Source organism: Ochotona princeps, chromosome 23 (assembly GCF_030435755.1).
Source record: "Ochotona princeps isolate mOchPri1 chromosome 23, mOchPri1.hap1, whole genome shotgun sequence".
In the NCBI taxonomy this organism is placed as follows: domain Eukaryota; kingdom Metazoa; phylum Chordata; class Mammalia; order Lagomorpha; family Ochotonidae; genus Ochotona; species Ochotona princeps.
Window position 1 is genome coordinate 17,286,555 of NC_080854.1, and position 288,358 is coordinate 17,574,912.

The 288,358-nt window shown below is 42.6% G+C and overlaps 7 protein-coding genes, 1 non-coding gene and 1 pseudogene across 17 annotated transcripts in view; 8 read left to right on the plus strand and 1 right to left on the minus strand.

Annotated features, from left to right (window-relative positions):
• Positions 1-38,294: 38,294 nt before the first annotated feature.
• On the minus strand, positions 38,295-117,434 carry NNT (nicotinamide nucleotide transhydrogenase). Its single transcript, XM_058679980.1, has 21 exons — positions 117,236-117,434; positions 112,896-113,125; positions 111,140-111,357; positions 106,725-106,812; positions 102,523-102,611; positions 100,519-100,706; positions 81,218-81,351; positions 80,723-80,914; positions 80,058-80,211; positions 77,245-77,406; positions 75,737-75,847; positions 74,684-74,829; positions 73,581-73,776; positions 72,446-72,679; positions 71,172-71,332; positions 68,678-68,857; positions 59,746-59,905; positions 58,867-58,948; positions 41,692-41,810; positions 40,353-40,468; positions 38,295-38,693 (listed from the first exon to the last, which is right to left on the minus strand). Exons 1-21 carry the CDS (start codon positions 117,384-117,386, stop codon positions 38,544-38,546), a joined length of 3,261 nt encoding a protein of 1,086 aa, XP_058535963.1. The 5' UTR covers positions 117,387-117,434; the 3' UTR covers positions 38,295-38,543.
• A 21,621-nt stretch (positions 117,435-139,055) lies between these two features.
• PAIP1 (poly(A) binding protein interacting protein 1) lies at positions 139,056-172,578 on the plus strand. Of its 4 annotated transcripts, none has more exons than XM_058680057.1 (11): positions 139,056-139,283; positions 140,735-140,901; positions 149,481-149,666; positions 153,985-154,097; positions 158,177-158,288; positions 160,885-161,010; positions 163,840-163,946; positions 164,458-164,575; positions 165,295-165,349; positions 170,130-170,223; positions 172,225-172,578. In XM_058680057.1, the coding sequence occupies exons 2-11, from the start codon at positions 140,806-140,808 to the stop codon at positions 172,316-172,318; spliced, it is 1,101 nt and encodes a 366-aa protein (XP_058536040.1). In that variant the 5' UTR covers positions 139,056-139,283; positions 140,735-140,805; the 3' UTR covers positions 172,319-172,578. The 4 variants fall into 4 exon arrangements, with proteins under 4 accessions (XP_058536040.1, XP_058536038.1, XP_058536039.1 ...); XM_058680055.1 differs by lacking the exon at positions 139,056-139,283 and adding an exon at positions 139,550-140,064; XM_058680056.1 differs by lacking the exon at positions 139,056-139,283 and adding an exon at positions 139,552-139,818.
• A 3,947-nt stretch (positions 172,579-176,525) lies between these two features.
• On the plus strand, positions 176,526-197,640 carry C23H5orf34 (chromosome 23 C5orf34 homolog). 3 transcript variants are annotated; one of them, XM_058680197.1, is made up of 13 exons: positions 176,526-176,873; positions 180,472-180,698; positions 180,859-180,948; positions 181,785-182,425; positions 183,990-184,088; positions 185,997-186,120; positions 187,952-188,043; positions 188,951-189,020; positions 189,984-190,157; positions 190,553-190,647; positions 193,672-193,770; positions 196,490-196,530; positions 197,351-197,640. In XM_058680197.1, the coding sequence occupies exons 2-13, from the start codon at positions 180,504-180,506 to the stop codon at positions 197,539-197,541; spliced, it is 1,911 nt and encodes a 636-aa protein (XP_058536180.1). In that variant the 5' UTR covers positions 176,526-176,873; positions 180,472-180,503; the 3' UTR covers positions 197,542-197,640. The 3 variants fall into 3 exon arrangements, with proteins under 3 accessions (XP_058536180.1, XP_058536183.1, XP_058536182.1); XM_058680200.1 differs by lacking the exon at positions 197,351-197,640 and adding an exon at positions 197,190-197,298 and having other exon boundaries at positions 196,490-196,546; XM_058680199.1 differs by lacking the exon at positions 189,984-190,157.
• A 5,878-nt stretch (positions 197,641-203,518) lies between these two features.
• TMEM267 (transmembrane protein 267) lies at positions 203,519-207,542 on the plus strand. The gene is made up of 3 exons (XM_004583685.2): positions 203,519-203,959; positions 204,334-204,711; positions 207,117-207,542. The coding sequence occupies exons 2-3, from the start codon at positions 204,400-204,402 to the stop codon at positions 207,450-207,452; spliced, it is 648 nt and encodes a 215-aa protein (XP_004583742.1). The 5' UTR covers positions 203,519-203,959; positions 204,334-204,399; the 3' UTR covers positions 207,453-207,542.
• A 16,126-nt stretch (positions 207,543-223,668) lies between these two features.
• Positions 223,669-230,313, plus strand: LOC105941738 (C-C motif chemokine 28-like). Its single transcript, XM_012926511.2, has 3 exons — positions 223,669-223,809; positions 229,009-229,138; positions 230,054-230,313. Exons 1-3 carry the CDS (start codon positions 223,746-223,748, stop codon positions 230,235-230,237), a joined length of 378 nt encoding a protein of 125 aa, XP_012781965.2. The 5' UTR covers positions 223,669-223,745; the 3' UTR covers positions 230,238-230,313.
• Positions 230,314-238,301: 7,988 nt separating this feature from the next.
• CCL28 (C-C motif chemokine ligand 28) lies at positions 238,302-252,861 on the plus strand. The gene is made up of 3 exons (XM_004583786.2): positions 238,302-238,448; positions 246,532-246,658; positions 251,991-252,861. Exons 1-3 carry the CDS (start codon positions 238,385-238,387, stop codon positions 252,193-252,195), a joined length of 396 nt encoding a protein of 131 aa, XP_004583843.2. The 5' UTR covers positions 238,302-238,384; the 3' UTR covers positions 252,196-252,861.
• A 342-nt stretch (positions 252,862-253,203) lies between these two features.
• Positions 253,204-253,310, plus strand: LOC118758234 (U6 spliceosomal RNA). The gene has a single exon (XR_004995606.2). It is a non-coding gene; the product is annotated as a U6 spliceosomal RNA (small nuclear RNA).
• A 23,719-nt stretch (positions 253,311-277,029) lies between these two features.
• HMGCS1 (3-hydroxy-3-methylglutaryl-CoA synthase 1) overlaps positions 277,030-288,358 on the plus strand; it is an 18,279-nt gene continuing 6,950 nt past the window's right edge. Inside the window, exons 1-4 of one of the 5 annotated variants that reach the window (XM_004583684.3) lie at positions 277,030-277,054; positions 280,669-280,727; positions 287,036-287,493; positions 287,832-287,957. In XM_004583684.3, the coding sequence (XP_004583741.2) occupies positions 287,046-287,493; positions 287,832-287,957 (574 nt within the window). In that variant the 5' untranslated portion in view covers positions 277,030-277,054; positions 280,669-280,727; positions 287,036-287,045. Of the gene's footprint in view, positions 277,055-277,229; positions 277,251-278,071; positions 278,168-279,976; positions 279,999-280,668; positions 280,728-282,073; positions 282,169-287,035; positions 287,494-287,831; positions 287,958-288,358 lie in introns of those variants that run through there. The other 4 variants (XM_058680219.1, XM_058680218.1, XM_058680216.1 and 1 more) reach the window with 4 other exon arrangements.
• Positions 280,742-281,360, plus strand: LOC101523755 (large ribosomal subunit protein eL31-like; annotated as a pseudogene).

Consider the following 288,358-nt stretch of genomic DNA (forward strand, 5'->3'; position numbering starts at 1 on the left):
CCAAATCTCATCCACAGCATTAGGTCAGAGCTGCAAATTTCCTAGGTCACTTTAAATGACCCGGGTGACCTCAGATGTCCATATGTGATCCTTATATGACAGTTATTCCACAGATTTCATTTTAAGAGTGGTAAGGGTGGGCGGGGGGAGGAAAGGACTTTCTGCTTGTGTTTAAAGAACTATATCTACATCTAAAGAATTAGGTTTTCCTCCTGGGTGAACTTTTCCCAGATCTGCTATGTGGGAGCTAAACTGTTGATGTGTTCTTATCCATCAACTGGTGCCCTCCCTTCCTTGATCTGAGGATTATGGTAATAAAATTTACAAGATAAAATTCCTAGATTTAATTCCACAAAACATTGAAGTCTCATAGGTGAATATGAAAATCCAGCAACCATATAGCTATAAACTCAAAACAATTTAAAATGCCATACAATTGGAATAAGACCCTGGTAGGTCAAGTGTGGTGTGGAATCCCACAGTCCAACTGACAGAACAAATGTCCAGGATTGTTGAGTCCCTCTCTAATTCACATCTGGGGTAGGCTCAGCCAACTGGACTTCCTGGATGACTCCAAGTATCCAGAAGAAGATATTCCACTATTTCCCCACATTATGTTTTCTTTCACACAGTGATAGCAAATAGAAAAGTACATGACACATACATCAGTTAACCATCTATGTAATACTGTATTGAACTTTCACCCATCAGCAATAAAAGCAAATGCCAAGCAGATGTCCAGATGCCAAGAATTTCCAAATCATGTACCATCTGATTTGCATATTTCTATCAAATTATATGCCCTCTTCCAGTTGGACTCTCTTTACTAGATCCAGAACGAGGAGAAGCATAATTAAAATTTTTTTCCAATTATTTCTTTACATTATCATTTTAATACAGGCAGTAATTTGAAATCCTACTAAGGCACAGGCAAACACCTTCCATGACCGCCAGGCTTAATAACGTCAAGTCAACGTTTTTGATCTACATTTTTTATGTCTCTGGTCAAATCTTTTAAAAAGGGAAATGCAACTCAAAAACATAATGAGATCCTACCTAATTCTAATTGATTCTTATGAAAAACACAAAAGGCAGAAAGTGCTGGCAAGGATGTAGAGAAAGTCTTTACATACTCCTCATGGGATTGTAAATTGATTCATCTTTTATGCAAAACAGCATGAATGTCCCAGAAAGCATTACACATGGAACAACTCTGGTGAGATGCAAGGTTATGGGCCTGTCACAGAAACCCAGTAGCTCAAGTCCTCACCTTGCATGTGCGGGGATCCTATATGGGTGCCAATTCATGTCCCAGCTCTTCACTTCCCTTCCAGCTCTTCACCTGTGGCCCGGGAAAGCAGTGGAGGACACCCCAAAGCCTTGGGACCCTGCGCCCATGTGGGAGACCTGGAAGAAACTCCTAGCTCCTAGCTTCAAATCAGCTCAGCTTTGGCCACTGCAGTCACTTGGGGAGCAAACCAGCAGACAGATCTTTCTCTGTGTGTCTCCTTCTCGCTGTAAATCTTTCTAAGAAAAAAAAATCTTTTTTTAAAAATAAGAGATGCAAGGTTAAGACACCAGTTGGAGGGCTGACACAATGGTTCAATTAGCCAACCCTATCCCTACAAACATGGGCATTCCATATGGAGGCTGGTTCACGTCGCAGCTGCTTTACTTCCCATCCAGCTCCATGCTTGTGGCCTGGGAAAGCAGTCAAGGACAGCCCAAAGCCTTGAAACCCTACACTTGCTTGGAAGACCTGAAAGAAGATCCTGGTTCCTGCTTCAAATCGGCTCAGTCATTGCAGCCACTTGGGGAGTGAATCAGTGGATGGAAGATCTTTCTCTCAGTCTCTCCTTCTCTCTGTAAAATCTGCCTTTCCAATAAAAAGCAAATTAAAAATCTTTTTTTTAAAAAGAAAAAATAAGAAAATAAGCCAACAGATGAAAGATCTCCATTTATTGCTCTCTCTTTCTCTCCCTCCCTTTCTTCCTTTCTCCCTATTCCTTTCCCTCCCTGTCAAATAAAATAAAAATAAATAACAATTCTTAAAATAGAATTACCATGGGCACAGTGCAGTAGCCTAACAGCTAAAGTCCTCACATGGCACGAGCCGGGATCCCAAGTGGGTGCCAGTTCTAATCCCGTCAACCATGCTTCCCATCCAGATCCATGCTTGTGGCCTGGGAAAGCAGTGGAGGACAGCCCAAGGCCTTGGGACCCTGCACCCACATAGGAGACCTGAAAGGAGCTCCTGGCTCCTGGTTTCGGACTGGCACAGCTCCGGTCATGGCAGCCACTTCAGGAGTGAATCAACAGAGGAAGATCTTCCTCTCTGTCTCTCCTCCTCTCTGTATATCTGACTTTGTAATAAAATAAATAAATCTTTTTAAAAAAAGACCCAATAGAGGATTAGTTGAGCTCACTCCAAAGCGAACCTATACTTAATAACAAAATAGGAGTTGTCTGCATCTTGAGATTAACGTGGACATTGTAGGAAAGCACTCAACTGTTCAGTTTGAGAAGATTCCTCTGCTCTCCTGGGTTTTTTTCCTTCTGGCTGACTGTAATCCTTAGTTACAAATCACTACCTGCCTTTGTCCAGCTGCCTCACCTAAACCTTCCTAAACCCAATCAGGAATCTCTGAGTACAAATCCACTTTCTCCCATCCACCAGGCTGCCTGAGAAACACGCTTGGAATCCCCCAGCCACGCGCATGCTTACAATCTCATCTCAGTGCTGAATCGCTGAATCTGCATCCTAAACTGCCTTGCCACTATCTGAAAAAACGCCCAGTTTGGGTTCACCTCAAAGACTCTAAGTGCCATTTAGCCCTGAAGTTCTTATTAGAGAAAGGTTTACTCCCAGGCATGTTTTCTCTTGGCTATGACCCTTGCTTTTAGACCATGAAGTTCAAATGCCAACCAGAAGGCATCACGAAACACTTCAGCCAATCCTTCAATTTAATGAAGAAATGATGAGAAGCTTCAAAATTGTTTCCACATCCAGTAGAAGAAAAAAGAACTTTGCTGGTCATTTCATGAAGAGTTATTGCTAAAGTGATTTGAGGAATTGACCAGGAACTGTATTTTTTGGTATAACTATATTTTTCCTACCAGTTTGTAAAGCTACATGTTTCAAAAAAAAATGAATTGACTGCCCAAACCACATATGTGGAAATACACTTGCTAGAATTACATTTTCATTGTTGCATTATGAAGTGTAGCTTTCACAAGAAAAATGTTAATCCTGTAGGGAATTAGCATTATGTAACTGTCAAATATTTCACTCTCTCTCACGGACAAGTTAAAGCACTTTAAAATATTTGCTACAACCTTCCACATTTTACTCCATTCCAATCATGATATCAAAAGTGAAATTCCTCAATGTGTAAGACATAGGTTTCTACATTAAGATTTTATTAAAATCTTTACATAACATCTCTGAATCATTTCTGTCTCAAAGTTCATCACTGGTCATTTACTGTGTGAACAGTGAAATATGCAGTGTTTTTGCCAATGGTACATTATTCTTGTGGAAGATATATTGTCCAAGCACCTCATTCTGTCTGCCTCTGGTTTGTGTCAAGCTGACACTGTGTAGGTCAGTTCACTCATCCTTAATACAATGTTTAAATATACAGTAAAAGCAATATTCATGGAATGATATAAATATCATAACCCCAAATTACAATAGTTTTAAACTTCCATCATCTACAGAACTCATGGAAATTTCAAACTTTGTGCACTTGAGATTTAAACTGTCCTAAAGAAACGCTCTGATACGGATGACACAAAATCAAAATACGAGAACAGATGTAAGTAGATGTTTTTAAGACTCCTTCCCAAGTACCACTGTTTTCCAATTTTGTAGGGAAGTGCTAGTGAGCATATAGATCATTCTGAGGAGCGAAGATTTACTCCATGAAACATTCCACATTCATCTCCATTGTGGAAGTCAGGGTGATGAAAAGAATGGCTGCTGGAGTCAGTCAGGATGCATCCATCATTAAGGCAACACGACAAAAGTTAAACATCCCCACAGACAATGTAACTGCTAAGATCCCTGGCAAGCAACACTAACTTCACACACAGGTGAGTTAGCACCACATGACTGCAGCATTCTCACTGATGAAATGTGCTAGCTCTTTAGATTGCCCTCAAGCTGACTTTGCTGATCCTTGGGAAACATGTCATCTACACTGAGTACAGGGGATGCTCTCACAGAGAAACAAAAACTTTCATTTTTATCCCCAAAGTAATTGCTAAATAAATGTACAATGCAGCTCAGAAGTTAGAGGCTAAGATTTTTTTGTTAAGTGTTTATCAAAAACAAACCTCAAATTTAAAAATATATATCCCTACACAATAGGAATTTCTACAGCCAATATCTGCAGTTCTGTTTCGAAAACAGTTCTAACATTTGCTAATATGCATTAAGGATAGACTTCATGTGGAGAATAAAATTTTAAAAATTCAAAATAAGTGTATACCTCAATATTTATTTCATTTCATCAATACTAAATGTGCTTCTCCCCTTAGGAAAATTAAAGGGAAAACTCATGAGTATAACAAATGAGCTTGGTTGGACAGATCACTTTAAAGCAATTTTTCTTTGGGAGGAATGCACAGCATATCATAACAAATAGTTTCAGTAAATGAAGAGCTTCCTGACATGAAAGATGGCCACAGATAGTCAATAACTTAAGGTAACACTGAGTCATAGGCCAAAACTTCAGCTGAAACCTTCAAAGACCCAAAGAATTACGAGTGAATAACATTTAAATCCATTGATATGAGAAGAATTTTAAGTATTTTTCAAATGCAGATGTCTGTAGAATAATGAAATCAGTGACTGCTTGACTTCAGTTTTATTGAGGACGTTTAGAGAGAAACCACCTCCTGATGTTCCTCCAACAGCAAAACACTGAAATTCAGTTGTTACATGTGGGAGACCCCTTCCCTCCACTTTCTGTAACTGCTGACACAACATCTTCCTGAAGTGTAAGCCAATGTCCCAGATGCCTGCCCGGATTCTTCCCCATCTACTTTGACATTCTCAGTTCCTTTCATAGGAAATGAACATTAGCCTCTTGTGCAGCTCCCCCACTCAGAGACGTCCTGTTGGAAAGACCATTGCCAGAAACCAGCCAGTTCTTACCTGACCCAGACACATAACTGAAATACAACTCTACAGGTGTTTGGCAGATGAAATAACAGAGAAGCCTCTGCAATTTCCATTTTCATTTATGGCATCATTGTCCAGTGCTTAAATCCGTTTTTCCTTTTCTTTTCTTGAATGTAAGTCAATGTTAAAATAGTAAAGGCAGACCACATTCTATTATCTGCTATTTACTGAGATCTGTCAAACTGCCGTAGTATTTTTACCACTTCGTGAACCATCCCACATTCTGGCAAATGCCTGTTTTCAGTTTGACATGATTAAGCACGGTGCCATTCACGGGATAAAGAACTTGAAGAACAGCCAACTTAACTAATGCAGTACCATGTAAGAAATGACATAGGTCTCGATTCATAGGCATCAAGAAAACCAGAGGAGAAAGTTACACTTTTGCTGCTTATATACAAGCTAGTTGCTCGCAACTCTAGATTCAAATGGATTATTTGTTCCTCTATGGGAGTTTTCAAAGCCACAGAATAATGGTTTCAAAGAAAGGAAGAAGGAATGATGAAATAACAATTCTATTGTCCTTTCAAGGGAAAAAAAACTACCAGCATGTTTCCAACTGGGTGGTCTAATTATTACAAATGAATAATTTTTTTTATTTGTTTGTTGGTACTTGACTTATTCCAGACAGCATTTTATGGCAGCTTCAAAAGAAACTTTAATACAGCAAGATACAATAACTTTAAAACACAGAAGGAAAAGAATCACATAAACTGAGGGAAAGAAACTGAAAGGGAAATAAAATTCGGTCAGCAACATGCATGCCATATCTTTTCTCTTGCCAAAGATATACCACAGATTATTAATATAATTTTGAGCTATAAATCAATACATTCACAAGGCACAAAACACTACCTGTAGAATCAGGATGTTGGACTGAAAAGGTCTGAAAGTTGTTTTTGAAATGAAGATTACAGAAATCTTGATCAACCAATCATTGGTGCCACTGATTACGTTTGAGATCCTCAGTTTTAGACCCCACGTTTCTAAACACAAAAATTAACTTGAAAGAGCAGCTTTATTATAAATTTATATCTACCTGATTTACACAATGCCATAAAATCTCCTCACAGAAGTATTCATGATTTGCATCCTGAAAACTGACTGTCCTAGTATTTTACTCCAGAGGTAGATGATCATGGGTGCCATCAAATAACACTTGTCATCTACACCCAGCTCTACTGACTGCGCAACCTTGTCTTGCATGCCTACGGAACAAAATCCACACTGCCCTGAGCAGTAGGGGAAATTACTCATTTTGCTACAAGAATAGCCAATATATCCCACTATGGCTTTGAATGATTTATTACAATGTCTTATGACACTGGCATCCAGAAAACCAAATCTCTATTCACAAAAATATCCTATTCAAAAATCCTGTACATGACACAGTAGAGTTTTCCAAGAGCACTAGTAGCCATCTTAACTATCACTCCAAAGACAATGTTGAGAATTACTTGGCTCTTTCCCCACTGCCACTTTCTCTATTGCCAAACTGACACAAAGGGAAGTTGAACTGACTTAAAATGCCTTGAGACTTTTTTATGCTACTCCATCCTTCAATAGCAACAATACAGGGTAAGAATCACAGGCCTTTCCACACTGGCCAAAACTGGCAACATGTCAGGCTAAGGTTAAAAATTTCATCTTAAGACAGAGATGGTTTGTGTTGGCCTTTTTCTTGGCACCAATGTGGTCAGATGTGGTCGTGCTCCAGTGAACTTCAACATGCTAAACAGTGTGCTTGAAAGTAGGATGCTTTCCTTCACAGTGTAGAATTGAGAGTTTCAAAACTTCGTCAAAGTTGATTCTGGTCCAAGGTTAGAACACATCACAAGAGACAGCCAAATTCTTCTCGCTATGAATGGAACACCTTCATAAGAAGTGGTTGATACATAATTCCAGAGCATCTCAATTTTGTGCCCAGATACCTCTTTGGTATATTGAGGAGGGAGTAACCACCTACCTACATATTATTTCACTCTTACCCAGATTCACTCACCTGCCCCTTGCATTCACAGAAATAACTAATACTATCTTAGCCACAGCTAATCAAAATGTGGTAATAAGAGCAGCACTCCTTTTTACAGAAAGTGTGCTATGTCCTAGTATTAGCCTAGATGCCTCATTTTATTTCATTCGTTCCAAACAACAGGATTGTGAAATTGATATTACACACGTTTTGGAGAAGAGGAAACCAAAAGCCAAAGAAATGAAGTCATTTATCAAAAATCATTCAACTCCAGACTGGTTAGATGAAAAATGTAAAGAGCAAAGCTACTGAAAAAATTCTCTCAACTCCTTGGAGAAATACATCATATAACTGAAAGTTATTTAAACCTTTTGAAAATGTTTGTCTCCTACTTATTGGCCAATCATAAAATTTAGGATAATCAAGAAAGTGTAGGCAACTCCACAGAGGCAACTCCAATCTGCTGCCAGCTTGGAGACAGTGAATAGCAACACGTTTCTGAATCTGTCCCAAGTTGTTTATCTGTTAATCTACACAAATAAAATATTGGCCAACTAAGTGACAGTAGCCTTCAAGTCTTCTGAGCAAGGCACAGCCCATAGGGCATAGGCTTGTCATTTGTTCACTCATAATTCACCCATTTACTAAAATTAGCTCAAACTCCCTGAATACACCCTATTTATTTCAGGGAATCCAACAAAAACTCTATCCAACTGAAGACTTAGCAGAATGCCTCCAACTAATCCATGGCCTGTGGGTTCTTTGGGAGCTAGTTGGGAAGGTCAAAGCTTACACACAAGGGAAAACAAAATATGTGCAAATGTAGCTGAATCTTTCCTCCCAAAGTAGTGCTGGAAAACTCATGTAAATATACAAATACACTGAGCTGCATTGTGAAAAGAGCCATTTGTTTTACTAACACAAGTTGGTATGGTGCAAGATTTTTCTTGGCAAACAAACAACACAACAGAAAAACTTGTAAACAATGGGATTGTCCGGCAACTTTAAAACAAAAAAACTAAACAAACAGATTTTCCAAAACGTAAAAAAAAAAATCTCTTCCTTTTCCTCAATCTCCCATGAGATACTACTCACATGTAATCACTTTAGAAGTCAAAGCAGATGAAGAATTACAACACATTGATCAGCGGAGCTTGTTAAGTGGACCATTTGGTCACTAGTGAGCTAGGCTGCCAAGTGTTTAGCTGTACTAGCTAGGATGCGCAGTCTCTCAATGAAGGGCACATGCCAGAGTTCGGGAGATGAAGAAATCATTCCTCTTTCCAGAATTCCTTTGAATGCAGTCATGGTCACAGTGACGGAGGTTCCATTACAGGCATTGACTTCATTACCAAATGTTACTATAGGGACTAAGTGTTCCTGCTTAAACACAGGTTTCATGGGGAAAACACTGGCTGTAGATCATAGAGGGAAGCAAAGTTCCCCCAAAATACATGATACAAAAAGTTCAATATTCCTGAGCCTGGTGTGGCCACATCTCTCCTAAGCAGGTCCCAGACCAAGTGCATTAAATCTATCTGTAACAAGCTATCTCCTTTCCTACTTGATAATCCTAAAAATTCTGTATCAGTGCCTATTCACTTCACTCTTCAACATGCTCAGCAGAATATTTATATCATTTATATTATGTATTTGTTATAGATGCAGATGATGCATTAAATCTTTCCTTGAATTAGTTATGCCCAAGACATTGTTAACTGAAGATTTTACACACTTTACCACACATAAGTATTGGCAAGGATTTTAAATTGTATCATTTATCTTTCATTGACAATAAAAACTCTGCATCCTTACAGAGTACAGTATGAGAGTTCAACACATGTTTGTAGTGTATAATGATCAAATAAGGCTGCCCAGTATCTCCATTTCCTTAGGCATTTACCATTTGTTTGTGTGGAGAACCTCTGGACTCTTTCAGTTCCTCACAAAATAAATCATAAACTCTTACAGACTACAATCACTCTGCTGTCCCAAAGAACATTACTATGGTAAGAATTTGCTGCCATTTAATCCACCATTTCTTTGGATATTTTAGGTATCACTTAGATGCTTGTCTTTTGCTACTCGAAATAATAACAACCATGTAGAAATAAAGCACCAAAGGAGACATACAAGACCTTCTTCTCTATGGCCAAGGGATTGAATACTGAGGCCACCTTCAAGCAGAACCCCAAAAAAGAATTATGAAGAAACACTTTCTACTCCTTTATGCCTCTTCTAATGCAGCATCAGTGCACAAACCATGAAGCATTCACCAACCAATCTCTGACTTCATTCTTGTCCTCTGATGTCCTTTTCTTTTTTCACATAATAACCAATGAGATGTTAAAAGAAATGAACATTTTATTTCAGTCCCTGGCCAAGAACTTCCAACAGCTTCCTTCCATTCATACAGATAAGTCACAATCAATCAAGCCCTGTGTGATCTAGTCACTGACTCATTCTCCAACTTCATCCTCTGACACTCCCCTCACCCTACTCCCATCAACCAGGTTTGCTTTCGTGCTATTCTCAACTGTACTAAGGATCCTCCAGCTACTGGCCTGTGTAGCTTCTCTTCCCTGGAGGCTGAAAGCTCTGTCCGAGAAGTCTTCAAGTTTCTCCTTTGCTTAAGCAAGCCTCCTTGTAAATGTCCTCTTCTCAGAGAAGCCTTTCCTAGTTGGAATATATTTTAAAATCTCTCAAACTTGTTATATTTTTTCAATCTCAGATAACTACCTGGAACTCTATTTTAAATTATGTAATTATTTGTTTTCCATCATTAAAATGTAAGCCCCATACCATGTCTTCCACAGATCTCTGTTCCCAGAACAGTGTATAGCATGAATAGCTAAATATGTTTTCAATGAATAAATAAATTACTGCACAAAAATGGCTAGAAAATGAACCCTAGGAGATAAATAAAGTGCAAGAAATTTTGAACCTTTGAGGAGAGTTGTAATTGGAGGCATTTTTGCTTGAATTGGCACCAGCGCACACTTCATTTCATATTAGTATTTTATGTTACTAACTTTTCTCCACAAGCACAGACAGTAAAAATTTTCTTTGAAAGCAAACAATTGTGTAATGGCCCTAAGGATTCATTATGCCATTTGTACTCTTGCACACAGTTGCCTGATTTTCCATTTAATTTCACCCTTTGTGGTATCCCTGAGCTTGAACTGCAGAATTGTTAGCGGAGACTAATGACAACACTGTGGACAAAATATACCCACATCTGAAGGCTATTCTGTTCCACATTGTGGTGTGGTATCAAAAGCAACCCTGAAAATGGTTGCTGAGTTGTGTTGAATTGTTTCTCATTTTCCTATGAATCTACAAAAACTGGAAAGAAATCCAGCCTCATTATCCCCTATTTACAAATATTCACAGTTTGCGTATGGAATTGAGCGTCAGTCAACAGGGTTCGTTTATTGGCTTGGAACAAGCATTCCATGTAATGGGAAGTGGTTGAAGAGTCCATCAAGCAGAATATGAGTTGACAGGGTTAACTCTGTTTTTACTACAGCAGCCTTTCTCTGACTTGTCACGGTTTTGCTCTTGTTTCTGATTCCAGGGATTTCCTTCTGGTACAGGAAACTGACCACCTCCACCTTCAGTTATGAGGGTCCTACTCCCTATACTGATCAGACCTCCCAGCTGTGGCCTTCTTCCTTCACCTAAACACTTACTCCTTTCTGACACTGACTTCGTCTTACCTTCATCTAAATCAAACTGATTAACAAGGGTAGTAGAGTACACATATTTTCTTTGTAATCTATCAAACAGTTCTTTGATTTGCTGTTTTGTCACAAACATTGCTCTAAGCCTTTCACAATATTATCTCGTTTAATCCACAGACCAAGGTGGTGAATTTAGAGATACCATCAGTTTCCTGATTGTTCAGGTCACATAACAGAGACCAGGAAAGCCAAGATTTGAACCCTAGCATTATGACTCCCATGCCAACACTTAACATCCACACCGCTGACCTATCATGTCACTTTATCTGACAGTTTGAAAGGACAAAACAAAGTCTTATCTATAAATTTTCCCTTTGAAATAAAAAACTATAAAAATATCGATTAAAATAGAATAACAACAAAAATAGTGCTATTCTTTGTTTTACAGCATATCTGCCACTTCAGTAAAACTCAACTTGAAGAGGAAACTTACAACAGACTACCAGAAATGAATAAATGGGTAACTATATTTTATGCAAGCATCAAGGTAATCACAAAGCAAAGAAAAACTATAGCAGATATACGAAAGACAAAAAGGAGTAAGATTAGCACCACAGAAAATTATCAAATCACAAAGGTAGACTCTAAAAGGAGACAAAAGGAACAACAGTTCTAAAAAACGTCCAGAAATTAAATAACGAAATGGTAATAGGACATCCTTACCTATCAATGATATCATGGAATAAAAGGCTTTAAATTCCCCAAATAAAAAAATCATAAAGTGACTGAGTGTATTTGAGAAAAAGAAATCCAGCCATGTGGTAGCTTCAAAAGGCCCACATTAGCATTAAGGACTTGCAAAGGCTAAAAGTGAAGAAATCAAGGATTTCTACACAAATGCTAAGAGAACAGACAGGGGAAACACTTATGCCAGAGAGAATGAATTTCAAATAAAAAACTTTCACAGTGAAAAAGGGAAATCATTGAAATGATAGAAAAGTCAATTGCTAAAGCAAATATAAAAACAAAAAGTATTTATGCAACTAACATGAGAATACCTAAATGCATAAAGCAAATATTACTGATATGAAAGGAGAAATAAATTGTAAAACAAAAATAGCATGGAATTTAATACCCCACTTTTACTGATGGTTAAATCACGCAGAAAATTAATAATACTGCAATTATTTATACTTTAGTTCATATTGACCTAACCATAGCTTTCCAATGAAAAATAACAGGATGAATATTTTCCGCCACTATACATTAATCCAACATAGATAACATGTTAGGCCACAAAGCAAATCTTAACAAGTTCCAAAAGATTTAAATAATCTCTAGTATTGTTTCCAATTACAACGGAATGAAATCGGAAAGCAACACAGCAAGAATCTTGGAAGGTTCACAAATATGTAGACATTGAACTACACATGAAGTAACAAAAAGCTTACGAAAGAAGAAAAAAAGGAAATTTAAAGTTATCTTGACATAGAAACAAATGTGAAATACCTTAAAATAAAAAATATACCTTTACACATACAAGAATAGAAGCACAGCTTAGCAAAATCTATCGGATGCAGCAAAAGCAAGTCTAGGGGGGAAAGTTTATAATAATGAATGCCTACATAAAAAGGAAGAAAGTCCCCAAATAAATTGCCTTATAGTACACCTCAAGAAATGATAAAAAGTACAAGCTAACTCCAAAGTGGGATGAAGTAAACAATAAGATCAGAACAGAGTAAATCAAGCAGAGAAATCATAGAAAATATCAACACAAACCAGAAGTCGGTTTTTTTGAACAAAATAAAATTACCAAATCTTTCCTTAGCTAGATAAAAAAGTGAAAATACAGAAACAAATAAAATTAAAAATCAAAGTGCAGATATTACAACAGATGCCTTAGAAATAGAAAGGTTAGTAAAATTCCTAAAGGAATATTATGCAGAATCATGTCAACAAACTGGATTACTCAGAGGAAATTAATAAATTCCTACAGAAATACAACCTACCAAGACTGAATCAGAAAAACAATACAGCCTTATCATACCAATAACAGATTGAAGAAGTAATCAGAGACTTCCCGTGACTGCCGAATTCTATCATTCAAAGTTATTTCAATACTTCCTACATTCTTTCAATTACTAGACCTACAGGGAACATTTCTAAACACATTTCATGAGGCCAGTATCAGCTTGATAATCCAGGAAAGGGAAAATGCATTATAAGAAAAGAAAAACTACACATCAGTAGCTATGATGAACACTGATTTTAAAATCCTCAATAAAATATTAGCAATCCAAATTCAACAACACATCAAAAAGATCATACATTGTGATCAAATGGGATTTGTCCCTGACAGTAATGCCAGCTGTTAATCAGCGCAATTTATTGCATTAACGGAATGAAAGCTGAACACTTCATGATCATCACTTAAATCTTGCTTCAAATAAAATAACTGAAAAAGACATTACTGAGGAAACTGGAAAAAACATACAGGTGGCCTTACATTTTAAATGATATGAAGGAACTGGTATTATTTTGTTAGGCTTAAGAACACTATTTCATTTTAAGCCCTTATCGGTAACAATACTTTCTTGAAGTATTCATAGATAAAATAATATTAAGTCTGGAATTCGCTTGCGATTGCTATGGAGGCAGAGAGGGAAGTCACAGAGAGGACAGGGCAAGAGGCTAAAATGAGAAAATTGCTAACAGTTTGTGAAACTGAGTGATTAATACATTGCACTTCAATACACCAATTCACTCTCACAGATGTTGAAAAGTTACGTAACAAGATTCTGTAAACTCTTGGTTGGGTTTAGCTGTGACATGATCAATCATCAACAACTTCTTCAGAGCCTGTGCTGAACCATCTTCCTCATTCCATCTAAGAAGCATAACTGTCATATACTTGACACACTCACATGATGTTCTGCTCATCCTCCATCCTCCTTATTCATCAAGTGTCCCAGCTCTACACTGCCCCAGGTCAAGGAAATAAGAGATTGAATAAATTTCGAAAAATGATATATACTATGTGTGTCAGCTGGCCCCCAGGCTAGTGACATCATGAAAGCTTTTGATAAGCATTAAGGTAATATTGAGCTTGCATATGTTGGATGTTTTTCACCAAGCATAGAACAATTATTCCAGGTATTCCAGAAAAATGACCGTAGTTAGATCTCAAAGCTGAATGAAAATGAGCCATGCCCAAAATTCACAAACCAGATTTATTACCCGCTTTCTGCTACTATTGCATTCTCTATAGACTGCATCACAGAAGGGTCATATTAGAAATAAAATATATAGGGCCCATCATGGTAGCCTAATGGCTAATGTCCACACCTTGCATTTGCCAGGATCCCATATGAGTGCCAGTTCTTATGCTGGCTGCTCCACTTCCCATCCAGTTCTCTGCCTGTGGCTTGAGGAAGCATAAGAGGACAACCCAAGGTCTTGGGAACCTGCATCCACATAGGAGACCTGGAAGAAGATCTTGGCTCCTGGTTTCAGACTGGCTCAGCTCGGGTCACTGCAGCCACTTGGAGGATGAACCACCGGATGGAAGATCTTTCTCTCTGTCTCTCCTTCTCTCTGTAAATCTGACTTTCCAATAAAAATAAGTAAATCTTTTTTAAAAAATAAAAATACATAGTCAAAGTTGTGTGGGAATTTTACAGACCTCTTATACATCAAGGCTGCTGAGCTAGATGTTCAAACATCACTGTTAAAAGATACCCAAAAAACATTCTCAGTCCATTTAAACACGTGGTACTATAGAGGGAGAAGGGATAAAAACTGTGACATAAAGACCAGCTGTAATAACACTACTATGCTATTTTTAAGAACAAAAATTACACTTCCAAGAAAATATATTTTTATAGTCAGAGAAAGCACACATATGTTGGAATCAAGTGAACCTGCTCTCAAATGCTATTTCTTTCACTTATCCAGATGTGTATCCCACTGCTAAGCTGTTTAACTTCTCTACATTTCAATTTTCTCTTTTGCCATAGAGATATTAAAGTGTCCATTTACCTAGTGTTTTGTGATAATTAGATAAAAGTACACACACACACTCATAAGTGCCTAACATTTAAAAAACAAATTCTAAGTCAACTGTAGCTATTACAGTTACACAAACTAATCTAATGAAATGTTCTATCCAATTAAAATCGGAGTCTTTTAAAATGACTTTCTATGACACTAAAAGAAAAGGAATTCCAGTCAACCATGTTTAACACTATTTCAGATGCATAACAAAACATAAGAACTCTTATTGATCACCTATCAGCACTAAAATACATGTTTCCTTGATGTGGTAGACACAGATCTCTAACTCCACAAACGCAGGCAAAATTACATTACTGAGAATGTATTAAGTAAAGAGAACAATTAGTTGGTGACAGGGAAGACCAGGATGCAGTTCACATTCCAGGCTCCCAGGTCCAGACTGGCTCATCACTGGCTTCTTGCAGCCATTTGGGAGTTGAACTAGCAGAAGGAAAAACTTCTCTCTTTCTCCTCTCTCTCTCTCTCTCTCTCTCTCTCTCTTTCTCTCTCTCTCTCTCTCTCTGGTCATGTGTGCATGAAGCAGAGAGAGAGAGAGAGAGAGACTCTGTCTTTCAAATAAATAAATACATCTTTTTCTACAGTACATCTACTTTGGTATAAATTTTTTTTCAAAGTTTACATCTAGTTTTTTTTTTTATATACTATGCATTTTCCACAAGCTTTTCAAATACTGGTTGTGCGGCAAACACTATGCTAATCATGGAGATAAGGATGTCTTATACAAAGTCCTATCTCTTTAAAAAAAAAAAAAAAGAAAGAAGTAGTTCCAGCAAGACAAATGAGTAAACTAAAGATTTACAAGAAACTGTGCAAATTGTTATGAAACAGCTTCACATCAACAGTTAAAGGTGGGGCCTGGTTCAGTGGCTAAATACTCCACCTTCAAGTGCCACTCATATGGGTGCTGGTTCATGTCCCAGCTGCTCCACTTCTCACCCAGCTCCCTACTTGTGCCTGGGAAAGCAGCAGAGGATATTCCAATGCCTTGGAACCCTGCACCCACATGGGAGACTCAGAAGAAGCTCCTGGCTCATGGCTGCAGATCAGCTATGCTCTGGTCATCATGACCATTCAGGGACTGAAGTAGCAGATGGAAGGTCTTTCGCTCCCTCTCCATAAATCTGCCATTTAGATAAAAATGCATTTTTAAAAGAGTTAAGCGAATATATACAAAGAACAAGTTCATCAAATTAAGAGAAGGCAAGGAAGGCTATCTATACCCAAAAGAATAAATAAGAGATATCAAAAGGAAAATAGTGGAAAAAACTTTCCAAGCAAGTGGAATAGCCTTGACTAACAGCATAACCCCTTCATCTCCTGAATTTCCTAGCATTTCCATTTTCAACCAGCATCTTGCGTGATTTTAACTCACACTACCAAATACCTCGTCAACAAATTTTTGACCAGCATAGGACTTTCAATCCATTAACGTCATTACTTATATATTCTCATTTTCCTTTTGTCATCTCTTATTATACAACTTCAATTCCAAGACCCATCATTGAGTTCACACCTTTTTGTACACTCTCAGTTCTCTTTTCCCCTCCCAGTTTTCTGTTCAGTCTGTTCACTGCACAACAGCCTCAGCTACTCTGTATGGCTAGTGGAACCACCTCATAATGAATCACACTTTACATTTAATTCTTGTAAGCTACAACAGGCTCTTGATACTGTCTGGCAATTCTCACTTCTCTAGTTCATTGCCTCAATCCCTTAGAAGTATTTATCACTTTAAAATACAAATACCTTCTGGGTCTCTTCCCTCCTGGCTCTGGCCTAAGTTCCAATTTCACTGAAAAAATAAAATCCAACAGGAGAGAAAGTTTAAGGGGTTGCCCCATCATACTTCCTTCTCTATAGACCCTATCTTCTTACTGCTACAAATAGTAAATATTTCTGGTTCTATCAAGTTCTAACTCCTCCCCTTGCACAAGGTCCCCATCCATTTTCATTTTATCGAGGGTATTATCATCTGTATACCATCCGCATCACCAGCTTTCCTCTATACCGAATGATCAGTATTATTTTCCTACAATACTTCATTCCCTTGACAACGTGGGACACCACTCTCTTTCATGGTTTTTATTCCCATCTGAAAGGCTGTGTTTACTCAGACTCATTTACTAGCTTTTCCTTATCTTCCAAGACTTCAACTGTGGGCATACAAAGACCTCTTCTGCTGTCTGCCTATTCTCACTCCCAGGTGAGCCTAGGCCTGTAAATGTCATCTGTGTTTTCACAATTCCCCATCTCCTTTTTTCGCTGAACTCTTCTTTTCTCTGATACATACCATGGAAGCCAGAGCTTATTGAAGAAAGAAGTGAGGAAGGTACCCGTACAGAGAGACTAGAGTAAGAATTGCAGCCCAAGAAGAGTAAAAGAATATAAACATGGGAGAGAAATTGAATATGCAGGAGCAGAGCCCAAATCTTGGGAGGAGGACACGTAAGCCACCAGATGACCTGATCTGGGGAATCTTACAAAGGGGTGGCCTGTGCAAGGCAAGTAGAGTGCACACGAGGGCCCAGCACAATGGCTCAACGGCTAAATCCACACCTTGCCAAGCATCAGGATCCCATATGGAAGTCGGCTCATATCCCAGCTGCTCAGTTCCCATCCAGCTTCTTGCTTATGGCCTTGGAAAGCAGCAGAAAATGGTTCAGAGCATTGGGACCTGCACCTGCATAGAAGATCTGGAAGAGGCTCCTGGCTTCTGGCTTTGGGTCAAGTCAGCTCCAGCAATTTAGAGAGTGAACCAGTAGATGGAAGACCTTTCTCTCTGTCTCTCCTTCTCTCCATAAATCTGATCTGCCTTTCCAATAAAAATAAATAGATATTTCATTTTTTAAAAGGTGCACCTGAGTAGAGGTGAGATATCACAAAGTACAAGGACCCAAAATGAAAAGAGGACCTTCACAGGTTGGGGGTGTGGCCAGGCATGCAGTATCCAGCCAGCCCACATGAAGCAAAGAGTCCTTCCCTATGACCCCTAGACACTACCGTGCATCCATACAGTGAGCAGGTGCAGAAGTCAAGACCTAAACAAGGTGAGGAGGACTCCATGCAGCTTTTAAACCAGGGAACCATTTGTTCTCTTAGCAAAGTAAAGTAACTTTATAAACCACTAAGCTGGTTTGTATGCTTTGGTTACATGTCATAACAGAGTACAATATGGCTTCTTTTTTTCTTTGTCACTTACTGTGACACCCATAATCTACCCATAAATACAAGCTACTAGGGCAACTTGTCAGAATGAAAGTGCTTAGGGTTGTGAGTAGTGGCTAATTCTAGTATCACAAAAGACACTGTAGCATTGCTTAGATTATAACAGTGAACTTGCTTTCTGTAAATGGATAAAGATGCAAAGCTACTCTAGACAAAGGGAACAACTTATGCAAAGGCACAGAATCAAGAAAAGTGCAACATGAGGATATTCAGACATGCAAAGTAGTTAAGGTTTGGGAGCAGATGATTTCAATTTAAGTCATAAATTATCAGAAGACATATTTTCTGGATAAATCATAGAGTCCAAAATTCATATAATAGTAGTGAGTATGACATATAGGTAAGACATCTGGGTCTATGGTTAGATTTGTGTTTTCTGCTCCAGAAATGTACTCTTCATGTGACCTTGGACAAATTATTTAATATTGTAAGCCCCTATATGGGCTGTAAAAACTGATTCTGTCTATTTCATAGAGCCATTGTATAACTAAATCAGGAAATACCCTTGGAACATTGGTTCTCAACTGGAGGCAACTTTTTCCCAACAGGGACATTTGGAATTGTCTGGAGTCATTTTTGACTGTTAGACTGGGGAGGTAGAGATGCTGTCACGTGGATCTAGTTGGTAAAACCAGGGATGCTGTTAGCATCCTATGACACACAGAATAGCCTTCCACAAAACTTATCTAGAACAAAATGTAAAAGGGCCTGAGGCTGCACAGTCCTGACTTAGACTAGAGCTTAACGTAAAGCATGTACTCAACAAATATCATCCCAAAAGAGGACGAGAGAAAAGGAGAGGTAGAAGAAGGCAGGAAAATGAAAAAGTGAAGAGACAGGAGGAGGGAGAAGGCACCTGTGCAAGGCAGATGAGCTTACTGCAGCTACTCTGCAGTGAGGACCAAGACACCTTGGCCTGATGTCACTGACCCCCCTCCCCACAACCCAGGCTGCCACTTTTCCACCTACAAATACAGTCAGACACAGGGTGGCTAGACAAGAATTGCAACCTGGTGGGTATGGATGAGGACTCAGGTACATGACCAAAATGAAATGTTACAAAAGAGGAAGAGTGAGAAAATACATTCCCTATTACTCTAACAGGTGGCCACCATCTCCTACCAGATGAACAGTTATGTTAACAATGTGAATAAATGCAAGATCCAATATCCAATCAACCCATTCACTCAGTCCATTAGCTTCAAAAGAATAAATCATACAACTCAGATTTAGGGTGCCAGGCATCTATTAGAAATAAACCACTGTACACCAAACAGGAATCAATATAGAAGCTGAAAGGCTGAAAGACATCTGAAGACCCTGCCATCCCCAGGAGGGTGAGATAAAGCTAGGAATGGCTGGGGACCAGGACAGAGGAGGCCGTGGTGAGGATGTAGGATCAGCTTAACCATGCTTTGGCAGAACAAAATACAGAAGCTTAGTTCTGCCAGCAGAGGCTTGAGCCACAAACCAAAGAGCAATCTGCATGTATACATGATGCGGAAAGAGCTGTTTGTCAGATGTTGGTTTTCCTCAGCCACAGGCTCACATGTGGTAGTATCATCCTCAAATTATGAAGGACAGTTTGATTCCTTAATTACCCAGGCATGCAGGGAACCAATGAAGGATAATACCCTTTGTTGACAAGTTAATGTCTCAATAAGTGAAGACCAATTAGAAAATGTGTCATTTAGGGTGCTGCCTATACTTTCAGAATCAACTGAAGCAATGCCTTTGTTTGAAATGACACCTCAGGAGAATGAGTAAACACTGAGGCTCTGGGCTCAGAGAGAATTGTGTTTCAATGCTAGTCCTGCCATCACAGGCCCTATAATCTAAGTTACTTAATTATTGGGCCTGGAGCAATGGTTCCATTCGCTAATCTTCGCCTTTCAAGCCCCAACATCCCGTATGGGAGCCGGTTCATGCCCTGGCTGCTCCCCTTCCCTTAGATCTCTCTGCGGCCTGGGAAAGTAGCAGAGGATGACCCAGAGCCTTGGGATCCTGCACCTGCATGGGAAACTCGGAAGAAGATCCTGGCTCTTGGCTTCAGATGGGCTCAACTCCGGCCGTTGTGGCCAATTATTAGGGAGTGAACCAGCAGATGGAAGATATTTCTATCTCTCCTTCTGTCTATAACTCTGCCTTTAATAAAAATAAATAAATCTCTTTTAAAAAGTGATTTAATTCTCCAAACCCCAATTTCCTCAATGCTGGAGTCAGGACAACGATCCTGGCTGTTCTGTGGAGTGGTGGTGAGCATTAGACAGGATGGCTCGCGTAGGTAGCTTACCACCACATGGCACAGTGCCACCCCAGAGTCACACTGGAGCCCTCCAGTCATTGATGTCCATGAAAAAAATAATTCATTGTATATTTACATAGTATCTCCTATCTCTGAGTGCAAGTCCCACAGGTCCTATTACCTGTCAACTAGAGTGCAAGTGTTCACCTACACTAAAAATAGAACTATCAACAAAAAACTGATTCATAAATTTGTCCTTCATTCTTTCCAGATGCAGACATATGATTTAGTTAGTCTCTGACTTTTAATTCTCTTATTTAAGAAGAAGATAGAGACCTACAGACCAAGAGCATTCCCTGGTTCACAGTAGCTGGGGTTGGGCTGGGGCTGAGGGTGAACTGAGGCTGGGGCCAGGTTGGGCTAGGGCTGAGCCCAAGTTAGGGCTTAGGCCAGCCAGGTTTCAGCCAGGAAGGGGCTGAGCTGGGGCCGGGCTGGAGCCGGGCTGGGTTGGGCTGGGCTGGCACTGAGGCCAGACAGGGGCCGGGCTGGGGCCAGGCTGGATTGGGCTGGGCTGGCGCTGAGGCCAGGCCAAGCTGAGGCCAGGCTGGGTTAGGCTGGGCTGTGGCTGAGGCCAGGCAGGGCTGGGGCCGGGCTGGGGCTGAGCTGAGGCTTAGGCCAGGCTGGGGCTGAGCTGGGGCTAAGCTGAGACCGAGCTGAGACCGGGTTGGGCCTGAGACTGGGCTGGGCCTGAGGGCCAGGCTTAGGCCAGGCTGGGGCTGCGGCCAGGCTGGGTCTGAGTTCCAGGCTGACGCTGGGCTGAGGCTGGTTTGGGGCTTGGCCAGGTTGGGGACGAGCTGGGCCTAAGGCCGGGCTGGGGCTAAGGCCGGGCTGGGGCTGGGGCCAGGTTGGGGGCGGGCTGGGGCTAGGGCCAGGTTGGGGACGGGCTGGGGACTAGCTAGGGCCAGGCTGAGCCTGAGGCTGGGGCTGGGGCCAAGCTGGGGCTGAGTTCTGGGCTGATGCTGGGATGAGGCTGGGTTGGGGCTGGGGCCAGGATGGGGCTGGGGCCAAGCTGGGGTTAAGGCCGGGTTGAGGCCGGGTTGGGGCTGGGCTGGGCTGAAGCCAGGCTGGGGCCAGGCTGGGGCCAGGCTGGGGTCAGGCTGGGGCTGAGGCCGGGCTGGGGCTGGGTTCCGGGCTGACACTGGGCTGAGGCCGGTTTGGGGCTGAGGCCAGGCTGGGGTTGGGGCCAGATTAGAGCTGGGGCCAGGCTGGACCTGAGGCTAGGCTGGGCCTGAGGCTGGGCTGGGACCAGACTGGGGCCAGACTGGGGCCAGGCTGGGGCGGAAGCCATGCTATGCCAGGCTAGGGCCGGGCTGGGGCTGAAGCCATGCTGTGCCAAGCTGTGGCTGGGCAGGGGTTGGGGCCAGGTTATGGCCAAGCTAGGGCCGAGCTGGGGCCGGGCTGGGCCTGAGGCTGGGCTTGGGCCGGGCTGGTGCTGAAGCCAGGCTGGGGCTGGGGCTGGGGCTGAGCTGGGGCCAGGCTGGGCTTGAGGCTGGGCTTGAGGCTGGGCTTGGGCCGAGCTGGCACTGAGGCCCGGCTGGCACTGAGGCCCGGCTGGGGCTGTGGTTGGAGCTAGGCTAGGGCTGGGCTGGGGCTGGGGCTGACGCTGAAGCCGGGCTGGGGCTGGGGCCAGGCTGGGGCCAGACTGGGCTTGAGGCTGGGCTGGGGCCGAGCTGGCACTGAGGCCAGGCTGGGGCTGAGGCCTGGCTGGGGCTGGACAGGGGCTGGGCTGGGGCTGGCGCTGAAGCCAGGTTGGGGCTGGGGCTGGCACTGGGCTGGGGCCAGGCTGGAGCTGGGGATGGAGCCGGGCTGGGGCTGACGCTGGGCTGGGGCCAGGCTGGGGCTGGGGCTGGAGCTGGTGCTGGGCTGGGGCTGGGGCTGGCGCTGGGCTGGGGTTGGGACCAGGCTGGGGCTGGGGCGGGACTGGGGTTTAGGCCAGGCTGGGACTTAGGCCGGCTAGAGTTGTGTCCTGGAGTCAGAGATGCTCTAGCCATGTCTCATGAAGTACAGGAACTCAATTACTTGAACCCTGACCAATGTCTCCCAGTGCCTGCTTCAGTGGGAAGCTAGACGCAGAAGCTGTAGTTGGGCATTTTTACTGCTTGCCTTGATTTATGTATCCAGATGCTAGTCTTCTGCATTCTTTTTCACGTAATTCAGTCCCAAAGACTACAACACAAAATAATAATAATAATAATAATTTGTTCCTTCCTTCCCCCTGTTAAAATATAACTATTTCTAATGAAAGATATATATATATATATATATATATATATATATATACCTTTTTCTCATATAAAGGCACAATGCTAATAGATTAGACTTCTAGAATGAGAAAGAAAATAAAACATAAGTTAATTAAAGTGGGATTTCCCTTGACTGTTTTTGACTTGGCCTATAGCATTTTTTCATTAAGAACAAAATGCAATTTAAAATGTAATGACTGTTAACTGTTTTACGTGCCTGCTGTGTGCCAGGCACCATTCTAATTCTTGTGCCTATACTATTAACTTCGGCAGTGGAACTATGATACCCTCATTTTGTAAAATGAGGGGAACAATGGGTTGAGAAGTACCATGATCATATAGCTGCTCAGTGGCAGACCTGAGATTCAAGCTGAATGGGCTGAGTTTTCATCTCTACATTTTAATGACCCTGAAGAAACACTGAGGGCCAACACTGTGGCACAACAAACTAAGCCTCCCCTTCCAGTGCCAGCATCTCACAAGACCACTTGTTCAAGAGCTAACTGCTCCACTTCTGACCCAGCTCCCTGCTAATGCCCCAGGAAAGCAAAGGAGTATGGATCAAGAACTTGGGGCCCCAGCACCCACGGGAAAACCCAGATGTAGCCCCGAGCTTCTAGCTTCAAACCAGCACAGCTCCAGCTCCAAACACTTTAGGGATGAACTAGGGGATGGAAGGTACCTCCTCTCTCTCTCTCTCTCTCTCTCTCCCTTTACACCTTTGCCTTTCAAATAAAAATTAATAAATCTTTTTTTAAAAAGAAAGTAAATATTGCATATTAAATAATATTAAAACTGAATACATATCACATAACATTAGGTGACAAGGCTATGCTATCCTCATAACAAGAATTTAAATGACTCTTCTTCCAAGCATTTCTGCTATATTTTAAGGAGAGTAAAAAGAATCTCTTAGTTTCCTTAGGCTTTCAGAGTTAACTCACCAAACATTCAGAATTAGGCAATTGTAACAGTGTTGATCAGTTGGGTTATTTTTTCCTTCCAGGAGTTTAACATTTTTACCACTATTTCCTTGAGGTAGTTTAATGTAACTATGAAGGACTGTCAAATTATTCTAATTTTTCACTGTGTTATTCCGCTTAATTCACAAATTTCCAGTATTCCCCTAAGTGAACAGAAAATAAATTCTTTCCTCTCATTGGCTCACAAGCACCATCTAGTGAAGAAACAGAGCAATTACACACATTCCTGACAGGGTTCCTTGATTCATCCACGGTACCAGAGCCTAATAGAGCACCGGTTTATCATCACTCTAAAATGAAACAAGATTTTCTAAATGCAGACATCACAGCTAAAAGTGAAAAACACTTATTTCAACTTTTTCTACTGCCTTAATTTATTTTAAAAAATTAAGAGTTCATCTATTTTCCATTTCAGCACCTTATTGCCCTTTCTGCTACCAACACCAGAGATCTCAGGTGGTATAGGAGTGTACATTTCATGATACCATCATTCTACAATAGTTTTGGAAATCTGCTTGTTATATGAGTTCACGTTCTGCCTCTTGTCTCCTTTCATTTAGCACCCTATAATTTTTTAATATATTCACCTGACCATTCGCTGAAGCCTCAAGAAGCTCACAGTCCAGTAGGCTTAGGCAATAGGAAAAAAGTATTTCAGCTATTACAACTGAATAGATTGTAGAGTAGAATTAATCCTAATAAGAATGGTCAAATAAAATTGGTTGCCATTTTGCCGAGTTTATTGGTGAAAGAGTGTTTCATATTCCACAGCAGATGTTCCCTTAGGCAACACCAGCCTTCAAGAGGAGTTTGAAGCACGTGTTCGCTTTGTCCTATACTTTACAAAATGAGGACATTCTTTCCTGCTCATTAAAGTCAATGCAAAAATAAGGCCATCTTTTCTGGTGACAGGAATTCAGAAGTGTTAGTCAACTCCCTGAACAGTAGGCTCAGGAACCTAAGCCCAAAAGATAGAAAATGGGCGTGAACGAGTCAAACAAAAAAGCTATGGATGTTTAAATGGGAGCAAAGTCAATAACGGTTGTGGAAAAAGAAATATCAAGAGTTAGTGAGCTCACAGATTACATTAATTAAAGTAACAGTATCCCAGAGAAGAAACATTTCTGTAATGGCTCATTGGTGGTGTAAACTGTTACAGAAACAATCAAGAAAATGCATTCTAAAATTTACATTTTGTGATGAGGAGATCATTGTCAACTTACAAGAGTAATTACAGTAAATAATCGGGCAAATTACCAATGACAAAGGTGTTTCCGAAAGGAATATGAGCAGCGCTTTAATTGATAAAGAAATAAAATATCCTTAAAGCAAAAAGATAAAGAACATTGGGCCGATGTTTTCTTCTCCTATTTTAAGAAAAGCTCGATATAATTTTATACAACTTAGAGCAAAATAAATAATGAAAACTGAACAGCTGTATGTTTAGTAATCCTGGATTATTACCCAGTTTCAGCTATGCTCTGTCTCTAATAATAACTATGTCTATTATTTTGATTTTACATTTACTTTTTCATTAAACATCTGAAAGACTATTATTTAGGGAAACATGGAGGAACTACATTTTAACAGAGAACTCCGGGACTAGTTACACAAAGAGGGAACAGCAGGCGTTGGGTGTCGTGGTTAAGACCCTGCTTGGGTCGAGAACATTCCGTGTCAGCTTCCTGCCAATGCACACCCTGGGAGAGAGAAGGTGACGGCTTAAGCCACTGCAGCTCTGACACGCAGGCAGGAAATCCGAATTTTGTTCTTGGCTTATTGTTCTAGCCTGCTTCAACCCTGGCTCTGGTAGGCAACTAAGACATCAAGAAGCAAGACCTCACCTATCTCTCCACCGATCAATTTAACAGCTTTTTAAAAAGATGAGTGGAGAAACACTGTGAACAACAGTAGATCATTTTCTGTACAAACTATCAGCTCTGCTGCAAAGAGGGAACATCTTTAGGAAGCAAGGACCAGCACGGGACAGAGAGGAAGGTGGGAAGAGTAGAAAGAATACAGAAGAGGACCAGAAACAGGAGGACAGGGCTGGACTGCACGCCTCATCATTTCCAACTGAGGAAAGAGTGACGGTCAACACAGAACTGAGAAACTGCAAGGGAAGGGAAAGGAAGCTTGGAGAAGAGGAGGGAAAGCTCGCAAGCAGCCTACACTTCAAAACAGAAGCCCAGTCCTAGCCACAAAGCACACGACCGTTCTCATGGCATCACACCAACACGACAGATTCTGTGTTTCCTAAAGGTGAAGAAATCTTTTGGAAAAACTGACCCTGCCAAACACATGCATAAAGTTAAGCAAATGTCAAATTGGTACACTAAGCTACTTCGCTTCTTTAGTTAACAGCCTGGAGAATTCTCAAATTGTTAAGTAGCTCCCTACTTCAGAAGCTGTTTTCTCAAAGTTAGCTGGCAAATCAGTTCTGTGACAGAACAGTGCTGTGGTTCAGAGCGAAGGCGACCTCTCAGGTTAAAATTTTGACTCCCCCACCTATTTAATTAAAGTCATATATGTAAAAATGGGACATCTACTTACAGGATCCCTTTGTTGTGACTAATGAGAAGTTTTCAGAGCTCTACGTGGTCCTTAGTGAGTGCTCAACAAATGTTAGCTGTTTTGATTATTAACACTATTACAAAAACAGAAGCACAGGAAGTAGTTCCTACAACTGGAGGACCACAGCTATGGGAAGGTACAGAGACCATGTCAACTGAGATTTGGCCACATACATACCTCGCTACACAAAGAACATTTCAGTTCCATAGAACTTGCCAAGCAAACAAAATATACCTAATGAAACTTAAAAATTCAGTGAGTCAGATGACAATGGGAAGTACTGCCCATTATATCCATCCTTCTTAGAGAACTCACAGTACACATTATTGTCAATCCCGTGATTAAAAATAAACCTCTTTTAATTCTACTTAATCTAGCATTTCCTGAAATTATGTGACCATAGAATGCATTTTTCTCTCACCTGGTACTAGCATTATTGTTTGAGAAACGCTTTCCCCTGTCAGTTTCGAACAAACAGTAATGATCCCCAAGGGAATATAAATGGAGGCTTTTGACTTGACCCCTCCGAGAGCCATAAAAATGCATTTCATAAGTTGGATAATGGTTAAGCCATGATCTGCTATTCTTGCTCAACCCATTCAAAGTCAGAATAGCAAGATTAAAATAAAATCTAAATTTCCATCACTTCCATTTTTCTGCTCATATTAGTAAACCCAAAATAAATAAATTTTGTGTTTAATTATTACAGACTTTAATGAAGATAAATCTAAGAACTGCAAAGTATATTAAAGCATTTCAGCTCTTCCTTAAGAAATCTGAATTTATTTAATTATGAAAGAGAGGGGAAGCTTTTAACTATTATTGCATGGAAAAAGAAGAAGAATATTTATGGCATCCTAGTGATGTTTTTACAATGCATGCTAGTACCATGCATGTTAGCTCTTATTAGCTTTCCTGCCTCTGGGAATGCCTTTATTCATGGGCTAGAATTTAAAAGGCGTGGACTGTAAGGGAGTCCACATTGGCCTCAAAAGCCTTTGTTTCAGCATAACATGCTGAGCCTTAATGTCCCCTCTTGAAACATCTCACAGGGCTTTCAGGATGCCAAGTGCCTGCCTTCTGGCCCCCTGTGGCAATAAAACATGAAGAATTTCTAAAGACAAGAATTTCTGAAGGAAGAAAGTAAGAAAGAGAAGCTAGTTGTTTAGAGTTGTTCATTCATTCACTCAACAAATATGGAGTTGACCCCAGGTATTAGAGTTTATGGGAAACATCAGGAATATAGCAGCTTTCCCTTATCTGCAGTTATTCTTTGCTTGGTCCAAGTACCAATGGACCAACCACAACCCCAAAATAACAGTGTTCCTCTTGATCCTGTCAACACAAAGATCAAAATAGTACAAAACAGTACATTGCTATAATTTTCCTATCTGCTTTTGTTAATAAATAACTGAGCCTAATTTAGTCATTAAAATGTATCATAGGTACGTATACATAGGAAAAACACTGTATATTTAGTGTTCGGTACCAAATGTAGTTTTCTGCATCCACAGGGGTCTTGGGATGTACATCTGGCAGAAAAGGGGCAACTATAGTGGGAAAACTATACAAGATGGTGCCCTCTTGAAGCTAACAGTTCCAAGGAGTACAAATACAATTATGGAATAGCAGCAAGTCCTCCAAAAAGCAGATACCAGCTCCTATTCAGCCCATAATGGACAAGTTGACTTAATTATTGGGGTAAGGAAACTCCCCAACATTAATAAAATCAGGAAATGAAGGAAGAGCAGTGCAAAGTCTGGCAGGCAAGTGTGCAAGGTGAGACCCTCTGCCAAGCAAGCTCCCGCCTCGCTCTCTGCCTTGGCTGTGCCCCAGAAAAGCAAATTTACCCACTGATCCTGGCTCAGTGGTGACAGAGGATGAAACTGACATATTTCTAAAATATGCATGCTCATTCTTTCAGATAGAAATTCTGAAGCCACAGGAAAAAGTCCATCATTTACATCAGGTTGAAGTTTCAGGTACCAGGACGAGCAGATGAGGAGGTCTCTCTGGAGCAAACAGGCTCATCGCTGTCTCTCAGCTGGCACCACTTACAGAACTGACACCCAGGTTTGCATGGCAAAAAGGAAAAGTGGAGACAAGGCGATGAAACTAAAAGGAAACTCAGAATTAAAGGGGGAAATAGAACTACATTAATTGATCATTTTGTTTTTATTTTTTAAGGGAGAAAGAATGAAATCTGTCACTAAGTCTCAGTCACGGCTTGTTGCAGTCTTCCACCGCTGCATACCAAACCACCCCCAAGTAACAATTTTTCATTTCTTGGAATTTCACTTTCCATGAATTCCAGCAAGGACTGGCTGATGATTCTCCTACCGCACGTAATGTTGGTTCATACTGCTATCTTCAGCTGGTATGTTCAAGACAACCTCAACCCTCCAACGCTCTGGCCACATTGCTTCTCAAAATTAAGCCCAAGTTTCTTTACAACATCATAATTGGATTCCAAAATGAAACTTTCCAACAAACCAAGACTCAATGCGCAAACACTTCCTCAGAGGACATTTGTCAATGTCCCTTTGGCTAAAACAAGTCACATGGTCAAACTCAGATCAAAAAAGGACTAAGACTTGCAGGATCAAGCACTCTTCGATTTCAAAAATGATGTCAAACTTTCTCTGTGTGTATACATATTATCACTAAACTATCACCAAAAATATTTAACCTTCCCCTTTTCTAACATCTGTAAACATCTCCCACACATTGCTACTCTCTTTCATAGATAAGAAAAATTTTACAAGTATCAGAATGAAATGGTCCCCTTTGAGAAATCAAAAACCAATCATAGACATGGGAGAATTATTAACCATATTCATGTTTCAACCTACTTGTAAAAAGCAATAAAATAAGAGGATAAGCCACTGCATTTCTTCATGTGTTAGAAGAAATGGTTGAAATTATTAGGTGAGATGTTTTGATTGCCTGTAGTGTTAATAATTCAGGCCATTCCAATTCCTGACCACCATCGGGAACCACAAGTTAGCTATGTTGGTATTCACGATAGACTGTAAGGTATCAGTAAGGGTTCATTATAGGACATGAAGCTACCACAAGTAAAAACATTTACTAGGAAATAGACTTTATGTATTTATTAGGCTGTTTTCAATCATGGGTGCAGAGGAAGAAGTCTATGAAAGGTTCTCTTGCTGCTGGTGGGCCTGAAATGATAACAGCTGAGCAGGACTGCCAACAGGACATGAACCAGGCACCTCCACACTGTCCTCACACCTTGCAGGTGCCCTGCACAAGCTGCTGCTCACAGACAGGGCTGTCCATGAGCCTTCCCTAGGGTCCAAAGAGGCTGAGCAAAAACAGAAGCTGTGGTTCCAGCAGTCACACCAGGCTAACAAGTGCCTGGGACTACAAACAAACCCTCAAGGCAAAATGGTGGTTGCTTCCCATTATCTTCAAACTCTCATACAATTGTTCTTGGGGCTTCTCTTAGCGCTGCTCCTGAAGCTAGCCCAAAATCAACCGAGGAAGGAAATTCTGAGAAACAAACTTCCAACAAGCCAAGAAAACCCAGAACTACAGAAACTATGCCCAGCTCTCATCAGACACGGAGTCACTTCTTGCCCAACAGACTGATCTGAGATCCAATTAGAAGACACAGAAAACCCCCAGAAGGTACAGAAACTGGTACTACTGAATTGCTGATGCCTGGTTTCAATTGAGTGGAGATGTTCTTGGTAACCTGAGCCTTCTGTAGGGCAAAGAACAGAGTGTTCCTCCTTCACTCACGCAGTGACAGAAGAGTGGCTCAAGAACAGATTTTAGAAGAAAACAAAAACCTGAGGATGCTTTTTATTTTTCCCTGAGATTGTACAAAACAAGGTACAAGAAATTGGCCAATACCAACATTGACAAATATTCACAACAATTTATTCTGGGTATTTTTGGAGTCTTAATCCAAATCTCCTTTCTCAAGGTATCATCAAAAGGACACAGTCCTCTCACAAAATTAGTGGAACACAAAATCTATGAATTGAAAAACCTAATTACATTACATGTTTAAAACAACATGATTTCCTTTAAAATTCTTGATTTGGTGAATGTTCACATACTTTCTCCTCCATTAAAAATGCTTAACTGGTTACCCCTTCTTTGGTTCCCAATATTGCTCTGCTAAAAATGCCCCAGAATCCCCTCTGCAGGGACCACCAGGCAATTACACTCATTCCCTTCTATGAGCTGCTTCCATAACTTGTCAATCGTTTATTTCAATAAATAGAATCTGATCATCCTTATATGCATCCCATTTTGCAAGTTTCTTTAGAGCAGAGTCATGTCGTACTCATTTGTTACCAGGTACAGCACAAGGTAAACACAAAAATAAATGGTAGGGCTTGCCATTGTCACTTCATCATACATTCTGTAGATGGGAAACCAAACCACGTCAACAGCAGAAAGAAACTTGCAACACTTCAAGCCTAGGAAATTTCTTCCGGCACCTCATCACTTCCTGTTATCATAGGGCTTCTTTTAGTTGAAATTGACAACTTATTCCACATCCTTTCCCAGAATCTGACGCCAATAATCTTTCTGGCTCTTCTCACTTTGGATGTTCGTTACGATAATTCTGAATCTAAAAAAACTGTCATGGCTTGGTTTTCACTCCTTCTCCCAATGCTCTTCTGGTCGCTCTTCTGCCATAGGGGCTTCCCTCCTCGTCACTTGGAAAATTAGAAGGTTCCTAGGTTCTCATCACTTTTCTGGACCCGTGTTCCACCTTGACAAGCTGCTCTCACACCACGTATTCTATGACACCCTCTAAGTACATGCTAGAGTGGCGACAGGAAAAGGATGAATCATGGCAACTTTAAACATCTTTATCTGTATTGTTCCATTTTTCTCAACTTCCTTTTGTTCTACAGGGAAGAAGACATGCCAAAGGAGAAAAGAATACGTGGATAAAATGGGAACCATGACATTTACTGAAATGACCACGTACTTGCAATTTAAGGGGAAAAAACATTGGCAGAAGATAGGAGTTTTGCTATTCCATCTGCCATACGGTAACTGTGGGAAGCTTGTGTTTTGTGCTCCAATTTCTCCAGTGAAAATTACAATTAATTACATACTCAGGAATCATTTAAAAAAGATTTCATGAATAATACATCAGTACAAAAAAATTGGATGAACTAGAAATGCTAACTTGTGTTCTGAAAAAGAGAGTACTTATCAAGAAAAGCTGTTCTGACCTTTCTTTGTTTCAGATATGCTCCAACTATGAATAAATGGTTCTTTTCAATTTTTGGCTACAGAGTTAATAGCAAAGCATTGCTGATAAATGAGTACAAATTCAATGACAGAGTAGTTTTTATTCCTCGTAGAATAGTGAGGGAGGCCTTCCCCAAAACAACTCAACATCTCTCTAAATATCTGAAAGTCAAGATTTCTGAAGCAATTCTGCTCATCTCTGGAGAAAAATTAAACGGCTCCTCCTTTTAATATGCTTGAAGTGTTTGGTTCAACTCCATTCCAAATAATTACAGAAAGGACCTACTTATTTTGCTTGTTGAAATAGCACTAATATTCCATTCCCATACAAACTTTCAAAAGTTTCAAGCCAAATATAAATGGAATAGAAATTATCCAGATATGATGCAATGATTATACCCATGTGTATTTCTTCCATTTCATATTGCTTTAAACCCACTGTCACTCCTCTTACATTATTTACATCAAACATGAAAACAGAAGAAAACCAAGTGCGAATATATCAGTCACCAAGTCTGACAGGGCAATATAGGGCTGTGGAATGCCTACTTGGACAGATGAAGCCCAAGGACCCAGCTCACTTCATCCACACTGTGACCAGATGACACTGGCCTTGCCCTCAGACTCATGTTTCCCAGGAGTCAAAGCATGGAAAAACACCAAGAATTAAAAATCACGTTTCCAACACTAGGGAAAAGAGGAGCTCATCTAGTTATACCAAATATATATATATCGTCATCTTAGCACATCTGAGTTCACAGCTCCTAAGAGATAAAAATCCACAGCACAAAGATTCTGACTGACAGAAGGTTTAGGATGGGGGTGGGGAAAGCTGCTTCTGCCAAGGGCTGCTGGATGTTCATAACACCTTGCAGGCCATGCAACACTATCAACTTAAACATTTGCATGCTGCTTATTTATTGGATGTAAACAAGACTAAAAGTCATTCATTATGCAGGAAATGGTGATATCTTTCACAGTGATACCACTGCCCAAATATTGATCCCAAATTTATCTCTAAAATGCACCTGTGATTCAACTTATTCACACAATAGCTTGGGTAAGAAACACTGCAATGAGAATCAAAACCAAAATAAATTCTCTAAGGTCCTTATACATAGATGGTGCCCCCATAAATTTTCTTTCATATTCTTTGGGTAGTCCGTTGGTCTCATTTACAAAAACGGTATTACAATCTTCCTAAGACCATAAGTCCAAATTACTACAACCACCCCTAATGCAATAACTATTCCCAATAACATATAAGGGTGTTGACCAAACTACATCCACACTCCCACATACACATACATCCCAATTGAGCAAAACCACACAGCTGGCCATATTTTTAAAGCACAAACTTTTCCATGAATCAGTAACCCTGAAAAAATTTTTTTCTGGAAAGGAGCAATTTCTGACACCATGGTTTCAATAAATTCAAAGACCCATAACAAAACATCCTGTAGATAAAGTACCGACACCATTTCAACCCTGTGGGGAAGAAAACATTTCTCTCCTAACTCTACATACAGGCATGACTTAGGACCAAACACCTTTCCATTCTCACATTGTAGTCTCAAAGAGTAAACTAAGAACCAACTGCATTCCCCAAATCCAAAAACCCAAATCTTCTCCTTGATTCGCAAAGTCTACAACAATCCACTTCTATTCTCTTGTTGACCTGTGCGTTTCTCCCAGAATTTATACTGACTGTAGGCAAACACAACCATTGTTATGTCTTTGTTTTTTCCACAATGATGCAACTAACACAGCCCAACTACCCACCTCTCTGGAAGTCTCGTTTAATCTACGGGCAAAATACAAATTGTTCAGGAGAAAACATTTTTCCACTAATATTCTTTACAAACGCACTTTTGGCAAGAACTGCAAAGCAGAGTTCAAATGAGGTAGTCAGATGCTTTGACAGGCAATAAACCAGAGATAACAATACCTCCCTGTTGCAGGGTGCGAGCGAGATCACACCAGACATATCTAAGGTTTATAAAGGAGTCTTTATTAATCAAGCTTGAAGTCAACAGAGCACACTAGCAACTTACAAGTCCATACAGCAATCCACCCAATTATAATCCAACCAAGCATAATCCTAAAAGAAACAAATGATCATCACCCTTAAGTCCATCTATTAAGCTGAAGACCTATGTCCCAGCTTCCCCAACAACATAAGTTATCTTAAGAGACATGCAACAAATAACCTGGACACAATTACAACGCTGCAGACCTTCACCTTTCCCTGGCTTCTCTGCCCACATTCTACTACTGCTTGGCTTCACCCCTCCTGGAACTCCAGATAATACACAAACCAGAAACAGCATCACTATAACCATTGTCCCTTCTAAGCAGCACACAGGGACCATGCTCAGGGGATTACCTGTCCTGGGTCAGCCAAGAGTCGAGGTGCTAGCGTAATGGAAGCACCTGGCCAGAAAGAAAAGAGCCCCTGCTTCACGGGCCTTTTAAAGGGGCTTGCGAAGGGAGTGGTTACACAACAATGTAATACCGTCCCCTCTCAGTTGATAGGTGAGTCACAGGTGGGCAGGAGCGAATACCTAAGTGTTGTGGGCTAAGGAGTTGATTAGTGCTCGTTAGGATGGCCAGGACAGGGCTGGTAGCTAAAAATACCTAAACTAATTGGACTTCCAGTATCCTGGCTCATTTAGGATGTGGGGGAAGTGGTTGAGGATGCAACTACTATTCCATTGCTGTTAGGATCCACCTTTAGGACAGAGGTTGGGGGACCCAGCCAAATTTCATTTGTCAGTGGGTGCTGGCTATCACAGGCTGCACCCCATAACATCCCCACTACCTAGCGCGTTGTAGTCTAGGTTTGGGCCAAATATTTCCTAGGTTCTTCCTTCTCACGGCAAAAACCAGTGGTAACATTTATCCAGAGAGTGAGGAACGCAGACATACGTAGGCCATGTTCAGAGACAGTGAGCCAGAAAGCAAAAGAGTAAGGGAAAGATGGCTACCTTTTGTCCTTACAGACTCTGTCCATGTGAAGCAAGAAAACAAGCAGGTACACGAGACGCCGAAGCCGGAGGCCGCCACAGCCACGAAGAGAGCCAACGCCGGAGCACCGAGGCCCGCCACCCTCACGGGCGCCTCGAGGGACCTGGGAGGGGCGTGGTTACGCACGAACGCAGCACCGCCCTCCTGGGCCCACGTAGCCACAGGGATGCGCCTCCGGCCGCACAGGTGGGCAAAAAATATTGCACAGGTAGGGGGCGTGGCTTCCGCTTGCCACCGTGAGCCAGCTGCCGAACACCAAACCACTAGGGTTCTTTACAAGTTCTCCATAACACAAAGTGAGCTATCTCTACCTATCCAATATGATCTCCCGCTATTCTCCCAATTAAATTATCTATTAAAATGAGTTTTTCAGGCTCGACGCAGTAGCCTAGTGGCTAAAAAGTCCTCACATTGAATGCGCTAGGATCCCATGTGGGTGCGGGTTCTAATCCCGGCAGCCCCGCTTCCCATCCAGCTCCCTGCTTGTGGCCTGGGAAAGCAGTCGAGGACAGCCCAGAGCCTTCAGATCTTGCACCCACATGGCAGACCTAGAGGAGCTTCCTGGCTCCTGGCTTTGGATCCGCTCAAGCTCCGGTCTTTGCAACCACTTGGGGAGTGAATCAACTCCACTTGGGGAATGAATCAGTGGACGGAAGATCTTCCTCTCTGTATATCTGACTTTCCAATAAAAATAAATAAATCTTTTTAAAAAATACATACATGACCACTTCTGGCACTTCACCAACCAACACTTTAGAAGCTTCCCTTAAAATTTTTTTTTCTCCTTATTAATTACTTTTTTCCTTTGAGAGTCTAAAGAGTAACTCTATTGTGCAAGTAACTGCCACTGGAGTAAAGGGTTTGGGCTTTGTTTTTTTAACTACTCTGACACAATAATATTTGTTGGCAAAGGCTCTCAAAAATTGGCAAGAGCTGTAAATCAAATACTTCAAGTGTTCTCCCCAGCTATACAAAAGAACTGTCCAGCTTTCCAACACTATAATGCTTTAATTCTCAGGATTCATGCTCTGGGGGACTCAAATATTTGCCTCTAAGCTAGGTGATCATAAGGGTTATAAGTTATTAATTATATCAAATAAAGCTTTGGGACTAGATAAATGAGCAAAATACAGCAACATGTCAAACTTCGGGTCATGACTTGGGTGGAATTACAAAGGGCAAGGCCCATTTTCCAGATTCATTATCAAATACTTCACTGTTTCTCTGACCTAGCACGAACGACAAAGTTTCTCTGTACCAAAAATGGTCCCCTTAAAGGAGATGAAGATATAGGTACATAACTGTCAAACTTACACATTTCCTATGTACACTTTTCAGTTAGATGAGCATTTCAAGCAATGTAAGACAAACAAAAGGATAGAAAATAAGAGCTAAAGGACAGATGAACACCTGCACTTTACTACTTAAAGATAATTTCTTTTATTGTAACCGTGTAGGGTACAACAGGCTTTTCAGATTGTAGTTGAATATCAACAAATATAGTAAACAATAAAAAAGTAATGTTAATCTATCACTTATTTGACTTATCAAAAGAGAAGGAATAATAAAATAAGATGTATAAAAATAATTTCGGTTCTTTTTAGTTCTTTCCATGATCGATAATTTCAGAGCATTAATGTAAGAAATAATATGCCTGGCTCCAGTGTTGTGGTAGATTAAGCCCATTGATGCCAGCATTTCATGTGGGCATGGGTCAAATCCTGGATGCTGCACTTTTGTTCTGAGCTCCCAGCTAATGTGCCTGAAAAGCAGCAGAAGGTGATGCAACCACTTGGGACCCCACACCCACACCAGAGCCCAGATGAATCTCTTGGCGGTCAGCTTCAGTCTCGCCATGCCCTGCCCCTGCAGCCATTTGGGAGCAAGCCAACAGATGAAAGCTCGCTCTCTCTCTCTCTCTCTCTCTCTCCCTGTCTTCCCCACTCTCTAACTCTACCTTTCAAATAAATAAATAAATCTTTTAAAAAAGAAATTATATATGTATATCCTTTAAGTATCCTAACCAATAAAGGAAATTAAACCCAAGTACACATGAATTTTCAAGTTAACTACCACTTGGATTGGCAGGTAACACTTTAATTGTAAATTTTAAAAATTCAAAGTATTCAAATGTGATCATTTGTACTTCAGATTGATGCAACAAACTCTTTTTTAAATCTCCAACTCCAGCACCCGGCATGATGGCCTAACAGCTAAATCCTTGCTTTGAACGTGCCAGGATCCCATATGGGCATCAGTTCTAATCCCAAAAGCCCCGCTTCCCATCCAGCTACCTGCTGGTGGCCAAGGAAAGCAGTCGAGAACAGTCCAAAACCTTGGGATCCTGTACCCGTGTGGGAGACTTGGAAGAACTCCTGGCTCCTGGCTTTGGATTGGCTCAGTTTCTGCTGTTGCAGTCACTTGGGGAGTGAATCATTGGATGGAAGATCTTCCTCTCTCTCTCTCCTCCTCTTTGTATATCTGACTTTGCAATAAAAATAAATAAATCTTAAAAAAAAAAAAATCCAACTCCAAAACCTAGAAATACTTTAAGGGAAGCAAAGAATATGAATAAAGACTCTGAGTAGTTCATTCTAACAGAATTTTCATGACAAAGATTCAGTCGTAAGATGCATATGTCACTTCAAATTTAAAAGTCTTTTTTGGTTTAAAATACACACACACATACACAAACATACAAAATCTTAATCGCAATCACAGCAAAATAAAAACTTACCACCAAAGCAATAGGCACTCAGAAAATGTGAACATCACTGTAAAAAAAAAATGTAATGGATACTTCTTTTTCTAGTTTGAGAATTTTAATGAATTAATAATTGTTTTTCAGAAGCCTAGTACCGAATTAATCATACATCCTATTTATTCATCACACATTCACCCATATTTGGAGCATCTGACACAACAGCAATCACCAAAAAAAGCTAGACTCGTACTACAAGAAGACATGATCTTTTCTAGGGCCTACATAAACAAAGAGGTGGCTAAAAAAAAAAGTGCTCCAATTCCCTTCAAATACCACAATTTACATAAGACCTCAAACACATTTTTATTTTTTAAAAAATAATTTGTTATAAACAGTTAAGCAAGTTAATTTCATAGTTTCGTAGTAGAAAGTCTTCCCTGGGGGTTAACAACAAGCAGAAGTATGTGATTGAGCACTTTTCACCAGAGACAGTTGCTACATCACTTGCAAATATGGTGAACTGATTTTATTTGTCAAACAGGTGAATTCCACTCAAGTGCACTTATTACAGTACTACATATTTTAAAATGATTGGCATGAGAAAAAGATCTGTAATTGGAAGTGGGTTTCTTTAAAACACAACAAGTATTATTAATCCCAACTCACACATTTCATTTTCCAATGGAACACAGAGCAAATGACTTTTCCCAAATTTCATAAAAGATGACCTAGTCTCTTAATGCATTAAAATGCAAGTGAGAAAATATACCCTTGAACTCTAGAATCTGAAGTACATTTTGAAAAATTAAAGCTGCTTTGATGTAGTCAGTTCAAACTACGGTTAAGTTTCACTTGGACTGTTGAAGAATTGATAAAAGTTTCAAATTTGTTACATTTGTCAAAAAACATAAATGGAAGTGTCTGCAGTATTTACACAGGCCAGCTTGTTCAGACCCAAGTGTAATACAATTCTGAAATCCTGAACCTCAATTTCTTAAAAATATTTCTGGTTATTGAACAGGAATTTTAAAAATCCAATGGGATTACATAAAAAATGGAATTGTTCTTTTCCCCTTTATAAAATGGTTTTGATTCAAACACAATATCTCAGCACAAATACATTTGGGATTGTCAAACTGTTTTTAAAAAAAGAAGGGATCATTGTTTTTGAAAAAGCTCCCTCTGGTAGCCTTGCTTTCTTCAGTTTTCTTATTCTTCAAGAGATTCGTCATGGATGTGCCTCAGTCACGCTGCACCTCCATTTTCCTGTTCCCACAACTGAAGAGGTTGCTTTTTCAGATGCTCACTTCACCTTTAGCATTTACTTTTGATAGGATTCTCTAACTTTTGCCTGCAATGCATCACATGTCTTCTTGGCATCACCGAGAAGCATGGCCGTGTTGGGTTTGTAGAAGATTGGATTGTCTACTGCAGCATAGCCAACTCCCAAAGACCTCTTCATAACAATGACCTAAGAATGAACCAAACACTAAGTGAGAGGATGTGTATAACAGAAGCTAGGACCTCTCAGGGACAGAAACACAGCTCTGCCTAATTGTCTTGTTTTTAAATAATACTGTTTTTATAACTGACACATCCATATTAATGGTGTACCATTGGGTAATGTCCAATCAGGTAAAAACATCTAGCTCCTCAAACTTCAGACAGTTACCAATGTTAAGACACTGGAAATCCTTTCCTATATAATCACGCATAATATTTTCTAGTAAGAGAAATAAGCATCTTTCTATGACTATACCGAAGAGAATAAACAGTATGTGAGTCCCCATTGCAAATTCTAAAATAAATCTGGTTGGCAAGGATATGGTATGATCTTTTTTAAAGCCATTTTAAAGTATATCAGAAAGACCCAAGAACAATCCAATTTCTCATAAGGATGAAACTAATGACCAACAGAAAGCACCAGCAAAGCAGCATGGAAGGGATAAGTCAATCTGTAACACTGGGCTTTTTCCATTATGTGTAACTTTTAAGACCCCAGTTGCTGTTCTGCTGAAGGCCAGGTCAGTTCCAAAGAGATGAAAAATTTTCTGTAGTCTTCTAAGATGTGGAATCCACCCAAAAAAGGAAACAGTGCAATGTATCCAGATTTCAGATAGCACTAATACAATTAACTACTGATGGTGAGTATTTATCTACCCATGAACAAGTGTATTTAGTATCTATTCTCTCAGCACAAACATTGTGACTATATATATATGTATAAAACACATATATAAAAAAAAAAGAGAGGGAAACAAAACTATAGGGAAAGTGCCCATTTTATCATTGTGAATCCTATAATGCAGACATGATACCAGAACTGTGAAAAGATACCACACTGCTGGGACACAGGAAAATTTATCAGTCTTTGATCCTCCAAACATAGCCATCAGCTTTCTCAGAAGTAATGCATGTGAGCAAAGCTTGCTTCCTTATGTCTGCTATTCTTTGGATTTCAAATCACCTTAGTACTAGGCACTCCATAACAACACACAAATTCCCTCTAAAAAATTTTAGATGAAAAAAATGTGCTCATCTTGGTATATGAAGGCGATGATACTGACTCACTGTCCCGGAGGGAAGCCATCTGCTTTGCTGGACTCCATGTGGAACCCAGCCAAACTCATTCCAAAAGCTCACAGCTCTTTTTTCCAGCTGCGGTTACAGATTCTGCTAATCCCCCCACAAAATCTCATCTGGCTCTGCCTATGATGAGGGCATTCGCACAGGTTCTCAGGTAGCCAGAGACTAGACAGAAGCCGGCTTTAGGGAAAGGGCATCTAAACAGGCTCTTCTCCTGGGCCTCCCACAGGACATCTTAGTTTTTGCATCAAATGACCAAAGAACAGTGTGTATATGCGTGTGTGTGTGTGTTTTGGTGTGTATGTATGTGCATGGGTACCTGTGTGAGAGCATGTGTACGCATCTGAGTATATATGTTTGAGTGTGTGTGTCTATATATGTGAGCATGTGTGTGAGTGCATGTGTGACAGTATGTGTATGTTTGAGTATGTGAGAGCATGTGTATGTTCAGTGTGCATGTGTACATGTGTTTGCATGAATGTGTGAGTACATGAGTGTGTATGTGTTTGTGTGTGTATTTGATCATCAGAAGTACATGCATTACCTGTTTTGATTTCCAGACCTCAAGAACTGGCATGCCTGCAATAATAGAGTTAGGATCTTCTTGTGCTGCTGAATTCACAGTGTCGTTAGCTCCAATTACGAGGACCAAATCAGTGTCTGCAAAAAGCAATTAAGAAAAAAACGTATAAACTTCTCAAGTTGTCATTTTCACTTTCATTCAAGTAAATTATGATATAACTACGTAATAACAATTACAAAAGCTAATGTTTATAGAATACTCACTTGTGAAGGCACTGTACGAAGAACTTAATCAGAGAGGTGAGGCAACCTAACCAATGTCACACAGCTAAGAAGCTGCTCTGAGCTTGAGCCTTCTGACAAGAGCCTGCATTATTAATGCTTTCAGTCTTCCAGTGGATCTACCCATTTTGACTTTATAATTCTTTTATTATCCCCAAAAGATACTGCTAGTCACATGATTTTCTAAGATTTGCATACTGTTTGCAACTTAAAAATCATCAATTAAGATGTAATCTGATGTCTAAAAAACAGAGAAGTAAAAGTCTGTATTATGTTAATCTGTGTCCATAATTCCTGGAACTGGCTGGTTTTACACGTAATTTAGCAACAGCAAGATTTGAAAAGGGGCATAAAATTAAAATGCCTGAATTCTCTCTTGAAGGACTATAAAATAAACTACTTTAGAATGGGGCCAAAAATGCCATGTGCATCTAGACATACACACGATTTCTCTGCTTTTTTTTCTTCTAATAAACAATTTTTTTTTTTTTTTAAGTTTACAGTGGATACTTGCCAGAGGGAACTGGCTTAATTTTAGCAAACATGATCTTGGGCCAAAATGTCGTTACCATTCAACATCTGCCCAGTGACAGCTACAAAGCACAGTTCCTTATCTAGTGAAGTCCTAGTACACGAGACAAAGACGAGTTCACTGATCACACACTGACACAAGGGAAAACCAGTAAAATCTCCAACATTGACAAGAATCAGACATTGAATTGTCAACAGAAGCATTTTCGAAAATGAACAGTTTAAGGTTCAGTATGCAAACCCCTGAGCATTAGAACCTGGATTCCAACACCAGGACTGTCGTATTCCTCCGTTGGCACCCTGTACCTTGCCCCGGAATGTTCCCTGTCCTCCAGCTCCTCACAGGGCAACAACATCTATCCCTGCTGATTAACTTTTGCATCTTATTCAAAACTGTCTTTCACCTACCTAATTCAGATTGCACATCTACTACGTATGCATTAATCATCATCACAGCCTTCACTGATTCCACAATTCATATTCTTAGTCCAGTGTGGCTTTGTTCGCCCTAAGAAAAATTAAATTTCACCACCATCCCTATCACTTACCTGGGAAATCATGGTTGATCTCATCCATTTCCAACACAATATCATATGGCACCCCAGCTTCAGCCAGCAGCACATTAAGCTGGCCAGGCATTCGGCCTGCAACTGGGTGAATTCCAAACCTAGACATGAAACAAACGAACAGCTGGCTTTACTTGATATGCCAAAATGTAAAGAGATCCCACTGTCACCCTCAAATCTGCACACTGTGTTCCTGGCACCTTTGCTTAATCTTGATAGTATTGATCTCCATGGGAAGAAGTAGAATTAGTTCAGATATGTGATCAATTTCCAAATATCAAAGTTGGACATTCAATGTCTTATCATAAACAAACTAAAATTTCCCTCAGAAAAAATAAAAATGTAACTTTGGAAACTGATTCTTCCATATGTTTTAAGCACAGTGAACTTTTGAAAATATTAAGTAATATCACCTTAAATTTAAAACATATTCTATGTGTTTACCATGCTTTCTGATAAATCTTGACTCTTTAAACACACATTAAGTTAGACTGGAATTAAATGTCTACCATGAACACAGTCAACATTATCCCACCAAAACAGACTCTACATTCAACATTAACCTTGATTCAAAGACAGGAAAATAAAATATTGTAATACATATTACAATTTGGAGTGGGCCTTTGGTACAGCACCTAAGACTGCTTGGATATATGCCCACATCCCGTATCAGAATGACTGGATTTGAGCCCAAGCTTCAACTCCTAAAGCTGGCGCCCTCCTAATGCACACCCAGCTGAGCCCCTGCCATCTGCCTGAGAGAACTGGATTGAGTTCCTGGCTCCTGGCTTCAGCCTGACCCAGTCCCAGCTGTCTGGGGGCATTTGAAGAGTGAACCAAAGGGTGTAAAGAATCAAACTATTTCTCTCTGTCTCTCTCTTTATCTTGCAAGTAGTATTTTTGAAGGGTCTATAGTATTTTTCAAAAGTGATTTAAAGTGTCAGTTGCACTTCACAGAAAAAGTATGGCAAGTCATTCTCCACAATGTGTTAAGGACACAGTAGGGAAAGCCTAGTCAGAGCTCTACACTAAGGCAAAGGAAACTGAAGCAGCAGCAATTTATTTCAACCCACAAACATGTATTTCAAAACCTCGTGGAAAATAGAATTAAAAATTAAGTTTATGTTAGTGCAGAGATAATTTAAAATCCATTTATTTTTTTAATAGTCTGCATTCTGTACACTTTCTGAGGGTCCTCGTACAATGGAGTATTGGCAGCTTTTCCCAGCTTCTTGCCCACTAATTTCATCTGCTTCCTCCACAGTTGTTTCCTAACAACTAAGTCAGTGAATAAATTCAATGAAGAAATGCACTTTATAGCATCTCTTCATAGAAAGCCATCCAACCTCAGCTTAAACACAGTGACCTGAACCTTACCTGCTCCTTTGCCACATAAATAAATGTCTAAAACTTTCTTTTGAAGAATATTCCCATCTCATTAGCTAGCCAAGATGCTGTAATGACCAACCCATTCTATGCAATGTGATTGGAAACGAAAACTTGGGGGTAGGGGGATGAAAGAAAAATATATCCTGGTTTGGTGATTGAGAGGAAAAGAGAAAATTAAATAAAAATTACAAAGGTTTGAAATTTTTAAGACATACTAAGATTTAAGTATGTTTCCAAAGTTATCTACACTTTACGTCTTAAGAAATTGAATACCACAAAACATACAAAAGTTTTTTGAAGTGTTTTTCAAAATAGATTCCAGGGCAAAAACACATACACAGTTGCAAGTTGATCTATGGTTGTGGAATGCCTATATGCTCTGTTTGGTACATCCCCCACGGAGATGTCAATGAATACAGCACTCCACTGTGAGCATTCTAAATAAATAATTTGAAATAATGATAATACATGTACAAAATAATAAACTTAACTCCATTCTAAGACTATTCCATAATTAGACCATAGAAATATGTATGCATATGAACATATTCACAAATATCTTCATTTATGTGTATACATATTCATATCAAGCCAATGAGAACTAAACTATGTGGTTCCAATGTACAGATACACAGACACAAATACAACATTAAGCCAAAGAGAAATCTCATCGCACTGGTTGCCAAGGTCTGTAGTTTTCTCATCTAGAACATTATGGCTCTTCTGCCTCTTTTTATGTAGATTCCTTTCAGCTATTCTAGTGTGCTTACTAAGCATTCTTTTTACAGTCCAGTGAAGGACAGGGCTCCCTGACTCACCCCTGAGTTGCCTGCTCCCATTTTGTCAACATCTGACTTAACCCTCAGTCCTCCAGAATGAATGCAATGTGCCAAAGGAGATCTACACGTGCATGGCACAGCAGGAAAATCATGCCCTCTGAACCTTCACAGGTAAAGCCAAGTCTGTGTGAGCATTCAGGATGCCACAGCACACTGCTACACTGCTGGCTCGTAGACAATGATGGTTATCTAAGATACCCTGCTGCCTTTCACAGGAACTGCTGCCAAGCCCAGCCTTCTAACTCTAAACATAGGCCCTGCTGAGGCAAGATTAAAGCACATGGGAGCTGACCCTCTCCCATTCCATTCAGGCACTAACTACTGGGGTAAATGTCACACCCCATGGGTTTGAGGGCTTGACCTCACAAGACTCCCCTCGCAGCACATGCCAGTCACAAGGCCCAGGTTGACATCTGTACTTCTGACCAATGAGACCCTTCTCTGCTTGATAGGACAGCGCACAAAACTCTGAGAAACACTTTCCTAAAATTTATTAACTTAGTGGAAAGGGTAAAATCAGGATTAGCCTAATAATGGAAGACTCACATACAGTGTCTAGGGAACAATACAATGAGTAGTTTTCCTAGGTCAGACTCCAAGACATCCAACATCTCCACCAGCCTGAACCTGGTCTTCTAATTCATTTTTCCCTTTGTAGGGAGATGGCGATCAGAAGACTTCAGTACATAGTGGTGATTGAGTGTTCGATTCAATCATTGGTCACCAGCAACTGAATTCTGTCTCCAGTTCCTTTCCCTTCCTTGGAGACCCAACCCTCTCACTACACAGCTGCTACAGTTTTTCATTGTTTACATAGGTAATATATATATATTTCTTCTCATCGCAGACAGTAAATGGCACTGAACAACACAGAATGAGCTATTAACAATCTAAGACCATTGAAAGGCATCTATCTGCTCTCTTCCCTCATTGGGCTCCTTCTGAATAATATTAAGGGCATTTATTAATTTGCTCCACAGTGTGGTCAACCAGTCTCATCATCTTTAAGCAGTTTTTAAGTCCTTCAACCACAAATTTTCATGTTGTTTTTCAGAATGTAACAGATAGTTCAGCACTTAACTAAAAGTTAAGAAATCATTCCAGACTATAGGCATCTGGTACAGCAGTTGAAGACACAGCTTGGGATGCCCATTTACCCGCGAGCCCACACTGGAGTCCTGCTCCTCTCCCAGTTCCAACATCCTGCTAACGCACATCCTGGGAGGCAGCGAGTGACAGCTCAGTAGCTGGAAGCCTGCCACCCACACAGCAGGCTTCATCATAGTCCCGGCTCCCAGTAGAGCCCAACTGGGGAGGAAAATGTGAAGACTCAAAACAGTAGACAGAAGATATTTCTTTCTGTCACTCTCTGTATCTATCTTCGTTCCTTCCTTCCTTCCTTCTTTTCCCTCTTTCTCTCCCTCCCTCCATCTTTTTTCGCTCCCTCTTTTTCTTTCTTTCTTTCTTTTCTTTCTTCCCTTCCTTCTTCCTTCCTTCCTACCTACCTTACCTGTCTATCTCTCCTTTTCCCTATAAACCTGCCTTTCAAATATAAATGAATAAATCTTTTTTAATTGCTCTTTCCTTTAGCAGACATCACTATCCTAATGTCATCACATACACTCAACTTGGGTTTATAACCACTCCTGACAACAAATGAAATAAGACAAACACCAACAATTTATGTTCATAACAATATTATCCAGCACTACTACAGCTGTTTTCAAACTCCTCCTAAGAAAAAATTTCCAACACAAACTTTTACCTTACAGTTCTGGTGATCAGAAGTTTAAAATCAGTTTCCCTGAGCTTAAAAACAAACAAACAAAAAAATGCTGGCCAGGCTGCATTCCTTTTGGAAACTCTCAGGGAATATGCATGCCCTGATTTTTCTGACTCCTGAAGTCAGCCGCCATGCCTTGCATTTGACAGCCACACCACTGCAGTCTCTGTTCCCACTGCCACAGTCCCTCCTCTGATTCGAACAGCTTCCCAATTTTTAAGGACCCTACCAATTCCACGGGATCACCTGAATAATCTGAGTTTATCTCTCTTTCTCAATCAGTCTTTGCCATGATTAAATCTATAAAGTGAGTTTTGATATAAGTTTCAGGGATCAAGATGTGGACACTTTTGAGAGGACCATTTTCAGTATACAACGAAGCCCTGTCCTCCACTCCTAAAATTCCACGGACAAGGGTCTCCATTCCAGATGAATAACCCAATATACACTTGGATTTGGATTCTGCATCCCTCCTTAATTCCAATTTGTTGTTGTCCAATTTTAGTTTGTTTTCAACAGTGCCTTTGTCATCCTCAATCCATCTGGCTACCATCTTTTTGCTTTAACTGAGTCTCTTGGACCAAATGAAAATTCAAAGACCTCTAAATATATTAGTTCTATTGAAACGCCTTGATTAGCTACAGACGGCATAAAGACAATGTTTCTGTTTGGCTAGTTGTGAAGGCTAAATAATCACCAAGCTAACCATCACATTATGCTGAATGTCCCAAAGGACAGATCATTTTATATCTGTTTGCATAATAATTTATTACACTAAACTTTAAGACTCTGAGGTAAAAAAAAATACATGCAAGATTATTAAAAGAGAATGCCAATGTTTTGAGAGAAATAACAGAACACACTCAATTTTGTAAAAATATATGTGCACACTGATGAATTAATGTAAGTTTGTAACAATTCTGGCCCATGTAACTGGCTAATCTCCAAAACATGTATTAAAATTAATTATATCAGACACTGGTTGGCCATAATCAGCAATTTCCAGGATCTGATGGCCAAAGCTCATCAATGTTCCATCATCACATGAAGAATATTCAGAATTCCATCTTGCAATGCCTACCAGCCTCTCAATTCTTTCCTTTGAACCATGAAAATTATCTTTTATTAGGCACATGCTTAGAAAATAAAATCGGCTGTCCCTAGGACAAGATTCTACTGAAGGAAAACAACTACTAAGACCAGATCACAGAAAATCCTTCCACGCTCCCAAAACTGATTTTTAACTTATCTCCTCCTTCGCATATTGCAGTGTTGTAACTATATTGATGAGGCCATGCATGCTCTCCAAGTTGGAAGTTTGTTGAGAACAGAAAACACATTTTACTTAACCCTATGGTAACTTATCATCTTGACTCTATTGTAAGGACTCAGAGAGTTACAGCGAGGGAAGGGATTGTTGAACAATATATTGCAGGAAACAAGGCATACAGATGCTTGAACTTTCAGTATCTCTACTTGGGGAAAGAATTCAGGGGAGCAGTTAAGAGGTCTAGGTTGTTACCGCCAGGGTTCAAAGCATCCAGACCAGTTATTTCTGTGTGACTGTTTCCTAGCATTGCAATCAAACAGACAAGAAAACCTATTCAGATGACTACTGTGATATTTAAATGAGATCATTCATGAAAAGAATTTTCCAGACAAAGGACTCTATCTAAACTAGTGCTTGGCAGACATAAGCCTTGAACAAATGTTTACAACAAGTATGATATTGTATCAAATACCTTTTTGTAATATAAATGTTCATCTGTATCTTTCAAACAAATGTGCATCTTTAAATGATTACCCCATACAAACAGATACATATTTTCTCATCAAAAACGAACTTTGCTTTAATAGAAACACTTTCTGGGGATGACATTGTCCTGCAGCAGGTTCAGCCACTGCCTACAATACTACCATTCCACACGGGCACCAGGTCAAGCCCCAACTGCTCGTCTTTCCATTCAGCTCCTTGTTAATGAGACTGGAAAAACAATGAAAGACAGCCCAAGTGCTCAGCCTCCTGCACCCATGTGGGAAACCGAAGAAAAATCTTGGCTCTTAACTTCTACCTGACACAGCCCTGACTGTTGTGACAATTTGAAGAATGAACCAGTAGATAGACGATTTTTCTCTCTCTCTCTTTGCCTTTTAAAAAAATAAAACTGACAAATATTTAAAATAATGAGACATAAATATTCCCTGGGTGGGGTGGCTTTTTGACTTTTTTATCTTGAAATCTCAGTGACCATCAGTTTAATTCAATGAAAGGTAGCTCTTTGTACTTGCAACTATATCAAAAGACCTCCTGAGAAAATGAGACATTATGCATGTGAGCAAAGGTCCTGCCGCCTCTAAAATCCAGCTCCCTGCTAACAGGTACCTTAGAAAACAGTGGATGATAGCTCAGGAAATTCTGGTCCCTGGCAAACACAATGAACATCATCATCGAGTTAGGGCAATCTCTTCAATATCTTGAAACAGAAAAAAAAATTCAACATTTTTTGCCATCTTTCTCTCTCCTATAGGATAATAATTTTTTTCATTTATAAAACATAATATAATTTAAAAGCTCAGGGCTCAGTCATCCATTAAGAATATACCAAGGACGCACACACCATGTGGGCACCAGTTTGTGTCCCAGCTGCTCCACTTCCCTTCCAACTCCCTGCTTGTGGCCTGGGAAAGCAGTTGTGGTTGGTCCAAAGGCTTGGGACCCTGCACCCATGTGGGAGACCCGGAAGAAGCTCCTGGCTCCTGGCTTCAGATCAGCATGTCTCCGGCCATAGTGGCCACTTGGGAAGTGAATAAGCAGATGAAAGATCTTTCCCTCTGTCTCGCCTTCTCTCTATAAATATGATTTACTAATAAATGAATAAATAAATAAATAAATAAATAAATAAATAAATAAAGATAAATCTTTTGGAAAAAAATATACCAAGGCCTAATCTGAAAAAAAAAAGGGGGGAATAATCTACTGTTATGAAACTACCTGACCTTTCTTTAAATTAAGAAAGAATAGAAACAAATGAGAGTATACACAAGAACTACTCACAAATAACAAGTAAATGGATCAAAGGTGAGGAAAAAGTAACTTAAGAGCAATATTTTTAAAAGCTTCTTCTGCAATACATAAACCCCATTCTTACAGTTTTTTTGCAAGCTCATATTAGATCACAGAAACCACATGTTTTAAAGGAACACTACAACTTGAATTTGCAAGATCACAGGCCATAGAAATAATATGTCCCAAATGGGGTACATTAAAAGTGGTGGTTCTTGAGTATGTGGGGCTATTAGAGAATACAAAACATTCACCACATAGGTCCTACCACAACTGCTCAAGCAAATGATATTTTCCTCCTTGCATTATGGGCATTATGGAAATATCCAGATATCTAGCTCCATTAGGAATGGTTTATTGAATTAGGCAACCCAATTCAACAATTACACAAAGTAACTGCAGAGACAATTAGGTTCCCTTCTGAAGCAGCAAGTGTTTCCCCATTTTACAGCCTCTTGTCATTACAAATAATAAAAATTATTTGCGCATTTTTAAGAGATTCTTCACAACCTTCAATTGTATGGTTATAAATTTTGGGAGTTACGATGCAAATTTATTTCTGCACTTAAGATAGCCAAAGGGTTAAAATTAACATCCCTTATTTTAATATGCTTTATATTTTAAAGATCAAACTGCATATAGAATTTTGACAGTATTTCATAATTTTGCTTTCACAATTTCATCCCACAATTTTCCTAAATATGTTATTCTGACTGCTTAGTAGAATGACAAAGTAATCATTTGTTGAAAACCTGCTTACTCTCCTGCACTTAAGCTGTAAATATCTGCACACCAAGAAAATCTTTGTAATGAGTGTTTGTAAGTCTGTGTTGTCTTGAAATCCACTGAGAGTAAAGAATTAACTGTATTATACAAGAAGCAAAACTTAGTGGCTTTTGCCTTCTCCCTGTAGCCAATCCAGATGTCTACCCTATTGAACCACCACCGCCGCTCCTGGTCATTGATCCAGGTATCTGCCCCACAAGGCCAGGTACCACCTCCATAAAAGATTGGGATGTACTTTACACAGTACACATTGGGGACTTTACACAGTTCACTAAGGGAAAAAAAGGAACAAATAGTTTACTTTGGCCCCCAGATTTTTTTTTAATCCATGCATGTGAAAAGTTCATTGAAACAGATATTTTGAAAAAAGTACAGACTTCATTTTTTTCTACAAAAATAAGCTGACTAAGCTTAATTTCATTTTTTCATAAACTTTTTGAAATCCCCTCGCATGGATACGATCTATAGGACTCTCCCACTGATCAGCAGCCCACGCATGGACTGATAATATGGACAGCTTACAGTGACCATACCTAGGGCCACCATGGACTCTGTTTTGCCTAAAGCTGCCAATCAGAACTTCCTGGAAGTAGATTGGTTGAGTATCACCCTGGGTTCCAATAAAGGTTTTGGAGTTGATGTTCTCTCTCTATGCTCCTCTACTCTCTCCATCTCAAGTGTATACCCCACTACCACCAACAACTGGTGGAGCACAGCACGCCTCCTCTCCAAATCTTCCCACTCGCTCTCATAAGCAGCCCACTTCACTCTGGGATTTGCAGGTGATACGGTCTGCTTTTGTTGTGCCCTATGTTCTATGTCTCCCCTATGAATCTAACTCTCCTCCAGGACCAGCCAAGGACCATAAAAGATGTCTGCCAAAGGAAGCCACTATTCTGCCAAAAGGACATGTGTGTGGCATTAGGGCACTTTCCAGGATAAAGATATGCCCCTTGAAAGATACACTGTGAACACCTTTATTTACCTCCCCTCATGCCCTGCCAGGGCAGGAATAGATTTTATTGCCAATCTCTTTAGACAAACCTTAAGGCCAGGTAGAGGAAAAATCACAACAATCAGGATGAGACCTCAAAGAGCCTCCAATCCAGCCACTTCCCAAGGCAGAAATGCTTTATAATGACACCAGAAATATGTACAATGTTTTGTCACATACATAGCTATGAAATTCTAACACAGGGACCCTTTGTATTCTGTTTCAAGTGCAATGCTCCACTCTGAGAAGGGACCCTGGAGGTAACAAAAGAATTTTAATCATATTCTATATTTTTATACATGATTATGCATTTCACCTGCAGAAAAAAAAAGTGATAGATAAAATGGTTAGATTTTTCGGTTTGTCACTTACTGATCAGTACTTCTGGTTAAGTTACAAACCACCAATTAAAAGCACAAGAGATTTTTTTTCTTTGATTTAGTAAATCAGTTTGGAATCAGAAATGGAAACATGAAATCAGAAGGCAAACATTATGTAAATTATAGTTGTTGACTAAAGGCCAGAGCAACTTTGTGGGGCAAGTCTTCCCATCTGAAAAGAAATCCTGCACGGGCCCAGGGCAGTGGCTCCATCAGTTAATCCTCACTCTTCAAGCACTGGGATCCCATCTGGGCATTAGTTGTGCCCTGGCTGCTCCACCTCCCATCTAGCTCCCTGTTTGTGTAGCAGAGAATGGTCCAAAGCCTTGGGACTCTGCATCCATGTGGGAGTCTCAAAGGAGGCTCCTGGTTCTTAGCTTCAGATTGGCTCAGCTCTGGTTGTTGCGACCACTTGAGGAGTGAACAAATGGATGGAAGACCTGTCTCTCTGCCTCTCCTTTTCTCTGTAGATCTGCCTTCCCAATAATTTTTTTAAATCTTAAAAGAAAATGGGGGTACAGCTCAATAGCCTAATGGCTAAATCCTCGCCTTGCATCCACCAGAATCCCATCTCAGCAGAAGCTTTTGTCCCGGCTGCTCCACGTCCCTTCCAGCTCCCAGCTTGTAGCCTGGGAAAGCAATAGAGGATGACTGAGACACCTGAGACTCTGCACCCATATGGGAGGCTGGGAAAAAGCCCCTGGCTCCTCATCAGCTCAGCTCCAGCCATTACAGCCCGTTGGGGAATGAACCAGAGGACGAAGATCTTTCTCTGTCTCTCCTTCTCTCTGTAAATCTGCCCTTCAATAAAAATATACAAGTCTTAAAAAAAAACAAGAAGAAGAAAAGAAAAGAAAAAAGAAATACTGCAGTGAAGTGAAAAAAAAATAAGGATGCTTCCAGATAGCACAATTGTTGTCCCGAAACTGCCAAAACTGGTATGTTTTAACAAGAAAGGCTATGGGATCAATTCAATCTTGGGGAAATGGAAAATGGTATTTCTTAGAGAAAGGACAGATATTCAGCCTTCTAAACATAAGGACAGTTCTTAGAAACAGCAACTCAGACAAACTCATACAATTCAAAAAAAATGCACTTAATTTCCTAGAACTTTCCAGAAGCCAAAATTACAGAATGGTTTATAATTTCCTTCATTTACTCGAACCAGGTAAATACTAAACTGTTACTCCAGATACGAAATTTGATGTTCTTCAGTGGCTTTCCATTCTTCAAAAAAATTATAAAGGCAAAGAACTTACAAAAATGTCTCATGGGTACTATTCTTTTAGTGCAGAATAGCAGATCCCGTCCTAGGAATGCAAATGAGGAAATATTTGACAGGCTATGGCTATAGTCACATTTTCCATCTGTATGAGTGGTCTGAAATGCGGAGGCCACCCAAAGAGATGAGTGACATCATCTAAAGGAGACCAGGTACAATGATCCAAGGCAAACATCCACTCAGTCCTCTGCAGAACACATCAAACGCTACTGCTCCATGCCAAGATTAATTAGACATCAGGCCCAAATCTGGCTTTTCCATCACTGAACCAAATCTAGCTAAAAGCCCAGAATAGAAACTGTATGACACCAACACTGTTTTTATTTCAAAATCACAAGGTTATGAAAAATTATGTTAGAGAAGAATCAAAAATTCAATTTGTGACTCATGTTCTAGAATATTATAGTCTGCAATATATTGGAGATTCAGTTAAAATTATACATGACTTCATTTTCCTGACTGAATAACTTGAAATGATGATGTAGAATGGCTGTTGGATGGCAATGGCTAATAAGCATCCTAAAATGAAAATTAAAAGACAGATACCAAAGAATTCGAACATGAAGTGAGAGGAACACTTTCATTTATTTGCGTTCTGCCATTTCAGCTGAAGAAACTGAGCTTAAAGAGCGTATCACAAGCAATACTGAAACTACAATTCAGTTGTAACCCTCATATTTAGAGAACTCGTTTCGACAATAGTGAGAATTTCGTTCTTCAGGCCAGTGGTATGCTTGTGACGACAATTTGTAAGAAGTGAGTCCTAGAGTGCTATGGCTGGGAGGGACCTTCCAGAACACAAAAACACAGACTTTTACAGTTCAATAGGCTGTAGATACACAAAGCCAAACAGTATGACATAAAGACTGTTATTTCCCAGGAAGAAATCAAACACCTTTAATCTGAGGGATTCCAGGAAGTGCTATGCAATAGATTGAACATGCATGTAGCTATAACCAAACACACATACTTTCCTTATTCTCCTCTCTTCCACCAAGTTTCACTACATCGCCCAATTACCCAAATCCCATGATACCCACCTTCCTGAGACCACACTGTTCAAGAAGGCAGGCTCAACGCAAAGTGCAAAAACACACTATACTCTGAAAACAGTGGAAGCCCCGGCCAATTCATCACCAAACATACCAGCTGTGATATGGAAATTCTGGTGCAATAATGTACTCTATAACTGCTCTTTTTTGATCATCTTCAAAGGGGACACAATGGGTTTCTGGTGTGCCCAAAGTATTGTACAACACTGTGCAATGAACCCTCATTGATACAGACATTCAAGTCTTCTCGAAACAGGCTATTACAAAGCTGGCATGAATCTGCTAAATACTGTCTGTTTTTTCTTGCTTAAAAACTACAGCAGCAGGCCCGGCGGCGTGGCCTAGTGGCTAAAGTCCTCACCTTGAACACACCGGGATCCCATATGGGCACCAGTTCGTTTCCCGGAGGCCCCACTTCCCATCCAGCTCCCTGCCTGTGGCCTGGGAAAGCAGTCGAGGACGGCTCAAAGCCTTGGGACCCTGCACCCGCGTGGGAGACCTGGAGGAAGTTCCTGCTCCTGGCTCCAGATCGGCACAGCAGTGGCCATTGTGGTCACTTGGGGAGTGAATCATTGGACGGAAGATCTTCCTCTCTGTCTCTCCTCCTCTCTGTATATCTGACTTTGTAAGAAAAATCAATAAATCTTTTAAAAAAAAACTACAGCAGCTTACTGATTAAGATTATTTTCTACTTTCTTCGAAGCCTGTGACTTCATTATTTCACAAGTGTGCGTGTCTTAGTTCTTTCTCCACCCAAAGCATAACAAATCCAAAAAATCTAAACTCTGTTTACTTGAATCACATGAAATCCATGAACCAAATAATTCATCTTTAAGTATCTTCAAAAAATTTATTTCTTCATTAAAATAACAAACATTCTACAGCCATGTCGTACAAGACTATAAAACACTATTAAGCTGCAAATATTATAAGCAATCAGATGGATAGAGGAAGAAAAATACAGAGAGGGAGAGAAAGATAGCATCTGGAACAGAAAGAGAGAGATTTAAAGCTGTAAAAAAAAGTCATATTATTAAAAGTTTAAAACATTTAAAATATCCTTGGCCACAGGAGGTGCCTTTCCACTCCTTCTGTTTCCCCAAAAAAGAAATCACATTAAAAATAAATAAATAAAAACAAATATCCCTGGGCAGCTGATTACACCTATCCTTCACAGTGTTAACCAATTTTTATACATTTCTATTTTTCACATATTGCTACCACAGGACATGGAATTCATTCATTGATGTGTACGCTAACAGACTTGTTTCGATCACTGCTAAAAACTTTCAAGAGCAAGACCTGGGCTTATACATCCTTGTACAAGGGAACTATAATGGGTTTATGCAAAATGGAATGAGGGTAAGTATGACAATGGGGGTTGGCATGACCGGTGAGGCACCACTGGGTACTAACGCACCACATACCCATCTGTTCCCCATCCCTCCTTCACTGAACGAGCTCTCCGCAAGACAGCAGGCGATGGCTCAAGCAGGTAAACAACTGCCACTTCCTGGAAGATCCAGACTGAACTCCAGGTTCCCTGCCATGGCGCAGCTTGCTCATAGGCTTTTGGGCTCTCTCTCTCTGTTGCCCCTATCTATCTACATTCCCATCTTTTTTTAAAAAAAAATTATTCTTATTGGAAAGGCAGATATACAGAGAGCAGGAAAGACAGAGAGGAAGATCTTGTGCTCAATGATTCACTCCTCAAGTGGACACAACAGCTGGAGCTGAGTCAATCCAAAGCCAGGAGCCAGGAACCTCCTCCAGGTCTCCCACATGGGTTCAAGGTCCCAAGCCTCTGGGCCATCCTTCACTGCTTTCCCAGGTCACAGGCAGGGAGCTGGATGGGAAGAGGGGCTGCCGGGATTAGAACCAGTGCCCATATGGGATCCCAACACATTCAAGGCAAGGACTTTAGCCACTAGGCCTCTTTCTCTGTATATGACTTTTAAGTAAAATAAATGTTTTATTAAAAAGGAGGGAAGGGAGGGATGGAGGGAGGGAAGGACAGAGAGAGAGAGAGAAAGAAAGAAAAGAGAAAAGAAAAAGAAAGAAAAGAAAAGAAAAGCAAGCTTATTTTGGTGCAGAAAATTTTGAAATCCAAGCGTATGAGCAATCTTCAAATGTCTTTGCACCAAAATAAACTTCTCTTTTATTTCTATTTCCATGGAATTTTAAGTACTTTTATTCTATAAGCCCCACATAATAGTCCTATTAACAAATTATTAATATAAAAAGCGATCATGATGTTAGTCAAAGAACGCTAAAGTTCTTTTCAGAATTCAGATTTCTGTAACAGCACAAGTGATAACTATTTATATAAGAAATATCAAGTAGTGATTAATTACAAAAGCAAAGAAAAATTCATCCCTTTCTAACACTAGCTTCACATTATTATGAAGAGCCTATCATATTCATATAATCAATCAAAGATTAGGAACTTAAGAAAAAATATGCCTGCGCTCTTGTTTCCCAAAATTGTGTCATAAAATGCTTTCAGAGACCAAACATAAGTGAGGCAAGCTGTACAGGCGTTCCGGACAACTAAGAAATGATGATATTTTGGCCACTACACAAAAGCTAAGTTTATGAACTTTGATGACGTTCTAAAACGAGGTCTTGTCATGAAATGTCATACGCTCCATTATATAATCTGAGCTCTTTGTGCGCATGTTATGACTATGGCCAAAGTAAAGGAAAACAGGAGTGTCTCTAAATCAATCATGGGCCATGAAGCCAGACAGACTGTATGACATATGCAATTTTTCTTGGCACCACTTGGGCATAACTAATTGATGACAATCATATGTCCGCACTGGCACATTTCCACGGGGGATGTGTGCGAATATGTCACCACATCTGGATGCGAGGCATGCTGGGGTCCTGAGGCACAAAGACCTACTCAAACCAGAGGCCCAGCAGCTGCACTCAATGAACACCGTGGGAGCTCCAGAGAGCGATGAAAGGACTCAATTACTGCAAACTGTAAATACAGATTTATTTCATTAAAATACGAGGTAACTGCTGCAACCATCTCTTGTTCAAACAGCCTGTTTTTTTTCCTCAAAGAAAAAAATGCTCATAATTGTGTATATGTATATATATGCACATAAACATAAATATATACATATTCCTAATTTCACAAGGAATTGCACTATCTCCATAAAAAAAATGATGGTTATACATAAAGCGAAGCCAACAAAATTTTTAAGATTTTCAAAACAAAACAAAACATAAAAACAAAATTTTCATGCAGGAACTACAAAGGAGAAAAGCAAAAACGTAATGAGCTAGTATTATCATCACATTAGCAAACATAGTCAGCCCCCCCATTTAGTTGAAACTCAAGATTTACATATAACATGCCACAAAGTTCATGCTGAAAAATCACATACTACAGGAAAAAGAACTACAGTATACTAAATAGATCATTTCACCTTTAATATGAAAGATAGATGAATTTAAGTAGTTAACATTTCCTAACTCACAAGTTCAGAAATCAGACTATCAATATTATTCTGATCCTAATCAACGATTAATTTATTAATAAGTTATCTGAACAAATTATAATAACAACATGAAACAAAAGTTCTCTCATGAAGAGCCTGCTATTATGTTTACAAAATTGCTTCAATGAAAAATAATGCATAACTGAGAAAGTATTCACATACATATTTTCAGTTAAATATTTCTCATACGCTTTAGGTCAAATAATTACTATTGTCATGCAGAGTGACAGCAATCATTCTAAAATGATTGCTGATATATTATATCAGAAATAAAAACACTACTTGCCTTACCCCTTTTCTGTTCCACTTTTCCCTGTCTTGCATGCTCCTCCTTCCTTTTGCAGCCTGGCTTGCCTCAAACTACTCTCAGCCTTACGTCACTCCTCTACCCTCCAACCACTGATCACACCGTGGACAGATTCTGCAGGACATCTCATTGACTTCAGCTGACCCCTGGGTACTGAGAGATGTGTCGACCTCATCATCCCCACCCCGAAGGATAACTAAGACAAGGACTCAATCTTCTTTCATTGTATTAAGATTGTCACTTGTCTCTTAAACATTTATATGGTGATAAAATGTTTTACTAACATGTTACGGCTTTTTCACATGCAGACTGAATAATGAAAACAACTTCTTTTTTATGATTTTAGGAAATCATACACATCTTTCTCACGTTCAGGTCTACAAACGTTCGAAGTGGCAAGAGTGTGACCATGTAGCAAAGCTTAATACTCTGTTTGAAAATGGGAATGAGTAACTACAAAGAAGGCTTTTAGGTGACACTGAAAAATACAATAACTTTTCTCACCTTCTATCTTCAATTTATCTAAGAGTATCACTATTCATGGAAATCATCCATGTCACAGCACAGTGGTCTCTCTCCCCCAAAACTGTATGTTGACTCCATGCACACTAAATGTTGTAAGAAGTAGTGAGGCAAGAGGAAAGGAGGAAAGGAAATTTGGGAAGGAAAGAAAGGAAAATGGCTGACACCACCTAGACAGCTTGTTTAATTTTTGGGTTACCATCAGCTAAGCCCTTTTACCACCATCAACAACTGGAAAAAAAATCAAACCATAGATTAGGATCCTGTATCCATTCTGGTACAGATACTCTGACTGATTCTAGGTACTAGCTGGCTTATCTTCTCATTAATTGCCCGCAGATACATGGATCTGGTGACATCTCAAAGGATTTTTGCAAACAGACATTAATCCTTCTGTCATCAAATGATCCCATGCTGGTGAATAAGCTGGTTCTAGATGATGAGCTGCCCTGCATGTTTGACTCATTGTGCCATGCCCATGTAACTGCTTCTGAAGCAGCTTCCCCACAAAACAGGGAACAGGTGGCCTCTAAGCAGGGAGTCCAGACATCAGAGTCCTGAATGGGGAACCAGAGATGAACAGGACAGACAACAAGGGTCACCAGGTTCACTCATCAATATCCCCATTTGCACATGCCTCAAATCCTTCATCCAGGTCCCTTAACTTGGATGTTTTACTAAGAATCCTCCCAAGAAGAGAATCCAGTGCCCAAATGGCATATGGCAGAATGCAGCCTTTCTAATGCATATTTCCAACAGAGGATGGCCTTAGAACAGGAACACTTTTCATGTTTTTTAACTTGCAAATTGGCAGAACAGTTGCCATTCCACAAATTTATTTCTGGGTTTCACTAGAGACCTTTTGTCTTCAACGTGAACAGAAACCAAGAAACAAAACTTAATTTCCTGAAACTCCTTCTCCAGCTCAAATCAGAGAAGAACAAGACATCTCTTCTTTCCCATTATTAAATATCTTGGAATTTAGAACAAAATTTTTCTTCCTAAAATCAGTCCCTATTTAGAGTCCATGCTATTAGACAAAAACTACTTAGCAAATAAAGCTAAGACCACAATAGGGTTTTTCTGGGGGGAGGAGCAGGGATGAACAGCAACCTAGCTTCTTTGACTAGGATTATATATATAAAATGTCACTTGAAGAAAGAGTGGTCATAAAAACAAGCCATCCACTTCCTTTTCTTGACACATCTTTGGAGAAGCTGCAGCTCCTCACTGGAAACACTTACCTGACCTTTTTGCCTTGCTCTGTGAGCATCTTTACCAAATCAGCAATGGGGTACTGGGCTTTGGCCGCGCAGAGACCATAGCCTATAAGGAACATAGAGAACAAAGCAGAACATGTTTTCTATTTTGAAATCGTGTGAACTACAAATTCTCACAGCATTCAAACATGGTTTTTGCCAACACAGGCAATCCATCAACAGAAGCAGAAATTAAAGTAAATCCAACCCGGAGTATTTGAAAGTTAAAATCTAGTCTTTAGTCTTTCAATCTCTCATGGTGTCTGGCACAGCTGAACACTCCCTCCCCACCCACCATGCACACATTTGTCATGTCTCTCTCTCTCTCTCTCTCTCTCTCTCTCTCTCTCTCTCTCTCTCTCTCCTATATTCTTCCAATTTTCTTTATACCTGGGTTTTGATGACACTGCAGCCTTCGGATCTCCTCCTAACCTTGTTATTATAATTCCTCCAACTTCTCCAACTTTTCTCCTCTTATTGTCCCTCTTCAGTGACAAAGTTGTGCCCAGGGGTCTAGCACTAGCCTTCTACTCTACCTGAACAGCTCAGCTTTGCTCATGGCTTCAACATTATTGAAATCCAAATGATTCTTGGTTTTTTTATATACTTTTTTTTATAAAGGTTAACAATTTCTTAGTGGGTCTAATGAATGAACTAGACACTTTCATATACTATATCTAACTTAATTTTCACAATAGGTCCAAAAACTATTATTAAGAAAAAGTAACAAAGGTTCAACAATGTCTTGTTTTCATTATATTTTCACAATGAGGAAATTCCACCTCTGGGATTCCTATTATAAGAAATCAATTTAATGTAACCAACTACAATATCTATTATTCTTCCTTGCTTTCCCCTTTTTACCTGGAGTAATAATAATGCTATTAGCTTCTCGAATCATGTCAATTGCATTGTCAAGGTTGATTTCTGTGTGAGTGCCGGAAATTTCCATGGGTTTTCCACCAGCTGTTGAACTGGTACCATAGCCTCCAAGAATCACATTAGCCAGGGAGCGATTCATTGCCTACAGAACAAAATGATTAGCTGAGAGATTATGATCTAAATAACTTTTTGAAAATGGTTTCCAATTTGTGTATGTGATATTCAGAATCAGTTAAACAGGCTTATTTGATCATTTAAAACATTTTAACTGGATAAATTTGAGTTATGAAAGTTATCTTGATATTTTAAATGACTGAAGACATCTGAGAACCACCTAACTTTCCCCTACCAAATCAACTACCCAAAGATACACGAATAAAAAGATAAATGAAAACAAAAGTTTTCATGGAAAATTACCAGTAAAATCAAAAAATGAATAAAAATTAGCATCTAGTTATTACTGCCTGAATGCACTGATTAACTGCTGTCTCCACATATGCATGTATTTCACTAAAGTCAAAGAGGAACAAAGAGAATGACAAGAATAAAATTTTTTACAAGGTGTCCCCATGGGTTGACTTCTGCTACCAGATACAAGTCATCAAGAGGCAACTGGAAAGAATGACTATCACCTCATCTAGGTCTCTGCTGCCCTCTGTCGTCAACAAACCGGAAACACAAGTTGATAATCAGCTTTCAATCCATTACAGCTCCATAAAACTTCATGCCTACACATGAATGTAACAACATTCATCATTACAATTCTAAAATACTTTCCTTCCAAAAAGGTAGATGAATAATGTCACAAACTCTGTATAATTAATAACCACACCAAAATCTTTTTTAAAATGTTATGAGAAAAATAATAGACACTTCTCATTGCATATTCGTTTACAGACAATCAAGGATGGACCAAAAAAAATGCCACAACCAAAATGTGTGACAGCAGTTGAGCTGGTTTGAAAATGGCTCACTCATGGACCTCTGGAAGCTCAGTCATAACACAAAGGAAGCTAGATGTTACTCAAGCCTACTTCACCAACTCAAACCTACAGTACACGAGCTAAACGAGCCTAACTGAATCATTTTAGACAAAGTTACAAAACAAATGGAGAAACCCTCTCTTCAGAGTTGTGATGCATACATCATTGATCCAATACATCATTTAAAAGCTAAGAGTCAACCTATATTTTAAAAGACAACGTATTTTTTTTAAGTACCTAGAGATGCTCCATCATAAACTCAATGTCGAGGGGAAACAAACAAACAACATGACCACTCATCCATGGATGGCACAGCCTGCTGCCATCCTGGTGGGGACAGGATGGCTGAAGTACAAGCCAGGCAAAGACAGCAAGGAAAAGAAACATAAAGATGAACAAAGAGCTGGCACGTCAATAAAATCACCCTTAAGAAACACAGATTTTTATTGACCACAGTGGATTTTAAATTGTTCATCAGATGCAAACCCATTTCTCAGCACTAAAAGCCCAATTTTTAAAAAAATGTGTATTGCTACAAATAAAACAAAGCCTGCACTAGCCTTATGTATAATATTAATGGGAAAGCTGGGGAAAAATTAATACTTTTAATGAAGTTCATCATCCAACTGGACACGAAGTTTTGCACTCTTAACACACCTTCCCATATTTAAATCCGAGGTTTAATGAAAGCTCAGAAGATCGTACCCTATACTTCTCATACACTCAACTTCTGCTCATTGTGATGAATCCTTCCTGATTTCGAATTGCAGGATTATGAAATTAATTTATCAAAAAATGTGTTCTACCAAATTTTTCCCTTAAAAATATTTTGTTCAGGGGCACACACTGTGGCAGTGCAGGATAACCCAAGGCTTGGGACACCTACATGCTATATCCAAGTGTCAGTCTGAGTTCCAGTCACTCTGCTTCTGATCCAGCTTCCTGCGAGGCAGCAGTCCACGGGGAATGAGCACAGTACTCGCATTTCCACCACCCACATGACACAGAAGGATGTAGTTCTGGGATCCTTGCTTCGCTCTAGCCCAGCCCTGGGTTGTGAGAGCTTGAGGAGCAAAGAACCAAATGCAAGTAATCATTTACCCGTCTCTTTCACACTCTCTCCATCTGCCCTTCAACTATGAAATAAATATAATTTGAAACAATGTATAGGTCCCAGCATGATGGCTCAGCATATATATCCTCGCCTTGCATGTACCAGGATCCCATGTCATGTCTCAGCTCCTTCACTTCCCACCCAGTTTGTGACCTGGGAAAGCAGTTGAGGATGACCCAAAGTCTTGGGACCCTGCACCCATGTGGGAGACCCGGAAGAGGCTCTAGGCTCCTGGCTTCTGATCAGCTCAGCTCCAGTCATTGTGGCCATTTGGGGAGTAAACCAGCAGACAGAGGATCTTGCTCTCCATATTTCCATTTCTCTGTAAATCTGACTTTCCAGTAAGAATAAGTAGTTTAAAAAATTGATTGCTCCAAAATGGTGAGTGTTTTTGCCATTAAGTTACTCTGTGACAAATAACTTTTCTAAGAAAGGAAACGTTGACGAACAGGCTCTGTCACCTGCATCCTGCAGCCCTCTCCAGGACAGGAGGGGCAGATACAGTGAGAAATAAGCACATTACTCCAACAAGGCTTAAAAGGACCTGTTATTTCCACCGCAAAACTCATGAAGGAGAAGAGAGGAACTTCTGAGGATATTTAATGTGTACCTAGTTCTGATGGCATCTTAGGGAGAATAGGAACAACACAGTAGCTTAACAATAAAGTCAACTTGTTAAACACCATAATCACCATTATGTTAATTCCATGTGGTCTCTTAAAAACTAAATTATTTTTCACTTCTAAATTTACCATTGCAACATCACATTTTCAACAAATGCTTACAGTTTATGGCTTTTTCTTTCTTCCTTTTTTTTTTTTTTTGGATTACTTAAGTGATTAATGGGACTATGCTCTGACCACTGATTCACATATTGAAAAGTTCCCAGCTCCCAAAGAAAAAAATTTGCACCATACTCCAAGACCATTCCTGTTAAGCTATTAAGTCCTATAATGAAATTTGTATTGTACATTAGATTCCTAATTCCTATAATTTTGAGTGTGCTGTAAACAAAAATCTAAAAACAAAAGGAAGACTATAAAATAGACAAAGCAATAGTAGCACATATATTATTTACTAGCATCTCTCATTTCAATATTTTGTAGGTACTAATTTAATTAACGACAAAGCAAAAAAGGGGCTATGGGCATTTGGTCTAGTGTCCAAGATATTTGAAGCCCACATCCGAGTATCAGGGTTCAGTTCCTGGTTCTGGTTTCCCATTCAGGCTTAGTGACAGTGCAGGCTGAGGGAGGAAGACTGTGATGGCTCAAGAAGTTGAGTCTGTCACCCACACGGGAGCCCTGCACTGTATTCATCACTACCAGCTCCAGGCAAGTGGACAGGGAGCTTGTACATTCATTTGCTGTCTCTCTTTCCCTTTCTCTTTGCCTCTCAAATAATTTTTTTAAAGATCTATTTGTTGGGCTCGGCAGCGTGGCCTAGTGGCTAAGGTCCTCGCCTTGATCCCATATGGCTGCTGGTTCTAATCCCGGCAGCTCCACTTCCTCTCTATCTCTCCTCCTCTCAACATATCTGACTTTGTAATAAAAATTTAAAAAATAGAAATCTTAAAAAAAAAAAAGATCTATTTGTTTTTATTTGAAAGGCAGAACCATGGAGAGAAGTAGAGATAGAGAGATCTTCCATGCACTGGTTCACTCCCCAAATGGCTACAACAGCCAAAGCCTGGCAGACATGAAGCCAGGAGCCTCCTCCGGGTCTCTCACGTGGTTGTAGGGTCCCAGGGACTTAAGTCATCCTCCTCTGCTTTCCCAGGCTGTAGGCAGGGAACTAGAATGGAAGTGGAGCAACCAGAACACACATAGGTGACCATATCCGATGACATAAAAAGGCTTGGCCCACGATATCATGACATCAGCCCACAGGTAAATTTCAGAAAGTAAAGCAAAGCAAAAAAATATTACTTCTAGAACAGTTTTCTGACCCACTTAACCCTGTTCTAACTTCATTTGGAAACAAAGGGAAAATGCAAAAATCAAAAGCTTTGGGTTAAAAATACCATTCCATTTTCTGTCTACAAGACAATCGGCACACTAATCCAAGTAGTAGACCCGATAAAAACATGGAGAGGTCACAACAGCTGAACATCAGCCAGACCATCCATCTGAGCTGGCTACTTAGTCTCTGTAAACATTTCTCAGTTTCTATAATGGGAGTTTTGTAGACTTGTAGGACATGCAAAAGAATTTTTTGTGAAAACAAAAAATCTGTTTCAGAAATAGCTGGTTAGCCACTTGGTATGCATTTCATTCTCTCTCACATGACAAAACGACCCCTTTCTGGTTACCAGTTGGATGTTTCTTTCCATAAATAATAATCAAGACCAGTATACTAATATCAAAATAGCTTTGGTATATCTGTTACCAAAACTATTTAGAGAACTCCAAAGCATGAAATGAACTAGTATAGAAAATACCCATCTAACATTCATTTAAGAAACACAACCTTTGTTGATGCCAGATGCTAGGTCCACCACAAGAAACACAATGGTAAATCCTAGGTTGCACCTAAAAATGCTACTTCCTACCCTCAGAATCAAGAAAGAAAGGAAATGAGCCAATATTTGTTAAGCACCTCATGTAACACCTGGAGTCCGAGTTATTGCCCAATTCTGAGTAGCGACTTCGTTTGTGTTTTTTATTACAAACTACCTTTTTTTCTGCCAGGTACTACCAAGAAGAAACAATGCCTTCCAACAAAAAGCACAAGCCAAGATTCAATAAAAATTCTGAAAATTATAAATCAGAAAAATTTGAAAGGAAAAAAAAAGTTCCATCTTCAATGTCTAAAGTATGGCAGGCTTGCCTTTGCTGATTTACCGTTGCTGTGCAATACCACGGGGCAGAGCACGCCAGCAGAGCAAACATGACTGGTAAGAGCTGGGGAATCTTGCACTTAAAACCAACAAAAAGATCTTATTCCCTTTGACCACGTAATTGCACGTGCAAAACTGGATCCTAGAATATAACTGAAGATACACAAAGAAGAATAACACAACCAAGGAAAGTGGAAAAATAAAAATGATTTGAATAAACAGATTATGGCATGTCTTTGTGATATAACATGTAGACTATAAAAAGTAAAGAAATTAAACTGAAATTGAAATTAGAAAATTAATGCACTAAATAGAATGCATGTAAATGTATACAAAGGAAAAAGATTAGACAAATTAAGTAATAATGAAAGTTTATATAATCGTACTTTATTTTGGACCCTCCTCCGTTCCTTCTGAATTTCCTACAGTAGGCATCTATCACTTTCGGAAGTGGAATTTAAGGCTTCAAATGCTCTTCAATTCAAATTAACATAAGAACACTTGAGAAGGTCATAGAACTATGGAATTAAAGGATATCTATTTGAGTGCAAAAATCTGAAATCCATGCATAGTTTTTTCATAATATACACCTTCCATAAAGACCACCATACAAACTTACTGATATTATTACAGAGTATTAGTTAGCCTTGATATGATATTTACAAAGTCAGCTATCATGATTAGCTTTTCAAGTGGTACAACAATAAAAAATTTCTGTAGTGATATGCTAGAGGCGGGAGAACTAGACAAGCTTTCTTATATAAAAGAAATTATGATAATATGATTGCAAAAATACATCAATATTTACTGAAGGATCTTTATATAGAAATAAAACATTGCTGATTTAAAACAATAAATAAGGAACGGATAAAATTAGAAAAAGATGAGGTTATTTCAGAAAATTACTACCTTATCTAGCTGCTTTTAAAGATCCATTAGTGTAAGGGTTACTGTTGCCGTTATAACTAATAATGGTAGAAATTTCAAAAAGATATAAAAGGGAGAGAAGTAAAAGACTCACAGGCAGACATTTGGGAGATAGGCTGATACATTCAAGAACCTCAAGAAAACCTTTGAGGGTCTCTGGGACTGTGTGGTGTTCCTGTGCACGCCTCAGCGACCCGATGCAGAGGTGAACAAGAGTTCTACAGGTCATCCCAGGAGCTCCCATCTCTGTCTCCTCCATGTGAGCTGTGTGGGCCACCGCACGTCACACAGCCTCTCCGGGCTGGAACTGCCTCCGTGAGAATTAAACGGGAGGATTTTGGGAAGCGTTTCTGTACTGCCGAGTACCTGTTTTAGGTTCGGGGCGAGCATTTAGCTCATCAGACAGGACTGCATCTCCAGTAAGAGTGTCTGAGTTTGATTCCCAGCTCTGACTCCGGATTCCAGCTGCTTGTTAACGGGCACCCTGGGAGGCAGCAGATAATGGCTCAAGTAGTTGCATCCCCTGGCATTCACATGGGAGACCTTAACTGATTTCCTGGAGCCAGGTGCAGCCTCCATCCTCGGAGAAATTTGGGAAGTGGACAAGTGAACTGGAGCTCTCTGTCATCTGTCTCTCAGCCTTTCAAATGAATAAAAAAAAATTTTTTTGAGGCCAGCCTTGTAGCACTGAGGGTTTGGCTACTGTTTGCATTGCAACTGCCACTTGTAACACTAACATATGGAAATATTTGACTGATGAGTCAAGTCCGGGCTACTCTACTTCAGATCCCACTAATGTACCTAAGAAGGCATTAAAAGACATCTGCAGCATCTGGACACTGCTCCTGCTGCCCAGGTGGAGGACCAAGAAGGAATTCTTGGCTCCAGAGTTAGGCCTGGCCTAGCCTGGCGATTGCAGGCACTTGGGGAGTGCATCAGCAGCTGTGTGGATATTTGGGGAGAACAAACCAGCAGAAAAAAGATCTCTCTGTTTGTGTATTTCTACCTCTGCCTTTCAAATCAATGCAAAATTTTTTTAAAAAATTAAACTATAATAAAAAGGAAAATCATTGAAGGAAAAAAAAGCATCCGAGCAAGAAGATACCCATGATAACATTTCTAGAAGTAGATACAAGGCTAGGTATTTGGGAGAGCAGTCAGGAAGGCACGTCGTGTCTGGCTTCCCATCTGAGTGCCTGGGTTCAGTCGTGCCTCTGCTCCCTGCTGTGCCAGCTTCCTGGTGATGGAAGAAGGTTGTGCGCAGTGGATCAAGTAGCTGGGTCCTCGCCACCTGGGTGGGAGACTGGACTGTGGCCCTGGCCCCTGGCTTCGGCACAGCCCAGCCTCGGCCACTGCAGGCATCTGGGAACTCAGCCAAGGACTGGGAGCTACCCACTCCCTCTCTCCACACCACCCCCCTAACCTCCTCTGACTTTAAAATAAACAAATAAATAAGTAGGTAAAAATAAACAAAATATAAGACCTCTCTTCAGCCTCATGCTTATCAGCTTGCCACTGTCTTTCTTAAAATTCTAGTCCTCCCATTTCATTTTAAAGGCTCTTTTCTGACAAACCACATGTAAGCAATAATGACAATCTGCTGCCCCCTGCTGGTCTTCAAATACAGCAAGCAAAGCAAAATCAAACCAAGGCTTTAATGTTTGAGAAAAACCTGAATTTCTAATAAAATCAAATAAAGTGCTTTCTTCTTTAAAAACATTTGCATATAAAATTCTACAAGCTTGCCAATTCTGAAATAGGATCAATAACCTCTCCCTTTCCAAAACCCTGAAAATTTTAGATGACTTCATTTAAAATAATCTCCTGAGAATTTGTAACACCAGATCCTTTGCTTTGCCATATGGCTAAAGAAACAAAAGCAATTCTATAACCTTAATTATGACTGGATTTTCAGTTACAACATAAGGAAAATTCTAACTTGCAAGTGTGTTTTAAATAATACAACAAAAGAATAAAGATACAATATTCTTTTCTGTCTAAATTATTTATCAATGGCAAACCATTTTATTTGGCTTTATATTTATTTATACTTTAAATAAAACTCAAAGCTATTATTTCAAGAACAGAATCTATAAAACTTAAAGTTTTCTATTTCTATAAAAATTAGTACTTTTTCCACTTCTAGGAATACAACTTAAGACTAAAATCATAAATGCCAAAATACACTTACATCAAGAGAAATTTAAAAATCAGTCTAAACTGTTCAGCACTAGTGAAAAATTCAGTTTGCATATCATATGATAGAATAGTATAAATTCAAATAATGTTACAGCATTTTAATGTTAAAAAGTCAGGAACAGAACAAGATTTTTTTAATTGAATGAAAAGCAATATATAATGTAATATATGATCAAATAAATAAACGTACAGATATGTCATACACACTAGAAAATCATGGAAGAAAATAAGCCAGAATCTTATGTGTTTATCTCCAGATACAAAGAGGTGTTACAAGATCTTTTTTTAACTGTATTTATTTATTTAATTATTTATCTTTATTTGAGAGGCAGATGGAGAGACAGAGACAGAAATAGAAAAAACAAATCCTCACCTGCCTGCACCTGCCTGCACCTGCCAGCACCTGTCTGCACCTGCCTGCACCTGCCTGCACCTGCCAGCACCTGCCAGCACCTGTCTGCACCTGCCTGCACCTGCCTGCACCTGCCAGCACTGGGCCAGGCTGACACCAGGAACTGGGAACTCCAGCCATGCAAGCCATCCCCTGTGGCCTGCCACAGTGCACAGGAGCAGGAAGCTGACACTAGAAGCAGAGCTGGGACTCAAACCCCGGGCCCTCCAGGCTCAAACGCAGATGTCCTAAGCAGCGTCTTGACCGCTACACTACACAGCCGCCCATATTTTTCACCTTTATATCTAATTTTACTAATTCTCTGTAGCATTATACTTTGAAAATTGCCTTGGATGTTATCCGGGGGATTTTTGTTACAATTAAAACTTCAGTACTTGTTTCTACTGCAAACAAAGGCAAACACGTGCGCATCCCCAGAGCACGGCTTCTGCGTTTCTTACCACACACATGATGTAGGACAGGATAGCCCCAGAGGAGCCGATGAGAGCACCCACGATGGTCAGCAGGTTGTTGTTGAGCAGGAAGCCCTCCGCACACAGAGCCCAGCCCGAGTAGCTGTTCAGCACGGTGATGACAACAGGCATGTCAGCGCCCCCAATGGCCGCCGTCAAAGTCACACCCTGGGATGAAGATCACAGCAGAACTCGAGACGGATAATATTACAACAAACCCTCTAACATCTTGCTTCTGGGTCATTTCCTATGAGCACGTGTACATGGATGTTGTACTTTGGGTAAAAACCAAGTATTTCCCGCACGACCAGCTCTCCCACAAATGCAACAACTCAATTCTGGGCCAGCAACTCCACCCCACTATTAAAAAATGCCTAAAGAAAGGCAGTGACCAACACGGGCACAAATTTGAGAGGGTCCATACTAGGGAAAGCTATATAGCAGTAAGTGAATTTCCCAGGTGAGATTTACCACTTCAGACTTGAAGGTAGGCCCTTATGGATACCACGTGTGGTGGCTGAAACTAACATATACGCCCACAGTCTTACTAGTGTGAAGATCCCAACAACAAGGTTTGGGATAACAAAGACAGCTGAAAAGTGAGAATGAAAATGCTACAAAGGAACAAACTACGGAGAGTGCCAAATTCCAGGTGCAAATCCTACCTAAAGTGTATGGTTGACTCTTGAATTATACGTATGACAGGTAGATTCTAAGCAGTCCTGTTCAAGTAACAGAGGTATCAGATTCCCCCACCACACCAGAAAAGAAATTTGAAGTTTAAATTCAGCCAAGTTAGTTACATGCAAAAGTTAAGGAATAAAAATTATACTTAATTCTCTTTGGGTGAACACACACACACAAAAAGTTTTAAAATGTATCATTAACAATGTCCCCCATGCAATCCAAAATTATGAAATATAGGAAAGAAAAAGGATGGAGGGACAACAATTTTAGCTTTTTATACGTCATACTCCTACTTTTTTGTGTGTTTTTCACAATGCAAATGTGCTCATATATTACTTAGTTTAGCCAAAAACAAATAATTCTAAAAATACTTCTTCTTACTCGAGCATTCTCATACAGTCAATATGCATAGCACCTTTTAACCATCATATTCACTGCCTCTCAAAAACAATAATTTTCAAGTTTTATAGTTCTGAACAACAGACTCGGTGTTCAGACTTTCTTTTAACTCTTCTGCTTGATCACATTAAAATGCCAAAATTATGTTTCTATTAAAATAAAACAAAACCAGTGCTAAGCCAGAATAAAATCGGATCGTTAGCATTAATATGAAGATAGAATTTGAAGACCTCCTCAATGTGTCGAACCTTCTGTCCTGAAATCATGACCTAATTCTTACAAGCACACAAAAAGAAGCACCACTGTGTTTCTCAATCAAGGAGATGGCAAATGTGTTGCAAACACTTATGGGGTGTCTAATTTTGTGCCAGACACTGCATATAATTTTCTAAAACTGGAAAATGTAAATCTTGCCTGCAAAGTCGACAATATACTAGAGGAACACAAAGCTATCAGTGAATAACACACTACCGCATGCACCAGTAGCACACACGGGTATGATAAAGTGCTTAACTGTAACATACACACAGATAACTAACACAAATGCTGTAAGAATACTAAGCACAGGAACCACTGAGAAATATTAAACACAAAAATTAGTGAGGAAGAGGAATATCAGACTTACCACAAAAGCCCCTCACTGGACACACAGGGTAATTGCCTGCATTTCACTTCATACAATTATCTAATCTGGTGTCATATCTTTCAGTGGATGTCCAACTAATGGGTGGAGACTAACATTTCCTGGCTATTTCAAAGACTACATTTTGAATATTACATACATAGCCAAGCACTGTTTTCTAGGCTTGTCACACAGTAGGCACCGAATGATTGGAATAGAAAGCCTTGGCTTTTTAAAACTCTTATTCACCATCATATTTATCCAATGAAGAAATCAGAGCAATAAAGGTATCTTTGTGACATGAAAATGAATAGTAGAGAGAAAAAGTGGAGTTTTTTCCCTTACTCTTTTGTCATTTCCCAGATTCTAAAAATATGAAAATGAAACAATTTTAAAATATTTTTCTTCCATTAGAGGGGTCTTAAAGAGCTACAGATGTGATTAGAGAGTAATCTAACAAAGAATTCCCCATTTCTAAATGTATATATATCTTCTTCACCTTTTTTCTTTTCTTTTTTTTTCAGTGAAAGAGCCAGAGATTGCTCTTACATCCACTGGTTCACTCCTCAAGCGCCTGCAACATGCAGGCCAAAGCCAGGAGCTACAAACTGAATCCTGAACCACTGGGTAGGGGACAGCGCCTTTACCAGGCATTAACAGGGAGCTGGCAGCTGAATCCGGCAACCTAGACATAAGGGTCAAACCCAGGCCTGCCAATGTGCTGCCTAGGCTGAACGCCTGCCTCAACGTGTGCCCGGCAGTCTGATTCCTTACCATGACAGCAGAAAGGGCGGACACAGCGCCCAGACAGGTAATGCCCGTGGTGAAGCTCGGGTCCATCATGAATGGGATTATTCCACCCACACTAGCAGCCAGCAAGCCTGCGTTGAGTAAGTGCCTGCCAGGCAGCAGAAGAGGGGCAGAGTTCAGGATACCTAGAACCAAGCACACAGAATGTGTCAGGCATACTCAAGTGTACGTCATTCAAACCTCAAAATCTACTCTTAGAATAATACCAGGGTATTATTAAAACATCATTTTATACCACCAGATATGAAACATGAAAACAAATTAAAGTTATGACACATAACATTTGAGGGAGACAGGAAAAGCACGGCTCCATGCAATGCTCTTTTCCTGACTTTGATCACACTTTCCTACTCTTTATTACAGAATCTTAAAAAGCACTTTTTTTCCTGTATGACCAATAGAGAAGTTGTTAACTGTGGTTTTACTTATTTAAAACTTCAATACAGAGTCCTAGTACATTAGCCTTCCTGATTGTATCAGTGGAGCCCAAGGGAGAACCCTCATTTGTTAGTTGTTTCTGAAGACAAAGCATGAAACATGAATGTAGACTCGAAGTTCTTTTATGCTTTTTAAGTTTCATACAAGTCCCCACCTAATTTTAATGACTTTATTACTGAGGAGCAAAACCACATTTTTATTATCATTAACTAGTTTCTCCAGACACTCATATTTTTGTTAAAACACTAGAGGCAGCCACCGTGGCTTTTTCTCTCCACTTCCAATTTCATGATTTACTTTAGCAGAACCGAAAGTTGCCATGCTGTAGCCTTGAAATATGCATTTACTTTCAAAATTATGGTCTCTCAATCACACCATCTCATTCAACAAGCTTTTCTCTGTTCCGGAAAATGTACCAAGTTCATTTCTATGAACTCTACGCTAACATCGCTAACCAAAGATTATGAAGATGTTATTTTGCTCATATGTATTATCAGATGTGAAGTAGTCCCTCCAGGTCAATTTCCGTTCACTAATTCCCTCCATTGCCAGTTTCCATTCTCTAACTTCCTCCAGTGGCTGCCTGCAGGAGGGAATAGCTTCAAAGCTTTTTGAGACTTGTAAGGGGCAGCAAAGTCAAACTATCCACAGAGGGAAGAAAAAAAATTTTTACCAATTTCTGAGCACCTTGCACTCATCACCTAACAGTTTTCACAGTTCAGTATTTTCCGAAATTGAAAGAGACCCATAAATAGCCTCAACAACAGATATTTCCCCATAGGTTATGTTGTGTCACTTACCTTGCAATTTCCCATAGGCGATAAGAGACCCACTAAAGGTAACACCACCAATGTAAGTGCCAAGGTAGGCCACAATCTTGGTGAGATTTGCTGTTGCATCCATGGCAAAATGTGGATATTCTACGATGTACTCAGCTATGCAAGTAAGTACAGCTGCCATACCCACTAAACTGTGGAAAGCAGCAACTAATTGAGGTAAATCAGTAATCTGGATGCGTTTGGCAATTGTCAATCCTATTGGGAAATGAAGGTCAAAGAGATATTAAAACTTAATAGAATTCTGAGGAACAGCGACAACCAAGATCACATTTAAGGGACCCCATCACCATCACCAACAAACATGACCTTGCTCCCAGAATGGACCACTCTACAGGGACTGTATAGAAGGTAAAAACCTTAACTCTTATCTATATATCCAGCTCAGCTAGCCAATGCCTATGCTAATGAGCACGATCACACAGCATCCATGACTGTCCCTTCCCCGTACTAATTCCAACCGATTCCCCAAGGAGGGGAGGGCTGAAACACTTTTACACATTACTCAAGGTCCCAGTCAGATCCCCTGACATTTTCCTCGAGGAAGAAATATCACAGGTTCTATCCTGTACAGCCAGGACTTGCTCCTGTGCACATAGAAATAAACAGCTACAATAGCATTGTTTTCCAAGTAGATGGGTCAAAGGCAGAAAACGCAAAAACCTGACTAGTAATGCCTGAATTAGGTGACAGCAAAGTGTTTGCTACAGACAGATTACAGAGGAATGGAGTTCAGAATATTTGTTAGGATCATGTCTGAAGTGTGTCCTGCCATTCATTTTCAGCACAAGCTGATCTATAGCCATTATTTTGACTCGCTTGATGCATATGATGTTTTTGCTTGTATAATAGATTGAGAATTTTCCCAGCTGTTTGGAATTTTTACCAAAATACATACTTTTTTGAAGCAACTGCCATTAAGGGAATATAATTCTTTCATTGCTATGTATCTCAGACAGAAATATATGTTCAACAATTAATATGCTGTTATTACAAGATATTACTTCTAACACAGTACTCCTCAATCTATGAACCTAACTGCTTTCAGGGGTTTGAAGTGCATGCACTCATATAAAAGTAGATGCCCACAAATACTTACCAATGGTACCGCCCAGAGCCATTGCACCAGACATCTGCGCTAACAATTCTGGGCTCGGTTTTAGACCTCCTAGGGTGGCTGCCAGACCTCCAGCAACCCCAATCATACCAAGCGCATTGCCAAGACGTGCTGTTCCCTGGGTGGAAAGGCCAGCCAGGGCCCCAACACAGCACAAACCTGAGCCTAGGTACATGATCTTTTCGGAGAAAAGGAGAAAGAGAGAGACGTTATTACAACCTTCATGCTATTAACTTACAAAGGACCTCTCCTATGGAAGCTTGAATGTCTGAGAACATATATATTTTCCATCCAGTAAGAATAGTAACATACTAAACATTTTAAATGTGTAACCGCATCATTTAAATAGACTAGTTTCTTCTGGATTTTATACTATGCATAAACACATAGAAAAGTATGTTAACAAGAACAGTTATGATTGGATCTGAAACTATCAGACCTGAACAAATGCTGCAAAAAAAAAAAAAGAACTCATTCCAGATCAGAGCCTCCCTCCCTCCCCATTGTGTTTCAGATGCCATGACACATTCTAGACTTCACCACGTGCCACAGCCCCATCACATATCAGGATATTTTTGAGACTTCAAAAAGGGCAGGGGGCAGTGCTCAGCCCCAAGCAATCTGTGCCCACATCTGAATATCCAGCGAAGCCTTGTTCCAGACACCATCGCCTACTTTATGAAGGGAGAACCCAAACCGTGTTAACTGCAGCCCTGCCTTTTGCAGTTCCTTGTGCGCCCCTCTGAGCGTCCACTCGCCCTTTGCCCTCAAACACATCTCGCTTTCCTGATCTCTTCCATCCATGCTCCTCATGCATGAGACAAGAATGGCCCAAGTCTGACCGAGGGGTCTGTGCAACAGCCTTTCTACGTGAGGGAAACACACAGCTAAACCAATGCGACAGACAAATCTTTCTCTGGGATGCAGGGGCCAGATCCTTAGAGGACCAGAATGTTCTGATCAAGCTATCTCCAGGGCTATATTTGCTTGATAGGTTGAGTTTTAGTTACCAATAATGCTAAGTCTGACACAGAAGAAAACAATTTTTTGTAGAAAACACTACAGCATTCAGTAAACACTCTTACTTGTTCAATGTCATAACCACTGTAGAGAGCAGCTAAATAGCCACCAACAAAGGTGCCAGCAGGGAGCAGGTACAGGTAATTGTACTCTGGAGGGTCTGTGGGACGCTTGAACATGTCCAGCATTCTCTGGGTCACCAGAAAACCACCTTATCAAAGCAAATATAAAACAGAGACAAACATTGAATAGGATTCATTTTTATTTACACAAAAGGAACAATTTTTGTGTATTTCACATACATAATTTTAACAACCTAATGACCCAAGATCTTCTAAAGTATCACATTTTTTTTCTATTTTTATTACCCAGGGATTAATAAAAACCTTACATAACATTCTAGAACTTCAAGAGTAAAAGTCCTACTCTTGAAGCCAATTCCTCTAGTGGGGAGAGGACAAAAAAACAAAAATAAGAAAAACCTGCCATCTGAATGCAAAATCTACTATTTATGCATGACTAAAAGTAAAGAGCCGTTCAAAAATCTTGGGAATGAAAAAGAATCACAGATTAGGTTGTTTTCCAATAAGTCACTATATTTGTTAATACGTATAATAAACAATAGGAAAAACATGCCAATAAGTTCTGTGATTCTTGGACACATTAAAGAATTTTTAGCTATAAAATACTATCAAATGAGTCTCACACATGAGTAATGTGCTAGACTTTCAATTTTCAAAAATAAACACCGGCTGTACTGGAATAAAGGGAAAAACCAAAATGTTATCTAAGAATATACTCATTTGTAGTTGTTATGGTTGCTTAACCAAAAACTATGCAGTTAATAACTTTCCAGTTAAATTGTAGCAGCATTATTATGTTTGTTTACTTTGGAATATTAAGGAGGGGTCTTATTCTCTTATCCTACTTTCTAAAAATTACAGACAAGCAAAACTATTTGCCTTCACCAAAAGAACCTTGACGGTCTGAGTGAAAGACTTTCTAAAGCCACAACTAAATTATTACAATCAGAATTTCTATCTGAAACTAATTTATGAATTGCTTTTGGTAGGTCTCCACTAAAAGTAGCCTCCTACGTTCTCCCGTCCTCCTTCTACCTGCAATGTTGACTGAGGATATGAAGGTGGCAAGAGCAGCAAGGCCCTGAGCAGTTGTGGATGGATACAGCTGTCCTCCCATGAGCGCCAGGCCACCGACGGCAGTCAGTCCTAGAAGGGAAGCATAGCCCAGTGAACAGTCCCAACAGCACCCCACTCACACTCAGAAAGGCAAAGGTTCTCAATATCAAAACAGTTGTTGTGCCATTTTCCTTGAAATGCTACATTGTCAATCTCATGGGGTTGATTACAGGGGAAAAAAAGAAAAACACTTACTGGCATCAAAATATGCAGATACAGATACGCAAGTCCTTTATATAAAATAGCATAGTATTGCATATTGCCTATACAAATCCTCCTCTATAATTGAAATAATCTCTATATTACTTATAATAATATTAATAATACAATGTAAATATCACTTAAATATTTATTATACTATATTGTTTAAGATTGATGACAATGAGAACATGGCTGTAAATGTTCAGTACAGATGTAACTTTTTCTGAATATGTTTGAGACATGGTTGGTTGAATCTACATAGAACACGAGGAAGTACAGGGCCAAATGTAACGAACTTTCCTGAGGAAGGCTATTGACAACACTCCTCTTTCTCCCTTAAAGTACTACTTCAAGCAAAGGGTTTATAAAACGTTTTCACCTTCCCTATAAGGATACAACCTGCCTTTAACTTTCTAGCTGTATTCTACTGAAAAAGGTATAAATCATTGAGGTTTCTAAACAGCATTGCTTATGGCAAAAAAGTGACTGCTAGTGGATACATATGTCTGAAATGGAAAGAACTATTTATGATGAAGATAATAGGGCTTTGGGCTTCCCTGGGTGTTGGGCTATTCTCTGCAGAGATCCTAGAATCCTCAGCAGTATTGTGGGAGTCTGTGGGCCCTGAGGCTTTGAGGCCAGTGCAACTCCCATGCCCATCCAATGTGGATCTTATTCCCTGACATCAGAGGCTTGAATAGAAGACAAAGGGAAGAGCTCCTGGGCAGCCTATGGACTGCTGTGTAGACTAGAACCAAAGAGAAGTCCCGGCTGTCCCACCAGCAGGCCACGTTTCCAGTCCCATGAGCCTCACAGTGAAGTCAATGCCATGTGTGGCCAACTGTAGCTTCAACTGAACATCCAACCTCACAAAGCTAACGGGAATCCCTTAAGGATGTTGCAACAATGGTTCTGAGAAACTCTGGTTTTCACATTTCACCAGTGGAATCCTTTTCTTAAAGTAAACCGTATTTGAAATAAATACCAGTGGATTTGCACTACTTGAAATGGGAGCAGCCCAGAGGGCTGACACATTCCCATGCCCTCTTACTTCACAAGCCCACATCTTACACTCTCTGAGAGCCTCAGAGTTACCACAATGTGGCACGAAACACGAAGGAAAACAATTGGAAAAATAAAGACTTTCTAAGCCACATTGAAAGCATTCCTAAGGCCAGATGAGTCTCTGAAAATGCAAGATGAGGAAACCCGAGAAAGGAACAAACCTGAAATGGCATTCGTCACAGACATCAGTGGTGAGTGCAGGGCGGGAGTTACGCCCCAGACCGTGTGGTAGCCCACAATGCCAGCCAAACCAAAAGTGGTCACCATCTGAGAAAAGGCTAGGTTGGGAGCCACCAGGCCCAACCCCAGCATCCCAGTGAGACCTAGAGAAAGAGGATAACAATTTTAAGATAACTGTTATCTCAGTCATATTAAAAATGCACACACACACACACACACTCCAACACCTGGAACAGCCAATGTATTAAATTCTACCCCCTTGCCAGAACTGCACAGGTATTTTATTACATATTTCACGATTGGAGAAGTGGGGTTGAGGAAGAAATCTGTGAACAAAATTCAACTTTCAACTAACCTCCCCAGGCAAACTACAAAGACCAAGTAATATTGATGAGTCACCTTAATAATAAATTGCACATTTTGTCCCACGTATCTTGCCTTCTTCCATTTTAACTTTCACCGACAATGCCACATGTTTTTATTACAGCATTTTTACTACAGATTTATACGCCTATAGAGGTCCTACCAAAGCATTTTCTACTTGGGAAAGACATAACCTTTTTAAGACAGAGGCTTTACAAGGCCAATTTCATGTCACTCTCAGCTTTGGCTGAGGTACAGGAGTTTTAGCAGAGTAAGAAGAATTTCATTCACTCCAGCAACTCCCTAAAACACATGGCTTCCACCCACCCGGGACAGAGGTTTTGCAATTCGCTCCTGAATCTGGACTGGACTGCTGGCCAGGGCGGTCAGCTCCAGCCTCAACACAAGTCAGCAATCAGGATTTTTACAAAGAAAAGGGAAAAATACAAATTAAGTGAAGAATGTGCAGAACACAAACAGTCAGTCCCGAACATACATCTTTAATTATCGCCTTCCTTAATGGCGAACATGTGACGATTGCTCTGCAGCGTAAGAAAGGGTTACCTGGTGGTCAGTAGAAACACAATGACAGTGAGTGACCAGGAAGCAGACTAAAGTATATCACATTCTTTGAAGGATCTTATATAGATTCTCTACACAGAGAAGACAAAGTCTTGTTTTTAATATAAAAGAGGCAGTTTAAGATCAAGCAAGGCGGAACACATAGTTAGCATGAAGACCCACATGGAAGCTGAGGTAAGAGGAATTCTGCTTATCTGGTACCAGTCCTTAATTCTTTATCATTTGCTTTGTTTTCCTTTTATTTTAGCCCTACGTAGATCTGCATAGCATTTTTAGTGCACTGTATGTAAGAAAAGTCAAACAAAAATTTTTCAGTCTCTAATAATACATGGGCAAATTGAACATTCATCACAATTCAACAGTACGTTTTTAGTGTTTTCATGAAGATGAATTTAAAAAATAATTTGGGGCCAGTGAGGTGGCACAGCAAGCTAATCCTTCACCTGTGACATTGGCATTCCATTTGGGTGCCAGCTTGATTCCTGGTGGCTCCATTTATGATCCAACTTCCCTGCTATTAGCCTGAGAAAACAGCTGAGGGTGTCTCCATGGCTTTGGGCCCCTGAACCCAAGTGGGAGACCCAGAAGCTGGGAGATCTGACTCTCAGCTTTCGATCGCCCCCGTTCTGGTCATTTTGGCCATTAAGGGTGTGAACCTGCTACTGAAGATCTCTGTCTCTCTCTGTCTCCTCACCTCCCCACCATAACTCTTTCAAGTAAAAAATAAACCTTTAAACATTAAATAAGTAACTTATATGAAATTCAAAAAAAAAGGAAGAAAATCAACTTACAATGTTGAATTTTTGTCACTAGGTAAGTAACTTAGAATGTTATTACATATGTTCGTGGACATTACTTTATATCATTGTGTGTATCCTTCAAAGCAAGCATTTGGTTCTCCAGTACTACCCAACAGTACAGAAAATCACACTTCATGTCTTACAAAGCACAAAACCCCCATAAGATTTATACACAATTAAAATCAACATAATCTGACACACAACGGTATTTCAAAAAATTTAGGGAAAAGTTAGAATTAAAAGATAAACTTACTTTGGTCCAAATAAATGGTTCTCATCTTCACACACATTCTTCAAAAAGTTCAAGGACAATACATATGATAGAAATACTATGTATGGATTTCAAGTTTTCCACCATACATTATTTTTTTCACATAATTATTTTAACTATTTATTTGAAAGACAGGACAACAGACAGATGGAGAGTTTCCATCTCTGGACTCATTTCCCAAATGACTGCAACAGACAGAACTGGATCAGGCCGAAGCTATGACACCATAATTCCATCTGTGATTCCCTTCTGGGTGGCAAGGACCCAAATACTCGAGCCATCACCTGCTACCTCCCAGACTGCGTATCAGCAGGTTGCTAAGCCTCTAGCTGGGTCAGAGCCAAGACCTATGACTCGATGCAGGATGTCATTGCTCTGGGGAGTGTTTAATTATTGTGTCAAAGGCCCACTCCCTGATACATCTTCTCATCTCATTTTTCCATAAATTTTGTGAAGTATCTTCACGCATGATTACTGAGTATATGTGATATAAATAAAAATATGAATGCATATGTTTAACTGTGTTCTATAAGAGGAAAAACTATTACTATCCTGTATATAAAGTGTATGTTTTCATTTCAGTATCAGTACAGAGGCAGTCAATCAACACTGTCTGCAACTGTACAAAAAGGGGACAAGCTACACACTGGTGGAAAGTCAAATCCATCAGACCTAATCACTAATGGGATCAAAATAACAACAGCATTTCATTTACCAATGCTAACAACTAAGGCATTACAGAGATCCGTCACGGCTGAGCCGGAGAGTGGGCGCTCACCTGCTGTGTATGCTGAAGCCGTGGTCAGCGTCTTCCGGAAGGGGGTAGTGGTTGCTGCCTTCTCAGCTTCCAGCTCGGCCACTGTCTTCGGCTTTACTGGGGCACCTTCAGGGATATTTTTTGGTGTGGGAGCTGGGAAAATCACTTCACCATCCTAACAGAGATTGGAAGTTACCATTTTTTTTAAATGGCATTTTGAAAACATTTACGGAAGGCAGCTTACTGCTGGAAAAAAATTACTTTTCTTTCAAAAGCAATTTTATATAAATACATGCACTTTATAACATTTTACATAAATGTATGTGTTATAAATACAAGATGTATGTTAAATACCCATAGATACAAAAATCTGTATGTTCTAAGACATGTGAAAGAATACAGTTCAAACCCTTAAAAGCAGGTAGGTGGAGAAAATATTCAGTATTTATTCAATTATTTGCTTCTGTTTCTTAAAATTAACATATATTTTCAGTGAGTCATGTGTGCCTGGCCCTGAAATATTTTTCTTTACATTCTCCTACACTCTTAAACAATTACATTGGTACAAACTGGTACATCAATACATTAAAATACATCTCAATTCCAAAAGAGAACTTTTTCCTCAACAGAAATCTTAGCACAAATATATTTTCAAAGCCACGGGAGGGACATATCTCACCACCTACCTTCATTACTACAGTTCCTCTAATGACATGACCCATGGTACCAAAGTCAAAGTCGTCTTTCACTTCAAAATAAAAATTGTCTTTGTCTGGGCTGATGGCTTTCAGGAGCTTGGTGATATTGTTGGAATAGAGGGTGCTGGCCTGCGTGGCCATTCGGCTAGGAAGGTCAGTGTAGCCTATATGAGTAACTCCCTAAACGAACAAAATCACAGTCAGAAAGGTCTGCTACTTAGGGCTCACACTCCTTCCAGGACAATTCTTATTCACAATAACTAAGTTTTTAAACTATGTATCCATATAAATATACACACACTCAGACACACACACATAACAGACTCAGATACACACACGTAACAAAAATTCTAAACGGGCCTATTTAAAATATTTTCAGGTCTTTAAAATATTTTCCTATTTTGCTAAATATGAATAAAACAGCCTCGCACAAATCTCTAAAGATGAGAAATCATTCATAAATAAACAACTTTTTGTATATACCTTATGAATATAAAGTTCTCCTGGCTTAGTGGTTTCAAAGTTTCCTCCGGCCTCAGCAGCTAAATCCACGACAACAGAACCTTCCTTCATGGACTCAATCATTTCTTTACTAAACAAAACTGGAGCCTTTTTACCTAAAAAAAAAAAAAAAAAAAGAAATAAGAAGAAGAAAGAAAATTATAATTTTCTACAGTTTTATAATTCTTCTTACTGCGCCATTCTCTGGACCTTCAGCAACTGAACAGCTAACAGACCTCTCAAGAGAGTGCTCATTATTTTAAGCAAGAAGCAGGATGAGTGTGAGCTGCAGAGTTCTGTGTCACCAGTGAGCTGGGAGCAAGCCTGACTACCTGCACAGGAAGCAGATCTCAGAGCTGCCTGTCCCAACTGGTTTATATCTAGTTTCATTCATGAAAAGGCAAACATTTTGTTTGGTATTAAAAAAATAAATAATTGAATACATAGCAACAGTCCATCAGAAAACTGAGCAATTCATGGAGGTGACAAATGTGAAGGGTGTATTCAATACTACTTTATCCATTGCAAAATCAGACATTTCTAATGGCATGAGATTTTATTTCCAACAAATTATCTTACGCTACCTTCACTTAATACAGGATAACTCCAAGGAGAAGCAGAGAGTACTATGAAATGAAAAGAGTAAGATATAACTGTTCCAAAAGGTTTAGGTATCACATATACACTTTTATTCCCACTCAATATTAGCTATTCTGGCCCATGGTGCATCTAGGTATAGCTAGTGCTGGAAATAGTGAGGATTCCACCTGAAACAAAGTTCAGGCTGCTCAGCTCTCCAGTGATGAAGATTTGGCTCATACAAACTGGAAATTTCACAGTGCTGATCTGTGCTTTCTAGGTATTCCCTTTCCTTGCTGAGCCCCGCGCTCTGTTCCTGTAGTGGGTGAAAGTGTTCCCCCCATTTATTTGCACCCTCCAGTCTCAGGTGCTCATGCTCTACATCCTTTGGGAGCCAAGTTTATCCCCCTTTGACTTCTGACTGTACCAACTGAGCCATCAACCTCACAACTTTTATTTGACATTCTAACTCATTTCTCCTGCCCATTCAGTCTCCCTACAGCAAGATCAAAACCACTTAGGTTCCCTGGAAAACATCAAATGCACAACCTATTCTCTCCTCTGATTTTATTCATTTGATCTTCACAAAACAGTGTACAAGCATTGAGACAGGCACACATCTGCATCTTATGAAATAACTCAAGGTATTTTGCCTGTAATCTTACTCTGAAATCCAATCACCTTTAAAAAAAAAAGATTGATTTACTTGGAAGTCAGAGTTAGAGGCATAGCCAGAGAATGAGAGAGAGGTGTCTTTCCTTTGCTGCTCCACTCTCCAAGTGACTATAACAGATGTGACTGAGCCAGGCTTACACCAGGTCTCATACGGCTTCCGAGTCCTAAGCACTTGGGCGATCTCTGCTGCTCCTCCCAGGTCATTTACAGGGAGATCAATGCCAAATGATGAGGCGAGGTCATGAACTGCTACCTATATGGGATGCTGGTATTGCCCAAAGCAGCTTTACTAGCTACACGGCTGGTTGCCCAATCACTTTTTGCCAGCTCTTTCTCAAATCTTACTTACTTTTTTATTAACATAAAGAGAGGATTTCACATACTTAATTTTTACTGTTCCAAGAAGAGACTATACTTTCTTCCTTTCTCTCTCCCTCAGTCCTCCTCCACTTTTTATTTTTTTTCCCACCTTCTGCAAAATCACATTTCCAAGTCATTCTACAATCACAGGTCCAATTTACTGCCATCCATGATATTCAACAAAAACAAAGACCATTGCCCCACAGGAGCACATACAAGGGCTCAGGCAACCACCACATCACAAGCTGTCCATTTCATGTCTCTATAGTCTGTGTATTCTATATTAACTGCCAAAAATCAGAGAAGATATATGACATTTATCTTTCTGGGACTGGCTTATTTTGTTAAGCAAAATGGTTTTCACTTTCATCCATTTTCTTACAACAGACAGGACTTCTCTCAGTTACCACTGGAATGAGAATATTCTTTCCCACAGGGTCACCTAGTAGTGTACAGACTGAGGGCATTTTCTGTTAAGATTTATTTATTTTTATTGCAAAGTCAGATATACAGAGAGAAGGAGAGGCAGAGAGGAAGATCTTCTGTCCAATGATTCACCCCCCAAGTGACTGCCAGCAGTCAGTGCTGTGCCAATCTGAGCCAGGAACCAGGAGCTTCCTCCAGGTCTCCCATGCAGGTACAGGGTCCCAAGGCTTTGGGCCATCCTCGACTGCTTTCTCAGGTCACAAGCAGGGAGTTGGATGGGAAGCAGAGCTGCTGGGATTAGAACCGGTGCCCATATGGGAATCCCAGCTCCTTCGAGGTGAGGACTTTAGCCTCTAGATCGTCACTCTGGGCCCTGAGGGGATGGTTTTAACAATTAAGTTTTAAAATGTACTTAAAGTGTGGGCATCTGGCTCAGTGGTTAAGTTGCTACTTGGGATGCCTGCAGCCCAAATCAGAGTACTACTGCAAATCCCAGCACCTGGACTAATCCAACTCCCTAATTTGCATCCTGGGAGGCTGCAGATGATGAGTTGAGTCCCTCTAAGCCATGTAGGAGACCCAGACTGAGTTGCAGGCTTCTGACTTCAGCCCAGCCAAGCCCTGGCAATAGCAGTCACTTGGGATGTAAATCGTCAGAGGGGACATCTTTTTCTTTATACTTTTCAAATAAAACAAAAATAAATAGATCCTTGTATTTACTTAAATCAAAGAAGATTATGCAAAGATATAGAATTATATGTTAAAAACAAATTGGGGGGACCCAGCGTGGTGGCCTAGTAGCTAAAGTCCTCGGCTTGAATACACCGGGATCCCATGTGGGCACTGGTTCTGGTCCCGGCAGCCCTGCTTCCCATCCAGCTCTCTGCTTGGGCCTGGGAAAACAGTCGAGGCCGGCCCAAAGCCTTGGGACCCTGCACCCGCGTGGGAGACCTGGAGGAAGTTCCTGGCTCCTGGATTTGGATTGCCACAGCACCGGTCATTGTGGTCTTGGGGAGTGAATCACTGGTCGGAAGATCTTCCTCTCTGCCTCTCCTTTTCTCTGTGTATTTGACTTTCCAATAAAAATAAATCTTAAAAAAAATAAATCTTAAGAAAAACTGAATTGGGAAATGAAGATATGTTACAGTAGGCTTCTCTACTTCTGAGTTAAAAGTGGACTCCCAACGAAACAGTTAATATGCCTTGACAATATGATACTAGATTTTCTACCCTGGCCTATACCTACAATGCAGTGACACATTTAAATAGCAGAATATTAAATGTGTAACTGTTACTTAAGAACTACACTACCGCAACAATATTAGGGAAATGCTGGGAGCAGAAAAAGAAATGGGAGAGAAAGCAGGGAATCCCTGTACCTAAAAAACATGTCATGGGAAATAAGAATAATAATAAAATAAATAAAAGCCAATAATAAAATATTTGTGTTTAAAATATATACACAATTATTTCATACACTTAACACATAAAACACTACATAGATTATGGCATTTAAAAATGAATCAAATATCCTATAGTGTTTAACAATTCCAGGATATATTTGAATGTCAAGACTAAGTTCTTTTTTCTTTTCTGTGCTTCTCCTTATCTTCAAAATGTACTAATTTTGAAATTTCAGTGAGGGCTACAGGGAATAAAATGATGAATGTTAACAGTGCAGCTGCTTCAAGTACTCACATGTGGATCAATTTTTTGAAAATCTGGAAAGTACAGAAATGAAAAATTAAAAGCAGAGGCGGAAAAATAAAGCCAAAAGGGCAGCAGGGTAGAATAAAAATTGCAAGTGAGCAAATCCTCAACAGCTTAGGTCAGGAAAGGGAAAGCCTGAGAAGGCAATTCCAAAACTTCTAGTTTTCTAATTTCTACTTTTCTAATTTCCAAAATATCTACTTTTCTAGGCTGGTATGATAAAACTGAATGATGATGGATTGCAGCTTTTCATATTGGAAAGAATAAAAGGGATAAGATGATTAACTAGATCAAAACTAATGGTGAAAGAGACTCAACTCGCAAAGCAAAAGAACAAAACCAAAGAAAACCTTGATGCACCTCTTTCTAGTTTGTGGATGAAGAAACTAAAACACTAGTACATCATTAACGAAACTAACTACCCGTCTACTGGGGGAACAAAAAAGTAAAGACATCCTAAAATTAAAACAGCAAAAACTACAAAGAACAATATCAATTTTAAAAATGAAAATGTAGACACTAAGGCCCACAAAACACATGAGAAAAACGTAACAAAACTCTCACAGAAGTGGAAAAATCAAAACACTAAGATTAAAATAGGTCAATAAATACAAATAGTCAATTAAAAAAAACATTAAAAATCAAAGAACTTTGGTACAAAAAATAAGACACTTTTTTCCTTTTTGCCTAATAAACCAGCAGTGTCAAAACATCATAGTACTTAATGCTGGAATGAACAATTAGCTGGACACCAACTGATAAAATTATCCCCTGCAGAATCTTTTAAGAAAGCAGAATTTAGGGTCAGGGTTTGTAGAGTCGTACATTAGGCTGCTGCACAGGACCCTCACTCCACACCTCTGACTGCCTGGGACTGAGTCCCACCTCTGAATTCCAGTCCAGGTTTCTACACCCTGAAAGGCAGCAGGAGATGCCAGGAGACCCTAACCCTGCCACCCACACGAGTGGAACCTGACAGAGTGCCTGCCTCCTGGCTTTAGCCTAGCCCAACCAAGCTCCTTGTAGGCATTTAAAGACTAAACAAGCAAATGGAAAATTCTCTCTCTCTCTCTCTCTCTCTCTCTCTCTCTCTCTCTCTCCCCATCACTCCCTCTCTTATCGTCCTTACCTCTCCTTTATGCTGCCTTTCAAATGAATAAACAAACAAAACTGAAGGAAAAAGGGAAAGTAGTTTATCAAGCATTTATCAATTGCCTGAAACTGTTGATATCCATTCATCTAGTCACTCTACTGTTTTGCTTATTCCCCTTCTAAAGTAGAATTAATTCTGGGGAAATAAATGAAAGTACCAACATACACATTACACAGAAGAAAAATGTCACAGGAGCACTATGTTTAATATAAATTAAAAATAAACTGAAAGTCCAACTTTGGGGAGCAGTCAAATAAAACAAAGTAAGTCCAAAAGAAAAGTTCTGCAAAACATTAATACATGTCTTACAAAGAGTTTCTGGTGATTCATAGTTATTATATTAAGGGAGAAACCTTATGATATTAAATTAAAGAAATAAAGGGAGACTGTATCTTGTCTCAACGTTATTAAAAATGCACTGGTAAAAGGTTGAACAGGAAGTGGCAAAATGTTGGCAGTTTTTATCACTAAGTGGAGGGATCCCCAGAGTTCTTTATTTTTTATTTTGTACTTTTCTGACAAAAATCACACATCATCTTTGTAAAAAATAATATAATGTACTTCTTCAAAATCACAAACGCTTTCTCCTTTGAGTCAAAGACATGATTTCAGACTTGGTACTGAAAGATTAAAATCACTTAGAAAAAACATTAGATCAACCCGCTTACTCGCCAACTGAAAAGTCTTCACTTGCCCTGCCTGTTACAAAGAAACTTCCAGTCACTGTGAATGAGGCTATGTCATCAGCACAGACTTCCCTAGGGTACGAGTGGAGCAGGTGTTTGGTGTCCTGTTTAAGACACTGCATGGCACACTGGAGTGCCTGGGGTTCATTCCCAGCACTGCTCCAACTCCAGCATCCTGCCTCTCTACCTTCCAAGTAAATAAGATTTTTTTTAAAAAAAGTAAAGCAAAACACATGAAAGCAGAGACACAAGTAAAGATGCGTAGCCAACAGGAGGATGTGTACACTCATCTTACGATGTGTAACACAGGAACATACACCTGAAATTTATTGCAAATCCTTCAAATATGCTGAGATGAACCATATACCTAACAGACAGCCTTGAGAAGGTTCTAGGTGCAGGAATAAAAGACAATATGATTGTTTTACGTGTTCAAAACCTAACTGCAGAAGAACGTGGAAGAGTTAATGAAAGAAGGTAGATGAAAGCTGAAGGCACAGCTGAGCTTTGGCTTTTGAAACTCATTTCTGTTCATTTTGTCACTTATTTGAAATAAGTGGTACACGCAAAAACACCATGGCATTTACCAAAACCAGCCCTCACTAAAAACAGCAATGATTCTAACAGAAAAAAATTAACAAGGAGAGAAAAATGTTTTTTAATTTCCTGGCATAATACAAAAAAAAAATCTGGTGCAATGTCCAACTTCATGAAATCATGAAATATTTTTTGCTCCCTGCTGGTATGTGAACATTAGGTTCCCCTCTACGGTTACGCAGTTCCTTCTCTGTTGGGAGTTACTGCTATACTTTTGCCAAGACAACTGTGGGCCACAGCACACCCATAGTCACCACTCAAAGATTCATTCATTCATTGACTTACCTAATGCTTCATGCTGCCCATGAACAGCACAGATGGGAAGGAAAATTCTACAGTTAGCTCTAGGACCCAGTATTTTGCAACTAAAGAAAGCTGTACTTAAAAGTTTGCCAACAGATTTATTACTGAAACAGATGAATTTATCACTGAAACACTCATGTAAGAATTTAATTGAAGAGTTTCCCACTTGGTCGGCCTCATTGATTTGGCATGAGTAGGGGAGTAGAGCCTTGAATTATGTGCACAAAGAAGTGACTACTGACTAAAGAAGTACCTCAGCCATGCACACTGTTTCTTGACATATGCAAATAAGGATAGAATTCTTGTCAATTCATTTTAATATTATCAAGTTTTAAATCACCTTTTCAAAACCATGCATTTTCTTAAATGGATACTAAGATGTAGTTTCACAAAGTATTAAAAGCTGCTAAAAACAACTAATTCCTAAAAATAAGTCTATTGATATGTAGTAAAAAGAATGCATCATGGTGTCTCTACAACACTAAATTCAAAGAGTGAGTTAGCAAAGGTTAAGGATTTACAAGAAAAGTCTTGTTAATACAAGTGTATTATATCTCTGAATGAGTCAGACCTAACATGATCATCTGGAACCAATAAATTTTCAGATTCAATCTTATTGTGGGAAGAATCAAGGCCTCACAGACAACTTTAATCACCCTAAAAACAAAAAAAGAAAGAATGAAATTAAGAATAAACCACATTATTTACTGGAATAATTCAATGGCATATAATCAAATGGGGAAATTCCTAACTTCCTGGCCTGTAAGCTATCAAATTAAACAAAGTCTCAAGAAAAAAAACTTTCTACTTTAATAAGAACATGGTATTTTTGACTCTACCCTAGCAAATGATTAACAATATAAATTATAAAGTACATTTATCCAACTCAAAACATACTTGTGATGAACAAGTACTAGAAAGACAACACTGTCTTCCTAGTAATGCAATACTGTATACTCACTAAATGACAAATCAACCAATGAAAGCCAAACATCCTGAACTTCAGGGTTAACTCATTAAGAAACTTTGTACAATATTACACGGAGCATTGTAACACTTATCTACCCAGGATCCATTTCCTCCTTTGGTCACCACTCCCATCTCCATTCTCTTGTCCCAGTCCATGAGTTTCAGGACAGATGACCTGAGAAAATTCTCCCAAGGCAGGTCTGCCTAGCCTCTCAGCGGTCTCTTCAGGCCATTAGTGGCTGCATCAGAAACCCAGGTGTGAGCTGAGCCGCATCTCATTGTCCCATTCCACATGGAACGGTTCAGGAATTGGCATGTAACCCAGTTAAGGTAAGAAGAGCAACAGAAAGGTAGCTTAACGTTCTGAACAAGGAATTTCCTTGTTCTTCAAGAGGGAGCCATCAGAAGTGACCTACAGTGTGCTCTGGGTGTGTTATTACACCTGCTGGAGGCCTGCAGTAGGGACCACCTCCTGCAGATTCCAGAGGACCATGCCCTAACCCACATCAACCCAAAGCTACAATTAGACTGTTTTCTGTTGGGATAACTCAAAAAGAAAATCTTCTTCCTTAAGGCAGATTAGACTGTGTTGAATTGCTGTCTCCCCAGCAGCATAAAGCATTCTAACACACCCCAAAGGCTCTTCTGGAAATTTAGAATTGCAGACGGAGTTAAAGTATTGAGTCTTATGCTTAAGAAACACAGTGATGAGGTCAAAAGGGTTTTATCTGCACGTGTAAGTATATGAGAAGAGGAGACAGCTGCTCACACAGTAGATGGGAAGGGGAAAGACTGCTGAATCTCTGCTCCACTGACCATCCAATTTAACCAGCAAGGCAGCACACACAGCAAGCTCTAGGTGCAACTTGTACCTCTTGGTGCATGATCAGAGAAGCTACAGACAGCTATGTCCACGAACAGGATCAAATTCTAACACACATTTCGAGTACTTTATATGTGAGTTCTAGCCCTGGAACTAGAGGAAGGCTCTCTCTGCATAATTATCTGTATAAGGAATCAAGATCAAGATGCCGAAGAGTTGATTTTTTTTTTAAAGATTTATTCATTTTATTATAGCCAGATATACACAGAGGAGGAGAGACAGAGGGGAAGATCTTCCGTCCCATGATTCACTCCCCAAGTGAGCTGCAACGGGCCAATGCGTGCCGATCCGATGCCAGGAACCTGGAACCTCCTCCGGGTCTCCCACGCGGCTGCAGTGCCCCAATGCATTGGGCCATCCTCGACTGCTTTCCCAGGCCACAAGCAGGGAGCTGGATGGGAAGTGGAGCTGCCGGGATTAGAACCGGCGCCCATATGGGATCCCGGGGCTTTGAAGGCGAGGACTTTAGCTGCTAGGCCACACCGCCGGGCCCTGAATAGTTGGTTTGCACAAACTGAGTGCCTTGATATTTCTAAATGCAGTACTGAACAAATCAAGATGGCGGAATAGGGTAAGGACACGTTTATACAGACGGAAAAACATTTAACCAGGATGAAGCAGAGAGGACACATTTCAGGAAATAGGAAGGGACAGAACAGCAGAGGGGTACCTGAAGACTGACAGACACAGGAAAGCAGCAGACACAGCGGTGTGGTGTTGCAGAGACTGATACTCCAGCACGGAGATCTAAACTCCAACAGCATCCGGAACTCCACCAGCAACCAGGTGGGAATGGACTTTTACTGGGAGCTTGGGTGGTGAACCCAAACAAAGAACTGTCCGTCCTGCTAGTCCATTTGATTTGACCAAGCACAGAGACAGAGCAGCAGATCTCAGATGGGCAGTGCGAGAACGGAGTGGATTTCACAGTCCAGTCAGTCCCTTTGAGCTGAATTGGGCGCCATTTTGTGTAAGGAGGAAAGGGTGAGGGAAGGGACGGAGCATGCGCTGAGCTGGGAGTGAGCTCATTTCTGTCTCAGTGAACTGCAACGACGTGGCATTCTACGGGTTCCACTCAGGGCAGGTCTGGGATAGCCCTCGGATCTGACGGCCAGCAGATCAAGAACCTTAGTGGTTGTACATCAGGTGCCATTTTGGGCACTGTGGCAATAACTTTGGGACTGCAGGGGACAACAATGAACTGCGCATGTGCTGATCTCGCGAGAACTTGCTGAGGTCCGAGATTACACTGGTCCCGCAGGAAAATAATACTGACTGTGTCATCGTACGGGTCAAAATAGGTCCGTGTGGCACCCAGACCTAATGTCCAATAGGTTCCGGCAAGATCAGCGCCACCAACCTAATTATATAGGACACCTGGTGTCTCTCTAATCCTGGGACCTGTTCCAACCGGAAGTGGGAGAAAGGTTGCAGAGACAACGGTGCAGCCTCAGCACCGTATCACAGGAGGTGGTGAGTGGTGAGCCAAGAGCTAGGGCTGTGGAGACCACAATGGAAATCTCACATAAGAACCCAGACCTGGAACTTGCTGGAGGTTGTGGTACAAGTGGCTGCAAGGAAAAAGTTGTGTACCAACCGCAATAAGTAAAATCGCATTGTAGACCTGTGGGTGACACAGCTTAGAAACCTACCCCAAGGAGAAGACTCTGCTAACCAGAAGTACAATGAACAAGAGCAAAAGAAGAGACAAAGGCACAATGAATATTACCGAAAACTCTCCTGCATGGGAGCAAAACCCTATGCCAATCTCAGAGTTAACTGAGGAAGACATCGAGAAAATGGGGCACACAGAATCCATAAGACTCATTTTAAAGATTCTGATCAACAATGAGAAGCTCATGCAAGAGTTCAAAGAATTCAAGGAAGCAATAAAGCAAATCAAGGCTGGTATATCAGAAATTAAGAACACAGAAGAGCAAATTAAGAGTACAGTGGAGAGTCTCCAAAATAGAATGAAGAAAGCAGAAGAAAGAATCTCAGAATTGGAAAGTATTTCCTGTCACCAGGGGGAAGCAAACAAAAAGCTGGAAGCAGAGCTGGATCAGGCCAAAACAAGTATTCAAGAATTGAAAGACATTATTAAGAGGCCAAATCTAAGAGTTATGGGAGTCCCAGAGGTGCAGAAAGAGAAGCTGAGTTTGCAAATGTATTTAATGAAATAATAAAGGAAAATTTCCCTAATCTAGAGGAAGAATTGGGAAACAAGTTCCAGGAGGGGCACAGAATTCCCAACAGGCTTGACCAAAAGCGATCTTCACCACGACATATGATAATCAAGCTCTCTTCAATTGAACATAAGGAAAAGATCCTTAAATGTGCACGTGAAAAAAATCAATTGACATATAAAGGAATCCCAATTAAGCTCACAGGAGATCTCTCACAGGAAACTCTACAGGCAAGAAGAGAATGGAGTGACATATTCCAGATTCTAAAAGAAAAAATTGTAGGCCTAGGATAACATATCCAGCAAAGCTTTCTTTTGTCTTTGAAAATGAAATAAAATTCTTCCACAGTAAAGAAAAGCTAAAAGAATTTGCCTCTTCCAAACCTGCCCTACAAATGATACTTCAAGATGTTCTCTTGGCAGAGAAGAGGAATAGCACCTACCAAAACCAAAGGCAAATGGGAAGAACATCCCAGTAAAATGACAACAGAAGACTAAACCAATGAACAACCCATTCCTAAAATGACAGGACCAACGTAACACCCATGTGTATTAAACTGAATGTAAATGGCTTAAGCTCAATCAAACGTCATAGATTAGTAGAATGGATTAAAAAACAAAACCCATCTGCTTATTGTCTGGAGGAGACACACTTCAACAAAGATTAGCGGAAACTATATCACATGGATTTTGTTATTCTCTGTTAGTTTCAACTCTTCAAAACACTTCCTTCGGATTAAATCCTTCAATGACTCGTAGATCATATGGCAGCAACATTTTCTTCAAGAAGGTTCTTGATTTTCATTTCTTCAGCTACACATTAGTCATTTAACAGCATGTTATTTAACTTCTTGGTGTTGTAAATTTCTTTTTTCTTCCTGCTGTTGATTTTGTTTTGTGGCTCTTCATTTAAGGGGATGTATAGTAGCTGTGTAATGGAGACTGTCATATCTAATAACATGTCATTTAACTTCATGGCATTGTAAATTTCCTCTTTTCTTTCTATTGTTGATTTTGAAACATGAATTTTCATTTAAGGGGATGTACAGTAGCTGTGAAATGGAGACTAACATTCAGATGTGAGGATGTAGTGTGGTATGCATTTCTGCTTCCAGACAAAAATGGACTTACAATGAAACTATTTACTATATCTTGACAATAGGATTCTGGACTCTCTGCCATTGTCCAGGCCCACAATGATGGACATATGACTGAGTATGAAGAACTATATGTTAGTAATGATATAGAGGAACTGGGGGGGAGGGAACTGGGGAGGGGATAAGGGAATATGAAACTGTACTATAAAATAATAAGAATAATAATAAAATGTATAAAAAAATAAATGCAGTACTTACTAAACATGATGATTCAATCACACTTCAGCATATTGAAAACAATCTTTGAAGATTCAAATAATAAAACTAAAAATTTTCATACCATAAAAAACACTTTTGTAAACATTTTAAAGGATTCTATTAATTTACTTCTTATAGCTACAAAATTCTGTATAGATAGGAATTAAATTAGTTCATATTTTACCAAAACTCCATAAGCTACAGGAATTCTTCAGTAAAACAAAAACAATATACCAAGCTTAAGTGGTAGCACAAATATGGACATAAATGATACTCCTGTGGAAACCATAACCATTTTGTATGCTCTCCAATACATATATAGATGTTTACTAGCTACCAAAGTCCTTTAAAAATTAAAACAAGCATGTATTATACATTCTGACTTGTGGGTTGATCTACTGCGGTAACAGCTATGTAGCTAAAGCTAGATTATTCTAATGAATACACAAGAACGCATAGGGAAATTCAATGAAAGGGACACTGAGACCCCTGAGTGGGCAGTACCAGAAGCATTTTCGTACTAGAGACAACTCCAGCTTTCCTGCCCTCTGGAAGGCAGGGGGCTGTCAGGCGGCAGGCCCAAATGCTTCCCAATCTTGCAACACATTTTGGAGAAATAGCAGACCAAACCAGAATAGAACCCCACGCCATAAATTTTCCTAACAGAGTGTTTGTTCAATTTTGGCCCACTCACTCACTAAATGTGCTTAAACACACCCGAAGAAATCAAGACTGACAAATGGCAACGGAAAACGCCACACTGTTGGCACCCTCTCCTTGATGACAAGTTGCTTTGTCTGTGTTGAAAGCTACAAAGAGGTATGTAGACAGCCTGTGGTCACCAACCCTTGATGTCGCAATATGCAAATATTTCTCTCTGTCCTTCAAAATTCTCCAAATAGATGAATCTTTGTAGAAGTAACATTACAAAAAGGCAATACAGTCAGGAAATACATATAAAAAAGAAGAGGATGTCTGATGAACCCAAGCGTAAAAACTATTACTATAAACTAAAAAGTGGGCATTGCTCATCTACAGCAAAGAGTTTTATCTCCAAACAAATCCACAATGCATATAGAAGAAGGAAAAGAACAAGCTGAAAGACAAGCCCTTATTTGAAGAAAAACAATGTTATCCTTCTAGAATTACACAAATGGAGAGCATCAATGACTCTTCTGTTGCCTCAAAGTGCAAGTTCGAAAGTTACTGCAGAAAAATCATTCTTCTTATTTTTTAAACATTTACTCGTTCACTTATTTATTTGAAATACAGACTTTAAAAAAAGAGAGAGGGAGAAAAGCAGAGAGAAAAAGACAAATTCCATTCACAAATTCACTGCCCAAACTGCTGCAAGAGCCCGTGAGGGACCAGGGGCCAGGCTGAGGCCAGCAGTCAGGAACTCCATCATGGTCTCCCGCATGAGAGACAAGGGCCCAAACACTGGGGCCGCCTTCCACTGCTTTTCCAGATACATTAGCATTTAGCTAGGTGAGAACAGCCAGGACTCAAAGCAACACCCTGAAACAGGATGCAACATTGCAAGCTGCAGTTCAATCTACTATGCCATACCATCAGTCCCCAAAATCATTTTGTACATTACTCCCAGTGGTGAAAGTAGATTCAAAGATGTATTCAAGACGGATTCAAGGAGACAGGCAGCATCAGGCTGATAACAAGTGCTGGTTCTCCAGGCGACTGTAAAACATCTTTGGTTCACTCTAGTGTATGGAAAATATCAGAGAAAAATTTCTCCCTCCCAATACTTAAAGGTCATGGAAAATTTCCACCAGGATTCTTTTGGGGTGTATTTTACAGATCTTAACAGCTACAGTTAAACAGAAAATAAATATAAAAAAAAGAGGACTGCTACCTTAATCTGCATTATGTCTGAGATTCAGTTACATGAGTCCTATGGTATATAATTTACAATGAAGTCACAAATGATTTACTTCCTGTCCAGAAAGACACTAACTCCTAAACAGACTTGCCACTACTAATTCTATCTCCTGAAAGCTCAAATGACAAACTGGACCTTTATCCTTGTTCTGAATAATTTAGCAGAGCTAAGTTCCTACTGTTAAATCAGCTTCTGAAATGTTCCTGTCAGAAAGCAAGCCAGCGGCGTGCCCTCTTTTTCCCTTGGCAGCACTGGAAGAAATAAAACAGATTCTGCTAATCAAGACTCAAGAAAAGTGCCCAGATTTTTTTTTTTTTTTAGTTCAGCTTTTCTGGACCTACTGTTGCATACAACACGGGTCACTCCATGACCAGCATACACCTGCCACACTCCAGAAAGGCACAAGTGAGGGGTGAGTGGACACAGCACTGTAATAGGAAGCCCTAGCAAGATGCTGAGAGTGCAGAAAAAAAAAATGGCTGCTGTTGCGGTAGGAGGCAGCAAATGAATGCAGGAAGTGGCAACTGGCTTGAACTGGATTTAAAAGGGCAGGGATAACATTGCAAAGAGAAGCAATATGCGTAAAGGCATGGAAGTATCCGGGTCTCTGTAGAGGTAACAGCAGCCAGCCTGCCTGAAATCGGGCTCCAGGAAAGAGACATTGGTTTAAAAGGAGACCCGCATGCTAGATCAGAAGCAATAAATACCTTACCTAACCGTACAGACTCCATAGCTCTGGTGCGGGGGGGCAGGAAGCTGTAATCCAGCCCTGACCAATGTGGATGCCTCTGCCTAATGATGCTGGGAGCTCGACTGGCCTAAGAAACTGAGCAAAACTTCAGGCCTTGCCATAATCACAATTCTATTGCTAAGGACGAGCTGTAAGATGGGGAGGGTATGGGCAACGAATCTACAGGACCACATAGAGCGCATGAGTTTTAACTAAGTAGCCATCAGGAACGATCTGCCACGTAGTTTGAACAAAGGTGAACTTACAATGTACCCCACAGCATCCTTAACTCTCAGTGGGATTTAGGGAAAACTTGTCCAAGATACACTCAGTGCAAAATCATTAGGATTCTTCCCTTCCTCTCTCACTTCAGAACGCATTTTCAACCTAATTCACTCCACTGCTAACTAAATATTTAAAGCCTATAGCAAAAGTCTCTCTAAAATAGTCCAGGCTGAAAAATGACTCATGTTACAAGATATTTTAGCTGAAAATGTTAGGAACACAGCCTGAACATGACCAGTGTTCAAAGCTAACTTATTTTTAATGGCGGAGCTGAAGGGCAAAGAGCTGAATGGGAAATCGGGGAGCTTTTCCTGAAGCTCAGAGCATCACACACTGGGACCATCAGCTCTTTCCTGCTGTATCTTTACCAAGTGAAAGTGCCACCTATAATCCATGACCCTGTCTGGAGGGGCCTGTATGAGGGTATAAGACATCAAGCAGCACAAACTGGCTAATTACAGAACTGCTTCATTCTACACGTAGTCTACATTCTCGGGACCTTCAAGAGTCTGTAGAGAATTTGAATTAGGGGCAAGTATTTGGCCTAGCAGTTGAGACACCACTTGGGACACCTACCCCCATACTGGAACATCTGGAAACTGCTTCTGATTCCAGATTTCTGCACAAGTGCACGCCGGGAAGTAGCAGGTAATTGCTCAAGTACTTGGCATTCTGTCACCCATTTGGGAAACCCAGACTGAATTCCAAGCTCCTGGCTTCCACTCAGCCCAGTGTTGATGTAGACACGGGTACAATGAAAATCTGCCATCTCTCTGAGGTGGCTACTTGAAACGCGCTACGTGACACTCTGATTTGTGTCAAGTCCTCACTCAGCTTCCTGTGCGTCCATGGGTTCTCAGCTTCGAGAATTTCTGATGACTGACTTAGTCCCCTGGAATCTATTCATGAAAAACTTGACAGCAACTTCTTCCCTAAGAGCTTGAGCGGAGGAGGACATACCCTCAGATGCAGGCAGAGGCTCGGAACGTAAACCAGAAAGTCTAATGCCAACAACCCTATGTCCCAAAGAGCAATTTTAACTTCATGTGATTTTTCAGTCACTTTACTAAATGCTTTCAGTTTTCAATCCCTTAGAGGTACAAATGCGTTTTTTAAAAAATCAGTATTTTCCTTATAATACCCTAATAAAATGTTCTCTTTTGCTTTTTTTTCTCTTTTGGTTTTTAGAAAAAAATAAGTTCCTTCTCAGAAAGTTTTTCTTAAGAGCAAACTGTGGGCCAATCAGAGTGCTTGGTTCTAGTCCTGGCTATTCTATTTTTAACCCAGCCTTCTGCTCATTTTTGGACCTGGGAAGGCAGAATTAGATGGCTCAAGGTCTGTACTTTGTGCAAGATGAATGTAAAGTTCATGGTTCCCGAAAGTAGGAGAGGTTCATTTTATTTTAAATATAATTTTAATTTTAAATGCATAAATAAAATTTCATCAAGCAGTCTTTTTTTTTATTTATTCATTTTTTTATTACAGCCAGATACACACAGAGGAGGAGAGACAGAGAGGAAGATCTTCTGTCCAATGATTCACCCCCCCAAGTGAGCCGCAACGGGCTGGTGCGCTACGAAGCCGGGAACCTGGAACCTCCTCCGGGTCTCCCAAGCGGGTGCAGGGTCCCAATGCATTGGGCCGTCCTCGACTGCTTTCCCAGGCCACAAGCAGGGAGCTGGATGGGAAGTGGAGCTGCCGGGATTAGAACCGGCGCCCATATGGGATCCTGGGGCTTTCAAGGCGAGGACTTTAGCCGCTAGGCCACGCCGCCGGGCCCTCATCAAGCAGTCTTCAAAACCGTCCCACAACTTGACCCTTTATTAAAGTACACTAACTTGAAACTACTTAGAAACATTAAGCTATCACTGGGCAAAAGGCATACCCTAAAACGCAGTAACAAGGCTTGAGTTATCACTTTTGCCTTCATAATCAACAACAGATCCACTATGTTCAATTTATCCTAAGTTCTTTATTAACAGTACGCAGTTGACGAAAACGAGGTTCCTGGTATCATTTATCGCAGGAGTAAATGTTGTGGCTCCCTCTGCTGGCCACTTGCTGCATCTCCTCTGCTCGCACATGACCTGGCCCAGGCAGCTAGCTGCCTGCCTCTCAAAGGTCAGCTAAATACACCTCTCTCCACACCTTCAGAGCCAGCTGGGAGCAGCTGAGTCTGGAGCCACCGCCACAACAGGAGAGGACGTATCCTAAAATACCCTCCTGTGACGGCTTGAGGCTGAGTTCTGTACCCACTGACAGATTTCACAACTACCATTCTAAGTCCCTTGACCTGCTGCCTCCTGCAGCTCACCAGGGACCTAATGGCCCTGCATCTCCACCTCATCTCACCCACTCTGGTAGCACGGGAGTGTCTGGAAAGACTGGCTTGCCTTTCACCTGTGCGATCAGAGGATACAGCAGGCCAGGGACAGACTCTCCCCCGAGCTCAGGGATCTGGTGCCTGCCACTGGATTTACTATATTAGCCAGATTGTGAGGAAAGTGTGCCAGGAAAGAACTTCTCCCATGGCCTCATGATAACTTCTAATTCTCCACAAACCCTAGAGAAACTATCCTTTAAATCCTCATCAACTGGCCCACCTTCTTTCAGAAAGGAAAACGAATCAGAACTGGCCTAGTCTTCACTATTTAATTACAAAAGAAATGAACAGGGAAGGGAAGAAGAAAGAACATAAGAGGTAGATAGTCGGGGCTGGTGCTGTGGTGTAGCAAGCTGAGACTCTGCCTGTGGTGCTGGCATGCTATATGGGCACCAGTTCCAGAGTTAACTGCTCCACTTCCTATCCAGTTCCTTGCTAATATGCCAGAAAAAAGCAGCAAAGGATTGCCCAAGTCCTTGGACTCCTGCACCTATGAGGGAGACCCTGCAGAGGCTCTTGGCTCCAGGTTTCCAGTCAGCCCGGCTGTGGCTGCCATGGCTATTTGGACAGCAAGGCAGCAGATGAAACATCTCACTCTCTCTCTCTCTCTCCCTCTCTCTCTGTAACTGTCTTTCAAATAAAAAAGCAAATAAATCTCTTAAGAAAAAAACTACCATTTCCTGACCAATGAACACTTCCTGGTTTAACACCAATCACACACTGAGTATAAAACATTCTTTAGCAGATGCATAGGGACTGATTTTGTGGGGCAATGAGTTAAAGTGCCACTTGGAACGCCTGAACACCTGATCTCCCATACAGCGTGCCTGCTCCCAGTCCACCTGCTCTGTTCCCAATCTGGCTTCCTGCTAATGGACCTGGGAGGACAGAATTTGATAGCTCAAGCACTGGAGTTGCTGCCACCACAGGGGAGACATCTGGAAGTTCTGACCTCATGAACTTTGGGCTTCTGCTGGTCCAGCCTCAAATATTGTTGGCATTTGGGAAATGAATCAATCAATGGAATATCTGTCTCTCTTCTCTTGGTCATTCTGCTTCTTAAATTCATTATTTTTCAAAAGATATTGTAAAGGGTCTAGAGAGAAGCTCCTGCCATCAAAATCTCACAACTTCGTTGAAAGGATGAAACATGATAAAGGAAATGCCTGAAAAGTAACAATGTGTCATGTGCTTAAGCAAAAAAAATGCACACTGGAAACTCCTTTACACATACACAGAGTCCCCTCATTATTCTGAATCAAAAGTCTTAAGCAGAATAATAACCATCATTTTTAATTAATTTCAGATGCTCTGTACCATTTTTCATCATATTTTTCATTACTATGTGAATGTCCTACAATCAAGTATAATACGCTAGCAAAGGGAACAAAAAATAAATTAAAAGTCAATCTGTGAAGGGTTTAAATGGAGCAAACAATTTACAAATCTAATATTGTACACAGGATGTGATATGTGAACACAGTTATATGAAAATACCCAGAAGGGCCCATCGCGGTAGCCTAGTGCCTAAATCCTTGCCTTGCACACGCCAGGATCCCATATAGGCACTGGCTCATGTCCCAGCTGCTCTATTTCCCTTCCAGCTCCCTGCTGGTGGCCTGGGAAAGCAGTCAAGGATGGCCCAAAGCCGGGAGACCCAAAGGAAGTTCCTAGCTCCTGGCTTCGGATTGGCTCAGCTCTGGCCGTTGTGGCCACTTGGGGGAGTGAATCAGCCGATGGAAGATCTTCCTCTGTCTCTCCTTTTCTCTGTAAATCTGACATTCCAATAAACAAAATAAGTACATCTTTTAAAAATAATAATTATAGCAAAGTGCAAAATACCCAGAAAAGATTATACCTTCAGGGATCATTTCTATAGTTCGTGAAAATCCCCAGGAAAAAAAAAACCTGGAGGCAAACGCAGCAGGTAGTTAATGACTGGTACCTCCTGGGATTGCAGTGATTTTTGTGACATCTTTCGCCTTGCCCAGCACTTTTATAGTAGAAAACTAGTCTTTTCTGAAGCAAATAGCATATTGAATAATTGTTCACCTTGACTTTGAGAAAGCCACCGGTGCGGTGCTTCGAGCTGGGCGTGCACGCCTACCTGGGATCAGCGCCGTGCTAATGAGGATGTCCACCTCCTTGCACTGCTCAGCAAACAGCTTCATCTCCGCCTCGATGAACTCTTTGGACATTTCTTTTGCATATCCTCCCTGCCCCTCGCCGGACTCCTTCAGGTCTACCTCCAGGGGCTCAGCCCCGAGAGACTTGAACTGCTCCAGGGCTGCAGCTCTAACGGTGATTAGTGAAGATGGGGAGAAAAAAGAAAATGCGGTTCTATGAATCCTGTCATACAGAAATCAAGATCATCGTTTTCACTCACATTTTTAAGAAAAACAATTCCATGTATTTGGGAGTGAAGGGCAGGCTGGGCATTTCAGCCAAGCAATGTTAGGACCCTTGCAACTCCTGCCAGAATGCCTGCGCTTCGCTCTCAGCTCCATTCCCACTTCCTGCTTCCTCGCTCGTACACCCCAAGAGGCAGCGGGTAACGGCTCCGGCGCGTGCCCTGCCACCCACGTGACAGGCCTAGACTGAGTTCGGGCACTCAGTCTCACTCAACTCAGATGTGCCCCAGTTGGGGCATCCATGAACCACAGAATTCTATCTCTACCCCTCCAATAAATAAGTCTCGACAAAAATATCAAAATAAAAGATGCAGTGGCTGCCAAACTGAAAATAAACAGTGTTATTTAAAGAAAAAGAGCTTTCTTTTAATCTTCTCACTAGATGACTGTTTCTGTGTTTTCTAAAGGCAGGTAACAATTTTACGATATTTTTATGAGAAAGGAAAATGATTGGAAATTTCAACTTTGTCTTTAGTTGCTAAAGGAGCTGCGTCATCCAGTAATGGATCACATTTCCTGTGGCTCCAGGCTTGATAATGTGTCACCTCGGAGGCATTAACATCTGATAGAATTCAAATCACTCTACCTGGAGTTTTCATGGAGGACTTTTCCCACATAAATGTCTCAGAAGCATTTTAGTAAAATCTTGCTCCCCATCTCATTAAACTATGTAAGCTCAGTTTTTAAAACTATATAAATGTTACCTACACACTCTATCCTGGTTGGAATACACAATCAACAAAGATCACGGCTTGGTGACGCTGTTGTTTAAATTCAATAATATCCATTCCTCTATGGTAAATTCTAAACTGCCCTAATAACAATGTAAACATTCAAGCCTCCAGGCCCCTCCTCAGACCTTCTGAATTCTCATCTCCAGCAAAGAGGCCAGCACTGCATTTTTAGCAAGAGCTACCAGTCATTCTTGGAAACACAAGTCAGAGCCAATAACTCCCTAAGGACCATCCTGCTGAGTGGACGCACAGTCCCTTGTTGGACAAGATGTTCCTGCTGCCTCCAAAAGTCTGGTAGCTCAGGTTGCTTCTGGAGGTCAAGCGGCGATCACAGGTGTTCTCTGCTTCAGGAGGAAGCCAAAGCTGGGATGGCAGACAGGAGAAACAGAAAAATCCTATCCTTTGCAGGACCAATGTGTTGCCGACTCTAATGAGAAAGAGCCCTTCCCTGTAGATTTTCAGTTAGAGGCAACAATACATTTCCTTGTGGTTTGAGCTGATTTGAGTTGGTATTTCCCATTCCATGCAACCACAGGCATACAACTCCCTTCAAATTTTTCAGAAATGTCTATAATTAATAAGAAAAAAAAAAGGACGAATTGAAAATTATATTCCGTTGGGCCCGGCACATTCGCCTAGCAGCTAGGGTCCCAAGACAGAGATAACTGGTGTCATGGCCACTCCACGCAGCCAAACAGAACCGTGAACTGTGAGTCTTCAATGATTTTAACTATTACTATCATTATTAAGAATGCTGCACTAAGGCTAGGTTCCCCCACGTTTTTTTCTTTTTCCAGTGAGAAATTCATTTTCACTTTATTTTTTTCAAAGCAGTAACTTTTTTTAAAGGGAAGGGTTTATAGATCCGCTTCAATGTGCTATTTCAATTTATACATTCTAAGGCAAGTGTAAAATACCATGTTTGAAGCAGGATGCCTTCCTCCCCACACCTGACGAAGTCCTTACCTAGTGTCGAAGCCGCGAACGATCGCACCCATCGATTTTGCTGCACCTGCAGAAGCCAGCCCGGCAACACCACCACCAACAATGAGAATCTGGGAAAAGAAGGCAGAACCAGTCATGTCTGGAATAAAGCTCGTTATCAACTGGCTATAAGAAAAATCACCAACTAGCAGTTATAGGTGTGGGGTACCCTGTGGGCCTTCAACACATGGCAGTGCTATGGTGGAGGTGGAGATTGGCTCCCAACACAGGTCAAGAACGGACAAACTCTTCCTTAGCTAATCACTCTTTAAAAATTTACCCAAGGGACAACTGCTGGCAAAAGCCCACAACCTTCCATAAAAATAGCCTGTCCACTAGAGCCTGTTGTGTACCAGTGGAAACAGGATAAAGGCACAACAGTGTGACATGAGTTAAAGATGAACACATTCTCCCCCACTGTAGAAAAGCTAGTTTTATAAAATGCCATGTGACTTTTTCTTACAACATGTTCGATTTCGGTTTATCATATAGTTCCATAGGCTCTGGGGTTGCCTCGCATTGATTTCCCCTCTAGTTTTACAATGGATGTCATCCATGTGACATTTTAATCACCCCTCTCCAAACGCTAAGGGTTTCCCAAGTATCTATGTAACTGTGTCACATAAAATTAAAAAAAAAAAAAAAAAAAAAAAGATTTACAACAGAAACAATTGAATAAAAGAAAAAAAAATGCTAAGGGTTTCCCATATTCACTAAATACCCCATAATTTTTTAAAGATATGTTTACTTTTTTGGAAAGGCAGATTTACAGAGAGAAGGAGAGACAGAAAGATCTTCCACCTGCTGGTTCACTCCCCAGGTAGCCTCAATGGTTGGAGCTAAGCCAATCTGAAACCAGGAGCCAGGAGCCTCTTCTGGGTCTCCCACATGGGTGCATGATACCAAAGCTTTGGGCCAACCTTGACTGCTTTCGTAGGCCACCAGGAGGGAGCTGGATGGGAAGGGGAGCAGCTGAGACACAAACCAGCACCAATATGGGATCCCAGTGTGTGCAAGGCAAGGATTTACCCACTGAGCCATTGTGCCAGGCTCCCCATAATTTATTTTTTTAAGATTTGCATATTTACTTGAAAGCCAGAGAGACTGGGGAGAGGAGAGATGAAGAGAGAGATCTACACACTGGTTTGTTGCCAAAGTGCTCAGAATAGCTAGGGCTGGACTAGGCCAAAGTCAAAAGCGTGGAACTGCGTCTCCCACATGGGTGACAGGGTCCCAAGGACTTGGCCACATCCTTACTGCTCCTCCTGGAGCATCAGCAGGAAGCTGGATTGGAAGCACAGAAGCCAGGACTCCTGTTGGCACTCTGATACGGTATACTGGCATCCCAAGTGGGGGCTTAACACACTGTATGTGTTCTGGGACATCAGCTTCCCAGGTACAACCTGTCCCCAACACATCTTGCCTTCACTCTTCTGTCCTATCCAAGTGCCCACAAAATAGCCTGATTATTTTTTTAAAAAATACAAAATGGGGCGCTTCGCTTATCTGCAATAACAAACGATGAGAAGGGCCCCCCTGTGATTCAACCAGACATCATACTGGCTCACCCTCCACCTTGCCACTATGCTTCAAGGTCAAGGGCGTCCTTCACTACTTTTAGAGCACACTAAAGCCCTGCCCATCTCAGAACCCTTAGACACGCTTTCCATTGTGCCTGGAACCCTGCACACCCTGGCTTCTCTTCCTTCAGGTCTCTGCTCAAATGTCGTAAGAGTCTTCCCCAAGGACCTAACTTAATTGGTTTGTCTTAATTACTCAACTCACATCATCTATATTTTTCATATCTAAAATTATCTCATATTTGTTTGTTTTGAGGCTTATTATTTATTTATTTTGTGTGTGTGTGTGTGTGTGTGTGTGTGTGGTTTTTTTGTTTGTTTTTTTTTTGCTTTTTTTGGCTACTCACTGTGACCCCTGAAGGAATGTACGTTTTACACAGCAGGGATGGCTGCCTATCTTGTTCAGGTATCTGTAAAGTTTCAGCGGACTGATTTTAATCTATTCTAGAAGAGTGTAAACCTCCATGTTTAAAGGAAATTCAAATAAAACAGCATGCAAGCTCACCAAATAATGTCAAATTCTCAGTTTCAGAAAATTACATCCAGCATGTAATCAAAAACCTTGAGCTGCAACTGGAATTTCATTGAAGATAACCACTTTCACCTTTGTAAGGCACATTCGTGTCTCGGCTGTCCCGCTCCCCATCCAGCTCCCTGCTGGTGGCCTGGGAAAGCAGTCGAGGACGGCCCAAAGCCTGCGCCCATGCAGGAGACCTGGAACAAGTTCCAGTCTCGCGGCTTCGTCGGCTCTGCTCTGGCCATTGTGGCCACTGGGGAGTGAATCATCAGATGGAAGATCTTCCTCTTTGTCTCTCCTTTCTGTGTATCTGACTTTCCAATAAAAATAATAAATAAACCCTTAAAAAAAAAAAAAAGAGCAGCAGCACTGGACATTTTGCTACCTTAAGTGCCACACATTTTCTTATAACTTCGGAGAGGTCAAAATACAATCACTTCACATATCGCACCTGTGTTGGGTGCTCACACTTTCATACCAAGCGTTCTGGCTTCCATGTAAACCATTTCCCCGTTTTTTTTTTAAGTTGGCCTATTTTTCAAAGCAATATGTACTGGGATTTCTGAGAGCTGCTCTTGGCATTTTTGTTTTTGGTTTTGTTTTTCTTTTTCTTCCAGATTTATGCTGCGTGAGGACTCTGGATATATATATCAAAGTACTGAAGGCAAAGAAGCCCCAGGTCAACCTGCACCTACAGGCAGGAGGAAGAAAACACTGACAATCCTGTCTGCCAGCCTCGCCTGAACTGCGCCCAAAGTTTTAAACAGCTGCACCGTAACCTTCCATTCCTCCATCTAGCTATCCCCACCTCTCACTGTTAACTTTTCTAGATTCTAAATCTGGATTGAAAAAAAAAGGGGGGGCCCGACGCCGTGGCCTAGCAGCTAAAGTCCTCGCCTTGAACGCGCCGGGATCCCATATGAGTGCCGGTTCTAATCCCGGCAGCTCCACTTCCTATCCAGCTCCCTGCTTGTGGCCTGGGAAAGCAGTCAAGGATGGCCCAAAGATTTGGGACCCTGCACCCATGTGGGAGACCTGGAAGAGGTTCCTGGTTCCCGGCTTCGGATCAGCGCGCACTGACCCGTTGCGGCTCACTTGGGGAATGAATCATCGGACAGAGTATCTTCCTCTCTGTATATCTGACTTCGTAATAAAAATAAATCTTTAAAAAAAAAAAAAACCTTTTCCTGCACCAAATTGCCCTGATTGCACCATCTTCCATGTTCTTTTCTTGTGACCTAAAAATTGACAAAGATTGAAGAAACCATAGTCTTTTCTATGAACCAAAATGTTGCAATAATTGAGAAACCCAGAATTTGACAAATGATATCTGGATGTTTTTTAAAAATTGTAATAAACAAGCCACACAAGTTATCTAAATTCCCTTTAAGAATTTAAGCGAATAAGTCAAAAACAGAAAATTACACTGAAAGTTTAAAAAAAAAAGATGAAAGTTCATTTTTATAAGCAATTGCGAATGTCCAGCTTCTTTGAAAAGTATGTGCTTTGATTTACTTGAAAGAGAAAAGGAAAGAAGGGAGGAAGGGAAGGAGGCATACCTTCCATGTACTAGTTCATTTCCCAAATACCCACATCAGCCAGGGCTGACCCAGGCCAAACCCAGAAGCCAGGAACTCCACCTGGGTCTCCCACGTGGATGACAAATGTCTGGGCACTTGATCCGTCATTGGCTATCACCCACGTACTGGAAACGGAGTAGCCAAAATTCAATGGGATGTGGGTACTGCAAGCGGTGATCACTTGAGATGTTCAGCTTCCAGGCTCAACCATATATTTGTACGTATCACAAAAGTCATCAGTGTGAAGCTAATATGTAAGCATACTTCAAAAAGTTAGTTGAAAAATAAAAGGTCACCTCTTGTTGGAAAAACATTTTTAAAATCATGCATGAGGTTCAAAAAGCTCATGAAGAATGTATGGAAAAAAATATGAATAGATTTCAAAATGTTGGACACCAAAACAAGTTTCTCATTTTACTTTTCCATGAACTTTCTAAAGAAATCTGCTTAGTATGCCTTTACCTTGAATTGATTAACATGATGAAGAAACACTAGAAGCGTACCTACCTTAGCCGGAGGAACTTTTCCAGCAGCCGTGATCTGACCAGTGAAAAAACGTCCAAAATGATTTGCCGCCAGGACAACAGCCTTATAACTTAAAAAAATAGACAGATAAATAATTCCATAAAATGAAAACTTAGGCTCTTATGGCATTACAAACTGACATTAAACTTTGTCAAAAACTAAGTACAACTACCGTTGCTATAACACTCTGTGGCAAGAACAGGTCTATCTTGGATATACACTTATATGCTTATACCTTTAACCTCTACAACAAGCCCAAGAAAGAGACAACTACCACCCTTCTTTTTTAGGTTAGAGAGGAGAGAGGCAGAATAATGGCTTGTGGAAGGTCACTCAGCAAGTAAGTGTCTGAGTTGAAAGTCTGCGGGAGAAACCCATCCCTGGAGGCAGAGTCTTAGCCACCATGCTGCCCCGTCTTGACAACTCACTGTAAAAGACCCACCGAGAACAACCAAGGAAGCAAAGATGGGAAACTACTAAAAGCTTGCTTGATGTGCTGCGACAACACATCCTCCACTTTACTTCCTTCACTATGGCATCCCAATTTTCTTTGATGTAACATTCAACAGTGAGGGAAAATGTTTAATAAAAAATTAGGTTAGCCATATGCTTGAACATAAGTTTCCAACCACAGTAAACAAAACACATTCCTCTGGGATCTTTAATCCCTGGAAGCGTAAGACCAACGGGCCTGTGCTCACAGTCTACTTCTACAACCAATGAGCTTCATGACCTTGGGAAAAATCTCCGGGATTCTCTAAACCTTGGCTTCCTCATCTAGAACGTAAACACCAAAAAAGCTTTCACAGGGATGTTGTGGGGATGAAATAAAATAATATAGGTGAGGGCCCAGTGCAGTAGCCTAGTGGCTAAAGTCCTTGCCTTGCACGCGCTGGGATCCCCATATGGGCACTGGTTCTAATCCTGGCATCCCAGCTTCCCATCCAGCTCCCTGCTTGTGGCCTGGGAAAGCAGTCGAGGACGGCCCAAAGCCTTGGAACCCTGCACCCACGTGGGAGACCTGGAGGAAGTTCCTGGCTCCTGGCTTCAGATTGGCTCAGTTCCAACCATTGCGGCTACTTGGGAAGTTAATCAGTGGACAGAAGATCTTTCTCTCTGCCTCTCCTTCTCTCTGTATATCTGACTTTTCAACAAAACTAAATCTTTAAAAAATAATAACATAGGTGAAATAACTGATATAGCACTTGTCACAATACAAATGTCAATAATCAGCAAGTATTTCAGCTAAAGAAATAATGCAATAATGATAATATGTACCAACAGTCTCTTAGCAACATATTTTTTTAAAACTACACTAATTTCATTTTCTTTTCCGTATACATTTAAAAAGCACCTCTACACATTCTTGCTCACTGATAAATACTCAGCCTCTGCCTATTGTAACACAGCTATTTAATGTTAACACCACTTACCAGGTGACAACAAATCCTTTCTCCCTTTTTTAAAACAAAGATTGATCCAAAATCCTACAGGTCACTACTATTACTTTATGCTTATCATTCTCAAACAGAAAGATGATATTTTAGAGATTATATGATCTATTAGTTTTACTTCTCAATTGAAATAGTAAATTTCTTTTTCTAAAAGATTTATTTATTTTTATTGGAAAGGCAGATATACAGAAAGGAGGAGAAACAAAGAGGAAGATCTTCCGTTTGATGGTTCACTCTTCAAGTGGCCACAATGGCTGGAGCTGAGCCAATCCAAAGCCAGGAGCCAGGAACTTCCTCCAGGTCTCCCAAGTGGGTGCAGGGTTCCAAGGCTTTGGCCCGTCCTCAACTGCTTTCCCAGGCCACAAGCAGAGAGCTGGATGGGAAGCGGGGCTGCCAGGATTAGAACCGGTGCCCATATGGAATCCTGGTGAGTTCAAGGCAAGGACTTTAACCACTATGCTACAGTGCTGGGCCCGAAATAGTATATTTCAAAAGACAAATATGACAAAGTTTCAAAGATCATTTTAAAAAAATTAATTTTGAGGGCCCAGTGCAGTGGTCTAGAGGCTAAAGCCCTTGCCTTAAACGTGCTAGGACCCCATATGGGCGCCGGTTCTAATCCCGGCAGCTCCACTTCTCATCCAGCCGACTGGTTGTGCCTGGGAAAGCAGTCAAGCATGGCCCAAAGCCTTAGGACCCTGCATCCTTGTGGGAGACCTAGAGGAAGTTCCTGATTGCTGGCTTTGGATCAGCGCAGCACTGGCCTTTGCGCTCACTTGGGGAGTGAATCATCGGATGGAAGATCTTCCTCTCTGTCTCTCCTCCTCTCTGTATATCTGACTTTGCAATAAAAATAAAATAAATCTTTAAAAATAATTTAATTTTGAAATTACAATTTTCAAAGAGACAGTTGCTATCCTAAAAAAAAAAATTACAAAAAACGACTGATTACACAGGTTAATGCCTAAGAAAACACTGATCATGAGTAAAGGGGACTGACTGGGTATTTTCTTGATGAACTCATAAAAGATCAGCACAAACACTAACAATGAATGAAGTACTTCTCCCCTGTCATGTGGCTGTGACACAAAACAGCTGAGCACACATGATGTGGCATGTATGCTGGATTCATCTCCCATGATGCCCTTTGTGCACCACAGCTCAGGACATGGGAGTGATCCTTCACGTTGCGTCCCATGATTGTCAGTTGGGCCTTCAGACTAACCCGAGGCCAGGGGAGGAGGGACACAGGAGAAGCATGCGTCTAGACAGAACTGGCACGCTGAATACAACCAGGGCCCCTCTGTGCTGGCTTCATTTATATTGCCGCATCTTGCTTCCTTCGCTCCAAAGATGGTGCAACTAAAGCCCCTGGGCCAGAGCACATTCTCCACATACATCCCCATGACAAAATCAATGGCATTCTTTAAGATCCTGCGACTTTTTACACGTTATACACACATTTTCAAGTTCCACATTGCACAACATAACTCTTCTACAAACTAAATAATTAATTTTGTCCCTTGCTGTGTTTTTTATAGCACACCCCAAAAAGACTCTTCAAATCGTTTCTCACACTACGTCAAGGACAACAAAACCTGTCTTTAATGACTCGTTCTTGATTACTGCAGCTCATTCATAGCAAAAGTAAATAGTTGAAAGAGAAAATAAAATTTGTAGCATGCTTGATACATCATAATTGAAAATATGAAATATAAACAAACTTTCAGGTTATATCTATCAGGCAATAGGAGGGTTTCCTCATGTCATCTTTTTTTTCTCATGCATTGGTACTTTTGCTTCGTATTTTCTCTCAATGATATTTCATTTATCTCTCTTGTCAACTACTGATATTTTCCTCTTCAGTCTGCAGGCAATTAGTTTCTTAGATGACCTGATTTTGCAAGTATCATCCATTTCTGGATGTTTCCTACATGTAAGGCAAAGTCAGTAAGACACTACGTTCATACAGCATTCCTCTCTCTCATCCATGACAGACATGATTACTCAATCATAGCCACGTTCCTCTGAGGACAGTGAACCTAAGAATCCTTCCCTTCATGGCCTTGCAAGCAATAAATAGAGAATGAGCAGGTGCCTGCCAGGCAAGTGAGGCTTCCAACCATCTGGGCCTTGAAGGTTAGAGGACACAGTTAGCTTTCAATTATCAGTCCAGGGTCTGACAGTAGATGAAACTTTCTCTGGTGCAAATCCTTCTCTTATTCAGTGCATATTTTATGAATTTAAGATCACAAATCTGGTAAAATATCCATATTATATTTAACCATATGAAACTGCCAATATTTAGGCTTTGTTTATTTAACGATTTTTTATTGTTATTGTTTTCCATGATACAGCTTTCTAGGTATAGATTCCCCACTCAACCTCCTCTTTCTCCCTCTCTCTCTCCCCCAACCCCAATGTTTTCCCTGACATTATTACAATAGTACAGTCCTTCAGCAACAGTCACAAGTCTAACATTCTTCTCTTTAAGTGCTCTTGGCATTGCAGGTATAACCAATGGCAGAAAATCTAGTACCCTACTGTCAAGTTATATTTAACAGTCTCATTGGGGGTCCTCCTTTTATTCAGGAGTAGTGACATATACTGTAATTTATCTTCACTTCACAGTATGCTAGTCTCCAACATACATGTCATCCATGAGAATATATGTACATACGTGTTTACCTATATATCTAGTTGTTTTGTATTTTGCATGGATACTGCCTTATATCAGAGAACAGGAGCGTTCATTTGCAATCAAAGCACTGTGAAACAATAAAAGGAGTCTTAAAAATAATTTAAGAGCACCCTCCAAGGTCTGCAATCTCTAGCAATTATTACAAGTAAGCTCAATGAAAGAGAGAAGAGCCACAGTGTGGATGTTTCTGTACTGCCATTGTACTTCTGTTCAGTGGAAATGGGAAAAAAAAATCAACCTACCCAGCAATGTTGGCCATGGAGCTGAGCGCGTCATATCCCTGAGCGATTGTGACTCTTGGAACCTGGTCCATTGCCAGAACTGTCGTTTTTCTCTGGGAAAGTTTATTTAGCAAGTCTGGATTTTGAGCTGGGTAAATAAAACTAATCAGGGTTCCTGATGTCTTTAAAAGGTCAACTTCATGAACGCCTAATGCTGGATTAACCATGGGGGCTCGCACCTGAGAAAAAAGCCAAGACAAAGATAAAAAATACAAACACCTTAAGTATATTTTAAGTAAATAAGCATATTTGGATAACATGTCATTATTAAAATAATATTCCAGACATAAATATTTCACCAATTGATGTCTGATTAACTTCATTAACAAGGTGATATACAGGCACATATCACCTATCTTAAACTAAGGACCCACTGAGTGGCTTCAGTAAACAGCACGCACACCTGTTAATGTGCGGCAACTATGTACAACAAACCTTTCCTCCAAAACCTGTCACTCGGGTAAAGCTAAGAAATGTTAGAATAAATGACCAGGAAATTTTTGTTGCATGTTTAAAGATTCAATCTTTGCTAATGTTGGCAATCATAAACTTCGGAATGGAATGTTTGAGAATAAAACTGCTAGTGTTAAGAGATTTCTCACTTTAAAATCCCAAGTGACTATTTAAAGACATGCACAATTCACACCAACACTCCCGTTGAACTGAGTTTAATCAAAAGGTTGTAACATATATTGTTAGGTAAAGTCTCAGATGAATCAATGAATACACCAAATGCTTGAAAGTTTCAATTGCCTACTCTTCAAAGCCAAATTTGCAAAACTCCATTTTAAGAGTACTTTAAATATTTTTGCCCAAATTTAAATCAATTTTCGTATCACTTCATTAGCTACCGGTACACAGCATTTCTTTCAGGCAAAGAAACACAGGAAACACAGCCTCTGGGATGCATGTTTTAAACAAAAACAAAATCTCTAGGTCATTCATATCCTATTGTGGATTCTTTATGTATAATCTCTCCCTCACTCCCCATGTGAAGTTCGACTTCCAATGTTAACTCCAGAGTCCTTCAGCAGTCGGATTTCATCTATCCATTATCCTAAGGCTACATGCCACTCAGTCCCACGCTGCCTTTCTCAGGGTAGTCTGACCCTCTTAGAGACAGCACTTATATCCGTGTTAACCACTGTGCCTTCAGGTGGCAGATCACTGTACATGCAGTCCCAGGCTAAGGCCCATATCTTGCCATTCTAACAGTACATACTCACCTGTGGGTATTCTGGGTATGTTTGGACCATATCCTGAAAATTTTCCCTAACTACAAGAGAATTTTCCACACAGCAGATATAAAGATCATCTTTTCTCTACTCGTGGTTTTAAACATGGACCACACAGCCAGACAAAAGTTCTAGAGGAACATGAGCAATATCCCCCAGATGCAACACACAGAAATACTTCAAGAAAAGGACATTGTTTACAAACAGGAAAAGCGGAAACGGTAAGTGTTTGAGATGACAGATATGCTAAGCACGCCCATTTCATCATTAAACATTCTCTGTGTGTGTCATCATGCTGCAGCTTTCGAGTATATATAATTACTTTATATCAGGTCCATGTCTATACATACATACGTATGTATGTATGATTATCATAGGAAGGAAGGAAGGGAGAGAAAGAGAGGTTTACAACAACAACAACAGAGAGAGTAATTTCAGAAAGTCAGTGTGCTGTAAGTGGGAAAGGAAAAAGGAATAATTACTTTGACCACCAAATCAGAGGCCAGCACTTCCTTCGTTCCTTGGATTTGTGCACCTGCTGCTCTGTAGTGGTCATCAGAGAACTTGGATGCTTCCCCTGCGCCAGATTCTACCACAACATTAAATCCCTGTTTAACCAAGGCTTGCACACCAGCAGGAGACAATGCCACCCGCTTCTCATTCTGGAAGATCTCCTTGGGGACTCCAACAGTCAGCTGCTTATATGGAATTCCTACAAACAAAAAAAGAAAGGCAAAAAAGGATTGGTAAAAACAATAACGAAGTGCTCCATAACCAGATTTCAGAAAGTAGAAATGTGTACTCTCTTCTTCGAAATACATTACACACACAGGTTGCTATTCAAAATGATGTGTCTGCATCATAATCATAATTCTTTCATCTTTTTTGGAAAAGATGATGAAAAACTTTTGTTCCCAACTCTCCTTAAACTCCCATCCTACTTAATCGAATGGCTCCCTTCAAGGCACAAAGCAAGCTTAGTTTAGTCTTAGGAAAACAACTGGGAGTTTGGGAGATCACTCAAAATGCTAACTCCCCTCTTGGAAATTAACTGTCTCAGGTTATGGCCTCTTTAACAAGGCCAAGCAATGCACTTTTTTGTTTGTTTTGTATTGTATTATTTATTCATTAAAAACGGAGAAATGCTGATGGAAAGAGAGATCAAGAAATCCTCCAGCCCTCGATTCGCTTGCCAAACAGTCACAACAGGGGACACTAGCCAGCCCAATTCGATGCCCCACATGGACTGCAGCAACCCCGGGACTTGGGCCAGCACCTTCCAGCCTCTCAGGGAACCTGAATCAGAAGCAGAGGCATTCAGATATGGGACAGAGACTTCCCAGGTGTCAGCCTTACCTGCTGTGTCACAAAACCTGCTCCTAATTCACTGTTTTGAGGAACAATCTGTACTTGGAAACACTGATGGCCTGCCCCATCCAAAGTCCCCTGTTGATTTTGTATCATGACTTTTCATTTAAGGGGATGTATAGTAGCTGTGTAATGGAGACTGTCATATCTAGTAACATGTCATTTAACTTCATGGCATTGTAAATTTCTTTTTTTCCTTCTATTGTTAATTTTGTATCATGACTTTTCACTTAAGGGGATGTACAGTAGCTGTGAAATGGAGACTAACATTCAGATGTGAGGATGCAGTGTGGTATGCATTTCTGTTTCCAGACAAAGATGGACTTACAATGAAACTACTTACTATATCTTGACAATAGGACTCTGGACTCTCTGCCATTGTCCATGCCCGCAATGATGGACATATGACTGAGTATGAAGAACTATATGTTAGTAATGATATAGAGGAACTAGGTGGGGGAAGAGGAATTGGGGAGGGGATAAGGGAATATGGAGCTGTATCATAAAATGATAGCAATAATAATGAAATGTAAAAACAAAAAAAGAAAAGTCCCCTGCTTAGCAATTTGGCCAAAGGCAACTCCTCATGGGTTTCCAGATGCTGTATGTTTGAGAGCATGTCTTTGAGAGCGTATACCTTAGCCACGACTGATGAAACAAGCGATGAGCAACAGGTGGAAGATAACATCTACAGGGCAAACATGTGGAAAACCAGAAAGCCACACCTGTAAGATGACTTACCAGGAACGCTGCACCAAGGCTCTATATTAGCCAGTGATTACTTAGATTAATCAGGTTCACTCTCAAGACTTTGAACGGCAGATCCATAGAGAACGCAAAAAGAGTAAAATGGTACGAAAATAACTAGTAATGCTATGCCTGACGGAGACATATCAGTGCTGGACATGTACAGAGAGAACGGGCTTCTTACTACGAAAGCTAGTATAATGTTCCACTACTCAAGCACCAGATGGCAGGGCTCTAGGTTTTGCATGCCGCCCGCAAAATCTATATAATATGACAAAACATAACATAATTCTGTGCCCTGCAACCCAAAAGAATCCCTACAATATAGCAAAATGACATTGATTTCTCCTGATGTTTTACCCAATATGTGGGTATAAACACATTTTTATGTAAACAGCTGTTTCTATATAAGTTTTAATAAAGTTTAGGATGTTGATTTTTGCTATCTAAACTCTAACTATGAATATAATTGTAAGAAGAATCAAATTGGGCCCATCCAGATTCCTGCATGTGGCCTGGGAAACCAGCAGAGGTTGACCCAGGGCCTCAGATCCATGCACCGTGTGGAAAACTCAAAAAAAGCTCCTGGCTCCTGACTTTAGATCTGCTAAGTTCCAGCCATTGTGGCCATTTGCAGAGTGAACCAGTGGGTGGAAAGCTGTTCTCTGATTCTCCTCCTCTCAATAAATCTACCTTTCCAATAAAAGTAAATCTAGAAGCACATGAATCTGAACATAATTTTAAAGTCTACACTACTATGTGGTATAATTTATAGTAAACCAAAGGTAAAAAAAAATGTTAAATCTTACTCCCTACTTGAAGGAGAGGGAGAAAAATAATAAAAAGCCAGCAAAAACTGGGATTGATGTGCATTGTTTACAAAATACACATTTACTTGAAGTTCATTTATCTGACAATGCCGGATTATTTTTTGAACCTATTAGTCAAAAATCAAATAAGGGACCAAAGAAGATGCTTAAAGTCATGTCAAAAACAAAGGGTTTTCCACTGACCAAGTGAGATAACCTGAGCATCAAGAGAATACTAACTAATGGCAATGCAATAAAACATATTCAAAGATGTTAAAATCCATGTGTATCTTGACATTCAAAATCTAAGTATTTTTTTAAAGCTTCATTCTTCAACTCTGGCAGGAAAAGCACATGGCAGGCAAAGCAACAGACTCTCCAAAATTTCTTTAAAGCAACAACAATGAAGGCTACACAATCTACTCAAGACAGACATGAGAATTCAAAGCGCCCAGCATTTGAGGATGAATAGACAAAGAGTACTACAAACTTGGGTGAATGACCAGATGACCAGACAGACAGCACTACAAACTTTAAAAACAAAGGGCATTATTCTCTGTGGCGAAGACTGCTCACCAAAGGTCCATTGATTTTCTCCGCCTTAGTTACAGAATGCCATTTCTGACTGGATATGTTTCTGGAATAAAAGACTAAAATGTCTGAATCTCTGTTACAACTAAAAATGGCCACATGTCTGAGTGCTGGCCATGGAAGGCTAGGCAGAGGGTGGGATTGTCCTTGGGACACTCAGTGTGTGGTTTCACACTTCGCATGGCTCTCTTTCACTGTCCTCCTCCTTCCGGCCCAGGACAGAAGCAATCAGAGGCCACACCAGGCCCCAGGTCTCCACACACAGAAGACTTGAGCCCCTTCTCTGTATCAATTGAGAAGGCAGTCCTGAATTTGAAGAAGAGTGACATGATCTTGTATTTTTTTCATGTTTTATTTGTGTATTTTGCTCTCTTTTTTTGTTTTCTTTCTTTTTTAAAAAGATTTATTTATTTTTATTGGAAAGGCAGATATTTTACAGAAAAGGAGAGACAAAGAACTTCCACCCACTGGTTCACTCCCCAAATGGCCACAACGCCCAGAGCTGAGCTGATCTGAAGCCAGGAGCTTCCTCTGGGTCTCCCACATGGGTGCAGGGTCCAAGGACTTAAAGTCACCATCCACTGCTTTCCCAGGCCACAAGGAGGGAGCTAGGTGGGAAGTAGAGTGACTGGGACATGAACCAGCACCCATATAGGACGCCAGTGCCTGCAGGTGAAGGACTAGACAGTTGAACCACATGCCAGCCCCAATGATCTTGTATTTTAAAAACTGTTCTCACGTGTGCAGCATCGAGAGAGTAGACAGAAGTAGGAAGCACAGAGACTGGGTGACTGTGCATTAATCCATGTGACAGACGGTGATGGCATGAACCAAAACGACACAGGGAACAATGAAGAAAGGACAAACAACGGGTGTGAGATAGAGGATGCTTGATGATGCCAAGATTTCTGACTTGAGCAACTGTGACAATTTCATTACTTATTAAACTGGAAATCACTAATGTAGTTCAGTTAATGCACTTAATTCCTGAGCACAAATGAGCCACATATGGCAAAATCCCTAATACTAACTACTTGGAAGGGCTGCTATGGGACATGGCTACTATGAGCAATGAGTATGCCTAGGTACAACTCTGTTGGTTCCATTCTCTTTTCTCCTGTTAGCACTGGAACCTCTCTACATGGAAAATACAAAACTCCATTTACTGTTTTTCAATCTACACTGATTACTCAGTAGCACCAGGTTCCAAAAATGCATGGTTTTCTGCTTGCCAATCATCAGGCAATTCCTCTCTTAGCTCCCATGACTTGAGGGTTTGACTTACAAACACTGAAGTGCTGCCTTACCTTGCTTGGCAGGGGCTTCACACCACAGTGCCTGATGAGTATAAAATGTTCGTAAAAAACTCTTCTTCCCAGGTAGAACTTTGCAGGACCCCAAACTGCCCAGTAAGGGACACGAACAGCCAGTCACCACTGTTTTCAACAGGTTCGCCATGCCGAGATGAGCTACCAACTCACTGGTTCCTCAACTTCCCTGGAGACAAACCACTGAAAGGAGAAAAAAAAAATAAGTGTTTATATACTCAGAAAACAGTATCATTGGAACATCAAAAAATATGAACATTACTATTCATGAGAGCATAGCAGTTACCACACAGCAGTATGTGGGCATCTGCAAAGAATTTATCAAGCACCTGCAGAGGCAATCTCTTAAGTCTGCTTCCAGTTCAGGTATTTTCCTACCAAAATAGGAATTACAAACTCATTATGTAATCTCAAACTCTTGGTCACCTAAATCTGTCTGATCCCTAACGTGGATGAAAAGTTTGAAAAGATCACATCTAACCATAGAACAACATGACATGGTGCATAAAACTTATCTTCTGTGTCAGCCATTTAGAAAAAAATTACAAGTCAAGTTATCTTTGAATTTCTCTTTCAAAGATGCTGTACGATATAGTACAACTTTCCATTTTCCCAGGTTACACAGGAAACGCCTGCGAGGATACCCTTCCTGAGAGGCTCCGTGGGACTGAGCCTACTAAGCCCAAGAGCCATGGTTGTCACAAATATTTCTCAAGAAAATGATACATGCATAAGAAATAATTCCGTGTCCGGCGTGATAGCATAGCAGCTAAAGTCCTCGCCTTAAATGCGCCAGGATCCCTTAGGGGCACCGGTTCTAATCCTGGCAAACCTGCTCCCCATCCAGCTGCCTGCTTGTGGCCTGGGAAAGTAGTCAAGGACGGCCCAAAGCTTCAGGACCCTGCACCCACATGGGAGACCCAACAGAGCTCCTGGCTCCTGGCTTCGGATTGGCTCAGCTCCAGCCATTGCGGCTGCTTGGGGAGTCAATCATCAGACGGAGGATCTTCCTCTCTGTCTCTCCTTCTCTCTGTATATCTGCCTTTCCAATAAAAATAAATAAATCTTAAAAAAAAAAAACAAAGAAAATAAATAACTCCAAGGATAGAAAAGAAAGAATTCCATGATGTCTTGATCACACAGGCTTGCACCTGCAGATGTAGGAGCCAACTATGAAATCTTTGGTCAGTGCTTCTCATACCAGACCACTTTGTCAACTCCAGCTGGACTAGGGGAGGAGGCACTGATCCCTGTTGGTACTGGGGTTTTAGTGACTCCCTCCGTCGCCTTCCCAGGTAGATGTCCAGGGACTCACTGAAGGGATCCCCCACTGCCCCAAGATTCCAGATGTTCTCCTCCTCCCTTCAAGAATGGAAAAATGCTGAGTTTCTGTCAGTCAAGCTTGGCTGAAGCCGTGAACTCTGCCTTTAAGACTTTACTTGACATAGGGATGCATATGGGGCTGTGTCCTGCTGGTCCCAGATTTGATAAACACTCTTCTCAACTCCAGAGGAAGAGAGGTTTGGTTTATATTTAATCTCAGAGCTGCTGCCACAGGACTTGCATTGTGTCATAGCATGTAATGCTGCCATCTGCATCTCATATGGGCACTGGTTTCTGTCTCAGCTATTCCACTTCCCATTGGACTCCCTGCTAATGGCCTGGGAAAAGTAGAGCAAGATGGCCCTGGGCCCCTATCAACCATATGGGAGACCCAGATGAAGCTCTTGGTTTCTGGTTTCTACCTGGCCCAGCCCAGACAATCGTGGCCATTTGGTAACGAACCAGTAGAATCAAGATCTCTCTGCATTTTTCCTTCTCTCTCTTTCTGCCCTCAAATAAATAAATCTTTTTAAAAAATATACCAGGATGGGCCTGGCGTGGTGGGCTAGCAGCTAAAGTTCTCGCATTGAATGCCTCAGGATCCCATATGGGTGCAGGTTCTAAACCCGGCAGCCCCACTTCCCATCCTGCTCCCTTCTTGTGGTCTGGGAGAACAGTCAAACATGGCCCAAAGCCTTGGGACCCTGCACCCACGTGGGAGAGCTGGGAGAAATTCCTGGCTCCTGGGTTTGGTTTGGCTTAGCTCTGGCTGTTGTGGCCACTTAATGGAAGATCTTCCTCTCTGTCTCTCCTCCTCTCTGTATATCTGACTTTCCAACGAAAAATAAATAAATCTTTTTTTAAGAAAAAATACACCAGAAAACAACATTAGTTACAGAAATTCTCAATCCAGACAAAATTTATTTAGGAGATGCACTTTAATTCCGTAAACAGTGAAGACAGCGTCTCAGACAGAGGGACTGCCCTTAAGCAGCTCCCCATCAAATCAGGCTGGGATGGGCTCCACAATTGGAGATAAGAAAAGTCAATAAGTAAAAGCCCAATAACAGAAGATCAAAGTTCGTCCAGGGAACAAAGAAGATCACGTGCTTTCAGGAGGCTCAGGGAAGCAAGCAAAAGGCAAAATGGAAAGAAGAAAATGCTGGGGGGAGGAGAGAGGAATGAAAGATGTGTCCAAGCAGGTAACTAAAAATGTGTAGATGAATTCCCTGTGTTTGATTAGACACTTTTACGTTTACAAAGTGTTTTCAACACACGCCTACGTCTTTTCGTTTCATTCCTGAAGCATTCCCAAGTCTCATAAATATCCTCCTCACTCATTCATGGATCACATCTAGGTAGGGTTACTCATGACTGACAATGGAGGAGAGCAAGTTAGTTCAACATCCAGCCACAGGATCAACACATTTGCTGAGTCTATGCCAAAAACCAAGGGAAATAAATACACAGATCCCCTACAGGATAACTGTTGCCTTCAGGGAGATATTTTTCTTACCTTCCTAAATTACCTACTCCCTTCCTAAATTACCTACTCCCTTCTCAGCCTCCCCATGTTTCTCTTCTTGGACATTCTAGCTACCCAGCAACCACCCTTCTCACATGATCACAAAGCCCTGCCAGACCTCAGCAGCAAATGAGCACAGTTCTCTGTAACACAGTCCCGTATTGTCCAAGCCTGCCACTCGCGCACTGATCTGAGCCTTTTCGAGTTCCAGTCTGTTCATCTATAAAAACAGCATAGGAACACAGGTCACTGGCATCCTTTCAGTCTCTAGAAATCTTATTTGATGGGATTCAGCAATGCTTTCCAGCTGGAATATTGGTCTTTTTAAATATTATTTTAAATTTATTTTTGGAGAAGGGAGAGGAAGAGAGCTCCCACCAGCCAGTTCTCCTCCAAATTGCCCACAAAAGCAAGATTGGGCCGGGCTGAAACCAGGAGACAGGAATTCAGTCCAGGTCTCCCGCCTGGGTAACAGGAATCCAACCGCTTCAGCCATGGCTGCTGCCTGCCAGAGCATGCATCAACAGGAAGCTGCACACAGGAGCTGCAGCCCACCCTACGGTCTCCAGTTTTAGGGATTTTGCCCCAATTCCATGGAAAACAATAGTTTATTAAGCAGATCCCTGAAGGGGCATTCACCATCAGAAGGACCAAGACCTTAAGAAGTCAATTTCTTCAAAAAAAAAAAGTTGTATTTTATTAAAGTATGAAGGTATTAAAGTATTAAGGTATGAAGGCATGGGGCATACATCAGAAGACAGTGTACTGGCCAAGAGTAGCCCACATCACTAAGCCTAAACCAAACACCCACGGCCCTGCACAACCAATCGACAGTCTGCTGTATCAATTGCCAGTACATGTTTACATCCACCGTAGTGCTCGGTGTCAGCTGGCACACTTGCTCCTATTTCTATTTAAAACCGCTTTGCTTGCTTCTCCACCAGCTTCCAAGGCTTTGAAGCAAGTAGTGGAAAAGTTTACAGCTGAAACTTGAAAGAAAAAAAAAAACTTTTATATCCCCATACACTATAGCATTCATGTACTGTGCAATGTGACTTATTCAGGTAACTACTACCCCAACACGTCTTAACATCTTGGGGGATTTTTATCCTTAAAATCCTGGGGGATAGCCCCAGGAAGGGAGAATACCAAGGAGAGGGAGAGGGCGAGTTCAGAAATGGAAGCTGCGTGACCTTGGCAAGTGACTTCCCCAACTTCAGAGGGTAAGAACAGCATGGAACTCCTAGGGTTGCCAGGAGGATTAAAAGAGCACAGTATCCTGAACTATTCCATACATGTTATTACCTCTGACCCAGGGCTTGGCAAAAAGTAAGGGAAAATAAGGGTGGCTTGGGTCTGGTTTTGGTTTTGGCTTTTTTACTGGGGCCGGGAGAGGGGGTGGAGGGAAGGGTGTTGTTGAGAGACAGAAACGCTAACACTAGATAACCTGAAACCTAGATACCTACTGGACACGTTCTCTAAGACACTTCAGGAAATTTCCTTTGAAAATCAAATATTCATGTAGCCTCGTGGCAAACTATTTCTGTAAGTAAACACAGGCGGCTGAGCACACCTGCTGATAAAACCCAAACTGTTTAATTTAAAACTAAGTGAGACAGCCAGGATTGCAAAGAAAAGGGATGTCCTAGAGAAAAGAGGGCACTTTAACTCCAACTCCGAAGAGGGGATAGGCGGTGAAGCCTCACACCTCTGAATGCTCTGTTCTTCCAGACTCCTGACTAACAAACACACCGCTTAAAGAACTGCCCTGCACCCCAGGGCGAATAAAGGACACCTGGTAACCATAAACAAGGCCGGCTTCTAAAGGCGCGAATACTGGCAAGGACACAATACCCTACCCCGACCAGCTTAGCCCGGCAAGCAGTATGACCTCGCCCAAAGCCACGGTGCCTCGGCCATGACCACTGGTGCCGCCCCTCCCTTGGCAACTAATCTGCACCCGCTGGCAGCCACGAGACCGCTATTTATAACCTTCGCTAGAAGCCTATTGGCCCGGGCTGCATAATAGTCATTCCTTCTCCGGAGTTTGAATAGGCTGTACCAGCCTGCCCCTCCGCTGCCTCTGCCTCTCCCCCCCGCCCCCCCGCACCATCCACCTTGCACCCCTCAGGTCCGGGTCCCTCTCTCTGTCCTGTGGAAGTTCGCACCGCCACTACGCGTCCGCTGGGACATGCACTCAACACCTTCTCCCACTCCTACGTCCCGTACCGGGCATCTTCCCTTAACCCCTTCCAGATTCAAGTCCAGTTTCAGGGCAGCCAACTGCAAACCATCTGGAAAGTTCTCTTTGACCTTCCTCCCCAACCCCCTTTTGAAGGTCCAAGTGACCCCGGACGACTCTTGTTCCCTAAAGCTCCACTTTCTGCAGTTGCACAGCTGTTCCCTCGTTTCTCGCCCTGCTGCAGGCCCACTGTTCCCGAACCCACCCACCCACTGCCTCTCGCTTTGCCCCAACGGAAGGCCCGCCGAACACGCTATTCCCTCTCGGGCGGCCCAGCTCTGGGCCCTGCAGGCGCCCCTGCATTCCCGGGGCCCGGGGCACTGCCGCCCCTGCGCTCCGGCCACTCTGACAGGTCTCGGCTCTGGCGGGGGCCGGGGTGGTCGGCGCCGAGCCCCGAGCCCCTGTCCCCAGCTGCACGCCCCGGCGGCCCACACCGCCACGCTCACCTGCCCCGGGAGGCGCGCGCTGTGGGCTGCGCGCCGCGGGATCGCCGTGCTGGCGGACCCGGGCTCGAGCCCCGCGGCGCGGCGCCTCCAACCCGGAAGAACAGCCCCAAACTCAAGGCGGCCGCCGCAGCCACGTGACCGCTGCGCAGGCCCCCCAACTCCAGCCCGGCGACCCCCGTCTCCGCCCCCGGCCTCCAGCGCTCCCGAGGAGCCTTTCTCCTCCTCCTCCCCCTCCAAATGCCAGCTCGCCTGTCCCCTTTCGGTCCTGGAAAGGCGTCAGACGAAATGCACCCCCATCCGAGCGCCAAGGTCGGTTACCCCCAAAGAGTCCTTCCACACTCCGCGGCACAGCCCGAACGCCTTTGTCTGCGCCTGGGCCCCGGCTCCCCGCCCCGCCTCCGCGCTTCCCCTCGGCCGGTCAGTCAAACCTGGTGCCCTGGAGGCCGCTCAAGTTCTCAGCCGTCCATTTGTCCTTTCCCGCTGCAGCACCCGGGCTGCCAGTGGGATTTCCTCTCTCTCCTCTCCCACCAGGGCGCGGGAGCGGAGGCTTTGACTCCACTGTGGGTACCAGACTTTCTTCTAGCTCTCGAGGAAAGAAAATCAGAACTTCTGTAACGGGAGTGAGCCACCGGGGGAAAAGAAAGGGGGAGGAGGCGAAGGCGGGCAAGGGGCGTTGTTTTCCATTCTGGCAGGGAGAGGTGGAGTTAAATTCCTCAGATCCGATGTCAAGGCCCGAAAATTAACACCCATCTTCGTACTTGTCTCCAACCTTGTAGCTATCAGGGAGGAAGCCCGAGTTCAGACGGAATTCCTGCGGCTGCAAGGAATCTTACTTTTCCTAAAGTGGCCCATGCAAACCGGTTAAGACCTAGCTGTTCTTTTCATGTCGTTCTTAGCGCTGGGCAGGTGTATTTTGACATAAAGGGCAGGAAGGACTCATGCACTGTGTACAAAATGCTTCACCAACCCAGAGATGAGTCAGTGTAAAGTCGCTCGTGCTTAGTTGAGGTGTTGAAGACAAGTAAAAGGATCATAAAACGGAAAGGTATAAAGCGAAACAGGACTGCACTTTTTAAAAGGAAAGGAACCGCAGAGAAACGTTTACTTTGACCGCGTGTTTTGTGATTAACAACGCGGAAGGTCATTCAACTCTTGGACTTGCAGTGTGATCCAAACAAGGTGAAAAGCCTGAAGCCTGTCCTGGAAGAGTTCCCACTGGGCAGGGACCTGGGCCCATGCTTTAAAATGGTAATGAACTCTCCATAGAGACAGGTCCATGCTAGTGCAGGTACAAGAACTGATCTGTGTAAGTATAAACTGTGCTCCCACTTATAGGTGAGGGGGAGGAAGAAACAACTCCTTCTTTCTCTTATAGAGATTAAAAAATAATAATAATCAGTAGGGTCGGGCACGATGGTTCAATTGACTAATCCCCTAACTCCAAGTGCTGGCATCCCATATGGACACCAGTTCTTATCCTGGCCCCTCCACCTCCCATCCAGCTTTTTGTCTGGGAAAGCAGTTGGAAGATGTCCCATAGCCCTGGATTCTGCACACATGTGAGAGACCCAGAAGAAACTCCTGGCTCCTGACTTCAGATGGGCTCAGCTCCTGCTGTTGCAGACATTTGGGGTGATCTTTCTGTCTGTCTCTCCTTCTCTCTCTGTAAATCTGCCTTTCCAATGAAAGTAGATAAATCTTAAAACAAATCAGCAGTTTCCCCCAGTACTGTGGAGCTGTGCATGAATGTGTGACCTACAACCCGGGCCTCCCTTCTCAGAGTTTCGGTTTGAGTCCTCACGTAGTGCTGTTCCTCAAGATGGATTCCCCAAAATATGAGATTGTTTCCATTGTCAGTTGGCTTTTTCCAAATCCTGGATGCTGTTTTGTATAAACTTCTTGTAAAGATGCTGTGCTCCCATTGCGCTGGAAGGACTTACCTCCTTGTGGTGTGTGATGCCTCCTGCTCGGTCGTCCTGGCTTCCAAACCCTCCTCTCCACGTGTACACAAGCTACTTTACAGATCATTATGTCACTGGATACTTTAACTATAAATATGGTTTTAAGTTAGGACACACATCAAAATGAAACCTCTCAGAAAGGGAGCGTGTCGTCACAAATGCCTAAAAACACTATTTAATATTCGACCTTAATCTCTCAATAAGCCAAAAGCACACAGTCTTGAGTGGAGTGTAATACCATTGGAAGGAAAAAATACACCTTGGGATCGGCTTTGAAACCTAGAACCAAAGCAAGCCCACGGGCCAAAAAATCTAAATGTAAGATGAGCCTGAAACATTAAGTCTCCAAAATCTAGCAACTACTTATGTAGCTTTCACATATTCTCAGTGTGATTATTCTGTTAAAGTCTCTTGTCCAAACCTCCTTATTGTGAGGCCCATGAGCACTAGTATTACTAAGTGAACAGCTCCAGAAGGGTAAGATTCTGGAACTCCAGTAATGTCTGCTAGTGCAAATACCTGACTGGTTTTAAGGGACCCAGCATTGACAGTCTTGCCCTCTTCTCCCAGGCAAACTCACTAAGAGTGTTTGATTCAGGAAATAAATATTGACTAACTAAGCTGATGCTAGTCAACGTTAATTGGAAAAGAATCAGAACGGACATTCAGCTGCCATTACCAATAACGCTGGAAATTTGTTAAAACTGTTTAAGTAAAGCTAGCCTTCATTTGGAATTACCTAGCTCAACTAAAAAAGCCAACTCAGGGGAAGGCAATTGGAGCAGCGCGTGGTTAAGCTGTTGCCTCAGCACTTGCATCACTTATCACGGGTGCTGAGTTTAGCTTCCAGTTCTACTTCCAATTTCAGCTTCCTGCTAATTTGCATCCTAGGCAACAGCAGTTCAAGTAGTTGGATCCCTGCCAACCATGTGAGGGACCAAGCCTGAGCTCTAGGTTCTAGGTTTTGTTGTGGCCCATTCAAGCTATGACGGGTATCTCAGGAAGGAACCAGAAAGTAGAAGATTCTCTCCCACTCCCTCTCTCTCCTTCTGAGTCTACCTTTCAAATACATAGTTAAAGATAATAATTTTCAGCATAATTTTGTGAATATTGTCTTCTCCATATACTATGTACAAATTATTAAAAATTTGTTCTCTTTTCATCAAAATAGAAAATTACTGATGTGATGATACTTTTTGGGGCCATAGAAGACAATTAGGGATAGAGATTGTATTAGCCTTCTAGGGCTGCACTAGTAATGTCCCATGAAAGTCAAAGTAGGCCACCCCAAAATATAGTCAGTGTACTTTGAGGCGGCTCTTCTGAGGGGCTGCAGACACAGAATTAGTTCTAGAAAAGTATCCTTGGGCTGGCACTGTGTGGCACAGTGTGTTAAGATGCTACTTGAAAAGCCAGCACACCATATCAGAGTCAGCTGCTCTACTTCTAATCCAGGAACCTGCTTTGCACCTGGGAAAGCATCAGGAGGCGGCCTAGGCACATGGGCCGCTGTCTCCAGTGTCTCAGGCTCCTGGCTTTGAACTAGAGATGGAAGATTCTCTAACAAATAAATTTAAAAAAAAATTTCTGGAAGTACAAAAGCTGTCCTTTTCAGTGGCGGGGAGGAAGTTTGTATCTGAAGTAGAAGAAATCAACAGATACAAATAGGGTTTTCCCTGTCTGCCAAGAAAAAAAAAAATATTTTCATAGGAAAGAGATTGGGGGATCTAACACTCATCCCACACAAAGATTCCCAAAGGTGACCTTCTGATGATAATGTCCTGGGAATATCTGCTTCATAATAGGGAAATCTTCACTCCATACATTTTCCTTCCATCCTTCTGTAACTTGAGTCTCCACCTCTCTCCTCCAGCAAACTAATTCTGTCATTCAAAAAGTTATTTACACTTCAAACCATTGGATCCCTCTTCGAGCCTCATACTTTGTGTGGATCTTGTGTTACTTTCACCTAAAACCTTAGTACATTTTTTTCCTGGTAATCTGTCTATTGCCAGTCATGTTACAGACTAAAAAGTAGAACCTCCCGAGGGAAATTTTAAAACTTCCTGACAACCAACAACAACAACAAAAAATGTGTAAGAAATGTATTCTGCCACAATGCTAGAGACTAAACGCCTAAAACCAGGACCTCGGCAGCATGGATCCCTTCTGGAAGTACTGTGGGAAGAACTGCTGCCTGCCATGTTCCTGGCTTCAGATCGTTGTCAGCAACGCTTGGTGTTCCCTTCTTTGTAGGTGCAGCCAACCCCTGCCTCCATCTTCCCATTGCCTTGCTGTCTGTTTGCCTGTCTGTATGTTTGCAAATCTCCTTTCCTTTATATTGATGCTGATCAGTGGATGAAAGGACCACTCTAACCAAATCCAGTGTCGTTTCATCTTGAGACCCTTAATTAATCATATTTGCAGCAGCGGATGATGATTCAAGCACCTGAGGTCCTGCCACCCATGTGGCAGATCTGGATGAAGTTTCTGGCTCCTGGCTTCCGCCTGGCCCAGCCTGCACTGCTGTGGCCATTTGGAATTTAAAGCCAGGAGACAGAGCTTCTTCTGGGCCTCCCATGTGGGTGTAGGGTCCCAAGACTTTGGGACATTCTCTACTACTTTCCCAGGCCATCAGCAGCGAGATAGATGGGAAGTGGAACAGTCAGGACATGAACCAACACCCATATGGGATCCTGGCACTTGCAAGGTAAGGATTTAGCCATTGAGCCATTTGCACCAGGCGCTGTATGATTCCACTTATATAGCATTCTTGGAATAGCAAAGCTATAGAAATGAAAAACAGATTAGCAGTTGTAAGAGTTTATGGAGGGGATTAGGGTGAGGAAGAAGTAAATGTGGCCATAAAAGGGCAACCTGATGGATCGTAGTGGTAATGGAAATGTTCTGGATCTTGATTGTGCCAATGTTAACAGTTTGTGACAGTGTACTGTAGTTTGGCAAGATGTTATCACTGAGTGAACTGGGCTAAACAGTACAGATCTCTGCTATTTCACTCATCTGCATGTGAATCTACACTTAGGTCAAAATAAAAAGCTTAACTAAAAATGAAGCCCATGATGAGCAGGTGCCATAGTAGTTAGGGTGTTACTTGGAATATCTGCGACCCATGTCAGAGTGTCTGGTTTGAGTCCTGGCTGGTCTTCTAGTCCAGATTCCTACTGATGTGATCCTGGGAGAAAGCAGGTGGCAACTCAAGTCCTTGGGTCTCTGCCACCCATGTGGGAGACGTGGCCTGTGTTCTGTGATCCTTGTCCTGGCTTGGCTCAGCCCTGGCTGTTTGAGAAACAAACCAGTAGTTGGAGATTCTCAGTGTTTTTCTGTATTTATCACTCTTCTTTTCAAGTAATTTGATTGATTAAAAAATAAGCTTGGTAGATACAGCAAAATATTGATAGACTCTGGCTGATAGGTATGGCACATGAATATATAATATTCTTTCCATTTAGCTGTATTTCTTATTAGAACGAGAAAAAGAAAGATGCTCCCCATTGTAATTTTTCAAGTTGCATCCCATGCATAATCTAAAGGATAGAAGTAATGTATATTCACCTCATTAAAGGTATCGAAGGAACAGGCATTTGGCCTGCCAGTTAAGATACCAGGCTAAGATGCCCAGGATGTATTTCAGAGTGCCTGTGTTCAATATCTACCTCCAGGTTCCACGTTGTGGCTCATTGGTTTAAGCGGAAGCCTGCAATGCCAACACCCATATCAGCACTGTTTTGAGACTCAGGTGCTCCAGTTCCACCCAGCTCCTTGTAATGTTCCTAGAAAAGCAGCAGAAACACAGCACAAGTGTTTAAGCTTCTGGCTCCTGGCTTCCTTATGGCCATTTGGGAAGTAAGCCAGTGGGAGGGAGGTCTCCCTGTGTTTCTCCGTAATTCTACATTGTAAATAAATTGGTTACTTTAAAAAAAAATCCTGCCTCCAACTCCTGAGTCCAAAGGCGATGTATACAATTGGGTTCCAACCATCCATCTAGTAGACTGAGCTCCATGCTCCTAAATTCTGCCTGGCCCAGTTCCACCCATCACAAGCATTTAAGATTAAGCCAGTGGATGGAAGTGCTTTGTTTCTACCTCTCAAATTAATAAATAATAAACTTTAAAGTATTCATAAGTTCATCTTTTCCTGTGTTATGTTTGTCAGTTGAAGTTGCCCATAAAACAAGAAGGCAATTCTCATCTATGAATTCTTATACTGATTCTTACATCACTGGGGCTTTTCTGAAGTAGAGGAAGCAAATGTTGATGGTAGAGATCATGCTGAATTAGGGATAAAGAGGTTTTTGTAACTCCTACTCCCCACCTCTTCAATGTTTTCAATTTTTGGCCTGCTAGTTACCAAGTCCTTTCCTGATGGTCTTTTTAGCTACAGTATGACTAAAGATTGCATCATTTAACACATTATAATACAATGTGATACTTCAGCAGCCACAGCTGGCTAGGTGGCTTGTGTGTGTGTGTGTGTGTGTGTGTGTGTGTGGCAGAGAGAACTTTCCCTTCCAGTTGCTCACTCCACAGTAAGACCAGGCTAACGAGAAGACTGAGAGGCAGCAATTCAATCCTTGAGCCTCGTACAGCTGCCTCCCAGTGTCTGCAACATCAGGGAGCTGCAGTCTATAGCCGGAAATGAATGTTGAACCCAGGCAATCAGATATGGGATGGGGGCATCTTAACCAGCATCCTAACCATGAGGCCAAATGTCAAAATCTCTGTTGGGGCTTTTTAGTAGAGATGGATATTGTCCGCAGATAAACTACTGCTTGCAACACCTGCATCCCATATCAGAGACTCCAGGATACTTTGCTTCTAATCCAATACGCTGCATCCCATATTAGAGACTCCTGGATACTTTGCTTCAAATCCAGTAGCCTGCATCTGGGAAGCAGCAGATAATGGCTCAAGTACCTGAATTCCTGCTACCTAAGTGGCAAACCCAAACAAAATTCTTAGCTGCTGGCTTCAGCCTGGCCTGTCCCCACAATGGCCATTTATAAAGTGAGCCAGTGGATGGAAAAATCTTTGTTTTTCTGTCATTCTGCCTTTCAAACAGATGATGAAATATATCATCCAGTAAAGCACAAATTATTTTTATTTACTTTTTAAGATTTATTTATTTTTATTGAAAAGGCAGCTTTACAGAGAGAAAGACATAGAGAAAGATCCTCCATCTGCTAGCTCAATCCTCTAGTGGTTACAAATGGCCGGATCTGAACCTATCGAGAGCCAGGAACCAGTAGCTTCTTCTGGGCCTCCCATATGGGTGCAAAGTCCCAAGGCTTTGGACTATTTTCCATTGATTTCCAGGACCATAAGCAGGGAGCTGAATGGGAAGTGGAGCAGCCAGGACCTGAACTGGAGCCCAAATTGGATCGCAGCACTTGAAGGTAGAGGATTAGCCAATTGAACCATTGAACCGGGCCCAAGGACAAATTATAATAACTTACAGAATTAGGTCAAATATTTTAAATAGCTTCAGGGAACAGTGAATTTAGAGGCTTAAACTAGGTAGACCTGAAAAATATCTGCAAAGTTGTATTAATAGTTACAAATTCTACCTTAATCTCCATAATCAGTTCAACAGTACAAAAGCATGAAGTATGCTGCCTTAGAACAGGAAGAATAGGTAAAACCTGCATAATATTTCACAGCTTATATACCAATTTGACATATATTATCTCAACTGGTCATTTAAGTAAATTTGAAATAGGTACTGCTATCCTCATTTTCAGAAAAAGGAAGTGTAGCTTGGGTCAGGGAAACTAAGTCACACCCATGAGAGATAAAACTTTGACTTAAATATAAGTCTTCTAATTATAAATCTGGTGATTCCTTGTGAGGTAAAATGCCCTGGGGGGTGTGGAGGGAATATAAAAGGAAGAACCATGGAGACCCATTCAGAGATTGGGGGAGATGACTATCTTGTGCAAACATTAAAAGGCCAAAGTCCTTCTCGTTCTGCCCCCCACATTCATTTTCCTGGATTAAACCTATAATGTTCATTTTATTTGAGTTGTGTGGTGTTCCCACAGAAGCCTTTGCAACTCATTCAAAGTTTAGATAGGCACTGTAAGACCCAAATGCTTATTCACTTTTTTTTTTTTTAATTTTTAAAGATGGTATTGCATTCTGGTTTTGGTGGAAAAAAAAAACCTAGCACACACACACCTGTTTACCAGGGGCCTGTGAAACACACAAGCATAACTGGGTAAGAAGCATTTCTTAGTCCTCCCCATTTCTGAGTCAGGAACTGTTCTATGGGAAGTAAATATTCCTGGCACTAGACGGGTACCAACTTCATTCACTGATTTTCCCTGCTCGGTCTAGGCAGTAGTTCACCAGTTCCTCAACATCCAGTCCTCCCAGGGGCACCCTCTTACCACACAGCGGAGGGAAGCCTGCCAGTTGGCATCGACTCTCAGCCCTTGCCAAACTTCTGCATCCTTCAGGGCACTGAGGGTTTCACACCCAGAACCAGTGTTAGCTAATATTTCCAGAATGTGTCTGCTGAACCCACATTTTGCTTCCTGCTTTTTTTCCTTTCACAAAGAGTGTCACAGCAGCTTCATTTGTCAGCGCCTCTCTTCATTTGTCCGAGCCTTTCCTTTGGCTTGAGAGCTTTAGGGCAAATTGTACCAAGTTCATTTGCCGCTCTCAGCTCCTTAATTCTATCAGGTGTCCCCTGGAGTTCTCCAGACACATAGAACTGAGGCGAAGGAGGTGGGGTGGAGGAGGCTTTTGAGTCTGAGAAGGTATCTAAATCGACAGAAGGAGTGCCATCTAGGCAGGCTGGCTGCCGCCTACTTGTTGAAGCCACAGGGTGGTTCCTTTCCTAAAGGAAATACAGTGGGGCAGCGTGAGTTAACTTCTTCAGGCTGAGGTCGCGATCTCCCTGGGAACCATCATCGCTATAGCTGCCAGTCTCCTACAGGAACTGAAACAGCCCAGCAGCTGACTTCTGACTGCTTTTCACACCAAGAACAGTGAATGGACTGACCTGGAGATAGGGAAAAAGAACTGCCAGTGGTAAGGCACCTCTCACTTGACATAGTGAACATTGACACTCGTGTTTCTTCAGTGCCACACATGGGCGATGGACATCATTTGATTGACGAGTATTTCCAACTATGACCTCGCTGCTGACCAGTACAATTAGTGAACTTATGCAACTAGTAGACTACTTCATGCTGTAACTGTTCACTCAAAGTCCCCCAAAATTTCCAAATCCTCTTATTCCTGCTTTTTATTTCCAACTAGTAGTTTCTATTACCTGATTCCTCTTTTCTTCCAGTCTGTCTTCTGTCTTCCCTCTTCAATGCTTTGTCTACCCTTAACCATGCCTTCCAGCTCCTTCTGCCCTTATCTTTCTGCCTTAGTTGCAAAACAAAATTACCTTTCTGGTAACAGGCTTCTTGGCCCTTGCAGCAGGTTGTTATGGGTAGCAAGATGGCTCAGAGTGTTGTCCCAGCTCCTTTAAATTTACAGAGAGGAGAGACAGAAAGATCTACCATCTGCTGGTTCATTCCCCAAGTGGCTGGAGTGGCCAGAGTTGAGCCGATCCAAAACCAGGACCCAGGAGCTTCTTCCAGGTTTCCCATGCAGGTGCAGGGTCCCAAGACTTTGGGCCATTTTGTACTGCTTTCTCAGGCCACAAGCAGGGAGTTTGATAGGAAGTGTTGCAGATGGGACATGAACCAGTTCCCATATGGGATCCTAGGAGAAAGCAGGTGAAACCACTATTTCCACACCTTCCTTATCCTTCTTCCAATATCTGAGGGTAAGGGGAAAACAAGGGGAGAAGGCACATCCAGCCTCCCAACCAGTGCCCAGGGATAAGGAACGGCCACCCGATGTCATCCCAGGGTCCTGATGTGGTGCATGTTCTGAGTGTTTTGCTCAGGTGGTTTTGATAGTTTTGACATGCTGTTGATCTCACAGATCTAAGAATGAGGAGATCCTTTCAAGGTTCATTGGCTGATTCAGTCCACCCCAGTCTCCATTCACCCAGAAATTAACTGTCAAGCTTTTCTGGGCTAGTTGACCAATTTGTTCTGCCATCCTTCCTCTGCTAAGATACCAGATGTTCTCTGCAGACTCCAATGGGCTGCCTAATCCTCCATAGGCGTCTGGGTATGCTGTCCATTGCACCATCTTCAGCAACTGAAGAGACCCTGTTAAGACACATGCACTCCACTGTCAGATCACAGATCCTGTCACTGTCCCCATGGTTTGGAGTTCTGGGTTCATAAAGAAATCTTATCTAAGGTGATCCCAGACCTGACTCCTGTGTGCACCTGCCGGTACAGGGTCCGTCTCATTTTGTCACCCACATCAGCCTACACACACACTGGTAGCTGCAATTGCTAAGTCAGATCTATCTCCAACCTCATCTCTTACACAAACCAATGGATGTTACAACCCAGCTCAACTTCATCCATCACACACTCGGCCCCCATGACCACCATCTGGAGTTGCAACCCTGTCAGAGCGATCCCAATAATCCCCACTGGGCCAGTTCCTAGCCCTGGTTACTGTGTCTGCCAGCGTGTGCAGTGGACATATCCCATCCCATTCAGATCTCATACAAATCATTGGGCATTGAAGCCTAACTCAACCTAACCAACTTCACCCTCTAGCCCTTCTTTATGTTAGTGGGTGGCACAGCTTATCTAGGCAGACCTGCCCTCAGTTCTGGTTCTTGTGCCTGCCAGTAGGTGTTGCAGCCCATCAGAGAAGTGTCCACAGTTTCCCTATTGGACCCACTCCCTACCCCAGATCTTGCACTCTTCAGGTGATTCTGCAGTCTAGCTCAACAGGACTTGCCCCCAGTCCTAGCACTTGCCAGCTGATGCTGCTACAAAGCCTGGCCAATTTGCCCTTACTCTGGCTTACGCCTGTACCAGTGGATATAGTAGGTTAGCCCAGCCTGGCTCTTCCCATAACCCAGTTCACATGCAGGCCAAAAGGTGGTGTAGCCCTCCCTGGTCTGATCTGCCCCCAGTCCCAGCTCTCACACTCACCAGCAGGAGCAATGGCCCTGCATGCGAGTCCCCCCACACCTCCTGTGTAGGGCTTGCACCCCTCCCCCTGGGTCACACTTGTGCTTGTGGGTACTGTGGCCCAGTCTAGCACGGCCTGCCCTACCTTGGCATATGCTGGTGGGTGCTGTAGCCTGGCCCAGCCCATTCTGTCCCCAGTTCCAGCCAGCCCTTAGTCCCAGCCCTAATGGGAATTGGCTGGTGCTGTGGCCCAATCTGGCCTGTCCCACACCACATCCTGGTTCTCAAATCTGCCAGGGGTGTTATGAACTGGCCTAGTCTGGTCCCCATCCCTTACCTGACTAACACATATGCTGGTGGGTACTGTAACCTGTCCTCTTCTGGGCTGCTCCGTGTCTTGGTTCTTGTGCTCACCTGAAGGGGCTGCATACCCCACCTCCTTCTTAATCTCTGGTAAGCATTAATTTGTTCTCCATCTTTACAATTTTGTCACCTCAGAGCTGTATCAATGGGATTATATGATAATATAAAACTATTTCAAAACTATTTTTCACTAAGCATAGCTTCTTTGAGATCCAATTAAGTTGTGTCAGTGGTTATTCCTTTGCAGGACAATGAGGGCAAACAGTCCTTGTCACATGGACAGCAACAGGGAACGAACAAAGCAAGATTTAGTCACAGTGAGAAACCACCTGCTGCAGCAATCAGAAAGGGGATTCCAAGGAAGGAATTGCCAAAGCAGCTTGCAAGTGGGGACATTTTGTACACAAAGCTGGTCTCTGATTAGCTCCTTTCTGAAATGTGAGTGCAAATTTAACCAATCAGGAGAGAAACAGAATAGCAACCAATCAGGAGTTGAGAGTAATAGCCAAGGCAAGGATGACAACCAATCAGGGAACTGAAAGTGTATGATAATGAGACATGCTGCATGAACTAATCAGGGGAATTGAAAAGGGAGTAGCTTGTTAGGCTCAGGAGTGTGCAGACTTGACATCTGAAGATTACACTGTATACATTTACCCCATCTCCTGTCTCCCCTTCCCTCAGGGCTCTTACAGTTACTTCCCATTGTGTGTGTGTGTGTGTGTGTGTGTGTGTGTGTGTCTGTGTGTCTGTGTGTATTTCCTTTCTGGTGGCCCTTAGCAATTTATTTTTCTTGGTGAGCAGGATTCTTGTGGTATGAATATAGTACAGGTTACAACTCCTTAAGACATTTGGGTTGCTTCCAGTTTGGGGCTGTTGTTAATAAAGCTGTTATGAACATCTGGATACAGGTTTTCGTGTAAACACGTATTTTTTTTTCCTCTGGGATTAATGTCTAGGAGGGCACTTAGTGGGTTGCATGGTAATTTTGTACATAATTTTTTAAAGAAACTGCCAATCTATTTCCAGAGTAACTATGTCATTTTATGTTCTAACAATGTGGAGTTCATTGGTTTCTAGTTTCTCTACTTTCTGAGCATTTAGTGTTGTATATATGTTTTATTTTAGCAATTATGATAAGCAAGTAATGAAATGTTTTACCTTTTATTTATGTAATGGATAGTTATGCTGAAATTTTTAATGAGCTCAAATACTATCTGTATGGGTTTGTTTTGTTTTGTTTTGTTTTTGATGAAATATCCAGTCCAGTATTTTGTACATTTTCTAAATGAATTGTTCTTTCACAGTTGGTTTTTGTTTTAAGACTTATTTTTATTTGAAATGCAGAGCTATAGAAGAGGAGAAACAGATCCTCCACCTGCTGTTTCACTCTCCTAAATGGCTCCAATGGCCAAAACTGGGCTGGTCTGAAGCAAAGAGCCAAGAACTTGTCTCAGCTTCTCATGTGGGTGTAGGGGCTCAAGAGCCTTAACTACTCACTGCTGCCTCACCCCCACCCGCCGAGGCCATCAGCAGGGAGCTGGATGGGAAGTGCAGCTAGGCCTTGACCTGGTTCCCACAGGTGGAGTCCTACTCCACTGCGCCATAGTGCTGACCCCACGGTTGGGTTTACAGAGTTCTCTGTATATTATGGATACAAGTATGCTTTGGACTTTAATTTGCAATAATTAAGTTTTGAGAAATCGCTCTTCTTTAATAAGTGAGCCGAGGAATGACAAGTTTTTTTTTTTTTTTTTTAGGTGAGTCCAATGACTGTTAAACGTCCATTGTGAAATAAATTCCAGGTTAGGATTTAAAGATGGAGAGATTAAAGGCCATTTTCTGCCTTTAAGGAGCTACTTGAGTGGCAGAGGCAGTTAAGCCAAATACTAATAGTCAAGACCAAGTTCGCCCATTGTGTACCTGTGAGAAGAGAGGGGCTCTAAGGCCAGAAAGCTTGGAACAGTCACCCTGGAGAGCACCCTTCAGGGCTATAGTCCATGGCAGGACCTTTTCCCACAATAGGTATTTTCCAACCTCTCAGAACTTAATTCTCCCTTCACCATAAATTACTTTCCAAAGGCATGAATACAGAAAATCATTTTTAATGATTCTTTTCAGGGAGCTCCACGTAGTGGTTTTAGAGTGGAGGGTGGAGGGGGCTGGCACTCTGTCTCTTGCCAGTTTGAAATACCTACCATCTGGCACTTAGCCCTGCAAGAGTCTCCAGATGTATCTGAAGCCTTGTGTTATCTTGGCACTTTCCTAAAACAGGGATATTAAAACAGCAGCTTTAAAGGACGTAACAATTAAATGAAATAAAATTCACACAAGAGCAGCTGGCACATAATAATAAATACTAGCTATGACTATCATGATGCTAAATTCATTTATAACATATGCTAGTGCACCTTCCATGTCACAATGACAGGGCTAAAGTTACATAGTAGCAGACAGAGAGAAGATGAAGGATAGAGCTCAATCGGCTAATTTATCTAACTAACAGAAGCTCTAAAGCTGCCATGACAATAGCCCTGTCTTCACAGGAGCCCCACGTGTTAGTAAAGGTGCTACTTGCTGTGCACATTTCAAGGTGAAACGAAAGGTGAATGCCAGCAAAAGCCTGGAACAAAACAGGGGGCCTGTATTCCCCGGAGCGTGCTAGCATACTCCCTCTGTTTGTACATACCTTCGAGGTCTTCCTACATAACAGAGAAATCAAACTGAAAAAGAACTGACAATCATATACACTGGTACATTTTTAAAAAACATTACGACTGTCACCTAATTTTACAGCTGTAATGTTTGTAGCAAATACTCAGCGCCCATTTAACATAATTGCTGTCAGTTTGGAAAAAAAAAAGCTGTGGAAATAGGGTTAGCAAAGAAATATGGAAGACCAGGAGATGGGGTCACACTTATCTGTATCCCTCTGGGAACCACTGGAATATTTGTTTTTCATGGAGTTTTATTCACTTTTCAAACGATCTACTTCACTTGTAGCTTATAAAATGGCAAAGTGAACCAAAAATTCAGTGTTGTGACCAGTTTTAAAAATAAAACATCTTAAAATTGAAAAAAACTAAAAATGTGCATTACTATAAAACAGCTGTTTTACAGATAAGGAAACTGAAGACTAGAGAGGGTAAACTCCTGACCTGCTTAAGAGCACAGAAACACTAATAGTCAAGGCTAAAATCCCAATTCCTTACACCAAAGCAGCACATTTACTGCTTGGCTTCTTTTGCTGACCTCATTATTTTTTGCCTAAAATCAACAGCACAAATCACTTACTCCTGACTGCCCTCAAGAAAGCCATGTTTCTCCTCGATTTAAGTGAAGACATTGATGTTCTCTAGCGAGAAGAGCAAATGGCTAACAAGAGATTATGTTACTGAACTGATTCTTAAGGTGAGAAGTTTGAAAAACACTAAGTTCTGCTCAAAACATAAGGCTAAAATCAATTTGTGAAGATGGTTGAATCCAATTGAAAATAGTTTATTTCCCACTACTTTTTTAAAAAAGTTTTTTTCAGATTTACTTTTTTTAAAATTTATTTTATTGTATTGTTGTTGACAATCTTTACATACTTAATTACGGTTAAAAAAAAAAAGGTTCAGGGGGTATAGGGAAGTGGGTAATACTATTATGTCCATATTGTTTCCATCATGTATCTGAGGTAAAGGGGGATATTGAGGGAGAAGCCCCACCCAGTTTCCCGCCCACCCCATTTCAGCTTTACTTTTATTGAAAAGTCAGATACACAGAGAGAAGGAGAGACAGAGAGGAAGATCTTCCATCCGATGATTCACTCCGCAAGACCACAATGGCCGGTGCTGTGGCAATCCAAATCCAGGAGCCAGGAACTTCCTCCAGGTCTCCCACGCGGGTGCAGCGTCTCAAGGCTTTGGGCTGTGCTTGACTGCTTTCCCAGGCCACAAGCAGGGAGCTGGATGAGAAGTGGAGCTGCCGGGATTAGAACCGGCGCCCATATGGGATCCCGGGGCGCGTTCAAGGCGAAGACTTTAGCTGCTAGGCCGGTCCTCTCCCTACTTTTATTACTTGTATTTGCTCTCATTTGGCATGAACATCAACAGGCATGACAAAAATACCAATGGATATATCAATAAGGTCTAGAATTGTGTTAAGTACAGTAGCCACTGGAGCACTTGTGGCTGCTGAGCTCTTGAAAGGGGCCTGATCCCAACTGAAGCAGTCCATGAATATAATGTACACACTGCCTTTCTGCTAGTACTTTCAAATAAGAGGGGCCAGGGGGATTGAGATTGTCTATAACACCAGCTTCCCAAACAGCGAGCGCCTATCCAAGTCCTGGCAGTGCCGCTTCTCATCCAGCTTCTTGCTAATGCACCTGAGAAAGCAACTGAAGATGCTCCGATGCGGGAGACCCGGATACGGATCACCTGGCTTTGCCTGGCCCTGGCCCCAGCCCTGACCACTGGTGGCCATTTGGGAAACTGATAAAATATTCTCGCTGTCTCTCAAATAAGTCCACCACCATCATCATCAAAGATCTCATGCTTGATATATTGGGTTAAAGAAAACATTAAAAAAGAAACCTCTTCCACCGTTAAGAAAAAAAAAAGAAAAGAAAACTAGGAACGTGGTTTCTAGAAAATTCCTAATTATATAAGTGGCTTGCATTTGTGGGCTCTCATTATGTCTTTATTGGCCAGTCCTATTAGAAGGTAAAAACAAGGGGGTGGGGGCAGACTTGCAATAAAAGGGAGTACGTTTTCTTAATGTTTCTGGAGGGGAGAGGGGAAGAAGTTGAAGGTGGACACGGGAGGTGGGATCTCCCGAGATCCACAGCTAGCAGCCATGGAGGCAGGGGCGGCGTGTTTTGATGCTGTTTCTATTCCCAGCTCCCGCCGCTTTCGGAACAGGTGGTAGTGTTTTTTGTTGTTGTTTCAGGCCTCCCTGCTTTTCCCCCGCCAGTTATCGGGTCTCGGCGGGAGCGGGGTCACTGAAGACACCTGCGCGCCCACGGAGGTGCGCGTCCGCGAACCCCGGCGCTGGGTCCACGCCCCCTCCCCCCGTATTTTTATTTTCCTGCCATCAACCGTCATTCTCGCACTTCTCTCCGGAGAACCACCATCGAGTAGGTCGGGCCCGCAAGGGGTAAGCGCCCCCCGGCCCCACATTGCCCCTTCGACCCCAGCTTGGCACCTCCAAGAAAAGATAATCCCCCCACCGGAGCCCGGCTGCGAGCAGAGAGGGGAGGCCAGGCGGCAGGGAGGCCGCTCGCACGGCGGGCCTGCTGGGCCGCGGCAACCGGCCAGCCGCAAACAGGAGGAGCCGCGGCGGGCGCGCCCGGGGCCTCCGGGCCGCGGGGGGCCGCTGTGACCCGCCGTGGCCCCTGCCGCGTTCAAAGCGGACGAGCCTGGCTTGGGGAGGCGAGAGGGGAGGACTCAGCCAGCCGAGGGGGGCGGGTTGCTCAGGCTGCCGTCGGCTCGGCCCGGAGCGCCCGAGGAGACGAGCGGGGGGGTGGCCCAGCCGCCCTCCTCCTCCATGAGGCTCGAGTGAGGCGCCGAGGCGAGAGCCGGGCCGCGGCGCCTCCTCTTGCGTCCTGTCCCGGAGCGCAGCGGCAGCGGCCCCCGGAGGAGGAGGAGGAGGAGGAGGAGGAGCATGTCGGACGGTTTCGATCGGGCCCCAGGTGCTGGTCGGGGCCGGAGCCGGGGCCTGGGCCGCGGAGGGGGCGGGCCTGAGGGCGGCGGTTTTCCGAACGGAGCAGGGCCTGCTGAGCGGACGCGGCACCAGCCGCCGCCGCCGCCGCAGCCCAAAGCCTCGGGCTTCCAGCAGCCGCCGCCGCTGCGCCAGCCCAGGACGGCCCCGCCGCCAGGGGTCCAGTGCGAGGCCCCGGCCGGCTCCCAGCGGCCTCCCCGGCCCGGGGCGCTCCCAGGTACGGAGCGGCTCGAGGAGGGTCCCTGTCGCCTTGGGCCAACGCTTCCCTTCCCCCCCTAACCCCCCAGGCTCCCCCATCCTGTCCCGACCCTCTGCGCGTGCCTGGGTCTGGCGCGCTGTCTCCTCTCCGCACCCCCACCCGACCGCCTCCCCCGGCTCTCCCAAAGCACGCCCCGAGGGACCCGTTTGTGACGGGGCAGGGACGGACTCGGAACCGGGCTTGGAAGGTGGCCGCTGGAATCCTTTGTGCGGCCAGGCGGGCGGGGGGGAGGGGCCGGCCGTGGGGTCTCCCGAGTTCTGCCGTTCTGGGGGTGGAGGGCTGGGGATATCAAGATAGCCCCTCTCCTCCTCCCCAGCCCCGCCAAGCCCGACCACCTCTTAACCCACTGTTAGAAAAAAGAAGAGGGGAGGCGGGGAGCCCCCAAGCGTCCGTTTGGGAGGCAGGTGTGTTCGTTAAGGAGCTAGCAGCAAGTCTTTTGTTCCCCTTTCGTAGGCTTTCTGTAAATATATCCTGGAAATAAGCTTACATTTCATGATGATTCCCGTTTAACTCTTAAAATCTCGGTGCTCCCCAGGTATTTTCCCCACGTATTAGTAAATCGGTGTATAAAGGAATGGGAAGCGTCTAACAGACCTGCCCTCCCCCCGCCCTTTTATTTCTTTTTCAGAACAAGCAAGACCCCTGAGAGCTCCACCTACTTCACAGGAGAAAATCCCACAGCAGAACTCGGAGTCAGCAATGGCTAAACCCCAGGTGGTTGTAGCGCCCGTGTTAATGTCCAAGCTGTCTGCGAATGCCCCTGAATTCTACCCATCAGGTTATTCTAATTACACAGTGAGTAAAACCTTTTCTTCCAACTCTGGGCTAAAACGTGGCTCCAGTACTCGGGGCTGTGACCGCGTTGATACATGTGCTGGTGCTTCTTTACTGCCCAGGAAAACACTTTATTCCAGATTCCTTGGAGTCTGGAGGAAACAAAACCAACTCTGGAAGGTGGTGTCAGAATACAAGCTCGAGACAACGCAGGCTTGTCCTTGGAGGCCTGCGGTGCCCCTGCGCCTAGAGTGGTTGTAGCCTGGGGCATCCGATGTTGGCAAGGACATCTTCTGTTTTTAAAAGTAAAACCTGTTTCCAGACTTTATGGGTCTGCTCTTTACAAGAGCAGCCAGACCAAGCTAATAATGTTTTTAGTGTTTGTTTCTCTCTGCCTTTCCAGTAGATGAAAATACACAATTTCATCTACCATTTCTGTCCCCAAATGTGTGTAATGGCTGGGGTTGGATGAGCTAAGTGAATCCCCCACATGTGTGGCCGGGACCTAGATACTTGCTTTCACCTGCTGCATCCTCTGTGTTAGAAACCTGGATTGGAAAGAAATAGCTGGGACCCAGACCAGGCATTCTGCTACGCGATGAGGGCATCCCAAACCGCAGCCTAACACCTCTGCCTAACCCCTCCCCTCTGGTGCCTGTTTGCATTTTGAGAATACACGCGTGTCTCTTGTGTTTAACGGTTATCGTCATTGCATTAAAACAGAAATGTTTTTGGTGTAGTTAACCTATTAAATGCAGAGATGTAAGGAGTTTTCGCAAATGTTTACAGAGATTAAAAGAACCTTTAGGGCCTGGTGTGGTAGCCTAGTGGCTAAAGTCCTCGCCTTGAACATGCCGGAATCCCATATGGGTGCCGGTTCTAATCCTGCTGGCCCTGCTTCCCATCCAGCTCCTTGCTTGTAGCCTGGGAAGGCAATGGAGGATTATCCAAAGCTTTGGGACCATGCACCCACGTGGGAGGCCTGGAAGAGGCTCCTGGATCCTGGCTTTGGATTGGTGCAGCTCCGGCCGTTGCAGCCACTTGGGGAGTGAATCATCAGACGGAAGATCTTCCTCTCCTCCTATCTGACTTTGCAATAAAAATAATAAACCCTTAAAAATTTTTTTGAATTTCATTTTTATATTAATTATATAACTTTTTAAAAAATTGGGCACATTTTTCTAAAGCACAGAAAACACAAAGCTGAGTTGGGCTGTGTAGAAAAGAGTGCTGTGCTAGGTTAGCCTAGATGAGTAAATATTTGGGGGTTGATTGAAGAAAAGTGGAGGGGGCAGTTTTTCTTCCAGGTTGAAGAGGTGATTTGTAACACTTTCCTATCTTAGTGTTAGGAAAGATATGATATTCGTAGGGTTAGCTCAATGTTCCGCAAAGTTAGTATGCTGGTAACCAGCGTCACAGTGAGGAAACGTTGTCAATATCCCCCTCAAGGCCCTCTGTCGCCTTGCCTTAGAGTAACCCTGTTTTGATCTTGTGCCTGCTTTCAAAGTTGATGTGAACAGAATCACACAGAATGTATTGTGTCTGTCATTCACTGTCAGCGTTAACCTCTGGTGTGTAATTGGAGGCAGTTTATTCTGATAGCCTTGCATCACATGGCTGTATCCCAGTCCACCGTCTATGAATAGCGGAGCACTTCCACACATAGGGCTGCTGTTCCTGTCCCTTTCGGTAGATGCCTTCTTTCTGTTTGGTTCATGGTAAGGAGTAAGTTGCTGGAATATAATCTGCCAGCCTTGACAGAGACTGTCAAGTGGTTTTCCAGAGATTGCTCCACTGTGCATTCTTGGATTTGATTTTCAGATTTCTAGTTAGTGTACTTCCTTGTCAGCACTTAGTATTTTTCTGTTCAGCCATTCCGCTGTTTATTTTATCTGGTTGTGGTTTTGCAACTAATTATTATGCTTTTGTTTTTCTTAAAAAATATTTTATGTGAAAGAGTTACGTGGACAGAGAAAAAGAGGTGACTTCTGTCTGCTGGTTCATTCCCCAAAGGCTGCAAGGGCTGGGACTGGGCCTTCCGGAAGCCAGAACTTCTTTTGAGTTACCCACATAGGTGCAGGGACCCAATAACTTGGTCCATCCTCTGCTGCTTTCCCAGGCACAGTAACAGGGAGCTGGATCAGAAGTAGAGCAGCCAGAATTGAACTGGTGCCCATATGAGATGCCCACTGTACAGGTGGAAGGTTAATGTGCTATGCCACAACAGCAAAGTTCAGCGTATCTTTTTTGTTACCTTTATGTTTTCTTATTTGACAGGATAAATTTGAAAAGCTGTACTCCCCAAGAAACTATGCATACTTTCTTTGTAAAAGAAAAGGTATAGGCAATAGGAAAAGGAGGTTGACATGGGGTGAAATGGGCCATTTATCTTGTAAAATAGAAATGAGAGAAACTTACTCTTGCCACAAAATTGTATTTGGTTCTGAGAGGTAAAGAGCCGGCTCTGAGTAGTTGAGTAAGCTCTGAAGGATGCTTGTCTTGTACAGCTGCAGAACTTTCCAGTTCACCTCCCTTGCTGTTGCCTTGGCTGTCCTGTGATGAGCGCTGTGTGTCTGTGTCCCTGCCAGTCCCCATCCCATAGTTCCCAATGGGATGTTTTTTCGTGTTTGCCATGAATCCTGAGCTGTGTTGGAAGCTCTGCCTTCCCCCAGTAGGTCAGCACCTTCTGCTTGCCACACCTGTCTGAACTCGGCACAGCTGAGTCTTGGTGATGGGTTCTCTGTGTGTGTGTTTGAAAAGCTGTTTCTGAAAAATAATTTTAAAATTAGATTGTTTTAATTCATCACCAACACTCAAGTTATGTCAGACTTAAGCGTGTCTGATTTGGCTGTCATAGACTGGCACTTTGACAGAGGAGAAGCAGCTGGCTGGAGCTGAAGAGCAGTATTAGCTTTATTTTTCAGTTTGGTTATTTTATTTAACTATTTTGTATGATATAGTTCTATATGCTCGGGGATTTTCCCTTCCCACTTCCCCTCTCCCAACTGACTTCCCTATATTATTACAATAGATAGTCCTTCAGCAACAGTCACAAGTCCATCATTCTACTGTTTAAATGCATCTTGACATTGTAGATCTAGACAGTGGTAGAAAGCCCAGCGTGCTATTGTCAAGATATGTTTAACAGTTTCATTGGGATTTCTGCTTGACTAAAAGATGGACTCCCAATGAGGCATTCCCTTTAAATGTGTTTTTATATGCAAGATATATTTTATATATATATCAAAGACATATTTACAGAGAGAACAGAACTTCCATCTGCTGATTCACTGCCTAAATGACTGCAGTGGCTGGAACTGAGTTTATCTGAAACCAGGAGCCTTTTCTGGATCTCCCACATGGGTACAGGAACCCAAGAACTTGGGCCATGCGTTAATGCTTTCCCAGGCCATAAGCAGGAAGTTAGATTGGAAGTGGGGCAGCTGGGACATGAACTGGCACCCACATGGGATGTTGGTGCTTGAAGGTGGAGGGTTAGCCTGTTGAATTGTGACACCAGCCCAGGCATTCCCTTTAGATAGATTGTTTGAGCCCTAATTGATCCCTGCCTTCTCTCATTTGTAACCCATCTGAATTCTATAAACATTTAGACTTGCAGCCCTAGTTTTGGTATATTGTCTAAACTTACTAGCTTATTTTAATGTTTATCCTTGGCCGATGTTGAGGTTTTTTTTTTTTTTTTCAGTCCAGTTAGACAAAAGCAGAAGTCTTGTTTTTACCTGTTATAAGTTCTTGATTATGGTTATTACAGCAACTATAATTCAAAATTAGATACATTCACTCATACATTCAGTAAATATTGACAACCACTTGTAATTAAAGCCCTGGACATGCAGCAGTGAACTCAGTGGACAATAATCTGTTTTCATGGAACCTCTATTCTAATCATTTCTCAGCTCAGTTTCTAGAAATTGTATGTTTTGCTTTTTTTCCTCTTATGAATATCCCATGCTGTATTTATTGTGCCTCATTGGCATATTTATAACTGCATATTTTTGACATTATAACTGATTATTACATCACAGTAGTTTATGATATCATAGTAGATTATGACATCACATTAAAAAAACCCAGTCTGCTTGGCACAGAGTCCCTTCCCCCAGTTCATTCCGCCCAGCAGCAGGGCCGAAGCTGGCAGGTGCGTTTCCCACATGGGGCAGAAGCACAATAACTAAAGGCATTACCAATGCTTTCCAGGGAGCCAGGGGTCAGAGGGAGAAGTGGGTATTCACGATTCTGATGTGGAATAGAGGTGTCTTGGCTAGGCTACATATCTGCCCTCATTTGTGTTTTATTCAACACATACAAATCAGTTTTCTGGTATTCTTGAGATAGGTCTGCACAAGGAATGCCACCTTTTTCTGACAGCTTTTAATGGTAACCTTTTGCTCCTTTTTTTTGACTCTTTCAAAGCTGCATCCGCTTTATCTTCAGACCCTCTAATCCTGTTCCTATGATTTCCTGCTTTCCATAGCTGTTTACCAGTCAGTTCCGTATCCATCTGTTTCTGGTTTGTGCCTCTTAAATAAGCCATTACACCTTCAATGTTTAATCATAGTTCACTTACCAGAAGCGAAAATTATCCAAAGGAATTCCTAAGACATTAATTGGACCACACTCAGTTTTCTTTCTAAGAACATTTCAAGCTAAGTGCCAGTTTTTCTGTCTTGGGATCAGTGACCTTCGCACTGTTTGCACTGATTTCTCTCTGGACCGTGCGGACCTTTGCAGTCTCATCCCCTTAAATGTGTTGCTACCACAATTCCAAGTTAATGATGCTCTTCTGATTTTCATATTGCTGTCCGCTTAACCCTCATGTTTGAACACAGCACAGCATTTTCGAAGTTTCAGATGTTCCAGGGCCTGTGCTAGGGTAAGTACCCTTTGTAGTCTTTCCAAGGCTTCTCTTTTAACTAAGTATTGTAGCTTTGTTGTGATTTCTTTCCTCTCTGCATGTAATCATTGTTGCTCCCTAGACTACAAGCACCATTTTCTTCTAGATTTCTCCTTACAACTGTATGTTGTGGCGCTTGAGGCACATCGTGCACATATTGTCATTTACCTTCCACTTCAGCTTCTGTGGAGTTTTCTTGCCCTGGAACTTGAAGATCATTGCTTTCTACTCAGAGTATAGTCCCTCAGGTCCCTATTTCCCGCCCATCTGATTATCTCCTAATGATTCCCTAGGATTGGACCATAACTTTCTCATGTCCTAGTAATCCTGAAGTTAATTTTTTCTTGGAATTCCAGGCTAAGTTTCCCATTTCATCTCTTCACCTCTTCACGAGGAGCTCATAATCAGCTTGAATTGTAAAATAGAATTTCCTTTTCCTTTTTTTTTTTTTAAAGATTAATTTTCATTTAGAGACAGACTTTAGAGAGAAGACAGGGAAAGATCTTACATCAGCTGGTTCATTCCCCAAATGGCTGCAACGGCCAGAGCTGAACCAATCCAAAGCCAGGAGTTTCTGGTGCTCCCACAAGGGTGCAGAGGACCCAAGCACTTGGGCCATCCTCCAAGGTCTCCCAGGCCATGAGCAGGCAGCTGGGTAGAAAGTAGGACAGCAGGCTCTACATCCAACATCCCAGAGTGCTCTTCTGTTCAGAATGTGCTGCGGCTCCTGTTCCACGAAACACATCCTTTGCTTAGGAGTTTCAGATTTTCTTGAGTTTTGTTGACTTTACCAAAAACAGAATTAAACAAAAACAAAAAACATAATGGGAAACTGGCAATTAGTGTTCTAGACCACATTTCTTATGAAGTGAATAATGTTTGATAAAAAATTATAACCATTAGGTAAGACCCTGCAGATCTGCTTTCCTGTTTTTTTTTTTTCATTGTCCTTGCAACATGTCTGTAAAACACTGAACTTCATATGTGTATGTTTGATGTCAAGTATGTCAGCGTGTGCATTTGTTAGGCATCTTGGCTTTCATAAGATATAATAATGTGTCAGTATATATAATAGGAACATTTCTTTATCCAGAGGTATTGTTGCCCTTTGTTCAGTGATTTTCTCCACCTGTGCAAGTAAATCTCTTAAAAATTATATACAGTTGTAAGATATGGTCTGTATTCCTTTCATTTAATATACTATCTTGGAGCTGTTCATTGATAGAGTCAAGTATATTTTTTGAATTTCTTAAAAGGCAGAGAGAGAAAGAACTTTCCATTCCCTGGGTTAATCCCCAAATGCCCATAACATTTAGGAGTGGGCAAGGCCACCGCTGAGAGCCTGGAGCTCTGGTTCTCCCACATGCATGGCAGGGCCAAGAATTTTGGGTGTCATCTGCTTCCTCCCAGCTTACATCTTATCTGGAACTGGGATTAGAGCTGGGATTCAAACCCTGGCATCCAACAACAGACCTGTGTATCCAAAAAGCACCCTAACTGCTGGGCCAAGCCAAAGCCTTTAATTTTAGTCCTTAAAGAGAAAAAAAATCACTGACCAGGTGTGTCGGTAGACACAAAAACTTTGTATGTAGCTCTGACTTGCAGCTTTTCTAAGGGTTTTGGCCTTTTTTTTTTTTTTTTTTTTTTGCTTTGTTTTCTTATTCACTAACTTTGAAACTTAACCTCATTCTGAAATGTTTCTGTATCGTTGTCACAATTTTTTTCATATGTTTTCTCATTTGACTCCATTTGGAGAAGGGAGCTTTTCATCAAGCAGTGTAGCTGCTCCTAGGACACAACTGTTTGATCAACTGGAAATGCTTTGAGTGATGCTCCGGACATTGAGTGCTAAGGTTGCTATTGTGGTGAAGGACCTTGTGCAGAATGTTCTTGCTCAGCCTCCCAGCTTTAATGAAGAGGTTAAGGCCTGACAGCAGTGACAGGGTTGGACACTCTGGAAATGTGAGCCACTGTCAGTGTCACTCCTGTCAGTGTTTAGAAGCCTCTGACAGGAGGAAGAATCTCCTGCGATTTATACGGTGGTGAGATTTATTGTTAGAGTGGCTACATGCATCTCTCTGTCATTGGGGATTAACAGATGACAAGCCTTACTGGAATTTTTCCATATGGAAATTGTCAAACATCTCTGTAGAAAATGATAAAATGAGTCTAAAGGCCTCAATAAGAAGTGACATAGGCCCATTTTGTTTCTGTATCCTTCCCTGTGCTATACATCCCTTTCCAATCTGAAGCAAATTCTAGATTTTATTTCATTCTTGATAATATTGTGTTTTTTTCTTGTTAGTAATTTGAGTGAGAGGGTTAATTGTAAAGGTGACTACTCCTAGAAGTCTGGAATCTCCAGAGACACCTGCCTCCTGTTAGGAGCAAAGCTCCTGTTTCCTGAAAGACCTGGAAGCAGGCAGGAGATAGGGAGAATCTTGGAGTTTTTGGATTTGCAGGAAGGATAGCTCCCTCCAAGGCATGCTGTTTTATTACTGTCTGCGTTGAAGTGATATGATCAGGACCCCCAAGCCTATACGTTGTAAATTCCTATCGCATGCTTTCTGTTTTGTGTCACTGCTAGCCCCAATCATGTACTTGCTCGCTGTCACGTAGCTTTTTGATTCTTTTACTGTGAAAATCCCACAGTTATTTCATTCGGAGTGCTTCTTGCTTATGGCAAGAGGTTGCTGCTTGTACTAGGCAATAAAGTCATCTCACTCGCCTTGGAGTCTCGCTCGGATTCATTGAACCCCAACATTTAAGTTTTTAAAATTTATTTCAAAGGCAGAATTAGACGGAAGAGAAACTGAGATTAAGAGATCTGCCATGTGCTGGTTCACTCCCCAGAAGGCTGGCTTGTCCGCATGATGACAGGTGCTCAGGACTTGGGCTGCTCTCCTGTTGCTTTTCCCAGCCCATTAGCAGGGAGCTGGATTGCAAATGGAGCAGCTGGTCTAATGGGTGCCCATATAAGGTGCTGGCACTGCTGGATGCCACTTAATCTGCTGTGCCACAGAGCTGGTTTCAGCAATATTCTTCTTTTGTTTTTGTTTTTAAGATTTATTTTTATTGGAAAATCAGATTTACAGGGAGGAGAGACAGAAAAAAATTTTCCATCCACTGGTTCACTTCCAAAGTAGCTGCAGTGGCTAGAGCCAAGCCGATCTGAAGTCAGGATCTTCTTCCAGGTCTGCCATGCAGGTGCAGTGTGCCAAGGCATTGGGCCATCCTCGACTGCTTTACCAGGCCATAAGCACAGAGCTGGATGGGAAGTGGAGCAGCTGGAATATGAACTAGCACTCATGGGGTCCCGGTGCATGCGAGGCGAGGACTTTCGGTCGCTTAGCTACCGCACTGGGCCCCAGTAATATTCTTAGTGTTGACATCAGTATTGTGTTGAAATGAATTTAAACTTTTTCAGTGATCTTATAAAGTATTAGTGAGAAGACCGCTCCATCCAGATAACAATTTGATGTGTTTTAACAACTCCAGTTATGCAAAGAAGGATACTTCAGTGTACCTCATTCTGTTAAGAACATTGCTGAGCTTTAGCATGTAAAACATCCTTCAGCATAAAACTGTGCTAGAGATGCCGGTTGAGAATTTACCTTGGGCTGCTGCTTTTGATCAGATCATGGAATAACTATTTTGTTGTTGTTGTTTTTGTTTTACTCTATAGGAATCCTATGAAGATGGGTGTGAGGAATATCCCACTCTATCAGAGTATGTCCAGGACTTTTTGAATCATCTCACAGAACAGCCTGGCAGTTTTGAAACTGAAATTGAACAGTTTGCAGAGACCCTGAACGGTTGGGTTACAACAGATGATGCTTTGCAAGAACTTGTCGAACTCATCTATCAACAGGTAGGTTGGGTGTAGTGGTTAGTCCTTGGGAGACCTCATCTTCATCTGTCTCCACAATTAGTAATTCTTCATGGCTCATACTTTTAGGTCTACTTTGTACTAGATTCCTGTAGTTAAGGACTCAAGCTAGGGCTGGGCTGGACTGCACATTCATCTGTGTAACCATGGCTCTACGTAGGCAATAAAGTACAGAAGGAGATCTGAGGAAGACTGTCACATCACTTCTCCCCTTCTCTGTTTTGTAGGACCTGAAATGAAAAATATACAGGAAAGGTTGCAATTTTGTCTTCCTGTCTTAAATTATGTGACATTATAGTGGCTGAGAAGACAAAAAGCAGCGAACCTTTTCCAGCATAAATGAATCTTTTAAAAAGTCGTACTGCTACAGGGAAAAAATTATATTAGTGTGGAAACAATGGTATTACCCACTTTCACCCTGTAGCCCTTGACCCTTTGTACCCTAGTCAACGAAGTAAGATGATTAAAAATTAATTAAAAAAAAAAAGTAAAAAAAAAAGTCGTGCTGCAACAAAATAAAAGTCATACTGCAAAATATATCTTAAATCTTCACATTTTTGTGTTTCATTTAGGATGAAAGGGGTTTTTGTTTTTATTAAGATTTTTCACTGGAAAGGAAGAGCTATAGAGAAGAATAGAGCTTGCATCCACTGGTTCACTCCCCAGATGGCCACAATGGCTGGAGTTGAGCCGACCTGAAGCCAGGAGCCAGATCTCGCTCTGGGTCTCCCACGTGGGTGTAGGGGCCCAAGGACTTGAGCCATGCTCTATTGCTTTCTAACATCATAATCAGGGAGCTGGATTGGAAATGGAGCAGTTGGGACACAACCTGGCACCCATACTGCATGCCAGAACCACAACCAGAGGCTTAGCCTGCTTTGCTATGGTGTCTGGCCCCCAAGTATATGGTTTTATATTTTAATGCCTTGGAAGTTTAATGGCAGTTTTTCATACTTTTGGTTTTGGTCTCAGCATATTAAGCATTGAAACATAATATACAACACTGGCATCTTACGACAGACTTTTTGTTGCTGTTGCAAAGTCGGATATACATAGAGGAGGGGAAACACAAAGGAAGAGTTTCTGTCCGTTGATTCACTCCCTGAACAGTTGCAAAGGCCAGAGCTGAGCTGATCTGAAGCCAGAAGCCTGGAGCCTCTTCCGGGTCCCCCACATGGGTGCAAGATCCCGAGGTTTTGGACTATCCTAGAGTGCTTTCCCAGGCCAAAAATATAAGGATGGGAAGTGGAGCAGCTGGGATTAGAATCAGTGCGCATATGGGATCCTGGCACGTGCAAGGCAAGGACTTTAGCTGCTAGGCTACCACGCTGGGCCCTAAGACTTTTTGAGGAAAATGTTTTGAGAAGCAAAGAGACAGAGAAAGTTGGAATTCCCCGAAATTCCCACAGTGGCTAGGGCTGGGCTAGGACCAAGGCCAGGAACCAAGAAAGCTAGCTGGGCCTCCTGCTTAGGTGTCTGGGGCCGCCGGGGCTGTCGCCACTGCCTTTCCCAATCTGCCTTGGCAGGATGCTGCAATCAGGCACTGCAGCCAGGGTCACCCTCAAGCACTCCACTAGGGCAGGTGGCTGACAATGTTAGGCTAGATGCCTGTCCCCAATACAGGTTTTATTTTTTTGAAGGCAAACTTAAAGACCAAGACAGTTTAAGGTTAGTATAAAACTGGCAGAGAGGATAGTAGGAGAGGTACAAAAAATAAATTTAGTATTTTTTTAATTCATTTTTATTTGAAATGCAAAGTCAGCGGAGAAAGGCCCTCCATGAATTGGCTCATTCCCCACATGGCTGCAGAAGCCAGAGCTCAGCTGATCCAAAACCAGGAGCTCCCCATGGGTCTCCCGCGTGGGTTCAGTGACAAAGACTGGAGCCATCCTCCACGGTTTTCCCAGGCCACAAACAGGGACCTGGATCTGAAGTGGATCAGCTGCAGCAAACCAGTGCCCATGTGGGATGCTGGTGCACCAGGTGGAGGATTAGCTTGCTGTGCCACTGCAGCAGCCCCTGGGTTTTTTGTTCTTAAGATTTATTTTATTTGAAAGAGTTTGAGTGAGAGAGGAAGAGACAGGCTTTTCATTCATTGCTTCACTCCCCAGATAGCTACAACAGCCTGAAAGGGCTAGGGTGAAGCCAGGGGTCTCTTCTAGTTTTCCCATGTGGGTGCAGAGGCCAGGCCACTTGGGCCATCCTCCCCTGCTTTCTCAGGCACAGTAGCAAGAAGCTGAATGGTAAGCAGAGCAGCCACGGCTCAAACTGACACCCTTATGGGTAGTGCTGGCACTGTAGGCAGCGGCTTAACTTTCTATGCCACAGCGCTAGCCCCAACTTTATTGTTCTTTCAATCATTGCTAAAAGAGTAATTCAAATTTGGAATATGAATAGGGGTTGGCATTGTAGCACAGAAGGCAAAGCTGCCACCTGAGATGCCAGTGTCCCTTTTGGGTACCGGTTTGAGTCCTTCACTCCTCTACTTCCAACCCAGCTTTCTGCTAATAACTTGGAAAAGCAGTGGAAGATGACCTAAGTCAGTACTTGGGTCACTGCTGTCCGCGCAGGTAGCACAGCTGAAGCTCCTGGCCTTGGCCTGTCCAGGCCTGCACATTGAGGCCTTCTGTGGGGTGAACCAGCTGGCTCTTTTCTGTCTTTCCCCTTTTCTTTATGCAACTCTTTCAAATAAATAACTTTTTAAAAAATAGAATATATGAAGAGATGAGTACAATAGCAAGTGTCTGTTGGACACTTTTCCAGGTTGCTCTACACTGTTGAACCTCAGGATTGTCTAGCCAACTCTCAGATTTTAGAAAGTGTTTGAGATTTTCCAAAGATAGAACTGCTCTACTCTGATTTCTTGTATTTTTTAATTGGATTAAAAAAATAAGAAAGTGGAGGAATATGCTTTTTTTCCCCTTATTTCTCTATTTAGTTTCAGCTGTTTAACAGTCTGCATGATTATTGTTCTTCAGGGTTGGGTTTTTATTTATTTTTTTAAAATAATCTTAATTAGGGTTGGGTTTTTAAACTGATAATACAGTTCTATGATTTTTCTTAACCAGTTCTTCAGGATGGCATCTGTATTGTTTAAGGTTTAACATCCTTTAGTCAATAGTACATTGACCAGATACAGATTCACTGATAGCTTTTAAACTTCATTAAGGTAAATAAAATGGAAATGTATTCCTAGCAACTAACAGATGATTATTGCTCGCTTTAACAGATGATGGGTTAAACTGGACACCTTCAACTTTGTTTCCTCCCCCCAAAGCCCACTGACAGTGAGAGTTTGGGGATTTTGGAGGTGCATAAGAACAAAAGGAAGGAAGGAAGGAAAAGCTTTCATTTTGCAGACTGGAACACAAGTGGCTGAGTGCTAACTACACAAGTGGCTGAGTGCTAACTGTCCTGGCAGCCCCCACGTTGGATTGTCGGCTGCAGCGAGAGCAGAGAATTGCCTGTGTGGAGTAGGGCTGGAATGAAGTGGAAAAACTCGGTAGAGAATCTGAGAGTCTCAGGGTTCGTTTCTGCATTAAATAACCACTTAGAACTTCTTGGGATACTTCTTGGGAAATTAGCAAAGGAATTTTATTACCAGCAGGGGGACTTGAACGAAAGGCAAACCCAGGAGAACCAGGGAAATGGAATTTCTACAGGAGAAGCCAAGTGAATCATGTAGATTATGGTGAAAGATTTCAAGATGATAGCAACCTTCACAGTAGGTCTAAAGTAGCCAGTTTCGCCGGCATAGGTCAGAGGCGACAGGCAAGATTTCCCTGGTAAGATGACGACATATACTGTGTTCAAATGCACGAAGAAGAAATTTACAACCTGGTGAGTTTAGGAATAAATCAGAGGATGTAAAAGCAAAGGAGAAGAAATAAGTTTCGAAGTTGCATAGTTATACAGAAAAGGAAAATAATCAATGTAATATTTGATTTGGTTGCAAATGGAAACACAACTGAAAACGCAGTAAAAAACAATATGAGATGGAAGAGCTGGGAAACAATGGAGTGGGGTAGGCTAAGCAGGGTGGAAGCTAAAAACTCATCTAAACTGAAAAATCTCATTCATGGAGTATAGAGATTAAAATCATTTTAGTCAGAGAATTGAAAGTGAGAAAGTGCAGATGTTGGGAGGGAAAGTGGGCATACATTTTCTTATGCTTATTAGTTAGACTTCTACATTTCTCTGTACAATATCAGTTTTGTAAGCCAAAATGTTTTTTTAGAACGTTAATAAGTGTTTGCATTAATGATATATCTGTGTCATACAAAACTTTTCTTTTCACAAGGCTACGTCTATCCCAAATTTCTCTTACATGGGAGCTCGCCTGTGTAATTACTTGTCCCATCATCTGACAATTAGCCCACAGAGTGGCAACTTTCGTCAATTGCTACTTCAAAGGTCAGTGTGAATATGAAAATTAAAGGAAATCTATTCCTAAACGTACTAGAATTTGACCATTCCTTTTTCTTAAAGACCATCTGTTACAGAAAGTTACAAGGGAAAATAGAGTACATCATTTTTATTTGTGCAGTCCTAAAATTTTTAAGTTAGATTTGTCAATATTTTTTACTTAATAGTCTCTACCTTTGGTTTTGTGATTAGAAGAGTTTCATTTTTTAAGATCTTAAAAATGATCACTTAATGTTTGAGGATCTAATTTAGGTAAGAATAAAAGTGAATTTATTCTTACTGGCTTGAACTACATTTATCATGTTGCATTTTTATATTTGCAGTTTGATTCTGAACTTTATATTCCACTTTCCACTCAATCTGTTCCTTTTATCATAATTTGTCATAATAGCTATACAAAAACTCTAATATTAGAAATAACTAATCTGTTTTGTTTGTTTGTTTTTCATTAAAGTGTCTCCGCTGGGCTTGTTTTTGCCAGTGAACTTTACAATGAGTGTTTGAAACCTCACAACCTTCGTTATTTGATAGATATTTGAGAGATACTTCTAATCTAGGGAAAAGTTTTACCTTTTTGAGTTGAGTTTGGTAGTAAAGTTATTTTCAGTTTTGTTAGTTTCTCTATTTTGTAAGGATATTTTCCTTACTTGTGTTCCATTGTATGGTTAAACTGTAGTGGAATAGAATTAAGATTATAAAAGAAGACTGCAGAGACACTTAAAAATGAAGCTTTTGATGCATAAGGTACTTGAAACGCACATGCAAAAGGGAAGTGTGATAGCACAACTGGATAGCTACTTTACAGGAACAAACAAGTGTTTCTGTCCCAGTGCTATACCAGAATAAATTCCAAACATGGCAGACACCTAAATTGAAGCAGCAAATGTTAAGAGGGAAATTGAAAATTAAACAAAAATCTTTCTTAGGTAAAATCCCCCGAAGGAAGATAAGATACCAAGAGGTCCCAAACTCAGAGATTAATGAATTTAGTTACATAAAGATTATCACTTTGGAGAGGAAGACATAAATTATATGAAGTGAAATAAAACAGAAAAATTTATAACACATGACAGTGAGTTCATTTGCTTTAAATGAAAAAGGGACCTCTTAGGAGTAAGACTCCTGTCTTATGGAAATCCTTGGAATGGCTCTGAATAGGTACAGTTTGGAAAAACGTAAATAGCAAACCTTACGTATAATTATAACACACGCTGCAGCTCCTGAAAGATAGGAAAGGATGGATTTCTAGAAGATAGGATGCCTGAAATGCTCCCTTAACTCTGTTTACCAGTACTTGCCCCTGGCGATGTCTTCTGCTTACTCAGATATTTAAAATAGGACTCACATCTACTCCAGTCCCAGGAAATTGGGTGTAATTGGATCATAGGGAAGCCTGGGGATGGTTTCCTGAGACTTCCTAAGTGATGCTGCTGTGTAGCCGGGGTTGAGAACAGCTTTTCTCATTCTCCCAGTGTATGCCTCTGTGGCACTCTAATGCTGGTAAGAATGTTAATGTAGAAAAATGGTCATGTTATAACAAGTAAAAAACAAAGCATCATTCTTAGCTATGACTAAAATAGTCTTAGGGATGACTGTTTTTTTAGATTTTTCTGTTTTAAACTTTAAAGGCTTTTAGCTTCAAAAGGTTTAGGGTCTTCACACAGGTTGTACTCATGTAGAGGGGTAGGGATTTACTTTTGCAGGGATGTAATTACTGTCTCATAAAAACTAGTGTGAAGGTATCTCAAAGTTTTTGGAAAATGGGCTAAATGATATTTTTGCATCAAAATTAACTTGAAATCCATGTATTTTTTTTTTTAAGTCTAGATTTCCATGATTTTTTTTTTTTTTTTTTTTTTAGATTTACTTTGAAAGTCAGTGTTACAGACATAGAGGGACAGATGGAGCTCTTCAATCACTCACTGTTTCATTTCCCAGATGGCTACAAAGGCCAGGGTGGGCCAGGCCAAAGCCAGGCACTTCATTCAAGTCTCCCATGTGGGTGGCAAAGAACAAATACTTCAGCTGCCTCTCTCAGGCCGTTACCCAGGGACTGGAATGGAAATGGAGCAGCCATGGGTTGCAAGCCGGCACCCAAAAGGGATGCCTACTGGCTTTACCCATCATATCACAACACCTCCCGCTCTACAGATTTTTCTTTTCTTTTTTTTTTTTTTAATTATTTTTTTATTGGAAAGGCAGATCAGATTTACAGAGAGACAGAAAGAAAGATCTTCCATCTGTTGGTTTGTTCCCCAAATGGCTGCAGTGGCTGGAGCTGAGCTGATCTGAAGCCAGGGGCCAGTAGCTTCTTGCAGGTCTCTTAGGCAGGTGCAAGGTCCCATAGCTTTGGGCCAACCTCCAGTGCTTTCCCAGCTCACCAGCAGGCAGCTGGAAGGGATGTAGAGCAGTCAGGACACAAACAGGCACCCGTATGAGATCACATTGTAAGCAAGCTGAAGATTAGCTATTGAGCCATCATAATAGGCCTTCTACACACTTTTTTGAAGACTGCTCATACACATGGTTAAGATTAAACTTTAATTTTCCATTAACTTTTTCAAGTACCCTTGTATTCATAGCATTTATGGAAAAAAACAAGTTTCTTAAAAACTTGAAGTTCCAGCATTTTAACAGGAAAGCAGCCAACAAGGTGAGAATATGGCTGAGTTGGCATTAATTAACTGCTCTTTTTCATTATTAACCACAGTGTACCATTTACAAATATCTGCTCCCTGCTGTTTTCCTGATGAGTTAATGAGAAAGCAACAAATGCCTAAAACACAAACAGAAGGTAGTGCTGAGTAAATAGAGCTGCTAACGTTGGAGCTGATCCGCAGGCACAGGAAGCTATGCTGGGCTAATTGTTGACTCCCAAACTTTCCCAGGATAAATTATTGGGCAAGAATTTATTTTTAAAGATTTGTTTATTTTTGAAAAGTCAGATACACAGAGAAGAGACAGAGAAGAAGATTTTCCATCTGCTGATTCACTCCCCAAGTGGCCATAACAGCTGAAACTGAGCTAATCCGAAGCCAGGAGCCAGGAGCTTCTTCCAGGTCTCCCATGTGGGTGGTTGCAGAGTCCCAAGGCTCTGGGCCATCCTCACTGCTTTCCCAGGCCACAAATGGGGAGATGGATGGGAAGTGGGGCAACAGAGATTAGAATCGGTGCCCAAATAGCAAGGACATTAGCCTCTGGGCTACTGTGCTGGGCCCTGCTTTTTTTTGTTTTTTTTAAATAACGGTTAACAGGCAGTCTGAAATCCATGCATGCTCCATAAGCGCTCCTCTTTGTCTTTAAGAAGAACTGTTAAAAAAAAAAAAGTTTTAGAAAACAAATAAATTTCCTAGCATTTTCTCATCACATTACCAATAAAATTAAACAGTACTTAAAACCCAAATTATAAGTTTCTATTAATCCATCTCAGTATAATAGATGCTGATACTGATTTTCTTTGACCAATAGTGAAAACCTACTGTGGTTAGTTTAGGTATCTTGTGCAACCCTGATCATGAGCTCTGAGATTTGTTTTCTCTGAGGCAGTTGGGCCAATTCAGAGGAAAATAGGAGGGGAGGAAGTCAGTTGACGCATTCAGAGGCTGAGGAAGTGAGACCAACTTAGTAGCTTTCTGTAGTGTGGTTCCAGTTGGGGAGATTTTCTTCACTGTAATGCTTTTCTGATATAATAGAAATTGTAAGAATGGTGGACTTAAAAATTCATTTTCTCTTCAACTTTGTTGGAGCCCATGCATTTCTGTATATTTTTAAAGATCTTGCAAAGTTCTTAACATTGTAAAAGGTAAAAATATTCACAACCTCTAAGTTACAGTGTAGGACATACTAACTGTTCCTATCAGCTGCCTAAAATAGAGAGCTTTCATGGGAAAAGTTAATGAGCGTGGCTTTGGGCTGAGAGCTCTTTCCTTTGGAAATAGAGGGTCAGGGCAGTGGGACGTTGTGGTTACTGTCTGTCGCTGTGGACAGCCAAACCAACAAGTGGCTGTATTGTTTAGCTTTTTAAGAAAAACAAAGCAATGTAAGATCACAAAAGATGTCTCTGTTAGGTGTCGGACTGAGTATGAAGTGAAAGATCAAGCTGCGAAAGGGGATGAAGTGACTCGGAAACGGTTTCATGCATTTGTCCTCTTCCTCGGAGAACTCTTCCTTAACCTGGAGGTGAGAATTTTTTTAACTTTAACAAAAAGGGGAGTGGGAAAAAAAGAAAATGGCTCAGCACCTCCTCACAATCGGTCCTTTAATAGAATTTCTATGACATTTTGCCCTGAGCTTGTACATGCAGAGAGGCCAGAGGTTTGACTCTTCACTGCGATTTCACCTAGCACCACCCCCCCTTTTTTTTAAGATTTACTTATTTTACAAGAGAGATTTCCATCTGCTGATTCACTCCCTAAATGGCCCCAACTGCTAGGCCTATGTCAGGTCAAAGTTAGGACCTAATAATTTCATCCTGGTTTCTGCACGTAAGTGGCAAGGGGTCCAAGTACTTGGGCCATCTTCTGTTACTTTTCCAGGTACATTATCAGAGAGCTGGCTTCAAAGTGGAGCAGCTGGAACTTGAAACTGCACCTATATAGGATGCTGATGTTGCAAGCAGTGGTTTAAAGTGCTGTGCCACAGCATTGGCCCCTCACCTTTGATTGCTTAAATTTTTCTTTTCTTCTCTTTTTTTTTTTTAAAGTTGACAGGTTAAATTTCTTTTGTGATAAGAACATTATACATTTTGAATCTACATTTTGGAGCCAGTGTTGTAGTATAGTAGGTTAAGTGGCTGAATGCTACTCCAACATCTCATGGATGCTGGTTCAAATCCCAGCTGTTTCACTTCCCATGTATCTCCCTGTTATAGCACCTGGGAAAGCAGCAAAAAATGGGCCAGGAAGATTTCGGCCTCTGCCTCTCCATGGGAGACCAAGATGAAAACTTTGGCTTTGGCCTTGTGCAGCCCCAGCTGTTGCAGCCATTTGGAGTGAATGGAAGATGGATCATCTTTGCTCTCTCCCTCTCTAACTCAGCTTTTTAATAAATAAATCTGTGAAAGAAACAATCTTCTCTTTGTAATTTTCAACTATATACTGTATTATTAAAAATAACTAAAGTATAATCTCTTGGATTTGCTATTCCTAAATGAAAGAAGAATCTCCAATTCTCAGCCCCTAGTGGTCCTTACTTGTCCATATAAATATATATGTCACGAAATTCATTTGTGTAGCCTTAGCTAAATATATCTAGGTAATATACCTGAACATTAGTGTATAATGGGTTTACTTGGGGTTTTTTTTTTTATTGGTGAATCATGTACTTTTTATAAAATAAATACTTTGAGACAACTTCGTTTTTATTCGAGAGGCAGATGACATCTTTTGGATTCACTCCAGATGCCTGCAACAGCTGGAACTGGCCAGGCCAAAGCCAAAAGCCTGAATTCAGTCTGGGTCTCCAGTCTCCCGTGTGGGTGGCAGGGACCCAAGTACTGGAGCCGTCACCTTCTGCCTCCCAGGATGCACATTAGCAGGATGTTGTATTGGAGGCTAGAGAGCCTGAGTCAACCTAGGCATTCTGACATGGCATGGGAATACCCCAGCAGGGTCTTTCACAGTTAATTTTTAGTTTTGAAAGGCAGAGTTGCAGAGAGCAGGAGAGACCGCATCTTCCATCCACTGGTTCACTCCCCAAATGGTTGTAATTCTGAGGCCAGGCCAAAATCAGGAGCCCAGAACTGCTTCCGAGTCTCCTATGTGGCAGGAGTAGGGGTGGTGGTAGTTCTGCTTTCCCAGACCTTTAGGGAGCTAGATCGGAAGTGGAGCAACCAGGTCTTAAACCAGTGCTCATATGGGATCCCTGTATCACTGGTGAAAGCTTAAATTGCTATGCCACAATACCAGTCCCCTCCCCCCCAGTACTGACTTAATGACTGTACTGAATGTCAACCCCCAGTTTATAGCTTCTTAAACTTTAATTTGAGAGTTAGTCAAAAACAGCATGATGTATACATCAAGACAAAAGAACCCACAATCAAATGTATATCTTATTCTTTTTCAGACTAATCTTATGTAAGCCAAATAAGAGCACCAATCTACTATGTCATTTCATGAAGTCATTCTAAGAATGCTTCTCTGAGTATTTCCTGTATGGAAGTAATTAGCCATGTCTGTGAACGTCAAAGCAGGTGTAGTTCTCCAGCTCCTCACTGCTGTGCCTGAGAAGCAGTGGAGGTGGTTCAGTGCTAGCAATCCTGCCACCCACATGGGACACCTTGATTGAGTTCCAGGTTTCAGGCCTGGCCTAGCCCAACAGTTAGGTCCAGGTGGGGATGAATCAGCAGGTGGAAGATACCTCTGTGTCAGTATTGCATGGTCAGAGAATGCTTTCTGAAATGGTGACATCAGATGAACTTAAATTTGCCTGGCCGGCTGTTGCAGCCACTTGGGGAGTGAATCATCGAACAGAAGAACTTCCTCTTGTCTCTCCTCCTCTCTGTATATCTAATGTTCCAATGAGAATAGATCTTTAAAAATTTTCTTTCCTTAGCAATTGTATGTGAAAAATAAAAATAATTTACTTACAGCTGAATAGCTTTATTAAAGTTCTTAGTTACATATAAAGTGATTGAGATTGGGTGAAGATACCAATATGTGCTGCTGTGACTTTTCTCTTGTTGACCTAAAGTAACTACTTTTACCAACGGTTTCTTAAGTATTTAATTACGTGTATTATGTTTTAACATCATCACTTGTTTTTTTTGTCCTAAAAGATCAAGGGAACAAATGGACAGGTTATGAGAGCAGATATTCTTCAAGTTGGTCTTCGAGAGTTGCTGAATGCGCTTTTTTCTAATCCTATGGATGACAACTTAATCTGTGCAGTGAAATTACTGAAGGTAGGTGTTTAAATCTTTTATTCATTTAATTTATAATTTGGAGGAAAACTGTAGTACATAACTAGATTTCTACTTTTAAGTTAAATACTGATGTTTTATCTTGGTTGTTTAACAAAAGAAATATGCAAGGGTCCTTCAAAAATAGTGGGAAACTGCTGTTAAAAGATGAGTGTGTTTTGTTTTTTTTAAATCTTCACATAGTTTTTCTATAGTCTACATTCTCCTTAAACTTTTGAAATCTACATCTGAAGACTTTTGATACAAAATTAGACATCTTGGGCCCAGAGTGGTGGCCTAGCGGCTAAAGTTCTTGCCTTGAACGCGCCGGGATCCCAAATGGGAACTGATTCTAATCCCAGCAGCCCAACTTCCCATCCAGTTCCCTGCCTGTGGCCTGGGAAAGCAGTTAAGGACAGCCCAAAGCCAAAGGACCCTGCACCCAAGTAGAAGATCTGGAGGAGGTTCCTGGCTCCTGGCTTCAGATTGGCGCAACACCTGCCGTTGCTCACGCTTGGGGAGTGAACCATCGATGCAAGATCTTCCTCCCTGTCTCTCCTCCTCTCTATATATCTGCCTTTCCAATAAAAATAAAATAAATTAAAAAAATAAACCATTTTAAAAAATAATAAATTAGGGCCCAGCATGATAGCATAGTGATTAAAGTCCTCGCCTTGCGTGCTCCGGGATCCCATATGGTCTCCGGTTCTAATCCTGGTGGCCCTGCATCCCATCCAGCTCCCTGCTTGTGGCCTGGGAAAGCAGTCGAGGACGGCCCAAAGCCTTGGGACCCTGCACCCACATGGGAGACCTGGAAGAGGTTCCTGGCTCCTGGCTTCGGATTGGCTCAGATCCGGCCGTTGTGTTCACTAAGGGAGTGAATCATCGGACGGAAGATCTTCCTCTGTCTCTTCTCCTCTCTGTATATCTGCCTTTCCAATAAAAATAAATTAATTGTTTAAAAAATAATAAATTAGACATCTTTTAATTCTTCCATGATCATTTTGCAGTCCTCTCATATACTCTAAGAAACAAAATTCGGAAATGAGAAAATTAAAGTCCTTCGCCCATCACCCTCTGTAAATTCCCCATGCTTCCCTCCTTGTGTCTGAGTGTGAACTCCATTTACAAGGTCTTATTCAGTTGTGGCCTTTTTATTTGTCACTTGATAAAATTTCTTAAATCTTTCCATGGCACACAGATAAACCTCTCTGAGTAACTTTTTAGTATCCTATTGTATGCAATTTGTCATTTTTTCATTTGAATGTTTGCAGTTTAACTCCTGAATTACAATGCTACTATTCTTTCATCCTTTTTTTCTTTTAAAGATTTATTTATTTTTATTAGAAAGGCAGATTTTGAGACAAAGATCTCCCATCTGCTGGTTCACTCACCAAATGGCTACAGTGGCTGGAGCTGAGCCAATCAGGAGCCAGGAGCCTCCTCCAGGTCTTCCACATGGGTGCAGGGTCCTAAGGCTTTGGGCCACCCTCTGCTACTTTCCCAGGCCAGAAGCAGAGAGCTGGACAGAAAGTGGAGCAATCAGAACATGAACCCATACCCATATGAGTACTTGCAAGTGGAGGATTAGCTAGTTGAGCTATTGTGCTGGCCCCTAGTAATCTTTAATCTTTTTAATGCAGATATTTCTTCAGGTTAGATTCTAAAAGATAGATTTGAGGAATCAGGAATCTTGTATACTTTTTTTTTTTTAAAGATTTATTTTATTGGAAAAGCAGATGTACAGAGAGGTGCCTGCAACGGCTGGTGCTGTGCCAATCCGAAGCCAGGAGCCAGGAACTTCCTTCCAGGTCTCCCATATGGGTGCAGGGTCCCAAGGCTTTGGGCCATCCTCAACTGCTTTCCCAGGCCAAAGCAGGGAGCTGGATGGGAAGTGGAGCTGCCGGGATTAGAACCAGCGTCCATATGGGATCCCGGCACGTTCAAGGCGAGGCCCTTAACCATTACGCTATCGCTCGGGCCCTCTTGTATACTTTTATAGTGACAAGTAGCGGGGTGCACTAGTCCCAAGTGCCAGACCAGAGTGTATCGTACCAATGGTGAAATATATGGATTTAATCAGTTATGGGTTTTGTTTTGGCATAGATGCTGAGTGGAATTTTGCATTTTGCGATCACTAATTTAATCATTTCTTCATGTTTATTGGCCACTTACTAATTTTATGAGTTGTCTGTTTATATCCTTAACTTCTTGAAGCATATTTTCCTTTTTTTAATTCAGATTTTTCTATTTTTGTAACTTGCTGCTTATTTCAAACAATGTTATCTAAATGCAATAGCCAGCCTTCGTCATATATGGAATATAAATGCCTTCAAAAATTTTTGAGAAAATGAAGCTAAAAGGTTGTGTGCATTTTTTTTTTTTTTTGATTTATTTTACTTTTATTACAAAGTCAGATATACTGAGAGGAGGAAAGATAGAGAGGAAGTGGAGCTGCCGAGATTAGAACCAGCAGCCATATGGGATCAAGGCGAGGACCTTAGCCACTAGGCCACGCTGCCGAGCCCGAGTGTGCATTTTTTTGTGAGCTTTTTGAGCCTCTGTATAACACAGTCAGTGACATTTACAAGCCACGATTACAGTTCCACTGTAGTTTTTCTTCATCAATAAAAAAGTAGTTCTAGAAATCACTGAATCTGGTAAATATTAAAAATTGAGGTAGCCAAAAAAAAAATTGGTCATCTGACTAAATTATGGGCAGAGAATTGAATACTTAACATATCAAATTAATCCACAAGAATATTTGAACTGCTTCTAATGTTTTACTTCTGCGAATTTCTATACTGTATTTTACTAATGCCTACATTTTAGTTGACAGGATCCGTTTTGGAAGATGCCTGGAAGGAAAAAGCCAAGACTGATATGGAAGAAATTATTCAGAGAATTGAAAATGTTGTCCTCGATGCTAACTGCAGCAGGTGGGACAGTGTGGGTGGGCAGGGCTCCTTTTCTTGCTTTCTGTGTGTAGGTGGTTTTTGATTCTGTACTTGACAGTTGTAATTGATGTCTTACAGATTAATAATTTTCTTTACCGGTATAATATTTTACCTATGATTTCTGCTCAATAGCCACTTTTGTTCAATTTCACTTAGAATTTTTTCCTGTGGAATGATTTGAATTTAGTGAAAAATAAAGATGCGGACTTCAGCCTTTCAAAAAAAATTTGGGTGAAGTACTACCAGAAGTATTACGGAAGAGAAAAATGAAAGGATAGGCACTATCTTTAAGAACCATGTAGTCACAGTTATGGAGCAAATCTCATGACCTGGTTTTGTTTTGAAGTGAATTTATGGCATGGGAAAGGTCCAGAAAAAGCATTGGTAGTACCTGTTACATTTAGTGAATAAGGTTTTAGGCATGTGTGAGATTTGAGAGCCTGCCAACACTTACAATGAGTATACTTCAGCTCGTTTTCGGCTCTTGTCGCAGAGACGTAAAGCAGATGCTGCTGAAGCTGGTGGAGCTGCGGTCAAGTAACTGGGGTAGAGTCCATGCAACTTCAACCTACAGAGAAGCAACACCTGAGAATGATCCTAACTACTTCATGGTATGTTTGTAGTCATGGTTGCTTGTGCTTACCGTTTGAATTCTGTTTTGGAATTTCAATGAGTTTTATGCAGTTATTCTTGTTTGGCTTAGGATCACCTACCAGCCAACTGAGCACATAAATGGAAGCAGTTAAATCCTAGGGAGAGAAAGGGGCAGACTAAAATATCCATCAATGACAAGGGAGGCTGAAAAGGATGCCAGGAAGCTGTTAGAACCAGAGATCTGCATCTTTGACTGACTGGTCCATATTGTGTTAAATATTAAAGTAAAATAACATAAAAACAATCAGGGATGCCCTCAGTCTGCTCACATGACCCAATGTTAAATGGCTGTGGAAGAGTGCCCCTAGAACCTGGGCTTGGGAATAAGTAAAGAAATGGAAGATGGAAGGAAATCATGCCCGAAAATGAGCTAACCAACCCTGAAGCAATGCACAATAAAACAATTGGTAGTAAATATCCCAGACAATAGGTAGCAAGATTAGAGTCACAAGGACTTGAGATAATAGAGGAAAAATGTTCTGAAACCCATAGACTTTTCTGAGAAAGTGAAAATAGCTGTTAAGAAATGTGCTTTTGTGTCTCAGGTTTGTTTTGTTTTGGCATATTCTTGCATTGTCAGGAGTAGATATGTGACATTAGCCATGATTTATTAATCCATGTATTTTAAGAGATTCTGTAATGAATAGAAATGTATAATCACTTTGATTCATCCTAGAATGAACCAACATTTTATACATCCGATGGTGTTCCTTTCACCGCAGCTGATCCAGGTATGTTTTCTCAATCATTTTCCCTCCAAGATTTTGGTAAATAGTGTATCATGGAAAGCCCATCAGCACCACCACAGAATTCTGTTTCACAGAGTCACATCATTCCACATAAGAAAGATTTGTCTCCTGTATTGTTTGGAGACCATGTGTGCCATTTCAGATGAAAATCTGACTGTGTAGTGTTTTGATCTGCACTTTACAGTAGATCAGAGGAACTCCTCAATGACATGCAACCATTGTTACCATCCATTTTTGTAGTACTCTTACTGAACTTTCAGGTGATTAGAAGGGAGGGAAAAGATTCCTGGTTTCCCATAGTTAGTGATTTACCAAAATGGGTTAAAACTGAGAGTTCATTTCCAGCTGATGATTCAGAGTTAATTAAATCTGCATGCTTCCTTTTCTAGACACAGGCCTTTTAAACAGACTGTTTTCATTGTGATAAACAATAAGGTCGGCAAGAGAAATTTTTCCCCCTTAGTACAAATTACAGCCAGCTTATTGTCCAGTTTTCCAGTTACCTTCCTCTGGAGAGCAGTCATTGGCCATCTTCTATGTCTAAAACAAAGGTGTTTTCTTTAAGGAGACAACATGGCTATAAGTTATAGGCTGTGAATATTGTCACCTTCACTAAGTGTTGCTGCATTGCTTTTTGCATGAATTTGCCATGTTATATTCCCAGCAATAGCATGTGAGAGTGCCTGCTGCTCTTTGACAGCGCTTTCTGTTAAACTTAGTTTTTGTTAGTGTGATAGTGTATTGTTCGTCTTCCTGCCATGTTAGTTCCCTGGCATGTGGTAATTTCTTTTCCTGGTTTCTGTTGACCTTTTGATTGAAGAATTGCCTGTTTTATCCTCTTTGCCCCTGTATCTGCTAAGCTTATTTGTCTTGCTTGTAATTCTTTATACAACTTGGAAAAAAGTGATTCCTAATTGGCTGAACATTTCGGTTTATGTTTTCCACCTCCACTTCCCATTCCATTTAAAATGTGTCGTCATACAGCAGCTTTGTTTTAATGTAAACAAAATTTATAACTCCTGCTTTTGCTTTCTGTGATCTGAAAAACTTGTAACACTTTCAAATTGAGTTTTCTCATAAGAATGTTATTTTTTTTTTCACTTATTCATTAATTACATTGTATTACGTGACACAATTTCATAGGTACTGGGATTCTCCCCCCTTACCCCAAACCCTCCCCCCCCCGGTGGATTCCTCCATCTTGATGCATAACCACATCTTAAGTTCCGTTGGTATTCCCTCATTGCAAGCATATACCATACATAGAACCCAGCATCCTATTGTCCAGTCAAGTTCAACAGCCACTTAGGGAGGCCCTAAGAATGTTATTTTTGCTGTTTTCGTCTTTAGCTCCTTTATGTACCTAGCGATATTTTTTTTTAAAGATTTTTTTTTTATTACAAAGTCAGATATACAGAGAGGAGAGACAGAGAGGAAGATCTTCCGTGCGATGATTCACTCTCCAGGTGAGCCACAACGGCCGGTGCTATGCCGATCCAAAGCCAGGAACCTGGAACCTCTTCCAGGTCACTCACGCAGGTGCAGTGTCCCAAAGCTTTGGACCGTCCTCGACTGCTTTCCCAGACCACAATCAGGGAGCTGGATGGGAAGTGGAGCTGCCGGGATTAGAACCGGCACCCATATGAGATCCTGGGGCATTCAGGGCGAGGACTTTAGCCGCTAGGCCACACCGCCGGGTCCAACTGGCTGTATTTTTATATGTAGCATATAATGGAGTCTAAATGTGTTTTCCATAAGCTATTATCTTAGCAACAGGCATGAACAGTTCTTTCTTTGTGCAACATGTAACTGCCCTACAATCCTGTGTTCTACTGCTGAGCTCTTTTCTGCTAATCTGTGTCTCTATGCCAAGACTTCACTCTTAAAGTGCTGTGTATAAGCCAGCTCTTCCTCTTCACTGATGTTTGATTGCTTTGATTTCATTGTGATTCTTTGTCTAATCTGTGTATCCTATTTCCAGTGACTATTTTTTATAGGAATCCCATTTTCCAAACGGAATTTCTTTTTTTTTTTTTCAAACTGAATTTCATTTCTGCATTTTGTTCAAATAATCTTGACCCTTTCAGATCATTTTTTATTCATCCTAGATCTTTGTGTTAGATTATTTCAGAAGAGTTGTCTCTTATGTCATTATTATAAGCTCGTTTAAATGGTCTGCCTAGAGTTTAAATAATTTTCCAATGAGAGAAGATTAACAAAAACCGAACTGTACAAAAAATATCCATGTACCCTTACCGGATGTAACTAGTACTTTGTTCACTTTGTTACTTGTGCTCTCTCCAGACCATTTGCAAGCTAAGTTAGATGACAGCCTTGTATGAAAACTTCCATATTTTAACTGTCTTCTGCTTCATGAGAACTCCCTGTGGCTTGGACTTCAGGCCCACGAATCCAGAATGGTTGCAGATTGCTTCTGCTAGTAGCCACAGGGATATTGCTGACTTGACAAGTTACTACTTTCTTGTCAAGGGGCTCTGTATGTGGGCAGTAGGAATTTGAATGCCAGGGCAAGTGTTAAAACTTTCCTGAAGACTCACCTTCTTGAGTGTTCTGTCCCCACTGCAAACTCAGACAGAAGCAGCCAGGATTCCTGGCCATCTCTCTTTGCCAGTTAAGAAGATTCATGTTTTATTTTTTCATGGGTGTCGTTTTACTGAAGGTAACAGTCCTTGAAAGGTAACAGATTTGCAAGGAAAGATGGAGGTGGAGCATGGATCCCAGCTTTCTGTTTGACCTGGGCCTAAGATCTTGCCTTCTCGCCATTTTGTGGTTTTTAAAATTCAGAGCCCTTTTATATCCTCAGACCAGCGTCGTTTGTCATCTTCCTTGCCACATGAGCAGCAATTGCAGATGGCTTTCAGTTCATTTTATTTTGTCATCTGCTGACTCCTTTTTTGTGAACTCTTTCATGCCCTTAAAAGATTGCCTCATTTAGGAAACCAGCACTTTGGCTCAACAGGCTAATCCTCCACCCACAAAACAGGCATCCTATATGGCGACCAGTTTGTGTCCCAACTGTTCCCACTTCCCATCCTTTGCCTGGGAAAACAGCAAAGGATGACCCAAATCTATGGGACCCTGCACCCATGTGGAAGATCTGGAAAGAGCTCGTGGCTTTGGATCAGCTCGGCTCTAGCTGTTGCATCCATTTGGGGAGTGAAACAGTAGATGGAAGATCTTTGTGTGTGTGTGTGTGTGTGTGTGTCTGTCTCTCTCTCTCTCTCTGAATCTGCCTTCCCAGTAAAAATAAAGAAAAAAAATGAAGACTGTCCTATCTAGTATCCCAGGCATTTGTTGTACCTTTTGTTTTTTAAAATTGTCTCTAAAAACTGGCCTGGCGCTGTGGCCTAGCCGCTAAAGTCCTTGCTTTGAATGTGCCGGGATCCCATATGGGTGCCTGTTCTAATCCCGGCAGCTCCACTTCCCATCCAGCTCCCTGCTTGTAGCATGGGAAAGCAGTCAAGGATGGCCCAAAGCCTTGGGACCCTGCACCTGCGTGGGAGACCCGGAAGAGCTCCTGGCTGCTGGCTTCGGATCGGCACAGTACTGGCCATTGTGTTCACTTGGGGAGTGAATCATCGGACGGAAGACCTTTCTGTCTGTCTCTCCTCCTCTCTGTATATCTGTCCAAGAAAAATAAATAAATTTAAAAAAAAAAAGATTGTCTCTAAATTGCCAAAATTAGATGTTGAAATATCCAGTGTTATTATGCTATCAAAATTTGATGTGGCTTCTGTTTTTATTTGGAAGATAGAGTTAGATAGAGTTAGATAGAGTGAGAGAAAAGAGACAGAGAATCTTTTATCCACTGGTTCATGCCCCAAATGGGCACAAATGGCCAAGCTGGGCCAGGCTGAAGCCAGGAGCCTGAAGCTTTTTCTAGGTCTCCCAAGGGGCACAAATACTTGGACCATCTTCTGTTGCTTTTCCTGGTGCATTAGCAGGGGGCTAGGTTAGAAGGGGAGCAGCCAGGACTCAAAATGGTGCCTATATGGGTGCCAGCGTTACAGAACAACACTAGTACAAATGACTTCGGTTCTTAAAACACTGATTTTAAAAGGTACACAGTAATTGCCCAAGACAGTTGGCTGGTAGAGAGCTATAGAAGCTGTCTGACTTTGGCATATCTAATTCAGGGAAGGTTGGCAAAGCTAAATCATTTACCAAGTAGCTGCCTTCCTGTTGTGTCTAAGGGAAGAAAGGAATCATGTCTGTGCTCACGGCCTTGACAGGTCACCCTCACTTGATTGGGAAACATGGCCCAGTTTCTGTTAGCTGCTACAAGATAGCTTCTTTCCCCATCTTATGGAATAGTAATGGAGAGCTGGCAACTAGGAGTATTTGATATTGGTGCCCTTTTTAGAAGCAAATATAGCTTAGGAAGACTTTTCTTCCCCAGTAGTCCTATAACCAATCTTGTGTGTAAGAGAACAGTGAAGAATGAGGGCAGCACAGTGTGAGATTAGATCTAGCGTGGTACAGTGCCTCTGATTTTCAACCCACCAAGAGGGGCAGTTATATCATTATTTTAATGTTTCCAAATACTTCGTGGGAGTACAAAAGCAAGCCATATTAGAATATAAGTTTTCTAAAAACCATTTTTGTAATTCTAACTTTTCTGCTGTTTAAACATTGGACCTACTTAAATGAAAAGTAATATTAAAAAAAAACTTTTAGGAGCACCAGGTTGTTTTATATTTTTCTCCTCAGCATTTAGTTTTTCTCTAATGTTGTTTCCTAGATTACCAAGAGAAATATCAAGAATTACTTGAACGAGAAGATTTTTTCCCAGATTATGAAGAAAATGGAACAGATTTATCCGGGGCTGGTGATCCGTAAGTTGCCTTTTTGAAAGGTTACTAGATTTCATCATGAAATTTTTTTTCAAAGATTTATTTATTATTTTTTATTACAAAGTCAGATATACAGAGAGGAGGAGAGACAGAGGGAAAGATCTTCCGTCCGATGATTCACTCCCTAAGTAACCGCAACAGCTGGTTCTGCGCCGATCCGAAGCCGGGAACCTGGAGCTTCTTCCGGGTCTCCCACGCGGGTGCAGGGTCCCAAGGCTTTGGACCGTCCTCGACTGCTTTCCCAGGCCACAAGCAGGGAGCTGGATGGGAAGTGGAGCTGCCGGGATTAGAACCGGCGCCCATATGGGATCCTGGGGCATTCAAGGCGAGGACTTTAGCCGCTAGGCCACTGCGCCGAGGCATCATGAAATTTCTATAGTGAATTTGTGGATGGAGATTTGGCTAGAGAACAGGATACTGAAAAAATGGCATTTGATTTGAAAGTTACAGTATGTTATACGTTATGGTTCATATAATGCAAATTGTCAGAAAATTGTTATACTGTGATACTGAATATTTGTTGATCCAGAAAAAAACTATGTAGCCCATTTCTTAAAAATTATGCTTTTAAGCGTATTTTACTGTTATACCTAGATATTAAAATAATAACTTCCAATATTTTAAGATTTGGGGCAATTACTGTACCTATTGATCCATCTTTAAAACATTGTATTTCTCGGGCCCGGCAATGTGGCCTAGCGGCTAAAGTCCTTGCCTTGAAAGCCCCGGGATCCCATATGGGCGCCGGTTCTAATCCTGGCAGCTCCACTTCCCATCTAGCTCCCTGCTTGTGGCCTGGGAAAGCAGTCGAGGACGGCCCAAAGCCTTGGGACCCTGCACCCGCGTGGGAGACCCGGAAGAGGTTCCAGGTTCCTGGCTTCGGTTCGGCATAGCACCAGCCGTTGTGGCTCTCTTGGGGAGTGAATCATCGGACGGAAGATCCTCCTCTCTGTCTCTCCTCCTGTGTGTATATCTGGCTGTAATAAAATGAATAAATCTTTAAAAAAAAACAAACATTGTATTTCTCATTCAGTTTTCTTAAGAGCCTAATGAGAAAACTTCAGATGCTCAACAGCCTCCTGGCACATGGTAAAAAGACTCAGATTTGAGGTGTTAGGGGAATAAGAGTAAAGGGAAAAGGAGCCAGCGCAATGGCTCAACTGGCTACCACCCTCTGCAAGTGCCGGCATCCTCTGTGGTGCCAATTCGAGTCCCAACTGTTCCACTTCCCATCTAGCTCTGTGCTTACAGCCTGGGAAGGTAGTGGAGGATGGCTCAAAGCCTTGAGACCCTGTACCCACATGGGAGACTTGGAGGAAGCTCCTGGCTTTGGATTGGCTTAGTTCTGGCCATTGTGGCCACTTTGGGGAGTAAACCAGTGGATTGAAAATCTTTCTGTGCTCTCTGTAAATCTGCCTTTCCAATAAAAATCTTAAATAAATAAATAAATAAAACAGACTGCTATATGAAAATGTTTGGACTAATAGGAAAATATGTCTCTAGGTAGTGTAATTGCTTCTTGATAATCTATATATTTACATTAGTATTGGTCAACCCCCAAGTATATATATAGAAGCTTCAAAAACTATGTTGAAAGTGAAATTAAAGTTTGTTAGCACAAGAACTGTGAAATCCGTGGAAAGTTTTCCCTATGATTGACATTTGTCAGTAACTTTTTAAAAACACACACATAACGGTTTCAATGATTTTTGTGCCAATATAAACTTAAAATTGAATTTCTCTTTTTAAATTTACCTAGAATGTCTAGTTTTTAACTTTTAAGATTATTATAACCTAAAATAGTAGGGACTTGTAATCAGTGTGAAATTTTATCAAATTATACACTTGATTGAGGAGTACCACTTACATAATCATTCAGTCTAAGAAAGTTGTTTACAGGGTTTTTTGGTTTGATTGCTTAGCATCTCAGATTTTCCAAATGGAAAAACAGTAAACTCATGGGACATTTTGCTTCTTTTACAGATACTTGGATGATATTGATGATGAGATGGACCCAGAGATAGAAGAAGCTTATGAAAAGTTTTGTTTGGAATCAGAGCGTAAGCGAAAGCAATAAAGTAAATTTCAGTGTATCAGTTTTATAAAACAGTTTAGGTATGGTGATTTAGCAGAATGCAGGACAGCAAGAAAATTTGTTATATCAAATTAAGGATCTTGAGTTACGTTACTAATGTATGCAACTTTAATTTTGTTTAACACTTATCTGCCAAAATAAACTTTATTCCTTATAACTTAAAATGTGTATATATATAAAATAGATTATTATGTACAGTTAATTCTGTTTTGGCTGCAATAAAATCGATTTTGAAATAAATGTTGAAAGTAAATTTTGCTAGCTGATTAGACACCTTAAACCTAGTTTCTTGAGAAAAAATCTTAGCCTTGGAAATACATATAATCGCAAAAATGTAGCAACCTAGCAACCTTCTTTTTTCTTTTTTTTCTCAAGTTACAAGTATTACAGCTAGTAAGTCTGACGTTTAGTGTATCAGTGATTGATAGTAAGTCTGACGTTTAGTGTATCAGTGATTGATAGTAAGTCTGACGTTTAGTGTATCAGTGATTGATAGTAAGTCTGACGTTTAGTGTATCAGTGATTGAGTTTCCAGTATGAATTACAACTATGGAAATCTTCACTAAGTCTTGGAATACGTCCTTGACAACTGATTTACATCTGTACATGCTGTTGGATAACCAAGGGCTTTTAAACTGTCATTTAAAAATAAATAATAAATACAAAAATAATAAATAAAAAGCTTAGAGACCTCCTAGCTCAGCAACCAAGACTCTGCCGAGGGTTAATTGCAATTCCAGGATTGCTGTTTTTCTACCTATGTTCACTCCTTACCCTAAGGCCAGGAACATTGTTCCACTTTATCTATATGGTTTTCTCACTTGCACTTTGTAGCATGGGTTGCATTAACTTTTGTACTAGAGAATTTTACTAGATATTGATCATTCAAATTTTCACTTTCAGACACACTGAAGATCACTTTTCTAATACACTTTACTAGAATGTGGTACCACCTCAACTCTATTAAATATTTTTACTGACAAATCTTTTTCCAACTAAAGGCAACTTCTGTACAAAAGGATTGCTTGTAAATATGCATGTAAATAGTTCTGTTAATAACCCACTGTTTTACATTTGGTACATCTGTGTCTGCTAATATAGTTAGCTTTCTCACTTTTCTGCTTGCTTGTTCAGTCTGAATTAAAATTAGACTTTGAAATAAAACTTAAATAGTTTTGTTTCCTCTAAATTTTTGAGGTGGCATTATGGCATTTTAAATAACTTACTGAACTTGTTCATATGACATGAGGTTTAAAATCAAACTATACTAGAACAGAAGATAGTCCATTCAGTGTTTGTTGAGCAAGAATTAAATTCAATAACTAATCTGCCTAGAGGAACCAGCAAATAAAAAACATTAAAACTTTCAGATTCTTTATTATAAAGGGGAATGTATAGAATATTGGGTTTGCGGAAGTTGAATTCTATTACTTTTTTTCCAAAATTGTTCTAACATGATAGCCCTTACCATAATGTGCAGTTTTCTGAAAATACCACAGAATATAAACTTGAGGGGTAAGAAGGTATTGGAAGAGGTAGTACCTTGGACCAGGGAATGCTCACTGTATATACTTTAAGACTCCTAGCAGTTATTTAGGAATGACCATCCTGTATTTGTTCACTGGCTCAACAGTGCTGTGTTCACAGTACCCAAGAAGAGGAGCAAGATACATTCCAGATACTGCTGCTGCTTAAAAAGCCACATAAACTTAGTGTCTTACAGCAACAACCATTTTGTTAGTCTCATGGATTCTGTGGTTCAGGGATTCGTACAGGACACAGTGGGATAACTTCTCCCACTGTTGTCTGAGGTCTTACATGGAAAAATTATGGGGCAATGATAGCTCAAGCAGCCTGGAAGATAGTCATCTGGAATCATCTCACATGGCTGGAAGCTGAACTCTGATGACTGGAAGCTAGGACTAGACCAGAGCTATTGAGCAGAACCATCCACACTTTGTTCATATAGTTTGTACTTCTCACAGCATGATGACTACCTTCTCAGATGGGCTTTTTAAAAGATTTCTTCTAAGGAAGGAGCTGCAGCATTATTCCCAGTAGCTTCTCAGGGTTTGATGACTTTATTAAAACAAAACCACATAAGATGTTCTCAAGTGATGTGTGGTCATGTCTTAAAACCAACAGTGGATCATGAAAAGGCTGTGTGCCACAATTGTCAATTGTTAGGGTTGCCAGGCCTTCAACAGAAACTTGAATGAAACAGCTTTAAGGATTTTTAGTACAGGCCTCCCTTGAGCTGATACACAGTGGTGCCCAGAAATGTCAGTCTTTTGTTCTGGCAAGAAAGCAAAAAATGCAGGTTTTAACCTGGCAGTCATAGCCACCCACTGTCTTGATGATGTCTGTGCCCTCCAGCCAAAAACTGCTAGGAACACACTTTTACGAGAACATGTTGGATTTGTTACAGTGAGAAGAACATAGACCTTGGACAAAGCAGGGTGTATCTGAAGTTCTCAGAACCTGTTGCAGGATTTGGGCTTTGATCGGACTGGGGAGTGATCTGAGACACTGCAGGTTGCCTGTCAGAAGGAAAGGGTAATCCTAGAAGGTATTTCATGAAGTCTTAAACTACAGGAAGGGCAGATGAGTATGGGTTATGTTGTACAAGCTTTTTGTTTTTTGTTTTAAATCACTTGAGAGAATACTTGACAATAGTCAAAACCTGTTTATGACTGAAATTTGGCTTAAATGGACAAAACACCTGCTTTGCAATTTTGGCTGGAAGGACAGCCAGAGCCAGCTGCAAAGTCAACAGGAAATATTTTGTTCTAAGGTCCTGCAGCAGCTATAAAAATGTTACGGCCCCCAGCTTGTGTGATGACTGCTGATCAAAGATGGCCTCAAACCTACCTGTGCGTTACTGGAGATATCCAAGTTGCTCAGTCTTTAACACAGACAGTGCTTTCTCCTCTCCCACCCTTGCCCTCCTCGCCTTTTTTTGTGATAGCAGAGTTTTTTGAACTTGCCATTTCCACCAGCTGAACTTAGAGTAATCCTTGCTATCTCTGTCTCCCTCTCATTGATGGTATTGCCACTGACTCACTCCAGCCAGAAATCCTGGCAGTGTTTTTGATTCCTGCCTCTCTTAAAGCCTCAGATTGAATCACACCCCTCAACTTTTATTAAGCTGTGCTTTCTTTCTCCACAGGTTCTGAGTAGTGCCATTCTCCTGTTTTTCCACATCTACTTTTGCACCCAATAGATAGTCCCTAGTCCCTTCCTTACTCAACAGTTCCAAGTCTTTGTAAAATGCAAGATAGTGTCACAAAACTCTGTAGTAGAATTTTATATGTAAAGTTTTCAGTGGAAAAGGAAAAGGAAGGGATGGGTAGGACCTAAGCTAGTACTGAATAGTACAGACTTAACACATCCATGAAATTGGTTTTCTGAGAGTATTAACCCTTAACATAAGATTGCAATCCACTTGCATATTAGGCTTGTGGCCCATCTTTTGATGCTCCCACCTTCTCATAAAGCCTCTATAATAATTATACCTCAATAGAACTATTGAAAAACAACTTGGTTATAGAAATATCTCTCATCTGGTACCAGAAAATGTTTTGAAGTCTCTAAATCATAAATCCATGAAGTGGGACTAGCCATTGCAGGCTTCTTCTCCCAGACTTCCCTCCTCGCTCCTCATGCCTCAGCTGTTGGGGAAACATCCTTCCCTTGGGCCTCGGCGCCTTGCTGCCGTTCCAGTGGAGGTGTTTCCTAAGCCCCAGTCACGCTAGGGCCTCTGTATTTCCATCTCAAGGACACTTAACACCACAACTTTGATCCAATGGCTAACTTTCAGTCCCGCTGAGGCAGTGGACCGCTCGGCTGCTTTATCAGCGTGCACTAAGTACTGCTCAATGGCAGCCGTCTAAGAGCCAACGTGTCTACTGCTATTTGGAGAGGGGTTAGGAGTACACATACAGCGGGAGGACATTTCCTGATACTAAAGTAGGAAATGAGAAGGTCTTGCTTTTGGCCAAGTAATTTTTTTTTAAACGCTAAACTGAGTTATTTAGATTATTTAAATAAACATCACTGCACTGAAAGCTACATTCCAGGTTACCTCTCGGGCAGTGGGAGAGCCAGCTCCCACCGCGCAGGCTCGGGCCCCGCCTCGGGGGCGGGGCCAGCGGCGTACTTCCGCTCTGCTGCTCCCCCGCTTCCGGCGCCCTCAGAGGCGCGGGGAGGTTTGAAAGGCGGCTTGCCAGGCGGCTGTGCTGACCTGGCCTCCCTGCTGGCCTGGCCGCCCTGCTGGCTCGCCACCGGCGCTTTTCCGCAGCCCTGACCCAGTGGGCGTCTGTCTCAGCGCACGCTCCCTGTGGCCACGCTCGTCCACGGCGCCGATGGTTTTCCGTCGCCCATGAAGCCCCTCTGCCGTTACTTTCTGCCGGCCTGTTGTCAGATTCTGGAAGCGTCCCCGGAGACACCTGAGGTGCAGACCCAATGACTTAACCACTTTGGCCATTGAAAGCTTAGGAGCCGCTGAGCGGCCAACGTGTCGGCTCAGAACCGCTGAGTGAGTGCGTGGGGGTTTGGCGGCCGTTTCCTTTGAAGTGGGATTCTTGTATAAATGTCGAAGTCACAAAGCTGGGAATGTGGGCTGGCGCCGCATCGTGAGTCCTTTGGGAACTCCAGACGTTAAGCTTTGTTGTGTGTGCCTGAAGTCTAGAGTGCAGTCGTCCCTCGGGATAGCTGGTACAGCGGCCGAAGATAGACACATCCAGTGTGTCCGTGCGTGGTCTTACGCGTGAGGGGCCAAGATAGCCTGAGTTTGTTGACATTTGGTAAGTACCTCAACAGGATAGATTACAGATTACAGGTGTGGCCTGCCTTGTGCAGTTACAGATGACCACAGGACTAAAGGCGGATTACAGGGAGAAGGTTTTAGACAGGAAGTGAGCAGAGCAGAACCAACTTTAAGAGTCAGGACTTGTTACAGCGGTGTGAAAGAAAACAGACTGAGAACATATTGCTAATACCGGGTCTTCACCTTGAAATGTCAATAAGTTAATTGCAAGTTCAAAAGGACCCAGAATCTGAAATGTTCATTATTTAGTGGACGTCCTGGTGTCCTTTCGTTTGCCTCATGTGTGTTAGAACTAGAGGCACAGTTGAGTAAAGCAGACATGCTCCCAGCTGTGATTGAGTTTACATCATCCTGAGAAAAGAGGAAGCAAGGAAGTCAACGATACCTGTCTTGTGTTAGCAGATTCAGTGAGGAGAAAAACAAACAAACAAACAAACAAACAAAACCAATGAGGTAGGAAAAAGATGACTGGGAGATGGCTGGGAGCAACTTTTAGTGGGTCAAGTTAGGGCTTCAGTTGTGCAAAGGCCAAGCGCCACTCTCCTGATGGGTCAGAAGGCCAAGCCAGGCAGGAAAAGCAGTGCAAAGACCCTGAGCTGGAAAGGATTGGGTTAAATTACTGACACGCCACAAAGGCCTTTTTAGAAGGTTGAAAGAAGACAAAATTTAGCGAGGTAAGTAGCACCAGATCACATGACCTTGGTAAATGGTAGTTGTTTAGATTTTCAATGCAAGTGGAAACTATTCCTGGGGTTTAAGCCAAAGGAGAATAGATTTGATTGTTATTTATTTGTTTATTTATTTAAATTCCTTTGGTTGTTGTTTGTAGACAGGAATCCAGGAAGCAAGAGTGAAAGTAAAATTAAGGGATGTTACTGAAGTCTGCTTTTGGTGGGAGAGGCTGAGTTTTATTTAACTGTGGGACCAGGACACGGGGAGAAGTTTAGCAGGCAGCTAGCTGAAAATGTTAGAGGTCAAGTGGATTTACAAGTTCTCTAGAGACAGAAATTAAAGGGCTATTTAGTCTCCTGTGGAGAGTCCATATGTTCAAATATTTATTTATATTCGGAAATAGGCCATAAAGTATTATAGAGTATGTCACATAAAGCTGATTTCTCAGTAAATAAAAGGGAGTAAGATTTAAAAAAAAAAGCAAAAATGAGGCTTCGGTGACAAGAGCTTAGAGAAAGAAGAAATGAAATGGAGAACATGGCTAGGTCTTAAAGAATCCTTGATTTCAGGGACTGATGAAGAAACAATGTTTATACTCAAAGCAGAAGTGAAAATAAACAGAGAGGGAGACCACTGCAGCCCAGTCTGGCCGGAGGGTGGAGTGGGGGGTGTGCAGTGGGGTACAAGGGACGATGGAACACGCTGTCATGGCAAGTCATCGGGTGTAGCAAAGCACCGGTGCCCATTGCTAAACAGTGTCAGTGGGAGACAGCTAATGGTCGATACAGAAAGTGTGTAGTGACTGACTACTAAACCTGAGAGATCTGTTGGCAGGAAACAGGGTAAACTAGAGACAGTACTAACTATGAAAAGTTACTTTTTTTCTGACAGTTGAGACTCAATTCATCTGAATTACATTATGTGACAAGGATAATGTAGAGGGAATGCACTTGGCATTGTAAAGGAATCCAAGCATTTCATAAGCTATGCGGAGCTCCTGCAAGGTCACATTTGCAGTGCTGTGCTGAGTATGTCTTCTTTAATTCTCACACAATCAAGTTACTGCTCCCATTTTACAAGTGGGGAGACAAGTAACCCAAGGGTAAATGGCCACTGAATGAACCTTGATTCTGGCTTCCCTTTTGCCTCACCTCACAGAGTTTAGGTAAAGACAGAGTCACTTGAGAGATCAAGAAGAGGAAATTGACTTCAGTAAGAGGAGGATAAATCACAGCACAGGAGGATGAACTTGCCAGTGTGCTGTGTCTGACAGCAATGGACTTGGTGCACAGAGCCAATAACAATACACGTGGAGGCCCGGCGTAATAGCGTAGCAGTTAAAGTCCTCATCCTGAACGCGCTGGGATCCCATATGGGCACTGGTTCTAATACTGGCGGCCCCACTTCCCATCCAGCTCCCTGCTTGTGGCCTGGGAAAGCAGTCAAGGACGGCTGTATATGTGCCTTTCTAATAAAAGTACAAATAAATCTTTAAAAAATAATAATCCACGTGGACTACTGATTGACGGTCAATAGCTGAAGTTTATTAACAGCATCAGACTTTAAAGACAGGATTCTGTAGGCAGTTGCGTGGAAGGTTCGAGGAATTGAAAACTCTGGGAGTGCCCACACCTCTGCCTGTGAGAGGAAGCACTTCTCTTTGATCAGCTATCCAAACCTGAAGACTAGGGAGTTTCTGGCCTTTCATTTCCATATCAACTGCTCCCGAAGCCCTCCCTACCGGATTGCTACTAGCCCTGGTTCCACACTGACCAGGCTTCCTTGAACAGTTACCTTCCCGTAGATCTGATCAGTTGTCCTACCTCTCAGGTGTGCTACGGAGCTGGCTCCTTACCAGAGCAGGGACAAGCCTCCAGGTGTTGGCATTTCTTTTGCAGGCTTCTTTTCCCTGTTGCCTTGTAGGTGCCTTTGGTCTACCCTCAGCATGCATTCTTAGTGCAACAGTGGAATTTGCTTGTCATGAGATCCTGAGGACATGGTATAGAGAAATCATATTAGGAGAAGTAATACTAAAATTCTAAAGCTAGTTAGCACTTTCTGAACTGACCGTCTTCTCCATCTAGGTTATGTTATTGAGGTCAAGAGCTAGGGGTTAATTCAGGCATTCTGCTAAGAATATTAAATTCAGACCATGTAGGCATTGGAACCAGGATCACTTTTCCTCTAACAATAGTAGTAAATGAACTGGAAGTTTGTTTTCCTTCTGTTGTTAGAAGAAAAATATATATATTTTTAAGATTTATTTATTTTTTATTAGAAAGGCAGATATATAGAGAGGTGGAGAGACAGAGAGGAAGATTCACTCCCCAAGTGGCTGCAGTGGCCAGAGCTAAGCTGATCCAAAGCAAAGGAGCTTCTGCCATACAGGTGCAGGGCCCCAAGGCTTTGGGCCGTCCTCTACTGATTTCCCAGGCCACAAGCAGGGAGCTGGACAGGAAGCAGGGCCACTGGGATTAGATCTGGCACCCATATGGGATCCTAGTACATTCAAGGTGAGGACTTTAGCCACTAGGCTACCACGCTGGGCCCAGAAAATAAATATTTTTATATTTGACTGAACTTTTGTCACATAAAGAGAACTTTTTGTGCTACTAAATTTCTTAATTCCCTTCAGTCTTCCTCTTGGAAAACAATCCTGTTACAACAATGACAACTGAAGTGCAAATGATACTTTATGAAGATGACTCAGTGCAAGTACAGTATGTAGATGGTTCCAGATTGCAGCTTTCTCCCTGTGGCTCTGAATTTTTGTTTGAAAAGCCACCTCCTGTTTCAGCACATCCTTTAGAGCAACCACAAAGAATTCGTCAAAGAACGCACTTTGTTATTAGCACATACCGAGTAAGTATGAGTGTCACCAAACTGTACTCTTTTGAATATCAAAATATTGCCAAGGTGGCCCAGAATATTTAAAAAGTTAGCATTCTGGATTACTGTCATACAAACAGACTTTCAAATCATTCCCTATTTTAAGGACTATGCTTTGTATTTCCTTATATAGGAGCAACTGCAGCGAGCCTTAGAGTTTCGAAACTCTTCTGCTACTTGCCTTTTTTTATCTGAGAACCTCATACCATCAGAAAGAAAAAAGGTAATATTTTAAGTCTCATTTTTATAAGTAATATTTGTAATGAGAAATGGGTAGTTTACTATTTAGGCTTTTGCCCCCCTCCAGGACATTTGGGGATAGACATGTTGCTATATTGGGTCTATACAATTCCCAGGGTGTGGGAACATGTAAGTTACAAAAGTTGAAGTTCGTAGTGCCATTTTCTTTGTACCCAGGAATTCTAATCAGATTTTTCACATTGGAGACTTTTTCATTCTCAGAAACATGAGGAATTTTGTGACCATTTTTAGTAACTTACATATTATCATTCAGAGTGGGACAGGGCATGAAAGTTTTATTCTTTTGCATATTATTTGAATTTTAGGAATAATATCTGTAATTTATTGAGGATTTTCTATATGCCAAGACCTAGGAATAATATTAAAGACCTTTAATAACATCAGTATGGCATGGGTGCCTGCTGATCAAAATGAATATCCAGCCAATCAGAATAGGTATATCTGGGGTTTTTTTTATATAATTGTGGAAACTGTGTCATAGAAAGTTTACCTGTCAGTGAAAAAAAATTTGTTTATTTGAGAGGCAGAGTGAGAAAGTACCCCCATCCACTGGTAGACTCGCAGAATCCTTGCAACAGCTAGTGCTGGCTAGAACCAGGAGACAGACTCTTGAATTCTAGTCTCTGATGTGATTGGCAGGGACCTAAGTACTTGAGCCGTCGTCTGATGCCTCCTGGGGTGCATGTTAACAGGGAGCTGAGTGGGAAGTGAAGGAGCTAGAACTCAAACCTAAAACTTCAGCACAAAACATAAGAAAATATTGGACATTCACTATCTCTTTTCACCCCCTCAATTCAGCGTGTCCTCATTGACTTCTCAGAAGTCAGGTGGCCCCATCTTGATTCCGATGATGGCCTGATCTGTCTGGAGAGTGGTGCTGTGAAGATCACTTCTATTGATGGTCACGCAGCTCTTTGCCTGCCCAGATCCCAGCATGAGTTCACAGTGCATTTCTTGTGCAAAGTTAGCCAGAAGCCAGCCTCATCTGCAGCACTGTTGGAAAGAAATAATCAAGCCTCCGAAGACAAGCTAATTGGAAAAGCTGGCAAAATCTGTGCATACAGAAGTCCATCAGGACAGAAACTGAAGAATAAAGAAAATGAACTTTATTGGCAGCTCATGCAGTGCCGAGAACCTCCCGAGGAGACAGGCTGTAGAAGCGAAGGCCAGGAGGAACTGTCTCCCCCCGGCACCAAACACAAGTACACCTACACATGGGTAAAGCAGTGCTGGTCTGTGGCCGCCTGCCCAGAGGAATGGAAATACCCTCTGTCTTTAGCACTGCGCTTTCATCATAAAGTGAGCAAAATGTCTAATAATGAGGCAGATTTCACTGAGACTGAAATTGTACCATCTGATGTTTCCAAGGAAGGAGAAAAAGAGATTTCTATTCTTCCCAAGGCAGTGGCACTTAGCTGTCCTGTGCCACATCTGCACAGGTAAAGGAAGAACACATTAGTAGTCACAGAGCTTTCGCCAACACCATTCTCTAACTAAGGATAATTTCCTTTCTAAATCTGAGAGATTTGGAAACCGTTCATAAGGACAGTTTGTTTAATTGATCCCAAGACTTTACATTTAGATAGTAACATCATAAGTATTACTTATGTAGTAAATGATTTCCCCCAGCAAATGTGTTTTCTATTTTTTACTCCGTATTCAGGCGTGGGATGTTCAGGAAGGCTGTCTTGACCCTAGCTACTTTGTTGAGCATCGTGACTGCTGTGAGGACTTGGTCCCTGCTTTCTGGCAGTGTAGTCTAGTGAAGGGCGTATTTAGAAGGTGGTTAAGTAATGGGTCAGGAATTCTGGCAGGGCTCTGCAGGAGCCGGCCCAGAGGAGCACCTGCTGGCTGGAGGCCATGACCTTGCCTCCTGGAACATGATCTCAACAGGCTATAATGCTGGCTACCCTGACTTTGGTTACCTGATTATAAACATGTCCATTTGCAAAAGGGGTATGCATGGAGCAGCTTCTCTCTGGCAATGAATAAACTTTACCTCCACTAAGACATGAGTAGCTTAATAGATAGAGATTTGTCAATTGAACGGTATATAAAAAACAAGTAATAAAGATAATAGCTTGCACCCAAAGTGCTTGTATTGCCAGATGCTGTTGTGTTTTACCTATTTAATTCTCTTGGTAATCTCATGAGGTAAGTCCTGTTGCTTGTGTTTTGTTGAGAACTGGGGAAATGTTAAATAACTAAAGTTGCACACCTAATTCATAGAGAATCAGGAACTGAATCCAAGGATTCTCTGAAAGTGATTGGCAGCCTTGCTATGATTAGCTGGTTAACAGTGGAAAATTGGCATTATATACTTAATAAAAAGAGATGTCCTATTTCTCCGCTAATGCTTTTCAGTAACTTACCCCGGCTTTAGATTGAAGTCCATTATCCTTGGCTTACCAGGTCTTCCTTGGTCTGGTATCTTCCTGTATTAGTCACTCACCACTCTCTACCCTTAACAACCTTCATTTCCTGCCTAGAGTGCTGGCTGAAGCCTTCACCATCGAGCCTGTGGTTTCTGTCAGGTGCATACGCCCTACATCTCTTCAGTTGACTAACTTGTACTCATTGCTAGATTTCTGCTGAAACTTCTCTTCTTAAGGGTCATTTTCTTGAAGGTCTTAGGCAAGTTAGGTCCATGTACATCCCATAACATCCAGTCTTTCCTTTTCTTTACAAATCACAAATGTTTGCTATTTAGCTTTCCTGCTGTGTAGGAATCTCTATCGAGGGCAGAGACCATGTCTGCTTTTCTTTACCTGCTGGGTGGGGGAGAGGGGCTGGGGTTGTTACGTCCCCAGAATACAGTAGTGCCTGGTGCCCTCAGAGGCGTTTTAGTAAGTATTTTAAATTGTAATATGCTTTTATATTGTTATTTGGTCTAAAGAGTTAAACAATAAATAAGTCTTGTTACAAGTAGCACTGTTATATTGACTTTTAAAGGTAATTTTGTGGGGAAACTAGAACTAAGAGCTTGTATATTAACCCTCACAGGTGGAATTTTGGTGACTCAATTTTGCAGAGTGAATTTGATGAAGAATATTCCTATCCTGAACCAGTAAAGGTGTTTTGGTGCAGGGGTGTTACATATAGGTAAGGCATGTGGGTTGGAACGGGTAGCAAGGACATGAACCTGGCCTTGCAGACTTTCCATAAAAAGAGGACACAGTGTTGTAGGAGGGGGTTATGCTCCTGTGTTTGAGTTTTACAGGTCTCAAGACTAATTTTATTAGTAAATTGGTCTTGTGACTCACATTAACCCTATAGTTACAAGACTTCAGTGTCAGCTCCAAAGCCTATAAGAGGTCAATTTTGTTAATGCAAATGATATTTATATCAGTTATTTAGGATACTCCTTCAAAACATTTGAATTAAATAGTCTGAGTTAAAGTTGAGCAGAGCTAAAGGGAGATTTCAGCTTTTATTGTGTGGCAATTATTTGTTGATAGTTGGCACCCTCCATTTAGCACTTTGGTGAAGTTAATTGTACCTCACAACCCAAGAGTTTCTAGTGCTGGGCAGATGCCAAGTTTCTCTTTCAAGGATAGTACCGGAACAGCACTGATGACTTTGTGCTGAGGCCGGGGGTGAGCTTTCCCTGTATGAAGCCTCACCACTTCTGATGATACAGTCTTCATGTATGTTGCAATAAAATTAACTTGAAGTTTTTATTTATCTTTATTTGAGAGGCAGAGAAAACAAAGATACAGAGAACTAAGGTGTGCTGGGTCACTCTCCAAAAAAGCTGAAACAGTGGGAGCTGGGCCACCTGAATCTGGAAGCTGGGAACTCCTTTCAGGTCTTCTGCTTAGTGGCAGGGGACCACCTGCTTGAGCTGTAAACATGACTTCCAGGATTTACATTAGCAGGAAGCTAGAATTGGGAGTGGAACCAAGATGTAATCACAGGCACTCTGATATTGGATATGAGTAGTCCAGGTGGCATTTTTTTAAATTGATTTTTACTTGTTTGGAAGAGTTACAGAGAAAAATGGCCATGGTGGCTGGGTCTGATTTTGGCAGACCAAATTCAGGAGCCTCATCTTGGACTCCATGTGTGTGGCAGAGTCCCAAGCACTTGAGCCATCATCCACTGCCTTCCCAGGTGCATCAGAAGAGATGCTAGATCAGAAATGGAGTGACTGGGACCTGAACCAGTGCCTGTAGGGGATGTCAGCCTTGTGGGCAGTGGCTTAACCTAGGCTGAAAGGCTAGCTGGCTTCCTAACTGCTAGGCTAAATGCCGACTCCCTGGCTTATGTTTTTATGTGGTATATATGCAGTGCCTTCATTGTACCTGGCTGTTCAGGTCAGTCACTTTCTCCTATGAATGATTGCTTGGGTGACACTTGTGTAATAGCAGGTTACGCTGTCATGTCTAACATCAGCGTCTCGTATCTGAGCTCTGGTTTCAGGCCTGGTTACTCTACTTCCAATCTAGCGCCCCCAACATGCCTTGGAAAGCAGTAGAAGATGGCTCAAGTATATAGGGCCTTTCCACTCTCACAGAGGACCAGGATGGAGTTCAGGCTTCTGGCTTTGACTTTGCCCAACGTTGGCCATTATAGTCATTTGCAGAATGAACCAGAAGATGGAAAATCTCTTCTCTCTCTTCGTCATTCTGCCTTTCAAATAAATAAACAAATAAATAAATCTCTTTAAAGAAAAAGAATGGTTTCTTATACAAATGGCCAAACTCATTTGTCATATTATGGACTCTAATCTCATTTTTACAAAATATTCTTATTTTCCTGTTCTAGAAATGTAGTGTTTAACAAATCCTATGCAATAGATAGATGTTGCTTTGGTGACTACTAGTGAGGACACAAAGTGGATGATAAGATGGCTGAATTCCAGAATCTCTTAGCCACTGGTTCAAAATATGGCTTGCATTTCTGTTTAAACAAAAAGACTCTTGATTTGCTGTTTTTTTTTTTTTATGGCTGACTTCTTGGTTTATTTGATCACAGGAGAAAAAATGCTTTAATAATTCTTTTCCTTAGACTTACCCATAAAAATGGGAACTCAATAGAGATTTATCCTGGAGACGGATCTATTTTCAAATCAGAGGGAACTTATTTTGGGAGCTATTATACGTATTACTGCAGTCACAAAGGAGCAGAGGAGGTAGGCAACAATGGGATCTCCACAAGAATCCTATTACATACCTCTTTCTAAATCCATGTGTATGTGGAGTATTTGGTCTTTTATGTAACAGGTTCCTATTCCCCAGTCTAGAAAATTAATACAGTCTTACTGCCTGCATTGATACCTGGTCATTCTTTTTTTTAATTTTTACAAATGTTCTTTAATATTTACATAAAAGCTATGGTTTTCCCAATATGAAGTGTACTTTAAAAACATTTTTTTAGGGCCCGGCAGCGTGGCCTAGCGGGCTAAAGTCCTCGCCTTGAACGCCCGGTTTCCCATATGGACGCCGGTTCTAATCCTGGCAGCTCCACTTCCCATCCAGCTCCCTGCTTGTGGCCTGGGAAAGCAGTCAAGGACGGCCCAATGCATTGGGACCCTGCACCTGCGTGGAAGACCCGGAAGAGGTTCCAGGTTCCCGGCATCGGATCGGCGTGCACCGGCCCGTTGCGGCTCACTTGGGGAGTGAATCATTGGACAGAAGATCTTCCTCTCTGTCTCTCCTCCTCTGTGTATATCTTGCTGTAATAAAAATGAATAAATCTTAAAAAAAATTTTTTTTAAAATAATGATTACATGGTTGATCGGGGTGGGAAGGATAAGGTTTAGGGAAAATTGGGTGAATTCATTGTTTCCAAAGTTGCTATTCTTCTTGTTCCTGGGGGATGGGATACCTGGTCATTATTAACCACTTAAATTTTAAGTTTCTTGTCACTTGCTTGACAGTGGTTAAAATTATTTTGTTACTGAAAATAGTGAAATAGATAATAAATTTACTAGGCTATAATATAATGTGGATATTTTGTTAATGAGTTTTAATTTGCTTATTCCCAATCTAACCTCTGACATCTACCTATTTGTAGTGATCACTAAATCATCACACTGCTTTGTTTTTCAGAATGGTATGAAACAAATGTATTCTTTATACAGAGTGGATTGTCTTAGTAATATTTCAGAGTTGTTGGGTTTAAACTGTAGTAGACTGCTCAGCTTGCACTACTGTCTTTTTAAAATGTGTTTGAGAAGCAGAGAGACAGAATGAGAGAGCTATGTGTTAATATCATTAATCCTTAGGATACTGGTAGGCATTGTCCCCATTTCATGGATTGAAGGCCCTGAAAGTTAGAAAAGTCATATAATCCACCCTGGCCTTCTGGGTAGTAAGAGGCCTCCCTGTGGTTTGAATTCACACCTGCCTATCTTTTCCCCTGTTAGGTATGAGCTATACTCCTGTGTAGAAAATAATCTGCTCCATAAATGTTTCTGTTATATTTATGTCGACCCTGTTGGGATTACCTAAAAATAATCCCAAAGGCAGAAGAGAAGCCTGAAAAACATGCCTTTGGAAACACAAGTCTGAGAAAAGAAAAATCAGAGGGGATAATAAAGTAACATTTTAAAATTCTAAGAATCTTGGCCAAATTCCAAGAACTTCCACAAACTATAGTGATAGTTCTTTATTAATATATCAAGATAGATTTATTTAATCACAACAATTTTTAAAATTTATATAAGCCATTTTGTATCAGGGGAAAAGGGCACTTATTTGATAAATTCCCTGCTAATGTGTTATCATGTTAATCTAGGTATAGACAAGATTTAAATTGGATGGTAAGTTATAGGCTACTAGAATATAACTTTAATGTATAATGGGAAAATGGGAAACAATATAACTTTTTATGAGTTTTAGATTGTTTTTTTAAAAAACTGCTTATCACTATGTAAATACATATTTCAAGAAAATAATTACTAAGTAATAAGTGCCGATGTTTATTACTAGTAAGATTTTTCATTTTGAAATAATTTTCAGAGAGAAGAGAAAACTTACTCAGTGAATAACTTACCTCCAGATCGACCAGGAAGTCTGTTCTCTGTGTCTTCTCTAATTAACCAGGCCACCAGGTAATTTCTTTACATTCAGTTAAAACAAGTGTTGTATGTTCGGAAACCTGGACACATTTTCTTGTGTTTAAAAATTAAGACACCACAGTTCCTAGATTTGACGTCCAGCTGTAGCTTGAGACGCCAGTGGCTGTACCTGCAGCAGGACTCTGGAAGGCGGCAGAGAAGGTTCAAGTAATTGTGGACTTGCTGTGCACCTGGGGCAGGTGGAGTCCAGCCCCGTGTGGCCGATGCTGGTCGTTGGAAAGTGAACCAGAACTTCTCTGTGCCTCTGTCTTTCCACCTCAGATAAATACATTTTGTTTTAAATTTTAAACATAGAAAAGCATCCATGTTTAAGTTCTGAGAAAAATAAATACCTTCTCCGGGTACATGTGACATCTTTATTGTTTCTTGGAGTCAATTTGGAAATCTGATGGCATATTTGAAGTTTTTGTACAACTTGAGCATACTCAGGACAATCAAGATTTCTGAGATTGTAATAAAGAAATGCTCTATTTTGGTTCTTTGGTTTCTATGTTTTTAAAATGTTCTTCGTCTGTGGCACCCAGAATAATGAAAGTAGATTGTTGAATTAAATTGTATATTTTTATAAGTTTATAAATAAAGTTCTGAAACAGGTTTGAAGGAGAATCTGTAGCTGGATGTTATAGACATGGTTGAATCACATCTCCACCAAGTTTCCTGGCCATGGATCTTTTGTATCCTAAAAAAGGAGTGAGACCTCAGCTAGCTGAGAAGCTCCAAGGAAACAGTAGTTCCTTTCAGGAAACTTAATGTTGTCTGCAAGGAGAGTTTTCCATGCAGCTGGTGGAAGTGAGCAACTTAGTGACCATCTAAAATGTTCTAAGACACTGAGAGTGGGAAATAGTATTTCCAAATGCTTACGTGTTTTTCATGTTTACAGAATTCTTCAGCACTGTGCCAGGATGAGGCTTTCTTTAAGCCATAACTATCACCTATGCTGCTGGAAAATGGTATGTTTTGAAAATTATTTCAGAAGCAAGAAATTTTTGTTTCCCTGTTTATTTCCATATTTCTGAGTTAAACCTTCCTTCATCTAAGTCCTATAAGAAATTATTTGCAATATCAATATTTTTTTCAGAAAAATACCCACCTAATAAACAAATACTGAAAAATCAGGCTTTTATATTTATACCTTATTGTGTATAGTTTTTTTTCTGATGGAAGAAGGGCCAGGAATTCACTGGGTTTTGTGTAAAAATGGTCAGTTATAAACCCTTAGAGTAATCCGTATTTTCACAAGTGTAAAACTAAATTTTGGGGGGCCCGGCGGCGTGGCCTAGAGCTAAAGTCCTCGCCTTGAACGCCCCAGGATCCCATATGGGTGCCGGTTCTAATCCCGGCAGCTCCGCTTCCCATCCAGCTCCCTGCACCCGCGTGGGAGACCTGGAAGAGGTTCCTGGTTCCCGGCTTTGGATCGGCACAGCACCAGCCGTTGCGGTCACTTGGGGAGTGAAACATCAGATGGAAGATCTTCCTCTCTGTCTCTCCTCTCTGTATATCTGACTTTGTAATAAAAATAAATAAGTCTTAAAAAAAAACTAAATTCTTTAATAATTTGGAGGAAGTGATTCTCAGACTGTGATTTCTGCTGTATCTACATTGATTTAAATGCAAACCTCTGAACTAATTTCTGTCTATGTGAAGTTCAGAACAGTGACTTCGCAATAATATTAGGGCTTCATATGCTTGTAAATAGATTGTTTTCAGTATCTTCTGGAAAAATTAAAACATATAAAAATTCTATAATGTTCAACTTCTGAATAAGACCCTGAAGTTACCTCAGAGTTAATTTTTATTTTGAATTTCTCAGTGGATAATTCATATTTCATATTTTTTAATTTTTTAATTACTATTAGATTGTTGATTGACATATAGCACTTGTATATCTGCTATTTTTATCGCCTTGAGCTTAGGTACCTGGGATGAATGATAGCAGCATCCTGCCTTTCCTTTTGAAAGAATCACTCATTCCTAACGTGGGAAGATTTCTTGCCTACTCTGATGACAAAGTACACGCCATCTTCTTAGATGGTGTTACTCTAACCCTAAGTTGGAACTTGAGCTCTTCTGATGATGAAAATGAACAGGTGTGTATTCTTTAGACTTAGATTTACTTTTACTGGTTATTTTTCTGAAAGCAGAATAGAGAAAATACTGTGCCATCTCTATTTGTTTTATGAGGCATAAAATCTGTCTAGATGCCTTACTGGTCTCATGGATTTCCCAGAAAAAATCAGAATGGTGTGACAAATCGTTATTTTTATGAAGATAGTCATTATAGTGAGATTGATCATTAATATTTATCCATAAAAGTAGTGGCTAAATACTCATAACCAATGAAAATACAACATTTTAATTATCAAAATTTCTAATGATGCCTCTGCTTATCTTTAAAACTGATAATGCAGTTAGAAGAGATTGTTCACATTTTTGTATTCAGATTTAGAATGATAAAGTGTACTTTTTGTTCTTGCTTCTTAAGGTAAAACAAGGTCTCAAATTAGGTTGGTGTAAGTTAACGTTTCCTGATGGGCAGCATCATTTAATTCAAACTGAATACCCTGGACCATATGAAAGGTACTGAAAAGCAACTTCTTCTCATGTTTTACTTTTAATTGACACTTAGATTTTCCATGTCAATGAAGCCATTTCAGTGAGTTTTAAAGTTTGTAATTTTATTGGCATTTAGCACAACTAAATAGATGGCGTCAGCTCTGATCACATCCATTTACTAATTCCAGTGATGCTCGGAATGAAATCTTTTAGACATAACTGGCTTTCACTTTGGTCAGCTGTGTTAACCAATTAACTCATCCCTTATCCAATTTTAAATAAGGTTTTCTACCACAAATAACTAAAATTATAAGCAGTTCTGCAAACTAGGCAATTGAATTAGCTGATGGTAATTCTTAAAATGGATAAAATTCTAAAATCAATTGTTTATGCTTTTTCACTTGTGTATATCATTTCAAAGAATAATTCTGTTTCTGAAAATCTTACACTTTAGTGATATTACTTGATAATGTGCATAGAAGATTGCTTTTTAAATCCTGCTTGAATTGATTTTTCTGTTTGACTTTATCCTTTTTTTTTTGGTCCAAATGCTACGGCAGGCATTGCTATTTCGAGTAATTTTTCTTTAAAAGTATCTATAGTAGCTATTACTTTTTGTTTGAGCCAATCATTTCAGCCCATTTATTTTATTAAACCTGAGTACTTATTTTGTATATGCAGTGGATTATATATAATACTTGTGTGTATATACAGGAGTGCTTCAAATGGTTCATGGAAATGGAATTAATAGATAAAAATAAAAAATACAAAGTTTATTTCTCACATAAGGTCCATCAAAGCTAAGACATTTCCTTAGTGATATTAGCCAGTTAGTTCATCCACAAGGAACTGGGATTCTGGAATGTTACTGCAGTGTACCTTTTTGTATATCTAACTGAAGAAAAATGGGTATCCTTTAAAGACTTAAGATTTTATGGGGGGGGAGGAAGGGTTCAGAAGAGACCAAATCAGGATGCTTATTGATTTGCTGTCCAAAACTGACAAACCTATTGTTGTTCAATGAGAAGAATCAGTAAGATTAGTATCATGATAGAGGAGGGGCTATCTGGTAAAGATTTCCTCCGGTGCTTGTCTACTAAAGCTTTAGATAATTTCTCAAGACACTTTGATAACAAGCAGCTGCTACCATGTCATTCTGAGAGCTCAGAAGCAAAGTGAGTTGAACATCCCGGAAAGCAGCTGCTGTGGCCTTTCTCTTGACCACGCCTCTTCTATTCTGATGGTATCACCTCCATGTCTTGGTAGCTTTGATCATGCTTTGTCTTTACAACTGTACAGGTACCAGTTTTTTTTTTTTTTTTAAAGATTTATTATTGGAAAGCCGGATATACTGAGAGGAGGAGAGACAGAGAGGAAGATCTTCCATCCAATGATTCACTCCCCAAGTGAGCCGCAACGGGCCGGTGCACGCCGATCCGATGCCGGGAACCAGGAACCTCTTCCAGGTCTCCCATGCGGGTGCAGGGTCCCAAAGCCTTGGGCCGTCCTCGACTGCTTTCCCAGGCCACAAGCAGAGAGCTGGATGGGAAGTGGAGCTGCCGGGATTAGAACTGGCGCCCATATGGGATCCCGGGGCTTTCAAGGCGAGGACTTTAGCTGCTAGGCCACGCCACCGGGCCCCAGGTACCAGTTCTTTAAAGAAACGCTTTTTGAATATTAATTTCACTTGTTTCAAAAAAATATCTTTTGTCGGTAGCCAATCTTGATACAATGGTTTTGGTTACCCATCACACAGAAAGTTTAGTTTTTTAGCCAGAATTTTTGAAGGCAAAGAAATTGAGATGTGGATAATGTCTATCATTCATCTTCAATTAGGGCAGAAGCAGAATTAATATTTTCCTTGCAAATTCATATGCATGGTCTCTGTGGTGGGTTTCATCTTCAACATCATCTTATCTCCTTAAAAAGAATTTATCTATTTGTAAACAACTGATATCTTGGAGGCACTGTCTTAAACTTTTTATTAAGTACCAATGATTTCACCATTCTTCACCTAAAATGTACTGTTTGTTGTTGCTGTAATTTGAGTAGAACTCATGTTCCTGTGCTAGGGCCCTTTGCAAACCATGGTTCACGCTCCCTAGGACTTCTAGATTCTGTGCAAACACAAATTAATACAAGTCTTTGTGCCACACAGAACATTTGAAAACCACGCACACATTTCCATGAACTTTTTAAAGGCCTCCTAAGTATGTTTATGGGTGCATTAGCTTGTTTTCTCACTTAAATTTCTTTTCATTTATTTTTTATTTTTTACACTTGATCTTAGCCAAAAGGCCAAGAAGCGATTTATTTTTTATTTTTTTTTTTAAAGATTTATTTTTATTACAAAGTCAGATATACAGAGAGGAGGAGAGACAGAGAGGAAGATCTTCTGTCCAATGATTCACTCCCCAAGTGAGCCGCAACGGGCCGGTGCACGCCAATCCAAAGCCGGGAACCAGGAACCTCTTCCAGGTCTCCCACGCAGGTGCAGGGTCCCAATGCATTGGGCCGTCCTCGACAGCTTTCCCAGGCCACAAGCAGGGAGCTGGATGGGAAGTGGAGCTGCTGGGATTAGAACCGGTGCCCATATGGGATCCCGGGGCTTTCATCTCGAGGACTTTAGCCGCTAGGCCATGCCGCTGGGCCCTATTTTTTAAATTTCATTTTAGAACACAGTTCCATAGGCTCTGGGTCACTTAAATTTCAATGAGTGAATGCTCCCTTAGTCTTATCTGTAGACATTTTCATGATAAACTTAATGAAAATTATTTTTAAATAGAAAATTAACATTTGATTTAAAACTTCAAATAAAATATAAATATTGGATTTGATTTTAAGTTTTTAATAATCTCACATGTAAGTAAATTATTTTATTCTTGATGAATTATGGAGAAAACTTGCCTTTCCTATGTGCACTGTAAACAATTTTGAAAATTGCCCAGCAAATCTCTCACTCTCAAGTTATCTTAGTGATTTTTTCTATTTGTGGATTTTTAATAACAAATGCAAGTTCAGTTATTTCTTTCAATGGGTTCATCCTAGATATGTGACAGCAGTAACGTCCTGGTGCAGAAGACTGACTCAGACTAGTGCCAGAGAGTTGCCCACCCATACTTCGTCTTCCGTTCTTGAAGAAAATTGGTATCTTTATTTCTTTTTAACTTAATTTGTGTAAGAAATCCAACTAATACGTAACCAGACATCTGGATTTTCATATTTCACCAAATTATGTCTCATCTGAAAGTTAGAAACTTTGCATTGAAAACTTCACATGAAAATGAGGGGTTTATTTTATGTGACAAATTCACCCTGAAAACTTTATGAGACAAGATATATTATTTATATTTTAGTAATATTAAAGGAACTAAACTGTTGACAATGGAGCAAATGCTGTTTGGGTGTTTAAGTTCCCAAATAGGAAAAAACAAATGACAGGAAGAAAGGTTATTCAAAAGGTTAATGTCACTGAATGTACAGTCTAAATACCGTGGGAAAAGGATATCAGGAAGTGAAAAGGATACCAGGAACAATTTTAAACTCAGCTGTGAGGTAGCTTAGTATAGCATAGTAGATCACCCACCTCTGGGTGAATTCTGTCTCACATCACATCCGTGGGCGCTCTCTGAATATCTCAGTGTGTGAGGATCCTGCTCTCCAGACCTCTCATCCTGCTGCCACTGCTCGTTGGGAGCAGAAAAGTTAGCTAGCCAAAAATAGTACAGGGGTGGAGTGCAAGCATTAGAGGCAGGAATTAAATTACCTCCATCTTGGATCTGAATACAGTTTCTGACTCCAGCTCCCAGTTTGTTTCCTGCCAGTGCAGACCCTTGGAGGCAGCAGGTGATGGCCTCAGTAGTTGGAATCCTGCCATCCACCTGTGAAAGGCTTGGGTTGTGTTCCCAGATTCTGGCTCTTGCTCCTAGCCCAGCCCTGGCTGTTTCAGTTATTGGGGAATAAAGCAATAGAAGGGAACTCTGTCCTTGTTTCTCTGTGTGTCAAATTAAAAAAATTTAAAAAATGAAAGAAAAAGGCAGGGATTGAGGGAAAAAAGAAAATTGTGCATGGCTATGAAAACTGTTCACCATTGCTCAGCAAGCAAAGCTTGTAAAATTCCAGCCTTTTTGTGTGAAAACAAACAAAAAAAATTAACTATGAGGCGTACTGAAAAGTAAAATAGTGAGCAGCAGAAAGATAAGGCAAATTAATTGGAAAGCAGATCCATTCTCTCTGCAAAGTCCAAGGCAGCACCACTGTGATAGTTTTTGTCAAGAGTTGAAAGAGGAGCAGTACTGTACTAAAAACAGCTACTTAGATTTCTATCTGCTTTCCCAGGCCACAAGTAGGGAGCTGGATGGGAAGCGGGGCAGCCGGGATGAGAACTGGCACCTGTATGGGATCCCAGCACATGCAACGCGAGGACTTTAGCTGCTAGGCGATTGCGCCAGGCCCAACAAATTGTTCTCTAAGGTTGAAGAATCAGCAGGCTTTAGAGTAAGTCCTGTCCAAGTTCTCTACAGCATATTCTTAAAATGATGGAAGGACTTTCTCCGTCCACAGGCTGGAATATAAAGGAGAAATGAATGTATGCTGGGGTTCATTGTAAGAAAGCCAGTAAAGTGGAGGCCATCTCCTGCTATGAACAGTGAAACAGCCTTTTCTGGTGATCTTGTTGAATTTGTAGGAAGCTTGTCAAGTTAAACTCTTTCTTTTTATGCCAGTGCTCGTATCTTTCATTGTAGCCTGAGGAGTCAACAGACGACACACATGTAAGGGGTTCCTCTTGGACTGTGTTTATTCAGCTTTCTACTCCACTCCAGTGGCCCAGTATCTCTTTCTGTAGACTATGGCAAGAACTAATGTTTGATGTTAGTGCCCTGTGCTTAACAAATCAATGAATAATAGACTCCAGAAGGAATTTCTTAAGTTATTATGCTTTGACACATAATTCAACTATGTAAAAACTGAGATGTCGCAAACATCCATTCTGTAAAAGTTCAATATATATAATGTATTATATGTGCAAAGTACACAAAACATTTTTTGCAAGATTTATCTATTTAGAAGGCAGAATTACAGGGAGAGCGGGAGGGACAAAGATTTTTCCATATCCTGGTTCATTCTGCAAGTGAACACAAACTGCCATGTCTGGACCAGGTTGAAGCCGGCGCAGGTAATTCCCTTCGAGTCTCCCATATGGACAGCAGAGGCCCAAGTACTTTGTGGTCTTGGTCTAAGAAGTCATAGAAGGCCCATTGCCTTCAATCATCGCACTTGATTAGGTTTTTTGTTTTGTTTTGTTTTTTGTTGTAAAAATTTTTTTGGAAAGTTCATATTACTAATAAGAAGAAGAATGCTCACTTTATTTTTGTTGAAAAGATTTATTTTTGTTGAAAAAGCAGATCAGAATTACAGATAACAGGAGAGACACAGAGATCTTCCATCTGCTGTTTCACTCCCCAAATGGCCACAGTGGCCACAGCTGAGATAATCTGAAGCCAGGAGCTTCTTTAGGGTCTCCCATGTAGCTGCGGGATACCAAAGCTTTGGGCCATCCTCTACTGCTTTCCCAGGCCATAATCGGGGAGCAGCCAGGACATGAACTGGCAGCTGGGATTCTGGCGCTTGCAAGGTGAGGATTTTGCCATGAGCCATTGTGCCCAATTCTTGAGACAGGGACTTTTATTCACTTGCCTTGCAAAACACTCAGTGAACACCAGTTGATTGTTTGCAAATATAAGAGAATTCTTTTAGGTTCTTTTTAAAGTTCTAACCCTTATGCAGAAAGTCAAATTTGCTTTATGTAAAATTTCATGAATATATAGGAAACATACCACCAACCGGAACTTTTTTTCTTGTACAGGTCTGTTGCTTCTGAACTTGAAAAGATACGGAGGTTTAACTGTATCCTTTAAATCGGGTGTATTTTCTGCATACTCTCTTCCATTACGGCTTAGCTTAATTCACATCTATACTTTATAGTGATCTGTACTTATGTTTTACTGAACTTTTTTGAGTCAACAGATATTTAAAATTGTAATTTAAGATATTTCTTATCTATGGAAAGTACACTGTTAATTTATACATTTCTTTGGGCCTAAATTAGACAAAACATAATGAAACAGGGTTATAATCCCCTTGGAGAATTTTTGCTTAGAAATTCATATAATTCTAAATGATTACCATTTAATACTTATCTCTGACTTCTTTTAGTACTTATCTCTGATTTACTTACAAACTTTTTGTTCTATATATTTGCACTACATTCATCTAAATTTGTTCTTATGATTTTTTGTAATGTTAAATAAAGTCATTCTAGAACAGAATACAGGATTCTTTTCAATCTATATCTTTTTTAAATTAAAAAGTACAGGTATCAACACATTTATAATCATGTTGTCTCATATTTTTTAGTCCCCATTCGTGTTACTGAAATTTTAATTCTGTTTTCTTCTACCACCACCCTTCAAAAACTGTTTTTTACCTCCGCACAGTCTGGCTCTCTGTCCTGTCCTCGACTCCCTCCCCCTTCTTTAAATGGGAACTGATTTTCTCTCTGATAGGAGGCGGCCTTGGTAAACTCTACAGTCTCGCCTGGATTGTGTATCCAAGAAATCTGCCTCACAGTTGAGAGGTAGTATCTTACTGTGAAAGCCAGGAATTGTGAAAAGAGTTTCTATATGGTATAACATGAAGAAAAAAACTCCTTAACTAAATGACTCAGTCCTAGTGGAGAATAGCAGTGTACTAAATCAGATCTCCACAAAGAAAAACAGGCAGTCTTCTGATCACTGTAAGTTATCTTCAGAAACCTCACCAGAAGAAGTTCATGAAAAAAGAGTATCCGTAGCATTGAAAAAAACCTCTCAAATCCTACAGGATATTGACTTTCTTCTATTAAACTCTAAAAAGTGAAAAACAGAATTATTACAGTATTAAATTTTAGGGATGTTATTCCAAATGACTGGTATGAAATCATTAGTAAGCCAAGAAATTGTATGTATTAGCTTCTGTACAATGATTGTATGAGAATTAATATTTAACTTTGTATCTATTTTATATAACTCATAAATATATATACTGGGAATAAAAGCTTGAAATTTTGAACTGCTTTCTCACTTCCAATTTATCAGAAAATGTCATGTAAAATTGTCAAGCTGTTTTTTTAATAAATGGAGGAATCAATATTAATCTTTTAGTTTTTTTTTTAATATACCAGAAAATAGTTCATTTGCCATTTATTGTCTCCAAGTATTTTCTAATAGAACTGAGAGATAACCAGATCTCAGTAGTGAAAAACTTTATCCAGGTCCTAGTACAAGCTGAACAGCACTTGAGCAAATATTAGATGTCATCTAAGCTGTCTCATGAAACAGATTCTAAGTTTCTGAATATATGAAAACACTAACACAGCAAAATCTTGAGGAGAAATGAGTTCACCAAAATGCTATTTATTACAACCTTGTTACTTTGCAGTCTGTTCATCTAGATCTTACAGCTAGAACATGGGCTCCATACATCACTCTACAGTCATCATGCCTACTGCCCGACATGTCGGCTGCTGGCGAAGTGCTGCTGCGTGGACAGGTGCCAGTAGGCAGTGGACTTGGTACACGGAAAACAAGAAACTGTTCTGCTTTGGTTTACCGGATGCCATTTCTGCTGGTCCTCCCATAAGTTCTAGACTATTAGACAAATTTTGTTACTGCGTTTAAATTGAGAAAAATGCATCCTTGATATGAATAAAAGCACTCAAGGGTTTAAATCTGACGAACAGTGTGGTACCATGGGTTGCCAACACCCAGATTCCACACTGCAGTGCTGGACCCGACACCTGCTCAACTTTCCATCAGCCTCCTGCCAGTGCACCTGGGACAGTGGGAGACAGCTCAGGTCCTTGTGTCCCTGCTGCCCATGTTCGGAGGCCAGCATGGTGTTCCTGGCTCCTGGCTTCACCCTGGCGTGACCTGACATTGCCACCATTTGAGAAGTGAACCAGTAAATGGAAGATCCCTGCTGCTTACCTTTTGAATAAATAAGTGATAATGATAATTTTTAACTTAGCTTTTAAATTATGTGAAGGTTAAAATGTTTATAATTTTCTACTAAGCTGAATCTTTCCCATTCTTTAAAAAAACAGTGTGACAAGAAAAGTTCTACAGTTTTTAAACTAAAGTGGTACGAACAGTCTAGGAATTTGCTCTCAATGTGGTAATTTTCTGTGCAGTCGGACTGTTCAAGAATGCCCAGTTACTGTCCTTGTTTTTCAGCTGCCACTTGTTTAAACCGAAAGCGGGACGGGGCTAAGGATGTCCCTCTAAAGGGACACTTCCGGGACGTCTGACGCGAAGCACCCGACCATTCCCAGGCCGGGAGGTAGAATGAGGCCTGGCCCCCCTCATACAAACTTATCTCGGGGGTCCAGTTAATCAGAGTCAGACTACGTTGGAGGTAGACGCTTCCACGTCATCACAAAGCAGGACAGCCCCATCACCGCCGTCCGCGACGCAGGAGCACCAGCAAGTTACCGAGGCATCCCCTGGGGGACGGTGGAGCTGCCGAGCTCCCTGTCTGTGCGCTCACCGTCCCCGGAGGAGCGGCTGAGAGAAGGTGCTGGCGGCTCTACCGAGAAAGGGGAGCCAACAGGACAGCCCGTCACCCACATTCCTCGGGGAGGTAAAATAATGAAGGAATTGGCTGTCTCCCGGCCCCACCAAGGCCTCCTTCCCTCTGGGCGCGCTCCGGCGGTCCTGCGCGCGGCAGCCGCTCTGGCCGGCGCCCGCCTCTCGGTGCGCGGCCGGGGGCGGAGGCGAGGCGCGGGTGCTGCGGGAGCGACGCTCGCTTCCGGTGGCAGCGTGGAGGGTGGGTACTGCTGACCTCCGCACGGGGCCGGGTGGCGGCAGGAGACCGAGTGGGGGGCCGGGAGGGCCGCGGGTGCTGGTGTGGATGGCGTCCCGGAGCTGGGACGAGCGGGGTGTGCGTGGGCAGTGGGCCGCCAGGTGCCGCGTGCCTCGGGGCTGCGCGTTGGCTCCCCGCCCTCTGGGTCCCTCCAACACCCAGCGCTCTCCCAGGCGCCCGGGCCAGGGGGCCGGAGGTGTCCTCGGCAGGTGCAAGGAACCCCTAAACGGTAGACGGTTCAGTGCTGTCCTGTGTGACGTGCTCCCTTCCCTCAAGGCGTCACAGCATTCTGCCCCATTCTTAGAAACGGACATTTTAAAAACAATCGCCATCGCCTCGGGAAAGCGTGACTCTGGGAATTTGCTGAGAAACACGTTGCTATTCCGAGCTGTTTTATTTGTAGTAGTGACAGGAGCTACACATTCTTTCTGGAGAGATGTGGTGGCTGAACAAAGTTTAAGTGAAAGCGAGAACTGTGTTCCCTCTCTCTCTCTCTGCCGATTAACTGCATTACATTTGGCATTTTTATGTTTTGGCCTTTAAACAGATGACATTTGTGTTGGGAATGTGTTAGATCTCTCGTTATGAAAGAAATAATGTCTAAGAGATTATTACCGGCCAATCTTTAACCGCGTAGTTAAAATGACTGCATAATCAGGTGTTTGAGAGCTAAGGAAAGGAGGCATTGGTGCGCATGTCATCCAGAGGCAGTTGCTGTCATGGGGAAAGGGCTTGATTCGGTTTGATCGGTACAGAGTGGTCCCTGCATATGCTAGAGAAACATACATGATCCAAATGACTAAAGGCAGAAAAGAGATCCCAATATAACAGCTTCCATTTGTAGGCTGAAGCTTAATGATCTATTTACCCCTCATAACAGTATAATCAAATACTCATCAAACACCAATGGCATTGTAGATTTTATTCATGACACATTTAAAGGAAGATTATAGTCATTGCTCTGAAGGCACCTTCCCAACACCAGTTAAAAGCTTAGGAATTTAGGTGATTCAAGACTCCATTTTGTTTGTGGAAGGAGGAATAAGAAATAGAAAAGGAAGAAAATGATTAAGAAGAAAGATGAGAACAAGAAATGGATACATTTGGGTGTCATGGCCAGACAATAAGTGGTAGAGAAAGTACAATCGTTACATTTCTCTAATATTCAAAACCTTACTAGAAATGTTACATGTCTATACAAACAGTTGGAGTAGAAAGATGCCAGAAAGCTGAACTCTTAGAACCGCTATTGAGATAGTGCTGTTCTGGGCCCAGCGTGGGGGCCTAGCAGCTAAAGTCCTTGCCTTGAATGTGCCAATGTCTCATGTGGGACCGCCAGTTCTAATCCCAGCAGCTCCACTTCCCATCCAGCTCCCTGCTTGTGGCCTGGGAATGCAGGGACGGCCCAAAGCCTTGGGACCCTGCACCCACGTGGGAGACCTGGAGGAGGTTCATGGCTCCTGGCTTTGGATCAGCTCAGCTCCAGCTGTTGCGGTCACTTGGCGAGTGAATCATTGGACTGAGGGTCTTCCTCTCTGTCTCTCCTCTCCATTTATCTTCCTTTCCAATAAAAATAGATTTAAAAAAAAATAGAAGATATAGACATTTTTCATAAAAGCTTAATGTATCGTGTATCAACCAATATATAACAATGAACATATTTTATTGACATTTTAAAAATATTCACTTGAATGGCAGAGTTACCGAGAGAGGGAGACGCACGTGCGCATGCATACACACAGAAAGATCTTCCACCCACTAGTCATCCACCATAATCGTCAGCATCAAGTGCTTCATCTACGTCTCTGGTGTGGCAGCAGCCCAAGGACATATGCCATGTTCTGATGCTTCCCCTGACACATTAGCAGAGGGCTTAATGGCAAGTGGAATAGCTGGGATTCAAATGCTGTCCACATGGGATGTTATCATTGCAGGTGACTGCATAAGCTGGCCCTGACGGTGACAGCTTAAGCCACCACATCACAATACCAACTCTAAAAAAAAGTATTTTATTTTATATTGTATTGTTGGTTTGGCTTAGAAGCTTAGCAGCTTGTAAACACTTCTTAATGCTAATGAATCTTATATCCTATAATGTTTTATTAATATTATTAATCGTGTTATAAATATGTTCCTACTTTTTTGTCACACTTTTTAAAAAAGATTTATTTTTATTTTTATTGCAAAGTCAGATCTATAGAGAAGAGGAGAGACAGAGAAGATGATATTCCGTCCAATGAATCACTCCCCATGTGGCCGAAATGGCTGGAGCTGAGCTGATCCAAAGCCAGGAGCCAGAGCCTCTTCTGGGTCTCCATGTGGGTGCGTAGTCCCAAGGCTTTGGGCCATCCTCAACTGCTTTCTCAGACCACAAACAAGGAGCTGGATGGGAAATGGGGCTGCTGGGATTAGAACCGGCGCCCATATGCAATCCTGGCATGTGCAAGGCAAGGACTTTAGCTGCTGGCCACCACGCTGGGCCCGGTTTTTGGGGTTTTAATATGTATATTTTGGGGATAAGGAGGTTGGCTTCTTTTACTTAGCATAACTATTTTGATATTTATCTTATCTATATTATATCACTTCTTTATATTCCATTTTTCTTTATTCACATGTTGCTGGGCATTTGAGTTTTTTTCACTTTAAAGTTAATACAGATAAAGTTGTTATGAATGTTCAGTCGTCAGTATTTATGTACATATACATGTTCATTTCCCCTGGGAAAAATGCCTGGAAGTGCAATAACTGGATCATAGAATTAGAGAATGTTTAACTATTTGAGAAACTGGAAAGTTTTTTCACAAGTGGTTGTACTGTTTTTCATCCCTCCTGCTTTGAAAATTCCAGTTGCTCCATTTCCCATTCAATGCTTGGAACTGCCTGTTTTAAATTTAACCATTCGAATATGTACATTTCATATCACACCATGATTTTAATTTGCATTTCCCTAATAATGACATTGAGCATATTTAGTGTACTTTCTGGCTGGCTCTCTGTACAGCATCTTTGGTTAAGCACTTTTTCAAATATTTTTCCCATTTTTTTGTTGCTTGGCTTTCTATTACCATGTTTTGAGAATTTGTATATTCTGAACTCAAAGTCTTTATTGGCTATGAAATTTGCAAATATTTTTCCCAAGCTGTGACATGTTTTTCTCATTCTCTTAAGAGTGTCTAAGAGCAGAAATTCTTAAGTTTGAAGTTCAATTTTTTTAATGATCAATCTTTTGCTAATGTGTTTGATTTTTTTATATAACCCAAGGACATAAAAGCTTCCTCCAGAAATTTTATTATTTTATATTTTACATCTAGCAATGTGAGTCATTTTGAACTATGTATTAGGTAAGGTATACATTGAGGTTCACTGTATTTGCATGTGAATATCCAGTTATTTTAGAACCATTTGTAGAAAAGGATATTTTTTATTAACTTGTCAGAATAAATTGACTGCATGTGTAAGTCTTTTTCTGATTCCACTCTCTGTCTTGTTTTGCTTATCTAATTCTCTATCTTCACAACCTCACAATCTTGATTACCAAAGCTTTACAATAAGATTTAAAATTAGGGCCAGTGCTATGGGCAAAGCTGCCACATTCTGCCACCATCCTGTATGGGCGCTGCTCCACTTTTGATCCAAATCCCTGCTAATGCATCTGGGAGAACAGCACAAGATGGTCCAAGCACCCGGGCCCCTGCGCCTATGTGGGAGATGCTGAGGAAGCTCCTGGCTCCTGGGTTTGGACTTAAAATCAGAGAGCACATGTCCTTCACTTAGTCCCTGTGTTTCAGTGTTTCTTTCCTATTCTGGGTCCTTCATCTTTTCATGTAAATTTTCAAATATATATAATGACATGTACAGTTTTATTGTAGAACAGAAGTTGAGTCATACTCAACAAACCATTTGATTCCATTTTGTCATAATTAAAGCAATATAATACAAAAACTCAGTTATCATATAGTGTTAACTATAAATAGATGAATGATTTCAGTTTTCTGTGCCAAGTTTGAATTCAACAACTGTCTCTGCATCCTTTTATTTCACTTAGGATTTTCTGGTTAGAGGCAACAAAAATGAAAAGGCGAGTTGTTGGGAAATGCTGGAATTGCTCAGAAAAATAAAGGATAGACTGAGGAATTTGATCAGCCTTGAGAACCATAGAGACTAAACCTCAGACCTCGATGTTGTCAAGATGCTCTCGGATTATTCTCTGAGTTTCTGGGATTTCATTGTTCTAAGCTGCGTCATGTATTGGAGCATAACTTCTTCTCATCCCCCACCTTCCACCCCCTCCCCAAAAAAGAGATAGTTTCCCCACCAGCTCTGTTTGGGAGAATTCTGGAAAGGAGTCCAACTGGGTAACCTTCATCACTAGATTAATCAGTGTACCTAGGAAAAGAGGAAACCAATTGCCCAGTTCTTGAGTTCAGGTGTTGAGGTAAGCAGGTTTCCCAAAGGAAGAAGACTTAGCTGTATAGCACACGGTTGTTGAGTGTCCTTCACTCCATGTGGCACACATCACTGAGAGGACTATCTGATGACCTCAGAGCAACAGATTACAGTCAGCAGGCTTTCTCAAGTATCCCTTGCTATATACTAAATTGTTGTTTCTACAAAGTTAATCCCTATTGAGTTACCACACCAGCCTCAAAGTTAATCTCTTACTGAGCTTTGTCATATTATAACAATGTAGGAGATGCCAGTTTTTCAATGTGGCTTTGCATTTGTGAAATTACTGTGATATTACTTTGATTAAATATGATGCGGTAGACTATAATGTTCAGGAGTGTTTTTCTCTTCTTGCTGTTGTAGGGTGCCAGGAATGAAAACAAGACTAGACGTTCCCGATGGCTTTTCCTGTGTGCTGACCTGTGTACCATGGCAGCTGAAACAGAGAAGACGCATGCTTTACTCCAGGCCTGTAGCACTGAATCTCTCCTCTCCAGCCTTGGTCTGGGGATATTTTGCCTAGTAGCTGACAGGATTCTTCAGTTTTCCATAATTCAACAAAGTGACTGGATTCGCGCCCTCTCAGACAATGCAGTGCATTGTGTGATTGGCATGTGGTCCTGGGCAATAGTCATTGGGATCAAAAAGAAGACTGATGTTGGAGAAATTGTCTTAGCTGGATTTCTAGCCTCTGTTATTGATATAGACCATTTTTTCCTAGCTAGATCCTTGTCTTTAAAGGTAAGAAACATGAATATCTGGTCTTTCCTTTAATTCTTTTAACACCATTATACTGATCTTCCCAGCATCATTTTAGACCTAGAGGGGATTAGTTATTTAGGTAAGAAAACCTATCCATTCAATTTTTTAAAGTTTCTTCCTGGGCCCAGCACAGTAGCCTAGTGGTCAAAGTCTTTGCCTTCCATGTGCCAGGTTCCCATATGAGCACCAGTTTGTATCCTGGCTGCTCCACTTCCCTTCCAGCTCCCTGCTTGTGTCCTAGCAAAGTAGTCGAGGACAGCCCAAAGCCTTGGGACCCTGCACCTGTGTGGGAGACCTGGAAGAGGCTCCTGGCTCCTGGCTTCGGATCAGCTCAGCTCCAACCATTGCAGCCACTTGGGGAGTGAACCTATGGATGGAAAAGCTTTCTTTCTGTCTCTCTCTGTAAATCTTTCCAGTAAAAAATAAATGTTTTTAATTTTTTTTTCTTTCTCTTCAAATATTTGCTTATTTTAAAGGCAGAGAGACAGGGAGAGACAGAGATCTCTGATCTGCTAGTTTGTGCTTCAGATGGCCATAATGGCCAGGTCTCAGCCCGGGCTGAAGCCACAGCCAGATACTCTGTGTCACCCACAGCTTCAAGGGCCCAAGTACATGGGCCATGTTCTGCTTTCCCAGGTGCATGAGGAAGAAACTGCTGTGGAAATGGAGCAGCCAGGACTTGAACCAGCACTCCTAGGAGATGCTGCTGCTGGAGGCAGTGGCTTAATTTGTGGTGCCACAGCATCAGTGCCTCTCAACTTTTTTGAACTATCAGTACTTCCCTAAAGATGCCTGTAATTGTGTTGCTGAGCAAGTCAGTTTGCTAGGACAAAGTGGTATGGATGCCAATAGGGCAAGAACCAACCCACTAGCTGTACCTAAGTCGTTCAGTACTGGCTCGTAGCGGAGTATTTCCTACAGTCCTGAAGGAAGTGTTACCAAGCTAGTTTAACTTAAGCAGAGGACTTTCATTGAGAGGGTGGCTTATCTGTGTCTGTATCGGTGTTCTTGCTTCAGGACACTTAGGTTTTCCCGTTTGTCTTTATGTGTAGTCAGTATACAGCTCCGGGTTGCTCCATGAAAGGTGCACAGCTTGTAGCTGACTCTCAGTCCTCTTGTTATCATGGGCATGCGCTGCAGTGGACCGGCTGGAGCACAGCCTCTGGTGCACAGTCCGAGGCCTTCAGCAACGCAGTGACCTACCTCACACAGGAATACAGCCTAAGTGGTGACTCCGGTATTGCCTTATTATTTTTTTTTTTTTAAAGATTTTATTGTTATTGGAAAGCCGGATATACAGAGAGGAGGAGAGACAGAGAGGAAGATCTTCCATCCGATGTTTCACTCCCCAAGTGAGCCGCAACGGGCCAGTACGCACCAATCCGATGCCGGGAACCTGGAACCTCTTCCGGGTCTCCCATGCGGGTGCAGGGTCCCAAAGCTTTGGGCCGTCCTCAACTGCTTTCCCAGGCCACAAGCAGGGAGCTGGATGGGAAGTGGAGCTGCTGGGATTAGAACCGGCGCCCATATGGGATCCCGGGGCTTCCAAGGAGAGGACTTTAGCTGCTCGGCCATGCCGCCGGGCCCTGCCTTGTTTTTTTTTTAAACTAAAGTTTTACTTGCAAAGCAGAAAGAGAGGAGATATTTCCCGTCTGTGTCTCACTTCCTGAATGCCTGCAATAACCAAGAGTGGGTTGGGTAGAAACCAAGAACCAGAAACTCAATCCAGAGCTCAGAAGCAGCAGGGACCCAAGCCCTTGCGCCATCACCTGGGCCTCCCAGGCTGCGGAGTAGCAAAAAAAATGCAATCAGGAACAGAATTGGGACTTGAGACCAGGCACACTGGCCTGAGATGCAGGTGTCTTATCCACTTTGCCAAATGCCCAAACCTGTCTGAATGTCCGATTTCCCTACCTTTAGTGTATTCAGGAAAGAAATATAAACTCACAAATGAATGACTTTTCTCCATGTCATTCACTGCTAGGCTACAACAGCCCCCGGCTCATCTAATAGATGTCCAGTAGATACTTGAAAAAATGAGAAATGACCACCTCTTCCTATCATGTGTCAAGTACAAAGCATTTCCGGTAAAGCGCCTGTTTTACTTAGGAACATGATAAGGAGGGAATCAGTGATTGCTGGCGTCTAAACAAATAAAATAATGACCCTGGAAAGAGACCTTGGTTTCGTTTTGATGCAAACAGGTCCTTCACACATTTTAATCTGATTTTGCTTTCTACGTAGTTTTTGGAAATGTATTCTGAGGTGGCACAGAAGATGTTTTGCCCTGCAGTTCTAAATGATTCTGGAGAGTATAATGCTGAAGCTTTGCATATGAAATTGTGCCTTACCAGCAAGGAAATGACTCTCACTTCTCCCCTCAGGCTGCTTTAAGTCTTCCACGAAGACCTGTCCTTCACTGTTCCACTGTGATACCCGTTGTGGTCCTGACCCTGAAGTTGGCTATGCATCTTTTGAAGCTAAAAGACTCCTGGTGTTTTCTTCCATGGATGTTGTTTATATCCTGGGCCTCCCACCATATCCGAGATGGAATCCGTCATGGTTTATGGATATGCCCATTTGGAAAAACCTCTCCTTTGCCATTCTGGCTTTATGTGATAACTACATCATGGCTACCTCATCTCTGTTCATTCCTCATGTGTTTAACAGGGACCAGACAAGTGATGTCTTCAAAAAATGGAATTCGGATTGATGTCTGAGGTAATCACAGGGACTTTTAAGAAGAAGCCAGGGACTCAGATGATGAAAAGAAAAGGACAGCCAACATTAAAGTGAATATCAGAAACACAGCTAGCTGCTTCTGTTATTTAATTTTCAGCCCTCTTGCTCAGGAGGCATGTATAATTTCTTAAAAATTATATTTGTTATAACCATTTCTCTCTTCTTTGACAGTCTGGTGCAGTATCACAGTCCTGTTTCTTCCATGATATGTTTTTGTTTCTGCCTCTGCTTATCTGGCTTTACTTGTGGTTCAGTTAGATGAACATACCTCTAAGGCCATTTTCTGAGGACAGTAACTCAGATTTTAGGATAACTGTTTGTGGAAACAGCATTGTACTTGAACCCACATGCCTCTTAGACATGAAACTATAAAATGGCCAGAATGCGTTCCTGAGTCAGACATACAGTGCATGCTGACACTGTCTGCTTCATGTATGTGGATCCTAATTTGCAAAGTACTCTGAGTTAGGATTACTAGCAAAATCTGCTTCGAACTCTCTTAAGAGACCATCATTATCTATTCGTAAGGACAGCGACTCTAAGTCTTGATTATTATTCCAGAAATCAACTGAGAAAATAATTATTATAATATGTTGGCAACAGTAGCAATTTCCTGAAATAGTGTTTTTTGTTATCTTTGCCCAAGAATCTCACATTGGAATTTTGGCTGTTTTTTAAAACCATAGCTGTGTTTAACAAAATATATAACAAAAAGCATTTTTTTTTAAGATTTATTTATTTTATTACAAAGTCAGATATACAGAGAGGAGGAGAGACAGAGAGGAAGATCTTCCGTCCGATGATTCACTCCCCAAGTGAGCCGCAACGGCCGGTGCGCGCCAATCTGAAGCCAGGAACCTGGAACCTCTTCCAGGTCTCCCACGCGGGTGCAGGGTCCCAAAGCCTTGGGCCGTCGTCAACTGCTTTCCCAGGCCACAAGCAGGGAGCTGGATGGGAAGTGGAGCTGCTGGGATTAGAACCGACGCCCATATGGGATCCCAGGGCGTTCAAGTATTAACAAAATATTGTTACCTAGATTATGACCGTAGGGAAAAAAAAAAGTATTAACAAAATATTGTTACCTAGATTATGACTGTAGAATTTCAATTTGCACAAAAACATAATTAGCAGAAACATCACTTCAAGTACAAAGCCTGGAATTTGCCATTTCATTTGTCTCAGTCACTGTCAATTTTAAAAATTTGTTAAAAATGCAAGTAACAGCGTTAACAACAAAAAAAGATCTGCTTCATACTGTGAGAGAAAGTTTTTTTTTCAAAATATTTTAGGAAATTTGCTTTATGACTTTGGTCTTTGAGGGTGATCTTCTGTTAGCAGGCTTAGCCCTTGTCAGAGAGGGAAGATTGGCTTGTTGTAGGTTTTCCGTTTGCACAGTTGTTTGCTGCTTTGATGTGAACGTCAGTGTTGCAGAGGCGCCCGCTCTTCCTGACGGCGTACATGCGCCATCTGCTAGCTGCGGCTCTTCTCACGGATTCATGGTTTATAATGTCATGCATTGCGTGCCTTATAATCTGAGAAATGGTGACCAATTCGTAAAGCAATTCCTTATCCAAAGCAGAGTTTTCTTATAGATTAAGTTAAACAGTGCACTGAAATTGGTTATGAAGTTTCCAGGTCTTTAGGGAATTGACTTGTTTTCTTTTATTGCTAACATATTTATTGCAGTATGTTTTATGATCTATTAGATTTTATAATCTGTTGTTTCTTGTCTTTCCTGAGTAGTCATTGTATGAATCCATTTGATGTAATAGCACTTATTATACAACAGTAGTAAATCTGACTCTACTAGAGATTTTTTAATGAAATATCTGATTGAAGAAATATATGGAAATAAAGTTTTATGTACCTTTAAACTGTAAAACCTTTTTGTTTTTCCACAGTAGAAGTATTAAAGCATTGGGTCTTATTTTAGATTATCACATTGGTAATTCTGGGGTTGCCCTGACTTTCCTTTCTTAGAATAGGAATTTGCTGTGACTGTGACCCTTTGATTAAAAAAATGATTACGAATTCTGTGTGGGTGATCTCATTTCCTATCTTTAGTCTGTCTGCTGTGGTCCCTGAAAGTCGTGACTGTAACCTCTGGAAAACCAACAACTGAGTTCCCGAGCTTTTCTTCTTGTGCCTAGCGAAAGCGTTGGTGTGACACACACTGCACCTGGAGATTGGGCTGCACTGTTTGCATAAGGCAGTCCATCCCACAGGCACGCCCCGTTCACACTCTGACTGTCTCCCCGGTCACACCTCCCCATCTGCTGTGCCCTTGAGCTGTGCTGTTCATGCTGGCTTGAACAAAGTTCTGCTCGTATCAAGTGTTGCCAGCTAACAGCAGGTGAGAGTGTTTGGAACCGTTCTGAAAAAGAACTTGGAGCAATGGGGTGATCGAGATGGATGTTGGAGAAGAGAAGCAGAGAGCACAGCCACGGAGTATGCAGGAGTGTTCAAAGTTAAATTTGCAGTGTATACCAAAGCCTGGGGAATTTTCAACCAGGACATTTGGTAGAAGATAAATATTTTACTGGGGTTTACAGTTGCCAGAGTTTGTTTCCCAGAGCTATGCCAACCTTCATTCAGTACTGGACTCTGTTTTCAAACTGAAGTAGTCCAGTCATTTTCAAGCCTACTTTTGCAGCTTGCAAGGGAATTTCCAATCTGTTATGTTTTTAAAAAGTTTACTTTTGTGTATTTGGAAGGTAGAGAGAGAGAGAGAGAGACAAAGATCTCTCTGCTGGTTCACTTTCCAAATACCTGCAACAGCTGGAGTTGGCCAGGCCAAAGGCAGGAACTGGAGCTCAGGCTGAGTCTCCCACATTGGTGGCAGGGACTGTAGAGTTCTCATCTGCCACCTCTCGGGATTGGCAATGGAAGGAAGCTAGAATCAAGAATGGAGCCTGTGTCATACAGTGGGTTCCAACAGCGATCCTGACAGCCCCTTAACAGGAGATCATATGCACAGAGCAGGGGGGCACCCCAGAGTGGAACAGGAGGACAGGAGGAGGCTTGTATCCCCACCCTGGAGACTCCCGGACCCTCACCAAGGACTATCAGTATGGGCACCAAGGACTACATCCCAACTGCCAAGGAGACCACGAGGAATTGGAGTGCTCTCGCAGGCTGAGAACTCTGAGGTCAACCATTCACTATCGATCTCCCCCACGGGATGGAAGAAGCCCAGATCCTTGGGGGCTATGCGGAGGACTTTAACCACAGTGAACAAGCACTTTTTGATAATTGAGCAGCTGCATCTGAGAACATTCAGTTTGAAGGCAGCTATGCTCCTGTTTTGTTTGGCAGGCAGTGTCCACTGCTTCTTACGTTTTGTGCCTTCTAGAAGTCATTACACATTCGTGTAGGGCAGACAGAGAGTAATATAATGGTATTTTCTCTTAAGATTTCTTTACGAGTTTGAAAGGAAGAATGACAGAGATCTTCCATGTACTGGTTTAGTGTTCAAAAAATCTAGGCCCACCTGAGACCAGAAGCCAGAAAGTTCATCTAGGTCAGCTGCATGGGTGGCACAGGCTTAAAGATTTAGGCTTTATTTTTTTAAGATTTCTTTATTTTTATTGCAAAGGCAGATTTTCAGAGCGAAGGAGAGACAAAGAGAAAGATCTTTCATCGCTAGTTTACTCCCTAAATGGCTGCAATGGCCAGAGCTGAGCCGGTCCAAAGCCAGGAGCCAGGAGCTTCTCCCAGGTCTCCCATGTAAGTGGTCCCAAGGCATTGGGCCATCCTCAACTGCCTTCCCAGGCCACAAGCAGGGAACTGGATGGGAAGTCGAGCAGTTGGGACACGAACCAGAGGCCATATGGGATGCCCCGCTTCAGGTGGAAGATTAGCCAGTCGAGCCAATACGCTGACCCTGATTTAGGCCATTTTGTATTGCCTTCCCTGGAGCGTTAGCAGTTAGCTGGGTGGGAAGCAAAGTAGCCAGGACCTGATGGCAAGGATTACCAACACCACAAGCCACAGCTAAAGCCATTACACCAAATGTAAGGGGATGTCACTAGAGTTTCAGAGCTTCCAGCCACATGAAGTCTAGCATGTTATATAATTCTCGATGTAGAGACTGGGACATACAATGTGCAGTTGGCTGTCCTGATCCCCAGATTCAACAGTCCCTGAATCAACCAACATGGAGAGAAATTATTCAAAAATAGCCTGCATTGAATGTTCAGAAAGTGTTCTGTTGTCATCAAACCCTAAGGAAATACCATAACCTTTGCTTACACAGCATTTTCATTGTGTCAGATAGTATAAGTAATCTAAACATTATTTAAATTGTCCAGGAGAGTGTACATAGGTTGTTTGCAAAATCTATCCTACGCCACGTAATGGAAGGGGCCTGAGCGTCCACAGATTTTGATATCCTGGAACCTATCTCTGAAGGACAGTGGGAAACAACTGTACATATGGCTGATTGAATAATAACTTAAGTGATGAATGTGCAAATAAGTTTCCATTTGTTTTCCTATAGTTTTTCCTATAGGCTCAATCATGATTAAAAAAAAATGGGGAATGGTGTGGTAGTGTAGCAGGCTGGTCCTTCCCCTGTGGCACCTGCATCCCATATGGATGCCAGTTTGAGTCCTAGCTGCTCCACATCTGATCAAGCTCCCTGCTGGCAGGCTGGGAAAATAATGGAAGTTAGTCCAAGCCTTGAGCCCCAGCACCCACATGGAAGACCTGGTGGAAGCTCCTGGGTTCCCAGCTTTGGACAAGTCCAGGTCTGGCCGTTGTAGCCATTTGGGGAATGAACCAGCACATGGATGCTCTCTCTGTATCTCCTTCTTTCTGTGAATTAACCTTTTAAAATAAATAAATCTTTTGCTTTTTAAAAAGGTAATTTTTGTAAGGGAATTTGGTGCAGCAGTTAAGATACCAACAGGACATTGGAGAGCCTGGGTATGAGCCTGGGCCCCACTCGCTAGTTTAGCATCCTGCTGCTGTACGTCCTAGCAGGTAACCCCTTGACTATAGTGATGGGGCTCCTGCATCCCTGAGGGAGAACTGGATTGAGTTCCTGGCTCCTGACTGCAGCCTGGCCCAGCCCTGGCTGTCTGAGCTTTTGGGAAGCAGTCCAATGTGTGGCAGAGACCTCTCCCCAACCTATCAAATAAAATGAGCAAATAGTTCACAAAGAAAACATATTGACCCACATTTTATTGATGAAATTCAAAATGCCCTAAAGGAATTTCTTTCCAAAACAAATTTTATTAATGGGTCTGGCGTGTAGTACCCTAGTAGCTAAAGTCCTTGCCTTGAATACAATGGGATCCCTTATGGGCGCTGGTTCTAATCCCGACAGTCCAGGTTCCCATCCAGCTCCCTGCTTGTGGCCTGGAAAAGCAGTGGAGGACAGCCCAAAGCCTTGAGACGCTGCACCCACTTGGGATACCTAGAAGAGGCTCCTGTCTCCTGGCCTTGGATCAGCTCAGCTCTAACCATTGCAACTACTTGGGGAGTGAATAAGTGGATGGAACCTGTTCTTGTTGGTTATTTAAAAATTTAATCTAGCCTCTCCCTATGCTTCTGGGGTCCATGTGGCAGTTTGTCACATGTGCTATACTGTGGTCAACCTCCACAATATGGCAGAGTAAATGGGGCTGCCTAGTTTTAAATGTGAACCCCAAAACCATAAGTGAAATAAGCCTTTTCAACTTCTCCTTCTGAGGACAAGTTCCTTGCAGTTATTATTTTCTTTGAAGGAAAGAAAAGCTAGCTCGGACAATATGTATGCAGGGTGTACTGATGAACTCCGGGTGATCGGCTCTTGGAGGCTGAAAAAATTTCTCAGTTACTGATTTCTTCATTTCTCAATTACTTCATTACAATTCTTAATAATTAATTACAGTTCTTACTCAATTATAACTTTTAATTTCTCAATTACTGGCTCATAACTGTTCCATGTGGTAGATGGCACAGTGAGCCTAACTCTAATGAACACTAACAGTTATGGTAAGAGGTTGTTTTGGATCCAGCTTTGTTATGAATTTATAGATATTTTCCTGGGGTTGGTATCTTTTTAGTATTATGTCTGAATACCAGGCCCTTCTTGGACTTCCATGGCTGACTGCCCAGTGTCTAACAATACACTCTCAGTGTTACTGGATCTCTGGCCAACAGAGGTTCTAGATTCTAGAAACTGATTGGCATGGGCTGTTCTTATGCAATCTGGCTTCCACAACATATGGGTGGGCCCTGGGCCAATCTTTCTAGAAAAGACTGTCGTGTCTAGAATGTGATTCACGGAGCACCCTGCCTACTACAACCCCACTGCTTCCTTCTCAACACCTCATTTCAGGTGAGAGTGGATGTAAATAAACCAAAGGATATCCTTGAAAGGATAAACATATTACAAAAAGGTGAAAGAAAGTCTAGAAAAGAGATGAGGAAGTTTGCCTACCTGGCCTGCTTAGGGGTGTGTGTGTGTGTTGTTTGTGGTTTTTTTTTGCTTATTCCGTATGAGCTCGTGAGCCCACACAAATCAACCCACTTGCCACTGGGCACTGGACAAGGCTGTCATCCTTTTAGAGCAAGTGAGGAACAGGCCAGCTTCCTTGCACAATTCCCTTCCTGCTGGAATTATCTATAATCCCCAGCCCATTGTTCCAGCAGTGAGAGTTTCTCCAGTCCTAGGGAAATGGTCTCTACCTTGCCTGACCAAAGTCTGTTCTTGGAACAACCATGTGCTCTACTTATCTCTTGAAGCTAACTTTTGTTGTTGAATTTTTCTTCATTTTGTCCATGCGGATGGCTAAATCTTTACATAAAGCCTTCCTCTATTCTCCATGAGAAGTGTATTTAAATTCATAAATGAATTGTACAATTAAGCAGTCATATTCCTTTGGATGAAAATGAGTATGGTACTCGCCCTCACCTAACACTGGTTCTGTCAGCAGCTGAACAAATGTTTACTGCAGTCCTACTATGTGGCAGGCCTTAAATTTAAACATATTCCAAAAAAAAGAAAAAAATAATATTCCAGTGTTAAAACACACAAACAGAAAAGTCTCCAAGGAAAACAAAGGCCTAGAACAGCTGGAAGACATACAGGAGCCTGGACAGATCAATACACGGTGCCAAGTGCTGCAGTGAGTGCAAGCCCAGGGTCTTGGTAATTCCCACAGGGAGCCAGAAGAGTTACCTGAGAACAGAAAGACGCAGGGAGAGTGACGATGGAGGAAAGGGTGCCCAGTGCCCTGGAGGCAGAGGAAATAGTATTTACGAAGATCTGGTAGGTGAGGATCCAAGAGGGTAAGCCAACCAGGCCTGGCTTCTGAAAATCCTGTTGAAGACCTGGGAATTTATCCTGAGGGCAATGCCAAGGGCCTGGGCAGGCTTGCCTTTCTTCCTGGATGAATAACTGGGAGAGGAATCTAAGGGCTCCCACATTTTAACCATTGTCATGTAGCCTTCCCATCAAGAACTTCAGAGGTTACAGTTGTGGCAGTAGTAAGAAGCCTTAATTCTCAGTAGCACCTGCCTCTGAATTTGCCAAAAGTAAAGGAACTAAAAAGTTGAATTAACTGAATCAAAAAAGATTTTGTCCTGAGTGGGACTTATCTAATTAAATGAAATCTTTTTTATGCGAGAGATGGAGAATAATTTTCCATTTGCTTTTTTACTCAACAAATGCCATAAACAGCTAAGACTTGGGCCAAGGTGGACTTTGGGAGCCAGAAATGCAATCTGCGCCTCTCACATGGCAGGCAGCTCTCCAGGCACCTGAACCATCACGTTCTCCTTCCCAGGTTGTGGATTCACAAGGATCTGGAACCAAGAGCCGAGCCAGGAACAGAGGTCAAGCAGACGGGTGTCCCAGATGGTTTCTTTAGTAGCTGCACCAAACGTCTGCTCCGAGGTAAGATCTTTAACAGATCTAGCAATCAGAGGCTGTCTCGTGCTGGCCTTGAAGAAGCAAGATGCTGAAACAGCTTCAAAGACATGAATGATGCCATCTGCCAAACAAGTCTGAAAACACCCCAACCCCCAGATGAAGCTGCAACGACAGGTAACACTTCACCTGCAGCCTCGAGAGATCCAGAGCAAGAACCTACTGAGTCAAAACTGCCTCTGACGCTGGGAACTTGTGATGGAATAGATGGGTGTTGTCATGAGCCACGACGTTTGTATTCTTTCTGTATTCAGCCATGGATACAAGCCATAAGAAAAAGAACACCCACATACAATGAAAGATGTATTTCTACCACGCCAAACCTTCACCCTCATCAGCAACCGCAAGAACTTCAGTTTTGTGCCTCTGAGAGCATTCACACCCATCCATGTTGTGTATATGTTCTTCAAATATACATACACAGAGGAGAGAGAAATTTTCCCATTTTTTCAAAAAATATGTCTTTACTCAAAAGGCAGAGTTACTGACACAGGAAAGACAGAAGGAAAGAGCTCTTCCCTCCATCTCTCACTCCCCCAATGCCCCAAACATCTAGGGCTGGGCCAGGCCCAAGCCAGAAGCCAGAAACTTTAGCTGGGTCTTCAGACGTGTTGCAGGGGCCCAAGCATTTTGGCCATCGTATGCTTCATATCCAGGCACATTAGTAGGAGCTTAATTGGAAATTAAACAGGCAGGACTTGAACCGGTGCCCAAATGTGATGCCAGCATCTCAGGCCAGCATCTTAACCCACTGTAACACAACATCAGTACCTTTTTATGCTGTTTTATGGCTTCTTTTCACGTAATACTAGAGATCCGGGCTAGCGTGGGAACCTAAGTCCTCGCCTTGCATGCGCCGGGATCCCATATGGGCGTCTGTTCATATCCCGGCAGCCCCGCTTCCCGTCCAGCTCCCTGCTTGTGGCCTGGGAATGCAGTCGAGCATGGACCAAAGCCTTGGGACCCTGCACCCGCGTGGGAGATCCGGAAGAAGCTCCTGGTTCCTGGCTTCAGGTTGGCTCAGCTTCAGCCATTGCGGCCTCTTGGGGAGTGAATCAACGAGCAGAATATCTTCCTCTCTGTCTCTCCTCTCTGTATATTTGACTTTCCAATAAAAATGAATAAATCTTTTTAAAAAGACTAAAGATCTTTCTTTACAATACATTAAAAATTTTTTTGAATTGTGTTGTATGTATGTGCTACACTTTATTTTCCCCAAACCATATACATGGTTTTACTATTTTGCTATTAAAAAATAATATTATAATGAGATTCTTATCTTACAGGGTTGTAAACTTTTCCAATCACAGCATAGCATCCAATAATGAAAGTTTTGAAGTACATCTTCATTTCATATTTATAATATGCATTTTCCATAAACTATTTCCTTATATTTTAATTCTTATTTATTTATTTATTTATTTTAAAGATTTATTCATTTTATTAAAGTCAGATATACACAGAGGAGGAGAGACAGAGAGGAAGATCTTCCGTCCAATGATTCACTCCCCAAGTGAGCCGCAACGGCCGGTGCGTGCCGATCCAAAGCCGGGAACCTGGAACCTCTTCTGGGTCTCCCACGCGGGTGCAGTGTGCCAATACATTGGGTCGTCCTCAACTGCCTTCCCAGGCCACAAGCAGGGAGCTGGATGGGAAGTGGAGCTGCCAGGATTAGAACTGGTGCCCATATGGGATCCCGGGGCGCTCAAGGCGAGGACTTTAGCCGCTAGGCCACGCCGCCGGGCCCTTAATTCTTATTTATTTAATAGGAAGGCAGAATGACAGAACATTGCTTCCCCTTCCACACACTGGTTCACCACCCAGATGCCAGAACCAGTTAGTTGACTTTTCCTTCATCTGCATAAATCTGTCTGAAAATCAAGGTTGTGATAGGTGCCAGTGGTTCAACAGACATTCTTTTCAGCAACGTGAACACAGCACTTTCTGTGTGTCAGACATGAGCTGCATCCGCGTCAGGCCAGGCTATGGAGAAGGGTTTCCTGCTCTCCAGGGCCGGCCTGAAAGGCTGAGAACAGTCACCTGGTGGAGGCCGGGAAGCAGGCAGCTGCACAGGGCGACTGAGCCGCACCTTAAAGCATAAAGAGTAGTTTTGAGGCTGGGGTGCAAGAGGCTGTGAAGATTGTCCAGGCAAGGAAGTCAAGATCAGAAACATGAGAACAGGAAGACCACACTGCCCAGGATGGCTGTGTATGCGCTGCACCGCATAAGGCTACCTGCTGAGAAGGAATGGGGAAGGAACGCAGGCTTGGCCCACCAAGTCATCATTCCCAGTTGCCTTTTCCCAGACAAACAGGCAGCCTGTCACCCCACTGTTCTTTTCAATTGACACATAATAATTATACGTACTTATGAAGTATAATGTGATGTTTTAATACATGCATGTTGATTAACACACCCATCATCATTTCTTGGAAGTATTCATATTTCTATTAGCTATTTTGAAATATTAGGTTAATTGTGGCTAACCCTAGTCACACTCTGCTATCAACATGAAGTTACTTTTCCTATCCCCATGTCCCCATGAGCCATGTTCTCGTCATTCCCTCCTCTCACAGCATTCCCAGGACAGGCTTTCCACATGGTGTCTTAACCTTTGCACCAATGGCCACACTCAGATCTGCATTCTTACAGTTCAGTGTTAGCAACAGCTGGCTCTGTTATGACATACTCAACCAAGCAGGAGGTAAACGTTGTATTTCAGAGCTGGCTGATGCACTGACTAGACAGAATACCCTCCCTGGAGCATCCTAAACACTGTACCCCCCTATGTTGGCACGTAGCAGGCTATTTCTATGGCTGCTGAATCATCAGTCCTCCCTGTAGCAGATACCATGTCTCTTCGCTCACATTTGTCCTTCAGATCTAGCATGATGTTTTGCATATTGTAGATCTTTTTATCAATGTTTATTCAATGAATGATAAGATATACACAGAAAGGAGACTGTAGGAATAGATTAAGAATCCCATTTCCAATTATTTAAACATTTTTTTCTATTTTTTTTAACATGGTCCAAATGTCCTACTCTAGTTCTGTAATCAAAAGCGAACAAAACACCATTTTTAAACATTGAAACTCATCAACTTGCAATGAATGGTGGGAACCTGCTTTTTAACGGGAGACCCTGGCTTGGCTCCATCGAGTTTTAACCAATCCATGACCAACTGCTAGGTTTGCATATTAAGTTGGGCCTGAAGAACACTGTGTTCAACTTGTGACCCCAGGGTGAAGGCAGGGGCTGGACCGAGGTCATTTCCTCAAGGGGGTGTGCCCCCGGATGTCCAAGTTTGGGGCCCAGCGGCATGGCCTAGCGGCTAAAGTCCTCGAGATGAAAGCCCCGGGATCCCATATGGGCGCCGGTTCTAATCGCAGCAGCTCCACTTCCCATCCAGCTCCCTGCTTTCCCTGGGAAAGCAGTCGAGGACGGCCCAAGGCTTTGGGACCCTGCACCCGCGTGGGAGACCCGGAAGAGGTTCCTGGTTCCCGGCATCGGATCGGCACGCACCGGCCCGTTGCAGCTCACTTGGGGAGTGAATCATCGGACGGAAGATCTTCCTCTCTGTCTCTTCTCCTCTCAGTATATCTGGCTTTCCAATAATAATTAAAAAAAAAAAAAGAAAGAAAAGTCCAAGTTTGTCCCCAGTCTCTCTGTCTCCATACACACTCTGCCCTTGCCATCTGCCCCGCTCACAGGGGCCTTGGGGGGGCTCAACCCGGAAATTGAACCCCCAAACTATGAGCCCTCTCTTATGAGTTGCTCTGATATCTCATTGTCGTGACAAAAAGCCGACTAGCACACATACAGCTCCGAATTCATATGGCACACAGGTTAAGGTTGTTATTCTCACTGCCAAATGATATATGGAAGGGGTCCATTATGTTGTAAATTATCCTAGAGCATTCAAATGTTGGTATCCATTTCCAGATTATGTGTATACCGATTTTCAAGGAACATTGTCAAGAAGGATCATCGCCTTAATTATATTTTTGTGAGAACCACTACTTAGCAAAGTTCATTCTTCCAATACCAGCACACCATTTCACCCAGAGCATGCGTACAAGTAGGTATTTTTATGACAGCAAGTATTTACCTTTCAAGTGAAAATGTTGCTGTTTTTCTGTAAAAGGAAAAGTAATTCCTACAACACAGCTAGCTATTCTTTGCCGGGGACATTTCAAAGTGTTTTCACAGTGGAAAACACAAAATCAGGCAAGCCTTTAGGCTGTTCTCAAACTCTGTACCCCATGACTCTACTCTCAAACCATCCCAGGCCCTGAAGGCATGCATTCTCAGCCTCCTTCTCACTTGGTTTTGCAGAAGCCCCAAGCCAAGATTCACATATTTTAAATCATTGAAATTATTCTTCTGAATCCACCTTGTTGGGGCTCCTTCCAAGTTAGTGCTGCTCCGTGCCCGCCTAGGGACCGGCCGGCCGTCTCTCACGCACTCATATCCCCTGCAATTGCAGCTTGCACCATGTTCCGCCGGACAAAAACCCCATCATTCAGCTCTTCCCTCACCCAAATCAAAATCAAATCTGCTCATTATTTCTCCTATTCTTGCTGTTGTTGGAACACATCCAACAAGATAAGTCGGGGTGACAGGTGCGAAGCTGAGAATCTGTTGAGAAGAGGCTCCAGGGTGAAGGGCCCCTCATGCACCATGCATGATGCTGGAGGTGTCCTCATGCACTCCTTGATGGAAGAACATCTGTGCTCCATCCAGCCAGCTGGCCAAGGACAGTGCTCCTTATCAGGTTCGCATTTCAAAAGTGCTCTGCCCAAGGCATCCTGTTAACTCTCCTTGAACCCCCTGCTTACAGACATGATCTGAGTTGTATTTGAACCATTGTTTGTTAGGTGTGTACAAACTAGAAGCCTGGAAATAAACATTGTCAGTTGCCCAAGAGAACACTGTCCCCCGTTTCTTTTTAGGTGGCTCTCCTCCCCAGGGACCCGCAAAATAGACTTGAGCTAGCCCTAGTAAAAACTGCTGTGATTGGGGGTGGTTCAGTGGTCCTTAGGTTCCTGTTGGTGGAGGTCGGTTTGTTGTTGAGCACCAGGGTGACACACCTCTGCCCCACGGTCAAGATTCCAACGAGTGGTAATAACTGCTAACATGTTTTCGCCTCTGTCTTCCACTGACCACTATCTAGACCATCTCCTCTCAGGCCCCAAGGGAAGAGTGGGAAGTAGATGCTGATAGGTCAGTCAAGGAGAAGCTCTACTGTCCAGGTCTGTGCCTTCTTGCTGCAGGGCTACTGTGGCATTGCACACAGTGCAGAAGCAGGCAGCCTTTCGGCCAGGGAAGCCACAGAGCGGTACAGGGTTGTGCAGGCCCGTTGGACACCAGGCTCATCAGTACCAAGCCCCGCCTTCCTTGACAATGTCCTGACAATTTCCTGTAAATCTTGCCCCACTGGATTAAACATCACTTTTGTTGTCTTTCATGTCATCATAACAGTGACCTTTTTTTTTTTTAAACTGAGGGTGGTAATTTCAGGTGTGTGGCAAGATGGTGAATGTTTAGGTGTGTGTGAGACATAATTGCCATTCTTCATCACACTTTTGGACAACAATTTTTAAAACCATTAAATGTTCCATACTTGAAAGGCAGAGTGAGAGAGGGACATGGAGACAGAGGCAGAGCAATCTCTCACCCCCCCTTCCCCCCCCCCCCTCACTCTACAAATCAACAACCAGGGCTGGGTCAGGCTCAAGCCAGAAGTCCAGAACTCAGTCTAATTCTCCCACATGAGTTGCAGAGACCCAACACCATGAGCCACTACCATTTCCAGGGTTCACATGATTAGAAAACTAGAATAGGAAAAGAAGCAGTACTTGAACTTAAGTACCCTGTTATGGGACGCGCACATCCCACGAAATGTATTACTATTGTTCCAAATGCCTGTCCTTCAGACTGCAATTTTTATGCATTCCCTCTCACTCTTTTTATTATTATTATTATTTTATTGGAAAGTCAGATATACAGAGAGGAGGAGAGACAGAGAGGAAGATCCTCTGTCCGATGATTCACTCGCCAAGTGACCGCAACAGCCAGTGCTGTGCCGATCCGAAGTCAGGAGCCAGGAAACTCCTCCAGGTCTCCCATGAAGGTGCAGGGTCCCAAGGCTCTGGATTGTCCTCGACTGCTTTCCCAGGCCACAAGCAGGGAGCTGGATGGGAAGTGGGACTGCCAGGATTAGAACTGGTGCCCATATAGGAACCTGGCACATTCATGCCAAGGACTTTAAGCTGCTAGGCCACCAGCTAGGCCCTCACTCTCCTTTTTTTAAAGATTTATTGATTTTTATTGGAAAAGCAGAGTTACAGAGAGGAGAGACAGAGAAATATCTTTCATCCACTGGTTTATTCCCTAAATGGCCTCAATGGCCAGAGCCAAGCCCATTCAAAGCCAGGAGCCAGGAGCCTCTTCTGGGTCTCCCAGGTGGATACAGGGTCCAAAGGACTTGAACCATCCTCCTCTGCTTTCCCAGGCTCTGAGCAGAGAGTTGTTATCAGAGGCCGAGCAGCCAGGACACAAACTGGTATCCATATGGGATACAGATGCCTGAAGGTGGAGGATTAGCCAGTTGAGTTAACATGCTGCCTGTTCGCCCTCACTGTTGCTTTCACATACGCACCTTGGTTCAGAGGGCCTGCTGTAGTTATGCAGGGGCACACATAGTCTCCCAGGGACTCTGGCAGTCACCCCTGCAGGGTCTGTGTGATGAGGTCCCCTGGCTTGGTGGCAGTGGCTGGAATTGCTGCTCCAGCTGACTCGGTCTTCTCATTCATGCAGTCGGCAAATCTCCCATTCCCTTTTTAATTCTAATTCTAATTCTTGATAGTGAAATTGGAGTATAGTTAAATGTCACAATTTAACAGATGGGACAATTCAGATCCCAGTTCTTGATCTCCTAAAGTCTCAGTGCCAACTACAAATACAGGATCTAATTATGTGACTTAAAATAATCAAGGATTAAGCTGAGGATGTAGGAGCAGGATTTGGCAAGCCATTAAGATACCTGCTTACTGCTGGGAGTGCTGGGGCTTAAGCAATAGTTCCCCTCTCTCTTTCTGCCTCTTGAGAATGTGCACCGTGTGAGGCAGCGGGCAACCATTTGGAAACATGGCAATCCGTAAGGGAGATCTGGCTCGAGTTCCAGGCTTCTGGCTGTTACAGACTTTCGGGGAATGAACCAGTGGATTAATCTTACCATGTGTGTCTCCTTCTCTCACCGTCATTCTGTTTTTCAAACAAAATATTCTTTTTTTTTAAGAGCAGGTTAAATTTATTCTAATTATACATTTAGACCAATATATGACAAGTATTACCATTTCATCATATAATCAGTACAAGAATTCTTGACATATTTTGTATTCTTTTTTAAAACTTTGGCTTGTGAAATCCAGTGTGTGTTCTCTACCTGTAGTATGTATTTGAACTAACCACGTTAGGGGCCCAAAAGTAATGTGAGGGCTGTTGGCTACCACATGGGACAGAACATTCCAGAGGAAGCATGACATGACTTTGGAGGCCATCCAGCCCGACTTGCTAATTGCAGAATCAATGCAAATGCAGGAAGTTTGAGAATATGTCCTTCTTTGTGCTCTAGTGAGTGGACACGATGGGATGAGAACGCATTTTCACCGTAGCCGCTGTTTTAACTCACAAGGCTGAGGAGCTGCAAAGCTGGACAAGGACTCAGGGCTCCCACTGCCCTGGGGCTCTCCTAGGAGGCTCTGTGACCTACCTGTCTTACCTTCCTCACAGTTCATCTACAAAGTCTCTGGGAACATCTGGCTGCCAACCCGGAGCAGAGTCACACTCAGTTTCCCCATGTCTTCCCGCAGAGACAGTATTTTACGACTTGTCACCCTTGTCCCCAGAATCCCGGGGTTCCAACAAACCATGGAATAATTCTGATCCCACTAGGCAACGGTTCTCAGCAAGTGTCCATCACAATTACAAGGAGGCTTTCACAAACTTCACATCCCTGGCTCCCTTCCCCAGAATTCCAGTTGACAGGTGAGTTCACCCAGCTAGCTAGAGTTTCAAACAGTTCCCAATGATTCTACCATTGCCCCCAACACCCAAGGACCTCACGCTGTGTGGGAGGCACTAAGACCCCCTGCTGCCTGGCAGTGAGCAGCAAGTCAGGAGGTGGACCAGGCAGCAGGAGGCAGGGCTGCCCTGGGTGCCGCGGGGGCGGGGCTACCTGGCCTGCCTTCCCTCCCAGCTCTATATCAGCTCCAAAGGACACCTTCAGCTGCACTTCCTGATCTTGCAGCCTCCCGGTGGTGCAGTGAGAGCCAGCTGATCAGGCAGGCATGCAGTGCGTGGGACTCCTCCTGATGGTCTTGGTGTCGTGTGTGGCTCTGCGCTCTGCAGAAGGTGAGTGGGGACAGCAGCCGCTCAGGCTCCCATGGAAGGGGATGTTCTCCAGAATCAGACAGTGCTTGGCATCAATCAGTGCTTAACGGAAGTGAGGCAGACGGGACTCTGTGTCTTCAGGTGGGAAGTTCCAGTAATTTCTAATGATCTACAAGAGAATGGTGCTCAGTTAGATTCTGTATCTCTAGGGAATTTCAGGAAGGCACCTCATTGTAAACAGGCGTATATGCCTGAATGAAGAATGAAGTCCTTCTAGGTGCAACTTGGGTTGGGATTTCCTTCTCTGATGACAAGATCTTAGAGGTTGACGCAAAGACCATTACTCCAACCAGCTAAACTCTCCGAACGCAAGTGGACACCTTTCTGTTGGGCGTAGAGATTGCACCAATTAGCAACTGGTTGGTTATGTTGCAGATTTCGCATGCAAAATCAGCCCTGTGGATACTAAATCTGGAGGAAAGAGAGTAAATCAGACAGACGGCACCTGTATTTAAGTCCTGAGTTGTCAGCATGTAAGGGGAGATAGTAATTGAATGTGGACAGGAAGAAGCTGCTCTCTGGTAGTCTTCCCTACTGCTCTTACGTTGCAGGCAAGCCAGTGAGAGACAGTACAATTCTTGCCCTTGTGTCTATGCTGATTTCTCAGAGATCAGACAGGATGATGAGAGTGGAAAGGAAGTTTCATTTAAGCAAGAAAAATAGATGGGTCCGGCGCAGCGGCCTAGCGGCTAAAGTTCTCACCGTGAATGCACCGGGATCCCATACGAGCGCCGATTCTAATCCCGGCAGCCCCGCTTCCCATCCAGCTCCCTGCTTGTGGCCTGGGAAAGCAGTCGAGGACGATCCAGACTCCTGGGACCCTGCACCCACATGGGAGACCTGGAGGAGGTTCCTGGCTCCTGGCTTTGGATCTGCACAGCCCTGGCTGTTATGGCCACTTGGGGGAGTGAAACATCGGATGGAGGATTTTCCTCTCTGTCTCTCCTCCTCTCTGTATATCTGACTTTGCAATAAAAATAAAATAAATCTTAAAAAGAAGAAGAAGAAGAAGAAAAGAAGCTCGAAGAGAAGCTCTGAACAGTGAAGTTGGAAGGGCTTGTAAACAGGACCAGCCCTGGAGGCTGTCCATCTCCAGGCACCTGTAGGTCTTACTGTGTTATCTCCAGGAACAAAGGCATTGGTCGTAGAGCAGTTACTGTGCAGGCTGCAGCCTGTCTTCTCGCAGGCTTCTAGCCTCTTTCTACCGAAGTCCAGACTCTCTTATTGTTGCTGAGTATTTGTCCCAAGGGGTTTCTCTGATTTTGTTTAGTGTGTCCCAGCTGTCAAGCAGCTGTAGGATGGCATGGGTCTGGCCTGCTTTTGTCCAGCGATGCTCTGCGTAGAGTTTCCTAATGAAGCCAACAGCACAGAATCACAGCCCCGGGTCACTTTGCAAGTCACTGTGTGGAACTGACCAGTCTTGTTCTCCCAGCATTCTCCGAATGAGCATAACGAAGAACTTTGGTCACGATGACATTTGAATGTTGATGGCTACATTCTTGGAGCATTTCACACTCAGGCTGACATGACATCAACTACCCATTGTCCTTGGGCCTATTCTGCTGGACACCACATGTCTGGTTTTTCAGCAGAATAATTTTTATTTTTGTTGGAAAGACAGATATACAGAAAGGAGGAGAGACAGAGAGGAAGATCTTCCGTCCGATGATTCACTCCCCAAGTGACTGCAACAGCTGGAGCTGAGCCAATCTGAAACCAGGAGCCAGGAGCCAGGAGCTCTTCCGGGTCTCCCACTCTGGTGCAGGTCCCAAGGCTCTGGATCGTCCTGGACTGCTTTCCCAGGCCACAAGCAGGGAGCTGGATGGGAAGGAGGGCCGTCAGGATCAGAACTGGCGACCACATGGGATCCTGGCACATGCAAGGTGAGAACTTTAACCACCACGCTATTGCGCCGGGCCCAGCAGAATAATTTTTAAAATCGTGTGCTGAGTCAATGCCCCCAGGGAAGTCAAGGACAGGGAGAGATGCGGGTCTCCTCCAGGGACCTGCTTTTCTTGTCTTGAACGTGTGTCCCAGTTTGGTGAACAAGGACCCACTCCCTGTGCTCTTGCCTCTGTACGTCCAGCAGCCCTGACCATGACTGCAGCTGTGGCCCCTGGGTGCCACTGTGGCCTTCCACAGCAAGGGCCCCTGGGCCTCCTGGTGTACAAGTTGGGAGATTTTCCTTCAGTGAGTGGGTCCCAAATTGTCTTCCTGATAGCAACCTACAGGAGGGGTGGTGGGAACTTTCCTCACTTCAGTCTCAAGATCCACTCAAGAACTGAAAAGAAGATTAAATAGAAGAGAAAGCAGACACATTTACTCAAGTGCCAAAGGGGAAAATCATAGCACTGTGAATGCCCAGCATCCCAACATACTGTAGAATACCCACCTATGCCTTTAAAAAATTTTTTTCATTTATTTATTTATTCTTATTGGAAAGTGAGATTTACAGAAAGAAGCAAAGACAATAAGATCCTCCATCCGCTGATTCACTCCCCAAGTGGCTACAACGGCAGGAACTGAGCCGATTTGAAGTCAGGAGCCACAGCTTCTTCCAGGTCTCCCACACGGGTGCAGGGTCCCAAGGCTTTGGGCCGTCCTCGACTGCTTTCCCAGACCACAAGCAGGGAGCTGGATGGAAAGTGGGGCTGCCGGGATTAGAACTGGCGCCCATATGGGATCCTGACACATGCAAGGCGAGGACGTTAGCCACTATGCTACTGCACCAGGCCCTCATCTATACCTTTCTAGAGAAGGAAGGAGAATGGAGAGCTGGAGAGTGCAGACGGTTCCTGAGGGGTTGGAACAGTTATTAGGGGAATGAATGGGAGAGTGCAGACGGTTCCTGAGGGGTTGGAACAGTTATTAGGGGAATGAATGAAAGCATTTCAATAGGATTCTTTGAAATCTGAGTTAGGCCAGAGAGTCAGGTCTTCTCTAGCTGGGGCATCTATTCAGTTAGAATTACTTTCCTTACTCTCTCCTTCCCTGCCACTCCCACAGTAGTTGATGAAATTTGGAAGTGGACAGGGAAGGCAGCTGTGTCCCCTTTTGTGTGCTGGGATTAACACAAAGGAATTACTTTAAAAAAAAGATTTTTTTTTTTTTTTTTTTGGAAAGTCAGATATACAGAGAGGGGGAGAGAGAGAGAGGAAGATCTTCTGTCGGATGATTCACTCCCCAAGTGAGCGCAACGGGCCAGTGCTGCGCCAATCGGAAGCCAGGAGCTTCTGTAGGAAGGCTTCAGCCTCTCGAATCTCATCTCAAAGCAACTTATATATCATCTGAATAAGCTGTGTAAAGAGGACGTGGCCTTTTTCCGTTTACTTGGCACTCCTAAATATCTCCCAAACGGAAGTTGTGGAACCATAGTTGAATTCCAGGAGAGTGGTTGGCCACTCTTTCAAAATGAAAAAGTTAGACGTTTGCATGGGACAGCCGCGAGGGGGCAGTGTTGCCTAACAAGTCTCACCACCGCCCCAGGTCAGCTGCCCAGTTTACATCCCTCAGGGTCCCCTCCCTGGGTAAGCCCGGTTTTTGCTGCCTTTTATATTTCTAGCTGCTTCAATCAGAGCCTGTCTTCACGTTCCAGTTGCTGAGCTGCCTCTGGCCATTTATTAGTTAATGTGGCTTCTGTCACGTGGTCTCCACTTAATCCCATTTTACCTGTGTATCTGAGAAGTACAATCCAGTTTACTAAATCAGTGTAGGTCCCGAGGCTTTTCTTGTTTAAACTATACTTGGGTAAATGTCTGCACCTTGAGAATTCAAATCCCTTAAGTTTGCTCTTGCTTCTTAATTCCCACCCTACTTCTGAGGATACATCCCATATTTACGGTTTCTTGGGTCATAACTGAAAGAGGTGTTTTTAATATTCTGTCCACTGGTTCATCCTTCCAAGTGGCTGCAATGGCTGGAGCTGAGCCAAACCGAAGCCAGGAGCCAGGAGCTTCTTTCCTGTTTGCTACCGCAGGTGCAGGGTCCCAAAGCTTTCCCAGGCTACAAGCAGGGAACTGGATGGGAAATGGGGCAGCCAGGACACAAACCAGTGTCCACATGGGATCCTGACGCTTAGAGGGGGAGGATCAGTCAATTGAGCCATTGTGCTGGACATCGCCCCCCCTCCCCCCGCTTCACCTTTATATTCCCAAGGTTGGGCATATGAATAGATATATACATGACTAAACTCAATATTATATCTTGGTTCAGAGATTAAATGAATTTGACGTAGCACATTGTTGCTAAATGGTTTTATAACATCAATGTGTTAATCATTGAATCAATAACTAATATTCTCACAGCATATAATTCACCATTTTCGATGTGCATGCTTCTTTCATTTATTTTTGTTTACTGGAGAGGTAAAGATAGAGACACGGAGTTCCCACCTGCTGCTTCACTCCATAAACCCTGCAGCTGTAGGACTTGTAGCTGGCCAGAGCTCCAGCCCAGTCTCCCAAGCGCTAAGTAGGGACCTAAATACGTAAGACCTGCTGCCTCCCAGGGCATGCAGCAACAGGAAGTTGGAACTAGGAACAGAGCTGGGTGTGGGATGTGCGAGTCCCACGTGGCATCTTAACAGCGCGGTCAAACACCTGCCTGTAACCCACCACTGGAAGGCACAGAATCCAGAGATGGTCAGTATATAGTCACATATTTGTCCAAGCATCACAACTGCTTAACCATAGCATATTCTTATCAAAGAGTTTCCGCACCTGTGGGCAGCCCCTCCAAAGTTCCCCCTCAAATCTTACAATCTCTGACAGCTACCATTTTTCAAAAATATATATTTATTTTATTTGTTTGTGAGGCAGAGTTATAGCAGGGGAGACACACAGCACCTTGTGCACAATGGCCTGCGGGAGCTGCACACCTGCCTTCGGGTCGGGGCTGTGCTCCGTTCCATCGTTGGCACGCCCTTAACCTCACTTCCGGACAATGAACGCTCCTTCTCTCTCACTTGACCTCCTGACCCGGGACTCCCCATTTAGTCCATCTTGCTTACCTTTAAGTTCCACCAGTAGAAGCCTTTCCTGCCCAGGTCTGTTTTACAAAGCCCTCAGTAAGGGTCTTTTGCTAACATTAATGAACATTGCATCTCTGCGGAATTCTACCGCTGAAAGCCATCAACCCTGAGTCTTGACACTTGTCTTTTAGCCCTAATTCCCTTGGACTACAGCTGCTGCACTGAGGTGGCTCCGCGCGTCTCGGTGGTGTTTCTGGAGCTGATGGTGCATTCGTGCCACGTGCAGAAAGCTGACGAGCACTGCAAGGTGGACGCCATCATGTGAGTATTGCGGCAGGGAGCGGGAACACTACACGATGAGCAACGTGCAGACGCTTGCCGCAACAAGCGAGGCAGTCTTTTCTTCGAGCCCAGGCTCCCTGGAATAAACCCACAACCTCTGTGTTGTTCAGAGATGTCCCGAACCCCACCCCGGTTCTCCAGTCACCCCCCCCCCCCAAGTACTGTGGTTAGCACTCAATGCTCTCGGTCACCAGAAAGTGTTTCCGATGCTTCTAAACCTGACAGGCGAGCGTCCGAGCGATGAAACAAAACCTCAACCTGAAGGTGACTCTGTAACAGAACAGGAGACTGTCCATGGCTTTCCTAGAAACCGTTCTCAGACAAATACCTGCGTGGCTGCCACTGTGACTCTCCGGAGTGTGGTCATATCTGTACCCGTCACAAAGGTCACAGGCAATCCAGTCACAAATGCCCTTCTCTGCTTTGACTCCGGGTTCATGCTGAACCCTCTCCACCTGCCACCTCAGCCCCAGATGAGCTCCGGAAAGGTTTACACTCACCTACGCTAAGCGACTGCAGTGGCTTTAAAACCTCACGTGCATGCTGTGGATCAAACCCGACAGCAATGCAGGCAGGAAGGCATGGCACATAGGACACAGCTGTGTCAGAGTACCGGCTCACTGTTGTCCAAAGTCACTCATTCAAAAGCCGTGGAGGGGCTGACCACCGGAGGCTCTTGTGACAACCCAGTGTGTCCTGTCGTCAGTAGGGTTGAACACTGCTGAGCGCTCCGGCTCTTGCGGGGATTTGGTGAGTGAGGGCCAGTTGTGGAGGATCTCTGTGTTATCTGCTTTGAAAAGACTTCCAGTCCCAAAGAACACAGTATCCAAAAGTGGGAGTCGCTAGGATTGCATTGATTCCAACGTTCTGACGTTATTCTTCCTTTCTTCACAGCCTTTACTACGGACGGGAGAGACACTGTGTCTCCCCGCAGGATTATTTCCTGCAGCGCTGGATGAGAGTACAGGCGACCACGGAAAAGGGTATGCGCGCAGGCTGCGCTCTGGAGGAGACCCGGGGAAGACCGGCTAGGAGCGCACCCGAGGAGCCTGCGGCAGGTGGCCCGACAGCCTCTTAACACACAGCTGACGCCGAGGCTGTAAAGGTGACTCCTCCAGTGAAAGGAAGCCCTTATCTTCAGATGATCTTTGAAGAGCAGCGTATAATTGCTCCAACTTCTTTATTATCAGATTTTCCAAGCCTCCAGGGAAATTGAAAGAATGATATAATAAACATCTGTGTAATATCCACCTGGATTCATCATTGCTAATATTATGTCATGGTTACTTTCTTCGGTCTATGCTTGTATACAGAAAACGTTAACAACCCACACACTCACATCTAACCTTCTCGTTATCGCCATTTGAAAAGAAACTGCAAATATAATGCCATTTCAGCCCAATTTCTCTTTAGTTTTATAATTTGGGATCCCTTATGGGGATAACATGATCACTAAAAACTAACCATGTTATTAAAATATACATTATATCTATATTCAAATTTTCCTTTTTCCGGAGTATTTTAAGTAGTGTTTTTTCCTGTCAATCTGGGAATCAAAGTTCACATATTGGACCTAACTGTTATATTTCTTTGGTATCTTATCTTTTAAAATATTCGGGGGGCTCCAGGTTAAGTTCTGTCTGCTCGACTCAGATGCAGCTCCATGCTTATGGCTTGGGGAAGCAGAGGAGGATGGCTTAAGTCCTTGGGCTTCTGCACACACATGGAGACCCAGAAGAAGCTCTTGACTTCAGATCAGATCAACTCTGGCCATTGCTGGCATTTGGGGAGTGAACTAGCAGATGAAAATTTCTTTCTGTGTAGCAATGGCTTTCAAGTTAAGTAAGTAAATCTTTAAAAAAAATCCATCAGCTGATGCTAACAGGATGAGCGAGGAAGCTGTGTAAAAGCCTGAGTGCTCAGATCTGGGTGCCTCTGGGCAGCATCCTTCCCCCAGCTGTGGGGCAGGCCAGAAGTGAAGGTCCCATCAGCAGACAAGGTAGCTCCCTTGCATGGTCAGCTGCCTCACAGAATGACAGCAGAAGACTCTGTGTATGTGAGAGAGAGAGAGAGAGAGAGAGAAATTAATCTAAAGCCTGCGATGGTCAGAGTTGGACTGGCCTGAAGTTAGGGGTGGGAGAGCAGCATACACCTCCCAGGTGGAAGCCAGTGAGTGGAACTCTCGCTGCTTACCGATTTAAAATAATGCTGACTGAACTTGAGCTGTGGTTATGCAACAAGGTGGAGGAATCTACCATGGTGGGAGGGTTTGGGGAGGGGTTGGGAGAACCCAAGTACCTATGAAACTGTGTCACATAATACAATGTAATTAATGAATTAAAAATAATAAATAATAAAAAAATATGAAAAAAAATAAAATAATGCTGAAGAACGAACCAAGGTCAATCACCTGAGCAATCACAGAGCAGGAAACTGGAGTTAAGAACCAGAGCTGGGGGCCCAGCGGCGTGGCCTAGCGGCTAAAGTCCTCGCCTTGAAAGCCCCGGGATCCCATATGGGCGCCGGTTCTAATCCCAGCAGCTCCACTTCCCATCCAGCTCCCTGCTTTCCCTGGGAAAGCAGTGGAGGACGGCCCAAAGCCTTGGGACCCTGCACCCGCGTGGGAGACCTGGAAGAGGTTGCTGGTTCCCGGCATCGGATCGGCGCCAGTTGCGGCTCACTTGGGGAGTGAATCATCGGATGGAAGATCTTCCTCTCTGTCTCTCCTCCTCTCTATATATCCAGCTTTCCAATAACACTAAATCTTTAAGAAAAAAAAGAAAAAGAACCAGAGCTGGGCGTTGAACCCAGGTACTCTGAATTGGAATGTCAATATCTTCATTAATAAGCTAAATACTTGCTTCCTGTAATATATTTTAGCATGCCAAACACACACACACACACACCGGATTGCTCATCACTGCTGTGCTTCTCCAGATTTTCCTAGAAGCATTATTTTTATTTTTGCTGGCTTGAGATGCCATTCTGCTCTCTGACTGCCCAACTTCTGACTGCCCTTGGTGAGTTATGTAACGTCATTACTCAGCATAAGAAAATGGATAGGATGATAGTGGAGTAGATTCAGATTAAACACACATTTGAAGAAGGATTGAATGCAAAAAAATATATATATAAATTTAAATCTGAAAGAGAACTTATAGTGTTAACCAGGAATCAGAAATCCTCTTCAAGGGAAAGTCCCTCTTTGGCTCCAGGTTTAAACTTTGTTCCGACCGATTAGTCCTGCATTCCTTCTCCTCTGTTTACTTTGGCATCCCTGTTGCCCAGCCCCTTCCCGCATTTTATTACAGAGTGTAGGTCTATAGGTCATGCAGCACAGATGGCAAGAGACACCCTGGCTCTCTGGAAAATGCTCTGTCTTATTTCTAAAGACGCAGAGACAACCTTTAGCTCTTGTTTCAAGCCTATAAATTACCTGATAATACGTATTTTTAGAATTAATCTTTGTGGTAATGTATAATTTTTAATTTGCAGTATGATGCAAAGGACAATCCCTCGTAAAAAATGTAAACTTTAGGAATAATTACCGATTTGGCCATGGATATGGAGAGGCCCAGATGTGGCCCAGTTGCAACAGCTGTGGCCACTGGGGAGTGAACCAGTGCATGCAACACTTCCCTGGGTCTCTCCCTCTCTCTCTGAAACTCTGCCTTCCAAATAGCTAAAATAAATCTAAAAGAAGAAGAAAGAAGCAGATACACCAGGAAAAACTAGCTGCATTAGAGCTATAAAAATCACTCAAGGAAGGAAAAAGAACAAAACAGCAATGCAAATCTGTGGATATGGCTCTGGAAGACAAAAAAAAGACACAAATCAGAAAGTGTTATAAGATGCTATTTCTGTAAAGATAAAGCAAAATTATATACAAATAAAAATCTGAAAAGATACACCCAAATGTTAAAGAAGAAAATCAACATTTGATTTTGTTTTGGCTTATAAATGATTAAAATAATGGTATGTAAATGCTTATTTAATGCTTTATAATATAAATAGCTGGCTTAAATCATTTTACATTTTCATATAACATATACTATACTCCTAACAATAATTATTTTCGTATAAGCACCTTACAAAGGACATGCTTTATTTAGTGTGCATAAATTTGTCTGAAAATCAAGGTTGTGATAGGTGCCAGTGGTTCAACAGACATTCTTTTCAGCAACGTGAACACAGCACTTTCTGTGTGTCAGACATGAGCTGCATCCGCGTCAGGCCAGGCTATGGAGAAGGGTTTCCTGCTCTCCAGGGCCGGCCTGAAAGGCTGAGAGCAGTCACCTGGTGGAGGCCGGGAAGCAGGCAGATGCACAGAGCGACTGAGCCGCACCTTAAAGCATAAAGGGGACTGGCACAGTGGCTCAACAGACTAATCCTCTGCCTCGCAGCACTGGCATCACATATGGGCACCAGTTCGTGTCCCCACTGATCCACTTCCCATCCAGTCAAGGACAGCCCAATGCTTTGGGACCCTGCACCTGTGTGGGAGACCTGGAAGAGGCTCCTGGCTTCAGATTGATTTAGCTCTGGCCATTGTGGCCACTTAGAAAATGAACCATTGGATGGAAGATTTCTCTCTCGTTCTCTCTGTAAATACACCTTTCAAGTGAATATAAATAAATATTTTTTAGAAAAAATAAGAATAAAGAGGACTTTTTGAGCTGGGATGGAACAGGTTGGGAACCTTGTCTAGCCTAATGTTTATACTTTACTTATCCTTAAAGTGAAAGCTATGGGTCCAGTGCAGTAACCTTGCCTTGCATGCGCCAGGATCCCATATGGCTGCTGGTTCATATCCTGGCTGCTCTACTTCCCATCCAGTTCTCTGCCTGTGGCCTGGGAAAGCATTCGAGGATGTCCAAAGCCTTGACCTTGCACCTGTGTGGGAGACCTGGAAGAAGCTCCTGGTTCCTGGCTTCAGATCAGTTCAGCTCTGGCCATTGCGGCTACTTGGGGAGTGAACGAGCGGATGGAAGCTCTTTTTCTCTGTCTGTGTATCTGCCTTTCCAGTAAAAATAAATAAATAGAGCAAATTTTTTTAAAAAGTAAAAACTATTTTAAAATTTTTGTTTTTGACATTGTTCATATGGTTGAGAGAAATGCATGCCCTTGGAGGTCTGTAATTAGAGTAGGGGTTAGTGGAGGGTCAAAGTATGGTGGAAGGTAGGTGGGACAAATGCTTCAGTTTTTTTTTTCTCTCCTGCATCCATATGGAGGAAAGGGGAGAAGGACACTCCTTGCTGTCAAACTGCATCAGCACCTGGGGATGGGGGCTGGTCGTTTAATGACACCTTAGAGATCCTGATGTGGACAGGAGTGTTCTGAGGGTGTTACCTGAGTAGTTTTGATAGTTCTGAGACGTCATCGGTTGCATGGCACCAGAGCTGAAGAGATGCTTCCAAGGCCTATTAGCTGACCAAGTCCACCTTAGTCCATCCACAGACCCAGGAACATGTTGCAAGCTTGGGCAGGAGAGTTGTCCAACCTGCTTCCATCCTCTCGTGAGGCACTTAGCAACCTCTGCTGTCCTAAATGGGTTGACTGTCTTGTCCCCATATGCATCTGGGCATGCTGTTCACTGCTCAGGCATCAGTTACAGAGGAGTCCCAGTCTCACTACACGCACTCCAAGGTCAGAAAATCAGGTGAATTTCCCTATGGCCAGAGTTTGTGTTCAATGGTCTAGTTGAGGAGTCCCCTAGGAAACCTTGCCTAGGATGACCTCATGACGTGTGTGTGCCGGCTAGGGCAGGGTCGGCTGCAGTCTGTCACCTGTTCCAGGCAACACACATACAAGTAGCTGCAGTTGCCTGGTCAGTTCCAACACCAGCCCCATCTTTCATGCAAACTGAAGCATACTGTGGTCTAGCCCAGCCCACCACAGGCCTAGTCTTCACGCATACCGGCAGGTGCCAGGGCCTAGTCGGGGCAATCACCAGTGATCTCCACCAGGCCTACCCCCAGCCCTGGTTTTTATGTATGCCAGCATGTGCTGCAGCCTAGCCTAGTCCATCTCACACCCCAACTGGTTCTCATGCACACCCATGGGTGCTGTGGCTTAGTTCAGCCCAACCCACATCCAGACCCAGCTCACACACGTGCTGATGATGCTGCCCCCTTGTCCAACCTGGACTGCATTAGCCCTGGCTCTTGTGCTCACAAGCAGAGGCATTTCCACAGTTTCTCTACCAGCCCTGAACCTTATGCTTGCCAGGGAGTGCTGCAGTCCAGCCTCACACGACTTTTACTCAGTCCCAGTAATTGCCAGCAGGTACTGCAGCCTAGCACAGTGGGCCCACATCCATTCTGGCTCTCACATGTACCAGCAGGTGCTGCAACCTCGTCCAGCCTAGCCTGCCCCAGTTTCAGCTCTCATGCTTACTAATAGAAGCAGCAGTGGAAGTAAGGGGGTCCCCAAAGTTCTCCTGCCAGGTCACACCCAGCCCCATGTCTTGAGTATGCCAGCAGGTGCTATGGCCCAACCCAGTCTAGCCTATACCCTGTCCTGGCTCTCGATCATACCAGTATGTGCTGTGAACTGGTCCAGCTTAGCCCACCCCCAGGCCCAGCTCACACACATGCCAATGGGTGCTGCAGCCCAGTCTGGCCTAGCCTGTCCCACAGGGCCAGCTACCATGATCACCAGGAGGAACGCAGCCTAGCAAGGGAGTTTTCCAAGCTCCTTTACCAGGCCTGCTCCCAGCCCCAGATCTCATACGTGCAGACAGGTATGGCAGCCCTGCCTGACATAGCTAGTCCCCAGTCCTGGCACTGATGGGGACTATGGCCTCATCCAACTAGCCCAAACCCATTCTGGCTCTAATCAGTAGGTGTTACAGCCTAGTCCAGCCTGGCCCACACCCTTGACCTGACTGTTATGTGAATCATTGGGTGCCACAGCCTCGCCCAGCCTGTCCCATACCCAAACTGGCTTTTGTGAGTGCTATTGGGTGCTGGAAACTAACCCAGTCTGACCTACCCCCAACCCATGCCAATGTGTGCTGTAGTCTTGTCCAGTTTGGTCTGCCTCCAGCCCCAGTTCTTACATGCTGAAGTGGGAGCTGCAGCCTAGCAGGAGAGCCCCCAAAGTTCTACTAGGCCCATTCCCAGCCCTGGAACTTGTAATTGCTAGCAGATGCTTCAACTCTACATGGCATGGCCCACCCATAGTCTCAGCTCTCACTGGCAGGTGTTGCAGCCTAGCCCAGGTAGGCATGGCGCACATCCTGTACTGGCTCTCATGTGTGCCACTGAGTGTGCAGCCTGTCCCCAGACCCAGCCCATACATATACTTACGAGTTCTTATGAGCCTTCCTGGCCTGGGCCACCCCCCAGCTCCAACTATGGTGGTCCCTAGAGGGAGCTGTAGACTAACAAGAGAGTTCTTCAAGTTCCCCTACAAGGTCCAGAATCTCACATGTGTGGGTGCTGAGGCCCTGCTAGGCATGGCCTGCTGTCAGCCCTGGCCTTTTCATGTGCTGCAAGTGCTGCAGCCTGGCCCAGCCCAGGCTCCTTTGTCAGGTGGGTTCCTGTCTCAGCTCCCTCACCTACCTGTGAGTGCAGTGGATGGGTCCATGGAAGTCCCCAGAAATCAAACATGCCCTCCCCTGCTCCCACTCCAACACGTCCCCAGACCTCCATTCAAGGCACTGTACAGCCACTGCCCCCACCCCTCGGGAGCAGGGCAGGGGTGTTCCTCACCTTCCCTACATGTCTTTAAAAACAACAACAACAAAAAGAAAACAGAGTAGGAAACTAAGTAAGTACACTGTTATAGTTAACACAAATTTGGCATTAACCAGACCCAGAATGCCCGCTAACCTTGGCTGCTTTTCTCTCAGCAGTGTAACACTTGCCTAGGTACGAGGCAACCTAGGGAGTTGCCTAATAGCCAGAGAGGGTTTTTTTTTTTTTTTCTATAAAGGGAAAAACAATCCCTAAAGTACGACAAGGTAGTCTTTGCCAGGGACATTTCACAGTGGAAAACACAAAACCAGGCAAACCTTCAGTTGTCCTCAAATTCTGTACTCCATGACTCTACTCTCAAACCATCCCGGGCCCTGAAGGCACACATTCTGAGCCTCCTTCTCACTTGGTTTTGCAGAATCTCCAAGCCAAGATACACATATTTAAATCATTGTTGGGGCTCCTTCCAGGTTAATGTTGCTCTGTGTCTGCGTAGGGACTGGCGCACTCTCATATACCCCGCAGCTGCAGCTTGCACCGTGTTCTGCCAGACAGAAACCCCAACCCTCAGCTCTTCCCTCACCCAAATCAAAATCAAATCTGCTCATTATCGCTTCTATCGTTGTCCTGGTAAACACTGGCATGACTGGCATGGCTCAATGCTCTTTAGCATCCTGCTGGTGAAGGTCAGTTTGTTTTTTTTTAACAAGGTGACACATATCTGCCCCAAAGCAACAATGGTAACTTCCTAAATGCTGCCATGTTTTTATCCTTCCTATTACTTCAATCTTCTTCTAACCACTACCCACTTCTGCTGGCCCAAGGAAGGGAACAGAAGGCGATAAGATGTGCTAGCGACTTAACTCAGGCACTCCCTGGATCCTGTCCTTCTGCCTTCCTCCTGGCAGGGCCACAGTGGTGTTTCTAGGAGAAGCATACAGTGCAAAGAAGCTGTGCTGTCAGGGAAGGCAGCGAGAGGTACGACAGTGCACGACCCCATCGAGTCCCAGCCCCCGCCAAATAAAGTCCAGCCCATGTCTTCCTGCAGAGACAGTATTTTATGACTTGTCACCCTTGTCCCCAGAATCCCGGGGTTCCAACAAACCATGGAATAATTCTGATCCCACTAGGCAACGGTTCTCAGCAAGTGTCCATCACAATTACAAGGAGGCTTTCACAAACTTCACATCCCTGGCTCCCTTCCCCAGAATTCCAGTTGACAGGTGAGTTCACCCAGCTAGCTAGAGTTTCAAACAGTTCCCAATGATTCTACCATTGCCCCCAACACCCAAGGACCTCACGCTGTGTGGGAGGCACTAAGACCCCCTGCTGCCTGGCACTGAGCAGCAAGTCAGGAGGTGGACCAGGCAGCAGGAGGCAGGGCTGCCCTGGGTGCCGCGGGGGCGGGGCTACCTGGCCTGCCTTCCCTCCCAGCTCTATATCAGCTCCAAAGGACACCTTCAGCTGCACTTCCTGATCTTGCAGCCTCCCGGTGGTGCAGTGAGAGCCAGCTGATCAGGCAGGCATGCAGTGCGTGGGACTCCTCCTGATGGTCTTGGTGTCGTGTGTGGCTCTGCGCTCTGCAGAAGGTGAGTGGGGACAGCAGCCGCTCAGGCTCCCATGGAAGGGAATCAGTGTGTGACGGACAGGAGGCAGGGCAGTACTCTCCGTCTTCAATGATCGATGACTAAAGATCACCAGGGCATGGCATATGTTAGAATCTAGACCTTTAGGGAATTTCAGGAAGGCAATTCCACGTGAACACTACATGCAAATTACCACCTGGAGAAGGAGGTCCTTGGGTTGGCATTCGTTTCTCTGAAGATAGAATCTTAGAGTCCAGAGCCAGAGGCTGGCTTACAGCCTATTATTCACTGTCCCAACCTGCTAAACTATCTGATCACAAGTGTGCACTTGCCAGTGGGAATAGAGTCAGGGCCGACAGCGTACTGCCTAGGGAGATCTGATCTTTAAAAGGGCGAGCAGGACGAAAGAGCATAAATGCACACACTGTATCTGGGATATTTAAATCGTGGCTTGTGCCAGCATGTACCGGGAGATTGTAACTCAATCAGGACAGGAGGGCACCTGCTTTACAGGAGTACCCACTGGTGCACGCAGGAAACGTTATAGGTAGGCACCTGATAACACCTGGCTGATGACATATTATATTAAATTTGATCCTAAATTGATGCTTTCAGTAGAGAGGCAGAATGTAAATTTTGGTCTTTAAAAAAATTATCGTTTAAGAACAACATTTCGCATGTACACACTTAGGTGGCTGAATACATATGAGTATAATTGGACTTCAAAATTCCTTTAACTCTCCTCCCTGTCTCTCCTCCTCTCTGCATACCTGACTTTCCAATAAAAATAAAATAAATCCTTAAAAGGGGATTCGGCACAGTAGCCTAGTGGCTAAAGTCCTCACCTTGCAATGGCCAGAATCCCATGGCAGCAGCTCTAATCCTGGTAGCCTCGCTTCCCATCCAGCTCCCTGCTTGTGGCCTGGGAAGGCAGTAAAGGATGGCCCAAAACCTTGGGACCCTGCACCCGTGTGGGAGACCTGGAAGAGGCTCTGGGCTCCTGGCTTTGGATCGGCTCAGCTCCAGCCACTGCAGCCACTTGGGGAGTGATTCAATGGACGGAAGATCTTTCTCTCTGTCTTTCCTCCTCTCTGTATATCTAACTTTCCAATAAAAATAAAATACATCTTTTTAAAAATTGCTTTGAAAAGGCTCGGCAGCATGGCCTGGTGGCTAAGGTCCTCGCCTTGATCCCAAATGGCTGCTGGTTCTAATCCCGGCAGCTCCACTCCCTCTCTATCTCTCCTCCTCTCAGTATATCTGACTTTGTAATAAAAATAAAATAAATCTTTAAAAAAAAATTGCTTTGAAAAAGCTAATCTGGCCACCATGGTTCTTCAATTCATACCTGCAAGAACTGTTTGAAGTGAATTAGCACCAAGGAACAGAGCTTATGTAGATAACCGGAAGGGGAAAATATGGGTAACCTCTTCTACCTTTTATCGTTCCATCTTATCAAGCACAGACAAAGCTGTCATTTTATATATTCCTGTGCTTTTTTTTTTTTTGGCTGGGAAAAGCACCATTAAAATTTCAAGGGTCGTCATCACTGTTTCTCAAAGGTTGTCTACAAATGCTCTACACATACTTTTGGCATCCCTGCCAACTCATTTTTTTTCCTGATTGCTCTTTGCATAAAGTTTTGAAATAAGGTGTGCCTCCTGCCAGCTTCCTGACCTATTTCCAGATGTTCCCAGAGCAGCCAGGGCAGCAACAGCAAGGCCCTCCTGTAGAAGTGGGAACAGCAGGCAGGGAGAGCACAGGGCATAGAGCGAGGCTGGGCCACAGCCAGGAGCAGCCCTCCCGTGGGACTGGGCCATGGGAGCAAGACACAGACTAAAGAGGCCTGGGCAAATACACTAGTAATAGGAGAACCCAGAGGCCCCCAAGGTTCTTGATGCGTCCTAGGGTTTTGGTCTGGGCTGTGAGAAAACCATATTTCCTGGAAAACCCCAACCTTTTGCCATTTTAACAAAAGTGATTTGAGTTGGAATCCAAGAGGGCAGTGTTCAGTCATGGAACAGAGAGGGGGCACCACTGCTTCCCCCAGCAACCTTCCAGAGTCTGGGTGTACTGGCTGCCCTGGGAGCTGGTGACTCAGGCTCCAGGGAGGGGTGGAAGACCAGGTGACAAGGGAGTGGGGAGGACTTGGCAGGAAAGGGAAGTGGGCATCCTTGGCAACAATTATAGGGGCAAGAGGACAGGGAAGTAGCCCGTGCCAGTTTGGGATTTGGCAAATACACTGAGGGCTTTCAGGCAGCAAGTGCTTTCCATTCTCTTGGTGGTGTCTCCAATGGCTATCTTGATGTCGTGGCTCAATAGCTGGCATCCTTAGGCCTTCTGCTTAAATGAGGAAGCAGCTGTTTTCTGTTCACAAGGAAAGGACTTGGAGTCCAGCCAAAGCTAGGGCGTCCTCTGCATCTGCTGACGTGGCCAGCACTGCATCCAGAAGCGTGTTCATCAACCAATGCCAATGTCTGGGCTAGATTATTTGAATCCATAGCCTTGTAAGCCTGACTGGTTTTGTTTTTTACCTTCTATTAGTTAAAAAACAAATAAACTGAATCTACTTTTTTTTTTTTTCTTGTGTAAAACCCTATGGTGCAGCTACTGCTAGAGCCTTGGGCCGCTGCACCGCCATCCTGGTGTGGGTCTTTACAAGATAAGCAGTGAATTCCTGACAGGGAGATGTGATAGACACAATCTCTTTCCAGAGGCTGGGGGTCAAGATAGTTGTAGGTTTTGGAGGTCACATCCAAGGTGGTCTTGGCAAAGTTTCCCAGGGTGGCTTCAGTGAAGCACCCTCAGCAGGTGTTTGGGAACGAGGATGAAGACCATGGCAGGGACCCTGAGGGCATAGCATCAGAGCCTTGAGTCACCTTGCCAGCTCAGTGTGGGGCTGGCTGGCCTAACTCTGCTGTAGCTTCTCTGGGTGGAAACAACAGAGAGGTTGTCCAGGATCCTGGCCTCTCGGAGAGCGGCTGTGCCTCCTGGAGCTCTCCATGCTTAGGCTGACATGGCTAGTAGAGTCCTTGAGGACAACGAATTGTTTGCACCTGGTCCACTTCAGAATATGTCTGCTTTTACATGAGGATAATCTTTAAAAAACTGTAGGCATGAGGGCTGCCCCAGGCAAGTCAATGAATGACCTCAGACTCCCGACGGGCAAGGGGAAGAGGCAGAGCTTCAGGGATTTGCTCTTGTTCCTGAAAGGCTGGCCAGGCTTCCTGAAAACGAAGCCACTTCTTGTTCCTTGGCCTAGCCTCCAAGAACTCAGCAGCCCTGAAACTGCCTAACATCAGGACCCTGGATACCACCCTGGGCTCCAGTTTTAGGGCCGCGGGGACTGCCAGGCTCAGCTGGTACACTAGTGCCACCTGCCATTCAGAAGTTTCCTAGAAAAGAAGCGTCAGGCTGAGACGGTACCGTGCCCAGCAGGTACATACAAGTGGAGAAAACTGGGCTTCACTGGGTCCCAAATTGTCTTCCTGCTGGCAGCCTATGGGAGGAGTCATGAAAAATATCCCCTGTCCCCTCTGAAGTGAACGAATAAGATAGAGTAGATGGAACTTAAGAAAACATACATATTTACTGATGTACAAATGGGGCAGGATCACAGCATTGAAGACTATTACAGCAGAGTGATTTCCCAGCAACCCAACACAGCTGAGAAGCTCACACACCCTCTTCTGTGGCAGAGAGGGGGCGTGGAGAACGCAGACGACACTGAGGGCTGTGAATGACTAGTAGGGGATGAAAAGCAGAAGTTATAAAACAATTAATTTTCAATAGGATTCTTCAGAATCTGAGTGAGCGAGAGGGACAGATCTCGTGCCAGGGCACCTTTTCAGTTAGAATTACTTTGCGTTCTTCTTCTTCAACACAAAAGACGAGATTTTAGGTTGCAGATGGAAAGCATTTGTGTTCCCTTTTGTAATTTGGTCTTAACACAGACGAAGGGATTGCAGAGACTACTGGAGGAAAGTGTGAGAAGTTAGAAGGACTTCAAGCCTGAGCCTGCTTTTAAGGCCTCATAAGTTCCTTTAGATCAAATTCCTCAGCTTGTCAAAACAACAACAACAAAAAAACTCAAGAATATTGGGGTGCCACTCTCTGAGCCCAAATCTGCTTTCTCAGAGGAAACCCGTTCTGGAATCACAGATAGTCACTAAAGGCTTATGCTTGCTGCCTAAAAGAAGACTTCCTTTCTTTAAAAAAAAAAGTATGTACTGATTTGAACGGCAGAATTACAGAGACACAGGGAACATAGAGTTCTTCCCCCAGGTAGCTTCAATGGCTGGGGGTATGTCAAGCCGAAGCCAGGAGCCTGGAGCACTGTCTGGATCTCCCTCATGGGTGCAGGGGCTCAAGTGCTCAGGTCCTCCTGTTGCTCTCCTAGAGCAGAAAGCAGACACCAAGTGGAGCAGTCGGGACTGGAACTGCACCCTACAGGCTTGCCGGCCCTGCGGACAGTTGCTTAACACACTACGCGATAGTGCTGGCCCAGATTTTTTTTTTTTAACCAGAGGACACAAATCAAGGAAGATGACCAACAGCACACATCTGGGCTAGAAATTTTTTTTGCACACTCAGGCCGCTCCATTTCACCAGGAGTGACCCTTGGGAGATCTGGTCTAAGCAGCTGACCCACCAGCAGTTTCTCACTAGCTGTTTCTAAAATTAAAACACTACCTCTCTAGTCCCTCAATTCTATTGAATTCTTAGCTTAAGCTTCCTAGGTTCTGATTTCAAAAGTCGGCCATCACACTTATGGTAAGGGAAAAGCCCTGTGATGTCCTACATTTAGTTACAAGAGCCAGAGGATGGGAGATTGGGGAGATAAGGGGAATTAACCAGCTAACAATTTTAGCTAAATCACCCACAACAATATATACTATCCCACGTTCCCGGATGTATATCCCAGTCCAGGCCTCTCACCTGCTGGGCAAGAAAACATCCTTAGACCCACAGCAGTCCAGGAGCAACAAAGTACTTCACTTGCAGACTGCCTCCTATTCCAAAGCTTTCTCCCACTCCACCTTCCCCGGACTGTTTCATGTACAGCACCAGGAACAAGGTATGCTGCCTTCACCCAACTGTCATGCAAAAGTGCTCCTGGGCCTGGCTCTGGTGAACACACTGCCAGCTGCCCTGTGGGTTGACGCTGAGCTGTGGACACCTGTCCTGGGACCCAGCCCGCCTCTGGTGAGCATCTGTCCCAGCTCAACAAATCCTTCACTTCTCAAGAGCTTTGGTTTAACATCTGTAGTGTAGGCATTTCTAAGTGTTCTTTTCCTTTCCAAAGAAGCAGTATGATAAAAAGTAATATATGAGCCCCTTTAAAAGGCGACATTAGCTTCATCTGTTTACTTGCTTATTTAAAGATTATCTATCTATTCAGTTATCTAGCTAGTTAGTTGTTAGAGGGAGGGAGAGACACAGAAACGACAGACCTTCATCCACTGGTTCACGTCCCAAACATCTATAACAGTATCCTGATCGCCATGTGGATGAGAGGGGTGTATGGATGTGGCCCTCTTCAGCGCCTTTCCGGGCACATTGGCAGGAAGCTTTTGGGGGGGAGGTGTTCCTTGCCACCCCCTGGGAGACCCCTGAATTCGTTCCAGCCTCCTGGCCACTGCGGGGCCCAGCCCTGCTGTTTCAGGCACATGGAAACTTGCAGATCTATTTCTCTCCTTCCTTTCCAATGAAAACAACACACTCTAGCCGTTCCAATAAATAAATATGGAAAAGCTGACGAAAATAGAATTTAGTTCAACCCACAGATTTGAATGGCCAGTTGTTCAAACCATCAGGGAAATACAAAGTAAACCAACGCGACCGTTTCCTCCTCATTTATCGTCGACATTTCAAAGTGAACGGTGATGAGACCCTGAGGCTGCAGGGAGGAGTGTGGAGCGGCTCAATCAGTGCGCTGAGCGCTATGGCAGCACCAGTGGGGGGAAGACGCACCCCCAAGCTGCGCCCAGCTCTCTGCGAGTCTGACCCTAGCAGTGGGATGTGCGTGCTCTGTGTCACTCACTTCCCTCCGAGTCCAGAGAAAGGTGGTCTGATAGGGCAGGTGGCTGGGCTCTCACCCACCCAGAGCCCCACCCTCATTGCAGGGTCCTTCTGCTGGGCCCCCCGCCGGGCTCGCTGACTGATGCCTGCGCCTTCTTCCCTGGGATGGCCGCTGGGTACCCGCTTCTCAGGCCAGCAGAGAACTCCCTCTGCCCAAGTCACAAACGACTTCATACAGAAAATTTCGGAGTGAATCTGCTGGGTTATATCCTTCCCAAGGCAAGTGGACGATTGGGAGGTGGGGTGGAGGGGACAGGGAGGAAGTTGCTGCTGCACTTTGGGTGGAGTTCTGCAGGGACCCCAGACCCTGGCTTTCCCAGCCCTCTGGGCGCTGCTGCTTGGTCCACCTCTAGATGCAAGAGCGCCCTCTGAAATACAATAAGCTTCACGCATGACTCTGGGGGCATCCCGCGCGTGTCTCTTTAGGGCATCCCTCGTCCAGCAGCCACGTCTGCGTCTGGGTGAATGCCAATCTCAACCCACAAGCAGGTTGTTGCCCCTCACATCCCTGGCCACACCCAGAGGTGGCAATAGGAGGCTTCTGTGGGAAGGCTTCAGCCTCTCGAATCTCATCTCAAAGCAACTTGCCTCCCCAAACAAAATATATCATCTGAATAAGCTGTGTAAAGAGGACGTGGCCTTTTTCCGTTTACTTGGCACTCCTAAATATCTCCCAAACGAAAGTTGTGGAACCATAGTTGAATTCCAGGAGAGTGGTTAGCCACTCTTTAAAATGAAACTATGTCATATAATACAGTGTAATTAATTTTAAAATGCAAAATAAATAAATAAATAAAAATAAAAAGTAACAACAAAAAAATGAAAAAGTTAGGCGTTTGCACGGGACAGCCACTAGGGGGCAGTGTTACCTAACAAGTCTCACCACCGCCCCAGGTCAGCTGCCCAGTTTACATCCCTCAGGGTCCCCTCCCTGGGTAAGCCCGGTTTTTGCTGCCTTTTATATTTCTAGCTGCTTCAATCAGAGCCTGTCTTCAAGCTCCAGTTGCTGAGCTGCCTCTGGCCATTTATTAGTTAATGTGACTTCTTACATCTGTATCTGAGAAGCTCAATCCAGTTTACTAAATTAGTGTAGGTCCTGGGGCTTTTCTTGTTTAAACTATACTTGGGTTGATGTCTGCACTTTGAAAGCTCAAATCCCTTGGTTTGTTCTTGCTCTTGCTTCTCAATTCCCACCCTGCTTCTGAGGATACATCCCATATTTAGTTACTTGGATCACAACTAACCAGGATGGCCTGCAGGATACCTTGAAAGCTGATCACCTGTACATGACTAAACTCAATATTTTATTTTGCTTGGAATATTTAAAAAAATGTTTAATTTAGACAATAGGCAGCATACAGATGATAGTTTTATAAAAATTAACACATCAGTCATTGAAAAGACAACCAGATTTTCCAGAAACCTTTCTGCTTTCTGACAGTTGGGGGTGCCCGTTGCATGAACGCTGACCGAGGGTCCCAGTGGTCTGCCCTGAGCGCTGCCCGCAGTGTTGTTTGTCAGCACCTTCCTAGCAGCTCAGCTTGCACAGCGCGCTGTTAGTCTCCAGGTTCTGAACGTGCCTTGGGTGTTCCTGGCTCTGAACTTTGAGCGTGACTTCCCTCTGTCTAGATAAGTCTCTCTTCACTGCCCTCCGCCCCTGCACATCGCGCCACGCTCAGCCAAGTCCTTCCCACCGAAATGGGCTCCCTTCTCATCCTTGAGCACGGCAGTGTGAATGCCCATGAGCAAGCACTGCACATCGCTGTTTCACTGATTTTGTGCCTTTGCCCAAATTCATTTTATCTTCCCCAACTGCAGTTTAAGTTCCAGTGGTAGTAGCCTTTCCCGCCCAGTAAGGGCCTCTTGCTAACATTAACTAACATTCCAGTTCTGTGGAATCCTAAAGATGAAAATCCTAAAGATGAGATCCATGCCAGTGCTTTACACTGTCATCTGACCCTTCTTTCTTTTCTTTTCTTCTTCTTTTTTTTTTTTTTTTTTTTAGCCATACTGCCCTTTGCTTCCAGCTGTTGCACTAAGGTTTCTCCGCACGTTTCCAGAAGGCTGCTGAGAGCGGCGCATGCGTGTCACCTGCAGAGAGCTGATGGAGATTGCAATCTGGATGCCATCCTGTGAGTGTTCTCGAGCGAAGAGATCTCAGCTACTCAGTGAGCAACAGGTGGGAGAGGCCTTGCCTGGAACACAATACGCAGGTCGTCAGCCAAAAAGCGACCGAAGAGTCTGTCTTTAGACTTCAGGTTGCCTGGAGTAAATGCACAACCTATGTGTTCAAGGAGGTGTGGAACCCCAGGCTAGCCCTCCAACCTCCCCACCACCCTCCTGCCGTGTAGTTAGTCATGGCTTTCTTAAGCTAAACCAGGAAGGCTCTGAGTGAAAAAGCAAAACTCCACACAGAAGGTGACTGTGTTTCATTTCATGGCTTTCACTGTAACTTTTCCCAGGCAAGTATAGGATGGGCGTGGCTGTTGTTTTTACTCTCTGCACCCATTGCTAGTGAACTACAAAGCTCAAGCTGAAGTGTAGTAATACCTGTCGCTGTCACAATCCAATTGCAAATGTTCTTCCCTGCTTTCCATTCTGATATGTGGGTTTATGCGGAACCTCTCTGTTTCCCACCCAAAGTTACTGAAAGCTGAAGACTCCCCTGGGCTTAATGGCTCTGCAGCGATGTTAGGACAGGTTCCAGAGGCTTCTCGTCTTCCTGCCTTCAGCAGATGCCTCTGTCTGTTGTGATCCCTGGGATGGGAGAGAGAGGGTTTTTCTCTTGACTCTAGTACTCAAGAAACACTGCGCTATGTTGAGAGGCCATGGAAGTTCATAAAAGAATTTGTAAGATGCCCACTGAGAGCTTTTTTTCAGGCAACAGGACTGAAATGTTTTGTCTGAAAATGTGGGCTTTTTGCTGGGAAGATGGTCCATCCATTTTCTGATGTACCTGAGACGTAACAGAACTTTAGAATCACATTTGGCGTCAGATGTTTTGGAGGAGGTCATTCTTGACCCAAACTTTTAAGCAGCATGAGTGTGGGAGAAGAGGGAGGTCGAGAGCTGTCTCAGCCTCTCCTTGGGTCACGTCACGACGCCGCGTCCACCAGCTGTGGGGGTTTACTCCTCAGGATCCCGCACCATCTGTGGCAACCCAGGGGAACCCTAACAAGGAGCCTCCCGAAGGTTGCTTCAAGTTCTCTTCTTGTAAGTCTGCTTAGGATATGCCAGTCTACTGTTTCATCCGAATGAACACTGTCGGAAATAGCTGCGAGTAAAATCATTATAGACAGCTCATGAACAGACAGTACCATTGGGTGATTAGAAACACGTGGATGTTTGCCTGGGAGGGTGGGGTGTCCACACAGCTACACCACGGATACCTGAGGTTACTCCAGCTGTTCTCACACATCACATTTTCAACTGCTCTCTGCTCCTTCTGCTCCATGGGCATTTGTCACCTTGGACTAAAGGAGGTGTGGGAGCTGGCACCAGAGGCGCCAGCCAGAGGACACATCTGTGAGTATGTTAGGGTGAGAGGTAGATTCTAGGGACGCACCAGAAGAAGGATTTTCCGAGAAGTTCCTTTGAGACAGCAGGTGTTAGAGACATAAACCAGGAACGAAACAGCAGTGTAAGTCCTCATGTCAAGAAGGAAAAATATGACCCAAATCACGAATTTTCACTTCTAAATGTACTTAGCTTTATTTATTAATTTTTAAAGAAATGTATTTATTTTTATTTACAAAAGAGAGGAAAGAGAAATCTTCCATCCTCAGAGGCCTAAGGCCTTGTGTATATATGTATATGTCTATATATATATTTGTAAATATTTATTTATTTTCATTCGAAAGCCAGATTTACAGAGAGAGGAGAGAGAGCTGGTTCACTCCCCAAGTGGCTGCAACGGACAGAGCTGATCTGATCTGAAGCCAGAAGCCAGGAGCTTCTTCTGGGTCTCCCATGTGGATGCAGGATCCCAAGGTTTTGGGCCATCCTCGACTGCTTTCCCAGGCCACAGGCAGGGAGCTGGATGGGAAGTGGAGCAGCCGGGATATGAACTGGTGCTCATAAGGGATCCCAGTGCATGCAAAGCAAGGACTTTGGCCGCTAGACTACCATGGCGGGCCCTTGATGCGTATATATGCACATATATACACACAGAAAAAAAATGTTTTTTAAGGAGAAAAAAGATATATATAAAACATTAAAATATCTATATAAATATATAAGGATAGAGAAACAAGATATATATGGAGTTTTTTTTTTTCTTTTTTAAGGATAGCTGGTTCACTCCCCAAACGGATGCAACAACCAAAGCTGAGCTGATCCAAAGAGAGGGGCCAGGAGCAGCTTCTATGTCTGCCACGTGGGGACAGGGCCCAAGGGCTTGAGTCATTCTCTGCTGCTTTCCCAGACCATAAGCAGAGAGCTGGGTTGGAAGTGGAGCAGCCAGGACTCGAACTGGTGCCCATATGGATGCCAGCACCACAGGTAGATGAGTAGTGTGCTGAGCTATTGTGCAGACCCCCAAAGTGCAGGTGTTTAACCCCAACCACGTGTAAGACATTTGTGGCTTGAGAAAAGTGCTTTAGATGCGGAAAACACTGCTCACATTGAAAATATATTTCCCAAATTGCAAGTATTATAAGTCACAGATAATTAATATAAATTAACTTGAAGTGAATGCACTAGGTTTCTTTTCCTTCTCTACCTAGAAATAGGTCCTTTGTTTCAATCTCTGTGAAAGATAGTAGTAATTTTTGAGGCCTGAGATGGCAGCTTTCTTGCTCAAAGCAATCTGTAATGACTTACTTAAGAAGTTCTGTTTCTAAACACAGCTGCAATGAGAAGTTGGTTATCTCTGGCAGAGTTCTGAGGTTTTTGAAAACACATGGAGATTATTTGCTAAGAATAAAATTTAAGATTATGAAAGACATTTATTAAGGAAACATTAGGGTTATTACAGAAAAATCCTTTTTCCAAAGTGGTTGTCAAGGGCTGTTGCATTGAGAGGAATGGTAACGAAGTGAAATTTAATAAACAATCCAGGTTGTAAACTTTGCCAGGATACTTTTTGGAGTCCCTTCGACTCTCTCCAGTTACTTTCTGTGGGTGAGAGAATTGGGGGGTTGGCCTTATACCCTCTTAGAATTCATTGCGGGATATGGCCGTGCCTGCTGGAATATTCTAGCTATGGTGGTAGGGGACGGAATGTGGAATGGGCCACCTCCTTCCCCAGTATTGCGTCATCACTTTTTACCCTGATGGGATAAGCTTGGGATGTAAGTTACAGGTTAAGCAACCTTGCAAGATCTGAAACATTGCAGCACCTCAGGGCTGGGAGCCATGTGCTGACAGCTGATTTTTCCTTGAGCTTTATTGAGAATGTGAAGTCCCCAGGCCGGTGTGGTAGACTAGTTAGCTCAAGTCCTCACCTTCCATGTGCCAGGATCCCGTATGAGCACTGGTTCTAATCCCAGTGGCCCTGTTTCCCATCCAGCTCCCTGCTTGTGGCCTGGGAAGGCAGTTGAGCACGGCCCAAAGCCTTGGGACCCTGCATCCCACGTAGGAGACCCAGAAGAGGCTCCTGGCTTCTGACTTCAGATCAGCTCAGCTCCAGTCACAGCTCCAACCGTTGCGGCCACTTGGGGAGTGAACCATCCTCTCTGTCTCTCTGCCTCTCTGTGTATCTGCCTTTCAATAAAAATAAATCTTAAAAACAAAAGAGAGAATGTGAAGTCCCTCCCAGCAGGCCTTTGAAGCAGGGACCATATGCTGGTTGCTCCCCGTTTTCTTGTGCCCCCACAGCTATGAATCCTCCCTGCTCCCCCGCCCAGTTCTCTCTTCCAGGCCTCCCTCGGACTCTCCACTTGGCATTTTCCACCGGGGGTTGAGGTGTGGCTTGTAAGCCCAGGGTCCTGCTGACAGCGCAAGACCTTTGCAGAGGGCAGGAGCTTCATCGCCAGTTTTTGTTTTGTTTTGGTTGTTTGGTTTGGTTTTTTCCTATTCAGCACTACTACAGTCAGCAAAGCAGCTGGTCAGGTGAGAACTGGTTTTTTCTTTTGATGACCTCTCTATGTAACACACTCGGAGGATGCCTGTTTATTAAGAAGTTATCCTCCTGGTGCGTGGCTCCGCATGTTCAGCTACTGAAGACATTTCATTTACGTGCTGGTTTGAGTCCCAGCTGCTCCACTTCGAATCCAGCTCTGTGGTAATGCACTTGGGAAAAGATGTGTCAACGGAAGTTGACCCACATGCTTGGACCTCAGCACCCATACTGGGGACCTGTATGGAGTTCAGGGCTTTGGCCTGACCCAGCCCTGGTTGTTGTGGTTACTGGGCGAGTGACCCAGTAGATGGTTCTCTTTCCCTCTCTCTGTAACTCTGTCTTGTAAGTTTAAAGAGATACCTCAGATAAATATTCCTTCCAAACATTCCCTTGCATGCTGGCTTTATTTACTCACTCTTTTGACCAGTCCAACTGATACCCATTGAAGAGCCCGGGATTAGCTGACAGTGACGTCCCTTGGGTTATCTGAAGAGTCAATAGCCTGATTTCACTTTCTCATTTTCCCTGCAAATAACTGAGTCCAGGGTTTCAGTTTATTTAGACACAAAAATAATATCTATGTGGAACTTGTACGATGTGTGACATTTACTAAGAACTGTATGGCACCTGACAGAGAATTAAAAGTATATTATATCATTTATGGCAAGAAGTGTTTTCAGTTACCAACAAGTTTGTCTGTTACCTTAGGGTTCTTCCAATCAATGTCAAACTTCATAGAGTACAGTGAAAATGAAAACAAATTCTGAGTTATGGTAAGGATCTGCATTACAGCTTAGCAAATGTTGATAACATTTAACTGATTGTTTTGTTGCAAACAAAATCAGGCTTGTTGTTTGGACAATTTTCACCCCATGTCTGTGGTGCATTGCCAAATTTCTACTTGAAACAGGGCCTTTAACTGGCACAATGGCTCAGCTGCTAAAACCTTCACCTTACACACGCTGGTCTTCCATATGGGCTCTGGTTCATTTTCCAGCTGTCCACATCACATCTGATTTCCTGGTTATGGGCTGAGACAGCAGAAAGCGATGGCCCAAAGCCATGGGATTCTGCACCCACACGGAGACCTGCAGGAAGCTCCTGGCTCTTGGGTTTGAATCAGCTCAGCTCCAGCCACTGTGGCCATTTGGGAAGTGAACCAGTAGATGGCAGAAGTTTCTCTTTGTTTCTCCTTCTGTCTGTAGATCTGTCTTTCCAATAAAAATAAATACATCTAGAAAGAAAGAAAGAAAGGAAAGGAGGAAGGAAGGAAGGAAGGAAGGAAGAAAGAATCCATCCCGTAAGGATACAGTGTCCAAAAGTGGGACTTACAAGTCCTGAGGATTGTTCATTTGTATTTCTGCTGGTCTCATGTATGGGTCTCATGTATTTGCATTTGACAGTCTGCATGTCCGGCACAGAAGGTACTGCATCAGCCCAGAGAATCCTGCTCTTAGGGAGTGGATGAAAGAGCAAACAGCCGAGGAAAATGGTAAACATAGGATCTGCCGTAAGAAGAAGCGCCCCAAGAAGAACCATCAAGGGACACGTCGTGGGAAGCATGTGACAGGTGGCCATAAGACTTCTCATGGGACAGCTGATGCCTAAGACCACAGAGATGATTCCTGTGGTGAAAGAAAGCATTTATCTTCAGATAATCTTTTAGGAGGAGCATATAATTGCTCCAACTTTTTTTTTTTTGTCAGATTTTCCAAAGCTACAGAAAAGCTGAAGAAAAGGTATATGAACACCTGTGTACATTCACCCAGATTCACTACTGCTAATATGCCACATTAACTTTCTTCTTTCTTATGTGTGTGTACAGAATAATTTTTGTATATATATTTTCATACACACATATATGTATCAAACTTTTTTGACAAGCTGTTTTGAAAATAAGTTGCAGACATATGACACTTCACCTTAAATTTTTTGACATTATAACTCGCATCCTTCAAGAATAAAGACATTTCCTATGAAATCACATTAGCTTTATACCTAAAAACTTAACAGTTTCATTTAACATGCATGTACCATATTCAAAATTTCCTAACATGTTTCCAGATTATTTTATCTAGCGTTTTTAAAATCTGGGAATCAGTCAAGGTCCATATATTCAATTAATTGTTATATTTGATATATTTTCAAAATATGTATTTATTTGAGAGACGAAGATCCTAAATTAGAGAAAGAACTCCCAGCCCCTTTGTCACTCTTTAAATGCCTGCAATGCCTGGTCTGAGTTGAGGTCAAAGCCAAAATCTCAACCCAGGTCCATCATGTGGGTGGCAGCAGCCCAGCTGTCCGTCCTGCCTGCTGCCCTTCAGGGTCCACATTAGCAGGAACCGGGATTAGGAGCCCGAGGCGGGCACTGCACTCCCACAGATTACGGACGTCCTGACCCGTGGCTTCACCTGCAGCCTGAATGCCTGCCTCTGGCATTTTTTGATCTGGCTTTGTTGCTTCATCTTTCCTCCCATGGATTTACCCTTTTGGAAGCATCTTGGCCAGTATCTCTTCCACATCAAGGTTTGCCTACTTATTTCCTTGTGACCAGATTCAGGTCTTACATATTTGGTAAGGATTTCCTATGTAAATGGGTATAATTCTTATTGTGTGCTCGCTTCGGCAGCACATATGCTAAAATTGCAACGACACAAAGAAAATTAGCATGGCCCCTGCGCAAGGATGACACGCAAAATCGTGAAGCGTTCCATAATTCTTATTGTATCATTTAAGCTTCATGAACATTAGAGTTTAAATTCCAAACAGAAAATTTAAACAGTACTTCAAAATGTCCAATTTGACTGGATCCTATTGCCTGGATTGATAAAATCTGGTGCTGAAAATCAAAAAAACACCCTATTGCTCCCTCTGCCTCCTGCAGTAAATTCCCTGAGCAGCTGCAGCAGGATCTAGAGTTAGTCCTTAGCCCAGTGATAAGTTTCCTAAATAAGGTGCCGCAGAGGCTTCAGGGCATGCACTAAGGTTCCAGTCTTCACAAACAGCCATTGAGGTGCAGCGGGCACCACGTGACCAGGTGCCAAGTCTCCCGGGCTTTCTTGCTGCCTTCACATGCCACCAGTCTCTTGCTTAACATTCCTCAGAAACACCAAGGTAGCAGGTGATTCGCAACAATTCTGAGAGCTTTATGTGGATGTTTCCACTTTATGGAAGAAGCCAGAATCTCAGAGATAAATAACTCCCCGAAGTCATATGAAAACTGGCAGAAACAAGCCTAACCCCAGTTTTCTTTCCAGCCCCGGATTAGAAGCAGGAAAGGTCTGGAGCGAGAGAAGGAAGAGGAGGTCAGATCAGGATGTGTGACTGGGCTTGACCAGGGCGAAGCTCTGCCCACTGACAGGGCTTTCTTGGAAGCCTAGAATTGAAACAAGCTGCCCTGGCATTGTGGCCGCTGACAGTGACACTAACTGCGGATTAAAACAGCTCTCCCACCTCCCATCTCCCTCCCCCCAGTGCTATGGACTCTCACTCACTAGGCATTGAAGGAAATTGCACACATTTCCATCTACTGATTTGCAAGAGTTCCCTCAGCAGCTCTCTCTTTTTTTTAAATGTAGACACAGGTTTTATTAAAAAAAAAAAAGTACAACATTCACCCATTCAACACATCATGCCTGTTGACGTGATAATGCAACAGAGATGATCCCAAAGAAAACAATATCCTCCAATGCTCTTCAATGGCCGTCATCCATTGTCATCAGATTTCAGATTCCAAAAGCTAAAGAAAGCAACATTCAACAAGCAGTATTCATAACATATGAAAGTAACTTCAAAATGAAGCATTTTAAAATTTTTTCACAGTAGTCAATGTTAAGGAAAGACTAGGATAAAAACAGCAATGTTTTCTAATCCGTTCCAGCAAGTTGGCTTATTTTTCATTTTGTTTCTCCGTCTACTCCAGTTTCATAATTCTTCACAGCTTGAAGGGAACAATAACTGGCAGTAGGTCCACATGGCATTTTTAGATGTACTTTACTGTGATGCAAATCATGGAAAATTTCATGACCGTGTGCCCAGAAGACTAGATTCTTGAAGCACCATTTTGAAGGCCATCCCATGTGCTTAGTACACATGACTGCGTTGCTGTTACTGTACTTTGAGCTGTTACTGTACTAAGAATAAACACTGTTATTGTTATTGTGCTGTAAGTTAATATGCTAGGAATAAATTACCCTAGTTAACATCCTAAGTTTTCTTTCTGTGAAAGTCATGTTCATAGTAACATACTACGAATGTGTAGTTTTAAAATCAGAGACACAGAATACATAATCAAAAATAATGTCCTTCTGCCCTGCCTTCCCTGTTCCCAGACTTATTTTCTTGAGACAATTTCTTTTAACTTTTAAACAAGTTATTTTTATATTTATTTATTTAAAAGGTCAAAGTTAGAGAGAGAAGAAAAGGAATCTTCTAGTCGCTGTTCCCTCCCCAGATGATCTCAATGACCAGGGCTGGGTAAGCCAGAAGACAGAAACCTGGGCCTCTCATGTGGGTGGAAGGGTCCCGAACACATGACACGTTTTCTGCTTGTCCTACACCCTTAACAGGGAGCTGGATCAGAAGTGGAGCAGCATTTGTGTTGGTACCCTGATTGGATGCTGGTGCCACAGACCATGGCTTTACCTGCTGTGTGCCATAAAGCCAACCCCAAGAACCTAAGGAAAAAAAAAGGCATAGCAGAGAAAGGAGAGGAGAGGGGGCCAAGTGGTGGCCTCCCATATGAGCGCCAGTTCATGTCCTGGCTTCTCCACTTCCGATCCTGCTCCCTGATTATGACTTAGAAAAGCAAAGGAGAATGACTCAAGTCCGTGGGTCCTTGCATTCCGGTGGGAGACGCAAAAGAAGCTCCTGGCTCCCAGCTTTGGACCAACCTAGCTCTAGTCATTGTGGCCATTTGGGGAGTGAACTAGCAGACAGAAGGTCTCTTTCTCTGTAACTCTGAGTTTATTTTTATTGCAAAGGTAGGTCAGATTTACAGAGAGAAAGAGGCAGAGAGATCTTCTATCCATTGGTTCGCTCCCCAAGTGGCCACAACAGCCGGAGCTTAGCTGATCTGAAGGCAGAAGGCAGGACCTTCTTCTGGGTCTCCCATGTGGATACAGGGTCCCAAGGCTTTGGGCCATGCTTTACTGCTTTCCCAGGCCACATCCAGGGAACTGGAAGGGAAATGATTAACTGTGACTTGAACCAGGGCCCATTTGGGATCCTGGTGCTTGCAAGGTAAGGATTTAGCCAATTGAGCCATTGTGTTGGACCCAATGAATAAATATTTAAAGAGAGAGAGAAAATAAAAGAAAAAGAGCCCAGGGACTAGACTTTAGTGCTTTCTAGTTGTTTTTTTGTTTGTTTTATTTTTTTGCTTTAGAAGTTTTATGTCATTGACACTGCTTCCTTACAGCTCTAATGTCAGTCTATGGTTTTTTTGTTTGTTTTATTTTAAAGACTTATTTTAAATATTTGCAGAGAGAGAAGGAAGAGGTTGATTCTTTGTTAGGGGTTGACTCCCTGAGTGTCTACAATAGCTAGTGCGGGGCCAGACGAAAATCAGAAGCCAAGATCTTCTCCCAGGTCTCAATGCCTTTGTGACCAGGCCGTGGAAGTGACTTTATCACTGCTTCATGATATTCTGTGGGGCACACAGACCAATCCTGACATTGAGTGGAAAGGGGGTACACCATGGCATGAATACCGGAAGTCAAGTTTTGGGGAAAGCAATTGCTGCAGCAGCAGGAACCAGCCATTCTGTTTGATTTCAAAAACAAGCATACAAAAGGCAGACCAAACTAAATCATACTGTTCTCTTCAGGGCAATGATTAGTCTGGGGGGGAAGGGCATGGCAATGAGAGAGAAAGTCAGAGAGAGAGAGAGAGAGAGAGAGATTCGGAGGTATGACCATGCTCTGTTTCTTGTCATAGGTGCAGTTATCAGACTCTGTTTACTTTGCAAAAGACTTATCTGTAAATTACAATATGTTCCTCTTCTGCGTATATATAAAACAGTGACTGTTAAAGCCAGAAGAATGAGAAGAAAAAAATGAAACAGAAGAGAGGGAAGTAAGAAGGAGAAGGTGAAGGAGGAGGAAGGACAAATGAAAGAACAGAACTCTGGAACACATGCGTGGCATATAGGATTCCCATTGTACTGCGTAAGATGAGGGGTCAGGCCTTCTCAGGCGGAGGTTGGAGCTGCCTGGCAAACCATAACTGAGGAGGAACAGGGGGCCACTGAGTCGCCCCATCACTCCAAGACAAGATTGGCAGCAGTTTTCTTATGTCAACCCCAGGTGCCATCACTTCCTGCGTGCATAAACAGATACTCAGGAGAAGCACTAATATTCAGAGGTCTATGACATTGTTCCATTTCCAGGGTGTACCATGCCAACCACCAGGAAGCAGTGTGTGTGTGTGTGTGTGTGTGTGTGTGTGTGTCGGCCTCCTGGTCTTCTCCCTTTACTCCTGAGAGGGACAGCTCCAACCACTCATGGATAATTGCACATTCCTAAGGTCTGTGTTCTTGGCTTAATGCCAAGATACCAATTACTTGCCATCAGCTCCTACTATCAGCCACTATCAGCTCCTACCAGTTCACAGAGAAAACACACCTCACTCTGTAGTAAGCATGAAAATATTTCTTGGCCCCATCATTCATTCTATCAGTCTTGCCAGTTATTGTAACAGTCATTAAGAACACAACGTTGAACTTCCTCCAGAAGTTCAGAGAATGTTCGAGGAAGCGAGAAAAGGAATGGGAGCAGCAGAATATTTCAATATACTGCAGAAAGTGCTGTGGTGGCAGGAGGTACCTAGATCTCTGGGGGCCCAGGAGCGGAGGGGAGTCATGTGGAAGCATATATAATGGAAGGATATGGTTCTAAAGAGAAGCTCAGTGGGTTATTGTTGTGTTGGGGAGAAGTCCACAGCACAGCCTATTGACAATATAGTTGGTCACTTGCCAAAATACTTTCATATCTGAGGTACACATCTACCAATCACCCACAAATACTTGTACTGGAGCTGGAAGCAGTAACTCGATCCTTGTCTCCATGTAAGTGGCAGGAACATGACCATTTGAGCTATCACCTATTACTTTCCAGGACTTGCATTGTCAGGAAACTTGAGTCGGGAGCTGGAGTTGGGAATTGAACCCAGGTACTCTGATGTGGGACATAGGCACCTTGCCAGCTCAAACGCTCAGTCCTTTCGTCTGCTTAGAGATCCTAAAGCAGAGGACCCCAGGAAGCCATTCATGGACACTGATCCATCGCAATGACAGTATAATAGACATCTGCTGTTTTAAGTCTCTAAATTTTGAGAGTGGGACCAGTGTTGTGGCACAGTAGGTTAAGCCGCTACCTGTGATGATGCACTTCATGTGAGTACAAGTTTTAAACCCCAGCTCTTCCGGTTCTGATCTGGCTTCCTACTAATGCACCCGGTTTTGGATCAGCTCAGCTCCAGACATTGTGGCCATTTGGGGAGTGAGCCACTGTATGGCAGAACTTTCCCTCTGTTTATCCTTCTCTCTGTGAATCTGCCTTTCCAGTAAGAATAAATCAATCTCTCTTTTTTTTTTTTAAGAATAAATCAATCTTAAAAAAAAAAAAAAAAAAGAGGGCCCAGCGGCATGGCCTAGCGGCTAAAGTCCTCGCCTTGAAAGCGCCAGGATCCCATATGGGCGTCGGTTCTAATCCCAGCAGCTCCACTTCCCATCCAGCTCCCTGCTTGTGGCCTGGGAAAGCAGTCGAGGACGGCCCAAAGCTTTGGGACCCTGCACCCGCGTGGGAGACCCGAAGAGAGAGGCTCCTGGTTCCCGGCTTTGGATCGGCGCAGCACCAGCCAATCACTTGGGGAGTGAATCATTAGACGGAAGATCTTCCTCTCTGTCTCTCCTCCTCTTTGTATATCTGCCTTTGCAGTAAAAGTAAGTAAATATATATATAAAAAAACCCCACTAAGATTGCAGGGTTTGTGAGAAGAAAAGCAGGCTAATCCTCCATGTGGGGTGCCGGCATCCCATATGGGCACCAGCTCGTGCTTGGCTGCTCCACTTCTGATCCAATTTTCTGATGATGGCCTGGGAAATCAGCAGAGGATGGCCCAAGGCTTTGGGCCCCTGCACCCAAAAGAGAAACCCAGAAGAAGCTCCTGGCTACTGGCTTCAGATTGGTTCAGGTCCAGCTACTATGGCCATTTGGGAGAATAAACCAGTGGACGGAAGATCACTCTGTGTGTGTAAATCTGCCCTTCAAATACAAATAAGTTAATTTTTTAGAAACTGAGGTTTTTCTAAAGATACCTGAAAAAAAAATACTGAGAAATTAGTTCCCACTTCTGGCTAGTTTCATTAAAAACTACCAACATGAATCTAGTTGAATCACTTGTTATTGACACGGTGCCATAGAACTGTGTACACAAATCCAGACAGCAATGCGATGTTTTATGTCTGCTAGGCCCAGCACGGCTGCTGCAAAAGAAACCTTAATCATTGCAACTCCTTGAGAAATTCCAAATAGGACAGCAAACGTTTGAAAATACACATACTAGAAAGAAAATGCTCTAATGGGGAGGAAGATGATAATTAGTAGGTAAAATAATTACAATAATTACCATAGAAGCTGATTCAACTAGCAAGAGAACCAGTTATTAAAATAAATCTTCTGGATGGGGTCAGTTTATTGAAGCATGTAACACACTGAGAACAATTCTCTGAATTCCAAATTTGTGCCCATGAATGGCTGCATTTAGCTCACAGGATTGTGCCTCCTACCTTCAACCCGAATTATAAATATCCTCCTTCTAAATGAAAACACTACCTGGCCAAGAGTATGCTGGGTGCCATCTCCACAGCTTCCTGGAGTTAAGATATTGGGTTAAGATATTGGTTAAGATTTGGGTTAAGATATTGGTCTGACAGGTTCGACAATCTCTGGGAATATCCTGTGGCCACGTGGTCTGACCTCAGAGCATGTGTTGTGCGCCGCCCCTTGTTGACCCCAGCGAAAGGATATAGAGCATACCCACACGCTCGTGAAAGATAGGGCAGCTGGATCCTGTAATCCAACAGCAGACCCCGAGTGCCCTTTCAAAGACGGAAGGAAAGGCAAGTGGTACAACACTTCAGGCCAAGTTCTACGCAAAGCCTATGGAGACTCTAAGGTGGATATGGACAACCAGCAGACCTCAGAACTCAAACGGACAGAACAAGGCCACTCCCCTGTGAGGACAGATGAAAATGTCACTTCCTATACAATCACCATTCAACACCCCCAGCACATTCTCCTCCACTCCAAGGCCCCCCCGCCAGGCGCCATCAATAGCCATCTCCATCCTCTCCACTCATGTAGTCTGACCACAAGTGTCGCTGCCCTGCAGCCATGGACTTGGTGCACGGAGCTGATAAAAACACATGTGGACTCTGACTGATAGTCGAAAGCCGAGGTTCATTAGGGGCATCAGACTTTATACACTGAGGGTCATATGGGATAAGGGAGGAGGTATTGAGCTTATCTACAAAACCCATCAACTGTTTCTATGCTTTTGTTTGGAACTCCTTTTGTTTTGAATATTCCACCAAGTGTTCTCATTCACATGCTGTCCACCCAACTGTCCTCTACAAATGGTATCCATTTAATTATACCAAAGGTATCTCATACAAACATTATCCAATCAATTGTAATCCTGAGCTCGCTTACCTTCTAGGGTCATAATGTCCTTCTACACGCAAGGAACAGGTGCCGCCTCTTCCCACCACACCCTCCACGCTCCCCGCTCCCTCCGTAGACACCTGCCTCTCACCCTCCTCTCTCTGATTTTCTCCATCCCTTCCTGGAGACCCATATAAGGTCTGAAATCCTCATCCCTTCATCTCTGTGATGAACATGAAAAAATGAATGATTTTGCTGTTTTGAAAAAACAAAGACATATTTTTAAACAAGGTGTTGGTTCAGTTTTGGGAAAAAGAACCAGTTTTAAACCACACGAACATTTCCTCCTTCCTCCCACAGTGCTCCAAGTGTGAGCAACCCAGGATGGAAACAGTCGTGTTTCGTGGTGCTGCCTACCATGTTTCTTTGCTCTCTCTTTGTCCACATGGTCGAATACAATTCAATGCCACACACTTTGGGGCCACATCTTAGCCTTGGTGAATGGGGAAGAAACAAGGAGTGTATTTGCTTCTTGGGCCTGTCATTAGCACAGCACCACAAACTGATGTGGCTTAAACAATAGAAATTTATTTCTCACAGTCCTAGAAGTATGAAAACAAGCTGTCAACTAGCTTGGTTTCTTTAGGGGGATCAAGGGTTAAGGATCTATTCCAGCATCTCTCTTCGGCTTGCAGATGGTTGGTGGCCATCTTCTCTCACTGTCTCTTCACAAGTGTCTGTGTCCAAATTCTCCATCTCCATTTTTAGTTGAGCTTAGTGTCTTATTTGTTTGAAGGCAGAAACAAGAAGATCTTCCATCTGCCAAGTCACCCCAGGCTGAAACTAGAAGGTAGGAACAACTCTCCCACTTCAGCAGCAGGGATTCGAGTAAGAGAACCATCATGTACTGACCCCTGGTCCTTGCTGGGCAGGGTAAGCATCATTAGCAGGAAGCTTGGATTGGAGTAATAGAACTGGGACTCAAACTCCAATATGTGATGTTGATATCCACATGTCATTTTAACTACTATGCCAAACAACTCCCTCCAAATTTTTCTGTTTTATACCAACTCTGGATTAGGATCTCTTCTAATGACCTTATGCTAACTAGTTCTATCGGAAAAGACCCTATTTCCAACACAGGGTCATATCCTGAGGTCTAAATAATGACGACTTCAACACAAGATTCTGAATAGAGGATAGAAGGTGAAGTTCATCTCTGAGTTAAGAAAGATATGGTGGAATGAGGGAGAAATAATTTTTTTTTCTACTTAGACACACACAGAGAGGCGGAGGTGGGGAGAGAGAGATATCTTTCATCCACTGATTCACTGTCCAAATGACTGCAACAGCCAGAGCTGGGACAATCCAAAGCTAGGAACCAGAAGCTTCTCCTGGCCTCCCACATGGGTATAGCACTTGAACCATCCTCTACTGTTTTCTCGGGTACTTAGCAGGAAGCTGGATCAGAAATGGAACAACCAACGACTCAGACCAGCACCCCTATGGAATGCCAGTGTCACAGGCCACATCACAACTCTGGCCCCAGAAATGTTGTTTTATGTGCATGATCTATAAATTACATGTAACACCTGCCCTCATATGCCATTGGCCAGTGGTTAGCCACCTGACTGCCCAAGTTCAAGAAAAAAAAATAATATATACTTCCTTAGTTTGTATTCACATGTCCATTTAAAACTGTTATGTTATTAGTCCTGGAAGAAGTGGATGAAATGGATATGAATAACCAGTATCTTTAAACACATTATAGCTTGCAAAATTCTCCTGAAGTAGAAAACCAACTTCTTTCTCTAAACTGCAATAATAGTGGTTCTTTTTTCCCCTGCTCAACACAAACAAACACACATACTGCAAAAGGGAAGAGCAAAGCTCTGAGAGATTAGGCAATTTGCCCAAGACAAACCTATTAAGGGGTAGAGCCTGGAATCCAGCTGAGGATTTTGTGAGCTGCTGAAGCCTGACCCACTTCTCTGCACTGCATCACATACACTAGCAGACAGCTCCCTGACCGGGCTTTTATTTGCTGAACTCCATCATCAGTTATGATTAGAGACTTGAAGATACTCATGGGAGTATTAGAAATAATCATGTCTAGACTTCATAGGCTAACAAAGTGATAGATAGCCAAAATGTCCTACATGAAACATGCAGCGGCAAAATATATAAATATATTTGATATTTATATGCAGCACCTCCCGTGTTTCGGATGCCCATGTCAAAACTCATGTTGAAAGCTCCTATGGTTGGGGGGGGGGACAGCTTTGTGATGTGGCATGTAAAGTTATTGCATATAGCCCTGGTACCCATAAGGGTGCCAGCTCAGTCCTGGCTGTATCTCTTCCAATCCAGCTCCATGAAAATCTGTCTGAACAATGGGATGCTGGACTGTGTGTATGGTATATGCTTGCAATGAGGGAATCCCGGCGGAACTTGAGCTGTGGCTATGCATCAGGATGGAGGAATCCACTGGGGGGGAGGGTTTGGGGTGAAGGGGGGAGAATCCCAGTACCTATGAAATTGTGTCGCGTAATACATTGTACTTAATGGGAAAAAATAATAAAATTAAAAAATAAAAAAAAAGAAAATGTGTCTGAAAAAACAGCAAAATAAAACAAACAAATAAAACAACAACAACAGCAGCAGCAGCAAAAGGTGGCCAGGTCCTTGGGCCACTGCACCCATATGGGGTACCTGGGAGAGGCTCCAGGTCCCTGGCTGTGGACCAGGCTCCAACTGAGAAGATAAGTTTGGCTCTGTTGCACCTGTGTTTCCCCACCACATGATTACGCAAGTAGGCTTTCGGAAGTCTTGACCATCATCTTGGACTTCCTAACCTTGGAACAAGAAACAAACCTTGGTTCTTTGTAAATATTCCTGTCCTTGGTGTTCTATTACATCAGCATAAAACAAACCAAAGCAATACAACACACACCATTCTTGGCCTTGTGGAAAAGTACTGTCCTTCCCTGCCACCCGGTACTTCCTCCACTAGATCATCGCTTGGCCTTGTGTTGCTCTAGTTTTTGAAATATTACAATATTTATTATAAAACGAAGGCTATACACATGGTGGCACAGTTCATCTGTCCAAAGATGATGGCAGGTTATTGTTGCAGTTCTACCAGCCCCTCTTTTTCCCCTAGGCAGAGAAAGGAGGCAACCTGGAAACGGTGACTCAGGTCTAGGCTGTCCCCTGAAGGCGTTTTGAGTGGTTTCTATGTGTTGCATAAGCCTAAGTTTGCAAAAAGGCACAATGAGATGTCCCCACCTCCCTTTACGTCTTAACAACAGTTTCTTTCACTTATCTGAGGAGGTGCAGATTCATAGCAATTGCATAAGGAACCCAGAACTTTCTGAGAGGAAACAACACCCTTACCTGAGCTACTCAAATTGGAGTTAGAGACACTTGTCAGGTAACCCTCCAAAGTCTACAGGCAGGCAAGGCATCAATTCCTAATGATACAGAACAACCCCCCAAATGCTACCGTACCCCAAAACTAAGTGCCCTTGCCCAAGGCACAGGAAGTCAATCACTGATACGATGGTGGTGAGAAAAGTAGGTATTTATTGCAGAGTGCAGAGCAAGGAACCAGGTAGCTCAATTCCAGGTTCCCCAGGGCATTAGGGTTGAAAGTTCTTGTAGCAGTAACCAAAGCAACCAGGTTGTGGGCTCCAAACTCTCTCTCTACCTGGTATTTGGAAGACAGAAGTGCCCTGTTTTGGACCAGTTCTTTTTCAGGTGGAGGATTTGGAGAAACTTTGACTAGCAAATCACTTCAGTGACTTCTTTCTAACTGACTGGAAAAAAAAAAATGAAACAAATGTAACTGTACCTTTGCATCCCAAGTAGGTAAAGCAAATCTTAAGGGTTGCGTAAGTGAATCATGTGGCTCACAGGTGACAGCTGCAGCATGCCTGTCGGCAACGCCAGTGTCGCTGCGTACCCCGAGCCGAGCGGAGGGACTAGGGTTACAAAAAGACAACACACAAGACAACACAAGACAACAAGCAGTGGATCACTCTTGTAAACAGAATGCCGTTTATTTGGGGTCAGCCTGCATCTTTTATAGTCTGCCTAGTCCCTCCCAGTATTATCCCAATGCTCAAGCAACTCCTAAGCTCTCCTGGGGGCATCTTAACAAAGAGGTAACAGGGAAGAGTAACTTGCAGTCAAGCCAGGGGCTAAAATGCATTAGGCCAAGATTGCCCATCCTGTTACCCCTTAGAAACAAGCTAAGCTGTGGAGTTAACCCTTGGGAGACCGGGGCCTGCACATGCCTGTTTCCTAGAAGCACAAGCTTGAACAAATTCCATTTTAGCTGTATAAGCCACTTAATACATGTATGTCAGTGTTTTACATTAGCAATATTTCATTCCCAAGGTTATTTTTCAGTTGTCAAGGAGAAATACAGCATTTCTACTTTCCCAAACCAAATTTCTTTTTTTTTTTTTTTAAGATTTATTTATTTTTATTAGATATACAGAGAGGAGGAGAGACAGAGAGAAAGATCTTCCATCCGATGATTCACTCCCCAAGTGACCGCAACGGCTGGTGCTGCGCCGATCCGAAGCCAGGAACCAGGAACCTCTTTCGGGTCTCCCACACGGGTGCAGAGTCTCAAAGCATTGGACCGTCCTGGACTGTTTTCCCAGGCCACAAGCAGGGAGCTGGATGGGAAGTGGAGCTGCTGGGATTAGAACCGGCACCTGAAAGAGAAAAGTAAGGGTTAATGCTTTTTCTGCTTCTGTATCCTGCTTGGCGAGATCAGATTAAAGGTAGGGGAATGGCCATGCTGGGCCTGACAATGGGAAGAGGGCCTAAGTTTCTGTCTCCTGATAAGTAAATTCCTTAGTCCAAGGAAATGAGGCCGGAGAATCCTGAGCTGGCGCCAGAATGGGCTATAAAACTTAGCAAACAGGCTAACACCTTCCAATACGTGCCTATATAATGCCTGTACCCCTGGACATGGGGGCTTCTTCTCCTTGCGGAGTGGGAGCCCGTTCGCGAACGTCAATAAAATCCCTCTTGCTTTTGCAGCCTCTGACCTGGTTATTGGGAGCTTTCGGGCGGCGACTCCTGGGGCCCATACCTGTTAAACCCCCGCGGTTTAACACACCCACATGGGATACCGGGGCATTCAAGGCGAGGACTTTAGCCACTAGGCCATGCCACTGGTCCCCCTGACTTTTTTTTTTTTAATTTATTTATTTTCATTGGAAAGGCAGATTCACAGAGGGAAGGAGAGACTGATTCACTCCCCAAATGGCTGTAATGGCTGGAGCTAAGGCAATCTGAAGCCAGGAGCCAAGAGCTTCTTCCGGGTCTCCCACATGGATACAGGGTCCTAAGGACTTCGACCATCCTCTGCTGCTTTCCCAGGCCACAAGCAAGGAGCTGGATGGGAAGCAGAACAGCTGGGAGATGAACTGGCAGCCACATGGGATGCTTGGAGGTGGAGGATTAGCCAGTTGAGCCATTGCACCAGCCCCTGACTTTGGGTTTTAAATGTCTACCTGAGTGTGGAAGCTAAATCCTGTTCAAATCATAGCACTCATTACAACTTTCATATGTTCTGTTGTACTTTTTAGATGATTTTCTCTTATTGCTTCTCAGCCTTGTGGTTAAGGGAAATGAAATGATTTTTCTCCCTGTTGGTTCTTGCATGCTACAAGCTTCCATTCTCTTTGTCTGAAGTTAATTTTAATTCCTACTTTTTCGTCTCTACATCTAGCTAACTCTCCTTTAAACCTCAGACCAATCACATTTGCCTCTTAGCTGTCCTTCAAACAGGGTGAGTTTACATGGACCCTGGGGCCTATAAACTTCATTGTTCCTTAAGATACAATTTTACATCCTGCTTTTCCAGTTATGTTCTGAGCATTTGGCTTGTGCAGTGAAATATTTCTCCAATATGTGTTCTTCTATGGATGCTTAAGATTTTATTAAATAAATGTGTCCCTCTTTAGACAAAGCTTAGTGGATAATTCTCATACATTCATCATTTTAGGATTTTTGGATGATCTCCTTGGTACAGTTCCTAGAAGTCCAATGATTGTTAGTCTTATGATGACTTTGCTAAGGCTGTGGATCCATATTGCCAAATTGTCTTTGTTAGTCTTCCCAGTTTATAGTATTTGAAAAAGGCAATGAGACTGTTCATGTCACCACATCTATCAAAACAGAGTAGCATAGTTTCCAAATATGATCAACTTGAAAGGTAAAAGTAGTGCCTTATTTTAATTCGCATTCCTTTACTAGTTGGAACTTGAACATGCTCCCATAAGTTAACCATTTGCATTTCTTCTTTTGTGAAATGTTTTTTATATCCTGCAATTGTTTTCTATTAGGATTGCATCTTTTAAAATAACCTGCTTTTTAAAGTTTCTGGCTGAGTACCATTTTGTGGACTTTGGTGACTTCCCTGGCTGGTCATCTGCCTTCTCCTCTTACTTGTGGTGCTTCGCTAGATGGCTGCTCTGTTGTCTTTCTCTGCATTTACACTTAGGAAGTTCCTTGCCATATTGTAAGCATTTGTTAAAATCCATGCTTTTCTTTTGTTAACCACCAAGAGCTTATTTTGTGATATTCAATAAAGTGCAAGTCTAGTTTGAAAAAAAAAAAAAAAAACTTCATTGTTCCTTTTCTTGCTTCAGTTGACTGACTAAAAAAAGAAAATCATCATTTGTGGTTCAACTTTCATAAGAACTGGATGTTTTGTTAACCATCTTATGTGTTATTATCCTATTCTATCAAATTCTATCTTTTTATCCAACTTCATTTTATTTTCTTTTTTTTTCAGGATCTATTTCTTTTTGTTGGAAATGTGTATTTACATAGAGAAGGAGAAACAGAGAGAGATCTTTCATCTACTGATTCACTCCCAAAATGACTACAATGGCTGGAACTGAGATGATTGGAAGCCAGGAGCCTCTACCCACTTGAATGCAAGGTGCCAATGCCTTGGGTCATCCTCTGCTGCTTTCCCAAGCCATAAATAGAGAGCTGGACCAGAAGTAGAACAGCAGGGACACCAATTTGTGCCTATACAGGATGCTGGCACTTGCAGACAGAAGATTAACCTGTTGAGCCACTACACCAAGCCCTAACTTTATTTTCTTAATAACAGTCTTTCTAACTTGAAGCACTTCAACTTATTTATGAAACATTTTTTTTATTTACTTAGACATTTCTCTTGTTCTTCCCCACTGCATTAGACAATAAGTTTTGTGGAGCAACAAGGACTTTTGTTTAGTTTTCTCTGATCATCCAATCAAATGGGAATTTTGAACACGGAAGGAGCCTTCCAAAGAAAAATGGAACATGGACGACTGTTGGGGTTCGTGCAGTGGATGTGGGGGACACGAAGGTGTGAAGAGTATTGTTCCATTGCAGGCAGGGCCGCAAGGAACTTCCTGCTGCATGGCAGGGCCGGGCGGATGTCTCTACAACACCTGAATACAGCTCCACCTTCCTTTGCATGGACACTGGACCACCCTGTGTAAGAATTCTCATCCATTTAGGCATTGTTTGCTACTGTGGAGTTGGCTTTTTTACTCAATGTGAGCTTGGAGGTTAATGTCAATAATAACGTCTTGCAAAAGGGCGTTTAATTATACTATCTTGGCTATCCCCATTGACCTTATGCTAATCAAGGGACCTGTATTTAGGGTTTCATTCTTTCCTCTATCTTTAGGTTCTCCTTTTCTTTGTGATACAAGATTGAGCTGTAGAACAAGAATTGTAGTAGGAACTCCTATTGTTTTTAGGTAAAACAAAAGGCATAATTATTCTTAGAAACACCCACTTGACCATGAGGTAAAAAGTCTGGGCCAGAGTTTGACTGTTTCTGTATAAATAAAGCGGACAGCTTTATTGCATTGTCCATTATGATCATGAAATCATAGTGGTCCATTTCTTTCCTCTTTACGACTAATCCACTTCTCAAGTTCTGAACTTGACTGGAGCTGGACTCCGGCAGACGACAACACTTCTGGGGAGTACAATATAGTGCACCGAGGACATCAGAGGACGTCTCGGATCAAATGCTGGTAGAATGAAGCTCCTGGATGTTTCCTGATGTGAACCAACTGATCGAGCTTGTTTGTGTTGGTTTCTATATTCTTGGCAACCGACAGTATTGACTAATACACCAATAAATGGAATCTCCAAATTAAGCCCATCAACAACCAATTAGCACGGAAACAGAGTGTGTTGGCACAGCAGGAGAGTCATATGACTGTTGCAATTCCAAGCAGCCCCCTCGGCACGCCTACTTCCACGGCGGGAGTGGGCTGGAGAATGCTCCACCTGACGGGCACCGTCATGGTTCTCCCCACAGCTGTTGATCTTGCCTTCCTTGTAAACAGAACCCTGAATGTTGTTTTAGGGATCACAGTAGCTAAATGTGACATTAAATGTTCTCCCTGTGACATTGATTTAGGAAAGGCAAATGATGAAATTCTGCCCAAGGAAATATGAAGGAAAACCCATAGAAACTTTTAAAGCTTTCCCCCCCCCCCTCTTCTCCCTAGGGGATTTAGGCAAGGTTACCTTTCCTCTTCTTACAGCCATGATATTGTTGTGTGATCATATGATGAACAGATCTGTTGCAACAAGCTTGTGATGTGAAGGAATAGCCTAAAGAAAAAACCACGTGATGCCATGGGGTGGCAAAGCAAAGCCCTAGCAGAATTCATGCTTTATAGCCACCCACCTCCTGCTCCTTCTCAACTAGGAGTGCCTTGACATGAAGCTGTGGGAACCACTGAAATACCCTTTCACGCTTTCTTCATGTTATGGTGTCCTAGGGTACAGATATCTATTATCTACTTCTACTTCTGCTACTACCTACTTCCTCTTCTACTATCCACTTCTCCCAAAGTTCTGGAAGAAAGAATTGCACTTGGCTGCTCTTCTCCTCGTGCAGCCATTTGACGTATTCTCAGAAATCTGTGCACCCAGAACAGGTATCACTCTCTCTGTTTAACTCTGGCTCTCCCCTTCCTCAGGGGATGCATGTGACATGTCAAGCATGTCACAGCTTGGCCTTCTTGTCATGATGTTCCTATGGCAGCAGTGGAGCAGGCTGTAGACCCTGCAGCTCAGCAACCAGCCAGGGGAGGCGATGACCCCAATCTTATTTGACCTAGGCAGCGTAGGGCAAGTATCAACCACCTCACAGTACCGGAAGAAGTTACCCTTTCCCCAGAAGATTGTCCTGCTCCCAGGAGTGATGACTTTTTGGCTCTTGTTCCTTTCCTGCTCTCGCCTTCTCTCCTTCTTTCAGATCATGAAGATGAGGCAGGAGGTGGTTGAGTATAGAACAATTTTTCTTTCATCAGTACAGAGGATGTTTCAAGGAAGGTATCAGGCCCCAGCATTGATCTTTTAATGTGTTTAGTACCTCTTTGTTTCTCAGCTTTGGGCTCAAAATTCACACCCACCATGTCCTCTAAATAATCTAGAATGAATCACTTATAAACCATGTTGCATAATTCATGCTGTTTGTGAGCTGGCTGCTGCCCTAAAGTGTTTCTTCACGGCGATTGAGAGAGGAAATCGTTTGGGTATTCAGCAGAGTAGTCTACAGATATGCACCCAACTACAGATTGGGAACAGGAGCTTCTGTTGAACACCAAGCTTGAGAAATTGACATATAGTGATACAGGGAGAAAGACACAGAGAGAAAGAGAGCGAGAGAGAGAGAGAGAGAGAGAGAATCACTTTGAAGGAGTCAAATGTCACTCAGGCAGGTAAGAGTACACTGTCATCTAATGGGTTGTACTAACTTGTTAAGGGAATTGAAGGCTGGAGGTGGGAAAAGTGTGGAGGTGTTCAGCTACACACTTATACAAAATGGGTACTATAGATTTCAATATTAGCAGGACTAAACAGGTATGGCACACAGAACAGAGCTTAGGAGTGGACCTCAGCCACTCCATTCTCATTAGCAAAGCCAGCCTTATCAGTGGGGTAGGTGAAGGCAATGAGTAGCTTTATGGCCTTGACATTTCTCCACTCTGGTGGGAAGACTAGCCTGTTGGGAAATGGATAGAGCTTGTTATCTCAGCCCGGCAGCTTGAAAGAGCTGTGTTTCTCACTGTCATCCCAATTTCATATTTACCAACGTTTTCAGGGATGACTTGGCTTCATGTGTAAGTCATGTAGACATTAAGGGCTGTGGTTCCTTTTGTACTATAGATAGCAAACCTGCATATTGACTTTATGCAACATGTATTTGATTGATTTGATTAATTGTAGTACAACCCTCAGAGACGCACTTGTTTTTAGCAAGCTACTAAACGTTTTTTCTAGTCAGCTTAATCAGGATAATAAATGCTGTTTTCTGACCCTGTTGGGGAGACGTTAATGATCTTTACTGCAACATGTACTCCCCACCCAAGTCCACCCTATCTTGGATCTGTATTGCTTTGAATATTATTTTTTATTTGAAAAGTAAAGTTACAAAGAGAGGAGAGATACAGTTTTTCCATCCACTGGTTCACTTCCTGAATGATCACAATGGCCAGAGCTGGGTTAGTATGAGGCTAGGTGCCTGGATCTTGTTCCAAGTCTCTCTCGAGTGTATGGGGGCCCAAGGACTTGAGCCATTCTCTGCTGCTTTCCCAAGACATTAGCAGGGAGCTGGGTTGGAGGTGGAGCTGCTGAGGGTTCAACCAGTGCTCATATGGAATGCTGCAGGGGCTCAGTCTGCTACACTACAGCACCACCCTTCCCGCGTTCCCCCTGCCATCTTTTTTAATCATGTAGAATAGTAAAAGGAAGATAAGTTTTGGCATTGGAAAAGTTTGCTTTCCTTTTCATCTATTTGTGTGTGTGTGAGAGACAGTAGTTACCTGTTTGCTCACTCTCCAAATGCACACAGCAGCACGAGCCAAGCCAAGCTGACATCAGGAGCCTGGAACTCAGTCTAATTCTTCCATATGAGCAGCAGGGATGCAAATACTTAAGCTACCACCTGGTGCCTCCCAGACGTGCATTAGAGGAAGCTAGATTGGAAGTGAAGCAGTCAGGATTTGAACCAAGCACTCTATTACGGGATGCAAGTATCTCAAGCTACCATTTAATGGCTGAGATAAACACCTATCTCAGACAGCTTGGCTTTAAACCACAGCTTAGGATAACCCTTGCCTGGGTTGGAATACCAGCTCTACGTCCACTTGTAGCTTCCTGCTAATGTGCACTCTGGGAGGCATGAGTAATGCAGCTAATTATTGGGTCCTGACTACCCATGTAGAAGACTCAGACACAGTTCTTGGCTCCTGTCTTCATCCTGGTCCAACTCTGGAGCATTTGGGATGTGAACTCTATGTGTGTGTGTGTGTGTGTGTATCTGCCCTTCAAATAAATTTTTAAAAATAAATGAAAGTTTGGTTCCTACACTGTGGAATAGTTCATAGATCCTTTTTCCTGAAATCACTGCGTGTCTCCCTCCTCTCCTGCTACTCCCTGGTCTGCAATGCACATGACTCCAGCAGGCTCCTCAGATCTCTCCCTAGTACCTGGTTCTTGGTTTCCCGGTCTTTAAACAAGCCGAGCCCATTCCATCTCAAGGACTTGCATAACCGTGCCCAGAGCTTCAGGGATCGGCTGCGGCTCAGCCTTCATGCCCCAGGTTGAGTGTCACCATTTCGGAGAGCTGTTTCCTCACCGCCTCTTGCACTAAGCCGCCCCACAGTCATCTTCTAGCTCATTACAATGCATTATTTCCTTTGTGGTATCATCACCAGCTGAAGAGACCTCAGCTTATTTTTCTTACATAATGTCTGTCTTCCCCCTACAAAGCTTGACTGGATCTGAAATTGTCTTTCCTGTTCTTTACATATGAGTAGAACCCCTGAATCCAGAACTGTGTCTGGCATGCAGTAGTGCTCAATGAAGATTCATGCATTGATAAATAAATAAGTATCCTCTGCCCTAGAAAGCTTTCCTTTACTACCAGGCTAGATTAGGGACTCTTCCCTACCTGCTTTGAATTTCCGCTGTCCTTTGGGCATGCTTCTTCGTGTAACACTTGGAACTATATTGTAATTGCTTACTGTGCCATTTTAAGGAGATCTTTGTTGCATGATCCCACGGTTGTAAATCCTTTCCAGGGCACAATCAGGATGAGAAAGAGCAAGAGACAAATCTCCTGGGAAGCAGAGTTGGAAACAAGATTGGATTGTTAGAAGAGATTTTCAATCCTCGTCCCATCACCTACTGGCCAGGGAACTGGAGAGAGGAGATCATGCCGCTGGGACATACAAGCTTCCTTTGGTGTTGAGCAGTAGAATAGAAGCCTCCCACAGCTCCTGGTGTGCAAACACTACAGCTGCTTCTCAAGGCATGCAGGGGTAAGAAGACAGCTGGACTTCAGGCTGGCAGGTGGTCGGGACCCTATAGCCTAGGGTTGGTGTAGGATTGCTGAGAACAAGCTGCAGCATAAGGCAGCAAAGGAAAGCTGCAGGTAGGCCTAAGTTTTGGCAGAGAGAGAGAGAGAGAGAGAATGAATCAGGATGCTGGTTAACAAACAGCCAGGACCAAAACCTTCACTTCTCACGGGATAGTAAACTCTATAACCGCTGGATGCCATTTTGCCAAATACAAATGGGCTTGCAGAAAAATAGCCCCGACAGGAAATACAAGTTTACAGCAACTTTTTTTTTTGAGGTCAAACTTCTTAAACTCAGAAGAGGCAGGTAGTATTAATTGTCAAATTAGAAGGTTCTTCACGTCTCACCCCTCCTACCCATGATTTAAGATTCCCTTCACCAACAACTGAAAGGATTGAGACCTATTCATTTTTTGTTTTTTTGAGTTGTAATGCGAAATCCAACTCCTTGTTATATTTGTTCTCCCTCCCTCCATATTCTCCACTCTATTACTTCATTCATTTTTATTTTCTTTGAAAGGAAGCAAAAAGATCTCTAATCAGTCCCCAGATGGAATGCTGGAAGTTAAACCTGCTACAACATGTCACCAGCCCTCCAGCAACACCCTAACTGCTGTGCCAAATGCCTGCTTCTCCTCCAAACTTTATACCTTGCACTCTTTGAGGTGAGAATCTCTATCTTCCAGTTAGGTATTTCCTGTTGGCTAGCAGGATGGAAACCTCAAACCTGAGTGGCATTAGTCATTTCGCATTTTCTGGTAGCCACATTAAGACCTAAAAGGTTGAAATAATTTTAATAGCATGTAAATCCAATATAGCCAAAATACTATCATTGCAACATGTGATCAATGAGATATTTAATTCTATGTATTTGGTACTAGATCTTTAAGATCCAGTATGCAGGGCCCAGCATGATAGCCTAGTAGCTAAATCCTTACCTTGTATCTGCTAAGATCCCACATGAGTGCCAGTACTGGGAAAACAGCAGAGGATGGCCCACAGCCTTGGGACCTTGCACCTGCTTGGGGGATAAGGAAGAAGCTGCTGGCTTTGGATCAGATCAGCTCTGGCCGTTGTGGCCACTTGGGGAGCAAACCCATAAACAGATTTTTCTCTCTGTATTTCCTTCCCTCTGTATTTCTGGCTTTCCAATAAAAATAAATCTTAAAAAAAATCCAGTGTGCATTTTATATTTATAGTACAGCTCACTTTGGACTAAACAACTTTCATGTGCTCCATAGCTGATTTTGCTAGAGTTTGCTTTATTTAACAGCATGAGTCTAATATAATTCCTGCCACAAAGCAGATAAAAGGAAAATGTTTATTCAATAGATGATGGTATAATACCAAAGGTATTATTAAAATATGATATCTTCTTGCCTTTTAAGATGCTTTTATTTCCTCTTAAAGTAGCACAATACAGGAAATTATAATTTGACTTTGATATGAGACATCTTCAGTAATTGACCAATAATACTTAGCATGAAATCTAGGGACAAAGTAATAATGCAGATTGTAACATGTCTTAAAACATTCAAGGCCTGGTGTTGTGATCTAGCAAGTTAAGCTGTTGCCTGGGATGCTGGCATCCCCTATGAGCCGCAGGTTTAGTCTAGGCTGCTCCACTTCCGATCTAGCTTCCTGCTAATATCCTCAGAAAGCAGCAAAAGCTGGGCCAAGAGCTTGGGCCTCTGCACCCACCTGAGAGACCTGGATGGAGTTTCAGGTTTCTGGCTTCAGCCTAGCCCAGCCCTGGCTGTGGTGGTTATTTGGGGGAGTGAACCAATGGATGGAAGATTTTTCTCTATCAACCTATCAACCTATTTACATGTCAAGAAAATAAAATAAATGTATGATGCTTGGGGCTTTTTTTTTTAACTAGATGATAAACAGAAAAAGAACCTGCCAGATTGTGATAAACAGCTATTTGGGATAAGGTATTAAAATTCTTGGCATATCAAATTGTGTTGGAAGGCTGTAAGGATAAACAGAAAGAAGATAACACTGTATCCTTGGAAAGGGACAGCAAATGATTTCAGCTCCAGAAGTACACAACAGGAAATGATTAGCCACAAAGTCACGAGGATAATCATTTGTGTAATTAGAAATTCCCACATAGCACAGACTGTCCTTTTGATCAAATTTATCTTCAGTTAAGCAAAGCTGCTAATTATTAGGAAACTGAGCAATGGATAACGAAACAGGCTAGTAATTACATAAACAGTATCGTTGATGAATTTTTAAAGACCGGACTCTGAGAAAATTGGAAATATAATAGTAGGTTATGCCAAGCTACACAAATATCTATGGCCAGTGGAGTTGAGGGCCATTTTATATATTTATATATTTATATATTTATATATATATATATATGTGTGTGTGTGTATACTCCAAGGAGTTGCAAATGTTTTTCTTTGAGCTCTGATTTGACACTAGCACAGTGAAACCAAGGTCATCCTTGAATGTTCTCTTTTTAATGTAAGGATCTGTTTATTTTACTTGAAAGTCTGAGTCATATATATAGAGAGGAAAACAGAGAAATCACCCACTCTCTGGTTCACTCCCTAAATGGCTGCAATAGCCAGAACTGTGCTGATCTGAAGCCAGATGCCAGGAGCTTCTTCTAAGTCTCCCGTGTGGGTGCAGGGCCATTCTCTGCTGGTTTCCCAGGCCACAAGCAGGGAGCTGGAAGGAAAGTGGAGCAGCTGGGATATGAAATAGAGGCCATACAGGATCCTGGTGCATGCAAGGCAAGGGCTTTAGCCACTAGGCTACTGTGCTGGGCCCCTGAATGTTCATTTTTAAAAAAAGGATTTATTTATTTGAAAGGTAGAATACAGAGGTAAAGATACACACACACACACACAATCTTTTATTCACCGGTCGCTTCTCAAATCACTGTAATGTGCAAGGCTGGGCCAGGCCCAAACCCAGGTCTCCCACGTGGGTGGGTTGCAGCGGCCCAAGTATTTGTGCCATCTTCCATTGCTTTCCCAGGCACATACCAGAAAACTGGCACAGAAGTGCATCTGCTGAGACTTGAACCCGTGCTCCTATAGGATGTCAGCTTAGTGCACCACTTCACTGTGGTTCCCTTCCAACAGATTTGTTTTTCAACATTTCGTTGTTGAGACTTGTCCCCTAAAAGTCAGCATCTTTAGTGGATAACACATTCCACATGACGGTAGTTAAAGTGAAGCATAGCAGGACCAGGGACGCAACCACCCCCCCCTCCGCCCTCCGTCAATAGCACTCCTAGGTAGTGGTGAAACCGAGATGAGGTGAGAAACGAACAATTCTGAATTTTGCTCAAGTCCCCCACCCCCATCAAAGTTGAACAGTGTCATTTTTCTGTCTTCCGTTGGACTCCACAAATAGTTCTTTCAGTGATTTCTCTCTCCCTTGAATTGCTCCTCTTTTCTGGAGAGAAAGGTTTTCTTATTCTATGGATTTGCTCAGAACGATGGGACTATTCACTTCCCCTTCACTGCACGTCCAGCTCAGATAGAGTCCTTTGAGAGAAGACAGCCTAGCAAAGGTGCTTGCACACAGAGCAGCCTCTTCACTGATGGCTCCCGCCGAAAATGTCTTGTTTTGGGTTTATCCAGGACCAATTTTCTCTATAACAATTTTTTGAAAAGCTAAGGTGGCTTTACACAGAGGAAGCAATAACTAGGTATCATATTTGTCAAAATATGATAGCTAAAATATTTCAAAATTCCAAAACCTACTCTGCTCCCATCTGTAAGCTAGGTGCACTTTGCTCCTCTGGAAACTGAAAAACGTTAAGATTTAATTCAAATTGTTGTTATTTGAGAACGCTTACTGGTGCAACCTAGCTCGGGTTGCTAGGCAACCCCAAAGCCTCTCTCCAGTAGGGACCAACTCACCTCCCACACTTGACCATCTCTCCCCAGTGGTGGGACGCGGAGTCTCCATTGGCCGTCTTCTCCTCTCACCGAGTCGCCATTGGTCGGAGAAGCTCTCACTCCGCTCCGATTGGCTCTCGCCGTCTCTCGCCGCTCTGTCATTGGCAGACGGGCTCTCGGGCCACCGCACGTCACTCCCTCACCCCACTGCCTCGGCCTTCCGACTTTGTACCCGCCCCTTTCCCCCGCCCTTCCAGCCGCGAGGGAAAACCCTATCAAGTCACTGCCTCTAATTTCCTTCCGATTGGTAGAAACCGGACAAGGGGGCGGGAGCTTTGAGGCCACTCTGCCTGTCGCGATTGGCTGCTACAGCCTCTGTCCCGCCTCCTACTGACTCCCGGCGGTGCCGGAGTCGGGTGGGTTGGCGGCTATAAAGGTGGTGGCAGACGGGAGGCGCCGCGTTCTGTTCATTCACAGCTCGCAGTCTTTCTTCTGCCACTGTCTGTCACGTTTGGGTGAGTGTCCGGAGCGAGGCGGAGGAGGAGAGCTGACGGCTGAGGAGCCGCGGGCAGGCGGGGTGTGGGCCGGACGGAGGCGGTGTCCTTGACTAGGCCCGGAGAGTTTGGGCTGCGGGTCAGGACGAAGGCGTGGACCTTGCCCACGAGGATGGGGCACGGGTGAGTGGGGGACCGTACGGCGCCCCACTTACTGGTGACGTGGAGTCGGCAGGCGCGAATCTGAGGAGGGGGTCGAGGATCCCGGTGGGGCAGGCGAGCGAGTGGAGGGGACCAGAGGGCGAAAGGGCGTTGAGGGCTGAGAGTTCTGATGACATGGTGAGAAGTTAGAGGTGCTGGAGGGGTGTCTGCGACCCCCCAGGAGAGGGCTGGAGAGAGCCTCCTGGAGGAGCTGGGAGTTTTGGGTTACGGGTGGGCGCTGCCGAGGGATGGGCAGAGGTGCCCTAAGTGGAGGTTTGTAGCTTGGCTAGGGGTGTGTCCCGCGGTGCTGCTCATCCCCAGCTCAGGAAACCTCACAGGGTGAAGTAGACGCCATCGGGGACTGGGGCTCTGGACGACTAAGGTCTGCTTGCTTCAAATCTTGCACATCCCTGATTCCCATCTTTTTGCTTCCCTCCTACCTGCCTCCTCATTCGTTTTTTTTTTTTTTTTTAATATGTCCACCTCGCTCCCCACCCGTGGCTTCAGGATCGGCCTTAAGGGGTATCATCGGCAGGCATCCGATCTTACACAACAGTAGGTTTAAGGTTAGACCAAGGACATTTCAAACTCTCAGAAACGTGTCTGTGCTGCCTAGAGCAGGTGTAGAGAGAAAAGATGACTAGCCCACTCTGGGAGATGTGGCGGTGTCCTTGCTGGTGCTGGTCCCTGTGGCCCTGGCCTTACGTGGCCACTCCTGCTGCAGCCCCTCCCTCCTGCGGATGCTCTTGCCAGCCCGTGGGGCGGCTTCATGTGTTTTGATTGCTGCTAATTACACATCTGTTCCCATTTCAGGCATGAATCATGCATGACAAACATGGGCAATATAAACATAAATAAGACAAGTGGAAGTGCTTGTACCCTGGCCCGTGTTTCTCTGAGATGGGGTTAGTTTGTTGGCATGGATTCCATTAGGTGAGAGGCAGTGATTCTTTATAGCTTGATAGACACGCCTCGGAAGTTTGTGTTGTTCACTAAAACTTTGATTTTAAATTTTATTTATTTTTGTGTGGAGACAAGAGAGCAAGGATGGCATAGCTAATTCTGCTTAGAGGGCAAGACTGCCGTCTGTGTATGGCAGACCCTGTTAGATGATTCTTTTTTTCTATGTTTGTACGTTTGCCCTTTAGTTCAATTACATTCTAATTTTAGTCAATCATTACATCCCCTGTGGGGGGGAGGTCTGGAGAGGAGCCATATTTTTGTCAAGTACTCTTTTAGACTGCTTTTACATCTTCTTTATTTTAATTTTTGCAGGAAATGTTTTTTTTTTTTTTCAGATGACATGTAAAATATGGACTTCCTAGGCTCTCTAGGGTGATTTAAAACTTCTATCCTCCAGTGGAACTGGATGGGGTTTTAAAGATTTATTTGTTTTTATTTGAAAAGCAGATTTTTCAGACAGAATGAAAGAAAAAGATACTTTGTCTACTGGTTTACTCCCCAAATGGCCACAACAGCCAGAGCCGAGCTATTCAATCTGAAGCCAGGACAAGAGTCTCCTCTGGACCTCCCACATGGGTACAGGACCCTTTTCCCTGGCCAAAAGCAGGGAGCTGCGTGGGAATGGAGCAGCCAGAACAAATCAGCACCCATGTGGGATCCTGGCACTTGAGCCATTGCGCCATGCCCAAGAATATATTCTTATAATTTTATGTTATTAGTATGAAGTCCAATGTAATAGAAGTGAGAGTCATTTTGTGTATCTCAAGAGGTGGTATAGGTTCTACAAGATTGTGAAACGTGTTAGCTAAATCTAATGAGCACACTAGGACTAGATTCTTATCTGTCCGTCCTAATGTTTGGCATATGTCATTGTCCACTGAGTGTTGTCAGAACAATAGAAGAAAAGTGAATGCTACAGTCTTCGCCTTGGCAGGGGATGAGCTTCTGTGTGAGAGTGTGTGCATGTGGGGATGACTGTGCAGCCGTTGAATATCCTCTTCTGATTCTTTTTGGCCTCCTTATATATTTTAGACTAGGACCTGGGGGCAGTTGAAATCCATCTGCCATTTGCTTTTAACAGTAGCAACAGAGAGACAGTTTCCTGGGTATTTGGTGCCACAGCTTATCTCAAAAATGATGTCTAAAAGAACCTAGTGGTACGGGCTGCTACAGGTACCAGAAACCAAAAGATTGGTCCTTAAGTGTTCAGGGTATGACACCAAATTCGCCTGCTGAAAAAAAAATTGCTATTGCATACTGCCACTCAAGCTCTGAAAGCAGTAAAGTAGGAGTATAGTATTAGATAATGTAGGAGATGCCACGTAATTCATCCTCTATAGAGGATGGGCTGTGAAGGTTTGAATGTCAGTGATGTAACTGTGGCTGAAGTCCTTCACCAGAAAACCATTTGCTGATGAGTTACCTGGAAAGACAGGAAGAAATAGGAACAGAGCCTTGAAATTCGAAGAGTCTCTGATGGGCAGGAACTGGGGTGGGGGTGGGAATGCTAGGGATACCCATCTGTTTTACTTGAAGTGTTCAGCTGGAGAAAGGCTTTCTGAAGTTTTTTGCTTGCGTGATTCTAAGAAGGAAGAATTACCAGCTCATTCTCGAGTTCCTGAATGTCTCTCTGTAACCGTGAAACAGATCAACAGGAGCTTCACGTGGTTTATCCCACACACAAATATGTACTGGGTAAACTTCAGCTAAAGAGGAAACTACTAAGAGGAATTCAGAGCACTGAGCAAACCCCAGAAGAAAGCGCCATTGCATGGTTTGGTTGTCCCTAGGGAGCCTCAAGGTAGTTTCCTCATTCCTTTTAAGAATGTTATTTATTTATTTGCAAGACATAGTTACAAAGAGGGGCATGTGAGAGAGAATTCACTCCCCTCTGATGTTTCATTCCCCCAAATGGCTGCAAAGCCAGGGCTGGGCCAGGTTGAAGCAGGAGCCTGGAACTCCGTCCAGGTCTCCCACATGGGTACAGGGACCTAAGGACCATTTTCCGCTGCTTTCCTAGGTGCATTAGTGGGAAAGCGAACCGGAAGTGCCACAGCTGGGACTGAAAACTAGTACCCATGTGGGATACTGACATTGCCTACGGTGGCTTAAGCCGCTATACTGAAACACCAGCCCTGCTTCCCCCCATTCTTGATTTTTAGTTTTTGCCAAACTCAGATTGCAATTTTGGAGTTTAAACATATTTAGTGGTGACCTGCATGGCTGCTTGAGATGCTTTAATTGCTTCCTGACCAGAAATGTTGCTTTTCTGTATCTGAAAAATCTGTTAAAGACATATTGAAGACCTGCTTTGGGGCTTTGGGGTACTGGTTTGAGTCAATGGAGAGAAACCTAGCAACTGCAGAGAGAAAAGAAAAGCTAGTTCCTCTCTGATTGGCTCTGGCCACATTGCCATTGAGTTCACGTAGTGATCTATGACTTTAAAAGAAGTTCTTATTTGACGTTCCTAGTGCCGGAAGGAGCAAGCCGTGACCGACCTGGAGACTGCGGTTCTCTGCCCTTCACACAGGTATGGCACCTTGGCATGCTGCTGAGGCAAGTGTCTGCGCATGGACGGGGGCGCGTGGCCCTGTCAGAGCTATACTTTATTTTTAAAAACACTGGAGTGCCGTAGTACTTCAGGAGGCTAATTTCATATCTGTTAGTGTTTAATGTATAGAAACGAAAAAGCTGATGTTTGTTCACAAAAAGAGAAGATATAATGTAACGCATAAACCACTCCATCAAAAACAATCCCAGGGCTTTCCAGCTGGGCCCTACAAGATGGCTCCCGCAAAGAGGGGCAGTGAGAAGGGCCAGGCTGGCATCAATGAGGTGGTGAGGTGCACCATCCACATTTACAAGCGCACCCGTGGAGTGGGCTTCAAGAAGCGTGCTCCTTGGTGCTCAAAAAGGTGCATAAGTTTGCCCTGAAAGAGATGGAGACTCCAGATGCGTGCATGGACACCAGGCTCAGCAAAGCTGGCTGGGCCAAAGGGGTAAGGAGCGTCCCACGCCGCATCCATGTGAGATCGTCCAGAGAATGTAGTGAGGATGAGGATTGGCCTGAAAAGCTCTGCACTTGGGTTACCTGTGCACCTGTCACCACTTTCAAAAATCTACAGCCAATGTGAAGGAGAACTAAATAAAGTTGTAAGTCTGCCAAAACAAGCAAAACGATCACAGGGAAGCAAGTTTGGCTGATAGTAATTTTTAAATTACAGCCTCAAAGGGCTCTGGATGAATGTTTAAACTTATATGAAAATGAATAGTCAACGTAAATGTGTTTGAATTGGTGATCTGTTTGTAATGGTGGCTTTCTGGTACTACCATGGAGCACCTCTCCTTCCTTTTTCTGTATATATATATATATATATATATATTTTTTTTTTTTTTGGTGTTGTGATTGCCTATGGCCGTTTATGGTTTTAGAGTAGAAATTAGTAGGGTTTCCTTCATTCAGCTTTCTGCATCATCCGTGTGCTGAGCGGTGGGTACCCAGCATCCAAGGAAGCACAAGGTGCAGTTCTGTTCCCCAGAAGTCTCTTGTCTGGTGTAGAGAAGCTAATCCTAAACAACAGGGAGGAAACTTGGAAGACTTGGAAACAGTATCTTGAGAATGACCAGATGTGCAGTTTATAAAGAGACACATTGTGTGTAGGAGAGGGCAGAGAGCAGAAACAGAGCTCAGTTAGAAGACTGGCACAGCAGTCCTGCACACTGATGCTGAAGTTCCGTTGCCATTCAGCAAGCAGGTGGGGCTCCCCTTGCACCTGCATCCTTGGCTGGTTTTCTGGCCCTGCCTCTTCTCTTGCCCAGCCTCCTTCCATTAGACTGATACTCAGGGCGTCAGACAGCTCCTTTTCCTGACCTTAGGCAAGAAGCACTGAGAACGCGTTGACAAGATTTTCTTATCTTGCTTTGCTGACTTCAGAAATGGAACTTGGAACTCCTTTTGTCCACCAGAGAGGGTAAGGAAAAAAAATTCTCTGGGTACTTTCTTATTGGAAGATTAGGAAGGGCTGCAGAATTAAGATTTTATTATTATTGGAAAGCCAGATATACAGAGAGGAGAGACAGAGAGGAAGATCTTCCATCCGATGATTCACTCCCCAAGTGAGCCGCAACGGGCCGATGCGCGCTGATCCGATGCCGGGAACCTGGAACCTCTTCCAGGTCTCCCACGCGGGTGCAGGGTCCCAAAGCTTTGGGCCGTCCTCGACTGCTTTCTCAGGCCACAAGCAGGGAGCTGGATGGGAAGTGGAGCTGCCGGGATTCGAACCGGCGCCCATATGGGATCCCGGGGCATTCAGGGTGAGGACTTTAGCCACTAGGCCACGCCGCCGGGCCCAATATATAGGTTTTAATACAAACAAAATCTTATTACAAATGTAGTATTTTAAAGAATAACGAAATATCTTCTTAAATTGAGAATGCATAAGCAATTTTTTACCTGTTAGATTTTAAAAAATTGTGTTCTGTTTAGAAAAAAAAATTTTTGATGATAAATAACTATTAATATCAGGATTATTTGGGAATCATGGATTTAACCAGCATGCCGATTCTCTGGCAGGGTAGACGGTACCACAGTGTGAACGTCTCACCTTGTCTTGCCTGCTAATGCAGCCCTGGTCTACTGAAGAGATGGTTTGCGGGCACAGTGCAGGACACAGGGCTAAAGAACAGTTAAAAGTAATAGACTAGGAACTATCAACTCTCCTTCCAAGTGAGAATTGCTTCCTTCATTAGATTGTTGTATTTAGGATTGTTGTATTTAGGACTTCTTTTTTCTTTTGGGAACTGAATAATAGCAGTACATATTTGATCTGCTGGGTAAAGTGTGAAGCATACAGAAATCCAAGATAGGAGGAGAACTTCAGGCACTCGGGCTTAGTTGAAGTGAACAAACTGCTTGGGTACTACCGTAACAAACAGTAACTCGGGTGGTTTTAACCAGGAGACATTGTTTTCTTACAGTTCCAGAGGCTGAAGTCAGTGCCAGCATGGCCAGCTCCTGGTGAGGGTTCTCTTCCTGAATTGCACATGGCTGCCTTCTTGCTGTGTCTCCACACTGCAGACAGACGGGAACAGAGATGGACCTAGGAGAACTCAGATGAACTCTCTTACCAGGGCACTAATCCCATCCTGAGGCTCCAACCTTATGGTTTCATCTGAATCTAGTTACCCCACATAGCCCCCAACTCCAAAAACCATCACACTGAGGGTTACAATACACTGAAATTCACAATGTGTGAATTTCACAATGTGTGAATTTCAGGATGGCATAAATGTTCAGTCTACAATACAGGCTTTTGGAAAGTCGAGCACTGAAAATCCTGGATACTTTCTTCTTCTTCTTCTTTTTTTAATATTTTATTATATTTTTGACAATCTTTACATAGTTGATAGGGTAAAAAGGTTCAAGGGGTATAGGGAAGTGGGTAAGACTATTATTTCCATATTGTTTCCTTCATGTTTAAAGGGGGGTATTAAGGGATAAGGCCCACCCAATTTCCCACCCTCCCCAGTATCCTGGATACTTTCTAAAGAATCAGTGTGCACTATATAGTGCTTCACTACCAATTAAATTAAGATATAATGGTATAGCGCTCTTTTTGGTTTTATCACATGCCATGCTTGCATATTCAGTGAAAAGGAAAATATAACTGAAGAGTCTTAAGGAATTACTGAATTTTCCACATGTAGAATTTACCATTTCTGAATTTTTTTGACACGGAGTTACTGATGTGTAGTTTTCTAGATAACAAATATCCTATGTATCACCAAGTGTTTTAGTGATACAACATCACTTTGAAGAGATCATAAAAGAACAAGAAATGCAAAACCAGCCCACTTTTGACTAGTGCTTAAAGATTTACCTTCCACCCCCTAGACTATGATTTCTAGGGGGTGAAAAGAGTGTTCCCTTATTGTTTCTCAGACTGCTGACTATTGCAGTGGGACTCTTAATTGATGAAATATGATAGTACACAAAATGATAATAAATGCCAAAGATGGTTAGTAATTGTCCGATCAAAATAAGAAAATGGATTGGTTTTAGAAAGGTTTTATTGGTGAAATGAGATCCAGGGCTAGAAAGGATGTGAGAAAGCAGAAACCAACATTTGTGCATTAAATGCCCTTTGGAAAGTCATCTGTTTTGCAATGCTTCTCTGATGGCTTCTACACATTGGTAAGACTCAAGTTAGGTATCTGTAGTCAGGAAATTTTTCTGCACACTTCTTCCACTGCCACTAGACTGGTTTATGAAACTCTCCATAATATAGTGTAACTAGCTGTGTTAAAGTGTTAAGGCTTGTATCTGTATCTGTCTGTTTAGAGTCAGGGAGCATATTCAAGGTGGTTCTTTTTTAGATTTTAATATATTAATGACTTGATGACCTATGTGTACAAAGATATGTTTTATGAGTTAACAGCCTTTCTACTCTAGGTATTCTCATAGGACTTTAGACCTCATATTTGGCTGATAAATTAGTGGTGGATTGGCAAGCACAATAAAAAGTTAGTCCACCTCACCCAAGTAACTCTCACAAACCAAGACCTTAGTTCAATGAAGAGTTGACATTTTTGCCACCTAAAATAACACCATCTGATTATGTCATATCTAAGAAAGAAAATGAATAGTATATGGAAGTGATTCTCTAAAACCAAGGGCTGTGTCACTCTTCAAAGTCTTTATAATACAGTTTCCTCAATACTTACGCCAGCTGGGTTCTAGTTGGAGTGCTGCTGGAAGTACTGTGCTGTTTTGTTGCCTGTGATGGCAGCAGCAGTGAGGGTGGGCTCTGGGTTCCTTTCAGCAGCACAGTGCTAGGACTCCAGTGAGAGTGTGGGCCCACGGCTCTAACTACTCGCATTCACCTTTGTTCTTCAGCCTAGCCCAGCCAACCAGTTTGTAATGATTTCCCCCTGTTAAACCCCTCTCTATTTGAAAAACATAGAATTTCTCCTTTCCTAATCTTTAAAGAAATTAATGCCCTGATGAATTGGTTATACCTGGGCACATAACAATAGTTTTGAGTGGCCAACAGTTTTGTTACTATTGATAAGTGAATCTAGACACTACTAGCCCACTTTTTAATGCCTTGTTAAAAGAGGTGTGGTTTTAAGAGATTATTTAAGATTTATTTATCACACAGCTAACATGTAAATTACTAGTTTCAAATTAATTAATTAATGGTTGGGTTTTTCTGGTTTAAAAGATATGAGATATCTCATAGCTTAGTGATCATTTAGCAGCTACACGTTAGATTGTTAGCTATACTTAGAATATCAGTGTTTAACCCTGATTGATCCTGGAATGTGGATTTTTTTTTTTAGGTGCTGTAGTAGGATAGTATTGTAACAGCAGGCACAACCTTGCACTGGTGAACTCGATAGACTCTTTCATTTTGGCTGTTCTTGCAAGAATTGTTCAGATGAATAAGAAATAAATATATTTGATCTAATACTTGTAAAGATCTATAAAATCAGTAGCTATGAATCATTAGTGTATTTATGCTTGAATTAATTATTTGAGCTTTTTGGGTGATCAAGAATAGTTCAGATGATTCAATTCTGATTTGTCAGCCACATTTTTTTTTTTTTATTACAAAATCAAATGTACAGAGAGGAGGAGAGACAGAGGAAGCTCTTCCGTCCGATGATTCATTCCCCAAGTGAGCCGCAACGGCCAGTGCTGTGCCTATCTGAAGCCGGGAACCATAAACCTCCTCCAGGTCTCCCACATGGGTGCAGGGTCCCAAAGCTTTGGGCTGTCCTCGACTGCCTTCCCAGGCCACAAGCAGGGAGCTGGATGGGAAGTAGAGCTGCTGGGATTAGAACCGATGCCCATATGGGATCCTGGGGCGTTTAAGGCGAGGACTTTAGCCACTAGGCCATGCTGCTGGGCCCAGCCACATTTCTTAATTATCACTGTATTTTATCTTTAAAATGTATTCATTTATTTGAAAAGTAGCGCAAGAGACAGGAATCTCATCTGCTAGTTCATTCACTAAATGCCTACAGCAGCTGGGGCTGAGCCAGGTTAAGTCAAGCTGGAAACTCCATCTGAATCCTCCAGGGCAGGGCCCAGTGCCGCCTCTTCGAATGCCAGGACCTGGATAGGAAGTGGAGCCCCTGCTGCAACACCAGCCAGGTGCTTCCGTATGGAATGGAGGTATCACAAGTGGCGGCCCAGCCACTACCCCTGCCCGTAGAGGAATGTCATTTGAATGTTGTTACCTCTAATCATTCTGTTTTAAATTTAATGATGCCTAATTTTGAAAAAAGTGAAAGCCTTTCTGAAAGTCTGAAATGTTTTTTTGGGTTTTTTTTTTTAAGATTTTATTATTATTGGAAAGCCGGATATACAGAGAGGAGGAGAGACAGAGAGGAAGATCTTCCATCCGTTGTTTCACTCCCCAAGTGAGCCGCAACGGGCCGGTGCGCGCCGGTCTGAAGCCGGGAACCAGGAACCTCCTCCGGGTCTCCCACATGGGTGCAGGGTCCCAAAGCTTTGGGCCGTCCTCGACTGCTTTCTCAGGCCACAAGCAGGGAGCTGGATGGGAAGTGGAGCTGCCGGGATTCGAACCGGCGCCCATATGGGATCCGGGGGCATTCAAGGCGAGGACTTTAGCCGCTAGGCCACGCCGCCTGGCCCTAAAGTCGGAAATGTTAAATGACAATTTTTTATGTACACAACAATTTCTAGTAAACTACATCTCTAAATGTAGTTTCTTTAAAAACTGATAATTTTAAGTGATTATTGAACTCAATGTATGTCTCAATCTTAAACTTGAAAATCAAGATTCTTCTTTTCTGTTTTGTGTCCTAAAGCTCTTTCACCATGCCAGGATCACTTCCACTGAATGCAGAAGGCTGTTGGCCAAAGGATGTGGGGATTGTTGCCCTTGAGATCTATTTTCCTTCTCAATATGTTGATCAAGCTGAGCTGGAAAAATATGATGGTGTGGATGCTGGGAAGTACACCATTGGCTTGGGCCAGGCCAAGATGGGCTTCTGCACAGACAGAGAAGATATCAACTCTCTCTGCTTGACTGTGGTTCAGAATCTTATGGAAAGAAATAACCTCTCCTATGACTGCATTGGGCGGCTGGAAGTTGGAACAGAGACAATCATCGACAAATCAAAATCAGTGAAGACTAATTTGATGCAACTGTTTGAGGAGTCTGGGAATACAGATATAGAAGGGATAGATACAACCAATGCATGCTATGGAGGCACAGCTGCTGTCTTCAATGCTATCAACTGGATTGAATCTAGCTCTTGGGATGGTATGTTCTATGCTTCTGTTTCCCCCTTCCCACACACACAAAGCCTCTCCTTGAGGACAGAGGGACCAAATGACCTTTAAATTAATGCCTCATGTATATTTAAACTAACTCTTGTTCAAATAGATTCAGAAAGATAGCTGTGACTTTCAGCTTAGCTGAATTGAGAACTGATTGTCCTAACCTAAAGGACAAATGGTCTATTAAAAATTTAGTTGAGGCCTTTTTTTAATCAAAGATGGGGAAAGCTTGTCCTAGGGAAATTACAATACACTTCAATTTACATGTCGGATGTTTGTACTTTGACATCTTGTGAAATAACAAAAAAAAATATTTTTCAGGTCGATATGCCTTGGTGGTTGCAGGAGATATTGCCATATATGCCACCGGAAATGCCAGGCCTACAGGTGGAGTTGGGGCTGTTGCTCTACTGATTGGGCCAAATGCTCCTTTAATTTTTGAGCGAGGTAAGTGTTTGATAACTTTTTTGAAATTAGCACAAATATATGGAGAAACTTAAAAATAGAAACAAGCTACCTTTCCCTGAGTGTTCATTCAGTACAGGTGAAAGCTGCTTACTGCTCTGTGTGTGTGTGTTACTGTATTGAGTGTACACGGCAGTTGTTTGAGATGGTTGGCCTCATCTCCCCTTCATGGAGAAGTAAAATGGGATAAAGTAGGGCTTAATTCTTAAGCAACAAAGTAGTAATTTGCCTATAGTCGCCGACAAGTTTAACTTGTCTTCATTCAGTGAAGCAACTGATCTCCCAGTTAGATTTATGAAACTCAATGAGAAGTTGGTTTTCCAAAGGAGTCTTAGGATTGTCTATGGTTGTTTCATTTTAATTATTTGTTCTTCATGTTGCAA

Excerpts from the sequence above, each read along its gene's own strand:
- TMEM267 (XM_004583685.2), top strand. The coding sequence starts at position 204,400 with ATGGCAGCTGAAACAGAGAAGACGCATGCTTTACTCCAGGCCTGTAGC. Across the intron at positions 204,712-207,116 it reads CTAGATCCTTGTCTTTAAAG|GCTGCTTTAAGTCTTCCACG; the intron begins GTAAGAAACATG and ends TTCTCCCCTCAG.
- LOC105941738 (XM_012926511.2), top strand. The coding sequence starts at position 223,746 with ATGCAGTGCGTGGGACTCCTCCTGATGGTCTTGGTGTCGTGTGTGGCT. Across the intron at positions 223,810-229,008 it reads GGCTCTGCGCTCTGCAGAAG|CCCTAATTCCCTTGGACTAC; the intron begins GTGAGTGGGGAC and ends CTTGTCTTTTAG. Across the intron at positions 229,139-230,053 it reads TGCAAGGTGGACGCCATCAT|CCTTTACTACGGACGGGAGA; the intron begins GTGAGTATTGCG and ends CTTTCTTCACAG.
- PAIP1 (XM_058680055.1), top strand. The coding sequence starts at position 139,791 with ATGTCGGACGGTTTCGATCGGGCCCCAGGTGCTGGTCGGGGCCGGAGC. Across the intron at positions 161,011-163,839 it reads GTGCAGTGAAATTACTGAAG|TTGACAGGATCCGTTTTGGA; the intron begins GTAGGTGTTTAA and ends CCTACATTTTAG. Across the intron at positions 163,947-164,457 it reads CTCGATGCTAACTGCAGCAG|AGACGTAAAGCAGATGCTGC; the intron begins GTGGGACAGTGT and ends CTCTTGTCGCAG.
- C23H5orf34 (XM_058680197.1), top strand. The coding sequence starts at position 180,504 with ATGACAACTGAAGTGCAAATGATACTTTATGAAGATGACTCAGTGCAA. Across the intron at positions 190,648-193,671 it reads TACCCTGGACCATATGAAAG|ATATGTGACAGCAGTAACGT; the intron begins GTACTGAAAAGC and ends GGTTCATCCTAG. Across the intron at positions 196,531-197,350 it reads AAAGATACGGAGGTTTAACT|TCCTAGTGGAGAATAGCAGT; the intron begins GTATCCTTTAAA and ends TAAATGACTCAG.
- CCL28 (XM_004583786.2), top strand. The coding sequence starts at position 238,385 with ATGCAGTGCGTGGGACTCCTCCTGATGGTCTTGGTGTCGTGTGTGGCT. Across the intron at positions 238,449-246,531 it reads GGCTCTGCGCTCTGCAGAAG|CCATACTGCCCTTTGCTTCC; the intron begins GTGAGTGGGGAC and ends TTTTTTTTTTAG. Across the intron at positions 246,659-251,990 it reads TGCAATCTGGATGCCATCCT|TCTGCATGTCCGGCACAGAA; the intron begins GTGAGTGTTCTC and ends TGCATTTGACAG.
- NNT (XM_058679980.1), bottom strand. The coding sequence starts at position 117,386 with ATGGCGAACCTGTTGAAAACAGTGGTGACTGGCTGTTCGTGTCCCTTA. Across the intron at positions 80,915-81,217 it reads GAGAACTTTATATTCATAAG|GGAGTTACTCATATAGGCTA; the intron begins GTATATACAAAA and ends TTGTTCGTTTAG. Across the intron at positions 72,680-73,580 it reads GGCTCTGGGCGGTACCATTG|GATTGACAATTGCCAAACGC; the intron begins GTAAGTATTTGT and ends ATTTCCCAATAG.